This window comes from Plodia interpunctella, chromosome 2 (genome assembly GCF_027563975.2).
Source record: "Plodia interpunctella isolate USDA-ARS_2022_Savannah chromosome 2, ilPloInte3.2, whole genome shotgun sequence".
NCBI classification, from domain to species: Eukaryota; Metazoa; Arthropoda; class Insecta; order Lepidoptera; family Pyralidae; genus Plodia; species Plodia interpunctella.
The window spans coordinates 1,116,026-1,359,818 of record NC_071295.1 but is presented as its reverse complement, the minus strand read 5'-3'; the positions used below and the strand labels follow the sequence as shown (position 1 = coordinate 1,359,818).

Below are 243,793 nucleotides of genomic sequence, written 5' to 3'. Positions count from 1 at the left end.
TGATTCTAAGACTAATAACTGTATGTATTTTAATCCATTTTTAATCATAACTAAAATATTGTTACAATTCGACAGGCAGCCGTTGTGTATATCGTGTATTTAGTAAACTGGACTCAAGAATTGGAGCCTAGAGAAACGTTACTTCTTAACGATAAAACTCGCAAAGTTTAATAGATTTCTGGTTTTTCAGACATCTTTAAAATACGTATTACTTGTGCGATATTAATTTAGTGCCTCTAATTCTGTGTTCTAGTTTACACTCATCTTGCGTTAATTACAAAATACTAGTAGGTATATTAAACTTTTTAAAATTGCTTATAAATCTTATAATTATTGTATTTGACAAAGTACCTACATGTTATTGATTAACGGTGTTAGTTGTAAACGTTTGGCCTGGGCTAATACTTATTTCAAACAGTTTTCTAAGCATTTACTTGATTTTTATGCACGCGGTGAATAATGTTACATGTTGTATCAAGAGTCAATTTTATTATCTCCGTTGTGTCTATTTTAAATTCAAACTGTTTATTAGGATATAGGTAATCAAAATTTTGCTTTTGGCCATTTAAAATTGGTATAATAATAATATTAATTTGTTTCATAATGCATTCATAGTTTGTAAATTGTAATATTTGCTAAGCAAGCTTTTAACCGGCATTGGAGGTATTTTGTTGAATTAGACATGTGTTGCATTTATATATAATTATTAAAAGATTAAAATTGAAAGTTGCACCATGACAAATTGTAAAACTTATTATAACTGACTCGAATTTGGTAACTGTGACCTAGTGCAGATGTTTTGTTCACGAATTATAATAATTTACATTTAGTTTGCATTAAGTAACTGTAATTTATTGTGTAACTATGATAAATATTTTTTTATGTTGCATAGAAAATAAATTTTAAGAAATTCTCAGGTTTTGTTTATTTCTACCCCACCGCTACCCTGTTAGGAAAACATTTTTTTATACTACTTAAAAGGCAAACAGGCATGTGGTCCGCCTGATGGCAAGTGGTCACCGCATGAGGGTGGCACACATTATGATGACTGGGGTGGTCATATTTGTTGAAATATTATTCTTCATCAAAAAAGCACCATGAAAAATATGAAAGAAGTTTATTATCACTTTTATTGAAAGTTTATTATAAAAATGTCAGCCATCTATCACTGTTCTGCTCGTTAATTTTGCCACTGCCTCATATGACGATAGTACTTAATTAATATGAAAATGCATCTATCAAAGAAAGAAATATATTATCCATAGAAATCCTTTTCTATCGATAAACCATTCGTAACAAACATAAGGAAGAAATTAAGGAATAGAAAGAAGAAAATCTAACCCAAATAAAACAACTCAGGGGACCAAACACTTACCTTTACCTTGATTTTCAGATGAATATTGACAGTGAGTATAACATCAAAAACGTTTTTACATCGAGACAGAAATTGAACACAGCAACAACGCTCAAGTAATAATTGCAGGCGCTGGTCAGGCGTAACCTTTTCGTAGAGGGTATGTTTCAATTAGTTTCAATTGTGCATCCTCATTAACGGTTTATTGTTACTGGCACTGAAATACACTGTTGCGAGGGCTTTAAAAAGTTAATATGGTTTAATTAAATGACCAACAAATTATTTGCTTATTCCACTCACAGCCTTTAAATGGTCTGCAAGTCCACTAAAACTCTTGTAGATGCTTAGAAAGAAAGAAAAAGGCTTCTTCGTGCACTGAAGTTAATGTTCTTGTGAAAAAATTTTAGGAAACAGTATTTGTCGCTTATTGTCGGCCTATGGGTAAATTCCAATACACCACATCAACGACAAAGCGATAGGATGAATATATAGGTACCTACTGACTGTTGTTTATTGTTTTCATAGCCATTTTGATATGCAACAACAGCATTTCTAAAGAGGGTTGACGTCAAGTAGGCAGTGACAACTGAATCTTCAAAGTTTTATACCTTCGGCGATGTTATGACCGTGAATGTGTCCAGGAACACATTCGGGTACAGACAGACAGCGGGGCGACTTTGTTTTACAATGTGGTTTTAAACTATCAATAACATTTAGAATTCCATAGATGGAGAATAGTCCGTTCTGAAGAATCGGATCACTCACCCAATAACACAAACGAGAAGACTGGTTTCTTTAGAAAAATTTTGGCATGGACTGGTTTAGTAGATGTTTTGTGAAGAAAAGCACTAATCAGTAGGTAACCAAGGAAGGAAACCAAACCGACGTACGCTCTTTTCATGAAAAGAAAAAGTTGCAGCCCAAGTTACTTGGAGCTTTCTTTCGGAATGTTCTGAACATTACCTATTTGAGGACTAGAAAATTATTTTTAATATTAAGGATTTGTCATGGAAATTTGTGATTTCACGATGAATGATATTGTCCTCATATCTAGTCAGTCATTACAACCTGTAACCCGTCCTTCATTCATTATATAAGTACCAAGCTTAAAATGTTTTACTTCTCCATTCAAAAAGTTTATTTAAGAGAACTTTACTGACGCAAACTTGTGCAATGTATGACTTTGCTTTCAAAAACTTAATGCCGAATACGATAAGCATATCTAACTCTAATATGCAAAATACTAAAAATTCATATTTGAACGTCAATTTTCAGAAGTCAGTAGGCAGCATTCTGTTTGATCTTCAGGATCCAGTAGGATAGGACGATTGTTGGAAGGATCACGTCCACAACAGAACGACCTATGAACCAAGTATTCCGAATGAACTCTATTGCAAGTGAACAGAGTTGAAAGTGGCGTGTCTGTTTGATTGATAAACGCACGAGTCTGTGTCGGGTTTACAACGGATTCAGTTCTACTGCGGCCGCAGACAAATACGCACGACTGGCGGCCTCGCGTGAAAAAACTTCGAAATATACCGAAAACCGCGAAACTTTTGTGGACTTGTATATATGTGAAATTGTGACAACAAATTGAACGCAACGAAAGTGAAAAGTTTCAGCCTAAGCCAGGTAGAAAATTGTTTTATTTTTAATTCATCCTTGTCGCGAATTTCGATCAGGATAACAGCTATCTGTAAATAAAGATCATTGATCCCACTTGGCAGTTAATTGTTCGATCGATACGAAATTAACTGCATTTCGATGATAGGTATTTGTTCATTAAAGAAAATTAACTAATGATGTTGTGGATAGAGTAATTGATACGTGACAGGAGTACTTATGGTGTAAATAATACTTGTTGGTTTTGGCAAACAAAGAGCAAGCAATATTTTTTCGGCTTTGAGACAGCCAGTACGAAAATCAATGAAGTTCTTTAATTAGAAAAAATAGAGATTAAAAGCGTGAATGTAAACATTACTATCTGGCACATGTAAACATATCGGGTTATTATTAGGGGCTTAGGGGATCATATGTTAAGTTACGGTGCACTGCTCACGGCTGAGATCGGCTAATTTTATCCGATTATGCTAAATCAGGTTCAAGGCGGCATGTGCAATTATAAAACCGGCTTCATATATACTTTTTGTTTCTGGAAATTTTTAAGATTTGTAACGAGAAAAGAAATTTAATAATTGTTCTAAATATAAAAACTCCACACGTAAATAATTTTAAGTTCACACAATCAATTGAAATAAATGAGATAGTGATAAATAAGAAGCCGTATCAGAAATGATCTGATGACATAGGACACGGGTTGAGTGGCGAGGTGCAGGAGCGGCCGTGTGCGCCGGACATTATTTTTTTACTTTTTACTCTGTTACCTGTTCCGAACGGGTATCGTATGGGCAGCAGGTTAGCTCAACAAGTGCCCAGGGGTACCCAACTGTGCGTTGTTTATTTATTTTACTTGGATATAAACATTTGTATCAGTTAAAGTTTATTTTAAATAACTTCTAGGATCCGATTATGTGTATGATAAGTGGAGAATATAGTTTAAGATACAGGTTCAGTAGTAGTGGATCTCTCTTGTGGTGTCTGTGTGATTGTCAATCTTTCATTCTCACGATTAATGTTGCAGGTCCTCAAATGATTTTCCTGATTTTTCGTGAAAATTTTATTAAGTAGCTGTAAAATTTTTATTAAGTCTTTCTGTGTTCTTTCTTCAGTTTACATCTTAACCTTTTTAAATAACTTCCCAATTTTCTTTTCAAATTTTACAACCGATACCTCAAAACTTGTAAAATCATGCCACAGCGTTTATTTATTAGTAGGAAGGTCTGCCTCGCAGTCTGGAACATCCTGCAGCCGCGATAAAAGGTCCGAGTGCGAATGACCTAACCTAACTTTTGCAAACCCCACGCCTAATGTTACATTTAATTTTTGCATCCTTATATCTGTATAATCGTGTCTGTGCTCTACAGACCCAATTGTGGTGTGAGAAACAGGTCTTATTCTAAATTAAAATTGCTTGCCCTTTATTATGGACTATAAAAAGACAATGGAAACTATATACTCCTTTGCCAAGTCAGAAGTGGTGCATAATTGCAAGTACAGTAATGCTTTTGATGTTAATTAGTATAATTATCAGACGAAATAAAAACAATTCATAATGTTTTGTTTTTATTTCGTAATTATATAATATTTAACATACTTGTTTTATCATATCTTACGTTAATTTGAGGTTATCTGGTAATGATGTTCCGTATATAATAAATTGACTTACATACTCGTTATTTATTTGATAATTTAACCATTGACCCACCAGATATGTTATAATTACGTGTTTATTTCATAGATATATTAGCAGCAAAAAAAATAGTTATCCGATAAAAAATTGGCGCCCAGTAGTGTTTTGGTTTGTTGCTTATTTCTCTTTTTAACAGCTATTCGACCTGTGTCCTGTTGTTTATAAAAAAAATCAATTTATTTACTTGAAAATTAAATATAAAGAAAAAAATAGAAACGAAAGTTCTTTTTGTATGATTTAAAGTAGATACATGTAATTATCATGCAAAACGTCATCCAACTGCGTCAAATATACAAAAAGTGCTTCTTATAAAACTGTTGAGCATCCCTACAAATAGAAGCGAGTACTTTTTTTGTTAACACCTTTTGTACGTTTAATTTGACATCGGGAGCGAGAAAAAACTAGTAGACATTACTTTTGACAGGGGATATTTAATGAAGTTGTCCGTTTTTTCTAAGCTCCGGTCTTTTCTCACGGTGATACCTGTGGAAGCACGTCCAAACGGTCCAATCAATTATATTAACTGTGATAATTTTGTTTATTTATTTTTATTTTTTGGGCGATCGGCGACGGTCGAAACATATTTTGTACGCATTAAAACAAATTATATGCCACTTACACGGTTATTATTGTGTGTATTTTTCACGGCGTTTAACTTGACCACTTGTTGAGCTTACATTTTATGATGATCAGGCTCGGGCGCGTTCACATATGCTACGTTATCTGCACATTCAGAAGTTGCTCCTCAATCCTTGCGGACATGAAAAAATTATGATAAGTGGTCTCTCTCTCTCTCTCTTCTGAGCGTATTCCGGATTTCTTCCTCATAAGTCACAAGTAGTGATATACTTGCATAAATTAAGATTTAACACTTTCATACCTAACACCTAAGTCTAACAAATCTTGTAGGACTAAAGCGCGGATATTATTTGTAGAAACCTGGGAAATTGACAATGCAATCTTATAAATAGGTTTAAAATATCAGGTTTTTCTTTGACTGTCTTATAGGTAACCATCCGATTATACTTTGTTAACAGCGTATAAGTTTTCTCACGATATTATCTTCACTTGAAGGAAGTCTTTTTTTCCCTTTGCATACCTTTAGATAAGTAGCTTGAGACTTCTCCATCTCTACTCCTATCATCCTCTAGAACTTCAAAGGTCCAGTTGTTTATGAATGTGTTATTTGTTGAGCATGTGGCGGTCGGCGTCGACGGGCGCCCGTCTGGCGGCCGGCGTGGCGCTGGCCCTGTCCCTAGCCCTGGGGTCAGGCCGGAGAGTATACAAGGATCCAGAACCTGACGTCAGATATCATACAGATATATCGCTGTGGATTGACGAGAGACAAGTGCGAATGTTCAGCGGTAAGTTTCTCTAAAGGTTCTACTTCTGATCAAAGTCTTGGAGACGAGACGCAGACTAAAAGACTTGTTTTCCAATATAGCTTCTTTGTGGATCTGAGACTAAGTCCAATACTTTCTAATAAGATTCGATCCCACTTCTGAATTCTGACTCTGACATTCAATTATCACTTGAAACTGATACAAATGCAGATAAAATCTTTCTTGAACTTAGTAGTTTAAGTTATATTTCTTGAATTTGTCACTTTCTTCTTATGTGCCTTTTGTCCACACCTGCATATAGATGAATAGGACACCAAAACTTTTTACTTACTACAGGTCTAGCAATGAAAATATTCGCAATAATCGACGGCAATGTGCAATCCTACATCCTAGACCCGAACTTCTCGTTGAAACTGCCGGTGATTCCTTCAGAAGTGAACTACGTGAATTTCACGTGGAAGTCTAAAAAGCGATACGAGTACAACTTTGAGACACTCTCATCATCAGATCTGAAGATAATGAAGCCGCCAGTTCTTTCCATTAAAACTAGAGGACGAGTGCCGAAGACCCCCAAAGGTAATATTTAGTGCACTGTAATATTATTAATTGTGTTTTACAAAAAATTTGTATTTGCACAAAAGATTGCATTAAACAACCTAGGCCTATGATGGTCATAACATAAGATGGAACATTTTTACGCCAAAAATGTTTTTAATCTTCTAAACTTTTTCTAATGTTTTAATGTTTAATGTTTTTGTTCTAATGTTTTTATGTTACTTAATCCTATTTTTAAATATATACAATGTACATTATTACTAAGATGCAAACTTAGTAATGATGTACGTACATACATTGTACATATTTAAAAATAAGAAGAAGAGACAGATAAAACATTTATTTATTAGTGTAAGAGTCATAGTTCTGTCAGCACAAAATACCATAAAAATAATTTATCAAAAAGTCGCCAGGACATCGTTGTCTTCGAAGGACCAAATAGGTCCTTCGGAGCCAAATAACGTGAATGTCAAATTTGTCCCCAGAATTCAGTGTATCGTTGCCTTGTATGGGCAATGTCAGCGGGGTCGCAACCTTCGGCATCAGTTTAGAACTGAAGACCGTTCACAATAACGTGTCTTTAAAAGGTACCCCCTTGAGGTTAAACCTAAAAAAGGAATGCGCACAGAGAGGTGTGTATTTAGAAAGGACAGGTATAGTATCGCCAACGCATTTTTAACACTTACGCGTCTGTATTTTTGTTAGTTTCGCAAAACCACACATGGGTTTTTCAAACACCAACATTCATGGGTTTCTACATTGATGACATAATTTATTGATCAAGTCATGTTACATAATTATTTACTTACATAAAAATTGAAGCAAAACTGTCAAAAACACACGACGCAATGCTTACTTATATACTTTTTAATTTAATGTAACATGTGCAAAATCGTTTTAAGCTTATTAATGTGAGTCATGCTTTCTGTTTCATACAACGACCCATGCCGGCAAGCCTCGGAACTAAAGCATTGCATTTCATCCGTTATAGAGAGTTCGCTTTGCTACTAATAACGCATACATTTAGATTGTCTTGTGAACCGACATGTCAGTAACTGTTCAGTGCATACTATTTACACTCTTGAAAAATACTCGTGGAGTAAGCGGAGCGTTAAAAACTTGATATATAATATGTTTTACATCTATCCAAAAAAAATGTCCTATAATGATTTTATAGCCATTTTTTTTTGATCTGTGCTTATCTTTAATTATAAATTTTTCCATTAAAAATAAAACTATATTGATCTTAACAACGTCACATGCTACATGCATTACTTAGGTACCTATTATCAAATAACAAGCCAAGACAATGAACAAAAAAAAATGTAACAAAATGAGGTATTTTTATATAAATCGCCTATTTTTCATATACGTTACGTTTAAACAAATAAAAATAACAACATCAGATTTCAACGTACATATGTATATAGAAATATTCACTTGTACATTATTCCGTAAAACAATACATCATTGGGTCTTTATAGACGCATTGTATTAGGGTTTACGAGTTAGACATAACATTTGAGTCGTAAATAACGCGCCCAATGGACTAAAGAAAACGGCTCTAGGTACACAGACTTAGATGCGGCCCACTTATAACACAGGATATAAAGCTTGTACAGTGGCGTAGCTAGGTATCCAAAGGCCTGGGGCAAACAATAATTAGAACCCCAAAAATTTTAAATGGTTTGTTCTGTATTCAACGTACTCCAGATTCGTCGTATCACAGCCATCTTCACCATTAGATAAAAATAAATAAAATATTAGTCGAATTCAAACCTATACTAAAGTAATTTTGAACATTTTTCTAAATTCATAGAACCATGGAAAGATTGTTTACATACAGCACAGATTACATACGTCCAGTACCTAAATAATAAGGCTTATAAGAAAAACGAAAGTTGGACTTTACGTCTTCGTGCTCACATCTGCGTCCAAATCCAAATCTTTTTGATTTACCTTACTGACATGTGGTTCGCGGCAAATTATGTCTGTCTGTGCTGTAATGTGAACGGCGTAATAACAATGCATTGTTTTTTCTGGACTGACGGATCCTGCCGGTACGCGCGCGGTGCCTCTGCTCACAGCATTTGCGTTTTTAGGTGGGTACTGCTTGCTTTTTTATTTCTTACTTCCTTCCAATCATTTTGAAAATCTTAACATATAAAACTGAATGTAATTAAGGCCTCTCTCACCACTTTTTAACAAAATATCATATTCATATAATTAACTGCTACATAAATCTGTTTGAAGTTGATTTCCAGTTACATCTATCCAAAACAAATTTTCTATGCTTGTTTTAAAAAAATCCTTGAAACAAAATTTTATCTTATGTGTTCGATTTAGTACATATTTATAAGCTATCAAAACATATACATAGTATAAAAAAGGTCGCTTTTCGCTGTCTGTTAGATATATGCTTAGATTTTTAAAACTACGCAACGGATTTTGACGAGGGGTTTTTAATAGATAATGTGATTCCTGAGGAAGGTTTAGATATACAATTTACTATGGTTTTACCCGAGCGAAGTCGAGACCTCCGACATAAGTGATGAAAAAAAAGCCTATTTTATTTAGACGTGTCTTTTACAGGATGCAGAATGAATTATGCGCCGATGTGCGCCACGAAAGATGAGACCTAACGCTTTTATGGTTTGTTTGCGCAGTAGATCATTTATGGGCCATTTTGCTATTGCGCATGCGCAGGCAAACCATAGACGCGTCAGCCAGGTCTCATGTATCTAGGCGCATATTGTATCTTTAGATTTGTGGTCTGGTACTGCAATAGTATTGAGAAATTATTTACTATACTATATACCTACCTACCATGTGCTAATGTTATAGCAAAACATAAAGTAAATAATTGAGTCTTCATCACTCTCTATCCATCGATAAACCGCTTTCAAATTGTCATCTATCTATTAACCTAAAGCTAACTCTTCTTAGTCATAAACTACTAACTTTACAGTACAGAGTTATACCATCCTATATATTCAACCGCATATAAACTTACCCTGCATAGACCTTTTGCGGCAATAAAGGCTAATTTGGAATGAATGAATAAAACTGTTATTTCCCCCATAAAATGTTGATGTGCAGTCGACTGTACCTGTTCTTATTTACTGCAACTTTCACTGCAAGATTTTATTGTATAGGCCATTTATATAGTTGAGTATTTTAGTTTTAAACATCCAAATTTCTTTATAAATCGAATGCTGTAACTTACTACCTATATATTTTTTTAATTTAATTTTTTTAATACTGCAGGGCCGGACCCCGAGTGCGACAAGAAATGCGCCAACCAGGGCTGGTGCAACCACGAGAAGATTTGCCAATGTCCTGAGGGGTACATGGGACAGCATTGTAAAACAGCATTGTGCTACCCTCAGTGTGTGAATGGCGGGAATTGCACTGCGCCTGGTGTGTGCTCGTGTCCGCCCGGGTACCAGGGACGGAATTGTGAAGGAGGTAAATTTCATTTTCTTATTTTTAGATATGGTAATACTGTAACGTTAGAGATGATATGCGTGCCAATAGTCTAAATAGGGATGGCAACGACCGAACGAAGTGGAAACGAAAACGGGGACCCTGGACTCCGACGACTGAGGAAGAAACTGGGAAAACGCTTAGATGGTAAATAGAGAGAGATAGTAAATTCACAAGTATTTGGTTAAAATAATACTGACGCGGGCGAAATCACTAAACTCGCCGCTAGTGTAGAGCTGGTGTAGAGGAAGGTCCATGTCCAAGGCAAATTAGAACATTTTTATGTCAGCCATAGTAATCATCACCTACCTAGAAAATACCTAGGTATTTCCTAAAAGTGTATAGTATGTGTAACTAAGTGGTTATGGGTTTTTCTGTCCTCCCATATCTTTCGTGACAATAGTATTTCATCAGATATCTAACTACTTAATTAAACAACTTACAACAGAAACCCCTGCGTATTTTAGAAAGCAAAAGTCAAGAAAGATCTAAAAAAAACTACATGATAACTCTAAAAATATATATTATTTTTTTATTCTACCTACTAAATTTACAGACTCACTATACCCTCTTAGAAATTGCAATGGCCGCCTTACACCCCGCTTTGATGACTTCGGTAAGCGCTTTGTAAAACGGCGCCTGCTCTGCTCCGTGGTCTATGCCAGTGTCGTGGTGTTCTTGCTCCTCGTCTCTGAACTTGGTTATGGTCTTCAGTATCTCCTTGTCTATGTTCGGGTCTTCCATAAGGGTGCGCAGCTGGTCGTTGTAGTGGTCCACTATGACAGTTTCGACGGCGACTGTGCAAGCCATCGCCGCCTCTTTTCCTAGGAGTGCAGTGCCTGAAATTTTATGGATAAAAAAATGTTGAGCATTATTAAAAAATGGAATTGTCTGTAATTTTGAAATGAGAGAAAAGACCAAGAAGGATGGCGTTCATTAAGGCCTATTCCCAGTAGTAAGACTCACTCCATCTGACTTAGGATAAAAACTATAGCTCACCAGCGCCAAGCGCAAATCCAGCGACATTCCAGATCGGAGTCAACAGAGTCGGTCTCACTCTATATTCGTTGATGAGCTGTTCGAACCTCTCCCTATGTTTTATCTCTTGCTCCCACATGTGTTTAATTGTTGGGCCTTCTGCCGTGTTGCCCAGTACCGCCATCTGACCAGCGTAGATGCGGTCTGCGCCTAATTCGCCTGCGTGGTCCACGCGAATTATTTTGTCTAGCTATAAAAATATGCTTACATTACAAACGTGTGAGTAAGGATGATTGTGAAGTCTTTAATTTTATTGTTGCAATTTCAAATGCTCTTGTTTACTTTAAAATATTGAATGAAATGTTCCATTACAAACTTACTCTATTATTCATAAATATATTAGGACAAATCACACAGATTGAGCTAGCCCCAAAGAAAGTTCGAGACTTGTGTTATGTGATACTAACTCAACGATACTATATTTTATAACAAATACATATATAGATAAACATCCAAGAGCCGGGCCAATCAGAAAAAGATCATTTTCCATCATGACCCGACCGGGGATCGAACCCGGGACCTCTCGGTTCAGTGGCAAGAACTTTACCACTGCGCCACCGAGGTCGTAAAAAGTTAGCGTACTTTAAGCTAAACTAAGAGTATGTTTTATTACTATCGCACTTTACAATATTTGTCTTTCACAGAACGAGACAAAACATACTTTAGATTAAAACATGCTTTAACTTTTTTATGATTAATAGGGTTAGATGATTGGCTTGTTTGAAAATGATGTCGTTTCAGGATATTATCTTGTCTAGAGAAGCCAGGTTAAATAGATTATCTTTATTTTAAAAAACAATGTAACTTTATGCTAAACCAAACACAACTGCACCTATTCTAAATTTGTAGATACAAATGTGAAAGTAAGTTTATTTATTTGTTACTTCTACAAATGCAATTTTGCAAGGACGGAAGGAACTTCACGCGGGCGCAACCGCACGCCCAACTTTAGCCGCGGCTTAGCCAGCATAAATTCTAAATAACATACATGTGGATTCTTATTCCATGTGGGCATTTTGTGAGAATGCCTGACCTGCTCCAACAGAGGTCTTCGAATCATTGTGACTATCGTCTGAAACAGAAAATCAATTGTAAATTATACAGGTAAAGCAAATAGCATAGTTTGCATTGGCTAGCTATTACAAGGAGAGCTATGTAGACAAATAATGTTGCCTTTTCACGAATTAACCACTCGACCAAACTCGCATCAACAAATTTACATATACACGAGATGTATGAGAAATTTACTACTACTTAATTACCTATACTTTTACATTACATACGATAGGCACCATTTATCCCGGAAAAATGTGTGATTCCGTAAGAGATTCACGCATGTGATACCAACTGAGAGTACCAACATATAAGTTGACCGTTGGAATTTCTTGACAAATGTTAATATATTTATTTATTTAATTGAAAAGTCTTTAATTTGTTGCAGGTCTATGTTCTCAGAAGTGTCTGAATGGCGGGAAGTGCATTCAGAAAGATACGTGTCAGTGTACAAAGGGTTATTATGGGTTAAGGTGTGAATTCTGTAAGTATTTATTGGTTAATATTGCTTTAGAAACAAGGATCTATTGGATGATAATTCCAACATCCGTCAAAAAGGAAAGGAATTTTTAAGTAGAACCGAAATCGCGAGCCCTTCTAAATCTATGATCGAAATCGTGTATCAAAATGACTGTCATAACAGGGAGTGCAAGATTTGTCAATGATTGTTTTTTTTACATGTGGGATTTTGTATTTTTTTTTCCTTTAAACTATGTTTATTATCTATGATTCAAATATACACGACACGGGGAACCCCCGTCTGGAGTCAAGAGCTCAATATTGATCGATGTAAATTTTCAAAGGAGCAAATATTGTTTTCTTAATTTATTTCTTTTTTATTGTCTTCTAGCAAAATGCGTGATCCCCTGTTTAAACGGGGGCCGCTGTAAAGGCATAAACAAGTGCCGCTGTCAGCACCGTTTCGCGGGCAACCACTGCGAGGTGGCGCTGCGCGGCGGCGAGTGCACGCGCGGGCGCGGCTGCAGACACGGCGTGTGCGCGGGCGGCCGCCGGGGCCGCAACTGCAGGCGCTCCGACGGTGACCACCAGTCTCTCTCTCTCTCTCTCTCTCTCTCTCTCTCTCTCTCTCTCATATGCCACATTTACACTCAGCGCTATTGGGCAGGGAAGTGAGCATCCCAGTGGGCAGCACGAGTATGTAAATAGGTTACTCGCGCTGTCACTGCCGCTGCCCGGCGCACACAGGAGTGGAGTAATGAAAAAACAATTACATTTTTAGAACTTTATGAAATTCAGCAGGTAATATGGGATAATTTATGCTGAGCAGACATAATGTCGAACCAGCAACCTCGATGAGATCGACGTCAGTCATTTTTGCGAGTTAATAAATAAATAAATAAATAAATAAATAAATAAAGGTATGAAGGCCTAGTGTAAATGCTCACTCGCGTCGTTATTGGCGCAGAAGAATTTAGGAAAATATTTCCGGCAGCGGCAGTAGAAATGGCAGTGGCATAGCATTACCACTGTGAGTTAGCATTGCACCGCTACACGAAATTGCAGTCGTCATGTTGCCGGCATGTTTCGCGGGTAATCACTCCGTGGTGGCACGTCGATAATTTATCTAACTAATCAATACTGCCACTTCATCCACATACATGTCATGGTATTGGCATACACACATTTCAACGAGATTTACCATCAACTCCGTCTATTCATGCTTGACAAATTGGCACATGATATATTGCTTGCCATTTTGACTTGACCAGTATATAATTATTTCCATTTTATACACAAAGAAGCTTCATAGTAGTGTTGAGTATTTATGTAAATATTCAACAGAATTTTTTATAGCTGATTTCAATGTCCAACGCTTGGGCAGCTGCCCCATTTGTCATCCTTTTAATTGACTCTTGTAATAATGAATAAAAAAATTTTACAGGTTCATCTGAAGATTCCAGTGAACACAGAAGATTTTAAAAGAATTGACAATTTGTAAACATGCAAAATTAAAGACAAGCCTACTTAATAAGTAATAATGATGTGATTTCTTTAATATTATTATAATTTTTATACATAATTACATAATGTAAATGAATATTAATGATTAGTCATTTAGATTGTAAGTTCTATGCAATTAGGTTTTTTAAAAGATATGCAATATAATAAAAAATACAGAGTTTTATCTGTTGTCTATTTTTTTATCTCTATCTTGTCTGTGTCATAAAAAAATGTGGTTATGGTATGATGGATAAATGCCTCTTTTGCTGGAACACCAGACACAATAGTAAAACAATATATTCTTTCACCAGCACTTACAATGGTTTATTTATAATATTTTGAACTTATAAATCCATACCAATATTATAACTGGGAAAGTATCTGTCTCAATCATTGCTGAACCCCTGAGCCAATTTGGGTAAGACTTGTAATAGATAGAGCTAACAACAGAGGTCAAGAATAGGCTATCTTGGGCTAAGCTACAGACAACAGGTAGTAGTAGTATTTGGAAAACTGACAGAAATATTACTAAAACTTAATGAAATAATATTTGAAAACTACATCAAAGTTGATTTCATATAGATTGGGACTTACCAAGCATGAAGTCATGTTATATTATGAATGATCATTTTCTAATACTCTATTTTTCAACATAACCTACAAATTCTTTACCTATTTTAAAACCAAGTTGTTAGTCTGCAATGCAATGCATACATAATTTTTTGGCATATTAGCCATTTTCCTCAGCTCCGTTCATGGCAAAATGTATCAGTTATGTTTGGGATACAAACTATCATTCCCATTTCATCAAAGTCGGTTCAGCTGTTTAGCTGTAAGAGCGGGACAGATTTTCGCGTTTAATTTTAGCATGGATCTACATCTACAAGTATCAATATTATTAGGAATAATATAATTTATAAAAACGAGCCAAATGGTTATGTAGGTATTTCTTATACGGTAAAACCACAGAATTTATCTAGTAAATTGAACATCTGTGATGTTTGATATTGTAATTCTAAAGTCTTTTATTCATAAAAAGTAAAGTTCCGTAAAAAAACTTACTGAAGTTTTAGTATAACTACTGTAAACACAGTCCAATAAATTCCACAAACTTCTGATATTATTTATATTGTGCTATGTTGGAATTGAAAACAATAATACACATTCGATTAATTTTATTCCGGAATGAATCAATGAAATGTTTACAAGTGGGATGGCGAAAATGAAAATGACATTTGTGTAATGTCAAAAGTTTTATGAAAACTTCTGTAGGTAGCGCCACTGATTGACAAATTAATCAATATTTTCCAAAATAAACTTGGATTTTTCTTGATGCTGTGGGCGCAGAATTCATAAATAATTCGTGTATATTATTATTTTAGTCAAACAAAGGTAAGCAAATATACCAAATAGAGCCAATTACACTTACAAAATAAATATCCCGACCCCCCCTCAGCCAGAGGGGAGATTTCCCTTTCCTTGCGAAAAATCACACCGCGCAGACTCGGACAAAATGGCTACCCGAAGGTACGAAGTTTCTGCCATCCATGTACCGCGTTTGCCGATCGATAATAATGGAGGATTTGGATTTTTCGGGGCCCTTAGTACACTCCGTGAATTTTGTGATTTCAGTGTCTGGATAAGTGCGAAAGTCTTTAAAAGTGTTGTTTTGGAGCGGTTACATCACAGCAAATTCAGAAGACTTCAATTTGGATCTCAAAATGTGTCTCAAATCACGCAGGTGCGTACGCAGCCGTAGTCTTTCTATTCTGTCTGGGCCTGCTCGAACGCGCGACTCCCCTTCATGATGGCCATTCATTTGGACTTATCCTTTACGCCGCCGCAAAGAGTTTGCGTCATTCGTCTTCGAAAACATGTCGTTGCAATGAACCCCATGAAATGCATTCACAGTCATCAAATGAATATGCCATTTGTTGTGTATAGCGTGAATGCATTATTTTAAACAGAATAATTGCATATATGGTTTTTGGGGATGGGATATAAGAGTCTGATGGTGATAGCATATTTCGAGATTCGACGATGGTCAAGTGCGAACTCTGTTCATTTTCGGCTATATAGGTACTCTGGGGTGATTGTGTGGGAAGCTCAAGTATTGATTTTTCTGAGCTAGCTGCCTACACAATAGAATAGGTAGCACAGTTCTTATTGGCTACGTACATTTAGTTATGATATGAAATGATTAATCTATTTCATTTGAGTTTCTAACACAATGTTCCAATGGGAACTTTATTTTTACTGTAATACTATGAAAAACTGGGTTCTTCTAGTTATTTAACAGTCTATACAATGGAAATATTCAACATTTAAGTCAGCAATATTGCATTGTCCAATAAGATAAAATCAATTAGGAAATAAGTTGTTCTACCATGGTATTTGATTATTACACTTGCCAGTCATAGAATTGATACATTATTGATTTTACTATGAAGGACATCACAGAGTTGCCAACATAATTATCTATTTGGTTGATCAAGATTAACTGAGTTTATTGACCTTTTACTTTATGTAATACCTAAATGATAAAATCACTTTATTTTTATACTCTCACATATACAAACATATAAAATTAAGGTAAATGAATGGATTTTTATATGCCTATCAGCCATGTAATATTTCTATACAGATTAAGACTGTTTTGCAAAATAAATATGGGACAAATTTCTCACATAATAAATTAATCTGATATATCAATGAAGCATAAAATTTAAGATTATCTATATGATGGTGATATAAATGCTGCTGGCAGAAGCTAGTTTGAGTGTTTGTACTTTTGCTAGTTAAACATGAGTATATTTATATTCAAGAGTTTGTATAATTACTTGTCGGAGCAAATAAATTCATAAGCAAATGCAACATATCTTTTCATCATATTGACTTATGTTAGGTTTGGTGTTTTCAGAGCCAAAAGATGCCATTGTATATTTGATATTTTTTATATATACCTTGATATACCTCTAAATCCTGAGAAAAAAGGTCTAGATAGACTGACACATGGACAACTATGATATAACGGTTCCATTTTTTAAAACATTTCTTGCTTTAATAATTAAATCAGGGAATTTGCTGGTATAACATAGTGTTTATCACATCACTCATCAACAACCCTAAATAAACCGTGACATGAATTTTCATGGAGTTTCCAGCTCAGATTAGATAATAGGATTAGGTAACTAGGTATACCTAGTACCTACTGTACTAGGTGTACTTAGTTACCTGTAAAAATACTTTATAATTGGGAAGTTATCCTAAGTTTAATTACTTTCAAATTTATAATATTAGTAGGAAAGCCTCCTCTTTTTCCTTCCTTTCTCCACAACAAAATTAAATCTAATAAAATTATTTTTTTAACAGATTTTAACTTGTACCTGTTGAAAAATAGTTGAAAAACCTCAGAAGTACTCCAATGGTCCTAGAGACGCGAAGTCAGGACGAAGGTGACTCCGATTTTGACATCATGAACTCAGCGGTCAGCACAGAATCTATGGATATGACTGAGGAGGTAACAATGAGTATTAGTTGTTAGCTAATTTATCAATACAATTAAATGCAGTTTGTTTTAAATCAGTAAACCAATTTCTCTGTTTTATTGCATTTGTGGCTGCGACATCCTGTAGACCAGGATATGCATAAAAAAACATAAAATTTTAAAAATTTTACTGTTTCTATGCCTGGTCATATTCCTAACCACTTTGAGAATGCTGATGTTGTTAAGGCTTCTTATGCTTTAGACGCCCCATACGACATTTGCTGGAAGATATTATGCAGTGGTTTTAAAAAAAGTATATGACACTTTTATCAGATAAATGTTGAGCTGTGTATCCCCTATTATTTGGAGAAGAGAACAATGTGCTATTTAATAGTGAGTGTATGGTTTTGATTCTTGCTTATTACTCTATAAGCAGTATTCGATTTTTATAGTCTCTAAACTTTAGATGAATTGAATAAAAGGCCTTTAGGCCTTGAAGGCATCTGACACGACTTACCGCCATTTAGTGACAAGTAGTCACATACATGTTAGTGTGAAATTGGAGCGTGCAGGTTTCCTCACTATGCGTTCACTTCACTGTTAACAAGGTTATCTATGAAAACTAGTACATGAGCCAGATTGCTATACAAATTACTTGTGGTATCAGGAGGATTTGATCCTGGCTTCCCAGCCTTTTGATCACTGAACAACCACTACTTCAAATAGTAATGGTTTTGATATGCATACCTCATCATCATCATCTCTGATCCTCGCGTGTTCCTGTTTTAATTTGGGGCTTTAACGCCGCGTCCGCAGCAACTAAAATTAACCTATGCCAGTTGTTTGTAGCTTATGAGAAATAACTAAATAATAAAAAAATTGACGCGAAAAAGTGCCTGTGATGGTCTAATTTATGAATTTGAATTTGAACCTAAAAATTTTGAAGATTCTACTGTGATTTTACTTGCCTGCCGTCAACCCTCTTTGGGAATGCTATTATTTCTATCAGCCGCCTAGACTATATGACATCCATGGGAGGAATGCTACACAGCTACCTAGCTTGTCTATAAATTGAGCTTGGCCTAACTGAATTATTACCAGGCATTACTAGACCGATACGTTTTAAACTCATGTAAGTACATTTTTTGTTAATTTTTTCAAATTGTAATGATGGAAAAGATTGCCGGAGAGAGTCTAGTCAACAATTATTCAGACTAGCTCTGGATAGGACTAAATTTAAGGAGAAAACAACTTTCAGTAATGAATAAGCAGAACTATTTTTCTGAAGAAGAATTATTTTTGTCTTTTAGAATAAACCTAAAAGTGATATTCTAAAACCTTAACATGGAGTGTTAATATCTAAATATAATAAACATGTAAGAAAAAGGATTCTTTGTTTTTTTGAAACTGTCGTAAAAATATAGTTCAACAAATGGCGATCTGAATGCTAAAAGCATACCCTCCCAGCTAACAAATAGGAAGAATAGATCAATTTTATTAGCATTCAGCATTCTCTTATTCTTAAGATTCTTCAAAAGTTTCCCTGGAAGAAATTGCAAACAGCGAAAAGGCGGCCTCTTGCGCATATTAAAGTTTATAACTGTATGTTTTGTTTTATATGCAACTAGGAACCTGGCTCGGCTTCGCACGGTCTAATGGCTGTTTTGTATGTATAAATTTTTGTTAATATTGTCTAAATAACAATGAAAACTGCATCCGTTGTGTAATTTAAAAGAAGGAAGGTTTGAAACCGACGCGGCAGTCGACCTTGTTATAAAGGGTATTGTATTGTATTCTCTACATGATACGTCTGAAAATAACGTATAAGAAATATGTAAGTTCAGGTAATTGTTCCCAGGACATGTCCCAAGTGGACGGCTGCGGCCTGAGCGGCGGCTCCGACGACGACGACGACTGCGCCTCCTCGCCCGCCGGCTCCGCTTACGACGACGGCTCGGACATCATCAAGAGCGCCATGAGCGACGAGGTCACCAAACAGCTGGCAGCTGCTGGTGGGTACACTTTTTATTTATCTACGAGTTTGTGTGAACAAACAATAATGGTAAGCCCGTCTGGCATGATATTGACCAACACTGTTCAAATGAGTTTCTTTCGGCATTTCTTCTCAGCAGTGGTAGTTCCAAAATGCCATTTAATATAAAAATTGACGTGAAAAAGTGCCTCTGAAGGTCTAATTTCTGAATAAATGATTTTAACTTGGAGTTGAATTTGTACATAGTGTATCTTGTTCCTGATTAGCGGCCCGTCCAATGTATCCGTATTTGACGCTTGATCGTTTCATTGCAGGTCCAGTAGGCATGGCCGCCGCGGCCGCCATAGCTTCCTCCAAGAAACGCAAGAGACCCCACTCCTTCGAAACCAACCCGTCAGTCAGGAAACGCCATCAAAATAGACTTCTCCGGAAACTGAGGGTGAGGCCAATACTATATTTTATTAATACTATATTAAAATCTAAATTCCACACAATAATAAAAATACCTTTTATTTAAGCATAATAATTACCCGCAATTATTGCCCGCAGCTCCTAATGATAAGTGTAATATATTTTTGTTTGGTTTTACTAACACTAATGTAAGTTAATGTTGTTATAATATAACTAGTTATAATGTTACTAACATCATATGGACTGTCTGAAATAAATATTTTGTGAATTGAATTGAATACCTATTTCAAATTGCAACAAGTTTGGCCCAGCAACTGACAGACATTCGCATTTATAATTTTTAATTGCATCATTGCATCAACTCCCGTCTGTATATAATTTGTTGACATTGTTGTTATCCCTTTCGTGTACCCTTATCTACCCTCTTCGCGTCTCTGAACTAGCTGATAAATCAACAACACTGGTGTTCTGTTCTCAAGTCATCATTCATCGGAACATATCAGTCAAAAATGTAAACACGAACTTTCCCCTTAACAGCAAACCATAGAAGAATTCGCGACCCGCGTCGGCCAACAAGCCGTAGTGCTGGTGGCCACTCCGGGCAAACCCAACACTTCATACAGGGTGTTCGGAGCCAAACCTTTGGAGGATGTCGTTCGAAACCTCCGCTGCATGATCATGGAGGAGCTGGAGAATGCGCTGGCGCAACAGGTAAGCAGGCTTCGGAGTTTGGCGGTTGGCAACGTACGTGGGAATATAGAGACAGAAATGTATTTGCAAAAATCACACACGTCTTATAAATTACAATATATTATTATATTCAATACAAAAAGACAATGTGTGAAGGTGCAATAAACAAGTGACAAGTTTTTGGGTCATCACTGAAGTTTCATAGACATTTAAAACAAATTATTTCTCGATCCCTGATGCCGCTTGCAATCCGCTTTTAAAAAAGTCAAATAGTAAATAATAATAGAGGTTATGTACGCTAGAATAGGAAAGAACAAAATTTCAGATTGATTATATCTACATTGTGTGGTTTTCGTCCGATTGACCGTAGCTTACTGACATTATGAACACTTTAGATACCTCTTGCAAAATCTATGGAATGGATTAGTTTTATCAAAATTAATCTTTACCTATGTGAAATACCTTAAATTTAAAAAGATGATTATACAAATAAATGTGTAGAATTGTGATGTTTTTGTGACATTAAAATGAAACCACATGTGTTTTATTATTAATGTTTTATAGATCGGCTAGCGGTTGGTCGCTGGTTTGACCCTGTAACTATAATTATTCCAAATTTCATCAAAATGGGTCTAGCGGTTCAGCCGCGAAAGCGTGACAGACTTTCGCGTTTATAATATTAGTATGGATATTATAAGCCATATATTGTCTTGCACATGTGGTTTCACAGTTTATCCATATCCCTGAAAATGTTTCCTTTAATCCATTCCACTTCCATTGCACACACCAGAAAATTAAATTTCTCGTGGTATGGAAAGCAGACCCTGGGCCCCTAACCTTAACAGAACCCTGAAAAACATTCAGATGAGTGAAAGAGAGTTGTATTATTTTATCTCTGATATTTTCCACTCCTCGTATAATATTATTATTTTCCTCTTTCACTCGTGTCTTATGAGTTGCTTTCACGTTATTTCCAACCAATACTCGGTACTTGCGATAACTATCACAAGAGAGTGGATGATTAACTAATCACCCACTCTCTTGTCCTTCCACGCTATTTTTTTAAACCCCAACCTTCAAATTTTCGGTGTTTCCTCACTATCATCCCCCCAATACTCGTTGCTTGAAAATAAATCACCTCCTCCCTGATCCGTCCACTCTTTAACCCCCCTTTTTCGCGTTTTGGCGCAAAATGTCCTTTCTCATAATGCCCTTTTGTGTTTTTGATGATAATTTAGAAAAGCAACTGATTGAAACAGTTTTATTTATTAAAAGAACATTTTGAGAAAAGGAAATTTTGCGCCAAGATGCTCTCTCTTTTTCGGTGGTTCCTCGCTGTCATCCCCCCAATACACGTGGCTTGTGAGAGTAAATCACCCACTCCTAAACCCGTATCCTTTCTGTGCTTCCTCGCTATCATCCCCCAATACTCGTGGCGTGTGAGAGTAATAATGAGTCAGTTCGGGCTGGGCGGCGTGGCACAGGCGCCGCCGCCGCCGCAGGACGACCCGTCGCTGTTCGAGCTGCCGCCGCTCATCATCGACGGCATCCCCACGCCCGTCGAGAAGATGACGCAGGCGCAGCTCCGCGCCTTCATACCGCTCATGCTCAAGTATTCCATGGGTGAGTTTGTTGAGATAAATTGATGATTGCGGCATTTGTAGATTCGATGAAGGGGAGGGTCCGGCTCAATTGCTCCATTGCATTGACGTCTGTTTTTATCCGTCGACAGAGATCTAAATGAGATGAGTAAATGAGACAAAATAATAGTTAATATTATTCTTATTCATTCGTTTAGGTGAAAGAGTTGGAAGCGTTATGCAGATGAGTTTTAGGACCAGGTTTGTTAAGGATGAAAAAGCTATTGTTGAGTATAAATTAATTTATCTAATACTAGTGTCCCACCCCGGCGTAAAGACATAATAAATTATATACCTAAAACTTCCTAAGGAATCACTATCAATTGGTGAAAACCGTATGAAAATCCGTGCAGTAGTTTTGAGTTTATCGCGAACAGACAGCCAGACGCGGCAGAGGACTTTGTTTTATATTATTGTGAGGACATGGAAGGAAGACGAGTATTTTGCGTCAATTTTCGGTATAACATTTCTGTTACTAAGAAATTAATATGAAGACATTATTTGTAAGGTTTTAATTTGAACATGTAGTGCGCGGCAAGCCGGGCTGGGGCCGCGAGTCCACGCGGCCGCCGTGGTGGCCCAAGGACCTGCCCTGGGCCAACGTGCGCATGGACGCCCGATCCGAGGACGAGAAACAGAAGGTAACCTATAATGCTCCAGGCTCCTAGTGTAACAGTTGTTTCTAGGCAGCGGTGATCACTTACCATTAGGTGAAATTAAAAGTCATTAATGTCGACTGACTGACATATAATATGACGATAATAAGACTTTATTATGAATAATATACATCACTAATATTGTATAGCTGATCGATGATTACGCTCTATATAATCAAGCTATCTTGAGCTTAACAATCAACACGTGAATAAAAATGAAATGGTTCCTAGTAAAGCATCTGTTCAAACATTTAACATATGTGAACATTGATCAGATGTCTTGGACGCACGCGCTGAGGCAGATCGTGATCAACTGCTACAAGTACCACGGGCGGGAGGACCTGCTGCCCGCCTTCACTGAGGACGATGACAAACCGCCGCAGACCGTCAGTGTATGTTCCATTTATTGTTCACTTTGTCTATTGCCTGGTTACTTATCATTCCAAATGTGGAAAGTCTATCTAGAGTGGAATAGATATTCCAAAGAAGATTGGCAGATACCTATAGGTTGGTGGTACCGTCTAAAGACGAAGTATGCGACAATGAAAATATTACTAATTTGTTTGTCTTAAAATATGTATTAAAAATGTTAATCATACCATATCTCCACAATTTATCAGTAAAAAGTTAAATGCATTTGAAGTTAATATGGGCCATAGTGTAGAAAGATAACAAAACGCATAAAAATCGTTACAAATGGAGATATATATAACGTTAAAAACGTCAATAGTCTCTGAATAACATCTAACAGTAAATGTCACTGTCAATTTAAATGATAGACAACATCTTTTTTTTGTTTTCGTGAATAGAAATATTTATGAAAGGATCATAATCTGCTAGTAACAGATATGCGTTTTGTTTCAATAATTTAATAAAAAATAAAAGTTCATTTTTATTTATTTCCATAAGTTGTAAAAAACCTTGAATGTATGCAAAAAAGTACATTATATGGAGTATAAAATATAAAAAACAACACCCTACATCTTGTATCATTAAAATCTTCTTTCATTAAAATCGGCCCAGCAGGTTTACACAACCTAAGAAATAAAATAAATAAATAAATAAGCAGTTTAGCCGTGCAAGCGTGACAGAAGTTATTGACATAAATCTTCCTTAGGAATCGCATTATGTATTAAATAACCCGCATCAAAATCCATTGCGTAGTTTTAAAGATCTAAGCATATATATATATATATATATATATATATATATATATATATATATATATATATATATATATATATGCGGAAAGCGACTTTGTTTTATATTATGTAGTGAAGTATGGATTGGATACTTTACTTGCAGCTTCGAAAGTCTACTTGCATGTCTGGTTTGATATAACTTATAAAAGGAATAAACGTATTTGACCCGGTGAAGGCGTATTGTTGATAAATTTGACTAGAGTATTTTTATAAGATATTATATTGAAGCATGTTAAACCAATTCAAAATGGCGGGAAACTGGTATCTAAATCATTTTTCTAATTAATTTGGAAAGCTATATTTTGATCATCGGGTCAAATATTAAGTCAACTTGGACAGTACATATAAGCATTTAATTCATAATGAACTTATTTATTGAAGATATTATACATCTATATGAAACAGATATATTGATTAACACATGTTATTACTAACCCATCTCAATTATTCCCCCAATGCCACCTCGGAATGCTGCCTGGATACGGTAACTAACACACACACACACACACACACACACAACACGATACAATGATATAGTTAGCGGCGTGCATGCCGACGGTGAGCGGCACCAGCTCCAACTCGTCCTCGAGCTCCGGCCGCGGACAGCAAGCGGTGCTCACCTCACAGCAAGTGTGCATCGACCAGATGACGCTGCAGGACGTCGATGTACGATGTTGTTTTGTTTACAACTGTTGAATGATCGTTGCAAGGTGGTTGACCTTGGGAATCGTAGTCCTTTCGATAGTTATCAGCATATAGCTGATGGTTAGCGGCACCAGCTCCAACTCGTCCTCGAGCGCGGGCCGCGGGCAACAAGCTGTGCTCACCTCACCATCACCATATTATGTTATTCAGTTTACAAACTGCTGAAACTATGTTCAATAGAGTCGTTGTATTGTTGATTTGTGTTTTCACTATTGGTTGACCTTGAAAATCAGTGCTATCGATAAATTTAACATGATTTAATTTGATTTATCGATAGTATGGATTGTTTCGGGCACTATCGATAGTCTCTTTCTTTCATCTCCGAATGGTTTTCGGGTGCTGTGATCTCGCGAAGCTCGTGGTCATCATAAAAAAAAACTTTGAAATTTTGATTCGGCTGTGTCAAACCTGCATGTGAATGCTATTGTTACCTGATAGATACATAGGTGTCACTTAATCGCATCTTACGACATCCACGAGAGGATATGGAAATTAGATTTCAAATTAATAAAAATATTTTTATTACTGTGTAGATGTCGCAATACGCGCCAGCAGTACTCCAGACCATCACGAACCCAGACGGAACAGTGTCCCTCATACAAGTGGACCCCAACAACCCGATCATCACTCTCCCAGACGGCACTACAGCTCAAGTGGTGAGATATATGTATATTCTTCTATATAAATAAATATGAACAAAGTCATAGATTATTTATTTGCAAAAACATGACTTTACATTATTTACAATGGGGTGTTAAAAGAAAACTTAATCCTACATGTTTCACAATGCTATATGCAAATTACACATATTGAGCTATCCCCAGAGTCGAGATTTTTGTTATGGCCTACTAACTCAACGTTTGTTAACATAATATAGATAAAATCTAAGATCAATCTGAATAATATCATTTTCCACCTTTACCTGACTGGGGATGGAAAGTCCAGATGACAGTCGGGTTATAGAGGTCGTCGTATAATCACGATTCATTTTATAATTCCTGATAATTATAAGAAAGAGAATCACGTGTGTACCTGACACACGAGAAGAAGAAACAAAAATTCAAATATGTATGTGCTAGTGCACTGGGATTTTTTAGAGCATACTCATTTAATACTAGCTTTTGGCCGCGGCATCGCCCGCGTGAATTTGTCTGCCAAACGGAACATACTCGATTTTCATACAAACTTTCACCTGTCATTTGGGGGTCGATTTTCGGAAAAAAGTAGCCTATACTTGAACAACATGCATACCAAATTTCATCAAAATCGGCAAAGACAGACAGACTCGCATTTGTAATATTAGTGTGGATCATCATAATCATATCGAGTGTATTGCTAACACTAGTGTCAGATTTCATTCAAGTCGTCTAAAGGCATCTGACATGACTTTACGACTACTTACCTCCATCTAGTGGCAGGTAGTCGCATACACACTAGTGCACTAAACTGTCAACCTGTCAGTATATAATATTAGTATGGAATTTCTATCAGATTCACAGCGGCGAAGGTGGCACAAGCGTCGTGTCCGGCTTGGACGGCGAGGGCGCGGTGGCAGTCGACCTCAACGCCGTGGCAGAGGCCACGCTCAATCACGACGGACAGATCATACTCACTGGCGAAGACGGACACGGTGAGTTCCCGTGCGAAAATGGGAATACTTATTCCATTTCATGTCACGTCGATTGAAGTTCTCTTAGACCCCACGTTTTGCTCCGTTGTTTCGGAAATCGGTCGAATAGTTTCGATCATTCGAAAACACATTCTCAAAGTTGGAACATATCTTCAGGAAATACTATTGATAGAGACATTGTTTCACGTCGAATAACACCACTTTTTGTATTCAAAGTTTTAAAAAGACATTTTGTAATATCAATGTAGAATCTACACTGTAGATGGTGCAAATAATTTATTCAGAAATTAAACCATAACAGGTACTTTTCCACATCATATTATAAATCCTATCTACGTATTATTGTAAATGCGAAAGTACGTTTTATGTTTGTTGCCTCTTCTGATCTATTTATTCGACCAATCTTCTTGAAATTTTACATACTCATAGTTTGAAGTATGGAGAAGGACATAGGGCACTTTTGATCCGTGAAAAAAAAACTGCTGCCGTGGGCAGCAGTTTTTTTTTTAGCCGCGAGACCTAGTGAAATAATGTTTACCAAAGCGACACTAGTGAACTATGTGTTCATATTCATTTATTTCATAACAATAGGTACTCGTATTCGTATCGTATTTCTCATGACTGAGGATTTCTCATGAGTGACCACGAGGTCATTACATGGAATGAAACACACGTAACAACTTTCTTGGCATTATTAATGGAGTGATTTGCCATTGCCTTCTCAATTTCAGACAAAAGTTAATAATCAACAAGTTTGCAGGTTTCCTCACGATGTTTTCCTTCACGATGGTCGATGAAACTGTACATGAGTCAGATTGGCATACAAACTCATGTGGCACGAGTGGCACTCATGAGGCTTCAGACCTGGGACCTTTCGATCCACGACCTTTCGTCTTAACCATTACACCACCACCGCTTCAAATAAAAATAAATTAAATTTAAATAATAATAATAATATAATAAATATATTAAAACAAATCACACAGATTGAGCTAGCCCCAAAGTAAGTTCGAGACTTGTGTTATGGGATACTAACTCAACGATACTATATTTTATAACAAATACATATATAGATAAACATCCAAGACCCGGGCCAATCAGGAAAAGATCATTTTCCATCATGACCCGACCGGGGATCGAACCCGGGACCTCTCGGTTCAGTGGCAAGAACCTTACCACTGCGCCATCGACGTCGTCAAAATAAAAAATAATATCCAACCCGTGGCCGTGTCGCAGGTTACCCGGTGTCGGTGTCGGGGGTGATCACGGTGCCGGTGTCGGCGTCGGTGTACCAGTCCATGGTGGCCAGCATGCAGCAGCAGGACGGCGTCTGCGTGGCGCCGCTGGTGCAGGTGCGCTGTCGCCGCGCGAGGCACTCTCGTCTCTGATACCATATGTGGCGGATCTGTTTCTCTCTTTGTTCTTCGATGTTTGATTTTGATACGATACAATATGCGTGATTCTCGGAGCGTTTGGTTACAATCCGTCAATTTTCTTGAGGAAGGATACATTTCCAAAATAAATTAGTAAATAACTGTTACATGACATAATATTATGTGCTGACACCCACTGTAGGCTCCCCTGTGCTGTGGGTGGCAGGCTCCTCAGTAGACATTTACAAAGTTATTTACTGTGATATAAAGACACATTATATGATTCGCATTTAACTTGAATGATTTCACTTAAAATAAACTCTTTGAGTAACTAAGTTTCGTCAAGTGTACAGGGCAAAGTGTGGTTTTACAATTCATTTCTCACTGTCGAATCGAAGTGACACGCAGCACCAATCACATTGCGGTATGGTTGTCGTTACGTCACAATAGTATTGCTATTAGTTGGCTGCGTCTCGCTGCGAATTGACTCGATGGTGTAGCGAATAGCAAAGTCGCACTACGAACAGAAATATCCGACACAAGCTTTACTACAAAAGCAAAATTTACTACAAAAGTATCCGCAACACGCTTCGTAATTTTATACATAATTGTAATCGTCTTTCTTTGCTGATTCCGAATATGTATAAAACTTATATTCGAAGAATAGTCAGATACTTTTTTAACTTTATTTACTGGTATGATGCTTCAAAAGTACAATGGGAGGTGATTTAGGAAATATAAATAACTGACGTTCTAGTTCCCTAAGGATCTCCGTCTATTTGAGGCGAAGGTCAAGCAGGCTATTTAGGAAATTTAGATTTGTGGCGTTCTGGCTCTCTGACTATACGCGGTGGTTTCTTAAACACTTAACTTAGTTAGCCAAGTTTTCACAGTAGGTTGGGATCACAAAATAGAGCAGATCTCCAAAAAAAGCTATATCAGAAATAGTAAATTATTTTGTTCTCACAAATTGACCGTTCAGCTAGACCGGACGGAACTGGTATGGAATAGTCGAAAAATTGTCTATTTATATAACAGTTACATATATAATATTTCCTGAACGCGATGAGATTAGACTTTGACTTCGCTTTAAGTACTAATAAAGATCAAAGAAAAATAATCCTTAAGAACTACTGCTTGACATAAGACCCTAGTTACTACAAAGCCGTTTGAACATCGCCGACATTATTAAAAATACTTAATTTACACAAGTGTGATACTCTTGTAAACTATACGTTACTTATAATATTTTGATAAAAGCAGCTCCAAAGATTATTATTGTTTAGAGTTTGTGCCATCTAAAAGCGAGTCGGTAGTTCCAGTTTGGTTTTTGATTTTTTTTTACATTATCTATTTATACATGTATAAAACTTTTATTTGTATAGAATGTCTCCTCCATTAGAATTAGTGAGGGAAACTGTCGTACCAAATGGGATTTTAATATTTTTTTTTATTTTAAAAAGATAATTACTTAATTGGAATTGCCAAATTTTGGATTTTAGTGGTTTTTTGTAAAACATTGGGTTTTAAAACATTTCATTGCGGAGCAAGTAATGCGGATGACGCCAGTGCAACGGTTGTGATATTTTGTATTATAAATTATTACCACGATCTCCTAGTGCTCACAACGCAAGTATCTTCTTATTAAGAAAATATTCTTTAATTAGACCTATATATCTCTCTCCTTGTTTTATCTCATTCTTTTAATGTCAATACAGAAAGGTCTGTATTGACATTAAAAGAATGAGACAAAACAAACAATTATTCCAAGCCTAATCAGATTTTTTTTTAATAAGAGGATTAGAGTATATTTAGCTTATATATAGATATAGTTTATTTACAATTTTCGTGTTGCCAGGCTCGGCTGCCGATAAACGCTGTATTGATTTTATAATAGTAGAAACATTTTGGACCAGTTTTTCAACAAATTAGATACGTTACTGTGATTTATAATTAAACATCACACAAGATATGATAAATTGGTCCAAGTCGCTTGCTAGATCGCCAAAATGCATGCTGTTGCCATATTATTTGTGAAATTGTGTATATTTCACTGCACTTAGAAGTTTTATTATGCACATTGTTTTGTTGATATATTATATTTTAATTGTGATGTTACAGATGCTTGAAAATATTTTTTTACTATGATTAAGATGTATTGTATAAGAGTTCCTAGATACCAAAAGTATTTTTTTAAGATTATTGCATAATATTTTCAATTTGACCAAAGAAATACTTGTCATGCATGTTGTTAAAAAAATATACTTATTTTTTTTATTTAATTAAGTAAACAGATGATTGCCAGTACACTGAAAATATTATGAATGCTACCCTGTTCTCTCTAGTTTGCGACCAATTGGGTAATCTTAGAAATTTTCCAAGAAAACACGTGGTAGGTATTGAGATAAAAGTCTCAATAATGGGAATATTTTCACGAATTTTAAACGCGTGGTTTTGAAACTTACTGCATGCATAATTGTGTACAAATACAGCAATAAATTTAGTTTTTGTTATTAAAATATTAATTTTAAGTAGAGAAAACGTTGTGTTCATTGGATGTGAAAATATAATTGATGCATATTATTTTTACTGAAGTACATAATGTTGTTTTTATTTGGAAAATATGCATTTGTTATTATGTTTCAGAGTTTATCCTGTTTTGTTTGTCAGTTGCATTAAAGATGCGGATGTGTATACCTGTTTATTTGTGTTTTATTTTTGTAGTTTTTTTTTTTTTATGGAAGTTCATACAATGTTTTCATTCGTGAACATTCTATGTGCTTCCATCTTGTGTGTAGATATAGTTTATGCGTTTCAGTGTGCTACGTTTACCTGCATGAGGTGTGTATTATTTCGCTTGTATTTTCATTTCTTGTGCTTTCATTTCGTTTTAGGCTTTTCAGTCTTAAATCCGTTGACACACAAAAATCCTTAGTCAAAAATCCGTTGACACACAAAAATCCTTTGACACACAAAAATCACATTGATTGAAAAGTCGGTAAAACTTATTTACCTAATATTTCAATATTCACCTGTTATTCTTGTCAGTTATAGTCACCTGCTCGACATTCTGATTAAATTTATTTTATTTTGATATCTTTTCTTATGAGACAGGTTAGGTAATCGTATAATGATCAAAGTCATTCAAGTCAAAATTGTTTCGTCATAACGGGAGATTGTTCATGTGAAAACGTGAATATGGATAAAAGATTATACAATGGTCAGTTTATATAGTAGTTTTAGAGAAATCTGTGTACCAAAGTTGTCTATCAGTACCATGATAGGACAGATATATTACTTGTTGACAGTTCACTAATATGTATGTAACTACTTGCCACTAGACGTCTAGACTTTAGGCGATTATGCCAGATGCCTTTAGGCGACTTAAATAAAAAGTTCTTATGGAGTGTTATTGCTAATATAACTCCAATATTTAGTCGCGCTCCGTCATTATCATCGACAGACAACGCAGAAATTGAACGTCAATGGACGTCAGTGTCAAAACCTTTCGAAAACAACGGAGCGCGACTGAATAATGGGGCATTGCTCTGAGAAGACTTGTTACTGATAGTTTTAAAAGTCTTGTATGTGCAGGTTGAACAAAACGGTGAGACGTTGGAGGCGATTTCGATGGGCGGGGGGGTGGCGCAGGTGATGCTGCAGGGAGGGGGGGAGGCGCAGGTGCTGCAAGTGCTCAGCTTGAAGGACGCCAATGCGCTTACCAAGGCTATGGTTAGTATTGAAGTGTTTCTATTCGCTCGGGTAAAAACATAATTTATTATACACTTACCTTCCTCAGGAATCAAACAATCTATTAGTGAAAATCTCATGAAAATCTGCATCAACAAACAGGCTTAAAATATTACATATGTTCTTTAAACAATTACGTTCCCTCAGGCTAGAACGTAAACTTCATAAAACGACAACTTCCTAAAACGTCTATTACAAAATAGACCATTTCTGAAAATGAGGACTTACTAACCTTGCTAAACCACATTGTAGTGTGTAGTGTTTATTTCCAATAAGTGTATTATTAAAATCAAATCATTTATTCAGAAATTAGGCCTTCACGGGTGTACTTTTTCACGTCATATTCTAAATTAAATTATATTTACCAAAGCTACAAACTACTAGAATTTCGGAACAATAATTTTCGTAAGGTTGCCGACATCCCTAGTTGTAAGACCATTGCATTTTATGTATGGGCTTGGCTCCCCTCAATTTAGGGATAAAAATTGCTTCGAATATCCTATGCGTTATTCCAAATTTCATAATAATCCGTACAACAGATTTTGGCGTGAAAACATACATTAATCCTCACAATGTTTTGCATTATAATATTAGTATAAAGTATGATTTGTCGTTTGCAGCAACAAGTAAAGGCGGAGCGAGACGCAGTTGTAGCGGACTCCTAGCTGCTAACCCTCGTGGCGGGCGCGGAGCCCGACTGCGGAGAGCTGCTGGTCGAACGAGCATAGACAATGCGGACCGCAGACCATATACAAAACATAGAATAGGGAAAATGTCCACTGAAGCTAGACTGTTTGGTTCGAGTCAGTAATCTGTAATCAGTTATTGTTTATGCTATGTCTGCACCGAACCAACGAAGGCCTACAAATAAAAAAATAGTATTTTTTATAGAATTCTGTGAAATCATAGTGGGAAGTGTAAACGTTAAATGTCTTGGTGTAGACTTAGCATTATAATAGTTAAGGGTTTATTAACACTTTCGCGGTCGTTCGAAGAGACACAAAAGAAGTTTAATTGTTAAACTGCTATAGCAGTTGTGCGTCCGTGGAAATGTTAAAAAAATAGCATGTTGTCAAATATTCCACCATATTTTAGCTTTTTGGTCAGATAATGCCTTGCGGGGTCACAAATTTCTCGTAGATGTAAGTTGTTTGGTTGAATGAACGCGTGAATACTAGGTCAATTTAGATTTTGTATGTATGATACAAAAATGGCTCTACAGACTTTTTCATAAAAATATACGATATGTACATATGTAGAAGCGGGTACTTTAAGTTTTGTATTCATAACTGATGAAGTTACTGACTCGAATAAAAAAATAATTAGCATAATTTATTTATTTGACAAAGATTTGGTTTGCAAATTTATTTATGAAATTTAATTTATTTATTTACAAATCTATAAGGGAACAGATTTGTGCAATATTTTTACAATGACCATAATTTATTTTACGTTGTTCTAGTCTTGTACATATTATAACTTCACGATTGGACACGGCACTAATGAAGTATTTATTACGATTATAAATTATACATTCCTTAATTTTATTTATTTTTAGTTGTTGAGATTGTTGTGTTTGTTTACTTAATTTATTTCAAGCATTGTTGTTTTCGTTTGCGTCCACTCTAGTCAGATCCGCAAACTATTCTAGTCGTACACATAGAAAAGATTTGTCAAATCATATTAACGCATACTTAAGACTGGTCTAGAGCCACTATATAATGTGTATGCTTTTATTGTATTAAGTGTATGGAATTGTAATGCCGGCTATAGATTATCATGAAACAGTTCGCCAGAAATTTTGTAGAAATAAACGCAAACGCATTATGCAGTAGGTCTGCACCGGCCTTTAATATAAAACTTTTGTAATATATTTAGATGAATTATTAAATGTAATTAATAGTCCATTGTATTTGTACATTCTAATGAGATGAGAATATAATTACGTCGAGCGCAGGGTTATACAGTGTGAACTATGAAATTGTATCAATGTCTAAAAATATGCGTACTTACCTAGATGTAACTTCAAATAGTTGTGTAATTGTTTAATTGAAATCTACGATGTGTGCACGATATGGGATGACACCTTAGCCATAGACTAAATTTATAGTCTGTTACTGGAAGGCTCTAAAAGATAATTTTATCCAGTCAACAAGCGACCCTGCATGGATCTCTACGGCGCGGTTATAGAGGCGAGTTTGCAATGATTTTGGGTAGCTTGATGTGCTTTCATCATAAATGAATAGCAAAAACTAACGCTGAAGTCATTTATTCGAGTCGCCTAAAGGCATCAGACATGACTTACGACTCTGCCGCGCCATCTAGTGACAATTCGAAATCGCATACACACTCAACGTCAACTCAGAGTAGGTTTATTACATTTTAACTCCAAATCTGTCATTTATCGCATTTGCCGCTTTTTCGCGGGCCCCAGAATTGACTACAAATTTTTTCATGTCTGCGTGCAATGATCTCACGTTATCGTGTGCAAATAATACGTCTAGCTCGATTAATATCTGTCCCATTGGCATTTTTAAATTAAACATTCGCGTTAAACGTTAGGATTAAATTAATTCGTTAACTTAGTCGGGACTAGTCAATAAGGTAGAGGTCATAGAAGAGTACAAAGTGCGAAGAGAGGCAGTTTAAAAAAATAACTATTTCAGAAAAAGACAAAAGGTATTTATTTGATTGTTTAAATATTTGTTTTCCTATTTATTTTTTTCCTTTTATTACCAAAGATTTATTGTGTTTTTGTCATTTTCTAAGTATAAAAAGGTGTAAGCACAATTTTGTTGTAAGTACAATGATTTGTAATTGTAAATAATGTATGACTGTGTGAATATTGCAATCATTAAAGTATTTACGTAAATTTATAGAATTTTATTAGACCTAGAATAGACCAATAGGCAACAGAACTGTCCTTGATTCTATGGTCATATAGACCACAATCTAGTAATATTGCAGTTTCTACTTCATGACGATAATTCCAGTAAAATTCCTTGGTATTTGAGTTGTAACTTGAGATAAGAGTTTTTCAATTGCCTGTTCATTGCAAGCTTAGCATGATATTTCAGAAATACCCTTATCCTGAACACCAATATATCAGCTAAACACCATAATATCAGTTGCCATGTTATTAGTTCCAAGGATACGACGTGAATAATAAAGATCTAGTCTTACTGACAACCTAGTCTGGCGACGTAGTCATAAAACATAGAATCTTCTTTCTAATTCATTATATTTCCTGCTTGTTGTTGTCTCTCTAGATAAGTAAAAATAATAAGGATAATCTCTATGCTGCATTGTGAAATGTGCAAATGTGATAACAAAAAGATACTGTACTTATTATCAGTAAATAACTCTTAATTACGCAAATTATTTTAATTTGTCCTTTAAATAATTTCAAAAATATGCAATTCCCCCCACATAATATTGCACAGAGACACTCTTGTTTCTTTGGGTAACAGTTTTCATTTGTTTAGTTTTTTTAAACTAAGAATTTCACATTGAAATATGAATTGATTGAAAAACAAAGCTAGGGTTATAGTAAATCAAACATGATTTATTTTTCTTACTCTTTATACATTAGATTGACTGTTGATTCTCAATGTAGACTTACATAAATTAAGTTTGATGAAACTATAATATAATTTTTCTACCAACAATATTGCAGTATGCTTATACCTCATACACATTCTTTAAAGCTAATTCTGGTTTATCATATCCAAGTTCCTCAGGAGTTTCAATGCCAAGCTCCGTTAGTGTAGGCTTGATTTCTTGAATGATGTATGGGTAGATCTCAGTAACTTTGGGCCCACACTTGTCTTTGCATGCTTCTAAGAACCTGACTGCTAGGGCGTAGTCATTAACCCTTCGGCAGGCCTGGAGGGCCGCCTTGATGATCTTCGGGTCAGGCACAAGGTCCATACCACAGAGGTCGTTCATTCCCTTGCGGATTTCCCAGCCATCAATGTCTTTCCTGTTGAAGAATGCTTCATACCTGGAAATCATAATAACCTGTTCTAAGCATGATTTGTTTCAATTTTTTATTTATTTTAGTTTGCATGCAACATTTGGCTCTAAACAGGATCACATGAAGAAGGGTTATCATATTGTTCATTCATGAGGAAACTCTTCTTCATAGTCGTATTCCTCGTGGCTGAGGGTCGTGGTCATTACGTGGAATGAAACACACACAACAACTTTCTTGGCATTATTAATGGAGTGGTTTGCCATTGCCTTCTCCATTTCACACAAAAGTTAATAATCAACAAGTGTGCAGGTTTCCTCACGATATTTTCCTTCACCGGAAACAAGTAAAATACAAACAAGAAAACAAACTTGAGGAACATTAAATTACTTTTGGTTCCTGTCTTCCCCGATTACTGTTCCAGGAGGGTCAACTTTTATCTTTAATAATAATTGACTACTAACTGTATATTTGATAGACATGTTCAATAACATTTCTTTCCATCTCAACAGTATTGTTCTCATCAATGTGTAACTATATCAAATGCAGCACATGATACAATGTGCTACTGCATTATGACATAACAGAATTGATAATATGCCAAACGTGAAAACACCGTATCGGCATTCAGACGAACGATGTCATTAGCCTGAAATTACAATAGGATTCTAATTTATCAGCATTTCAAGTTACATAACGTAAAAGTCTAACCTGCTATCAAATTCTTCATCAGATTCCACTGGTCCTCCATGAGAAAGACGTGCGGGGATCACGGCACTGACCCTGGATGAGGGAATAAGTGATTGTTTGAAAACATTAATCAATTTGCCTGAAGCTGAGCGCAACATTTTGATTTTTGTCAGATATTCACTTGAATAAAATGATAACAAATGGCTACTACTGAAAAACCATAGATAGATAGACTTTTTTCGGTTTAGTTTAATATTCATATGAAAAGGCAAAGCGATCTAAGCCCATACAGCCAAAACAACCATAGACTAAAATCGTTATTGCTATTGTTTTTACTTGACAACTAGTGAGTAACATACTAGAAAATTGCGTTAAAATCGAGATTTTGTGATGAATGCGTGGCAAAAAAAGCAGAACAATTTAGCAGGCAAGTCAGATAAAAAAAGCTAGCAATACCTGGCTAAGTCACACTTTGTACTGCTACGCTTGTTATTAAAAAAAGACAGACAGGCGATAATAATATTTAATTCATAAAGAATTTAGTCAGTAACAAAAGAAATAATAATCATTGTCATTTGAATAACAACTGTAAAAATTAAATTAGTTCATACACCTAATAATACAAAGAGGCAGCTTTACGTAATCAAATACACACAACTACTTAAGATCAAACTAGAAATCATGATTTGACTACAAAATACATAGATTCTTTTTCATATTCTCCTTCTCTTCTTTTTCTTGTGAGCAGAGATGCTCTCTTGTCCGCTGTCTTCTTCACTGGAGCTGTCTGAGGAGCTGCTCTCACTGTCGCTGCTGGAGGAGCTGCTGTTGGACGAACTATCCGACGCCACGCCAGTACCTTGACTGAGATCCATGCTACTGGCCATTTTGTATAAATTGGGCTCTTTGGTTTCAAGAACTTTGATCCACTTCTTGGATAGCTTTGGCCGACCACGCACAGTTTTGTGCCAGACAACCGGGAAGTTGGTTCGGCTGCAGAAGTTCTGGGTGACTGCTACAGTATCGTCCAAGTTGAGGACCACATGCCACCAACCACCAGGGACAAATACTGTTTCACCGGGTTTTTGCAAAATTTCAACCTGAAAATAAACATTTCATGTGTAAAATAAAAAGACTATATGAAAGTGTAAAATAAATAAATAAATAATAAGAGCTATACCGGTTTATATTCCTTGGGCCAAGTATCTAGTTGAGTTTTAGGATAAATAAGTTTAAACCAAGTGATTGCTTCATCTCTCTGCTTCCCACCCATAGCACCGGTCACTTTGATAAGTTCCCTCGGAGTGTGCGTCGGGAACAGACACCACCTCTTATGACCAAACACAAGGGCATTCCAGGCACTTGTCCCAAGAGGGTCTATGTGAATCCCAGTGCCCGACCTCTGTGGTCCCATAACAAACCAGCGGTATGGAGGCCTCCTCTCCTCACCACAGTATTTGAAAAGGTCATCCCTAAAGTACTTAGGAATCTCATAATCCTCTAGAAGTTTCTTCCTCCTCAAATGCTCTCCAAAACTACTATCAAAAATATAAAGGGGACTATCATCAGTCGTTGTCCGCATGTATTCTACGTAATACTTCATTTTCATCTTAACACTATAACCCTCATTGTCTTCGCCGCATTTAAATTTTTGGTTACGATATTTTTTGGCTAGTCTATCTAAAGTCCACTTGTGATTAGCTTTCCAGTTGGTCTGCACGTGTGTTATCACTACTGGCTTGTATATCTTCTCGTATTTCTCTATAAACTCATCTGGAGACACCACATTTTCACTTATTCTGTCTACATTGTCATCACATTTTAAAAACTCTTCAAAATTCCCAGCATATCCTAAGGCTGTCCATTGATGCTTATCTACTAATTCTGAAATAAAATAAAGTCTTTTATACAATGTCATAGCACATTAGTCATAAATACTTGAACAAACTTATATACAAAAGCTACAGTTTTGGTTAACATTTTTATGAGAGTTGTTCGTTATAAATATATAAAACAAAAAACAAATGTATATAAATACATATATTATTATAGTATTTATTAGCTAATTCATGTCGAGGTCGAACGAATGTTTCAATGGACGCCACGCTCACTTGAGGATTTTTCTAGAATTCGCCACTTTTATCTATAATTGTCATCTACTAATATTAAACATGATAATTAATGACCAGAATACAATGGTATAAACAATAATGGCATAAACAAGATACACTTGATCACAGTACCCTATGCCGACTTACAATACAAATAACTCACCCGGTCGAGCTTTTCTCTTTACTTCCTTGATGCGTTTCTTTGCTTTGTGAGATAATTTAAAATCAGTTTGCATTTTAGTCTAATAAATTTGTAGTTTATAAAGCACAAATCACGTAAAATTGATATTTCTAAAAAATGACAAACAGGTTAGAGTCAATCAAATAGGTAGGTAGGTACCTAAAAAACTCTCGGTTAGGTCTGTAGGGTTGCGCTTGTCTTGCCAAAAAAATGACAATACATATCAAATTGATTTCAGAGCTAATCGATAAACTTCATGACAATACTCTTTTATATTCGAGATTGTAGACCATTGTAGAAATCTGAAACTTTATTCTTTCTATGCAGTGTCCTATACAAAGTGTCTTCTCCTAATGAAATACAAAATATTTTTTATTAATCTCTGCTCTTAACGTACTGTTGTTAACGTTCTTTACTTATTCGCGGTAAACTCAAAAAATACTGCGCGGATTTTCATACGGTTTTCGGAAGGCGAGGCGAGCGGCGAGAAGAGCCGGGACGGGCCGCTAGTTGCACGTTAGAGGGGAATCATTTTTGTTCAACTATCACACTAAATACGTAATGACAAATGCATAATAATTTATTCATTAATTAATCTATGTTGTGTTATTTTATTTTGCTTGGTTAAACCCTGTTAACCCGGGTTGATTTTTGAACTTATTGTATATTTTACACCACAGGATTTAGTTTGAATTTTAGAAGGTTATTATAAATTATGCAGATATACACTGTTTTATAAATAAAGATAAAGAACACTTTATGCTAAAGTGTGTTTTATCTTTTTCTGTTAATACTAAATTTTTTATACGCGATAGTGACAAAACATATTATAGCTTAAAGTGTGTTTTTTTATAAATAACTGGGACAGTCTGCGGCTTTATCATTTATGTAATATGACTGACTTAATGTGGAATTGACTTTTTTATGAATTATATTATTTTTCATTAAAATTAAATTTTTGAGTAAAAATTAGAATCGATTTTTATATACATATCACCCATTTTAGAAAACTAAACAGTTTTGTCTATGGGAATAGAGCAAAACATCTTTATCTTTAAATCGATCGATTGTAACCATCATATAACCTTGATGAAATAATGAAAATGTAGGTATTTTCAAGGTAAACTTTACTTAGGATTTTTTCGAGAAACTGTAATGTGTGCCATTTTCTTCTTTCAGAAGGAATAAAATAATTATTTTAAATATTTTTTATAAAGAATGAGATAAATTTAATGTATGAAAAAAAAAAAGGAATACGTACAACACACACACACTACCATTACCTACACGATGCTGGCAACACAATACAAAAATTTTCGACGCAGTGTTCATGATTATTTTACAATTTCGGGTTTGTAACCGAAAATATTTAAAACATTTGTGATTTTTTCAATTTTTGGTTTAATATATCCACACAATATTCAAATCAATTGCCTTTGTTAGGATTTAGAAAGTAAAGTGATTGATTTGACTGTTGTAATGAAACAAATTTCAAACGTTCCAGTCTGAAGTGTGTAGCTAGCTCGATATAACTGTCAATCTGGGAGTAGAAATTTATTTTGTAATTTTCACCGGTTCATATGTGTAATTTCTCAATGTGTTAGACACTATTTCATTTACCGTGGATAGCAAAATAATGTTCTATAGTGTATGTGGTGTATAAACTTGTGCAAAAATGGATGACGGCACCGTGAAGATCCAATCCGGAATTAACATCAACATAAAAAGAACAGATGGTGAGTACGATTGCTCTCAATATTTCTCCGTTTCGGCGGGGATTCATCTCAAAAACTGCATTTATTGCGATCAATTTGGTTGCTTGCATGTACAATGAGGTTCTTTACTTCAAATGATTCATTCATATCACACTAAGCAATGTAATTGTGATTCAACTCTACTTTTACTCTGAATAGTGACGGTTATTAGATATCCTAGATAAATAGGATCCGCTCAATAACCTTTGTTACTGCATAGAACATAATATGATTTGTTGTCGCTGCCTAAATTTACACAATCTTTGATGACAGTGAGCTAGTTCTTAAAAAACCAGGCCACATCAATTAAATTATTATACAGACAAAATAAATTATTGTATATACTACCTATTTTAATGACCACAGGAGTTTGGTTTCTAAGACCATTATAGTAAAATGTCCAACTTAATATATATATATTTTTGCATAGAATCACACCTCTTATCTAACATCCTTTTGATAAGGTAATACACAAAAGTTATAAGTGCTCCTATGAGTGGTTTGATATTTTAATGTTTAAAAGTTTTTATGCAATTAAATCTTAGCTAAAAATCATGGTGGACTCAAAGCGGGGACTGTTCCATGTTTTATTTCACCCATGTACTATATATATGTATATATAATGTATTCGAACTCATTTAAAATTAGTGTTATTAGTAGAATTACCCTTTATTCTGGTTTGTGTCAAAATTTTAGTGTGCATTACATCATGAGCTATTTTGAGAAACTTAGTAATTCTTTTTCTGATGTTATGAATCACATCAGTACAAAGAAAGCAATTTTGAGCTGCTTCATTATTAAATTATGAAAATGAATTTAAGAAATTATATGTCACAGCCTTTCACAACAATGTGGCACAATGAAGTCTAGTTTTTGAAAGTTTAAATTTTCAATGATTCTTGTGATATTATGTTCTAATTCACTAGCTCTTTCTCTCTTGTTCCTTTTACATTTGGTCCTGGAAGGCCATAGAACTTGAAATCAGCATAAAAACTGTACTTTATAATTCTTCTTGTGTGTGATTGTGTACTTTGAGCATCAATTTTATTTGTATCATACAAAATTCAGTGGTCCTACGTATACCTATTAGTTATTATGTATTTTAGTGTTTATGGTGTTGTGTCCCACTGCTGGGCAAGACCTCTGTCATGCCTTAGAATCTAGGTTTCACTAAGTATTGATCGATAGTTGGTTACCACTACCAATATATTTTTTTTTCTATTGTATGTAGACACTTTGATCATGCAGAATTGTTACACAATAGATAAACAATTATTTGTCCAGTGTATTTGCAATGATTTGTAACAGTGTCAGCTGCATGAGTACACAAAGGTTTTGTTATTACAAATTTACATTCAGGGCTCTGTCAAATGCTTAGCTTTCTAAAAAGTTTCCGTCTTGAAAAAAGTTTAATGATCACTATTCCATAGTTAAACTTTTGACTAAATATTAATATTCCATATTTGAATGTAATGAATGGTTTTATAATACTGCCATTATCTTTCTTGATTTGAAGAGACATATCTTTTCTACATTGATTTAAGGTGGTGTTTGTATGATGAAACTACCAAACCGATTTCAAAAGTGATTTCACCATAAAAAGGTACATTATAAACACTCATAAGGAAAGCTATAGGACCAGAAATCCGTTATTTTACGATTGGACGATATATATATATATATGTATATATGTTATACTAAAATGATCCATGCTAAATTCATATGAGAGTTTAGTTGCCGGCTACATCGTTAGAAGTATATGACAGGACGAACCACTTTTAATTGCACTAGCAAAGTTGAGAACCAGCTACAAGGAAGCCGACCTTCGTCGCTCGGCCCATATACGGAGCGTCGCACGCGCCGCCCGCGAACTCTCGATTGTTATTCAATTATTCACTCTTGATTCTCGAGAGCTTTGCGAAGAAACATGTTTCTTGGACTTTAATTTCGGCCTTTATATGATAACTAGCTGTTGCCAGCGGCACCGCCCGCGGTCAAAAACTATAAGGTCATTAACTACCTATATCCATTTCAAGTTTCATCAAAATTGAACCTGTAATAGAAAGTGTGACAGACTTTTGCATTTATTACATTGGTGTGGGTATAGACCAGTTGTAGCTTGCGGCTTCTCCTGCGGTAAAACAGTCCGTGAAATAAGAACAGATGAGACTGCTATTTAAGTATTTGATTTTATGTATGGATGTCTGATTCTGAAAACAAATGTTTTATTATTATTATTTATTATTTTATTGCATTACTTTTTAATACTTTGAAAAAGCTCAGATCCTATCATGAGCACTGAGTTCCTGAGGCCTGTTGCATTTTTGGCACAGTTGCACTTATCACTTACCCATTCCATCGAAGCGTAGTGTGTTGAAATGAGATAGGCGTGTTGTGTGGTCTACCGATAATACCAACAAAGCGCTTTGATTCCCTTGCCCGCTCATTCCATCACAACCTTGACTGTTATTACTGGGTACCGTCCATATTGACTGCTTCCTGAAATACGCTCCCTCCCGTTCACATCGCGATGGACGGCCTTTGCTTCGTAAAAACTAAACTAGAGAGTTACTTTGTCCAATAACATAGAAAATGTACACCTATTCCTATTATAGAACTTATTCCTTATTAAAAAACAATAAATAAAATAAACCTTAATCCATAGTTATATTCTAAAAAAAGAAAAGATTTGTATTTTTTATTTATTTTTTGTTTGTAATGAATAAAAATTGAGATAGCGATACCACCACTCGTAAGTGGTGACTCATCTGCATGTCAGAAAATATTTTAATACAGATGGTTAATGTTGGACTTAGACAAAAAAAAAAAGAAAATTTCTTGTCATATTTCTCGTCGTAACACCCAGCAGATAATAATATAAATGGTAAAACGTGATGGATTCGTGTTTTGCGTGTCGGATCACTTCCTGATGGCTATTGCGGCAGCACTTCGCCCACTGACAACCAAGGTTGCGTCATCGATCAGACTCCATGCGTTTGGACAACGCCGAGTGGAAAACGTGGCTTTTGACCATTTTTGTGGTGCCGTAGTGGTGCCCCATTCAAACGCTTGTTGATATGGTTTGATTGTAATTGTATTTCTAAAAATTGTGCTATTATTTAGGTGTTTATTTGATTAATCCTCATATTGAATTAAGGAGTTGGCGCGCAATATGTCTCATCTTCTTAAAAAGGCCTCGCTTCTCCTGCCTCATCCACAATTTCTCGTCTGCAAAAAAGTTATGTTATTTTATTAATGTAATATAAATTGGAATATTAATGTATCTGGCTGGGCACATTTGAATAATAATAGAAATCATGTTCTAATGATCTGAACTCTAATGTTCTAGCGCCAGACACACTTACACTCCCACCCATAATAAATACGTTGACCTACTCTCAAATTGAAAGTAAAACAGCTGCATTCAAAATTCAGATTACGCATTGAATTTATGACACCACAATGAATTACATCTAGATCGAAACACAACGTATTGGTTACGTGGTGCCAATTCACAATACAAACTAAAGCTATCTACTAAAGCATCAAAAACGAAACAGCTACACGAATACATTACCTCGCGTGCCATGATCGAGGTGAGCGGTGAACGGTGTTGATCGTTGGTACGCGTGGCGTGGTGACTAGAGTGAGTCATCGCTAACGCCGCGGGTTCCCTCGCTAGAAGTCGACATCGACATATATCAAGACTTGTGCACTGATGTGGTATATTTATTAGAGAATTCTCTTTCTCTAAAATGAGCTATTTCCCGGTTCATAACGGTTCACCCTCAGCTATCTGAGCCCAGGATCCGCTTTCCTACTTTTTCTTCTACACTTTGTACTGTTTTCGGTATTTTTAGTAGTCAAGACTATTGGCATACATATTCCTCCTTGACATTTTTTGACAATTTGACAATGTGTGTGGCAGCGCGGTGCTCCAAATTCAAATTTAATATTCTTTATTCAATTTAGGATGATATACATCACTTATTGACGTCAAAAATTACTTAAACTAAGTCCACTGCCGGTTTGAATATCTTGTCGTAACTTATAACTCCTTTGAAAGAGTTTATCTATCTATCTGACTAATGTGTAGACCACCAAATTGCTTCCGGTGAAGAGAAACCTGCAGTCTAGTTGCTAATTTATCATCTAGTAGATCGCGCAGAATTGAGACACAATATAAACCATTGATTGATTGGCGCATTTGCATCGGTACTTTAAGTAGACGATTGTATGTGAAATGGAGAAGGCAATGAAATGACAAGAACACAATTTGTTCACAATAGATTAATCCACTGTGAACGTAATAACATGTGCAGCGAATGTATGAATATTAATTGTAAATATCTAACCTACCACATGTAGTGATGATTGCAATGGAACTTGTTTAGCGAATGCCTCAACTTGCGTCACACTAGAGATGTGGGCGACATTCTAGTCCTAATACTAACCAACATTATAAAACAATTAAAAAAATATTGTAATATTCTTATTGTGCCGTCGATCACAAAATTAATAATTACATTCGTAAATCTAGTATTTACGATAGCGATAGCATTCCCGCTTCACACGCATTTGCTAATAACGAATGAACAAAAAAAGATCTGAAAAAACCTCTCAATGTGCCAAATAACAGCTGCATGAAAGCCAGATTCCTTAATCTGATTCAGCAGCACAGCTATCTAATTTTCTGTGCATTTTCTAAGTTTATTGAATAAAAAATATATAGATAGGTAATTAATAAATTTTTCAAACGTGGCCAGAATTCACTGGAATGCGGAAAAAATTAAGAAATGCAAGTACAGCGCGCCCCAGATTCGGCTGACTTTGACTTTCAACTTGCAATTAAATACATTACACACGAATCTAGACCATACCATCTTCTTCGAAACGAGACGTACAAACTGAGAGTTAGTAGGTTGAAATAAATTGTTTGTTTTATGCTTACTAGGTCGCGAAGGTCACGGACGTATTTTGTCATGAAATCGCGTGAATTATGAATTCGAACGTTACATCCATTCATAATCTAGAAAAATATCTTATAAATAAAACAATGTCGAAATAGTTGGAAATCGATTCGCCAAATTATGATCTTGACTATCAAATGTAGTAATCAAAATCCGCTTAACGTACACCCAGGCAGATCCAAATAAGTATTTGCGAACTGCATTCGATAAAAAATGACAAAAACCACTTTCGATTTTCTTTTTATGTTATCGACTGGTCAAGTGGAAGTTGATAAAAAAGGCTCATCTTCGCAAATCGATTCGTCCCGTACGTTTGAGTAAACGGAACCAAACTTGCTTATAATTGAAATACTTTTCGTGTAACAGTCTTTTTCAGACAAGTCTTGAGCTGTAGCTTGTCTATTAGAAAGTAAATTGTGTACCTAGACGGAGCTTATAGCCTAAATATTTAACTTTCTATTGCTAGCTAAGAAAGTACAATACCTCGCTAGATAATTTATACTGCACCGTTAATTGAACTAAGAAATAATTTAGCATATTAATCAGTAGGAGTCTTTTCCGTAGAATACTCACGTAGTCTCACCGTAGGCTCACCTTATTGCAGATTTTATTGGTAGGTCATACCTACTTGATAATAATTTATGATTATTTCTTAAGTATAACGCTGAAAGCTTTAATTTATAATAATAAAAACATTTATTTCGATCAACAATCATATATGTCAGTAACAAGTCTAGTGTTAAATCCTATCCATAACTTTTATCTATACAAATATAGTGAAAGTTAAAATATACCTATTACATATTTTGTCTGTATTATCTTGGTGTTCTTATCAATAGCCTCCATTGATAGCGACTAATCCAGGACATTGGTCGACACACTAAGCCGCCAAAAATCTAAACTGGACCGAAAAGCCTTTTTGTTGATGCCGGATATTGGCCTGGTTCGATGTATTTCGATTTAGTCATTAAAAGTATTTGGCCATTGAGGCTCTATGACTAGGGCGATTGTCGATTATAATGACTATTGATATAAAATCGTGGCCTAATTAGGTTTTGATATCCATGTAAGTGGGTTAGAAACGTTATTTTATTTGTGTCTGTTGCGTGCCTTGAAAGTCAACCAGGGACAGGGTTGATAAGAAATGATGTAACAGAAAACCACAGCTTTGATCTTTATTGCAACTTTCACCCATTGTAATCCTGAACGTAATCTACATTAAGCAGTTAGTTCATGGCGGCAATCACACAAGTCCTGTCCCATCGATTTACAATAGAATTATGATTGATGCTATTTGATTTTACTGATTTAGTGATTAGTTTTCTTCTGTTCTCATTTACAATAATTGGTGTCGGCTATCCTAATAGGTACTGCGTCTAAGCACTTAATTCGCGATATTAAACCACTATCAATGCTGTTTGGTCTTGATAATTCTCAAACACTCATATAATTTCCTTTTTAATTTGTGTTGACTTGTTGACAGGTTTGCTTGAAGCGCTTCCAAAGATAGGGTTGTGTTGGCAAGACAGCTTGGCAATCTTTGTTCTATGAACTACGGTTGTTAAATTAACACGCAAATTGTCCAATTGTCTCGTGGGAATTTACGTGTGTCTGTATTCGAAATACCTATACGTGTAACAATGGTCTCTGATTCATTGTTCATTGGTTTTGGTCTCGAAAATAATAATCACTAACGTAGTTTTGAGAAAGTTGATGCTGTGGTTGAAGCTACACCATTTTGTTTAAAAACTGTGTCATTATCAGCATCTGATGCTCCATCATGCCTTACAACGACTAGAAGAATTTTGCCGGTCTGCAATGCGTCCAATTTACCAATAAATCTATCTCAAATTACGACCAATCAGAACGTCCAGATATGCAATTAGCTCTTTAAAAAAGTTAATACGAGGGCTGCTATTTATGTATCCGGAATAACAAAATTAAACAAACATATATTATTACATATGGTTTTATTGTTTCTCGAAGTATTCTCCGCGATGATCTATGCACTTCTGCATACGATGAAACCAATTTTCAAAGCACTTTTTCCATTCTGATTGAGGTATGTCCAAAACGTGTGTTTTGAACGCATCAACGGCCTCTTCGCGGCTCGAAAAACGTTGACCACGTAATTTATTTTTAATGTTTGGAAATAAATAAAAATCATTGGGTGCCAGGTCGGGGCTGTATGGCGGATGACCCGTCAATTCAATCTTTTGACCCTCCAAAAAATTATTTGTTTCAGCCGACTTGTGGCAGCTAGCATTGTCGTGATGAAGTATGATTCTGCGTTGTGGGTTGTTCTTTCGTATTTTTTCAAAGACTTCTGGCAAACAAATGGTGGTGTACCATTCAGAATTAACCGTCCTACTATTCTCTAGTGGCACTGTAGCTACATGTCCGTTGATACCAAAAAAACAAGCGACCATTTGCTTTAAAGTGCTTCTCGCACGAACAACTTTTGTTGGATTCGGTTCATCTTGAAAGACCCACACCGTTGACTGTTGTTTAGTTTCAGGGTCATAAGCATAGATCCAGGTTTCGTCACCTGTGTAGATATTATAAACAGCTTTTGACGTGCCACGGTTGTATTTTTTTATCATTTTCTTACACCAGTCGACACGAGCCTGTTTTTGATCTACGCTCAAGTTGTGCGGAATCCAACGCGAACAAATTTTTTTAACAATTAAATGTTCGTGTAATATCGCGTGTATACTTGTCATACTAATGCCCAGAGACGCCTCTATCTCGCGGTATGTAACATGACGATCTTGCATTACTAATTGTCGCACAGCATCAATATTTTGTTGTACCACTACCGATTTAGGACGACCCTCCTTAATTTCATCCGTGAGCATAGACCGTCCACGTTGAAATTCCTTAAACCAATAATACACAGTGGTTTTCGATGGTGCTTCATCTCCAAAAGTTAAAATCAGTTGTTCGATGCACTGTTTTTGAGTTAATCCACGCCGAAAATCATAATAAATCATCGCGCGAAAATGTTCACGAGTTAAATCCATGGCAATGAAGACAAGCTATTTTCAAAATTGGCGCCAATTGAAAAAAACAAATGACAGGGACATGAAAAATATTTATTCTCTAGCCGAAGAGTTCTATTTTCAAATGTTGTAATTACTTTTTAAATATTCTAGAATTATTGGCCAGTTCCGGATACATAAATAGCAGCCCTCGTACGTTAATACGACGGATTTGGGCTAAAAACCAATGATGAGGAGCCTTCAACGCGCCTACAATGCTTCCAGCCAATTTACCTTGAGTTCATTGACGACAGTACCAAATTACCGGCCAATCAACATGGTACTTGATGTCGGTAAATTTTTGGGATTCCTCCTTTTTCCAGTATTATTCTTTACTAATGGATTTTTTAAGATATGGTCCAAATACTTTGGTAAGACTTTTAGTTTCCTCTACTCATAATAACATTGAATAATATAAGAATAACGAATGCTACCAGTCTATAATTAATATAGCTTATTAATTAATGCAACTATGCTGAGCGGTGCTTACATTTTTCTGCACGTTTTGTGAAGTACAAACTTAGCTGATAGTGTAGCTGCTAGTTCATTGATCATCATCACGGTCCTACAATACGGAAGTCAACCAGTGGGTGGAACACGTGGCTTGTTTTTGAAGCGCAAATCACCATTTGATGCTTGTTGTAATTTTGACAAATCTTATAAGCTCAGCACCTCTGTTTGTTTCCTTATTGTAGATATATCCTATAAATATTTTACGCAGTAACTAGCTTAATCTTGAATGCGTGTTTTTATTAAATTTACTTCTTCAAATTCACTTGTTCCTCGAATTCGCTACCGTTTCACTATTTGTCTTATCAACCTTGATTTGATCTGATACTTTTTGGATCTCAAATAAAGCTTATATACATATACTTAATATCGATGCTAGAGTTCAGTTCATCGACACGAGTTACTCGATTGGTTGAATCCGTTTGGTATATCAATTATCGTGTTGTAACAATGTCGTATGTTCTCTTTAGTGTTTGTGAATCACCGTTTGCAGTCTTGTTAGCGAATCGAATGTCGACTCGCCGTTTTAGATACTTCTTGAGAAATGACAAATTTCAATACATAATATCCTTGCATTGGAATTACTATTGAATCAGCTTCTGTATCTATTCTTGAAATTTATTCGTCATGAAGGTTGCTCCCAGAATTTTGCCAACAATCTGACTTAATGTCTTATTGTTGTGTGTTGTGTGTTATGTGTTGGATTCACTTTGCTTTATTTGCTAAAATAATTTTACCTAATAATAATGTTGTTTTTAATTCTATTACGGTTATACTTGTCACAAATGTTATGTATATTATAGTCTAATCCAATGACCAGATTTCCATCAAGCAAGCGTGAAAGTAATGCGAAATAAGCTACTATAATTAGAACTTGTTTCCGAAGTATTTACATTTTAATAATGAACCAATTACTGAACAGAAATTGGTCTTCGCGTCTGTAGATTGCCACCTACGCAAAGATGTAGAGATTTCGTTCTAAGATTAGTAAACTATTGCGACAGTTGTGGCTTGTACTTTAATTTTATATATATATATATTTTTTGTATGTAAAACCGGAACCGCCGCTTCGCACGGGTGCAATATTATTGCATGTCATATAAATATAAACCTTCCATAAATTAAAAAAGCTCGCATTAAAATCCTTTGCGTAGTTTTAACGATCTAAGAATACATAGAGACAGACAGCGGGAAGCGACTTTGTTTTATACTATGTAATTAAACTAATTAATGATTCATATACTGGGAAAGTTTTATAGAATTTTGTTTTGATTTTAATTAAATATTTAATATAGTAAGTGTAACAACTTTTATTGTAGAAACGTATAAGTTGTAATCGTAATACCTACTCAGATAACTTTATGAAAAACTATGTTTTGTTGTTATACCTCCTCAAAGATAAGATTGTGTTTCCATTGTCATTACTTATTAGATTTAATTTATGCACGGTAACCTGTGATCCAAACATTTCGAAGTTGTATTTTTTGCATTTTTTACATATTTCTTATGCATCATAATATTCAGTACATAGTAACATACAAGACGACTAAGAGATATATTGCCTTGACAACTAAGACGCAAAAGCAGCACCAATCATTGCATCAATCCGCAGTAATCTAAATTTGTCTTAAAGGTATTTTGTTTCGGCGGACCCCGAGTTTCTCGACAGAAAATGCTAACCTACAATCCGCTATCGTCAACTCCCGCCACGATGTCCTCTCCTCGCGAAGGTTTTGCAAGGCTCCGCGGCCCGTAGGCGGCGCGTGGGTGCCCAATGGTTCCGTCTACTGATGTCATTAGACTCGGGCCCCTGGTGGTCACAGCGCGATATATGCTCTAGGGTCCTTGATGTGTCGCCACAGCTGTTTATTTCGTTGAAATCGGAAAACAAATAAAGATAGAATGGTGGTTTTGGTTGGCATGGTATCGGAGTCATAAGCAGATGGGTTAGCATAAAACAATTAGCCCATTTGAAGTTAAATTTATTTATTGACGTCATGCCAAAGGATGAAAACACAATTTTCTTAAAAAATATTCTCATAAATAAAGTCTAAACCATCAGAGTTATCGAAAGTCGAGCCTGTCATTGTTAAATAATTAAACCATAAACCATCAAAAATGCTTCCATGAAACGCACAATATCGATAACGAATCGGTGCATTGCCCAAGCCGGTCCAGTCAAAGATTGATTTAGATTAGAGAGGCGTGCCAAGAAAGCGTAAGTAATACAATTAGCCATCGAAATACTTGAAATATTGTTTCATTCCATTCAAATATTATGACCCTGCGGTATTATTGAATCTTGCATCCTTGGCACCGGAAGACTTGGTCGTTCTAGTCTTGTTGTTAATGTATTTTAGAGCATTGATCGATGAAGTTTGACCACTGGTAGTAATAATGTATGTATGGTGGCCCTTCAGGCATGATATTAATGGTCAACACTGTTCAAATGAGTTTCTTTCGGCAATTCTTCTCAGCAATGGTCGTTCCGAAATGCCAGTAGTTTGTAGCTTGTAAGTAATAACTATAAATATAAAAATTGACGGGAAGAAGTGCCTGTGAAGGTCTAATTTCTGAATAAATTATTTGAATTTGAATTTTTGAATTTTGTACTTACTTATAGACTTGATTAGTAGATTAGATTGATTTACTCATTGGCGGACACTAAACGTGATAAAATATGTTTCATTGATTGCACGTCTTTACACAACAAATGTCGAATAAAGGGTGAAGGTTGAATGACAAAGATGACCAAGAAAAAGTAGTGCTTATGACAAGCTAAACTCAGCTATTGAATATGTGGACTGATCGATATTCTGCCGATGATTATGATCCGTTTGACGTAAGCAGACGTAGACATTGTCGCATGATATGCCACGGACATTAAATAATTTACACTAATTGTTTTTTTTACCGATTCTACTTTTTTATTATTCATTTTATTTCTGTTTATTGGTACGGCATCCAATTTTCGAAGCAGCTCTCCTTGGCATAATTTTTCCAGCCCATGGCAACACTATCGCTGGTATTGGCAACACTGGAATGCGCGGGCGCCGGTCGTCTAGCCGGTATGAACCGGTTGCTGCTGACTCACAGCGGCCTGCCTTGTTCGACTCTGTAAATTGCATATAAATAAACATGGATTGATGGATTTTAATATGGCTATAATAGCTGCTACTAAGAACCATTGGTTAGGGATCGTTTTCTTAATGCCCTATATGCATTTCGAACTGCAAAGTATTTTATGTTTAGCTGTTTATAGGTTGTCTTTGCTCGCCACTAATAAAAAAATATATGTAGGAATGTTAACGAAAAAATGCGAATGTTTCGATATTCGAGTGTGTGCTGTGTAATTGTCATTCCACACAATATGTGTGTTTGTGTAATTCCATCGGGAGCAGACAATTTTCCCGGGGAAGCCTCGGTCGCAGCGTGTGTGAAAATATTTTACCTTTTTGTGCCACCACTTGATAGTCATTATTCACTGAACCGATAACCGATACATATATACGCAGTTTGATATAGGTATACATTTTACATTAGTTAATTACTTAGATTTTAAGGTTACCTGCTTGAGAGGTTTAATTGCGCCTTTTTATGTCATTGCAACTTGAATCAAAATTTCTACAAATTGCTATACTATACCTACTTAACTATAACAACGATAAATAAGTTATTTACTGTTATAGATCTTTATCTGGTATAACCTTGTATAAGGGAACGAACCCGACCGACAAGTGTTATGCAATAATTATTACAATAAAATTATTATGCTTCATATCACACTTTAAAAAACTCGCTTGCCTTGAAGGCTGAACTTTACATTTTAACAAATTTCAACGTACCTAATTTGATTGAATTGAATTTTGATTGAATTTTAAGTGAGAAGTGTTTTCTTGGGTAATCTTTATTGATCGATAGATTGTCTGATTCGTAAGGGTTCGCTATTTAAAGATTATTATTTTGACCATTTGCAACGTGCATCGCTACTGTAAAACTGTGTGTAATGTGCTTTAAAATCGGATAAAAATTATGTTTATTTTTGTTTATATAAAAGAACGCTGCAAATACTATCAACTCTTGGGCTACTTGATTTATTTACCTTGCCCAATGCTTGGGCGAACATAATACCTATGTTTTTTGGAATTGTAGAGTTCGAGTTGGATACAATTTTTAAATGGGAACATATTTTAATTTGCCCTTTCTTTGGATCTAACTACTTGGTGTTTATTTGAACAACATGTGGCTTTGTTAACATTAACGGGTTTCGAATGTTTTTATTTCCAAAAGATGTTATGCTACTTCAAAAAGATCGTTCCCGTTTGTATACTTCGCCGCCGTTTACAATTATAAACCAAGTCAAGAAGAAACACATCACTTATCGTATTGTACAATCATCATCATCATCATCATCATCTGCAGCCCTCCGTGACCCACTGCTGGGCATAGGCCTCCTTCCGTCTCCGTCTACCATCTCTGTCCTGGGCCATCTCCATCCGTATTGTACAATAGAGTAGGTATACTACTAGGATGTCCTACCAATGCTTGTGTATAGAATTTACGAAGTTCAATTTATTGTTCGTGAAAGTATCTTTGCAGGATAATTATGGCATGTTAAGATCCCTTTCCATCATTACATTGAACTGTATCCGTCCAAACAAGAAAGTAGATAATTACCACTAGTAGGGTCTAGAAAACCCTGTTCCCTTATTATCTTTGTAACCGTCGTGATCCTTATCGCGAAAGTTGGTGCAGGCATTTGTACTAAATTGGCTTGTACTCGAACAATGAGAACCTATGGGACTACCATAATTGGCGGTAAACTACGGTTACGGAGAAAGCATGCATTGACCTCAGCCGGCATTCACGAATTTGACCTTCCATTGCCTCAGGTGACTATGTATTCACAATGTCAATGTTTGTTGAAGACACAGCATCATTAATATAAATTTTACTTGGGTTTTTCTATTCTACTTTACATTCATTATTTGTTGGATCGAATAGCCGTTATTTTTTAAATTTCATTTACTGTTTAACGACATATTTCCTCTGATCATTGAATTCCTTTTAGTTATATCATTTAACGCGTTATTCTCAAAGTTTATTTCCAGTCAATCTTATTCTAGGGGTAATAACCTGTTTTCCAGTCAGCTGATATAAAAAAGTAACGGTCCGGGACTAGTTTACAGTTGACAAGTCATCTAGCCAGGCTAGAACCTAGGCTATCGATTACGCTGCCGGCCGTAATCGAATCGTAATCGAAACACATGACTGCGCTAATAATCGGTCGTTAGCACCCGAGCTGAAGTGCGAATGACCATCAATGCCTTTAGTTATCTTGAGAGAATTAAAATTATCGCCGCCTGTAGTACTTATTTTATGAGATTAAATGAATGTTAAGTTATTAATGTTATCGCAAACTTCCCCAAGTATTACTGATACTTTCTGCTATGGTTAAATGACCCAAAATTGGTCTGGACCAATGCATGCTTTTACAGTCCTCTTTCTCTGCTAGTTTTTGCCTCTACTCATATACTAAAATACGAAGATTGAACTAGATTATTTAAAAAATATATTTTAGTATATGACATAGATCAAGAATAAAGAAAATTATACCCGGGTATAATATGAGGACGAAATAAGAAGATCTATTGACGATGATGCTAATATGGACATCAAATAACTATAACAATAACATAACTGGATAACACTAGAATTAGATCTGTGATCATCTCGAGAAACGTTAGGCGCGGGACACATGGCCAAGTGCCAAACGTTGTACCATGACACCAATGCGCTTTGATCTCTTTATATCGGGACTCGTTTTAGGCGAGGGATCGCCGTGAGCTGGTCGTAGTTTCGGAATATGCACTGTGTCATTGACCCGTTAACGCATTGCTTTAGTTGGGCTAATTTTAAATTGTTTCCTCATAAACTGTACTCGTATAGTCAGCCATCATCGACAACAAAACTGGGGCCCGATTCTCACGCAGTACAAGTTCACTGCATCAATTTTCTCATTTTTTACATAGTTTTAAACAAATTTACAAACGAAAAAGTTCGATGCGTTCGCTCGATCTTTTTGACTATGTTTTTTTGTAAATGCAGAAATAGTACTAGATCTTCAGAAAAAATTGGAGATAAGTGTTGAAGTGAACTTTAATTGCATGCGAATCGGGCCCCAAATAAATCAGTAACAAATGTTTTCTACAGCGGTTTACGCTGTAGCAAAACATCGATAATAATTTACATCTACTTATAAATATTCATGCTATTACACAAATGCTTGTAATTTCTTCATTAAACGCTGCTAATACATTTCTTTTCACATTAGCTAATATTAAAATCGATCAAGCGGCGGTTATAAAGGCGTGATACAATGTTTTACAATTAAAAGCCACTGCGAAAAGCAATTCGAACGCATACTGGAAATTGTAATTAGCTGCGGGTAAAAGTAAAAAGAAACCTGCTTCTTCTATCAGATTTCCCACGGTCAAGTTTGTATGAGAGAATGAAACACTGCAATTGCTTGTAATAGCTATAGATGTACCATTAATTCCCCAGCCTAACTTAATTTAACCCTCTTCTTAGCAATTATCAACAACATACATAACGTAACAAGTAGCATATTAATTCAAAATAATATTGTGAGTCATCTTAATATTTTTTAATTTTCTGACATTAGTTCAAAGATAGAAGATAAAACCGGGCTCTCAGAAAATATTTCCACTGGTGTGGTAATTTCCCCGTGGAAATTTCGAAAAATGCCACTTGTATCTTAGTGAAGTTCCTATCGATCTAATAGTGTAACGATGTAGGCATAAAAAAAACAGTTACTTTTGCATTAGTAATGTGTAAGTAGTAAAATAATAATACTTAGTAGAACAACAATATTACAACATATAGTCTATATTTCCTTAGAAGTATTATGAAGTAACTAATGTAGACCAGTTTTGCAAGGACACAAGCCAATTAATCATAATTGACTCTGATTGATCTACAATTATAACTTTATCTCTCTCTTTTTGCAATTTTCAAAACAACAAAATAACCTTTTGATTTATACATGCAACAATCTCACTAGTCCCAATTAATACATCATTATTATCACAGCTATTATTATTTTAAATGTATAATTGTTGGCTTACAATATCATAAACAATATTAGAGGCAAATCCATCGTTTAACTATTCAACATGAGCTAGTTTCTTGTACCGGTTTTTGAGGATTTGCCAAAACTTATTTTTAATTAACGCAACAATCTGTTTTGCTTTTTTTCATCGACTGTCACTACTCAGAATTTGAAAGTTGTTATTGAATCTGAAACCTCGTAGTCTGTTCCACATAACAGTTTTTCATTCGCTCTCTTCGTCGATAAACAGCCTATTGTGAAGCATTTGTGCCAGTGGACTATCTTTTTTCGTCACATTTTATGCGACTCAATTCAAATGCTATTTCTAGGCGGAAACATTTCCTATATTTTGTGCCACATTCCGTCACCTACTTTTAAATCTAAATTCAGCGTTGCAATGGTCGTCATCATTCATTTTACTTACTTGGTTATTCTAATGTAATTTAAATATCTCAACAAGGTATCAAGGCTATTGTTTGCAAAATATTCCAAATTTAATAATTTTGCAAATATTTTACATTCAAATATTGCAAATCTTGCTCTAACGGTGCTTCAGCTAACGTATCTTTTTTATCAAACTGCTTTGGGTTTCATTATTTAAATTAAGTTATGAATATAGATGGCTTTAAACTCCAATACTAATGATGATATTGATGAATGGATTCCTTGCTTTAACATCTTCGCGAAATCCAATACAACACAGTCCACCAATGCTTGCAAATGATGTTGGCATTTTGCCTATGGGCCTACTAATGTACTGTCATAAAAATATTTCCAATAACGGTGGTTTGCTTGTGTTTCGGCGTTTCGTTCCACTTTCGATGGCCCGGCGCACGGAGCGTAACCATGGCGACAGGCGTGTGTTCAATACCTCCTACTCCTATAGACTGTTCAACTCATCTTTGCCAGGGGATTAAGACTGTGCGATAGAGCTTTTAACTTACACAAACATCTATCGTCGAAAAATCACAGATTCTGGAAAAGAGTTTGAAACGCCAGATTCTGCAGTTGTATCATTTCAATTACAGTGTAAATTCTATGAATAACAAATTTTGCAAATTTTATCTAAATCCTGACAGTAGAATTTTCGGGATGGTTTACCTAACAAACATCTAATTTGTGGTATTAAAGTAAACATGCAATAATTAAGTAAACGTTTTGGACATTTATAGAGTCCGACATTTGTGCAAAAATTGCCTTTTATAAAATCAAGCGTTTTAATTCTCAGGATAATCCTGTCATTTCCAGAATCTGGAATAACGTAAAGATGAGGTGAGCTATTTGCGTGTGGCGAATCTCGATTTATGATGCTATGATAGACTCGAGTACCATTTTATTATCCGGTTATAACTTTAAAACGTGTCGTAAAATCTGCATCAGTTGCACAATCTTGGCTTGTGTAAGATAACATTAAAGTTATGAATAGGACTTTTATTAGTCCATCTGTTTCTCGTTCAAGCTGCTGAGGTTATGAATGGGTTCGTTTGTTTATTATAATTCATTTGAACATTTTACACCTTGTCGGTTTGACCACGTGTTCGTTCGTGACATCTATCACCTCTAGAATAGGGTTTAAAATCGCGAAGATATAATTTAAGGAGTGATCTCTCTGTTTAATGAGACAATAATAAAGGGGGACGCCCAGCCAGCATTTCGAGTGCGGAAGGTCGCCGACCTTGCCCTTACGCGGGATAGTTTAAATAGTTTGCCGTGTCTATGACAGTGAGTGTTGTGTGTGTAACAAATTGGTTATGCTGTGTTGTTGTCTAAATGAGTCAATAATTTTGATTAGAAAGAAAGGCCAAATATGTTAAAAAGTTTGTCTGATATAACTTTATCGTACTAAACGACGACCTCGGTGGCGCAGTGGTAAAGTTCTTGCCACTGAACCGAGAGGTCCTGGGTTCGATCCCCGGCGGGTCATGATGGAAAATGATCTTTTTCTGATTGATCCGGGTCTTGGATGTTTATCTATATATGTATTTGATATAAAATATAGTATCGTTGAGTTAGTATGCCATAACACAAGTCTCGAACTTACTTTGGGGCTAGCTCAATCTGTGCTAATTTGTCCTAATATATTTATTTATTTATTATTTATCGTACACATTATTGTTATGAAAACAAAACCTAAATAGCACAACACCTAATCGTGCCTAAGTATTCGTTTTAATGACTGCAGAAGTAAAATTCTAGCAAATTCCAAATAAAGATTAATAATCTTTCAGTATCTAAAAAGTATGCTTTACTAATGGATAAGTTTAAAACAGTGGATAAATGTCCTTCACGGTGAAAGTTTTATAAGTTAAAAGAGAGTGTTTTAAACTATTTCAATTTTGTTTTGGGACACTCTCATTAAAACTTTTCCATTTAAGTTAGGTTAGACATAACATTTTCAGTTAGTCCTAAAATGACGTGAAGAGGATAGTGTATATTACGACCAATTTTTGACAAATTGGTCGTAATATACACATATTGAAAAAAAAAAAACAAATAATTACATGTCACATGTGACTTTCAACAACGTACGGAGAAAAGGAAAACATTCGCTGTAAATACAAATATCCTTTGTTTATTTAAGGACACTGGGGAGCCAGGTATGAGACAGCAGAGGATCATTAATTCTGAACCTCATCACGTCCTTAGACTGTTGGGGCCACTTCTAGACAAAAAAAACATAGGGTGTCTGTTTAGAAAATAAATGGGTACCGGGACGTTTTTATCTTGAGGTCCCCTCCACACTGGGATAATGACCTAACTTTCTTAGCATTCAAAATATATGATATATAATCAGAAAATATCAGTTATGTTCAATGTAGATATTCAATGGGGGAGGTTTATCATACAGCCACCTGGGCACGTGATTAAAATGATAGGTGGAGTGGAGTAGACCACGGTCTGTCTCGAAGATAGACAAAATCTTTTAATAACTTGTCTGATTTATTTGATTCTTAATGATGGTCTACTTTATGCTTTGAATAATTGAAAAAGAAAACTGAAATACACTTTTCTTTTTAAAAACACGTTTTTCTTTTTGTATTGAAGATATTCAGCTGTTCATACAAACCTAAAGTCTTTATGTAACTATGTTCATATCACCAGCTGTTTTCTACTCGATGTTCTATATAATTGGCAAGAAATAAAAAAAAACTAAAGAGAAATGTTGTGCAATTCCAGGCCGGATCCATTCAGCCATCGTGTCCGGGGTGAACCAGGAGACGCGGTCCGTCACAGTGGAATGGTACGAGCGTGGCGAGACCAAGGGCAAGGAGGTGGAAATCGACGCCATCTTGGCCCTCAATCCAGAACTAGCCGTCGGCCCTAGGCACCACACGCCGCATCTCCAGCCCATGCCTAACAAACTCGCTAGGGTAAGAACTCTTTTGAGATTCTGATTGCCTGGTACTTCCCAGATGGTCTGATGAATTAAAGTAAGCTTCATAAAGCTTTTCCACTTACAACACGCCAACACAACGAAGATGCTAAATTTATCAGATTTGTTTTACCTTTTTGAAGAGTTTGAAAGAAAATCACCCAGGAAAGTTTTTAAGTTCAACATCTAATTTCTAAACTCATAAAATTACGTCCTGGTTCAAATCGAGCGAAACAATACAAGGAAACGTATGAATAGAGATCAACGGCCTCGCAATTGCTCGTAGTAAAACAATTTGCCAATTCAGACTTGATATTTTTACTGCAGGCCAAGGTAACACGGTATAGTGATGTCCATCCATTAGCTAACACACTAATTCCAACCTGTAAAGAGCCGACTAGTAAATTCATTAAAACCGCAGTTAATCCAGGTAGCCTTGCTTTAACTCTGATTTATGCTTAACGGACTATTAAAAACAGCGCAGTGCAGACGCCCTGTCGTTACTTCAAAGGTCAGTTCGACCTAATTTCTTAAGTGCAAACTTGCACTAGTTTCCTTTGATTCTTTGCTGAGTCGATTCATTACTTTTGCGTTATTATCGGAAGCTTGCGAGTCGAATCAATTCATCAGTTTTGCGTTATCATCGGCTTGTGTATATCGATTAGTGGTCGTACCAAGCCGCGATCACTCTCATTGTTTGGGTCGTGAAGCACGTTGCCAACTTTGCTAATCGACACCAAGCTACAGTTGAACTGTCATATCCGCGAAAGGCGAATGTGTGTTTGGCTCATGTTGCCACATTGTACCCATAAACAGTCAATAACAATGGTTAAGACAATACGATACTCCATAATTTAGCAAAGAGTTACTTGAAATGAAGAGCCGTGAAGACCAAGTGGAATTTGATCAATGAATGGGAGTTATCGAAGTGTCTCGGTAGCATGAGTACACAGAGGAAAATGTAGAAAATGTTCCCATACATCATCAGTTGGCAGGTGAACATTGCAACGCTTTACTGATTTATTTTTCGAACTGCACCGTTGCTATGGCAACGTTGTTACGCGCACCGGCTCATTACACATGCAAGTTTTAGAACACACTAATAGTTTTATGTAGGTACCTATATAATTTAAAGGCGACGTAATTAATGTTTACAAATACATAGTCGCGTGCTGTCTCTATCAAAGAATGATTGATGGCCGGACGACCTTCCAACTTGTATGGGTACGTCTGACGCATGCCGGACACCACTTCGCATCGATTTTCCACGCTCGCTCGTATTAGCATTCCAGTTTCACTTTCTACTTGAAGTAGAACAATAGGGAGACACGTTATCTGATTGCCAATATTCCTTTTTTAATATGACCGGTTCTGAAGAAGAGGCTGTGGACTCAGTAAGTGCTGCACTGTGTTACGCCGAAGTGATTTAAAAAATAATTCACACCGAACTTCAAATTACTGGTCAGTTAAATTGTAAAATCGAAAGTTAAGTAAATTATCATGAAAAATACTGGCCAAAAAAGAAGTGTAAATTATTTTCTTTTTCACCGGCCATTGTTTATGATTGGCACATGATTGTTTGTCATGGCGGCAAGGACCCCTCGGGCTCCTCTTCAGACGACGGCGGCTTCCTGCCGGGCGAGGGCGAAGGCACCGGCGACTCGGGGCACACGCTGCCCGTGCGCAACTCCAGATCGGTACAGTTAACAAGTTACAAGCACCCCCCACTTGGTCATTGGGTTATTAGTTTCAGTTTTAGCGAGTTGATTGTGGTATTACTTTCATTCATATTTTGGCTGACAGAGTCCAGTATCTTATTATGTCCAGTCAAGTTAAAGCAGATTTTTTAAGTGTCTGATGTAGAAAGTTAATTGAAAATCTCTTGTCCAGAAATATGACAGAAAAATTTAAGAATTCCAATGTCTTCCATTGTTAAAACATTGGTAGACAATAAATAAAGATAAATATTTACTTTATTAAGTACAAACTCTAATTTGATAATTCTATTACAATTTGTATGAATGGATCGATGCAATAATACCACGTTATACGATCTAATTCAGGTGATTGGTAACCCTCTGCCTGTAAACGGAGGCGATAGAGCCTCATCACTCTTGACTGAATGTTTCCGACACTTTTCGATTACGTTGCGCACGACACGACACGATGCGGTCAGCACAGGAGCTTCTTATGGTCTTTTGTTGTGGATTGAGATTTTGTTATGTGTTGTGATGATCATGCGTTTTGTTTTACTGGACTTGTCAAAGTAAATAGAATAAATATAAATAAGTCAAGTTGGACTGGCCATGTTTGCTGTATGTTTGGGCTGGACATGTCTGTCGCCACCAGAGCGTCATGGGCACAATTTACTGCTTTATATCAGAGGAGCGTAGGCGCAGAGAGAGACCGCGAATGAGAAGGCGATGGATCCCATATCAATTCGATAATGATTTGACACGAAGCATTGTACTAAGTGTTGCACACCAAGTCTCCGAGGTCTGTCGGCTTGTTTGACATTGTTTTGCACTATTCTGACAAGTCCAAATTGCTAATATTGTTTGAGAAAATTCTTTCTACAAAACAAAAACTCAATCCAATAGATTTATATGTAGTGTTACTATATATTTTATAGCACCTTTGTAAGATTATTGATTTGCATTTTTGAATGTAAGATTTTTTCCGATAGCTTTGTTTTTTTATTGACTTAGCATTAAGATAATAATAAAGTTTTATATTTTACTCTTATTTACTCCACAGTTATTTTTCTTTGTGACAACGTTAAGAAAATGAAATTCAGATAATATTTGTTGTAGTAGCACTGTTTTGGTGCTCCACATATCTTTAACTACAATCATATCAACAGTGTGTATAAACCAGGAATAAATAGGTAAAATCAATCATCATAAAAGTACACACAAAACAAGGAAATGTACTCAACCATCATAATTTACAATAAGCAGATAGGGAAAGACGATGTCCTGACAACAATATTACAATATAATGTTATTCAGATGCTATCGCTTTATGAACTTTTCCTGTATGCATCTTTTGATAACGATAATATTCAAACATTTCAAGTAAACATACAATACAAAAAACATACATAAATTGTACATTATTTAGACCATGCCGGAATTTTTGAAAATCCTTCAAATATTTTTTACTTCAAGATGGAAGTGTCGTATACTATAAATTTAGTTTCTTGTAACAGTTTTAAAATAAACATCTTGAAAATAGAAAATATGATATAGATTTGAACTAGAAAAAAAGAAGAATATTCTTTTTTACATAAATTCCGTCCCTTTTTGCCCCGCAGTCGTTAGCAGCTAAATTGTCCTGAATGAGCCCAGCCCAGTCTCCTGGAAGAGATTACTGCAATTCCGGGAAGCCATTTAGAGACTGCTGTAAATTACAGTTAGGCAGTCAATTCAGTTACACCGTTATATTTATCTAACTAGACTAGATCTACCGAATGAAAGGTGGTTCCATAATGTCCCATTTGAAATAGAAAGCTTAGTTTCACTATTTTCGAACATGGCAAGTTTTTCGAAAGACGCACTTTCTGAATTCACTGGAAGAAGGTCCTTTAGAAAATGTTGGGACGAGCTAACTTCCTTGATAGTATATAGCATACTAATATTTTAGCCTTGCATAAGTTTTCTCTCGATAAGCTTTTCAGATTGACGTAAACTGCCTAGACTCTGAAAACAATAGCTTGGTGAGGTGAGAATGAATAAACAAAGCTCCGTCAATAAAGCTAGTATCTACTAGCTTTATTGACGGAGCTTTGTTTAACATAGAAACTTCATTATAGCCAGCTATATACTATGCCCTGATTTTATTATGTTTACCTAAAATAGGGCTATTTATATTATAATCTCCCATCTGCCTACGATTTTATCAAGACTTAATTATTTCAACGTCAAATATTTAGTCAAATCGTCAAACACTTGAAACCCTATTCATTCATAAGAAATAAGGAATCTGTTACCATAAAAATTTAAAGTAGATTTCTCGGGACAGGTTAGAATATGTATCAGTATATATGATGTTTAATTTATTGGTATACCCCAAGGATCACTATTAGGTCCTTTCGGCAGATCTGTGAGGCAAGAGAATTAGCATACCATGTATGCTCTTTGGTTAGTATTTAATCCTCCTGAATATTTAAAAGGTCGGCAACGTAATGCAAGTAATTTGCAAGTGCACGATGTTCCTATGAATAAATTTGCACAATCAACCTAGTTCATTGCTTATCTAAAAGAAGCGATATAATCAGTTCTAGGCCCATTTGCATGGCTAACGAGTGCGATCCCAACTAGGGCAATAGGTTCCAGTAACTATGAATCTGGTATATGCTTTTAATTCAGAAGACAATAATTTAAATGTTCTAAATCTATCCAAATAGGGGCACGAAAGTACGTCGAAATGGTTCCCAAAATGGTACTAGTAAGTCAGTGTTTGCTTGTGTCTTGAATTATATAGAATTTCTTGAATAACTTCAGATCACAGGATATCTAATTTCAAGTTATTCTAAATACAGTTTTATGACTGAGATCAAGTTTTTAGTAATACCGGTTATAAATTACGGTCTATCCGTTTTTAAAGGAAGTAGTTTTTCTATGTTATTTATTGATGTAGTCTTGTGCTTGTTTTTGTTGAGTCTCATTTGCATCAGTGTTACGATTTATGATAACGAGTTTTATTCTAATTTAAATGGGAAAAATCTCCCTTATGAATTCGTGTAACTTGAGAAACCAGAAACGAAATTGTCTGTAAATATTAAATGGTATCTGTCTCTTCTCCAATACATTAACGTACGTACCTATGTATTATTTTTATATGTATTATGATTATAATGTCATTGTTCCAAGATAGCTTCATTTTAATTTTATAGACTTTACGAGATATAATATTCATATTAACAATTAGCATGCAAATGATATAAATTGCATCTATAAAGCCATCTAATATCTCTGATAACGGAATGTGCTGGACAGTAATTGCCGCTAAAATGGCATTTTAATTCAGTCATTTTGCGTGTATACAGGTCATAGTCACGGTCATGGGTATTAGGCGATGTAATAACATTAATTTATTATTGGACTGGCGATCGTTTAAAAAAGTTATTCGTAAATTAACATGCCAAAAATGGTTAGGTTACAACAAAACATGCCTCTTGCGATTTCATTCTTCCGTAGATCATCCATTCATCGTGGATTCAGTGATAGAAAATCTGCAACAAGCAATTACTCATAAGAAGTAAACATAATTGCAATTAAAGTCCATTTCGCTTCAAATGGAAGTGATAGTGCAATTATTTGCCGTCACGTGAGTTCCCGCCATTATCTTGGGTATCAAGTTCTAGTAGAAAATAACACATACCATGCCAGAGGGCTTTGAACCCTATGTTTGTTTTTTTTTTCAAGAATGTTTTTATAGCTTTGTGTTTTTGTATATTATATAATACAGTAGTAATATTTCGTTTACTCTGTTCTAGTTTTAATGTTATTGATGTCGTGTTTTCTTTTCGCGTGTGTGATTTTTGTCATTTTTTTCCAGTTTATTTTGACAAGTTTAATGCTACTACTATGTTACTGTGTTTAAAAAAATAGTACTTTAGCAATAATTACTTTGTGGTTGTACAAGGAAGAATATAATATGAAAACGGAACAATTTCCTATATTATAACCACCTAATACCACAATATTAATACAAACTACACTACAAAGTTTACGTAACAAAACAGATATAACAATACATAACCCGCATTCGTTTATTGAATGATTTTCTAAACCCCAAATCGGGACATTTTCTAATGCGGGCATTAGGTTAGGACGCGTGACAATTTTCTATACAGCCGTAATAATTTCCGGTGTCCCGGTGAACACAGTTGTGCCAACACTTCTGGATTAGTCACCTCTGTTGAAAACAATCTATCTCTTTCGCACCCTCGGGCTTCTAAGACTTCTGTAAATAGTTGTGTACTTACATCTCCCGCTTGATGTATTATTTTGCATCTCGTGATTGTGATTTTTTGATTTTTAACATTGAGTTTTCCGTTTTAGGACATGACGCGGCAATCGATTCCTGTGGCGACGAAAGGTGAGTCAATTTTTAGTCAATCTTTGTAAGATAAATGGTGCGTGGATCATCAACATTTTGATTTGATCCGAATGGGTTGAACACTCTGCTCCATTGTATGGTATACCTATACAAAAGAAGTGGGATCACCACCTGTTCACCTGGGATCGCCAATTGGGTGAAGCACGGGGTTAAAAGAGGTGTTCATGCTCAAAGTTCTTTAGTCTTAGAGAGTTTAAATTACATATAAAATCTAAATAAACAATGTAGTATTTAATAGAATCTTGAGCTGTATTGCATTATAAGAAGCATACAATTTCCCTTTGTTTACCTTTCTGTTCGTGATTCATTAGATGTTTGATATGTTTTGTGTTATTTAAAAATAAACAACAAAGGCTAAAATATCCGTTGTCGTGTAGATTTCTACCGACGTTATATGCAAAGTAGTAATATAACGTCTAAAAAGATTATTAACTATTTTATTATTGATTTTTTTGTGTCTTAGTCTTATTGATAGTTGTCTTAATTACTATTGCGAAGAATCATGAAGAGATTCGTGATATTTGGGTTGGTTAGATTCTTCCCTTCGGCCACATTGGAAACTGTCCTTTGGAAACTGGTTTCCTAACCAGATATATTTTTCTTTTTTAGAAACCGGGTTTCCAATAAAGATACATAATTCTCTTTCGGAAACTAGTTTCGAATGAAGACAGATAAATCTTCTTTGGAAACATCAATCAAAACTATGTACTTACTAGAAATGGAGCATGCAAATAAACTTTTTTCATGAGAAGGTAGGTAAAACTCCTTGGTAGCAAATAAATTCATGGCCACTATCAAAATTTTATTAACCTAAGTTAAAAACGAAAATTCCCTTGTAGTAACAGGAAGAACTATCAAGGATTACATATTATTAACTTCTATATTTCATTAATTTCCACGATGCGAACGAGATAGTAATTTCATTCCACATGTGACTTGGATCCATCGAAATGCTAGCCCCGAATATTGATAAATGCAAACGGGGGCACTCTAACATTATTTCCAACACGCGATGATTCACCAACCCTAAGTCTGTCTCGTTTCTTCAGCTTAGTGATGGAGAAAGATGGACATAGTTCAGAAAACGGTAGCATCGGGTCAACGGTCTCGGGTCATTACGTTGAACAGGTGAATGGGTGCAAAATTAGTTTATTGTTTGAAGAACTTATCATTTAAAGATCCTTGTGGATAACTCAGGGATCCATTTCCTTTGTCAATACTAAAAACTAACTGTATTTAATTAATGACTGATCAATAAATATTGTTACAAGTAAAGTTAAGTTCTCGGTATTCGAAACGGTTAAACTTAACGAGTTTGTTACTATTTTTATTACTTAATAATCAATAATGAAATATCGATGTTTGTTTTCACTCTAAAACCACCAACACTATAAAACTTAATAGTTTATTTATTATGAAGATACTCTCTAACTTAACCTGCATCGGTCATTGCACTGATCGCTGTCTCGGCATTAGATCAGTGTTATAAATCTGTTGAAATGCTTGATTGATCAGTGTCAACATTTGATTATAAAGAATCATGACAAAAATGAGAAGCGGCAACGGCACCTTTTTTATTCATTGATAATGTGGGCTGGTGTCAAGCATCCTCCGTGATACTCTCAAATAACTAAAGTGCAGAAACAACACAGATTTAATTGCGGTAGGTCATGAGTGATAACATTTCCGAGACCAGAAATTCTTATGACTGATCTAATATTAGCAAGTAATAATTTTAGATTAATAGAACGTAGATTTTGCGAATTCACTCCTAGTTAATTAGCGGTCAAAGGATAGAGGTATTCATTTTCGAAGATCAAAATATCTATCTTCCTTCGGTCCCGAGGTGGACGACCCGACAATCGTGTCACCTGAATTCCTGCAATTAAACGTTCGTGTGAACCATAGTGTTTGTTTAGCGGTTAGCGGTTGTCCTTGTCAGTCTTGTCGTGTTTTTTCATTGTGACGATATGGATTCTAATTTTGGCTTCTAATTATCTTTTCCTTTTTTTTCGATTACATTGGGATAGGCTTGTTGATAAATTTTGGCTTTGATGACTACTCGAACACCTTTATATTGATAGAAACACCAGTGAAAAAAATACTGTGATAATGATAATGCTTTCAAAGATATGACAAAAATAAAATCTTGGACTCGTCCAAACGCTTCATACTATATGACCAGGTAAAAGTGACGTCACAACTTGATAAACTACTTGTTTGTGATGATGATTTTAGTTTTTTATGATGATTAAGTTTGTTTTTAATCTCATACTTTTTAAAAATTGATTATCCAACCAACTTCAAATCTTCGTATAATTATCCAGCTGCATTGTTACAGTCTATGAATTAACATATATAATGAGCCTAAATATATATATTTGAATTATACATATTTTTAACAATTCTCTTACCTTATCAACTTGGAATATTTTTGACTAGGCCTTTTGATGATTTTTACCCATCAACGTTACGTCCTTATGCTATGTTATTATGGTTATTGAAGATAATGCCTACTTCCTCGCTTAAGCCAACAACAGTTTCTCACGAACATTGCAGCTGCCTCATAATAGTCATTATTTTCTACTTCTTGAAATAAGCATTGAGACACGTTACTTTTATGTATCAACCAGAAAAACATTATTTCCAAGTTTATCCGGTTCAGAAATCTCTACATCCAAATTCCATTAATAACTTTTAAACCACCAATGAACATAAAATCTGATCGTTTCTATTAAATTATTTCTATTAGTATATTTATTTAAATATTGATATTCGACTTCCTTTTTTCTCTGTATGTCCACTTATTGTCTTAATTTTAGTTTCACTTGAACTACTTTGTGTTCCTATTCCCGATTTATTACATGTTAAGTTGTTTTGTTACTGATTCATTAGATTTTTATTAATTTATTTAAATCCTTACTCTATCTCTAGTGACAGCAATGCTGGCTACAGTCACCTAGTATCTCGGTTCATTTCCGCTACGTTTGCGTGTTGCCCGCATTTCTCGGTTGCGTCAATCAGTTGTGTAACTCTAATTTGGCAGCGGTTGCGTTTCATCACCTCCGTCAACATTGTAGATTGCAAGTCTGATCTTTTATTGAACTATTTCAATTAAATAATAATTCATACATCAGACGTGTAATTTGTTATCTGGATCTGTGTTTTCTGGATGGAAATTTTGTCCTCATCTGCAGATATAATCAAACGATTCCGGATTTTAATGTCAAAATTTTACTGTATCCTTCGATGCTTAATTTCCCGTTTGGCGAGAATCTCCACTACTAGGATGGAATGGAAGAAATTAATTTGGGTCGATCGCTTATCACAAACTTACTTTTAAGCTGATGGAATTTCATTAGCCACATTATCTATCGATCAAATTTTAGCGAAACTGCTGAATAAGCCATGCGTGTTAATAGAAGTTAAGCCTCACCCGAGGAGCTTCGATATCAAGCAATCAATCAAGTTTAAGCTTGTTTAAAGTTTATTCCATTTGGACAAAATGTCTGCAGGTCGTCTTTCTTTCCTAAACAGTGTTGTCATTTCATTCAAGTCTAAATCGGCATCGGACGTGATTGCTACTAATCCATTGACGGAGTCTGATAAAAATCATTCTCAATAACTTACTATTACCTGACGGACATTAAGATACAATGAGAGTCTAAGACACCTGAGACCTCTAAAGACACATTTACCGGACCGCAAAGTATATATATATATATATATATATATATATATATATATATATATATATATATATATATATATATATATATATATATATATATAGCTCTGCTTAGTTCAGACATCAGTCTCTCACAATCTTAAAATAAGTTAAACAATGTAACTTATACTAAAAGTTTGTATTATGTTTAAATTGTGGAGAAAAAAAAAAAAGAAATTTTGAATTTTTGAATTTTTTTTAAATATAGGAACGTGGTTTACCAACGAAGATAACCCAGTATGCAAACACGTGCTTTATTTAAAAACGTAGTCTTTCACTTCCTTCATTTATTCATAACTTTATTTTCTCCCATACAAATCAGCCAGTATTAATATTTAATACTAGCTTCGCCCCTGGTAGTAGTAGGATTATCGCGATGGTGGCTGAGATTTCGTGAGGAATGGCTGTTCTGTATTCAAATGTAGTGGACACTCGGGGTCACGGTCGAATGCTAATTCGGTCTTGACATTGCGTTCTTGTGAAGGCCGCTCCTGAACCAAATTGTGTATCCGGATCCGGTAAATACACGTGTAATAATAGTTTTTTGATTTATTACCTAGGAGATAGTTTCGATTATATTATACATTTTGAGCGTTAAAAGTTGTGGGTTGTGGAGTTTAGAAGCTTTTCATAGTTTTATGCATGGGTTAGATTAGAATTGGTGGGTGAAATATTGTAGGTATTTTTACGACTTTATAAAGGCGGGAATTAAAAAAGTTTTTAGTAAATATTTTCCCGAAGTCGAATTTTTTATGCTAGTTTCTGCAAATTATGTTATGTGAACAATCAATGAAATAGGAGTCCAATACGAAACAATTAAATCGATCAAAGTAATTTCGAGCATATACCACATGGTAAGAAACCTGTTATTTCCCACAAACATTATTTAGTTATACCGCGACATAGCACTAAAGTACCCACTATGGTGAGAGCAATGTTCTGTTGAAACATGCAACCGGCAAATGTAATGTCGCATCTGTCTGTATGAGTGCGATAAATTTAAAAAGTACTATATGGATTTTTGTACGGTTTTCACCATTAGATAGAGTGATTACTAAGGAAGGAAAAACATTGTGATCCCTTAAGCTAAACTATTAGTGAATCACAGCCAAAGCAGACTGAATATCGTTTTGCATATATATTTAGTGTTATATATCGTGACATTCTGTCATTAAAAAGCTAATGTTGGTTACGCTCCGCTGTCACTGACACTTCGATGGTGTATGACCATTCTCATGATATCGATCGCTTTGTATGAAAACAATAATTTTAATCTTTGAAGACAGTATATACTTAGGTACATCTACAATATGATTTCTCTTTACACTTTACGATGAGACAGAGCCAAGGAACGCGACACTTCGGCTTATTGGTGGATTTAAGATTTAAAATTCATAATCTTGAAATAATAGTCTTTTGTTCCTTAAGAGTAAAACAATTATTAATGTCAAAGAAACAGATATACAACAAAGAATGTCTGAGATCTCATCCTTTCAAGTATGGAAAAATCTTGAGTGCTCTTCAAAAGGATATCAAGTGAATCAAGTTGCTTTAAAAGCAGAATGGTCGGTTTGACACATTTGTTAATAACGGAACTTTCGTGTTTACTTAACCATAATGAATTAGCTCAAAATTATATTGTTAAACATGACAAATAAATCGTAAACCGATTCCCTTTTATAGATTGGAGCGATTGTGAAAATTTCTCAAGTGAATCGACAAAAAAATGTCTCGTTTCAGTCAGTATTCCTTCTATCCATATACGGACGTATAGCGTTGTATGCATTTTCGTTTAATAATTTAATAATGTAAATAGGGTTCACTTGTACGGCAATATTTCTATCATAACAAGACATATGATGGCGTGTGGTGTTTTGGGGTTGTGTGAATTTTACATGGGGCGGTCAGCCTGCTCCGTTAGTTACATCGCCCGCTATAAGTGTAGGCTGGCATTCGCGCGCGGACAGTGTGCGCGCGGCAGTGTACCACAACACTGGCTGGTACCCGGGTGTTCTAAATTCAAATCTACCAATGGATTACACACAATAGTGCTGTGAACCCGACCTTTACGTTAATCTATAGATAAAAACAAAGGATTTCTATAATGCCAGTGTTGTACGAGAGATGCGCCCAGACGCATTTGCAGCCGCCAAGGCGGAATAACCGACCGGTAGGCCGTAAGTTCAACCCCCTTGTCTGTCTGGTGCGATGTTCAAGCCGATTTGGATCTTATTGCAAGGTGTCATGTCCAATTTTCTGTGTGCGATGATTTCTCCAGCCCCGGGGAATTGAATTTTTCTGCCATTGTCGCATACTGATAGTTCTGACGGGAAAGTTTCTATTGCGGAAAGTCAGAATCATTTAGTAAATATGATGTAGCCTTTTCTTTGCTCGTTCACTAGCTTCTAATAACGACCTTGAAAGAAATAAATGGATTTCTAGGCTTTATTGTGGATTTGAAAAGCTTTTTTATAGAGTTGCTTGATCAGTCTGGAAATTTGATTACTATTTTTCAGCAGTCGTAGGTGTTCAATTTACTAAATAATATCGCATTAAACATGTTGTAGCAAATGTTATCACGACGATCGGTTGACCTACAGGAAATATTTAATAAATTGTTTTGAGTGTTTAACATATTACTGAGTTTATAAATGTCCATCAGGTTATACTGTTTTGAAGACTTTCCCTGTATGTTTCAGGTACCACCTTAGAGTTTCCCTCTATTTCTATAGATCATCCATCCGCCTCGTGATCTGCCAGTTCATTGGTCAGTCACCTACGTGGAATAACATTCAAATAAATGTTTTGTAATGTAAGGATAACGCTCCCGCTGATTCAGTCAAGTCGAGGTGTAGGCGTTGGCTAATGACCGATCGCTTCAGCGAACTCGATTTTATTATCTCTTTCCACTATTTCAACTTTTTCTTGATCGTCGTTCCTTGTCTTTATAACTGATGATCTGAGTCTATATAAAAACTTCCATGTCATTCAGATTTCCTTGAAAGATGAAACGAGACTGAGACTATATCTTCATTCAAGTGATTTGAATGATCATCATGTACAAAACCAGAATATTGTTCTGAACTTACTTCTTACTCTTATTATTATTATTTGTATCTCCTTTTGGGATTCACGGCACTAAGTCCGGTCCTTTGAGAGGCTTGCGTGGGGATATGGATCCAACACGTAGAGGCCCTTTGGAGAATGTTGATGTTGTGTAGGTCTCCCGCCAAGACCCGCTCCCGGATATACCAATGAAATGATATGCCCATGAGCAGGTCTCGGCGGGAGTGTGAACTATTGCAGAATAATGGAAAGAAATACTGGTCTATATAATGAAATTTGGATGGACTGAGAATGGGCTATTGCAAAGAGTTCGGTCACCTGCCATAATCATGATAACTGACTATTCAGTGGCAGGTGGTGACTCGCCGCTCACTGGATGGGCCCCTCAAATCAGTCGCCGTGATTGGCGACAAAGGGGCAACATTGGCGTGGGCGGCTAAGGGTGTAGAGAGGTGAGTCTGCGGGGCGCGAAATCATGGTGATCCAGTCAGACGCCCCCGGCGTTATGACATTTTACACTTCCACCCTTCGAGCATATAGCTCTCGCGACTCCACTCTGGCCGGCCGATGAAGGCAAGCCAGAGGTAGGGGTCCTGTTACCTCTCGGTTTCTACTCCGACCTTGGGGAAGGAAGGCGGAGGTGAGGAACAGGGGCCTCCCCTGGGAGCACTCAGGTCCGTGGGGTCGCTACTCCTCAACAGCTCGCCACAAGCTGCCCTGCGGGCTTATTATTATTATTATTATTGGAAGTAATTCCTGTTGACATTCGTAGTTTTGCCTATATATTCAAAGTTTTCTTCATTCAAGTGATTTAAATGATCATCATGTACAAAACCAGAATATTGTTCTGAACTTACTTCTTACTCTTGTTATTATTATTATTGGAAGTAATTCCTGTTGACATTCTTAGTTTTGCCTATATATTCAAAGTTTTCTCTTGACTTAGTGTAACTTTTGCTTTATCATTAAATTCAATTACCCACTTGCTAGATTTATTACATAATGTATAATGTAGTCACTCGTGATGATGATCTCTATTGCTTTGGATGGTGGGCGTAGGCGGCTCAATCAGATTTGCGTGCTCATTACTTTGTGTTGCGATTCGCGTCGCTCCATCTTCATTATTTCCCATCTTTAGGGTCATAAGGGTAGGAAAATTAGATCCTACGGTAGCTGGCATGTCGGATTTAATTTTTTTATGAAACAGTCCTTAACTATTAGGGAGATGTGGTAAAAGAAATGTAAAGAATTTAGATTTTTTTTTTGTTAATTGTCTAACAGACCCTTGATATTAAAGGACGGCATATAGGGATTTGGAGACATTTGTAGAAAAAAGTACATGTTGTCATTTCATTACCATGACTACACTGCATCCCTATCTGACAACTAGCAGTCAGCACACATTTTAGTCTGGCTACCGTTCATACCATTCATAACAAATTTTGTTACACATCTTAGAATCTTTTATAACAGAAAGATAAACTAATTCTAGCCAATATCCACCTCAAAGGCTGAAAATATCACCATAATTCCGGGAATTGACTGCGCAATAGGATTTCCCGCCAAACCCTCCCTTACCGGGGGCAGAGATTGCGAGTTCAATTGGTTTTATTTTCCCTCCTGAATATTACCAAAATTCTGTCCTAGGATGCGTAAATGAGCGAGTATTTCCTTTATATGTATTGAATATTGCAAATTATTACTCTAGTTGAAGATTTTAATTTAGGTTGAGGTTGTTTAGTTGTACGAATCCGTTTTCCATTTAAAAATAGTTTCAGATATTTTTAACCTGATATTTTTTTTTGTTGGTGACTTGGCATTTCAAGCCGTAGGTCATGGTCGACTATTAAGGTGATTTCTGAGGACATTATGTCATATAAAATGTAACGGGCAATGCCAATTTGATTTTAATGGTCATGAGAATTGGATTACTTATGAATTATTCCTAAAAACTCGTTTTCTTTATGAAACTTATTCTTTCTCGTTAAAATTGCATAGGGTACTCAAGGCACAGAAAACTCCTGTCTCTTAGGGTTCTAAGTCTTATAGTAGTAGTATAAGTGTACTTATAGTTATGTCCATTTGCCTAATGAGCAAAACTTCAAATACTATGTCGTAAAATGGAAACCGGAACTCAATTAGCGTGTAATACAGTGGATTAGAGATCGCGCGACCTGGCGTTAGAATCTGCAATAGATCAGTAGCAGGAACGAGGAAATGCCCACTTACGGCGAGGAAGTCGGTTGTGTAGCCAGAGTTGGCATGGTAATGAGGTAAAAAAATTGACGTGTAGATCTTCGCCATAAGTTTCATTAAAAATTAGACAGATGACAGACATTTTTATCGTCAATTTACAAAAAAAAAAAAACAATTGAGTTTTATTGTTAGACATAGCTCTGCCACTATCGTTATCGGTAGTGTGATTTTTGACACTGAATCTACGCTTTGGGCTTTATCAAAATTTGTTGTTTTTGATTTTTGCCAAAATTCATACTTTTTGTCGATATCAATAGCATAGGTAGAGTTATAAAGATGATTTTTTTGATTACGTACGGAATAAATGTCTGGCTATGTACGATAATACAAACCCAAGAAGGGCTTGCTTTCGTCAAGAATGTTATGCGTGCTAACAGTCTGACGGTGGGGATGCCGACGACCGTACGAAGTGGAGGCGAAAAAGCAGCAGGAAGCAACCGGGAAAACGCAAGATAACAGAGAGCTACAAAGATGATTTGCATAGTTGAAGACACAAAGAGAGTGTTATATAAAAATGATCGTTTGTGATTAAAGATAGGTCACGAGCGGACACAAATGAGTCATAACATAACAAAGCTTGGGAATAGGATGCACAAGCCTACGCAGTGTTGGTCCGGACTTGGCTTGGATGTTATGTCAACAAACAGCATTGTGCTGCTAATCTATTTTGACTAAGAAATTTCAAAGATGTTTCTTTGTGTTTTTTCTTTCGTTTGTTGAGACTGTTGTCTTCGACTTTGTCATCATAATTAGCACTTACTTTCTGATTTCTTCTGATCTTTTGATTGTTTAATTTCGTGTAAAAAATTAAATTCGTCAAGATTGATTGAGGGCGTGAATAAAAAACTGCCAGACGTGCAGAATCGATGTCGCATTTAATTTGTACTATGCGTGCCTTTCCTCTGCATGAAATGTTAATTATGCTAAAAACTGCAAATAAATTGGTATGTTATGACATTTTCATAATTGCATTGAATGAAATGTTGACTGAACATAGAGGGGGCGGTAAACTAATGCACTTTTGTTGTTATAAGTTGCTCTGACTGTATTAGCATTAAGTTCAAGGAAATCTTAATAATACAGTATTAAAGGTTTTCACACGAAAGAACAGAATAAATTACAAAATATTGTCAAATATCACTTAATAGTTCTTGGTAATTGTTGCGCTTATCATAATTATATGGCTTCTACCACCACTCTTCCCGTAACAAATTTATTTCGTATCATATATTTAAAGAATTCCTTGGGTTTTGATACATGGACGTCATGTGTGTATTCGCCGGATTCAGTTCTCACCAATAATTTGTTTTCTCTATGCTCCCAATGTTTTTTCTTATTGTATCTCATGATCACGGCTTGTTGTTACTGTATAATTTTGCCATGTCTAAGTCTATGAGGTCACCACACCGCAGTATTGAAAACACATTGGCATTGTCATAGCAACGGTGGTTTTCGCACAGTCGCCATGTCACATTACATTCGCGATCGCGAATTTTTGTAAAATAGACATATGTATCCGATCGTTCGACACTTGGTCTTCGGCAAATATTTATGAAGATGTTACATATTTATGAATGTTGATAAAATGTACTGATAGAATGAGAAAATTGTTACAAGAAAAAATGGCCATAACATTCGTGAATCAGAATTGATCTCTCAACAAGCATTTGAAGGCAGAGTCCGCACCAAGAAATAAGTACAGCAAGACGTGGCGTTACAGTCGCTAACAACAACGTGGCCGAATTGTTATTTGCTGATCTGTTCCACATATTGCCGTGGGTTTTATTTCGAGGTGCGGACAAGCAGTTTCTTGATTTATGTTAGCAGCCTCCGGTCTTTTTCGGATAGGATGATGACGATAGAGAAAATATAAAGTTATTTTTTATTGCTAGTACACGAAATGACAAATCTTGACTAAAAATAGGCTAGCAGTTAGTAGTTGCTCATGGTTGCCAAATAAGGTCTCCGAATTATTCTGAATATAGCAACCTTGATGATCAGTTGAGATAAACTCATGCGGCATCATCCTTAAGTTCAATTTTAAAATTATTTTCTTTTATTTCAGTATTTTCGCAAGAGTAGCTTAATCGTAGTCTTCTTCATAGTCGTATTCCTCATGGCTGAGGGTCGTGGTCATTACGTGGAACGAAACACACACAACAACTTTCTTGGCATTATTAATGGAGTGGTTTGCCATTGCCTTCTTCATTTCACACACAAGTTAATAATAATCAACCGGTGCAGGTTTTCTCACGATGTTTTCCTTCACCGGAAGCAAGTGGTGGTCAATGAAAACTTATTATACATGAGTCAGATTGGTATACAAACTCATGTGGAACGAGTAGGATTCGAACCTGAGACATTTCGATCCACAGGCGGGCGTCTGAACCATTACACCACCACCGCTTCAGTGATTTCTAAAATTGTCGGTTTAATTTTATATAGACTGCTTCGTCAAATATTAATTCGTAATTTAAGAGTTATTAGCATCGATTTTTACCGTTACCATTGCCAAGTTCCTCGGAAAAGCATCGATTTTTCCACGTCTTGACGTCACACGCTAAATTTTTCAACACGTCGCCGGCGACGGGTACAAAGCACCGTGTCACCCATTATTACCAATTTACTTGTTTCTCCGATCAATTCTGTAATGGATCCTCGAACGTTTCTGATACATTGTAAGCACAGCGGTTGGCTGACGAGGTTTTGTCGTTGTCTCTCCATCTAACTAGTTATTGTGATATCATATTAATGTAGTAAATGTTTTTACTTATTGCCATTGTTGTTTGTGGTTGCTCGTGAAAGTCTCTGCGGTGGAGTACGCTGGTGTTTCAGTGCGTTTAGTCTATGGCTACGCCCAGTCATAATGTTATGATTTTGGTGGCGTCCCACGTGATATAACAATATTTGTGTCTACCATTCATACAGGATAAACTTTATTATTAAGGCGCGGTTGGGTAACGGACACAGCATCCAGTATTGAATGCATTTCACGTTTCTGACCATACTGCCAAAACATATTTTGGTCAAATTTTCAATCGTGTGTTATGCTCCATTTCTCATCTAATTGCGTGGCTAGCAACGTCAAATCTGCACGGCCACCGTAGTGATGGAGTTTACAAGCCATAAATAGACGTATTGTAGTGTTATGTCAAGTTCATTCTAGATGACTCGTGTAATTGTACATACAGTTTGTTTTTGAGTAACGAACGAGCCAGTGCAATTTCACCTTCGTGCACTGCCGTAATCGGTGCGCGTGCGTCACGGTTCATTGCCTTGAGTGCGGAAAGAGATCCTAATATGGCGGCCGGCGCAGGCGCAGGATTGCCTTGCGCCAACGCAGATTGCAGCCACTTCGAACAATCTTTCTGTCCCGAGAGCACATTACTCGTTAGACAATTTATGTAAAAAAACATACTAAAATAAAAAGAAGCAATTTTGATTCAAAAATAGAACTTGAATTTGAATAGAGGAGCAATATTAAAAAAAAAAATGAGAGACTGAAAGTTGCCAAATATGTGTTGCTCGTGGCTCCGATGTAGGAGACGCGTGGCAGATTCCTCTGAAGGCGACACTCCTGTGGATGCCTTCGGAAACCCAGAGACACCCAAAGATACGGAAGAGGAAATAGAACTAGACGAAAATGATCAGAAGTCACGTAAGAACAAGATTGTTGTTTTTACTTGCACTATCTAATTTGGCTTTTCGTTTGATTTGCTTTTGTTTAGGTCCGGTAAAATGCACCGTGTAACCGTGAGTAGGCGTGACCAAAACGCAAAACGGGGAAATCTTTTTGTACATTTGTAACCTAGAACTTGATGTTCTAGGTTACAACTATACACATATACTATTCATGATTATGGCTTTGTATTTGATATCATTTATTTTGCTTATTCGTTGTGTGCTTCTTTCTTGAAATTAGCTACAGTTGTTACATCGTATGAATCACGACTTGAAACATTAGCAGCGGATTGTATGCTTTTTAGTTGTTTTTCAGTTCTTGCTGTCTCTATTATTAACAAGTCCAGATAGCAAGAGACATCAACACTTAAGGAAAAGTTTATTTTAAATTTTACTATTGCATAATGATAAACAGTACAGTTGGGGAAAGATATACCTGACCGCTCCACCTTACTAATTTGTTACCATAAAGGAGTCAGGTTTATCTGCCTTCGACTGTACACTTTGGTCGTAATTGTGTCTGAATTTGAAGTTTTGAAAATAATGTTGCAGCGCCATCTCGCGTCACCCGCAACAACCAAATGCGGTTGTCGAATGCGGGCGGGGGCTACACAAACGGGCATGGCGGGGACACAACGGGGCGTCGGGGCGCGGAGAACGTGCCGCCCCCGCAGCCGCAGCAGCCACAGCCTAACTCCAGGGTCACACAGCAGGTGAGATAATGAACCACCTAGGTCTGTGGAATGTGGAAAGGAAGTCCTCTGATCAGTTTTTCGGTAGATATACTACTTTTGGTATATATCAGTAAATACATTTATAAATTCTGTTGCATGGAAATTCGTTCGAATTGCGTGATTTAGCGATAAGACCAAGACTTTGGCTATATTTTGTATATTTATTATAGTGTAATTTAAAATAAAGAGTTCATTTATTCAATATACTGTTAAAACTTAACCGTTTGCAAATTTAGCTTTCCAATGAGTGAGAAACCTAAGACAACATATCATTTGCACATGAGAAACTAGGACCAACGGGGTTCGTTTGCAGTCCAAATAGTCATGGCTGCACAGAGCTAATGTCACTTTGAGAATAAGTGACACTACTGATGAGAAACCTAAGACTAATTCATTATGAGCATGAGGAGGTATTTTTAAGTCCAAATATTCACTATCACCACGGTCTACATTAAAATGTTCAAGTTAATTAACTACTGTTGGTATTGAACGATTGCTCGAGATCAAAAGATCGCGCCCAAATAGCGTGAATCATTTAGTTGAATAGCGTTTTATTAGTCTCTCAAAGGCTTTCAATAAAACGTGGGATGCCGCGAATCAGATAAACCTTTTGATAAACCGTTAACTGACTGACATCACCAATTTCGGAAATGTCTGTTTTGGCAACGGACTCAATTTGTTAAGAATCATAAATTATTTGTTTTGTGGTGAAGATACGTGTAAGGATTATGAACTTTTCACCAGTATGTTTCGAAGTCAAATTTTTCAAATAAAAAAAAACCGGGTTGCACTCCGGGAGTGCCGGCAGAAATGAAAACTTGAATATTAACGTTGTGCATTTTTTATATCTTACGAATTTTCGATCAGGGTCACGTGTCCTGACGCGAGTTTAACATTTTGTACCCATCACAAAAAGTACATAACGTCGCTAAAGAAGTGTTCACTTCAAAAAAGTCACCGACAGTTTCAAATTACTTTGTGGGCATTATCGTCAACTTTTAGTGACCCACTACTGGTACATTATACAGCCATTTTACCATCTGCGAATTTTTTTGCGAGTTTTTGTCCAAAGCACAGCAGGCTGTTCAATCATCTAGAGTGCAAAGAAATGTTTTTATGTTACAACAAAGCAAGAAGAAATAGATTGTTTTTATTTATTTATTTATGTTGTAAATAACAAAAAATATAAAACTTATAGATGGGAAACTAAGTACAAAGTTTCTTAATGTATTGTTCAATTATTTAGTTAGAAATCTTCAAATCAAATAAAGCTTTCTGATTATCCTAGGGAAGACCCTGCCCTATCCTATTTTCCTTTTCCCTCGTTACCATCTCATCCTGTCCCGCTCTATCCACAACAGGCGCCGACATCTGGCGGCCGCTCTCGGTCGGGCAGCACGCCGAGCGCGGCTTCTGTCAACCAAGGTCAAGGTCAATCGCCTTACGTGCCGCACATGCAGAGGCGACTGCACAATGTAAAAGAGGTCCTATATTTCCTATCCTGGTTGATATTCCCTTCATCGTATTAAAAAAAAAACGAAAATTTCTTAAAACTAAAGGTATTTTTATTTTAGAAGTTAACATGTCTATTGCTAGTATAGTGAATAGTATATACATTGTTATCCAAATCATATAGGTGAGCCACTCCTCTCCATATTTCCACAAAGAGCGAGACCCTTTGCATTTGGCCTCTACCGGTATCAATCTATATATTACATTATCGACTGAGATCAACTAATAAAATTAGGTATCAAAATTAGCTAATGAAAATCGTTATGTCAACACATTTAAGTCTAATTTTCATTACCAATGTGCCATGAAAATAATTTTGTTCGTCAAGTTTCAATAGCCTGAATAAGAGTCAGTCAATTAGAGTAAATCCTTATTTCACGACGAAATCTAACGTATACACGCGGTAGTCGCCAGAGTGGCATTGATTATAAAGAGAAAATGGCTTCCTTGTTGGGTTTTTTGCAAATAAAATTATAATTTATATTATTTTAGTTTGTAAAGTAATATAATGTTACCCCTATTGCAGTTCAACCCCCCGGTGGGGGCGGGAGGCGCGCGGCCGGCGGGCGTGTCCAGCACGATCTCGGTGCCGCACGCGGTGGCCTCGGGCGCGGTGCGGAGGTCTAATGTCGTCAAGGAGGTGGAGCGGCTGAAGGAGAACAGAGAGAAGAGGCGGCAGCGACAAGCGGAGCTCAAGGAGGAAAAGGTCACTATTTTTTGGGAGCGAGAGCGAGGTGATATCTTCGACCGCCACAGAGTGAAAATATTCCCGCCAAGTCTGCTGTCACGCCTTGGAAACCGCGGCTACGATGATTCCGCATCAATCTGGAGAATATCAACACCGCGATCCAGTGTTGTTCAATCTATCTATCTATCTATCTATCGGCGCCATCTGTCCGTGGTGTTGCGAACTATTTCCGCTGTTATGAATTATCTCGGCGTTGTGCTTGTGGCGTCATAGATTGTCGGACATATTGTGTCCAATAACGAAAACGTATTTGTCAAATAACTATATGAAAAAGAATTTTAAATTATTTTTGTCTAAATCTGCCACGATTTGCGATTTCATTCAATGTTATCTCTGCATACTTTTCTTGCTCCTAGGAATTAATATATATTTTTGATATTATTCGCCTTATTACACTTACACATATTTTCATAAAGATTCAAACGAAAAAATAAAACCGTCCAGTTACCACCCATACAATGTTACATAGAATTTGTTCTTTAACATATTAATAACAAGTGTGTAAATCCAGGAAGCCCTAATGAACATGGACCCGGGCAACCCGAACTGGGAGTTCCTGGCCATGATCCGGGAGTACCAGAACAGCATCGAGTTCCGGCCGCTGACGGGCAACGAGCCCGTGGAGGACCACCAGATCACCGTCTGCGTGCGCAAGAGGCCGCTCAATAAGAAGGAGCTTGTCAAGAAAGAGGTATTTGACTTAATTTTCAGTACATTTTTGACGTAAAAATTTTTTGAATGTTTGTTGAATTTGAATGTGAGGAAAACGGATTTTTAAGAAACTACGTTGATTTCTAGAGAACTGAATTTTTGCCATTGCAATATCGAATAGAATGGTATTGACCATCGGTTGATAAACATGCGCCAGCCAACAGGATTTAGCGCCCAAAATCAAAGTAAAATAATTTATTCAGAAATTAGGCCTTCACAGGCAATTTTTCACGTCATATTCTAAATTAAATCATATTTACCAAAGCTACAAACTACTAGCATTTCGGAAGGACCACTGCTGAGAAGAAATGCCGAAAGAAACTGATACAAACAGTGTTGATCCCTATCATGCCAGAAGGGCTTAACAGAAGGACCTTTGACTTATGTTACGTCTTGAGTAAATTTATCTTTGTAAAAAAGGCCTTTTTTATTAGAGAAGTAACAAAAAATAATTATATTTCCCAGGTGGACGTAATCAGCGTGCCGGCGAAGGACTTGATGATAGTCCACGAGCCCAAAAACAAAGTGGACCTCACGAAGTACCTCGAAAACCAGAAGTTCCGCTTTGACTACGCCTTCGACGACTCGTGCACCAATGAAGTTGTTTACAAGTGAGTGTTTCTCAAATTTCTCAAATTTTTCTCTATCAAAGACTTGATTATAGCCCCAGAAAGACTTTTCCCGAATGAAGTTGTCCACAAGCCAGTGTTTCTCAACTTTTATTTGATGTTTCTCTGTTAATAGACCTGATATTAGACCAAGAATGACTCCTGCTCCAATACGTTGCCTACAAGTCAGTGTTTCTCAACTGTTATTTGACGTTTCTCGATAATAGACCTGGTGAAAATCTAAGAATAAAATGGACCGTACAAAATTCCTTGATGAGTTTTAGCTTCGACGATTTCTGCATCGATATTATAATATAAAAAATACTATAAACATAAAAATATAATATTTTATTTAGTGAGAAATCGTGAGAAACTTATCAATTTTGCTTTACTCTTTGTAGAATAATGGTATATTTATGAGTTGCATGTGGTTCTTGTCCTAAAATCGGACCACTGCATATTCTTTCGTGAATGTCGTACAACGCGGCGAAGGGATGAAAGGCCTTGACAGCTGATAGGCAATAAAGTTGACGAAGAGGATTGACGTCAAACTTTTTACTATCATGGTTGAAATCTATGATAATTTATTATCAACTAGCGGCGTGTCCGGGCTTCGCTCGGGAATAGACATGTTTTTATTTTAGTGCGTATTTTATTTCATGATTCTGTGATTGAAAATACGTTGTGATTTTCTACTTGTAACAGATACACGGCCAAGCCATTAGTAGCGACGATCTTCGAGGGCGGGATGGCGACTTGTTTCGCGTACGGTCAAACCGGCTCCGGCAAGACCCACACCATGGGCGGGGACTTCCAGGTACCTAACATAAAATTTACTTCACGAGATTGTATACACACAATTGGAATCGATAGTTGTGAGGATATTTAGTGATTTGATCAACGCAAAATATGAATTAAAATTTTCTTGTTTGTGGTCAATAAATGTTTACTTTTGAATATGTACACAATCGCAGCATATACCATACATTAGTATACTTTATGACGACCTTCGTGGCCTATAGTCATCACGTCGAACTGCTACACTGGAGGTCGCGGGTTCGAATCCCGATCAGATCAACGTGGAAAATGATCTTTTTCAGATTGACATGTGTCTTGGTCGATTGTTGTTTATTTACATATATATGTCATAATGTAGTGTCGTTGAGTTAGTATCCCATAACACAAGTGTCGAACTTGGATTGAATCTATACGATTTGTCCATATCAATTGTTCAGTACTAACTCAACGATACTATATTTTATATCAAATACATATATAGATAAACATCCAAGACACGGGACAATCAGAAAAAGTTTTTCCATAATGACCCGACCGGTAATCGAACCCGGGAGTTCTAATCTTTAATTTGTAATTTTTCTTGTTTAGTGTCTTTTATTTAGTGACTTCTTTACCTCTGCAAAGTTTGTAGTACTTACTATAGCTTGATGTAGATTTACAGGTTGGTATTCTAATGGTATATCAAAATTTTGTCCACTTGGTGTACCTATTGAGGTAATACATAAAGTATTAGATTTTCCATCTGCCGACGATTTTACAGCAAACTGAAACCTCAACTTTTCCATTTCCTTTAAATATTTGCAGATAATGTTGTTTTATAATGATAATATTTCCTCTGTCTAGGATTTATTGGAATAAAACCGCGTGTTTCTGTGAAAAATCAAGATATTTATTTTTTATAGCGAATTACAACATTTATAAACTGAATTAAGTTTATCATGAACAAAAAATGTACTCACCTGTGAAAAATCAAGAAACAACATTAAAAGATCCTATTCCAAAGATTGTTTAACTAAATTGTAACAATAAAAATAAATTTTACAATAAAAAATTTTGTTAAATCTTAATTTAACAAAAATAAATTCAGATTCTCCTTCATGACATGTATACGAGTATCTGACAGTGTCAGTACAATTTTTAAATTAAAGAAAATCTTATAACCATAAAGGTTTTCTTTACATATACAAAATAGAATGCGAACGTATTCCGTAGGGCAAGACGCAGGACTGCAAGAAGGGCATCTACGCGATGGCGGCGCGGGACGTGTTCATGTACCTGCGCTCGCCCAAGTACAAGCCGCTCAACCTCATCGTGTCCGCCTCCTTCTTCGAGATATACTCCGGGAAGGTATTGTCTTCTTTGTATTCCCTTCTAAAAAATCAGACATATGGTAATTTGTCTGATTTTGAACTGAATGCCGCCCGAATGCGTTCGTATGGGAAAATAAAACTAGGAAAGTGGAACCTGGACTCTCTGATGCTTGACAGCTGAAAGGAAACCTTTTTACGAGCACAATTTTTAGATATGTTCATGTTAACATACAAATTCGATGGTACATCTGCTACATGTTCACATTTAGTGTAAACCGCTGGAGAGATTTTGATGGAATTTTAATAACGATCCGAATTCGAATGTTTAACTTATTTTTATTATTTCCACCCCCCCCCCCCCCCCCCAAAAGTCAAAATAGTGGGCAATTCACTTCAACTGTAAACCGCCCGAGAAATTTTGATGAAATTTGAAAGAAGACCCGTATTCAAAAGTTCCACTTTTTTCGAATATCCACCCCCAAAAGTCGAAAAGAGAGAAAGTTTATATAACAAACCAGTCACATTTTGCTACGAACGGAGCTGCGGCAAACAGCTAATTTATCAACCTACAAATTAGCAACGAGCATCTAACTTAATGAATTGTTTTTGAAAACAATAATGAGATTCCAGAAATTTTTTTCATCTCATGATTATTTTCGTAAATAAGTTAATAAACACGTGTGACACGTATAACAAATACATAGAATGTATTGTTTCCGTTTTCCCTGGCAGGTGTTCGACTTGCTAGCGGACAAGGCGAAGCTGCGCGTGCTGGAGGACGGCAAGCAGCAGGTGCAGATAGTGGGGCTGACGGAGAAGGTGGTGGACAACGTGGACGAGGTGCTCAAGCTCATACAGCACGGCAACGCGGCGAGGACCTCGGGACAGGTGACCACTGCTTCTGTTCTTTATTATTCATTTTTTACAGAGACAATGGAAATGTCAAGGCGCCGAAAGCATATATCAAACGGTAATGCCGGCTCCACACTGTCGGTAAACAGTTCTTGGGGCTATGCTTATCATAATAATGCATTGTTATCCAAACGAAACGTGCGTACGGAATTTCAATTCAAACGGTCGACCACATCTGTTTCAAAATTTAGTTAGAATATTCCGCCCGATACTAACACATTATAGGGGCTTCTAGACGGTCCATATTTTACTACAATATGTGGCTGCATTACTGGCAACTAATTACCCGGCCATCAGAATAGTAGCCAAGGGCTGTAAGGCATCCAATTGCAGCCCGAGATATTTAGTTCGAGGGTGCAATTGGTGCTTACACCCGAGCTGACTACTCGGCTTTTACATCTCGATTGTGAGGTAAGTAGAAAAAAAAAACCGGCATTACAAGAATTGTTTTTTCATCTTTTTTCATTAAAAAGAATCAAGTAGGGAACTTTTTAATTTTTTTTTTCAAGAACGAAATTGAGCTTCACCGTTCGATATTTAAAATTGATGATTATTATTCTCTTACGAAGACAAGACGACGCGACCATCAAGCGATGCATGTCTATTGCCAGTACGATGGTTAGATGTTCGCGAACTTATTGAAAGAGTGATTTTTTTTTAAATTACCGCCCTACGGCTACTTTTCTGGCTACTAATTATTACTCTAGCGCTAATTGTTCACCTACAAGCCCCATTTGGGGGTAATAAGGACCTACTTACCGAATATGTGAGATGTAAAAATATTTTATTGCAACTGATGGCCGAGCAATGTATGGCTGGGCCATGTGTTGCAATTGACTGCAATAGTTATGGCTCATGATGTAGACTCCTAAACAGGCTACACACAACGGCAACAATGGCTGACAGAAATTTAAAAAGAAGAAGGAGAGATTGTGGATTCGACCTTACTTAAATAGGCGTGAAACTTTAGATAATTTAAGTCAAGAAGTAAGCTTTGATAAAAAATTATTTAAAAACTTTACTAAACTGTCAAAGGGTGACTTCGAGTTTATGTTAAACAAAAATTGGATCAAACATAAAAAAAAAAAATTGTACAAACATGAGAAAAGCAATACCTGCTACCACAAGTTTGGCAATAACTTCAAAGCAAATTTATAGCAAACTTCATGACGCGTAGAAAACGACAACGACACCGCTATGCCGGGCGACTAAAACAATAGCTAGCTGAGCAATGTTGCAGTGAATCGATAGCTTAACGATCGTTCGGCAACCCATCAAAACAATATCGGCCATACGTGACCATCCCAAACATGTTTGGCTGTATAGCCGGGACATTACTGCAATATTGTATAGTCTGGCTTATATTGCTTGCAATGTTGCCAGCCACTGTGATGCAGCCACATATTGCAGTAAAATATTGCCCGTCTAGAAGCCCCTTAAGTTAAATAATTGCTTGTAATAGAGAATTTAGGTTGTGAATACGTGTTTGAGAGTGTTTAAGCGAGATAGATATATAACTGGTATACCTGTCGCAGACGTCGGCGAACTCGAACTCGTCGCGGTCGCACGCGGTGTTCCAGATCGTGGTGCGGTCGCCGGGCATGCACCGCGTGCACGGCAAGTTCTCGCTCATCGACCTCGCCGGCAACGAGCGCGGCGCCGATACCTCCTCCGCCAACCGACAGACCAGTGAGTATACCCTCTATCCCTCTTTGCCTTCCTCCCCTACTCTCTCTTTCTCTACCTTCCTCCATTTCTCACGCTCTCCCTTTCCCTCCCTCTCTTTCTCTACTTCCCTCCCTCTCTCTTTCTCACCTGAGCATTTACCTGATTTCTTTTTCAGCCGGAGTCCAGTCCGCTTTTGTACTTTTTCGCCTCCATATAACAGGGTCGTCGGCATCTCTCGTTGTCAGACCGTTGGCGCGCAACTAAGCGTTTTCCTGATTGCTTCCTCGGCCCAATGTCTTTCGTACTTTTTTCAACTCCACTTCGCGCGATCGTCGACATATAGTACCTAATTAGACCTGGATTTGCACGCAAATTAATTTGATGATATCAAGCTAGCATCTAGGTTTGCCCCTTCCGCCAGGCCTAGACCGGAGCGGCATGGCCAAACATTCGTTCTCTACGTATGTAATTTGCCGGTCTACACACTACAATTGTCGTTGAGCGTCAGAACCCAGAGTGCACAAAAATCCTCATTAATGTAAACTGTAATGATGAGAACAAATGATCAACAGCTTCGTTATATTTGTAGGAATGGAGAGCGCGGAGATAAACAAATCGCTCCTAGCGCTGAAGGAGTGCATCCGAGCTTTGGGCATGAAGGGCAACAACCACCTGCCGTTCCGCGTGTCCAAGCTGACGCAGGTGCTGCGGGACTCCTTCATCGGGGACAAGTCCCGCACCTGCATGATCGCCATGATCTCGCCCGCCATGTGCTCCTGCGAACACTCGCTCAACACGCTGCGCTACGCTGACCGGTGAGTGCTGTATGCTGGGGGCTAAACGTGTACACAGGCCATCTTTAATAAAATCAATCCTAACTTATATTGTAAATGCGAAAATAAGTTTGTTTGTCATCTATTCGCGCTCTATCTACTCAACCGATCTTCTTGAAATTTTATGAACATGTAGTTGAATTATTAGAGATGGACATACCTTATGTCCATCTCCTCTTTTCATCCTGGAAAAATAACTGTTTCCGTGCGAAATTCACGCGGGCGAAAGTTAATTAATAATATACATATTGACTTAACCATATGGACCATAGGGACCAACACTGTTTGAATGAGTTTCTCTCGGCATTTCTTCTCAGCAGTGGTCGTTCCGAAATGCTAGTAGTTTGTAGCTTTGGTAAACATCATTTAATTTAGATTATGACGTGAAAAAGTGCCTGTGAAGGCCTAATTTCTGAATAAATGATTTGATTTTGATTAAATTGAGATTGTATCATGTTTGTCGTACTTTGTGACTTAACTCTGAACGCTGCCGGCTATCGTTCAATAATTGTATGAATCTAATTAATTTCATTGTTCATTTTTATGTTGACAGTTATCAATTTATGTCCATATCATTAGTGTAATATAGTTTTTTTTCGTGATGTTGTTCAATGTATTTTGGTCAAAATTGTGCATTTTTGTAAACTGGGGTAGTTTGCAAAAATGCACAATTCATTCATGACAAGTTTAAAAGTTAAAGGTATTGTAAAGTGCGATATATTTTTTCGTTAGTTAACATGTCTATAAATATTAAATAGGTACTCTAATATTATTATTTTACCTAATACGCATTTACCTACTATCAGGATCGATCGTAATTTTACTAGCTTATTTCATGTTTATATAAGATAAGAGGGTAAACAAACAAAGCAGAAAGTGTAACGTGTTTGGTGTGTCAGCGTGAAGGAGCTGGGCACAGAAGGCCGCGGACGCGCGGAGTCGCCGCTGGCGGACGTGGAGATGGCGCCTGCGCACGACGACCTCGCGCAGCTGCGCTCGCTCAACGTCAGTCATACTTTATTTATTTATATGTAACAACACTAGCCCGGCTTCGCTCGGCTAAAACCAGAATAAGAAGTAGCCTCTGTCACTCCTGTAGGTTTCGTCTATTTCTGTGGCAAATTTCATCAAAATCGACCTTTTTGAGTTTATTGACATTTTTTATACTAAGTATTTGTGAAGGTATATTTCAATTGCGATGCAGGAAATAATTAAATGACCTTTCGTTAAAGAGTGGCCTTGCCGAAATAGCAAACAACCCGATAAGAAGGGGAGACAAAATTTGAATTGCTAATACGCCGCCATTTATATTAATCGAAATACTAGTGAAGAAATTACTGTACTTTGTAATTATTGTGACAACGCTTTCAAACATATGACAATAATAAAATCACATATTTTTGGACTCGTCCAAACGCTCCGTACAAAATGACATTTATTTGAAATAACTCTAATAATTTTATGAATCAATTATAAAGTGTAAACATAACATTTAATCCGTATCCTAAAAATAAAACCCTATAATCCGCGACATGCTTCGTCGTCAAATAAATTATGAAAACTATATTCCAGGAGGGTGATATGTCAGCAGAGATGTACACGTTCCATGAAGCGATAGACGAGCTGCAGCGGGCGGAGGAGGAGGTGCTGGACAACCACAAGGCTATCTCCGACTACCTCCAGCACGCGCTGCAGCGCTGCAACCAGCTGTTCTCCATGACCAGGGACGTGGACTACGACCAGGACGGTGAGTCATGGCTATTCTTGAATATCCTTGATTGCTTTCAAAATATATTTTTAACTCCCCACGTAAGAAGAGTTTAACGTATATGTCCGTGGCATCGTATCAGCCATTTGAAAAGGAATTTAATCAAACAGTCGTCAACGTTTTTTTGGCTACATTATGACACAGAATGGAAATGTTGGAAATATTACATTTTCATGAGATTTTCCTTCGACACAGAGCAGAGCGCGGCAATAAAGCCGAGTATGTAATGTAATGATTTAATACATGCTTTAATCAATATACATATATAGGTTTTCATCAAAAATCGCAGTGGTGCCAGTGCCAGAGAAGTTTTAATTTCTGGTTGGCAAAGTCTATTGATACGCGCACCCTGGTATCAGGATATAGTTACTAGCGTGTTGTGCATGATCAGGTGTGCCCGCGCGCAGCAAGAGGCCGCGTCCGCTCTGCAACGGAAGTACTCACGCCTCCAGACGATGGCGCTTGCGCAGGATGTTAGGTACACAAGTTGGGGCTCATCGAACGGGTTTATAAATAATAATCATTGGTTTAAAAATTCCTAACAATACGGTTTTTGGTTTCAAAACTCTTCAAGCTCCATTTAAAATTTCAATTTTCATCCTCTGAAGCCTAAAATAAAATTGATTTATTATTCCGATCTTATATGTTTTATAAATAGAATTAAGTGACATAGTGAAATAATGCAATGAAAAAAAGAAATTAATAAATATGTATAAATTCTAAATATATACTAGGATATTTTAATATCTGTATATCTACGCCCGCTAATTTGATCTAATTCTCGATTTCGATTCAGATCAAAGGATTTCTTGCAATATTTTCTATTGGTTTCTTCTTCAACCGCAAAATGTTGGAGCTTAGAGCGTGCAATCTTCTATTCCAAATTAATTTATAAAAACATCACAATTGGCTTTTCAAAGTTAACACAGAGTTTAACATCAAAATTAAAGTTATGCCGTAACATACACAACACGCTGGTATCTACCTTCAGCCACCTCCGACGCCATGGTTCGAAATCAATAACTGTTAACATACATATGCTTTATCATTTATAATCTCGCCTCTTATAGATTGTGAGACAAGATAAAATTAAAAGTTCAGCTGTTATGTTCGTTGTCTCAGTTTTGCTTAAAAATTTGGAATTTTCTAGAACTCGCAAATATGTTGTTTCTTCTGTGGGACGTTCAAGTTAGTTTTGCCTAATGTTAAACGGGAATATTTCACCATCATTACAGACACTCCAATGCAATAGCATACTATATTGACTTTTACTGCCTATCTAATTATATATTATATTATTTTTATTTCTCATCAACCCAGTAAAAATACATTTTTTTTCGATTAATCAATATAAATTTTACAAGTTACGTCTCACGATCGATAACACTGGTATATATCCTATATAGACTACGCTACAGGGTGAATTTTCGAGCGTTTCGACTGCCGTTATTACCCTCCTTTTAAATTTCAACAAAGACAAGAAGCTTTTTACTACATACCCTAATTTATAAATAATAATTTGTGTTGGGTATAGTGTAAATTTTGATATAACGAGCGATGTAATACGGTCGCAGCGTACGCGACGCAGTGGGAGGAGCTGCTGAACGAGCAGCTGGCGGTGCTGGCGCAGTCGCGCGACCTCGTGGCGGAGTTCCGCTGCAAGATGCAGCAGGAGGAGCACCTCTCGCGCGGCATCCGCCCGCAGCCGCGCCACCACTAGCGGCGTCTATCTCGTTACCGGGCCTGAATTTGATGCTGTTTTTTGTGTTGTGTTATTATTGTTTTCTATTTATTTATATTATTTTTCCTTGTGTTTATGAAAATTATTTATAGCGTGTTGTTGTGTTATAGGTGATTATTCTGGTCTGATACAAGCAAAACACAAACATTACATTGGTTTTTGAATATGAGAATTAGGTATATCAATTACAATAACTGCATTTTATCCCATACTTGGGCTATACAATTTATAAGTTAGTCTGTAAATTGTACTTTTTATCTATGTTGTATTTAAATGTGAATCATCAAACAGCATAAATTCAGACTTGGTTCCAGCAATGTTGCGTCATGATAAGGGGCGGTCACGATTCGCTATAGGATTGTAAATATAGCTATAGCTTCTCAGTGATTTATTTGTGAATCCGAAATGTATCAACTGCCTAATAAGACATCAGTATCAATGCGTTGCGTTAATGATTAAATACTCGAAGTTTATGTGCTAGTTTGCATAAGTTGTATGCATGACAGTAACGCAATATAAAAATTGTTAATCAATGTTGAAAATGAGTGCGTGTGAAAGAGACAGATTGATCATTGATGTCTCATTCGGCAGTTGGTATTACTTGTCAATCTCTTTGTGATCAAAAGGATTTTTGTAGAATTGACAAAGGATTTAAATTCGTGGCCCCTAAATAATCTCTTGTGAAATGAAGAACGTTTGCTAGTTGTAAGCACCCGAGGTCATTGCCCGTCAAGAAGCCACAATATGGCGGCGATCGTCGCAACTTGGATTTTGGTCCGTAATCAGTATTTCAGTGCGCGAGCGGTAGCTGGCCTACTTTTCTGAATTTGATTTCAAGTGTCTAGGTTTCTCATTAGTATACAGTTGACATTGTCGATGTAAAGTGCCGTCTTGTTGTTATGAAATGATAGACTGTTTAATGTAGTGTTGTAGCACAAACTGCTGCGGCAGCGGACGGCGGGAGCTAGCTCCCGGGCACTGCGGTGAGGGTCGGGGTAATATCGGACATTGACCCATGAATTCATAGCTCATTTGCTCGGCAAGATTTGATGCAAAATGTACTCTGAATTCCACTAGAGGTCAATGTAGGTATTGACCACTCAATCGACCCTTATAGTGCAGTTTTGTCATGTGTAAATTCCAGACCGCGAAAGGTGTGTTTATTTTTAATTTATATTCTCTTTCCTCATTAATATTGACTATAATTTCGATGCATTTAACTTTCGCTAAAGGCCTACTTATAAAATTGTAGATATGTTGTATTGAATGGGAGATGGCAAGTACAAAGTGTTAGTGAGGTCGATCCCAGTGAAGTTGATCAATTTCATGATATTTATTATTTGGGTTTCGACGAATACTCGTGTAGTTGTGAAGACAGCGCGGTCGGCGGCGCTTCGGGAGCACGAGCCGCGCGGTAAGTTTTAGCATTTGTTGTGCGTCGGTGGCACGACTCTTGCGTTACGAATCACTTGTTGTTGTTGATTTCTGAACGTGCTTTGGGATCTTACGGAGGTCGCTAACATAAAGAAAAGTTTGACAACGTTGTATAGTAATTTCGGTTTATGCAATTTTAAACCTAAAAGGTAAAGGGAATAGGTTGTTTTTCTCCTGTCCGTTCAATAACTTTTGTTTCTGTTGGCGACACGCTTTTGATATAATAAAGGATTTGTCAAGTCGTGATGGTGACGCGTATACAACTTGATCTTTTTTATTCGTGGATTATTAAAGTTTAATCACCATTAATAACAGTTGTAACTCTAACAATGGTTGTACTCGTGTCGCTCCTGCGCTAGATTCCGGATTTCTGCTGTGGATACCAAGAGATTATCGTTCATTCCGTTAGCTGAGATTAGCTACATACGTACAGTCATAATAGTATAACAAAATGGCGCTCGACGCCTTTGGATTGCCGAGTTTTTCGATCTGATTTAGTTTCTTTTCTTTCGGATTATTTATTTGTAATTTATAATTGTAATGAACTATGACAATTTGCTAAGTAATCGGTACTTTTCAAATTTGCTTTGTGTGACAAATGTTAATGTGACAAATGGAACTTTGATTTTGAATGTTCAAAGGTATGTTTATATTTGCCCAGTATATTGTTACAATACGTCCAGCTACATGAAGAACTGATCAGAATATGTATTTCCGTAATGGTTTATGAAAAAATAACTTATTTTTACTCATCATGTCATTAAAATATCATTTCATAAAAATCGTAAAATTAGTTTTTTTATTGTTAAAAAAATTGTAAAACTACTTAAAAGACTTTCTATGTTTGTATGTATAGCGTATGTTTTGCTTTAGCCATTTATTTGCCTTGTGATAATTTATTTTACGGTGTTTCTAATCAATTACAAATGTTTTCATTGAAATCCAATAGGAGAAATATTAGGATGAGCTAGCTAGCTAAATTGTTAAAAGTCCTATTGCATTCCAAAAAAACTACAGTTCTTTTAGTACACGAAAAAATAAAATAGAAAATTGCAATGGTGAAAATATACGATTTCTGTAATTGATCAGAAAAACCGTTTTATTTGTCAGCGCTGTGACGGGCGAGCTGTCTCTCTAAATTAGTTCAGTCCGTGTGTGCTCATATACCGACACAACGTCCTAATGGTTTTACAGTAATGTCATTCTTTGGCGTTAATAAGGTGCTACACAAACTCATAGTAATAACTAGAAGTCTTGGATTTCCTATTTTTTGTTATAGAAACTTGTAGATATTTTTACATAACACACTTTATTTTGAACATTTCGAAAATGTGTTACAGTTTTAGTGGAGAATAAATAAAAGGCGTGTGAGGAAACTTTCTACTTATAAAATTGTTGCTTTTGAATAATTGTATAAACTATTTGTTCAAATCGGCGTAAAACGAAGCATTTGTAAAACGTCAATTTTAGTAGCGAATTATTTCTAAACTGGATGTTTCTGCAAGCCTCTTATTCGCTAGGACACAAGGAATTATGTTAATAAAACTACAGATGACCATTGAGTGACAATGTGCGAGTAAAATATCAACCAATGAGACTAATTCATTTCAAAAATGAATTAATCCTATTGGCGGTCATATATCCATTCGTACAGTTGTTGGAAAATCAACCTTAAATTGACGTCATAAAGTTCTTTTGCTTCCTAGTGTATAACGAGGCATTGCATTAGTCATCAGTTCCTACGCTATATTGAGACTTATTTTGTGGTAACTATGTATACTATGATAGCTTAAACTTTAGATAGTGCTTATAAATAAATAAATGAACAGGATCGGTACTCTGCATCAGAGTGACTGCGACGCCGATGATTGATTGTACTGAACGAAATCCGCTATTTTGTACATTATGATATAACCTTTTAACCGTCATTTTAGGATCCCGACCATTGGACAGAAAGGGAAGTTATATGCTTGCATATGTCCGAAACTGGAAACATTATGTAAACCGGAGAAATTACGCCGGAATCAAAGAAAATTTATTCGAATTGAGATCTGTAGTGGAATTGGGCTCATGATTCCATTATGCTGGTTGTATATGATAAACTATGGCATCAGGCATTCAACAAAATAGAAATTAAAAAAATATATTTTTTTTGTTCTTAAAATCTGAATAAAACAATCCAAAATGAAGGTTAATTTATCACTTTATTGATTTGTTTGTGCGAGGGATTGGCGGTTGAATGGTTAAATAACTATCGAGATTGTAACTCGTCATATTTTTCGCCTGGAATGAATTAGTTTTGTATAGAGGTTGCGTAAATGGACAAGTGACGGATGCGAGGTGCGACGGGCGCGCTCGTCTTGTCTAGTTGAAATGCTTTATTATAATAAACATATTTTAACATCGCACATAATAAATTAATCGAAATTGAAATATTTGTTTTATTTCAACAGGTTTTCAACATGGAAATATCCTATAATTAAATATTCATTTTTTTGTAAAATCAAATTATTAGAAATTGCTATATATATATAACATTATGACGGCTCCACACTATCGTCGAACGCCGACGCGAATGCCTAGTTTGTATTAGTATTTTTTATCGCAATGAAAAATCAAATTTGTCAAGTTCGGCGAACTTTTCCGCGATAGTGTGAAGCCGGCATTATGTTACTTAACAATATACCCCATATTGTTAAAATCGTGGGATTTTCACTTTTCTTGTTATTCGAGCATATGATAGATTGTTAGTCTATCAAATACATTGCCAAAAGTACAATAATGATATAGAAAAAAAAATTAATAACATTTTAAGTTTTATTACAGAGTTACAGAATTTGTACTGGTCTCAACATGCACTATAGACGAAAACAAAGGAAGACTACTTCACATCTTTATAAACAAAAAATATAAATTGACAAGATGTGTTCCAGTCCTTAAATTAAGTAGGAATATATTTACAATGTTTTTAAAATACTGATTGAGCTGTAGTTCCAATGAAATCAAATCTCTTGGAGTAAACACAGGTTTACGCAATTCGTTCCACTTGCACTTGTATGCATAAAATTTAAAATTGCAATAAAAGGAAGACTTTAAAACAACTTATCGCGTTGCAATTAATATTTACAATAAAATAAAAATAAAAGTCATTAAGTTAATAATGTCATACCATAATATGATAAAGCTACAAGAACCGAAAATAAATAATAAATAACTTGATTACAAATATCACAGAACATTCTAGGTAATTTTGACAATAAGTAGGCACACGGAGAGAAACCTCTTTGGTTTTAGTACATTCTTACATACGGCTAAGTACATATTATAATGGAAACTATACATATTTAAAAGTTTGAGACGATAAATTGGCGCAGAATGTTAATCACACTCACATAATGAAATAACCAATAAGCACGGTAAAAAATTGCCCTTTCTAATATGTCGTAGACTAGACTTGTGCCCGCCAATAATTCTGAATGTCTTGCACCAGGGGGCTTACTATAATATCTTAATACGATCTCGTGCAGGGCCTAAACTGATCTGCATCGCAAATTCGTACCATCAAGTTAGTTTTTAATTCTAATAGATTCATTTCTGGTTTCATAAATTGAGAATTTAAATCGTTCATAAAAGTTGATGGTAGTTGTTTGTAATTTGTAGTTGATGTAGTTCTTTGTAATTAACATTGTCCTACTGTTTAAAAATACTTCAAATGTCAATTAAATATGAATAGTCAATGAACAACCACACTTTGTGCGCTTCTAGTTAATTTTGAATAAATATAGGTAGGTACTATTCAAAACAATATCCATTTTCAAGCCCGATTGCACTTAAGAATTTCCTAATAAAAATATTTTTTTGAAACAGATTCTAAAATAAATGCACAATATTGCCTAAAAGCATAACTTTTTATTTACACTTATAATAAGTATTTATTTACAAATTTTACTAACTCCATGAATCTTAGTTCTTTCAGCACTCACGAAAAATAATAAACTGTAAATGCAAAGGCCATTTTCATCAATTTTAAACTGAAACAAAGACAATATAATTTTTTGTATGAAAAATGTAGACACATCATGTTCTAACATGATAATGATGATATGCCTAGACCAAGCAGAAACAGGCGACGCAGAGACAACGATAAGCAGAGAGAAAGAGCAGAGTGTTCTTAGCTGTCACCCCTCTCTACCAATAGATCAAACTTTGTTATCTCTACGTGATCTCCAGGTCCCTATTTATATATACATAGTTGGTAACTTACTATGCCTCACCAAACTGAATAATCCTTTTAGAAACGTTATCAAAGTCGAGACTGGTCTGGAAGTTGTTAAGTTTTGCAATTTTAGCCATATTGCCATGAGTGTTAGGGTCAAAGTAAGTCTTCATCAAAGCCCTCTCCCGTGAGGATGTGGGGCTTCCCGATGGCTGGCACCATGTGGGAGTACTCACTGGTGGCCCAAAGGTACAGGTTCAGGGTTCTCTCGGTGCTTTGCGCAATAAATCTGTAAGAAATATTTTGTAATCAGTATTTTTGATGTACAGAGCCTTTTGCCCAGCAGGACACAAAATAGGCTAATTACAAAAAATCTGTGTTTTTATTTAGCTTATTTAGACCTCTTCTACCCACCTAGTATAACTAGATTTCAACTTTGACGTTCACCAAGTTCGCCATTTTATCTAATCGGCGGCGGCGCGCAGGTTAAAGTTAACGTTTAAGTTACCAGGTGCAATTTTAGCACCTTGGTCAGTTTAAAACTAATTAACGATTAATTCGTTTAAATAATGAACTTCATTTAAATTACTAACATAATTTTATTTAACATCTTGGTTAAATAAATAAAAATATTTTTATTCATTTACACAATTTGTTCCACTAATATTAGCTTATCAATAATAAGGCTTTAATGGAGTAGTTAAATAAATAAAAATATTTTTATTCAGACAAAAGTTAGTAATTTAAATTGAGAAGTAAGACTATAGTTTGCTAATAAACTATTAGGCAATGTTTCAGCTGAGTGCTCACCTTACAAAAGGTCTGACGTCTCCCTCGTTGGCAGTTTGTAAATGTTGGTAATACAGGTGTCTGTGTTGTTTGGCAATGATCACAGGCGGGTAGCCGGCCTGCATCAGCAGCAGGTTCATGAGCAAACGAGACGTCCGTCCGTTGCCATCAAGGAATGGATGTATGTGGACGAGTTTGTAGTGTGCCAAAGCTGCATATCTGGAACATTTTATTGAATAATAAAATAGAAGATCTCCTACCTGTGTTTTAATGTTCATGTCCAAGTATGTCATTTTTTTATAATCATCATCCCCCTGTCCTATTTTATCAGAGATTAAAAATAAATAAAAAAATTGTGCCTGGGGTAGGCACAATTTTACTACTTTAATAACTTTAAATAGGTACTACATACCTAACAGGGTGCAAATCCAATGCATCTTCAGAGTTAAGCCATTCCAGGAATTGATTCATAAGTCTTTGAATCTCGGACGGTTCCGGTGGTATGTGACCTCCAACATACACCTGTGTCCGCCTGAAGTGACCCCCTTCCACAGGATCAACATGTCCCAGCACTCTTTTATGTATTTCAAGAATATCTCCCATAGTTATGTCTCGAAGTCTGTACAATAGTGTAGAATTTATATACTTCATAGCCGCATCTAAACCTAGAATCTCGTTATGCTCATCAATACTCTTGCCAGAGACAGCAACTCTGGTCTCTAAAATACTTCTTGTTTGCGACAGGGTCATGGTATTTCCTTCAATAGCAACTGTGTGATAAATATGCTGGAAATACGCCTCTTTTTTGGCTCTACAGAGAGCAGCATTGTTTTCAGGTATTGACAACAGTGCATCTCTTTTTTCATCAATCTTCCTCAGCATTTCTCTGTCCAAATTTTCTACTATACTAGCTGTTCTTTGTCTGTTCATCAAAGCTCCTGTGTGTTCCGGGAAATTTGTTAATGCTAATGTATACAGCTGGTCAGCTTTTACTATGTCCTTTTTAGTGTCTTCTAAAAATTCCCCATAGTGGTTTAATATATCTGCGTGTTTGGGTGACAGAGCAAATGCATGCTGAAACAGTTTTAAAGCTTTATCAGCCTTACCATTTTTCTTCATGTCTAGAGCTGCATTGAGAGAGACTACGGCTTCTGCATCTCTAGCTTTATCCTGCTTTTCAGGAGACGGCGTGGAAGGTATAACTTCCTCGCCAACTGTTTTCAGATAATTACCGTACAACCCTGCAGGTATTGGCGAGAAAGGCTTGACAAATCTGCCGTCATAGTAGAGCAATTTATGAAGCGCTATTACCACAGCGAGGGTACACACAACACTAGACAATATTAACACAGTTTTACACTTATCCAAAATCATTTTCGTGCGTAGGGGTTTGTGGTTACAACATTGCATGGTTTCCATTTCAGTTGATCTACCTATGAACAGCATGTCTTCTCTGTTTAGTTAAACATCTGTTTTGTGATAAAATCTCGGATAATATTGCTGCTGATGATTCAGATTGCATTATTTTGTTATAAAGTTTTTAAAACACAAATAAAATAAAACCACGTAAGGCCATCGCTTTGACATTCAAATTTTGACATTTTTGACAGACATGTTAAAGACCTTAGACGTTGGAAGAAAACTACTAGGTACCTACTACTAGACCGCTGATATCGACTGAAAAAGCATAACACGACACGAGTGCACGAATTTTGAATTGGTGGTGAACGTTTTGCCAAGCGTCTTAGCTAGTGACGTAATATTTCAATTTAAAAATATGATTGTTTTGATCCGTCAAATCCAGTTTTAGCAGGTAAGTATTGATTCATCAACTTTTCAAATCTATTGCCCAAAAATGTTTGATAGGACCCAACCCCACAGATGTAATGTTTTTACATCTGTGCTCGACCCAAATTGCAACCAGCCGGTTCTGACAATCTGTCATCGGGTTTTATATGTTTAGTAGCTGCTACTCATGGAATTACTCAACCTTGACAAAATCATCGTTTTGGCGAACGATGGAGCCATGAAATAAAAATAAAAAAAATTACACATTAATACCTACTGATTCCACGCTGCTACTAGCCTGTAATGTGCTATTATTTAGATAAAAACATTTAATACCTACTGTACCTGCATTTTGGGCTATAGATTATGAATGAATGAATGAATGAATGAATGAAATATTTATTTGCACACAAACACGGTATATATACATGTATAGGACAAATATGTCTTTAAATCGGACAAGCGTGTTGCGCCAACAATTGGCATGCAAATGTTTAAAGTTATTTATTTAAAAATACATAAAAAGTTCTAGATTAGAAGCCGAATCAATATTAAGTCGAGGCTTGACGAATCGAACTTTTCGTAGACTTGTCCAATCAGAAAATGAAAGAGCTCTGGCGAAACATTTTCAATATTTGACGAAATTGAAAATATTACCTTAACATTTTACATTTTTTAGAGAATAAATCATTACAAATTCTTTACCAGCGACAGAAAATCAGTAAAAATGAAATCACATTGACAAAATGAAACACTACAAAATTTTAAAATGAATTTTATTAAACATGTCAGAAACTAAACTAACTTTCGACCGCAACCATAAAATTCTGCGGCGTATTATGATATTTTTCTGTGTGCTTCTTCAAATCGCACGTCCTGACGAAATTAGCTGGACAATGCAAACATTGATGTCTGATTCCCTTCCCATGTCTGCGCTTGGCGTGCTCAGACCTCCGCGACGCAGATAAAAACTTTTCGCCACAATCTTTACATTCGTAGGGCTTTTCCCCCGTGTGCCTTCGTCTATGGTAAACGGCAGCCATTTTGGAAACTAATTTCGCACCACAAATATCACATTCGAAATTTCTTTCGCGCGTATGCACTACGGTATGTTCTGCCATCCTACCCGCAGTATAAAATCTTTTCTCGCAATAAGTGCATTGATAAGGGCGCACGTTCATGTGAATCCATATTATATGATTCTTCAGCTGAGGTCGCGACGTGTAAACCTTTCCACAATAGTCGCATATGAAGTAAGCCGGGTCTCTGACGTTGCAGCGTTTGTTTCGTGGTAAAGATTTGACATCGGGCTTCGCGTCAGGCTCACACTTAGCCCTGTGTTCCCGGTAACACGCCCGGTTGGTGAACTGAGCGCCGCACGCGCGGCAAGTCCGCACCGCGTGCATCTGCGAGTGAGCTTCGAACGACGCCTTTCTCGGGAATGTTCGTCCGCAATCGCTACATGTTAACGCACTAAGCCTATGCGCATTTTTCACATGTTTTTTCAATTGTAATTCATTTTTGAAAAATTGAGGGCAATATTTGCATAAACTAACATTTTGTCCATGGGCTTCGGCCATATGTTTCACCGTGTCTCTCCCTCTAAAAACAATTAATCCACAAACGGCACATACTTCTTTTTGGCCACTATTACTCAGATGCATGCTGAGATAATGTGGACTCAGAAAATGTTTCCCACAATCTGGACACTCGCAAGGCGGGCCGGTTCTCACGACACGTTTTTTCTTGGTGAGACGACTTTTTATTTTATTCAACACAGTTTTGGAATCACCTCCTGTATAATTTTTATACGTATGTAAAGCTAAAGTGTCGGGTTTGATAAAAGCGCATAGAGTTTTTACTGGTGGAGACGCTCCTTCGGGGAGGCCATGGAGGGAAGACAAGGCTTTCGACCATAGTTTTTGCGAGTTTTTCACAAAGATCCTGAATTCTTGGGCGGCGAGCACGTGGGCCACGCATGTGATGCAGATACCGATCGGACAAAGCGGCTCATCGAGCACCTGGAAAGATAGAGAACTATTTTAGTTAACAGGCCACGTCCATATCATCGCACATTCAAATCTTCATACAAAAGAGGACGCTGCCTGAGGGACGTCATGGCGCAAAATGTCCGTTTCTCGAAATGTCCTTTTCTCAAAATATTCTTTTAATAAAAAATGTGTTTTAATTAGTTGCTTATCTAAATTATCATCAAAAACGCACAAGGACATTTTGAGAAAAGGACCTTATGTGAAAAGGACATTTCGAGAATAGGACATTATGAGAAAGGACATTGTGAGAAAAGGAGATTTTGCGCCAAGACGCTGAGGGATATATGATCATGCAGAGTCAAAACAGCTGAACGCGGAAACTTGTGATATTGTACATTCTCTAGGAATGGAGTTTTGGAAATCCCTCTCAGTGTTTCCAAAATTACTTTCATAAACATAAAACAAATATAATGTGTGACAAGACGCGAGGTTATATGAAAAGTAAAAAATGTTGCCGGTGCTTAGAATGAGCAAGGTTTCGGTGTATAATTAATTATGGAATAATCATAATAAATTATATACATCTTCCTCGGGTAGTTTTTGAGTTCATTCGATCATTCAGAGAGACCGGAAGTCTTCTTTTATAAAAGGTTTGGTAACAGAGCAATTAGTTCTAATGCATAATAATTTTACATAATTTATTAGGTATTATAAATGCAAAAGTGTGGTTGTTTGTTTCTTCTTTCATGTCAAAACAGAGTAATAGATTCAATTCGATAAGGGCTGATGAGTGAAATAGCAAACCATCTAAAAAAAACTGGAATGCATGTCAATATAATTTCAAAATGTCTTTAACTTGACAAATGTTATTATTTTTGTTCGAAATTTTCCCGGTAGATTTTGTGACATTACACATTCGAAAATATGTTCGTTGAGTGGATTATGACAATAAAAGCATTGACAAAAATGGTAAAAAAATATTACCGTTTCACATAGCAGTCCTGATTACTAAGTTTTTACTTCTCCTAATCGCTCTAGGTGCAGGCGCCACTTTTATGTCCGAGCAGTGCACGATCAAATAATGTTTCTTCAGTTCGAAAGGCCTAACAAATCTCGCGTGACATTTGTCACACGCGTGCGGCATTTCCTTAATACTTCTATGTCTACGTTTTATATGGTCCAACCTTCTGGAAGCGGACAGAAACTTGTCACCACACTCGTCGCATTCGTAAGGTTTCTCACCAGTATGGATACGCTGGTGCATCTGGAAACCAAGCTCTGTTCGCATCCTCGCACCGCAATGACATTCATATATCTTTCTCTTTTGCGTGTGAACAGCTTCATGTGATCGCAGATGTGCTTTGGTCGATGCTCGTTTACCACAAAGTTCACAAACATAAGGTAAAACATTCAAGTGTTTTTGTATTATGTGGATACGCAGCGATGGTTTTAAGTCGTAAGAAGAGCCACAATAATCGCAAGTATATTTTATATTATGATCAGTTTTGTCTTTACTGGGATTGCATTGGCCTTGATGGTACCGGTAGCATTTGAGGCTGTCGAAACTTTTCGAGCATTTGTTACAATGGAACAGAGAATGACAGTACATGTGCCCGTTCAGTGACCTAACAGAATCAAAGCCGTTTTTACATATATCACACTGGGTATCTCTATTACTATGACTTTTAAAAGAGTGTAGCTTCATTTTTTTGGTGTCATTGAAAATCTTATGACATATTGAGCAGCTAAAGACTTCGATTTCGTGATGTTTCAACATGTGCGAGGCCAGTTTAGCTTTCAACATAACTTCTCCGCATTCGTTACAAACTCTTTTCAAAGTATTCCTAAGATGTTTATTCAAAAGTAGCGGTCCGTTGAACTTTTTCCCGCAATCAGGACAGGAGCAGTCAAACAATGATATATTTTTCGGTTTGCGCTGAGGTCGTCGAAAGTCTACAAGTCGTAGCAAAGCTTCGTCTGTGTTCTTAGCGCTTTGTGCTTGATCTTTTACTACCATTACTGATTTGTTGTCCGGCGCGTAGAAGATGAAATAAGACTTGTCGTGTTCTGTCGGGTCGTGGACATGTGTGAGGAATGATGTAGAATTTTCCCAGTAATCAGCTGAGGTTCTCACGAGTTGCCTGAAGCGAAAGGAAGCCATGGCGTCCTGCAGGCATGCCTTGCAAATCCCTCCTGGCACACCGCTGTCCTCGTCCACCTGAAACGAGTTTGGAATCAGTCCGTTCTTCTTGGAGCAGAGTTTATTGAGGATCGTTTTTAAAAATCTCATAAGTTACTTGTGGTGTACAGAGTCAGAATCATATTTTTATATGGACTTAAGTATTTAGGTAGAGCGCCTCATTGCTCATCGCAACTCATTGTTACAAATGTGACAATTAGCAAATTTAAAGAGAAGCATTGCACTGGTGCATTTTTTTATGCAATGAAGATGTATGATCATTATCAATTTTTCCCTGTGATATATATCCTATTTTGCTATAATCGATAAAATGGCAATACGAGTAAATGAAAGGTTGTTCATTCAAAATGTTATTACCGGTCCGGCGACTGCAGTAGAAAAATGACGCTTATGACCATTATCATTAATGTTATCATCTAGGCATTAAATATCACGTTTAGTAGGGAGTATTATTTATTCTATTACAACAATTTCATGATTCGTCTTCATATGATCGCGCAGGCTCTTCTTATATGCGAACTTTTGGTAACACACCGCACACTGCAACTTGTATTTGTATCTTGCTGGTATCTCTGACAATACACTCGCTTGTATCTTCCCATCAGTGGATATATGCGGTACATGATGGCCTTTATTATTTAAATGCTTTTGATATCCTCGTCTAGTACTGAATTTCGAATCGCAAACCTCACACACGAATCTATCTATAATCTTATTGTGAGTGTTTTTATGCTCCTCTAAATTGTGACGGCTGCCGCATTTCTTCCCGCAGATTTCGCATTGGTATTGGAAACCATACATATGCGTATGAAATATATGAAGTTTTAGAACTGATTTATCAATGTACGTTTTTGAGCAATGGTCACATGTGTACTTTTGTACAATTTTTGTATTCGGTTTGCTATTGCACTGTTTTTTATGATGTTGGAAGCAAGCTTTGTTCGAAAATATTCTTAGACATCCCGAACACGTTTTTGATTTATGTATTGGGAGATGATAAATCAGCTGATCAGAAGACGAAAAGGAATAATTACAATCGATACACGAATGTGAAAGAGGTTTACAGCGTTTTTTATGATTTAAAAATTTGTCGGCGCTCTCATATGTTTTGTAGCATATACTGCAAGTTGGCGCGCTTATTCCGTGGGTTTTTATATGATCGTTGAATTTTTTTATGTGACAGATCTCTTTGCAGTAACTACACATTTTCTTGTTCACGACTCTCATATGAAGATTAAGTTTGTATATTTGCGTGAATAGTTTATCGCACTCGGGGCATCTTACTTGTGCGTTAATGCATTTCTTTCCCTCTAAGTTCTGAGTTTTCATTCTATTTAAGTTCTTCTTCAAATTTTCCAGCCTTTGCCACCTAGGTGCTTCTTTGTACCTGGTGCATATTTGCGTTCGTAGATCGTCATCTATAATAACATACACATTCTTTCTTTTCTTCAGCTTTCTTTTGGTATTTGCGCCTTCTAACTTATAAAGGTAGTCTGTAATTTGGTTCCAACGTTTGGAGGAATCTTTAGCAAGTCGTATGAAGGGTATGACGCAAGTGACACTTTTGGCACATCCTGAACAGAGCTGATTTGGGAGTGTATCAGTCAGCGCCATCTGCAATAAGTAGGCTCTGGTCAGTGATCACTTGCTCATATTCGGTATAATATAAATTCAATTTATGCCCATCCATAATAATAATATTCTTATCAAATTGTCTTTGTCTTTCTTTCGCGTTTCAAAGAAGCATTGAAGCATAGGTAGGTGATTTTTAGTGTGGAAATAGATAAGAGCTGGAAGAAAAGTGACATAGGCTACAATTTGCATAGACCTATTAAGTATATATTTTGTATCCCATCAATGATAGGTACAAATCCTAACCATCCTCCCACTTTAAAATCTATCTCGTGAGATTGTTAACAACTTTACGATCCGCAGCAAACCTTCACAATCGTGACATGTATATGGAGCTAGCCTAGGAAACAAATATAAAATAATAGAAGAGTATAAAATCAAACAGACTGATAGATGTTAAATTGATTACTTTTATGCATTTATTTTGTATGTATGTTTTTATAATAACGATATTTAGAATAACAAACTCTTAAAAAATACTGAAATGTTCTGGACGCACGCTCCCATTTAAGATAACAAATCTCAACTCAAAGGGAAATAAAGTTGTATGATATTTATTTAGACCTGCAGTTAGACCATCAACTTTTACGTACATCAAGACATGTTTTTGTAATTTGAATGGAAACTAAATACGAAAATTTAATGGTAAGTCATCACTCGCCCTTAAAATAAAATTCATTAAAATGTGAGTGATTCATAGCTATCTTCATTGCCTCACTCACATTTCCAATTAATCATTTAAATCAAATAATAATCAAATTATTTATTCAGAAATTAGGCCTTTACAGACACTTTCTCACGTCATATTCTAAATAAATGATATTTACCAAAGCTACAAACTACTAGCAATTCGGAAACAATCGTTTCGATACTGATTACTTCGACAGAACATTTGTGTGTGACACTCATACTAACCACAAAATATTGAAATGCCTGCATTGATCAATTATATGCAGATCATTAAATCATGGACTTATAAAAAAAGATAATAATCATGGACGTATAATCTTTTTTTATACGTCCATGATTAAAACTATTAGATCGTATTCATCGGCAATATTAGCCAAGAGAAAGTTGGCATTAGCAATATGAGAATTAGGTCGAATGTAAATTAATATTCTGAATAGAATCGAATTAAATTAATATTCTTTTAAATTATTATGGAATGTAAATTAATATTCTGAATATTTAATATTAGAGTTGGCAAATTTCCCAAGTTAGTATATGTTACTGTAAAAGCACGAATTACGGTAAATCCTAATATATTCCAGTAAAACCTAAGATTTGCCAATTCTTAATGGTAAAAGTCCGAACATTTTGCGCTTCGAACTTTTACCACCATTCACTTGGTAAATCCTAAGATTTACATTAAAGGCATGGTAAATAATTCTATTTTTTTTATTTTTTACTATTTAAGAAGTATTTTAAAGGTTATACATTACCTTTAAAAGTTAAAAATATTTATAAATAACAAATACTTACCAAATGAAAATAATTTAAAATAGGTAAGGATTTGACTAATTACTTAGTTAATTAATTACTCTCATAATTATGATACCTACATAAAAATATGTAAGGTTTTGACTGAAAAATAAATGATTAATAAGAATTACTCATTGTTTTATTCCCAAAACCAACATTTATCAGCCGTCAGTAGCAAAACCTATAAATTCTAATGGCAAAAGCCTGAAAAAATCGTCAATTATTTATTAATCTTTATATATATATATATGATGAAGTTAATACCAATGTAAACATTAAAATAAATCAATAATTACAATTTAACAATGATTTAATCTTGTTCATTAGTCTATTTCAATATTCTCATGGCTAAATTCTGAAACATTGTTAACATTTGCAGCTTTTTGATGTTTCCTGCTATGATGCAACAAGCCCCGACAACTACCAAACTTTTCATGACAAATAGTGCACTCAAACAATATTAATGATTCCTCTTTGTTGTGTACAGTAGCCATATGTCTCCGTAGTTTGTAAGGCAAGTGGAATTTTGCTGGGCAAAGTCGACATTCATGTTTAAGAATAATTTCCACAGAATGGACTTTGCGCATATGCTCAGATCTTCTTGAAGATGCTGAAAATGACTCTCCGCATTGCTTGCATTTATATGGTTTTTCTCCCGTATGTAATCTAACATGTTGCACATAACCTAATTTGCTTTTAAGAACAAATGAACAGTATTCACATTTGTAGGAACGGTCTGGTTTGTGAATTTTCACATGTTCTGTCATATGGGCTGCTGCTAGTAGCTTTCCACAATATATACAAGGTTTGTGTGTGTTTTTTAAGTGGACAATTTGAATATGAGCGCAGACAAATTTCTTCCCAGAAAACTTATTGCCACAGTAATCACAAATACATTGTGTATCAGCACTACCTCTCATTCCAACTCGCACCTTCCGTTTACTTCTTAAATTGTTCACTTCTACAGTAACTTTGTTCTTTGTATGGTATGCATCATATCTATTTTTATCTAGATTGCAACATCTTTTCACATGATGTAAATAGCAAGAATGATTACGGAAAGGACTGTCACATCCGGGACAAGTTTTCAGAGCATGGACTGTGAGATGGGCATGATATGCAGGGTTGGAAGGGAAGCTACGTCCACATTCTCCACAAGTACACACACCCTTGGAATGAGCTTGTCCTAAATGTCTTACATATTGTCCATGAGTGCGTAACAAAGCTGGACATTTCTTACAATCGTATGCCCTTCTATCATGTTCGTTTTTCAGATGCTTGACTAAATCATCTCTAGACATGATTTCTGCACAAATATGACAAGCCCGTTGCATATCTGTAGATTCTTTTAAATGTTGAAATAAACTTTGTGCATATAAGAATTTTTTCCCACAATTTGGACATTGGCAAGTGTGGCTTTTGGCATATTCATCCCTTTTTTTAATGATTTTCTTAGTGTCATCATCCTTTGCAAATTGTTCTGTCAATCTTTTCGCTGCAATTTTTAGTGTCTTGGGTTTATCTTCTATGAATTTTGTTATGCCTTTATTTAATATAAGAAATAAAGACTTTCGCTTTGGAATGTTTTTCATGGGCAATATGGCCTCAAATGTTGTTGCAATATTTTCCCAATTTCTGGCAGAGTTTTGACAGAACATAATGAAACTAGCAGCTTCGATTGTAGAGTGTGAGCATTTTGTGCACAGTGTGGAAGGCAGGTCACCCAACTGCAGCTCCTGCAACCACCGTACTAGTCAAACCGCCACATATGTTGCCAATGTCATCAAACAGCTTTATTCTTTTAGATGTGAAATAATTATGTGGAATTAATATCCAAAGTAGGTAATAAACATAATTAAAAACCAAATAAACAGAACTACTCATTCTGGCTTTAGACATACCTATGTACCTAGTTTGTAGAATAAGTACACATATTTTGTACAAGATTATGAGGTGAAACAAAAAGTAAAAATGTTTCAGATTCATACCTACTGAAGTAGATACATCTCTTTTTACATCACACTCAATATCATTCTAATAAGATAAAGAGTATATAGGTATACAATATGAAGGTTCATTAGAACCTATTATGAATTATTATCACAGTTTATTAGAATTTATTAAGTTATTGAAATTATAAATATAAAGGATATAATTTTATGCATTGTATCTTGTATAAGTAATAAATTTCAGATTTCTACTTAAATATTACAAATAGGTAGGTATTTAAAATATAAGATAAAAGATCTTCCTTAGGATATGTTACGAAAGTTACAAGTAGGTAGGTACCCAGTATCTACATACATTACAAGTTAATATTTTTATAAACTCAATGTCGGCCATTTTGAGGCGGGAATGACGCGTTCCATTCTTCACAAAACGACCATTATATGTCAAGCGTTATAAAATAAAATGTGTTTTAAGCTCACCTCTACACCTGTAATAATTTCCAACAGCTCTGCAAGGGTCACTGGTTTATCGTCGTCAGTCATAACCGTATCTCCAAGGTGCACCTGGCCATTTGTTGTATCGCCCATGCATATTCTACATTTGTCCATTCCATTGCCCAGAACAATATGCGATACCAATGCTTTCACATCCACTTCCCTCGGCATTTTTAGTTGCTGATAATAATATTTGCAATGAAATGGAAATATTTTTTTGTGGTTAAAATAAAACGCGACTAATTCACCCGGCCTCCGTAAGCCAGCTCGTTTGCTTGTCAATTTGACAGACAGGCTTTGGCGTTTAACTATCCATAGACAACTTCATGTCAAAGTGAACTCATCATGGAATCTCATTGAATCAAACTCTATGGTACACCTACTCATTTATCTGTAATCACCATGGTATTCACGAAGTATAAAATATAGTATATAGTATTTCCATGATTTTAACTTATAATGTAAAATAAACCAAATAAAAAAATTTAATCAAACGATTAAAATAACATCGACTAATTTAAGTTCTTAACTTAATGTTCTTTCTATTAAATACCAGATTTTGCGATTCGTAAATTCGCATATTTGCCGAGCACTATTATTATGCCTGCTCCACACTGTCGCCGAACGAATGTGAACGAACGCGAAAGTGTGAAAATTGCGTAGTTAGTATGCAATGAAAAACCAGATAAGTATACCGAATCAGCTAAAGTTTGGCAAACAGAGTTCGACGACAATATGGAGCTGGCATAATGTACATACATAATGCCGGCTCCACATTGTCGTCGATCATCACCGTCACCATCGTCGAACTTAGACACATGCCGTCAGCATTGCGTAATTTGTATGAGGCCTCCACAGGCATCATACAAATAAGGTTGGTACATGCTTCATAGGTCTGAATTGATTTCTGAATAAATTATTTCATATAGTCACCCTCACGGGCTGCGGAACTCTATGGCCACCTACCCGCCAACGAACAGCGCGCGATGCGTTAGGTTTTCAAAAAATCACAGCAAAAAATAAATGAATTATGTCCCTGTAGGTAGGTATTTAAAACTGGTCAGAAAAATAAGCTAGTGGGTGTAATATAGGTACGTAATATTAAAGTATTAATAAATCTATACTATTATTATAAAGAGGTAAGCTTTTGTGACTTTGTATGTTTGAAGCGCTTAATCTCCGAAACTACCGAACCGAATTCAAAAATTCTTTCACCATTTGAAAGGTACATTATCCAAGATTGCTATAGGCTATATTTTATTCCAAAATTCCCACGAGAGCGAAGCCCCGGGCAACATCTAGTTATTAATAAGTCGACGTTATGGATAAAAATCATTGAATAGGTACTTACTTATTTAATATAAACTTTGATTATTTGGTGGTATAAATAATTTGAAATAAGTGAAACGTCATCAATGACAAGAAACATAGATTAATAGGAGTAAAATAAATGACACAGTTTGTGATTAAACATTTATATTTTCCTAATTCATAAATAATTTCAATGCTTGATTGATTACTTCACAACGACATTCCTCTCAAATAAATAGCGAAGTCTTACCAAATCATAAAACGTCATTCAGATCATGAACATATACAATAATTATCAAACATAAAATACTTAGGTACACAACAAGTTTAAATACACTTATAAGTTTATGTTAACTATACTAAACTTTAATAAAAAATAGGAATTTGCTAATTTCGAATATAAACCCATCGCCAATTTCCCTTCAATAGGAGCTGCTTGACTTTGCCCAGAATCACAGAACCATATTAAAATTTTTATACAAAAATACTAAAACGGCTCTGTCTTAAGCCGCATTTCCATTACAGCGTAAAAATAATAACGGTGTCGCTGACTAGATTTAGTCGCAACATCACTATTGGACGCCGTCTACGCAATCGCTAGCGTCGCTTCAAAAACAGCGGTATTTACTTGTAAGTTATTGCGATTTCTTTCAACTGTAACACCAGGTTACAGTCGAGAAATGAATACGGCGCCAACAGTGCGGAAAGACGTTGCGTGTCTCATAACTTCCTGCGTTCAGGAGTCCACGGTTACGGATCAACAAAATAGCGACGTCGACATTCTATATTCTACTTAAACACTACACATAACACTATTTTATGGCAGTATTTGCAGGAAATTAGAGAGCCAACAACATGAGTTTCAATATGATCAAGCAGCTTCACGATGGGCTAGCTGCGGCCGCTACACTTTCATTCAAGTTCGGCTTTTGCTCACAGGCAAGCAAAAACCAGTGGCATGTGATAAATGCCATACTTAGTATTACAATTATCTTAACCTAGGTACCTAGATTACAAGATAATATATCCACTTTTCAAACGCAACTTTATTTTGAGACTATAAATTATATTATTTATTATATCTGTTTGCATAAATTTATAATTGTTATAATAGCGTCAATACAGTGTTACAAAATAGTATACTTACTTCAATTGTATATTATTCTTCTCCATTTTTATTTTCAACTTAAATAATTTTGAATATTACCACCTACCTATTCATCATAATAACAAACATATAATGTATGTTCACAATGTATTGACGATATCACATGTTCTATACTCTATTCTTATGTCATAAATTGCCTACTTATATATTCAAGATTATGTTTAACAATTTGGAATTTATTAATTTGAATAACTACATAACAAATGATCGCGTCCAGCGCGGTTTCTGATTAATTTTAAATACCTTAGAATATACTCATAAAATATAGTAATAATATGATTTAATACTATACAATATTTTCCAAAACTGCTATAGTTTTTGATCACAGCCTGAATTGGAAGTAGTTTTATTGCGATTTTATCGTTTTAATGAAAACGATCCTTTACCACTTTATCAACCAAACTCACAATTGGTACCAAGAACGTTAAATTCTAATATCCTAGACATCGGAAAGGATTTACTATTACGATACACAATACGTGAAAACAATACAATAGCCAGTTAAAGTTGTAATCGAAAATTCTTTCAAATAGAAAAACGATTTGGTCTTTCCAACTATATTTATTGATTATGTGTAAAAAATACAATAATGCATAGGAACTATGAGTATGTTAAACAACTTGCTGTTATGAATGCATTGATAGATAACATTTATTGTATGACGGTACATGTTTCAAACAAAACTCTAAGGTAACGAAGGAGTATTAGTGCGATATATCATCGAGGGACAGCATTGGAAGGTGTCAAAAACGCATTTTGACATTGACATTCTGTCTTTTGAATACTGGAGCCAGCATAGATTTAGAATGGGTACCGCGCACGGGTCGGGAGCGGGAGCGGTACAATTATATTGTGACTAATAGTGTCAGTGAGTTTGGCTTACACTACTGGTTCGGTTTATTGCTTCTGATGATTTTTATCAAATACATACAGTTATTTTAGAGGCGTAAGGTGACAAATTCCTCAATATGGGCCCTGTCAGCTGCTACTACAAAAATATGTCCAAGATAATCACATCGCCGCCATACCTACTATCAAGCTGCCTAATGATCAATGTCGGCGTATCTTTTTCCACTTAAGGGGCCTCTTAAAGCCACTGTTAGCCCCTGTAGCTCGGGCATGGGTCACAATAAATTAATGACGTAGATACGGATTATGAACATTACATTTCACGCGCACGTACCTTTTTTATATGTATTACATATTTTTAGAGATACGGTGTAATTACAAGATGGCGAATCATCACATCAACTTTTGCCAACGTTTATCTTGTCTATAAAACTTGGCTGACGTGGAAGTGATCTGAAATGATCCTGAATTTCTATTAGACACTACCTACTAACAAAAACTATAGAGTTTATAGACACACGGAGTCGACAACTATCATTATGGAGTACAAGGAACAGCCCAGGGTGATCATGGTCCCCATGGCGATGGTGGAGTGGTATCTCCTGAAGGTCTTCAGCACGCGAACGTAACGCGGACAGTGAGCTAATTCACCCAGGATTAAGGTGCCAACCTGAAATGAAGAAAATCACATAAGTATACTGAATAAAATGTGGGTTTTTTTGGTAACGATTTTTATTTGGTAAAGTGGGTTAGTTTAACTCGTTTGGAACAGTAAATCTCAATGTAATCTTCAATTGTATCTATTAGCTAATAAAGTAGACATTTAAACTCTGTTTCAAATACATAATATATAGCTTTTTAAAACTTTCCTAATATGAGACACCGAATAGTTTAAATTCGAGTGCCTTAATATATTAGATAGATTGTTATGCTGTTGATTCTAGATAATTAACGTTCGACAGTGAAGGTCGAATTATGGATTTATTGCATCATGACGTATGTCAAATGGATATGTTTCGAAACATTCTCGTTTTAATGTAAAAAATATGTGCACGTTGCCATTTACACGTGTCCTATCATCTTTTGATTTATCGACTGTCGATAAAATTTTGCTAATTCGTGCATTCGCTGTAGAATATAATATAAAAATACAAAATCATTATTGCACATTACTGTAAGTTATAACTGAAAACTTAAACAGGCAAGCTTTCGCTTATTACTGTAAATTATAACTGAAAACTTAAATAGGTAAGCGATTTCTTCCAGGCAACAATCTGAATCAATAGGTACAACAACAGATAAGTACCTACTTAAGTGTTTTTTGAAATTTAATAACAAGTCTATTTATTTTTGTTTGCAGCATTAGTAACTCTGTTTGGTTCATTTCTTGTAACAAATATTTTATAGTTAGACTTCATTATCAGCACGATGTGGAAATATATTTTTCACCAATAGTACAATGTTAGATACATTTATCTACATGTGACAATACAAAAAATAAATAGCATTTTCCGAATGAACAGCGCGTCAATGTAGAACAAACAAATATTCCGCTTGTGGTAAATATTGTTGAAAAACAAATGCCGGCATATTATCAGCGGATTGTGAACCAGCAAATATTCTATTGTTACACACATTTGTATTCTTCATTCTGCCTGGGAATATCTCAATGGCAACTTATTAAAAGCAATTACTTATTTTATGAATATACCTAATTCTCCTACCTACCGGCCAGGCCTACCGTACTTTACAGAACGATTCCAATGCTCAGTTCAGTTTTTGACACACGGAAAAAAGTATCCGATTTGACTTGATGGCAACTACCCCATATCGAAATATATCAGGAATTTTAGAATATAAGAAAATAAATGTAATGTTCTACTCTATTTAAAATTCTACTCAAATAAAATTTCTAGGAATTTCGGGATAAAAAGTATATGACCCTAATGTTATTCCAGGTTATTTTCTACCCTTGTACCAAATTTCATAACAATCGGTCCATAGATAATGCGTGAAGAGGTAAAACTAACAAAGTTACTTTGTCATTTATAATATTAGTTGGGATTGACGACCTCCGTGGCTTAATGGTCATCATGACGGACTGCTACAGTGGAGGTCCCGGGTTCGAATCCCGGTCAGGTCAACATGAAAAATGATCTTTTTCAGATTGACCTGGGTCTTGGATGTTTATCTATATATGTATATGTTATAGAATATAGTATCGTTGAGTTAGTATCCCATAACACAAGTTTCGAACTTCCTTTGGGGCTAACTCAATCTGTGTCATTTGTCCCTATTTATTTATTATTTATTTATTTATTTATTTATTCGTTAATTTATGTTAAGGCGACATTCATTTTGCCTATACCACTTTATCCTATTAGTCAATGTATTTCAATTCTATAAAGCCCTGACTCGCTTTTCACAAGGCCTTTCGTCTTCCTATCTGGGTCAAAATGTCTACGGCTCACCCTTGGCTGATAAGATTGAACTTATTTGCACTTTATCAGAATATTGTAAATTGTTGTCTATGATAAGTACATTGTATTGTACATCTGGAATTTTACTAAGGGCAATTTGCAATTGGTTATGAGATAACTGCTCCTTTTAGATTGTTCTGGTAATACCATAGACATATTTATGAAAATCGATGTTCTACGTAGAGATTTTTCAGGCACATACTTTCCGTTTATATTGGAACCTTCAAGTTTAAAATTTATTAGGTTAGAAAGAGCGCGGATTTGGGAAAAGTGCGCTAATAAAATTTGACACGACATAGCAATTTGTTAGTTCATTCGTTAAGTTCCTAAGTTCGTTTAAACAAATATTCATATATACAGTATCGCGTCTTTATACAAGACGTAGATTACATTTAGCTTTATAACGAGCATGTTGGTGAAACTGAGATTCAAGATTTACTTAATAGTGATAGGTTATTAGCGTATCGCTTGTGAGAAAAAATTCATCCAAACGAGTCTTCTTTCCCGAAATTCCCAGGACATCATAATAATGCCTCACCTCCTGTCCACCGCCCGCGGCTTCCTCCATCTGAGTCTTGATGTGCTTGGCGCGCAGCATCGGCCGCACGAGGCGCAGGCGCACGTACGCCTCTATGCAGAATACTGCGAATATCAGCGATATCTGAAACAAACACCATTTTCATTTTAGTACCAGATACCGATTAGAAATAAATCTCTTCTTCTTCTACTTGACCCTTTTCCCACTTACGTGGTGGGATTCGGCTGGAGGAGGAGTCGGCACATTATGTAACTCCTTCTTTATTTAGCTCTGTCCCTTGCACTCCCTTCCTATTCATACTTTCTTTGACGGAATCTATTCAGACACAGACAGTCTTTCATCCCTTCTAGGAAGACTAGAGAGAGGCGCAGAGCCAAGAGGTAGACACTTTAAGGCTCTGTGGCATCATAGCTCGTTGATGGGATTGAGATGAGATAGTGAAAAGTTGCTAACCTAATCAGAAGAATCTCCAGTTTATAACCAAGCCCATGACTTACTTTACTCCCAGAGCAGCGTGGAAGTTTTAAACATCATTACTTTTAATAAATGCACTTCGTGTGAAACAGACTACGTGTGTGAAATATAAATTCCCACAAATTGATAAATCACTGCCAATTAATGTTTGCAAGAAAGTCGATGTGTTTCATTCTATGTAACGACACCGACAAGAGTAAAGGAACTCATATCGCAAAAGTAGAGCACAGCTATATATATATATATATACAGAGTCTAATTGATTCAAACCATGAGAAGAATGTTATCGGCTATTAATATACCAATCATATAAGTTTCATTGGAGAGCCAAGGAGCTAAAAGGAATGGCATTCCTTGTGATGTTGGACGTGTGATTGGTTCGACCTATATTTGAACTGGTTTGAGACAGTATAAATGGTAATGATCAATTTTCTCGTTACATCACTTCCGTGAGATTTTCCGAAGTTGTTAGATTTTATTTTTATCTTTATGTGTGGTCTCCATTTGACCACACAAAAAGACAAAAATAAAAGCCTTAAAGGCTTTAATATCATGAGTGTTAGTGATTTTTATAAAAAAAAAAGTTGAAATGGGCAGTCGTGCTAATTTACTCGTGGGCCGGAGCGATTATTAAGAGATTTTATCTCTGCTTGTAAACCGGTTTTGTCTTGTTAAACGTACACTTCCAAAATCAATTTGGTCAACGATTAAAATGTAATTAAGTACTACTTAACATTAATTTACCAACAAAAACTGGCGCCATTTTAGGCAATTTTTATTGGTAAATTGTTCACATTTATTATATATTTTACTTACCATCTACTTACAAAAACCTAAGTAGCCATATTTTAATATGAAATATAAATTGGTAAGAGCTATATTATTATGCTGCTTATTTGAGGAATTTATTATTTAAATTATTGCGAATCTGTTGTGAAAAAAATAGAGGAAATGGAAAAATCTCGCTCCGAAATTCCGTTTCATTGAAATAAATGTATATATCTGTGTCATGTTACTCTGGAAATAAATAATCACAAGGAAAAACGACTAGTTAGTCTACTGTCTACATGATCTACGTAACAATAACTAAATGTTGAAATGATAAGTATCGACACTGTATTGACATTTGAAACGTTTTCAGCCAGTTTCCGTTTGCCGCCTTTTTATTTTTAATATGAGATTTAAATTTAATCCATTTGTGAAAGGTACCTTGATATTTGAAAGTGACAGTTAATTTATGTCTGTAATAAATATTGTAAAGGTGTTTTACATTGTCTTTTTGTAAATACAAAGGAAAAGAGATTTAATTTTTTTTATCCTTAAGAAGTTAAAGATCAGGCTAAAAAAGTCGGAGGAAGGCTTGATTGAAAAGTGGTATAACATTGTCTTATTGTAAATAATAAGGTTTTTATTTTTTTTTTTCTGAAAATAGTTAAGTTGCAGGCTAAGAGGTGTAGTAGAGGAAGACTTATATATGCTTGTCTATTTATTCTTAGGTCTATAATTTTGAAAAACAGTTCGATGCGCCTAATAAGCAGACACAATGGAATATCCAATAAATATTAAAGGTGGATGGACCTTGTATCTATTCAAGAAAAAATCCCCGACTAAAAACATATTATTTAATGTAATTAGTATTTTAGCTAATATTATCTTATTGTGATGCGAAAGTCAAGGTTTGGCCTCAAATATATGTACCTTTTTTTTTATTTGCTCATTTGAAAGTCATTATACAACGATAGTTCAAAGATTTGCACAACTTAATTTTTAAGGTTGTATAATGTCCAAAGTTATAAAGAATCCTTGAATTTATAAAAAAAATATATTAGGTATTACAAATTCTTGGAAAAATTTTATGTGCAACGGGAAGATGCTCGATATTTTAAAATAACTAAGTATCTAATTAAAAAAACAATGACGCCAAACCAGACAGACATTGGCGCAAATGAATGAACCTTGGCACAAGTTTTTTTTTTTATTACAAGGCATTGAAACCAATTTGCACGCGTTCTTATTATAAAAGATTAATGGATCGATTGATTTTTGTTTTATTGAATTTGGATGTTTGACATGAAGAGGTACATTTGTTTTTTCACTTAATTCAGTACCGAACAATGCTTAATGGCCAGGTGTTGCAAGATTTTGATGAAACAAAAAAAATGTCATATCATCAATGTATGTTTCGAAAATTTTCCACCCATGTAACGTGAAATACCTTATCAACTGTTTATCAGTACGTGTCGCATATCGACTGAAAACTGCGACTTTGTTTGTCATAGTTTGCAGTTGATATGCGACACGTTTTCCACACGAAAGTGGAAAGATTTAATTCTGCAAATGGCTAAATCTGCGATGAAATGAAATATGCACGGTACAGATTCAACTTTGAGTTAGGTAAGTATTAGAGTCACCTATAGGTATATAACACTACATTTGGAGATTTCAGATAGGTATATGTATCTACATTAATCGGAAAAATTCATTCGAATAAATAAATTAAAAAAACTGGATAAAATTATTTTCACTCACATGGCAATCTAAAAAAAGTGGAAACAGCTTTTGTCTTATTTATGTTTATGCAATGACTAGGAAAATACACTTATTAATTAAAAATTTTAGTTCACTGTAATATAGACATTATTAGATATGTATTAATTTGTGTATATTGTAACAATCGAGTAATTATAACAGAAACTTTGGCTCATCACAAGGCAGAAATGTTGTCTTTTGTCCAAGTTTTTTGTTAGTAAAACTGATTTTTTACCATTTTATTTACATTCAGTCGATGTTAGTCGATAATCTTGCAAATAAAAAAAATTAAGCTAATAAATTATTGCGGTGTACGGCACCGTGATCTATCAGAATTTCACAAATGTAAAAATCAAGGTGAAGCTTTGGCGCCGCCGCTCGCGATTAATGTTTACTTTTAAATTATTTCACTTGACAGCTCGGCCGTGGTATTTACATGAGTTAAGTACACACCAGCTGCTTCAGTGGTATGAGTCAATATTGTTTCTATAGAATTTACGATAAGACGATAGAAGTGGTACAAACAAATCGTTTGATGCCATCTCCAATAAGGCGTTGTGAAAACTTCAGACCTCCACTACTTAAACAAAAATTGATTTATATCCGTATACCGTTTGCGTTCGAATTTCAGTGTATGTTATTGAATGTTTATTTGTTTTAGTAGGCAGTAAAATTTTCTATTTATGTAAATCCCTTAGAGTGTATTAATAGAGGATTTGGCTAAATTTCGACTGGAACGGGAAATATCGGGAGTTTATGTACAAGGCCTCGAGAAAACGGTAGTTTTTTAAACATGACACTTCTGTTGTTTGCCTTATTATTCAAATTTCTGTGACCAACAATAACTATTAGAAGTCGCAGACGTGGTTTTAGGTTTTAGGTTAGAAAGTCGCTTTCAGGAAATTGTAAACAGTATTATACATTTGTTTCTCATGTTTCTAAATTAAGTAGTTTGATATGAGGAAGCGATTGAAATATACGCTCTAAATTAATACGTGACTTTAAATAAATAACTAACTTATTATCAGAGGTGTACTGTACTTTACTTCAACTGTAGCAATGTTTTTAAAAGATTGTAGAGACAAAAATAAGATGTTTTTAAATAATGTTCAGCCTATACTTAAAAAATTCTGTCCACGAAAAATTTTCTCTATGATAACTAAAATCGCGAGATAGCCAAACTTAAGAATAGTTATCAAAACAACAATATAAGTATATCAATAAAAGATACCAGACGGAAATAATCTATGTCAATAAATCAGGTAACCATATTAATACCATGAGAAACGAAATCAATGGAAAATATTTTGACATTGTACGATAAAAGATTACCATATCAGTATTTGTATTTTAAGTAGGTGAATAAAATTCAGGTGAATAGGCAATTTGCCTCTTTGGCTATCTATAACGATGTTATAAATTGATATTTCAAAGATACAGAATATAAATTTGATTGTGACTTCTCCCCACAATCGATGGCTCATCTTCTCGCCTGTCCCGAGTACATCTGCACTCGGGCTGACTTGATGGCAACTTCCGATGAAGCCGTCGAAGTGGCTCGGTTCCCAATATAGCGTTGTAGATTTGCCAACGATACGCAAAGAAGAAAAATACATTTTAAGTAAAGGTATTGAGTCTCCTAGTCTGCTATTGAGCCACAGAGGTTCTTACGAAGAAGCTTGTAGAAACTAACCTGCATCGAAGTGTACTCGAACTTGGTCAATTTTTTTCGAAGATAATAAGCAAATCACGCAATCGAAAAGGTTGTATTCATCCATGCGTTCGATTGTACTATTTTATTGTGTTTTTCTATGAAAACAGAAACAGCAAAGTCTTAAAAAATTGAGAAATTTTAAGAAATGAACTTCGATTGCGTGAGAATCTTTGTTATATATATATATACTAGTTCTTTCTGTACTTAACTGCTTGATAACTTTAAGCTAAAGTATGTTTGTCTGTCAATGTAAAGTCTTTATGACAAAGATGGTAAGAAGCTTGATAATAATGAGGTAACTGACCTGTATCCACGAGGTATTCTGGAATTTGGTCAAACACTGGACTCTGATGTACGCCAGCAAACCCAGCAGGCTGAGCATGGAGTTGAAGGCGTAGTACACTGGAAACAGCACCGTCTGGACACTGCCGAACACGTGGCGTGGCAAGGAGAAATATAACACGATGCCTGGAACAATGATATCGACACTAAGTTAGGCATTTGTTAATTAATAGTTAATAATGCATGTTTGCTTGCTCAGTATTATGAAAAATATTGTGCTTCGCTCAATATTTTTCATAATACTGAGAATTTCATAATACCCTGGTGCTTCGCTCCCGTCGGAAATTCAGAATAATATGTAACCTATGTATTATTCCAGGATATAGTTTACCCATATGCAAAATTTATGATTGATGATGTAGATTTTGCGTGATTGTGTAACAAACGTTGTTACACATTCTCCGACGACCTATTATCTTTACAAATGAGAGACAACATCGCCATTTCCAAAGAGGCAGGCCAGTCGGATCACAGGCGAATCTCCAAAATTTTAAGGCCTTGTACCCTTTTGATGGTCGGCTTCACAGCCGAGAAATTTAACCGGGAAAAACACTAAGATGAGAGACTTCCCCGTTGTCAATCATATATTATTGTATCTTCCGAGTATACCGCACGATTCGCAAAGGACGTCACAAGAGGTCAAACTGATAGACGGAACAGAATCATTTTACTATCAGTAAAGTAGATACGTAGCGTTGTTATTACTAGTGATGTGATTACCAGGAGGGGACTCAGATGTTGTGATTAAATAAATAGTTCCTAGAATGGACATAGTGATCATGGCGGAAGCTCTATTCCAAATTATTTATTTTTCTGCCGCCAAAGAGCAGAGCTTGCAATGTTGTGTTCTGGTGTGAAGGGTGAGAGAGGCAGTGTAATTACTGGGTACTGTGGCAAAAGACCACAAAGTAGAACATCCTGCAGGGGTTCATAGGCTGTGGTGATCACTTACAATCAAGTGGGTCGAATGCCTGTTTGCCACATGACATGTGATTACTCTTTTTTATATTACCAAGCATGGTAGTATCTCTTACAGTCAAGTTAGTGATAAATGTCACAATGATGTCGAGTGAGAAAAGAAGAATCTTAGCGTTTTAGGCTTCAATCTAATTAGTCTCAGGGTTAATCAGGCCCTAATGATAGAATCAGGTATCAGAACATCGAGGACGAGATAGAGAGAAGCTAACTATAGTTTTGTAAGGCTTATAACAGGTGGACATCCGTGAGAAAGTGCGTGTTACTATAAAGACACGGTATACTTGTATCACACCTTATATTATCCAATAAGCATGATATAATTAGACATTGTATTAATCATAATTACAATAACACGTGGTCTCGATATTCTGTAAGTACAAGGGTCAATTGATCAATGATTGTTAATTATCGCGTGAAGCGAAAAAATCCAATTCACGAAATGAGTTTTGAATATTTTCTTCCTCGGAACAATATGGCCGATTTGTTTTGGTGAACGCGGCAAATTGACTGTCATTCGATATGGTTTAACCACAGACATCCAATATCTAGATAAATTAAATAATATGGTCTTATCTTTTTCAGTTTTGGTAAGTATCCTTTTTTGACACATCTCGTGAGTGAATACAAATGTTTACTTACATATGTTGTATTTTCTTTATCAAATTAAGATTTTTTGTTTTTATTTTTTTAAGGTATAAGTCGAAGATATAGTCTTTTTAGTGCTTTTATTTACACATAATAAACACATGCTATTACATATTTATTATCAGTACAGTCTCTGAACGGATATTTTTGTAATGAAAATTTTGGTGTCCACTTTATACAGTCAAAGCCGTGAGAAAAAGCTAGGCAACAGAAAAAAAGACAGCAATAATTTTAGCGTAAAAAGTATTATTTGTCGTTAAAAATAACGAAAAAGTAATGTAACTGTCGCGATGTGACGATAATAATATAATTGTAGTCGATGTAACTACTGATATGGTTTATCACGAGGATCACGTTGCAGCCTGCACAACACATGCACTTTACTGCAGTTGAGGTACGTGCATTCTTGATTATAACTTAGACAGAATTAACCTTGCGTAGATACTAAAGAGGGACCCATCATGATTCACCGGCACACAAAATTTAATTGAAGATTCCATTGATTATCGAGATATAAGGTAAACCAAACATATTAATGTATTATGTCATTTTATTTGATCAATTTTATTAATTACGTAATTTGCTAAATGCTTCAATATTCATTAAAATATATTCCGTGACATCATAGGACCTCACTGTCATACAAGTTCCATGTAAAAAAATACATTTATTTTTTTATTTAAGTATTAAAGATTTGTGTACCCATATTAGTAATCACGATTCAGAGTAATATTTGGCTGTAAAATACATAAACGAAAGAAATCTAAGTACAGTTAAGAAGATTTAACCACTCGCTAATTAGGTACCATATTTGATTAAACCTTAGTAGTTAAAGTAACTAGATATATTAACTTAAACACAGGCTTGTTTAGAGTGCAATCGCCTAACGTAATCCGCCACTAAACACGCGTTTAATCAAGAAGCTCTGGGTTTTATTGGCATTTTAAGTCTACCATTTAAATTTTACTGCCAACCTCATACTTTATTCTGTTGGGTAAAGACTTGTAGCATTTCCTATTTTTATAGTCACTAGCGCCGTCATTATAGTTTTATCAATTTTTCCATTTTCTGGCAAGAAAATCAATATTGCAATGATGCCGGCCTTCTGGGCATATTACCTCGAGGCAACGAATTGCCGGGACTGGCGTTTTTGTAAATATTTAATTTGTAAGTTTTAATTGTATTTGTTTAGTTTTATTTTTTACCGATAAAATATAAATTCAAATAAAAAAGTCATAAATTTTCTGCTAATAAATATATTTTGTTTTTGTACAAAAACAAAAGCAGAAAATAAAAAAGTGATCTATACAAATTGTGGAATGCAACTCGGATAAGGCGAGGATAAGAGAGAGACTTGTTCCAGGCTGAATTATCTAGTTGTATGCATTGATTGTTTGTAATGAGAAAAAAAAAGCATAGCCAATATGTTTGCCAATATTTTTGCCTTGATAATTATTGTCAAGATCACATTTGCATATAAATATTTGTAGATGTTTCCGGTTCAATATTTACTTATTTAATGGCGAGTGCAAGGTAAGGTTAAAACGGAAACGATAAGTATGTAAACCACCTCTCTTCTCCTCAAGCCCACCCAAACAAAATTAACTTTAAGATAATTTACCCTTAATTTAAGTCTTGTTAGGTAATTTGAAAAAGGTAGGTCCAAAACACAGGTAAGTTTCCAATTATTTTCGCAAATGATTTATCTTGCCATGGTCGAGTCTTCGTCGTAAAATTAAGTTTATCGATTTGGGATGCATTTCGATTTTTTATCGAATACATTTAATGCAATAAGTGTATGTTATTGTTGCATTAATGTATCTTATTACTTCCTTATGATTACAACAAAAATCGACTGCTTATTTTTAACCTTTTATGAATATATTTTGCCAGATTTGTTGACGCTACGCTTTGCATGTTTTTATTACTAGTAATCACTTTATACAATACTAGCGACCTGTTCCGGCTTCGCTCAGATAAAAACATAATAAATTATATACACAAACCTTCCTGCGAAAGCGCACAATTTATTGGTGAAAACCGCTTAAGAATCCGTGCAATAGTTTTTGAGATTTTCGCGAACAGACAGACAGACGCGGCAGAAGACTTTGTTTTACAATATGTATGGATAAGGATGGCTGCAATAATACACTTCTAGAAAAGTATTATTATATGAGTGACAATTTGAGTGAATATAATTTTAGCTTAAACTGAGTTGAAACAAATTAATGTCACACTGGTGTGACTTGCGTAATTTTCGACTAACAAAAACATCTTATTCATGCAGTCACTTATTAACAAGGGCTAAGTATATGATAAATTGATGACGCTTGAAAATAATTAAGGTTACGAACATCTTTAACAAGATCTCAATTTGCTATCTGGTAGTTTTTGGTTGCATCTTATTCCGAGAAATGATCGCCTGAGATGCATTGTAATATGATATCCAAGGTGTGTCATGTCATGTCATGTCAGTGATGGAAAACAATGCACTAGTACAGTTTAATGCTAATTTTATAATGTTGTACTGCCTGGAAAATTGTTTTCTTTTATGGTGGGTTAAGAATACCGTTTGTTAATTTAAAACTTAGATAACATATTCATCAATGATTTTAAAACGTCCTATTCAACAGATGTTTTTGTGTTGTATTCCTTTCTGTGTTTGTGTCAATCTACTATACGATTCGAGCTTAGTACCGTTTAGTGTTGCCGAATTATCATCAAAGCCAGAAACACGTGGGAACATTTGTGAATGTTACTGACCAGAAACAAATGTCATCCATATTTGTGCTCCGAGATGCGTGGCCAGGGCGCCGATATATAATGCCTTCCATCCCCTGACTTGCGTCTCCGAGCCTGGTCTGCTCAGCCACGTGATGAGGACTATGACGCCGAGTGCCACGTGGAACGGCTGCGATGTGCGGGTTAATACTCTGTGGAAGGAAATGCTGGTTAGCTCTTTTGAAAGAAAATAAAATTTAAAGTGTTTCTTTTTTTTAATTATTGCACAATGATTACTAGATTTGTATTTGTGGAAGAAAATATTACTGTTTACAGAGAATAGTTATAAAAAGTTAACTCTTTTAATTAGTGTTATTCCGGTCAGCTTCTCTGCCAATTATTATTAAATGAGTGTTTATTTTTTAAATAATATTATACCATGCTTTTCTATCCCTTTTTATGCCAGCGTGCGTATATGCTCTCTCATTTGGTTTTACAAAATCGAAATGAATTGAAAAAGTCACGTGATTGAAATTTATTAGGAAGATTTATTACATTCGACAGGAACTAATTACGTGTGACGCGCGCATGTAATTATGGAAATCATTCCGCTTTTGAAGATCCTATAAACATGAGAGAAGCAAAGCCGGAAAGAGAAGAAAAGTTAGAATGTTGAAGAAAAGATAAAACTAGAATATTAATGTAACAATTAATGTAATTTTGCAAGAGGTAAAATGTATAAGGGACATATTATTATGATTTAAACCTTTTGTGCCTACATTTTATGCAAATAAATGAATTGATTGATAGATTTTTTGCAAAAAAAAAAAACATTAAAAGTAACTATAGGTTTTCTTTGTCGACGATGTTTTTATCAATTGCTTAAATTATCACAACACATGATAAAAGCTGGTGCTCATTCGTGATGATGAAGGATATTTTTCTCCACGAAAATGTTTGGTCAAATTGTTGTGATTGGATAAATGAAAAAAATGGAAATTATGGAATAGGAAACGTCTGCTGCTGGATATCATTTTGTAAAACAAAAATATTCTCGGTGGATGGTTTAAATCAAAAAGGGACGAAAAATGTGGAAGAACAGTCCATTTATAGATAGCTTGTTGTTAAAATTATGAATGGGTATAGTTACCAAAAGATAATCTGCAACGGGATTCTTTAAATGTTCAATTGATTTCTTTAGAAAACAAATTATAAGGCTTATAATTCAAACACATTTTTTTATTATGTAATTAATCTTGCATTAATAAGTAATTAAGAAAATAATACTCGACGATGTCTTGTTATGGGAGACATAGCCGAAAGTAGTGTGTGTGATAGCTCCACATGGAATATATGATCGTGTTCTTTCAATTAACATGTGTGACGTGATAATTATCAGGTCGGCGTTTATCGGACACACACGAAGCCGCAATAATAATATGATTTGCAAAGTTTTGAGTTAATATTGACGAAAACTATAAAGTAAATGTATCTTGTATGTTCTTACATTCTTGAAATAAATAATATTTGAGAGCTGCGTTATATACAAATAAGTCTTTGAGTCTGCATACGAACACGTCCGTTCACGAGTTGACGCAGTTGAAAAAACTGTTCACGATCAACTCGTGAACAGTTGCAGAAAAATCGTTTTAGGTCTAAGCTCAAATATATCAACGGGATTATAATTTATTCTATGAGTATTTATATCATATTATTACAATTAATTTATGTTAGTTTCATTTTGATTACTATAAGTTTTATTGATTTTATTATAACATTCACGTTTCGCTAAAGGATATGGTAGAAACAAATAAATAAATATAAAAACAAAATTAGTAGAAACATTTAAAAAATAACTATATGTTTGTATTGACATTTTACTGTTGCCAACCACGTGTATTATGTAAGGCAATGTATATAACAATTCAATCATGAATCATTCATTGTAACTATAGTAAATGGTTATTTATATTAATTTATTGATTCACCAGAGATTTGAGATAAGATAGCTGGATACTATGAGTAATATTAAATTATATCACTTACACATACTTGTGTGAAAATAATCAAAATATTATCAAGATTGCGAAAGTTGACTCAAAGTCTAAAATAAATAAATGATAAGTATAGATTATGTAATTATTTTGAATAATTATTACTCTAATTACATAATCTAGATAATTAGATTTTGTGTTCCCACTCTCTCTTATCTCTGCATGTTCCCGCTAGCGTTCGGCGTTGTGAAGCCGCGAAGCCCGGGGTCAGCGAAAAAAACCTTTCAATTTTGAAGATTCGGCTGTGATTTCAGAAGCGGCCGCCTGCCTGACTTCGACTCTCCTTGGGAATGTTATTGTTGCCTATCAGCTGCCTAAGCTGTGTAACCCTTAGACGCCTCGTACGACGTACGTGTCGGGAGATATGGAGTGGTCCTATTCTAGGGAGGAACCACACCACTGATTAAAAAAAAATGCATTCACCTGTGTAGTAAATATATAATACTTATAGTAAATATTTTGAATATCACGTCATTTTTTAACAACTTTGTACCGTAAATTTGAATGTTCAAATATTAAAAAAAAAAAAACGCTTTCGAAGTAGACATACGACTTTTACAACCAAAGTTAACATGAATAATTCAAGTGAATCCCTAGGGAGTAACAGGTTTTTAACAGTTTCGTAAAATCCAGTTTCGACGAATCTTTCTTTTATATAGCTGCATTTCTAAGAGATTTACGATTATGCTAATCTACATTGTGATAACTACTAAGTGAATAATGATGAAATTTGGCAGTAAAGTAGATTACGACTAGGAGGCGTCCGCTAAAGGTAAAATTGGGTTCGTAAGATTTACTTTGAGATTTTACTTCGATATTCTTTTCTCAAATTAATTTAGCGGACAAAAGCTATAATAAATGAATATAGTGTTAATTTATATTTTCTACAATAAAGCTCAAGTATATAAATACTCTCCACTATTTATATATTTAACCTTTATTGTAGAAAATATAAAGCGGTAAGAATTTTTTGTGAAAACAATAATATTAACGTCAAAATTTGGATGATATTGTAACGCCACGCATTATGACCTCTTTAGTCATATCGCGCGCGCGCTGGCATGATTTTTATTTCTTTCATTCTAAATTCAAAATTTTAAATTATTGTTCCACTTGATATTTAGAAATCACATTTTGACTCATTTATTACCATAACGATATCGGCACGTACCACACGTACGCTGTAATAATAATAAAATATTTTAAATTATTTATAGACCCTTGAAGGGTGTTAATATGTTTCGGAAAAGTGTTCTAAATTTTACAGTGATTTAGTGCTATAGTTTATGTATTTTTTTTATTGTTCACAGGATCTGTATTTTACTTATTAATTATACTATTATACAACTGTCTGCCTTTGCCTATTTCAACTCCAACCCTACCTGAGATTACCCTATCACCTAACAATATGATTTGTATCAGTCAGAAAATTAAACGATGTCTAGGAATACATCGTATGTTGAAGCTAGCTGATAATTATGTAATAACCAATTATTGGTTTCTCAACTGGCCGATAATTTTATCTATTAGTGTTGCTGCTACAATTAGATATAGAGGCCAATTGACCTATTAGACTCATAAATAATTTGTTCATAATGTGTCTCGTGTGTGATTAACTTTATTTTTTTTTACGAAATTCAATAATTTTGCAGTCTGTTTCTATTTTGTCTGTTTGTATTTGGAATTGTAAAAAAATAATAAGTTCAAATGGGGCTTTCGTTTCATTTTAGCCCCCGGGCCATTTTACACGTAGTTACGCCAAAGTACGTTGCTTAGTGAGTTTCGAAAACGCAGTATCGAACAAAGTAAAGAAAAACTGATAATTAATTAAGTTTAGTTTATTAGTGATAATAGAAACAGCAACATTAATAAACAAGGCGTGCCGCAGGGTAGTATACTAGGGCCACTACTCTTTCTAATCTATATTAACGATCTGCCTAACGTGACAGAACATGAATGCTCGCTGTTCGCAGATGATGTGGCTTTAGTAGTATCGTGCTCTAATAAAGAATCTTATAATAAGGACATAAACGAAGCTATATCAGACATTGCGAAATGGCTGAAAGCTAATAATCTTAAGGTTAATACATCTAAAACGAAGTATCTGCAATTCCATAATAGAGGTGGTAAAGGACAAACTTTAACTTTGACTATTAATAATGAAGCAATTGACGAAGTAGATCATGCAGTATTTCTCGGGATAACTATGGACAAGTGTTGTACATGGAAACAGCACATAGATAAAATTTGCTTAAAATTAAATCGTTTTGTGTATGTCTTAAGACGTCTTACTATGATAACTGACCAAAAAACAGCACTGCATGCCTACCACGGATATGTTGCTTCCAATCTACGATATGGAATTCTGTTGTGGGGTAATTCGGTAGATATACAGAGGCTCTTTCTTATCCAGAAGAAGTGTGTTAGAGCAATTTGTAACGTTCCTCCTCTCACCAGTTGCAAAACACTCTTTAAAGAACATAAACTTCTGACTCTTTCTGGCCTATATATCTATGAAACTTGCGTCTTTGTTAAAAACAATATGCACCTGTTCAGGAAACGAGGCGATCATTGTAATAATAACTGCAGATATCCGAACCGCTTATTGTTGCCCGCTAGTAGATCTATGATATGTTCTAGAGGTTGTTATGCTATGTGTGCTAAAATATACAATAACGTTCCTGATGAACTTAAAGAACTACCTCTAAGATTGTTTAAAAGAAAATTCCAGGATTGGCTAATAGAAAAAAGTTTTTATAACATTAATGAATTCCTAGAACCAAATTACAATTAGTCATTCAATTTATTCAAATAATATAATTTAATTTTGCTGTTTGTATTGATTATTGACATTTATATATTTTTTTTTGTTTGACATATGTTACGCTTAGACATCAGTTCTACATCCTGAAAAATTAAAATCATATTTAAATTGACTTTGTAATTGTAAGTAATAACTTTGACTCATGTAATGCATATAAATAATTTTACTTTTTGCATGCCAGAAACGGCTAAGTGTGCGAACTAAAATTTATGTATTTCACCTCATGTACCACATTTAAGCAAATAAATTTCATTCATTCATTCATTCACGTTACAGACAGAGCAGCGCGGGAAGAGAGACGCAGAAGGCGGGAAAAAAAACACGACTTGACGTTTATCTATTGTCAGAATAGGGTGCGTTCTATATTTCAACACAAAGGATTAATTCACCCTTTGAGAACTTGGTCCAAATACTTAGTTCCAATAATCGGAACGAAAACTTTTCTCTCTTTCTCATCTCTGTATGTTCGCGGTTGCGTTCGGGGCTATGACGCCCGTGGTCAATGTAAAGAATAACCTTTTTTTAAAGAACGGCTGTAATTTTACGACCGGTCTCCTTGGAAAGTAGCAATAGTTTTTTATTTACAATCTAGAAACGTAAGTATTCAACTTTTCCATCAACTATTAGAAGCAATGCATAAAATTACTATTTAGGTTAGTAATTGACGATAAAATTTGCGTGTTAACTAACGAATGTATTAGTGTTTAGTTACTAAACACTTGTTTGTAGTAAAGTTAGCAATTTAGTTGTTAATGCCGTATGTGGATTTCGAGATATGCATATTAAGCTGGATTATATTTACATTCAACTTAGTAGTATACTTAATTAAGCTTAGGGTGAGTTGCACCACTCAACTTTGACGTTGACTTTGCACGCCGCTGACGTTTAGACAAAATGGCACACTGCGTTTTTCTGGTGAAAGTTAACTAAAATGACTGCTGCAACCCAATATTAATATATTGAAATGTATTTTAAGGTTTTGGATGGATTTGACGACTTATGTGGTGTATGGGGGATACTATATTGGTGGTTATTTATTTATTTATTTATTTATTTTTAATATTAATAGTCTGTTGTGTCCCAATGCTGGGCAAAGGCCTTTTCTCCACATATCCCTATCAGTTGGATAACTCCTCCAGTTTTTATCTGTCGCATCTAAATACGTAGTTCGACCATCTGTTAATACGTACAGTAAGTTGAAGTGCTGTTGCACTTGTGTTTCACATCTATCTATATATTATAATCAGCACTCGGATCACAATCATAACCTGTTCTGACTATGTACACTCCCTTTTGACTATGTACATTATGTACTTTTATATATTATTAGAAAAAAAAAACATTGTAAGAAACAATAATGGTAAGCCGATCTGGCATGATAGGGACCAACACTGTTCAAATGAGTTTCTTTCGGCAATTCTTCTCAGCAGTGGTCGTTCCGAAATGCCAGTAGTTTGTAGCTTGTGAGAAATAACTATAAATATAAAAATTGACGAGAAAAAGTGCCTGTGAAGGTCTAATTTCTGAATAAATGATTTGAATTTGAATTTGAATATCAACTTAGCCAAATTCATAGCAAACTCGCTGCTATTATAGCGCAATAGAGATTCATGCTAGGGTGTTCCTTGATGTGCTGTTGACTGTACTCTGTCAATCTCTCATCTTTGTGTTAACTTAATTAACATTCCTACGTCTAATAGGCAGATTATGCTGTACCTTACTCTTTTGACAACTCTGTAACACCATGTTCTATGGAATAAATGATTTAATTATCTTAATCTGGGGCGGCCTATTTTTCGTCGCCAGCCAGCGGGGACACATTCTGTGGCTATTTATTTATTACTAGAAACAATCAATATTTATAAAACTCTCCGTTACTGAGTGACTGACTGACAGACAACGCACAGCCGAAACTACTGGGCGTGGAAAGCTGAAATTTGGTGTGTAGGTTCCTAGGACACTGTAGGTGAGCACTAAGAAGGGATTTCCTGAAATTCCCACGGGAAACGCATTTTTACTCACATACGAAGTTGTGGGCAAAAGCTAGTTATATATGTCAAGTTATATTTTTATGAGATGAATGGCTTTGTGTGTCGTTCGGTGACTTTCCATGTCGAAAACCATTATCGGCGCGATAAAAAAAAACGTTTTATGTCTTGTAAAACTAATATTGTGTGTTTATTTTATCGCGGACTACGGACTTTGTAATTTAATATTGCCTAACCGACTTTAAAAAGGGACAAAGGGTTCAATTGATGTTTATATTTGCTTAAACCCAAACGACCAAACCAAAAAACAAAGAAGTGTTTTAATTACATGATAGCAAACATTTAAAATAAACTTCACAACGATTAGCTACAGTCTAAAAATATAATAGACCTTGCCGTAATGTTTAATACTAGCAAGCATTTAAAAATACTACGGTAATATTTCTTGGCACACAACAATAAATAGTTAGTTAAGAAAACAATTGGGTAATAATAGTTTTTAATCAATTTTATGGTATCGTTGAGTTAGTATCCCATAAGACGAAGTCTCCAAGTTACTTTGAGGCTAACTCAATCTGTGTTTTCAACTAGCTGCACCCCGGAGCTTTGCTCCCATGGGAATTTCGGGATAAAAAGTACCCTATGTGTTATTCCAGGTTATATTCTACCCGTGTACAAAATTTTATAACAATCCGTTTAGTAGATTTTGCGTGAAAGAGTAACAAACATATAATTTTAGTAGGATGCACGCTTTCGTAATAAGATTATGTTTTACCCATTTACCAAATTACATAACAATCGCTCCAGTAGATTTTGCGTGAAAGAGTAACAAACATACCCACATCCTCCACAAACTTTCGCATTTATAATATTAGTACGATTACAATATTTAAAATGGCGATGAATTTCCAATGAATTGTTTGTTATTTCATAATTGAAAACTCATTATCCTAATCGTTTTATCTGTCACATCCTTCATAATTTTAAAGCGCATTTGTGAAAATAATGACGCTATGCGGCGTCTCGCTCAAGATAAAACTGTGTCGTTCAGTAGGTATTGGTGCGGTGATTGAACTAACTTGGTGTGGGCACGAAGCCAAGATCAACGCAAATACTATAGGTACCGTACAACTTTTATGGTGATGATGATGGCATGTTAAATAGCTGTAATTTATTATAAGTATTTTGTAAGCTACAAACTACCGAGAGAAATAATTATAAATATAAAATTTGACGAGAACAAGTGCATGTGAAGGTCTAATTTCTGAATAAACGATTTGGATTTGAGTCATGTATCATTTAGATAAAAAATTTGGCAGATTTTGTTTTATATTACCAAGCAGGTAAATTGATATGCGGCCGAACTGACGTCTTTCTTGCAAATGCACAGGGTTCTACCTATTTATGTCTTTAACAAGATAAAGACGTGAAAAAACTGTACTTTGGATTTGAAATTGACAATTAACACATTGCATTGTTGCACTGCCTATTAAATATTATCCGTAAATTTTGTAAGCTGTGACATACAAAACAAGAGAAAGGTTATTTGCTCACGCGCAGTCTCATGTCTTGACGTCATAAAGCGACGTAATATATATTTGTATTAACGTTTGTGTGCATTCAAGTGTTATAACATTAAATTAGGTATGTTTTTGTTTTACAAAAAAAATTTTTTTTTAACTTGCGGCCCGTCACAGATTCGCTCGGGTAAAGCCATAATAGAATATATACAACAAAACAAAACCATCAGGAATCACATTATTTATTTAAAAAAAAACCGCATGAAAATCCGTTGCGTAGTTTGAAATAACTAAGCATGCATAATAGTGACAATGGGGAGCGACTTATAGTGATAGATTAATAAATATAATAAATAAAATCTATACTATTATTATGAGGTAAGCGTTTGTGAGTTAGTATGTTTGTGGCGGGTAATCTCCGAAACTACCGAACCGATTTAAAAAATTCATACACCATTAGAAAGTTACATTATCCAATGTTGCTATAGACTATATTTTATCTCAAAATTCCCACGCGAGCGAAGCGCCGGCCAACATCTAGTAAATACATAAATACATTCAGGGCCGCAGCAACACGCGAGTCGCCTCTGGTATTTAAACATCCATTGGCCATGCCTTTTTCTCAGTAGTATAACGAATATAATATCATGCTAGTAAGATTGGAATTATGTGGATTCAGTCATGGAGAATTCCGTTTTTTTATTAAACAAAGATTCAAAGAAGATAAACCTTGCAAATATAGATTTATTGGATCGTATATTGGTATCCATTCTGTTAGCCGTCAATAAAACGAAGAATTTGGAACGCGTAAAATTTAGCATTTGTTTCGTCTAATTCCAGAAATATTTTATTTCGCTCGTAACATTTCCAATAAAATATAATGACACACGATCGATTAAGTTTTCCCCAATTTCATAGTTCGTAGAACTAGTCGTAGCGAGTATTCGTAGCCTATTGAATGGTTCGTAGCAGTGATTTCAATTTGCCACAAACAGCCACGAATTATTTCCCTTGAAAAAGTGTCAATCAGTTTCAACATTGAAAACTGATTTTAATTTCGGTTCAAATGGCATTAAAAAGTCGATTAATAATAACTCTATGCGTTATTATCATTTAAACAGGAAAACTTGTACCTATACATATTCTTGTCTATCAATACGTTTTATCCCTTTCTCAAAAACACGGGTCGCGAAACTCGACTTAACTATATTATCTTGCAATAATACGAATGCACTTCGATAAGTATACTAGCTGTGCCAACGACTACATTCGTGTGTCGGTTAAACAAGAAACAAAACAAAAATGTCACCGCTTTAGCTTGTTTAATTTAAACAGTTTAAACATGTGACGGTTAGTCAACTCCAGTCCGTATTATAACAAAATGCGAATAATATTTTTTATGATTATAATTATATAATAACCTTTCTTTCTTGAAGGATAAAGATGTTTGATAGTTATAGACTTATAATGCGAAACCGCGCGAAATATAGCGTTTTACGCTTTATCTATTGAACCAATTTCCTTGAAATTTCTCAAATATATAGTTTGGAGTGCGGTAAAAGACAGACCACTGGTATTCCGAAAAGAGTTCCCTAGTACCCTATAACTATATTCTTCACTATATAGTATAAAACAAAGTCGCTTCCCGCTGTCTGTCCATAAGTATGCTTAGATCTTTAAAATTACAGAATGGATTTTGACGCGGATTTTTTAATAACTAGTGTGATTTCAGGGGAAGGTTTAGGTTCCTAGTGGCTCTATAAACCCCGTAAGGGAATAATGATGTGATGCTGTATCAGTAGGCAGATTCAATGATTTCAACAAGTACACGATTTCGTAAACTGTACAGCATTGTATGAAAGTAGATTAGTATAAAGGAGCGAGTGAGATTTGTCAGGATTGTTACAAGTGGAAATTAAGTAGCATATGTTTGGGGTCTTTAACAACCAAACTTTATCAAAATCGGTCCAGCTGTTGTTTTGTTTTTAGCCGTGAAAGCGGAACTCATAGAAAGACAGACAGACTTTCGCATTTATAATGTGTCACTTGTGAAATTGGAGGAAAACTACTAGCATTGGCTAAGCGACGGTGCAGTTGTCACACAGATACGCCCAACTAAACAACTACTGTTTTATCTACTCAAAGATAAAACAGTACTTTCAAATATTGACAAGCCCCCGGCAACAACTTGATACGATCGGAATCCTCAAAGATTTTTTAATTTTTAATCTTAGTTCAAATTTATTTTATCTCTTAATACTTAATAAAAGTTATGTACGTAGAAATGAAAAAAAAAAAAAACTTCAATTAAGATTGCAGGAAGTAGGTCGAATCGATTTACGATTATACCTATCGATATGAATCGAATGCGAGAAATGCTAGCGGCGATGTTGGATATTTCCGAATATTATTTATGTATTGCTTCGAAAAAAGCGAAAATTTTATTGTGAATAATCTTGATAAAGTAATGAAGTTCTGGGAATTATCGAAATCAAGAGAACTTATTCAAAAATTAGATCATTGCATGCATTTACGAATCGTGTTACGGAAATTGCAAAAATAATTCTCGAAAATATTTTTATGAGCAGATATTTTTTACAATTTCCATACACACAAAACATACATACAAAAGACATTAAATGCTCAAAAGATTCTAAAGTAATAAAGGTAACTAATTAGGTACAAATAATAACTTGAGAAAATGAGTCATACAAAAACTAAACGGGTGGCAACTGGGTTCTTGATAAAAATGTATGGCGCCATAAAAACTGCAACAGGCACACAGACATGATATATTAACCGCAACAGGTTACACCGTTGCCTTAAGATTGGTGCACGCACAGTGACGTAATGTTAGGTATATTATTGGCCAAAACTAGTGTGGTTGTCTACCAGCAGTTTAGCTGGTATTTTGTTTTTTAATTTTTAATATATATTTTTTTAATAAACTGGCATTTTCTTTGTACTTTAGTTTTATAAAACAGAGACAGAGAATAATGTGAATTTAAATCAAATAAGGTTTAGCAATCCTGCAGAATATGAAAATAAAGGCGGACATTCTATGTTGGTTGACAAATTTTTTTTTGGGAGTTAAATTCAGTTAAACCACGGCAAAAAGCTAGTACAGTCAACAGCACATCAACCTACCCATATTCATTGCAAACTCGCCGCAATTACCGCACCATAGAGGTACATGCAGGGTAATTTGATGTGCTGTTGACTGTACAAGATGAAATTGAACGATTTACGTTCATTATTATTATTTTGCATTGTGTATACACATTGTTGTGTAAATAAATAAAAAGCCGAGGTTGGGTTACTATATAAGTTCTATTAGCACCGCGGTTAGACCGATCATGTAATCAGTTTAACGCATTGGTTTTGCTGATTCTCGTTGTTTAGCAAAATACCAGTGTTTGTTTGCTTCCAATTACATCTTTTTATTATGTGTATTTCATTTACAAAATCAATATCTTGATTGATATTGATCATTTTGACGACCTCGGTGGCGCAGTGGTAAGGTTCTTGCCACTGAACCGAGAGGTCCTGGGTTCGATCCCCGGTCGGGTCATGATGGAAAATGATCTTTTTCTGATTGGCCCGAGTCTTGGATGTTTATCTATATATGTATTTGTTATAAAATATAGTATCGTTGAGTTAGTATCCCATAACACAAGTCTAGAACTTACTTTGGGGCTAGCTCAATCTGTATGATTTGTCCTGATATATTGTCCTGATTTTTTTTTGTCCAACTTTCTCCTTTGGTAAGATGTACCACATATAACAATGGTCAAATTGTATTAAAAAACTAATTTTGATAATATACTGTCGAATTGAGTACAAGCATATTTGGGGATATTTTACCGTCTGGCGCGAATTTTACTGTAATGTCCCAGCTTTTCATGGCACTGACGTTTAGTGTTGCCACATATAGGTACAATGATTTAAACATTAGACAAATAATAAAATAAAATGAAATAATACGACGACCTCGGTGGCGCAGTGGGAAAGTGCTTGCCTCTGAACCGAGAGGTCCCGGGTTCGATTCCCGGTCGGGTCATGATGGAAAATGATCTTTTTCTGATTGGCCCGAGTCTTGGATGTTTATCTATATATGTATTTGTTATAAAATATAGTATCGTTGAGTCAGTATCCCATAACACAAGTCTCGAACTTACTTTGGGGCTAGCTCAATCTGTATGATTTGTCCTGATAAATTGTCCTGATTTTTTTTTGTCCAACTTTCTCCTTTGGTAAGATGTACCACATATAACAATGGTCAAATTGTATTAAAAAACTAATCTTGATAATACAATGTCGAATTGAGTACAAGCATATTTGGGGATATTTTACCGTCTGGCGCGAATTTTACTGTAATGTCCCAGCTTTTCATGGCACTGACGTTTAGTGTTGCCACATACATAGGTACAATGATTTAAACATTAGACAAATAATAAAATAAAATGAAATAATACGACGACCTCGGTGGCGCAGTGGGAAAGTGCTTGCCTCTGAACCGAGAGGTCCCGGGTTCGATTCCCGGTCGGGTCATGATGGAAAATGATCTTTTTCTGATTGGCCCGAGTCTTGGATGTTTATCTATATATGTATTTGTTATAAAATATAGTATCGTTGAGTCAGTATCCCATAACACAAGTCTCGAACTTACTTTGGGGCCAGCTCAATCTGTGTGATTTGTCCTGATATATTTTTATTTATATTTAATATAAAAATCAGAATAACAAAGTGGTTTAGAGCTAAAAATGCAGCGAAAACAATATAGTGAATAGATGACCTGTCCTTTTGGCTCTACGGAATACATAAATTTAACAACAATTGTGTTTTGTTTCGGTATAACGACCACTTAAGTAGGTAAGCCATAAATTCCAAAAATAAAATGTAATAGTTGCCAACTGTGTCCGCAAGATCTGATATAATTTTATGTCGCTGGTGGCGCCATTTACTTGAAATGATGTCACTATTCCAAAAATACTTGCATGTAAAATGACATCATTAAACCGCTTAGGGTAGGTTGCACCAGCCAACTTTGACGTTAACGTCATACTGCGTAAAAAAACGCAACGTAAGTACGCCATTTTGTCTAAAAGTCGGCGCCGCGCAGGTTAAAGTCAACGTCAAAGTGGAATGTTGGAACTCACCCTTAATTTCATGAAGTTGGACAAATTCGTAAACTAAACTTTAGACAATATATGAACAGTTACGGTAATAAGTTTTAATTTAAAAATCGAGTTTAAAAGTGCTTCTGCCTATTAACTGTTTTAACATTAAGAATGATTTCTTTATGAAGTACATGTGGCTTTTAAAACTAATTTCATAATCGGATTTAATTGTCTTAAATAAAAATTTTATTTTATTACATATGGCAACCAAATGGAAAACCAATTGTATTGTCTATATCTACCTATTTCTTAATACATTGAAAACTTTGAGTAGAAAACAATACATTGCGAATTGGTCTCTGCTATGACGCAAATAAATACGAAAATAGTCGCGAGATAAAAATGTTTTTTCTGCATCTTTGTCACAATGTTCATGATAAAATTGTTAGAGTGTGTCAGAACTGTTCATGGAATATTTTATCTAGTTCCGTGTACTTCGGACACCACTGTGCAGTTTCGATCGATCAGTCATCTCGTAAAATGCGATAACTTTATTGTCACTCATATCTCTATCGAGTCGTCCCAACGTTGGAAATGCGAATGTTTGAAGCAAGCAAAACATATTTAATAAGTACATTTGTTTGTAAACTCTTTATTGCACAAAGAAAGCAATAAAAAGAATTACGCATACAATGGCGGACTTATCCCAGAAAGGGATTTCTTCCAGTCAACCAAGTATTTGAAAGGAAACAAAGCAAAAAGGTAGTGGAAGGTAAACGTGTAATGTGAAGAAAAATAAAAGAGTACAAGACTTCGAGTAATATAAAAAAAAAAACAATGATTTACATAAATAAACATACTGTATTGAATTAAATACATCAAAGTACGTATTTATATAAAATACATATCTATATATTAATACCTATACTAAGAATAGTATGTGTCAATTACGCAAATTCTACGGGGCAGATTTCGATAAAATTTGATATATGGGCGTAAATAACATGTACAGCGCATGTTATCAAAGACTAGATAAGATCTAGCAATGATAAATCAGTAAGATAGACTAGTAGATAAACATTAACTATACAACATTAAATTAATCCTAAAAAATAATTTCAGACTGGTTGTACAAGTTGCGCAAGACGCGGTCTACCAGATTGATCAATTAACACGGATAATAGGATTCAAATATAAACTATATCCAACAGACAGACAAATAAAATATCTCTGCAACCGAGCCACGTATTCAATGAAAGATCATATGACTTTTGATAAAACAATAGAATGAGTAAAACAGTTCCCACAGAGCACGCGCGCGCTCACAACACCTTTCAATTGGCCTACTAATTAATGACGTGTCAATAAAATCGATTTTTTTCACCGGCACAATGGGAGTGATTGTTAAATACAATAACAAGAGTCGCGTCGTACAAACACAATCTTCCGATGAAGTTACGTGCCCGAACGCACGTCGACTGAAACCAATTTATGGGCAGTTAAAAAGAAATGTGTTGTGTTTCAGGACCGTGAAATTTTAAGAACATATCCTTAATGAGTAAGGAATTACTTTTGTCAATGTATAATGGACGCGTTGCTTCCGCCCAGCTCAGGCTGGTGAAAACTTAAGCAGTATTGGGTTGATGTCGTCAAGAATGATATGTGCGACCATGCGAAGTAGAGAATTCAGTGCTTCGACGCTTTATGGCTGAAGATGGAACCGGTAGAACGCTCAGATGTGAGAGGACGTCCTCAAAACACTTTAATCAATCATTCAATAGTATCAAAACAAGCTGATAATGACTTACGAAAATGTTTATCTGATTTTATCGAAGACTAAAAAAACTGTTGACGTCTCCACTGTCCACGGATTTTACCTTCCACTTCAAGCCACGGCTTAAAAAATATATTTTTTTCTTTTTAACCGACTTCAAAAGAAAGGAGGTTCTAAATTCTTCGCTAAATTTTTTTTCTTGACAATAAGAAACAAATACCGATTCTGACGTCATGTTGTACAAACATTTCATTGAATGTAATTTGCTATAACAATGTAAGCTTCACAAATCCTATTACTTTTGGCACACTCTTGCGCAGACAAAATTAAACAAGTAGAGAAAGTGTATTTATTTATAGACTTAGAGAGAAATGACCGTAGAATAAATATAGAGCATTGTCCGTTTGTTTGTTATTTTATTACGTGCAACTAAGTAAGATTTGAATTTTGTATAATTTTTAATATATGATTTAAGAGACACAACATACTAGATTGTATTGTAATATACAAAAGTAATCACAACCCCAATAAACATTAGATATTCTTTGTTGTAATAATAATTTACATTTCATTAAAAACGGTTTATAATTAATTAATTTGTGGGACTGAGGAAATTGAGCATTATCAAATGTTTAAAAATTTAAATCCTTCATTATTAGGTCACTTAATGACGTCAAAAAAATATTCAAAATGGCCGACTTCCAAGATGATATACCTACATCACTTAATGACGTCAAAAATGTACATAAAACTGTTGAGTTCCAAAGCGCAGGTGAAGAACAAAATTCACCGCAACGTTTTCTCCAAAGACGTCAATTGACAAATGTGGGTCTTATAACCTATATCTTGGTTACATTTTTAGCTAAGAAACGACACATAAACGTCGACGACGGCAGCTTTGAGGCAAACATTTAGCATCCCAGGGAAGGATGACGTCAGACAGACAGCCGGCGTCCGATTCTCAAGCCATAGAAAGTTTTCACTTCATCAATTTTCCCCAATTTTTTTCGGTTGTTTTATGCAAATTTACCAACGAAGAACTTCTATCGATCGGTGCGTTCGCTCGATCGTTTTGACGTTTTATTCTTTGTAATTGCAGAAACAGTAGCAGAACTTTCAGAAAAAAAATAAATAAATAAATAAATAATAAATATATTAGGACAAACCACACAGATTGAGCTAGCCCCAAAGTAAGTTCGAAACTTGTGTTATGGGATGCTAACTCAACGGTACTATATTTTATAACAAATACATATATAGATAAACATCCAAGACCCGGGCCAATCAGAAAAAGATCGTTTTCCATCATGACCCGACCGGGTATCGAACCCGGGACCTCTCGGTTCAGTGGCAAGAACTTTACCACTGCGCCACCGAGGTCGTCAAATGAAGAATGAAGAATACTAACGAGAATGAAGATGGAGTGAACTTCGATTGCGTGAGAATCGTGCACCTGAAATCGTATGCAAATGCGGGCTTCATTGTGTCACAGTACCGAATGCAGCTAAACACGCGAAGATAAGAGAGAGAGAGAGGAAGTTGTGTTGTGTGAATAAGATGAAAAATTAGACTTTGACCTCGCTCTCGTAAATCTAGCTGTCTATTAGTATACATGACTCACTCTTGGCCAAATGGTCATGTGGTCAATTCGTCACGTAGCAGCATTGCTAGTTTTATTTTTATGAGGACTCATTTAGATTAGTGTCGAAGTTTAAAATGTTTTAGCTGATAATCATGTAGTGTAAGTTTTGCTCATTACCGATGACTGTTCGATGTACAAAAGGATTTTTTTCATTAAGATTTATGAGAGGATTACCAGTGCCCCAGCAGTGGGGACATTAAAGACGATTATGATAATGATATGATAGTAAATTATAAGAATAATAGATTATTATAATAATTAAGTAAGTAGTACTTAATACTACATGTCGATTGTTGAAAGTCCAAAAACGATTTTACAAAAAAACTGAGAATTCACGCTAGAATAGTGCGGGAGCAATGTGAGTTTTAGTTATATGTTCTGTCCTTTACAATATTTTACATTGATAGAACAAGACAAAAGATTTTCAACTGAAATACATGTACTCTGTTATTAGCCATTCAGTTAAAACGATTTATTGATATTATATTTGTTACTGTACATTTTTATTTGAAGAAAAGGACCCTGGGCTCCGACTCTTGACAGCCGTGGAGATCACCGGGGGAATGCTCAGGTTAGAATGAGAGAGGTTGTATTCAATTTATGTGGCCATTTTCAATATAGAGCGTTGATGTTTATGGTTTCAGAATGTTGCGGTTCAAATCCACACTTCATTTTAATATTATAAATATGAAAATTGCTCTGTCTGTCACGCTTTCAAAGCTAAACAGCTAACCGATTTGCTGAAATTTGCTTTGCATATAATTGTTCAAATATTTGAGCAACTATTTTTGTTTAATTCCTAGTCCCAGAAACCAGAAAAGCCGTGAAAGTTTGTAAAAAAACACCCGTTGGATTTTGCAAAATGCGCCGCGGGCAGAGCTGCAGCCAAACATCTACTTTTTTATTAGAAACTAGCTTCTGCCCGCGGCTTCACCCGAGTGAGCTCCCAATAAGCGGTTATTTTTCCGGAATGAAAGGCTTTCAAACATCATGTGTGCAAAATTTCATGAAGATTGGTTGAGTAGATAGAGCGTGAAGAGGTAACAAACTTACTTTCGCATTTATAATATTAGTAAAGGAAGTGAATGCGTTTGACCTTAATCTAGCCTGATGGGAAGCAGAGATGAGGTTTAAGATTGTATGATCTTGTCTGAGTATATATTTATAAATAATTATACTCGGTATTTGACAAAGATTATTTATTTAGGGCTGGTAAATCACGAGCAATATATTTAAAATACCAACAGTTAAGAATCGTCCATGACAGCATTGGTTTTTTAAAGAAAAGAAACATCGCGCAGGCGCGAGCTCGTCGTCACAGCGCATGCGCGTAGACAAAGATGTTACACATAAGCTCAAATAATGCCTATACACCTCCCTAAATTGCAGGTTTCAGTTAATATCGATGCCGGGAGAAAATTCCATTTTAAATCTATATTTTATTGTGAAGTTGCTCATTCTTCCTTCAATCCATATATTATGTTACTTTGCTATACTTATTGAGTGCAATATGCAGTATTATTGCAGGTGCATATGGGTATTTGTGTGTGTGTGGTACATGGTTGCATGGCTGATTGTTGAGACATGTAACTGTTGTATGATGTAATCCATTGATTTGTGTGTGAAGACTGACCTTTTTAGGGTCTGTGTCTCTCACCATTTTGGGAATCCGTTGTGTCAAATCAAATTAAATCATTTATTCAGAAATTAGACCTTCACAGGCACCTTTTCGCGTCAATTTTTATATTAAATAGTAATTTCTCAAAAGCTACAAACTACTGGAATTTCGAAACGACCACTGCTGAGAAGAAATGTAGTCTGTATGAAATATTTGCTTAAATCCGTGAGAAAAATGAGTATTTTCTGTTCATAGTGTCATTTTGTTTATAAACAAAACCACACTAAAAAAAATGACGGCACATTACTTAACCCGCTCGCCTGATGTTAATGTAACTTAGGATAGGTATAGTTATCGACCCGGGATCAAACATAGGCTACCGCGGGTGAAGCTGCAGGCAATAGCTAGTGAAGAATATTTATTAAGAGTGTTACCTTTTTGCATTTGATAATTTTGTAATTATAATTTGATTCGATACGGTCATCCTTCATGGTTGGATAGAAATTTCCTCTCGGAAGAATTATGTAAACGTTGATGATTCGAATGATTTTTGTCTTCGTGTTTTTTTATGGCAATAAATAATCAATAAAGGTCCAACAGGAACGTAACTGTTAACCCAAAAACGTGTTAAAAACACTTTGACATGCTTATGATCTAAGAACATCGTGAGAAGAAAAATATATATGGACAAAAGCGTTTCAACTTAGCAAAAAATAAGTTTACGCAACACAACGCCTGATTAATGAGTTACATTATTGAGTTAATTTAGAAAATGTAATGACATTTTGTGATCATGTTAATAAGTGTAGAGATGGAAAATAAAGCTAAAGCTAAAACAATGGTGTTATCACGGCTGTAACTCAAGTAAACGTCACGTGTGCGCAAAATCGTTTCATTCTAACTGGTAACTTCGTAACTTCCTGTGTCCAAGAATATTTTATGCCTACGGTATCTAAGGGATGAATGAAAACCGAAAAGAAATCTGAAATAGCTTGATAATCATGCAATGCCAGTAGTTCCGTAATGCCAGTAATAGCTTGTGAGAAATTACTATCTAATATAAAAATTGACATGAAAAAGTACCTGTGAAGGTCTAATTTCTGAATAAATGATTTGATTTTATGGGTAATCTTTGAACTTTTACTAAAAAAACCCTATGTGTATACCCTATATGTTCTACAGATATGAATCTTCGAAGAAATTTCCGTGTGTAAATTCCGTCTGTTAGGGTGCCCCGCGCTTCCAACCGGAGAGCAGGGTAGGGAGAATCCTAAAATTTTAATAATAAATAAGTACTCACACGAAGGACTTCGTCTCATGCAACCTAGCGAGCCCCTGCTTCACCACATCGTAAACTATTTTAGTGTACTGTGTCGAAACTGCCAGTAAATCAGGCTGGTACTCCACTTCCTTCTGTTTCTCAGCGTTCGTCGGATCTGTCACTATATTATGTTTTGTCTTCATGCGTTCCAACCGTTTATTCGCTTTTCGCGGAGGCGGTGGCGGCGGTTTGGCTTCGACGACCGCCGCGTCGGAAACATCGCGAGAACATACATTACACATATTGACACTCGTTCGCTACAGCGCCGGGCACGGAATGACCGAAACGTGGAGCGATCACGAGTATAAGCTGGCGGAATCGCCTCCCCTCCACTTCGAAGGTGATAACGTGAAAAATGTCAGAGATCAGAATGTATAGGTGGATTATAGGTAGTGAATATATTAGAGTAGATCAAGCAACAAGCAGTGATGGGTGCAAACTGTATTTATTAAACAGTATTTGCGTTATTAACGCTCCGAAAACCGCCATTACATTAGCGCCACTATAATCAAAATCCGTGAATTTCGTTTCGGCTCTGTTGGTGACATAATTATTCACAAATATATCATGCGTTGATTTTGTATTTGCTAGAGTTTACCCTGGGAAAATAATGAAAATGTTCTTCTATTATTTTAATAGTTATTGCAATCGTCTATACTGATATTATTTAATAAATACCATACAAAGATTTGATATTGATGAGAAAAATAGCTGGCCATAGTCTCCATGGATTCCAGAATTTGTTCATCTCATTATTATTTCCAAAAATAAATTAAAAAGCATAATAAAAAACCTTTGACGTGTCTGATTATTGGTCAGATATATATATATATATTTATCCAACAATGTCAAAATCAAGGTTCTTTTTCAATATATCTTAAAGTTACAAACTACTAGAAATGTATCATCCTACTGATTTGCATAAAAAAATTTTTGAAAACTATTATCCAAATCTGACACAAGACATCAAGTAAGTAACATACATTCATTTAAACTTGAATGACATATTTAGTTTTCTGTATAAATTAACAAAATGATTTTTTGTATTATGAAACAGCTGTATATTTAAATCAAAATCAAATTATTTATTCAGAAATTAGGCCTTCACAGGCACTTTTTCACGTCATATTCTAAATTAAATGATGTTTACCAAAGCTACAAACTACTAGCATTTCGGAACGACCACTGTTGAGAAGAAACGCCGAAAGAAACTCATTCAAACAGTGTTGGTCCCTATTATGCCAGAAGGGCTTACCAATTTTTAAATATAAATTTATTTATAATTTTTTAGCTGTAACAACAAACTTTAGTAATCAACAAATTTATGTATTTATTATTTAAGTATTATTTATTGTACCGCAAGTAGCGTAATAAATAATTGACGGGATAACAATCGCCTCTATCAATCTTAGGATTATAATAGAATTTTAGATAATTGACGGGTTTAATTCATTGATATCTTTATAATTGTTTGGACACGGGCGCTCCAAAACCTTCTTAAGCTTTATATCTCTGAGTACGCCGAAGTCGGTCTTTCATCATACGATAAGTGTCTGAAACGGTTTAGGACAGAAAAACTACTGCTACGACTTGTGGCGTGTGTTATATATAAATAGTTTTTTTTTTTATGTAGCTCTCAGGTCCCACTGCTGGGCAAAAGCCTCCTCTCTTTGTTTCCAACCACTCTGTTCCTCGCCAGTTGTTGTCAATCCTTATCGAAGGCCGACCGTTCGTCAGACCATCGCTTGCCTTGCGATCTGTTCCCATCAGTCGGGACCCAGGTAGTCACTGTTCTGGCCCATCTTTCTGGCAGACTTTCTACCGACGTCAATTATTTGCGTGATGGAGCGTAAGGTGGTATTTCTGACGCGATCCGTCGTCTTTATACCTACATGCTATGCTCCATGGCTCTTTGGCAGAGCTGCGGCTTTTGTTTTTGTTTTTTGGTCAGGGACCAAGTTTGAGCGCCGTAGGTTTGTCGATAAGTCGTTTTTAAGACATGTTGGGAGGTCGTCCTTCAACAGTTTCTTATATATATAAATATATGGGGACAAATCACACAGATTGAGTTAGCCCCAAAGTAAGTTCGAAACTTGTGTTATGGGATGCTAACTCAACGATACTATTTTCTATAACATATTATAGATAAACATCCAAGACCCAGATCAATCTGAAAAATCTGAAAAATATCGTTTTCCATGTTGATCTATCGGGGGATCGAACCCGGGATCTCCAGTGCAGCAGTCCGGCATGATGACGATTAGGCCACGGAGGTGGTTCAGCCTTAAAATAGGACCACTACATATCCTCCCGTGGATGTCGTACGAGGCGACTAAGAGACACACAGCCTAAGCAACTTAGCTTTGCCTTAGCGGTCAGACAAGCCGGTTGTAAAATCACAGCCGAATCTTCAAGATTTTAAGTTTTTTTTTGATGATCCCGGGTTTCGCGGCTTCACAACCACGAATGCAAGCAGAGCATGAGGAGACGAGAGATTTTACGACCACCTCCTCTTCCCAGCATCATTATCGTCAAGATTTAAGAAGCGGTGGTGGTGTAATGGATAAAGTGCATCTTGAAGCCTGTGGATCTCAAAGGTCTCAGGTTCGTATCGTACCCGTACCATATGAGTTTGTATACCAATCTGACACATAATATATAGTAGTTTTCATAGATCACCACTTGCTTCCGGCGAAGGAAAACATCGCGAGGAAACCTGCACACTGGCGGATAGTTTAGTTCACTAGTGTGTATGCGACTACCTGCCACTAGATGGCGTTAGGTAGTCGTAAAAGTCATGCTTTTAGGCGAATCGAATAAAATCTGACACCAGTGTTAGCAATACCACACTTAGGTCAATGAACACACTCGATATGATGAATGTCAAGATTAAAGAGCTAGGTTTTAGGAATTCCTTGTATTTATTTATATCTGTTAAAAACTATTTCATGTCTTGATACGACACGACAAGCTCACATAGCAATGTTTATTAAAAAGTCGTGTCTTATTAAGCGATCATTTTACCTCTTCAACAATTTTAAGTACCTTTGCGTTTTACTCATACTATATTTAAGAATTTGTTGTCATTCTTTCCTTACAGCTAATCTTCTATAGCTTCCGCCAACACCACACTTAAAATGCTCTTGTTTCCAATGCAACATGCACATTAAATATCTCAACTTTCAATACTTGAAGTGATTAACACAGTCACCGTTGAATTGCAACAACTGAAAAATAAAATCAAAAAAATTCTTATGGATATTGTAACTATAGGTATGTCATATGCACAGACATTTAATTTATCTAGAGAAGGTTATATGTAAGTATATAATTTTTACTTAACTTCTTATAAATAATACATTCTTCCTATGATCAATGATTTCTTTTGCAATTCAAGTTTCAAAGCAAGACGATCACATCGAATCGATCCGCATGAAATTCAATAAGTTTTAGCGGTATGTGAGATAAACTAACAAAAATTATAAATATATATATTTTGGCTTATATTAGTGTCCCATAACGACTCCTCATAATAATAATAATTTAAAAATTGATATAGATTATAATTAAATTTCGAGATTTTTGATTTGAGATGATTGCGGTTTGCGTTTTACTTTGTGGCTTTCCGCTCGCTTCTGATTCATTGCTTTCAGAAATTTAGAGCGGTTAATTCGATAAATCGCTGGATTTAACCAAGGGGACGCCCGGTTAATCACTAAAAGGATACGGATTTTAAATCTTTTAGAGACGCTCGAATGTAGATTAAAAGATTTTAATCCTAACTAATATTATAAATGCGGAAATAAGTTTGTTTGTTCCCATTCACGCTTTAATTGCTTAACCAATCTTCAAAATACAGAAGGACATAGGAGGATATCATCCCGGAAAAATAAATGTCTCCGTGAGAAATTTACGCGGGTGAAGCCGCGGGCAAAGCTATACTTATGATAAGTTAATCTTTGAGTAGAGAATGAATTAATCTTTTAATGATATCAAAGGGGATTCCTTGAAGGTTCAGCATGAATGGAAATTAATTACATATTTAGATTGGTTGGTTTTGGACGGCGAGCGGCATGATGGGTTATGGTATGACTAGCAAAATGCGACTGAGAAATATACTATCCTCGGTGTTCGTTACGGAACTAATAGGTAGTTAAAATAAAATACTTGGAGCTAATAATTAGATAATTATATTTTTCTTTGTTCTTACAAATTGATATAATGAAAAACAGAAATCGAATCGAATGACAGGAAAAAAAAACAATAGAAAAAACTAGATTTGTAGTGCGCGCGCAGGAATAAAATTTAAATTGTCGTGTTCGATAGCCATTGGCTGCCGCGCGAGGGGTCGCGGGCGTGACGTGCCTAGGGTTGTGGTGTACTGGCGTAGACACTCGGAAACTTCCTCTTTTGAAAATCACGAAGATCTCCATGAAAAATTCTCATCGTTCGGGTACGATTAGAAGAGAATTTTTGGGATTTTCAGAAGTTCCTCAAGTTCAGGGAGTCCCTTATAAAAATTTTCGAGAATTGCACATCACTAGTTATGGTTCACAATCAGTGGCGGGATCGGTGAAGCCTCCGGAATTCTTTGAATGAACCCTTTTTTTAAGAAAGATGCGGTGTGCGTAGGTTTACTAGGTCCAGGTTAACATTTACTGGACATTTCTGGGTCTACAATTGGAATCTGAGCTTTTGTTTCCGACCTGGGATTAAATTATCTGCTGTAGGCAGTTGTGGCAATGATATTTATTTTGGAAAAATCTAATAAGATCCTATATACATGTCAAATTGGTTTTATATTAACGCTTGTACGTTTGGCTTAACTTTGGCAGCATTAATCATAGTAGCTTTATGAACAATAACTAGGGTATGTGAATTCTTGTAAAAATTGTTTCTATTCGAATATGATTTGCTTTAGGTAGGTATGTAACTCGCCACGTGCATATCATCGTGATTGTTTCCTTTGTATGATCTGTTATATAGAGAAAGTTGTTTTAATGTTTTGTTTCCATACGAGGGCGTTGCTGACACGTGTCAGACTGTCAGGACACCTAATGACGAGCGCCCGAGTGGATTTACTACAAGGCGACGGGGACACATAGACTTGGCTGCTGAGAGACAACAAGAATATTCCCAAAGAGAGTGGAATACAGGCGGCTAGTTCTGAAATCTCAGCCGAATCTTAAAAATTGTAATATTTATTTAAGCTGGCTGCTTCATGGCCGCACAGCACCGATGTACACGCGAGGATAAAAAAAAGAGATTGCCAAGACACGACACGTAACTGCATCTCTCTCTCCCATTTGACAATTTTCCCGGGTTTTTTTGCTGTCGATTTACTTTCGTTGTGATACCGCGGGCAAAAGCTAGTAATTAATAAACGGTATTATATTAACGCATGTACGTTTGGCAGCATTAATCGTACTATCGTAGCTTTCTGAACATTAACTAGGGTATGTGAATTCTTCAACAGCAAAGAGAAATTACAGGACACGGGACAACATGCTAAATTCCGGGACAATCGCGGATTTCCCGGTCATCTGGCAACCTTGTGTGCGAGTCACACCGGTTAAAAGTTTATTAACCTTTGTCTCTCTCTCACCTGAGCGTTTTCTCGGTGTCTTCCTCAGCCTTTGAGCGTCGAAGCCCAGGGTCCGCTTTCCTACTTCTGCGTCTCCACTTCGCACCGTCGTTGGCATCCCTAGTTGTCAGACCATATTATCCCTAACGAAATCAAGCCAGCATTTCTTGGGTTTGCCCCTTCTGCCAGGGCCAGGCGGGAGTGGCATGGCCAGACATTTGTTCCCTACGTAATTTTTCGGTCTACGCAACACGTGGCAGATTAATCTTTTTTTATTTAACATTAATCTTTTTAATACACATCAACGGGTTTGTAATTAGTAACTTTACGTATTGTGGAAAATTAAAGAATTTACTAAGTTATGATTATAAAGATATAAGTCAGACAAATCCGGATTTGAGAACAAAACAAGATAAAGATAAGACACAATAACATGGTGGACATTAAGATAACCGTTTTCATTAATATGATTACTTTTATATATTTTCCACTTCACTATCACTACATAGTATAAAACAAAGTCGATTCCCGCTGTCGGTCCCTATGTTAGGCTTAGATTTTGTAAACTATGAATATTGTTGCAGTTTTTTTTTTAAATAGATGGTGAATCAAAAATAAAAATCAAATCATTTATTCAAAAATTAGGCACTTTTTCACGTCATATTCTAAATTAAATGATGTTTACCAACACTACACACTACTAGCATTTCGGAACGACCACTGCTGAGAAGAAATGCCGAAAGAAACTCATTCAAACAGTGTTGGTCCCTATTATGCCAGAAGGGCTTACCATTTTTTAAATATAAATTTATGTAAAACATGTTTTCGAAACCTGGGCAGGTCGCTAGTGTTAACATAATTCAAATGCAGTTTTTTTTCAATATTGCGAAAGATTGAATTTTTAACGCCATTAATCTCCAACGCTGGTGATAAGCATGCTGGCTGCTTTTGAGCATATTGAAAATAAATCCCCTTTAAGTGTCCTTCACATAATATAAGAAGCATATTTCTTTATGAACGCGTGAAAATTAAAAACTACCGGACGGATTTTTGTACGGTTTTCTCTCATAGATAGTGTGATTTCTGAGGTAGGTTTCTGAGGAAGGTTGACGAAGCCGTGACAGACCGCTAATCCATACTAATATTATAAATGCGAAAGTCTGTCCGTCTGTTCCACTTCCACGGCTAATCCCACTGATAATGGAGCGATTTTGATAATATTTGGTATGCATGTAGCTCAATCCCCAAATGGCTATATGGGGAATGACTATGAGGGGTGAAAGTTTGTATGAAAATCATATTTATCTTTAATTAACGTGGGCGAAGCCGCTGCTCATAGCTGGTATGTTATATATGTTGTAGACATAGATCAATAAAAATGATCTATTTTGTTTAAAATTGTTTCTGTTCGAATATGATTTGCTTTAGGAAGGTACGTAACTCGCCACGTGCAAATCATCGTGATTGTTTCCTTTGTATGTTCTGTTATATAGAGAAAGTTGTTTTAATGTTTTGTTTCCATACGAGGGCGTTGCTGACACGTGTCAGACTGTCAGGACACCTTTGGACGAGCGCCCGAGTGGATTTACTACAAGGCGACAGGGACACATAGACTTGGCTGCTGAGAGACAACAAGAATATTCCCAAAGAGAGTGGAATACAGGCGGCTAGTTGTGAAATCCCAGCCGAACCTTAAAAATAAAAAGTAATATTTATTTTTACGCTTAATGTACACGCGACGATAAGAAAGAGAGGTTGCCAAGACACGACACGTAACTGCGTCTTTCTCTCCCATTTGACAAATTTCCCGGGTTTTTTCGCAGTCGATTTACTTTCGTTGCGATATCGCGGGCAAAAGCTAGTAATTAATAAACGTTTTCTTTGGCATTTAGGTTAGTTTCTCTAATTGCGTATGGTCCTTAAAAGATGAGGCTACGTGCGCACGCGCATAGAGGCGCACAGCCGTGACATGGATTTCGTGAATATGTCGTTGGAACTTCCATTTTTAAGTCAACTAATTAAAAATACCTGAGGTCTGATTAAGGAAATAACAGTTTCGATCTTCAATTTTCTTGAGCAAGGAATAATTTTTAAAATATCGACAAAATATAAATCAATCATTTATAAAATTAACATTACCACAGTACAGATTAATTATTTTAAAGTCAGATAGTATAACTAATTCTTGTCTTTGTTAAAATTTGAAAAATTGTAATGTCAGCGCGGCCGCAGCTGTCGAAACGCTCTGCGAACCACCAATAAACGCCTTTAATTGTTGTCTGATGGCAAGAAAACACACACCAGCTACTATAGGAGTCATTGATACGTCATCTATTATTGATACCGATTTAAAAAAAAAGCTGTAATTAATAAAATAAGCTACTTTTACAATACTTTTCGAAAAGCAATGGGCTCATTTATTGAAGGTTGGAGCCACCCGAATCTATTGGAGGGAAGTTTTTGATTATTTTTCGTTTCACATTGCCATATGATATGTCATAGTATATTATTATGAATTTGAATGACTTCAGAAAATGACAATGATAACACGCCAGAAATTTACTGTACATGTTTTAACTGTAAGCAATTTTTATTTATAAAAATTGCTTTGTCTCCGTTAGTCACCTCTTACGACGTCCGCGGGACGGTATGGAGTGGTGAAAACCTGATTCAAAATTGGGTCAGCTTCATACATCATCCTTGAAAATTCGCATTTATAAACATTAAGAATTAGGTCGTGTCCTACTCACGTTTACTACTTCAATGTGTTTATCGCGAGTAGTAAACTAAATTGATTTGACCTATTTTAGTGCGGAATTATGACGTGTGCAAGACGTCAAGAATTCGCGAAAGCTAACAACTCAAAGATCACCTCTAATGAGTCACGTAGACAACTGTTTGACTGTTTGTTTCGAGGTTCCGTCTAGTCTAAACTCTATTTGTTTTATATACTAATGAGTAGTTAAGTAATGGGTTTTTGGACATTAGATAGAACTAGAAGCTTTCTTAGAATGTGTGTAACAAAACAAGGAAGATTTAGAAAGAATTATCTCCACGACCGATCTCCGTCACTACACAATCGATTAGCTTCGCTATCCAAAGCAGAAATGCAGCTAGCCTTCTTGGCAGGAAGCCACGGGAATTTTAAATTTTAGTTTATTTCGTTTTAGTTTTATTTGGCTCATTTTTAGTTTAATTTAGAAAGATATTTGCAATAAGATGTTGAAATTGAGAGAAAAAAATATATAATTATAGTTTGGGAAAACAACAAAATGTTTATACTATGGACCGTTCTTTCCGGGAAGGGAGAAGACAATACAATAAAAATTTCCAACTTCCCAATAATTTGGGAATCAAAAAAACAGGAAAACAATAACAAACTGTGTTTAATATTTGCGAGCGCGTGACCCACGTCACGAGATTCCCAACCTGATCCATCACATGCTCCAAGCCCGCGGTTCCAACAACAAAAGCATAATGTTTTAAAATAAATTGATGATACATGAGGACGACCTCGGTGGCGCAGTGGTAAAGTTCTTGCCACTGAACCGAGAGGTCCCGGGTTCGATCCCCGGTCGGGTCATGATGGAAAATGATCTTTTTCTGATTGGCCCGGGTCTTGGATGTTTATCTATATATGTATATGTTATAAAATATAGTATCGTTGAGTTAGTATCCCATAACACAAGTCTCGAACTTACTTTGGGGCTAGCTCAATCTGTGTGATTTGTCCTAATATATTTATTTATTTATGAGGAAATGCTGGCAAAATGTCTTTATATTGGTCGCCAAAAAGTATTATATCTTGGTGGGAATCAACACATTTATGGATATTGGTGACCAAGGATGCACAAGACCGTACGAAATGGAGGAGAAAAAGTAGGAAAGTGGAAAGTGGGCTCCGACGCTCTGTGGCGGAGGATGGAACCTGAGAAAACGCTCAAAAGATTGCTGCTACATTTCGTCAATATTCAAATTTTTTTTTCTGATTAAAATAAATGTACAAGGGAGCCTTATCTCTCGATCTGTTTGTGATATAAAATACTTCTACAGCAGTTTTCAGTAATAGATAAATAAAGTTTACAGAATAAAGATTAGATATATAATATAGATATTGGTAAATATATGTATTCAATTCTTAGTTTTTTTTTCTTCTAAGTAAGTACTTATTAATATACCGCCCTCGACGAAAGTGGTTTGGTGATATAAAGGATTGGACTTAGATACAACCAACTGAAAATAGCGGCCCAAAGCCGTGAGGATTTCCGTATGCTGACCTCCAAACTTCAATTCGAAGATGGCACCCCATGATGATGAAGTACTTTTTTTTTTAGTTAGTTCAAGTTTAATGTAAAGATTTCATCTTTAAGTCGTATAAATAATTTTCCATCGTGAAAAAATAAATATTTAATAACTCAAAAATATCACAACATCAACATAAAGCACAATAACAAAACTTTCAATTTGCATGTTTTAAACCCGCGACAACGACTTTCAGTTACAAGGATTTACTGTCGCTCTTTTAAAGCTTATTTACAGCTAGAATTATTTACAACGTTATAAATTATTCATTTAACGTTAAACTATTTGACATTCAACTACTTATTACTATTAAAATGTATGAGATCTCTGAACTGTGACCTGAATGATCGTTAAGTCATATTTAGCTTTATGACTGGTTTATGGCTTATTGAAATATCAAATTCAAATTCAAATTCAAATCATTTATTCAGTAATTAGACCTTCACAGGCACTTTTTCTCGTCAATCTTTATATTTATAGTTATTTCTCACAAGCTACAAACTACTGGCATTTCGGGACGACCACTGCTGAGAAGAAATGCAGAAAGAAACTCATTTGAACAGTGTTGGTCCCTATCATGCCAGATCGGCTTACCATTATTGTTTCTTACAATGTTTTTTTTTTCTTTCTAATAATATATAAAAGTACATAATGTACATAGTCAAAAGGCACAAATATCAATTGAAAACTCAAACTCAAATATCTTTATTGCAGTAACTCTGTAGTACAAGGTATAGATAGCACATACAATACAATAGTATCAACAGATACCCTTACAGGCGTGCAATGTCAGTTACATACATCATCCTTCAAAATTTGCATTTATAAATATGAAGAAAGTTATAGATGGCACGTAATATAGTAGTTTCAATTATATTATATTGACAAATGTTATATTGGCAAATTGAAACGATTTTTATAGAATACACGTTGTAGTTTGCGGCTCTGCCTAGGGGCAAAAAGCCTGTGTAACATTAACTGCATCTGCAACAAAAATCACCAAAATTTTTAATGAATTCGGAATATAGTCAATAACCCGAGGTCAAATATAGCTTACTGAAGGCGGAGCTGTGTTTTGAGTAATATAAAATGGCTTTTCATCAATAAAATATTAAAAAATAAACATTAACTGAGGGAAAAATTATGCTCATAATGAAAAATTATTCTCTGTCAGGTTCCTGATCAATAAACATAACATAACAACTTTTATGACAACAAATTTAAGCGTATAGGTGCAGTACATTAAAATTGTAGTGATAATTAGAAAAGGGAATGACTTGGAACAATAAAAGGAATAAAAAGCAGACTGATAGCAGAAAAAATAAATCATTGTATAAACTTTCTATAGTTTCCATTTTTTTTTATTCATCTAATTTTGGGCTTTTCGTCACTTTTGTTGTTAAACACATACTATTTATATTAAACTATACACCAAATTTAATTTATCTTAATTACCTACATGTAATTTGATACGCCTTTTATACATATTGATTGTTTTAAAATGTGATAAACACACATTGTAAAAATATGTAATATTGTAACAGTAAATATTTATGGTCTGAGTATCGGTCTTATTTGCCGACAGTCTGAAGAGCCCGGTCCGATTGCTGAGTTTCGACGTACAACGTACGTTGACGTACGACGACGCACGTCAATGTCAAAAGTTATAGAAAACATTAGAGGGCAATGTGATTCGTCGACGCAATGGAGCAAATGAAAATGATTTGATTTATATTTGAGCAATGGTGCCGGGGGCTAACTATCAGCTTTATTAGGGGCTCTGAAAGGCCATTGAATTAGGACTTCATTTTATCCGATTGCCAAGGAAGGGAATTGTATTTCGTCAAATTTTAACAATTAACGTTATATCCTGTTCACCAGTGGCGCCTTTCAATGAAATAGTCTTACACAATTCCTGGCGTATATTTTTTTTTATCGTTATCTAAAAATAAGTTAGTGATTCATTTATAACGCGACACACCTATCGCACAGGTCGATGCACTTGTTGCAATATAATATAAATAACTACTTCAATTGCAAATATGCGCAACCCTACTGAAGACTCGTCATTCGAAATTGCATCTTTAGCTTTCTGCAATAATGTTTTGAATGCAGTTCATGTGGTGAGCGAATTGAAGACATTTTAAAATTGGATATTCTAAATGGAATCTTTCCGTAGGTCCCTGCTTGTCGTATACATGTCACTCAATATGAAAACGAAACTGGTTGATTTTACGTAAGGATTTTAGATTTGGGCCAAAAGGACTTTACAGGCTATTTCCGTAGCTAGCCATGTAGTATAGATATTTTCAAATATAAAATTACGATAATATTAAGCATGTATATTAGAAAAGTACATAGAAGACATAAAAGTACATATAATTAAGTATATATTGACTGCCGGCAAATCAATTGGCGAGAATTTTCCAGTTGTGTTCCAATTTAGTGTGAACAACAAACTCAATTTGCATAATAAACTAGTGTTAGAAAAATGATTTCCAGTTGTGGAGCGTCACAAAGCACAGTTTATCATACCGTCATTTCAATCAACATAATACAAACCAATGCAAACACCATATTACTCACACAGCTAATCAATGATCGCATGACGTCTGATGACAAGATAACGGAATTGACGACAAACACTCGTACGTTTGTTTGTCTGGCGCGTCACACCGCAAAAACGTGCATTAAGGAAGTTCCCCACGTTTTCCACGTGGGGAACATCCTAGTTAAACATGCCTATGCGCATTCACAGAGCATCAAATTTCACAGTTAGGTATAAATCTACTTCCTTCATAATCAAGTTTAAATTATTTATTGATCTAGCTGCGCCCCGGGGCTTCGATACCGTGGGAATTTCGGTTTAGTACACTATGTGTATTTCAGGTTATATTCTTACCGTGTACCAAACATAACAATCAATCCAGTAGATTGATCGTGAAAGTGTAACATACATACATCGGATCGGATGGTAAGTATCTCAGTGGTATATAGATGAATTCTTATACTAAATTAAATATGTTTCTTACCTGAGGCCCGATTCTCACGAAATAGAAGTTCACTTAATGAGTTTTCTCCAATTCCTTTCGATGGTTGTAAGCGAATTTATAAGCGAAAAAGTACGATCGATTGATGAGTTCGCTCGAACTTTTCGACGGTATTTTTTTATAAATATAGAAATTGTGCTATAAAGTCAGGAAAAAAAATTGAGAAAACTGATGAAGCAAACTTCAATTGCGTGAGAAACGGGCTGCCCTGCTTTTTGACTTATCAAACGGAGAATTCTAGTAAAAAACGAATTCTACGGTCTCACTAGTAACTTTTAACAAGTTTTTCATAAAAAAAATAAAATTTTGTCATAAGCTTTCTTCACGTCAGAGAGATCTTGTACCGTTGCGGAGTTCCTGTTTGGGAACCGATGCTGAGTGATGCATTACCATGGAAACTGAAGCGACGTAGAAAATCTCAAGTGGAGAGTAGATTGTCACCCCCAACAGCCCCAATGTTACTCAATATTTATTGCTAGCAGGGTAGATAGATGCCATACTAAAATATTGGACACAGATAATATATCCTTTATAGGTCGTATAAAGGATCACGGATCACGTGGCCAGAGCGAATTAAATAAGTTACGAACAAAGTTTATTGCACTAACATATAATGTAATATGGATTCTGTCTGAAAAGATAATTAATTAAGATTATTTATAAGACGGACTCAAGTCCATCAAATTTGGGTTTAAATAATTTTCTACTAAGTATAGGTTTTATTTAGTGGCCTTATCATGCAAAAACAGTGGCGCCAAATACTAGCGCGATTACAAACAAAGAAACTTAATCATATAGTAAATATTTTCACATTCGACTGTCGCTTTGTGTAATGTTGTGTAAACTTGTTATCAATATACATGAGTGAACAGTCGTATGTACCAACTTAGTTCGTATTATCTGTGTGGAATTTACACCTTACGAATATGCTCTGGCGATACACTATCGCCGAACTCGGACAGACGCCGCGCCGACGCGAATGCACGAACATTGCCCAATTCGTATGTGTGCTTTAATTTAGCGCAATGGAAAACTAGCAATGTGTGGCGAATCCGCCATGTTCGGCGAACTGGTCCGCGATAGTGTGGAGCCGGCATTAGAATCTTTATCGTTTTGGCTTATAATCATACAGTTGATACAGTCTCAATCAGAAATAACGTGTCCGTATCTGCTTGTTGTCAAATGGTCCAAGGTTCGAATTCGAACTTATGATATATTTAGCAGAAACAAAGTTTCAAGAAAAACATTTGTCTGCATGTATCGATGATGGCAATAATAGTGTGTGAAATAAAAAAGAATGAAAGTAGTTGTTACTGCCGCTATAGAATTGGACTGACTACTCCATATCCTGTTGTGGATGTCATTAGATTGGTTAGTTGATAGGCAATAGCAGCATTCTTAAAATGGGATGGATGTCAGACGGGCGAATGGTCGTAAAATCATAGTCGAGTCCAAAAACTGAAGGATTTTGTAGCGAACGGTTCGGGACCTTGTAGACGAGAATGAAATCGGGGAAACCACAGATACTAGTATTGTATAATGAAACGAATGAAATGTCTTTCAATACTGCAATCACCACACCACACTAACCATAAATGAATATGAGCAAATCTTCTGATTAAAAAAATATTTTTATTGTCTTTGGTTGCCAATATCTCGGGTGCCAGGCATCGTATCGCGATGAAACCTATAAGTATGAGATTTTAACAAACCATGCATGAAGCGTGAATAGATATACCTACAGATAGAAAAAAATTGTAAAAAAAAAAATGTTTTGGCTTATATTAGTCCCATAAAGACCCTCCATATTTATTTAATAATTCTTTTATTAATTCACTTAATCAATTCATAATTTTTGCATAATACAGCATAAGGATTACAAAATATTGTGGGTACATTTTTAAACATGTACCCAGGGACGGTTAAAATTAAAATTTTACGGATTTTATCCTTAATATCTCTCATTATTTATTTATTTATTTACAGTTTTATTAAATGTATTGAAATAATTTATTAGTGGATTATACAAACTATAAATAAGGCAGGTTTGTTGTGGCGTAGAAAAGCTTAGTCACTTTCGAAAACTGGACAAGCGCAAATTGGCTTTGCTAAAGCGTTAATGTACAAAGGTAGGGACCACAGCACAATTTTTTTAAAGTTAGCTTTAAAAAAATAAATTGTATCTACATAAATTGCTATTATAATTAAAGGTGTACGCCCGCCTGTAGATCGAAAAGTCCCAGGTTCGAATCCTACTAGTGCCACATGAGTTTGTATACCAATCTGACTCATGTACCTATAGTAGTTTTCATCGTCCACCGCTTGCTTCCGGTGAAGGAAAACATCGTGAGGAAACCTGCACACTGGTTGATTATTATTAACTTGTGTGTGAAATGGAGAAGGCAATGGCAACCACTCATTGATAATGCCAAGAAAGTTGTTGTGTGTGTTTCATTCCACGTAATGACCACGATCCTCAGATTCACGATTCAATTGAATCGGTGGTGGCTTAAGTCCTGTAATTAATAGATCCGAGGTTCGAATCGTACTCGTGCAATATTAGATTATATTAGGTGCCAATCTCACTCATGTTAGTAATTTACATGTCATATGGAAGAAAAACATCGTGAGGAAACCTGTACTCTGGTTGATTATCAACTTGTGTATGAAATGGAGAAGACAATGGAAAACCACTCCATAAAATTGTCAGGAAAGCCGTTGTGTGTGTTACATTCCACATAATGCCTACGAATACGGTAATAAGAGAGAGGGCCGACGGACTAGATGGCGGCACTATATTGGAGACGCGTACCCCACCCATATGTCTTCCGCCCCGCGTACCATCACATAACTTTAGAGGAAACTTAATAAGGCGTCATCTCTTTGTTTTCCAGATACCATATATATATATAGCAACAAGCGGATCTGTGTGAATGTTAGGGATTTATTTCAAAAAACGATTGCTTTGCCTGTATTGTCTCAGTCATGGACATTATATAAAAAAAGTACCGTAAAGGTGTTCTTAGTTTTACTTGTAATAATATTTATTTTCTTTGTAATCCTTCTCATTAACTGTGATAAGCGTTGCGTAGACTTTACGTAACATTCATAGATGTTTACATATTTATAAAAAAACGATTGTATAGTCACAAGATTACGTTGCGCAATTTACAAAAACAATACAAAATTGCTATGATCTATAAAATCGATCGCCTTCTTCCTTTTCGAGTGTGTTGTACACAATTTGTAAATTGTCTTGATCCAGTGGCGTAGCTATCGGAACCTTAGCGATGTCATGAATCGACGTGAGTAATTAATAAACGTCTCTTGTTATTTTAACCCCCGACGCATAAAGAAGGGTGTTATAAGTTTGACTGGTAAGTGTTTTGTCTGTCTGTCTGTGTTTGTAGCTAATCTGCGGGTGAACTGATTTAGATGCGGTTTTTTTATTTGATCGCTATTTTTTATGCGGTGGTTCTTAAATATGTTTGATCACAATCGGTTTACCCGTTCAAAAGTTGTAGCAAAATGAATATTGATAAAGGTTTTTTAATTTGTCTATTAAATAAACTTGTTGTCAATATATGTTTACCATAAAAAGTAAATGATGCCTTCATAACTAGGCTCTGGAATAATATGTGATCTTTGTGGAATTAAATATAAACAATAAGGTTTAGTCCACGAAGACCACTTGCAAATATAATTTATAGGTTATGTGCTATTCGCCAAGGTGCTCTTCAGCAGGGATACTCTGATTGGAACACATCAATATATCTTAAGCGTGCCAGTTTCAGTCATTTTGGCGATAACCTTTACCATAGAATATTCCACATCATCATTATTAATTCATTGGAATATTTATGGAAAATTCCTTGTAGATCTGAACGATACGGACACAAGCTCAATGTAAAAATTATACTCTTTTATAGTCTGATTCTGATTTGATTGTTGTGTGTTGAATTTGTATCAATAAATAATATAATATTTGCTTTGCTTACGTTTTTCTCCTCACTACCTAGTATATTATGCCAAATTTCATAAAGAAAAGGCAACAAATAAATTCGTTATTTCTTTCTTATTGTATTATTGCTAATGCTGGTGTCGATTTAGTAGCTTGAAGGCATATAACATCTACGAATACCGCTTTCTAGTGACAGTAGATGAAGAACAGTGTGTGAGTTGAATAATGTAAGAATATTACGATGTTACATATCGAGATAGAGGCGACCTTGGGCATTAGTATGACGAGAATACATAAGATATTACACGAGCACTTGGCAAAAAAAAGTTTGTTCGCGTTTGATACCGCACAACTTGTCAATAGATCAAAAACAGGCTCGCGTAGATTGGTGCAAAAATATGATTAAAAAAAAAATACAATCGTGATTCATCAAAAGCTGTTTGTATTAAATCCACACACAGGTAATGAATGGATTTATGCTTATTTATTTATTTATAATATTTATTTAATTTCGACGAAAGTTGTTTGATGACATAAAGGATTGGACCGGACTTAGATACAAATAACTGAAAATAGCGGCCCAAAGCCGTGAGGATTTCCGTATGCTGACCTCCAAACATCAAATTCAAATCATTTATTCAGAAATTAGACCTTCACAGGCACTTTTTCTCGACAATCTTTATATTTATAGTTATTTCTCACAAGCTACAAACTACTGACATTTCGGAACGACCACTGCTGAGAAGAAATGCCGAAAGAAACTCATTTGAACAGTGTTGGTCCCTGTCATGCCAGATCGGCTTACCATTATTGCTTCTTACAATGTTTTTTTTTTTTCAATTGGAAGATGGCACCCCATGATGATGGGGTGATGATGATGATGACTATGACCCAGAAACTAGGCAATAATTAACAGTTTGGATGTTCCAACACGAGCCGAACTCAATAAAAATTGCACGTGCAAATAGCACTTTGAAGCAAATAGGCGCATGTTTTTTGGTTTAAATGGCTATCTGGCTATTGTACCATTAGAAAATAGTAAATCTGTTAATACGGAGTGGTACACGACCATTTGTTTGCCAGAAGTCTTTGCACAATATGAAAACGCAGAATCACTCTCAATCACGAAAATGCAAGGCTTTTACACTTCGGGTGAAACGACGACGCGATATTTGGAGGGTGTAACGGTGGAATTAACAATTATTAATAACTAGCTGCGCTCCGGGCCTTCGCTCCCGTGGGAATTTCGGGATAAAAACCCTATGTGTTATTATAGGTTATTTTCTAACCGTGTACCAAATTTCAGTAATTATTGCGTGAAGAGGTAATAAACAAACTTACTTTCGCTTTTATAATATTAGTTGAGCACCGAGCGACACCGATTTGGTACCGAGCGACTTGTTTTAATTTCCGTGAAGATTACATGGACATCGATTTTCAACCCGAGAAGAAGCCGTTGAAAAATGAAACATATTCATTGAGTCACTTACAAAAAGGTACCAACATTGTGGCGGGAGCGTCCTTTTAAGTACATAATGTACGTACTTGTGTTTGGAGTATCCGCTCTTCCTGGGTACGAGTAGATTTACATTATGTAAGGTGATTAAACCTAAGGTATCATCGTTATTATTATAATGAATATAATACTAGGAATATTCTATACGACCGGGTCATAAAATAAATTTCAGATTTGTTCAATCCTATTCCACTTTTTCGATTTAATTTAATATCTACGATAACTGTTATATTGAGTTTGTATGTTCCTCTTCAAGCTTCTATCCAATCGACATTCGTCAAATAATGCAAGAAATGATAGATCTCTGAACTGTCCCCGTGGGATATTGACGCGGGTGAAGCAACGGGCAAAAGCTAGTACTGAATATTATATTAACAAAGGTAGATAATAACAGCACTTCAAAATTGAATAATCATGTTTTGGAGAAACTGCCTTCCGATTGGAAAAAGTGCTATGAAAACTGGTTTCACCGAATGCGCATCGTTGATCATGGCGAATATTTGGAAAATCAATAAAATCTTATTTAATGATAGTTTTTATTCTGCATATACAGGGTTACTGGTATCTAACGCATAACCTTCCAAAGGCGCATGAGGTACATAGAGACTAACATCTTTTGTTCTACGACTTTTGTCTAAACATAATAAATACAAAAAAAATAAAATCTTTTTTTAGTTTTAATTAACAGTTTTAATTAATGTCGTTTCTATAAAACGTTAACTCTATGTTCGATTCCGCTACATAACGCTACTGTACTGTCTCGTGTTGCTCGGCTATTACATAGAATTAAGATGTGTAGAATCGCAAATTAGATTTTTTTTAATATGAAAAAAACCTACGAATCCTGAAAAGTCGTAGAATAAAAGTTGCTTGTTTTGATGTACCCAAGTAGTCTTTAGGAGGTTTTGCGTTTGATACCAGTAACCCTGTATAAATAGGAGCGCCTGTGTATTGAAATAATCTGCTCTTATAATCTGCCCCATACGGTTGTGATTGTTATTGTATTTGTGTCACTACATAATAAAACAAAGTCGCTTCCCGCTGTCTGTACGTATGCGACCATACGTATGTATCTATAACACTACGAAACGAATTTTGATGCGGTTTTTTTTGTGATTCCTGAGGCAGGTTTAGGTATAATTTATTATGGTTTTACCCGAGCGAAGCCGAGACGACTCGTTAGTTCTACACTAAAAGGAAAACTGACCCAAATTGGAGAATCCAAGAAGAAACTTTTACTTAGTGGCTTTTAGTTTAAAGTATACACGAGTACGCTCTTTTTCCATTTTTTCCTTTTTCCTCTCTCGGCTCTCTCGGTAGTCGGTAGAGAGAGACTAGATAGAAGAGACTTCTTTAGAAATAAGAAGCATCTTCGTGGTCATTACTTGGAATGAAACACACACAACAACTTTCTTGGCATTATTAATGGAGTGGTTTGCCATTGCCTTCTCCATTTCACACACAAGTTAATAATAATCAATGATGAACATGACCCGGTAGTGCACCCTGTATTGGCTTTCGACATGGGAACTCCTCAACGGTTTGCTTCACATATATGTTTTTGCAATAAGATAGATCTGACAACAATAAAAGTTTGTGATAAAAATTTAATTTTTGCAAAAAACATAATTACTTTTTATGTCCTATACAGAAATAAGCGCGTTGAAGTCTTTCGTAGCGCCGCAGTGTGGTGTAGTGTGACACATCATACGTAAAGACATGCTTACAATTACAATTGTACATTACAGTGTACGTACAGTCGTACATTACACTGTCGTACAGTCAGGCATTACGGCCATTAACCTCGCGAAATGACACACAGCGATCGTAACGTTGCAAATGATCGCAATCGGCGCGTCCGCAACGCGGGTTGGTCTCGAGTTTAAACAAGATCAACGCGCGAGCCCGTTGTGTGGGACGAGACGATTTAAAAAAAATATATAAATATAAATAAATATATTAGAACAAATCACACAGATTAAGCTAGCCGCATAGTAAGTTCGAGACTTGTGTTATGTGATACTATCTCAATGGTAGATAAACCAAGATCAGGGCCAATCAGAAAAAGATCATTTTCTATCATGATCCGACCGGGGATCGAACCTGGGACATCTCGGTTCAGAGGCAAGCACTTTACCACTGCGCCACCGAGGTCGTCGAAATTTTAATCATTTGCGATTTTTATAACTTTTTTGTTGAAAGCATTTTCTGTGTGATACAAGGCTATTGTTTATTTTTAGGTTTGAGTTTTAGGTTTGTTGTATGTGAGATACATAAAAAAATATACATATAAAACATGGTCACCCCTTATTTGACAGATAGACACAAAAGTCTAATTTCTGATTAAATGCTTTGGCCTTTGACATTCACACTAATATTATATATGCGTGTCCTGCCTACACGGCGAAATTTATGCTTGTATGGAACGACACGAGTTTTATATTACTTTTTAATAATACAAATATATGTTTCGAATAAGTGAAAAATTTTAACAAATTTGAACTCTGGCTGATTGTTGTCTCACTACTGGTCAAAGCCTCCCCTACCATATAAGCACATATAAGTATAAGAATTATTATTTTAAAAGAATATTGACGACCTTGATGGTACAGTGGCAAAGTTCTTGCTACTGAACCGAGAGGTCCTGGGTTCGATCCCCGGTCGGGTCATGATGGAAAATGATCTTTTTCTGATTGGCCCGGGTCTTGGATGTTTATCTATATATGTATTTGTTATAAAATATAGTATCGTTGAGTTAGTATCCCATAACACAAGTGTCGAACTTACTTTGGGGTTAGCTCGATCTGTGTGATTCGTCATAATATATATATTTATTTATTAATATCGTGACAAATTGGAAATTCCTTGTTTAATTTTAATGCAAAAAGAGTTTGTTACAATACTTGGACACACTTACTTATGATGAAATTGAAAACTTATTACCTAAACCTACATAAAGTTATAACTTCAAGTCCCGAGTATATATATTGATTATCATTCTGCTACGATTCACACATACCACTATTATCGCAAACCAAACTGCTCCTCACACTATATATTATATTTACCTCAACTGACACATGCACACTTATGGTCTCACATTAATTTCCTACCGTAACCTTGTTCCTTTTTGTTTATTTCTTTTAATTAACATTCACAATTGTAGTCTTTATGTAATACTTTTAAGGAAGTAGCAGGTCATTCCCATCACGAATATCATTAGATTACTCACTGGGAAGACCTAATAGCCTTATATTGTAACCAAGATTACTGGAATAAATGACTATTTTGTTTATTTATTATTTTATTTATTTGAAGACGGGTAACGAACATTCACATTATAACAACATAATGATTCCACATTATGTAACGTCTGTACCGTGGACTTCATTATTATTTAGGCTCTACACGATGCGTATGCGTGAACATTGCGTAGCTTGTATGAGTGCTTTTATTTACCGCAATGAAAAACCAGCAATGTAGCAGCAGGTGGGCGAAATGATCTGCGATAGTCTGGAGCCGGCTTTGTTCGAGTCGCGAAGTTTCAAATCGAGGTTGAAACTGGGCGTTTAGAAAAAGATCATTTTCCCCGTTACGACCAGGCACGTTTATATTTCCGTCGTACGCAAGAGTAACATTAATCTTTTCAAAATTGTATTTCTTGAATATATATTTCTATCTTCGGTGTTTTCCCTCTGTTTTAAATCATTCTCCAGCGAGATTTCACCCTCTCGAGCGTGGTTCTCTTATTCCTGTAGCATCTGTTTGGAAATCAGGCGGTTAATATCTGTTCAGTTATGAACCATCAGATCTGTCTCTTACATACAAACAAATACTATACAGCATTAGTCCATTCTTCAATGGTAACGACACTTATCTAGGTGACTCATACCATAGATCAATGATATATGACGGTACGGGGAAATGTCGTGCCGTCAAACAACGAGCACGCGCACCGCGGCCTGGCGTACGTGCGCGGGCGCACGTCGAGCTACCATCGAAGCGCCGGCTTCTATTCCAGTCTGGGAAGTTGTTAAGGCGACGATTTAGCTGAAAATCAGCTCAGCTGTGGCTTTGCTGTGCTTAAAATGATATTGTTGTGTGTAAAAGTTGCCAATGTTTTTTTTCTATCAAATTGTGTGAATTTGTTTGCATGTAAATTTTTTTATTGAGTGTTTAAGTTAAGTATTGTTACAACTACACTATCAGCCACTTTTTTCTTTGTATCACTTAAATGTTATTGACAATTCAGATAAGATATGTAGTATTTGGGTTTTGATTCTGTCAACGAATGGAGTATCAATAGTAGGTATTTCAATTAAGTGCTGAATATGTAAATAAGAACTGCTATTGAAAAACCATTGACACACGATTTTGACTAGTGTTATAAGAATAGTCACAGTGAACAATAGAATAAATGAGATAACACTGATCTATGATTTGTTGCATCAAAGATCGATTTTGTAGATAATTTCAACAGATAACAATGTTTTTTTAAACATTCACACAAATACGAGTGAAAACATTATGATTAGATTATTTACCTATCTAGATAGGTAGTGGGCATAAGGCACTATTTATCTATTCTGTGGTCTAATTACTGTGCGTTGCAACAGTCAACTTTGACGTTAACTTTAACCTGCGCAAAAAAACGCAAAGTATGCCTTTTTATTTAAAAGTCAGTGGCGCGCACACGATGTTTTCCTTCACCGGAAGCAAGTGGTAGCCTATGAAAAGTACTTATACATGAGTCAGATTGGTATACAAATTCATGTGGCTAATGACACGAGTAGGATTCGAACCTGGGACCTTTCAATCCTCCGGTATCTTAACTATTACACCAACACCGCTTCGTCTCCGCTGAACTGCCGGACTTACCCTGAGCAAGGAAAGTAAACGCTATTGGATTTTCTACTTAATCTTCAATGTCATATACATTTAAAAAATATATATTGCTAATACCAGCTGATTAGGAACGGAGTCAAGTTTGTATATTCATAGTGATATTGAATAATTTATCGCTCGTAAATTGTATGAATAAATCAGTCTAAGATAGCGGTAGTTAAGTTAGTTTGTGTATATCATGTCAAGCCTGGTTCAATTAAATCCAAATGGCCTATTTAGTTGTAAATTACCAATTAGTTTGTAAAAAAATTCTAGTGCAAATGAAAATCTATGGAGCAAATGTAATAAAATTCTCCACATAAAGTTTTCTGGATGACCCGTCTGTTATTCTTTTATAGTGGTGGCCAATTGATTTATTGAGATATTAAAAGAAATTAAAATGTTTGTATGACAGAGTTTATTTTTGAAGTGTCTCAGTATTCTTTTTCATTAGTCAAAAGCTATACAAAACTAAAAAGTTTTATAACATATTTCCCCTTACAATTCCACAGATTTTCATGTTTTAAATACATATTCATTCGGAATTTCCAAATCGCATATCCATCTTGCCCTTTTAGTGGAGTGATCCCCGCGAGAGAACGTAGACTTGATCCATTTGACTGATCACCAGATGACATCTTCGAGTCCTTTTTGTTTAGTCTCAGACTCCGAGTTTATTCGAAAGAAAACCACAAAATCTTTAACAAAATACACAGCGATAGTGACAACAAAAATATATCTGCTTAAATTCCTTTAAATTCTAGAGCTCTTCGTGCTGATAACGAATATTAACATATTAAAATAAATTAAAATGTTTGTATGACAGAGTTTATTTTTGAAGTGTCTCAGTATTCTTTTACATTAGTCAAAAGCTATACAAAACTAAAAAGTTTTATAACATAATTAAAACCGTCCGCCTGTAAAAAGTCCTAGGTTCGAATCCTACACGTGCCACTGTGTCTGTATACCGATCTGACTCATGTACAGCACTTTTTATAGATCACTAAATGCTTCCAGTGAAGGAAAACATCGTGAGGAAACCTACACTGGTTGACAGTTCAAGTTCACTATGTGTGTATGCGATCACTTGCGTCTGCGGACACGGTGGGTAATCGCAAAATTCTAGTCATATACCGATTTGAATAAAATTCTGACACCAGTATTGGCAATGAAATAAAGGAAAATCGCTTGGAATGTTGAATTTACGTACAATAAAGGTTAAATTACTATATCAGGGAGAAGGAATGTGTAAGAGATATCTCTTGTTTGGAAACCTATTGGTATTCTCAGATCACCTAATTACAGGTTTCCGAACCGGATTTAGACGCGGATTAAGTCGGTAACACGTATCAAGGATTGCCAACACTTTTTAAAATCGGAAATAAAGTATATTCACGAGTAAGTCTGTGAAGCAAAATGAATAAACAGTATTTTAGAAAAAAAAATAGAAGTATTTTATTTTAATGTTTTTAACGAACACGGCAACGCGTAATTTTGCCGCTGCTCTGCACTGAGATTGAGCGAACAAAATTTTTAAATAATATTTGTACGAGCGTCTGAAAACAGTATTTTGTATACTATTGTTCAACAGTAAAAAGTTAGAGAAAAACAGTATAATACTGTTTTAGCAGTATAGCTGGGAACACTACGCGTATCGTCTTCACAATCAGTGGTTTCAACAGATGTAGTTTTGATAACATTGATACACAATCAATAGAAATATTGGCAAAACATATGCTAACCAACTAAATCTTATATTACTTGATCCCATATTGCATCAGTTTTGGGATAAGTAGGTTCTTGAGATTATCACTTAACTTTAATCGCGTTGTCCATTTAAGTGTTTCGTCAGATTTTATATTTTGTTTTTCATGTATAAACAATAAACATGAAACTCAGGCAGACGCAATCACAAATAATTATTACGTTAATTAATCCTATATTGCATCAGTATTAGAGAAACTTGAGAATATCGCAAATGTTATCGCGTTTATATCCAATTAAGTATTTCGTTAGCTTTTAATTTTTTAACCCCCGACGCAAAAAGAGGGGTGGTATAAGTTTGACCGCTAAGTGTGTGTTTGTCTGTGTACTGTACAGGATACCGTAGCTTATCAACGGGTGAACCGATTTATGAAATATTGAAAGTTAGGTTTTTTTTTTATTTGTCTAACAAATAAACTTGTTAAATATTTATCATGGAACCGCAACAGTAGAAAGGCGACTATGGGAAACATGTAGTTGTCCACATTTATTTTTCTGACCACAATTGAGCAACAAGTTTTTTTTTTTCCAAAAATGACATTTTTAATCATTAAGTAAGAGAGATCTTGCGGCATTTAACGATGGTGCAACCAGAGTCGGCTCCCAACGAGGGGACCCTTCAACGGTTTACAGCAGACACATAGTTTGTCACGCGTTGTATGCAACAAGATCTCACTAATGACAATACAAAATCTTGTGGCAAAAGTGACATTTTTGTAACTAGTTTTTCATTCAGTTTTACATCACTGTCGTCTTACCGTTTGATTGATCGTGTATTAACATTGAAGTGTATTAGTATAAGTTTTATTAAAAACTAGAGGACCGTCGCTCGCGTAAAACTATAAGAAAAAATGTAGCCTATGTCACTCCAATAGGTTTCGTCTATCTCTGTGTCAAATTCCATCAGATTCCGCCCAGTAGTTTTTGAGCTTATTCATTCACACAAACAAAAATACAAATGTTTTCAAATTCAAAATTCTTTATTCAATTTAGGATGATATACATCACTTATTGACGTCAACAAAATTACTTAAACTAAGTCTACTGCCGGCTTCCAAAGCGTAGGTGAAGAAGAAGCGGCGCAACAAACTTCACCGCAGCCTTTTCTCCAAGGATGTCAATTAACAAATATAGATCTTATACATATATTAAAAATTAGGAGGACGAATTTACATCATTATTAAAAATGTCAAAATTTGAATGAATAAATAAAATAAAATTATTGAAAATTGTCACACAAAATATATATTCAAAATAAAAATACAAAATTTTTATTATTTTTCTCTTTGTAATATAATATTTGTATGGATGGATTTGCAAGAGAAGAAATGACTATGAGAGTCGTCGTCGCCTTAATACGATTTGCACTAAAAGTAAAAAAAAAACCGCAAGAATGCAACAAGCAAGCATAGGATCTAAATGATGAACTTGATCTTGAATGGCACAGTTTTTTCAATGGATTTTGATTCTAAAGTCAATAATTTTAAGGTTGGAAATTATTTGACCGATAGTGGAATGGTAAGTGAGCGAGGTTTCGGTGTGATTGTAAGCATAATCTTAGTGTTAATAGATAATAGAACTTTTAGTGAACTCTTAGTGTTAATGAATAATAGAACGCACCTACATACCCACTACATATTTTTGTAATTTTATTTTTATTTCCTATACAAGTTAAAAAAAAAACACGATATTCATTTCGCTACAACTTTTGAACAGCTGAACAGATTTTCATGGCTAAGAACACTCGGGATAAAATTATCTATGACACAAAAAAAGAACTAAACGAAAATCGATCATCCGTTTGGGAGCTACAACGCCACAGACAGATACAGAGATAGACACGTAAAACTTAAAAATTAATTACGGAAGATGCATGGAAAGAGTGTCTGGAGGCTTTTGCTCAGTGTGCATTATTTTATTTATGTTATTTATGTATTTGTTATTTATGTGTTAATCATGGATTTAATAAGTACTTCGTACAACGGAGTACCTACTAATTCCATGGTGTTAATAAGCTTGTGTACGTTGAGTTGTTCAAATAAATCATTCATTCATTCATTATTTAAAAAAAAGATAAAATAAAAGTGGTTGCAATTTTTATGCACCCAAACCCGGGGTGTTACACTCGGATTACGAAAATTCGGGGCTGTAACTACATAACATTACAAGCCAATTAGTAACGGTCAGGATATTTCAATCTATGTTATCTGTCTATTATAAATAAATGCTAAAGATGTGTTGTTACTCTGTCACGCAAAATCTACTGGACGGATTGTTATGAAATTGTGTACACGGCTAAACCTGTACCTGTAATAACACATTGGGTACTTTTTATTCGCAAGGGAGTGAAGCCCTGGGGCGTAGCTAGGCAAAAATATTTCTTCTAACACCACGCGAATACTTCCAAAAATCCACACTTGTAAGATAAATTACTCAGATAGGACCTTCTTGGAGACATAGGTGGAGCTGTGACGCGCATGACGTGTCAATCATCCATCCATACTAATCATGAATTTAGTAAGAACCTCATACAACCTATAGGAGTACCTATTAATTCTATGGTACTAATATTATAAATGCAAAAGTCTGTTTGTCACGTTTCTCATCTAAATCGCAAAAAGTTTGTTATGTATGTAGGCCCGAGTTCAACCATAGGCTCGGTACTTTTTTTTTTACTGATACGTTCAACCTTTTACTGGTATTATCAAATAGATAAAATAAAATATCGAAAATTTAAAAATTTCACGAAAAAATATGTATATTTTGGCCCTCCAGCGACTCCAGTGCGTCAATGAAAGTGAAATAATTTATAGGCTCTAAAATTTACTGAATACTTCAACATCAACATCAACTTATTTGACAGATACTTAAATGTTAAAGTAATGCGAGGTGTCTAGGTATATTGTGCTTGTGACAAAATTTATTAAAAACAATGATATTTATTCATAATCTCTTCCAATGTCCCTTGTTCCCTATTTCTGTTTTGTTTTTTATTTCGCCTCATCTCAATTGGTTAAAGGTATATTCACCATAGTTATAATAATGGTACTAATACTAGCTAGGTTAATACTAACTTTATATGCTGTGTTGTTTTAGGTTTCCCCTGCTCTTGGACACCGATCAATTGCCGCTGTAGAATTTTTAACCGATTATAATTCTTAGTAATAATTACAGTGTCTTTCTCAACCTTGACATTGGCAAAATCATCGTTTGGCCAAACGATGGAGCCATAAAATTAAAAAGTCAAGAAGTGAGGCTTGTCTTGTCTACAAGAACTAGGTGTCTATGTATATTGTGCTTGTGACACAAGGCTGTGTCTAGTTGTGTGGTGACCTTGTACAAGTGAGCTCATGGGCGGGGCCGTGACGCGCATTACGTAGCGATATAACAAGTCATAGATTATGCAAATACTAGACCATATTTGTGACCGTCACTTAGTAACTGTCGGGGCCAATTATTTCTAATATCAAGGGCGTGGTCAAAGATGAAGGCTAATGAGGGTCCGGTCAGTATACAATGTCGTTAATGATATTCGAAAATATCGGTGTCCTCCGGGAACTAAGTTCGGGGCGGGTGCCTCGGGAAGTGGGGCCATGGGCCCACGCGATGTGCGACAAACACGGACGACTGGCCTATCTCGATTGCATAATGGTACTTAAGAAATATATCTCGCCAAGATTATATCTCAATATACAACACTTTTTATTGCACCAAAGAAAATTACAGAAAAGAAATAACGAATATAAAAAATAAAAGCCACAAAGTCGAACTGATCCAGTCAATCTTGGGGTGGGAGAAATAAACAACAGGAATGTCATTGGAATAAATAAATCATTCGTAATGGAATTTATCAATTTAAATAAGTACTATAATATGATATTATAAAATTTATCAATGAATTTTAATACGTAAACCGTTTTTGTATAAACCTTTGCAATATTATCATTGCCATATGGTATATGTCAAACACTATTTTGTCATTATTAAAATGTCAACTTTTGATTTCCAATCCATCGTCCCAACCAATACAGTCAATCTCTAAATAAATATACAAAAGTTCCTGTCCCATATAAATAGCACAGGTTATGAAACTGGGTGATAATCAATATAGGGGCGGCAGGTATCCAAAGAAGCATGTCAAAGCTGATATTATTATTCTAGGATGTAGTCTGCCGGGCATCGTGGCTGCACATAAACTTAAGACCGAATTTGGAGACACCATGGCAATAGTTGTTCTCGACTTGGCCGCGCCAGTCCGCGAAGCCTCTAAGTGCAATGTTGTGTTTCTGGGGGAACGGGAGGAGAGAATAGAAGATGACAGTTCCGAGGAAGGTAACGTAATAAAGGCACCACACACGCACGTCGCTAATAACGTCACTCGGCACTACATCGATATGTACTCCAAAATGTTCAGTATTCCTATCCCAGACTACATTATAGAGCCACATTACCCCGATAAACCACTCAACAAACTCTTCCAACACGTCGACGGACAAACAGCCAACTGCATCACCAGCTACCACAATTTCGATTACTTAAATGTCTGGGAACGTTTTGAGCTAAATCAATATCAAAACTCTCTCGATAGTATTGTAAGAGAAGTCTTTCAAATTAACATAGTCAGCACGGACCATGGAACCAAACGGTTGTTGTATTACGATCAAACTTCCATGGAGAAACATATATGTGACAGTCTTTTGTTCCCCAATTCGAAGGACACTATGAGGACGATCGTTAGACTCGTTTGTGGAGCTTCAGCGGATACAATATCTGTGCTGTTCTATCTACACCAGTGCTACAGAACCAGTAGTTCTAGAAACCATGTAGACGGCGACAACACTAAGTTCCGCGAAAAGCTCCTGGGATATTGCAGAAAACGTTTAGCCAACATCTTGCAACAAAGCATCGCTGATATCACACTCCGAACTAAATCTATTAAGCAAATCCGAACCTATTCTGATGAGGAAGTTATCCTTGAAACGATGAAAGGTGACAGTGATTACATATGCAACCTTCTTGCTATGGCTTTAAGGCCAGATGAACTTTATAATATTAGAGTTGAAGAACGACTGTTATCAGACACTCAAGCTGAGATAATAAAAGCTATGAAACATGGCTCAGCTAAAAAGTTTTTGATACAGTATGAAGAGAATATATGGCAAGCTCAAGGATTTAGTGGAGACATTTTAAGCTTGCAAGGTCCTATACTTTGGGCTATGGAGCGTCCTCAGATGTCTACCACAGGTCGCATGGACCGATATGCGTCGCTGATTGGATATCTGAAGGTCGGAGAAGATGATACAGGTGATTCCAAAGAGCAGGTTCTTGCGCAACTAGTCAAATTATTTGGAGAGGAGGCAAGTACTCCAACATTTTACAAGGAAACTATGATAAATGATATATTCATACCACGATGTGGGGATTATGTCACTCTTACTAAACTGAGATATGACGAGACTGATGCTAAGTTTAGACACGTAGAATGGGGGGCCATGGATATTTTTGCTGATGGAGATGTGGCGGCTGCATTGGAAGCTGGTCACTTAGCGTATCTCAATCTTATCACTTCTTTGAGACCTCAGGCACAGAATTTCGAGGACTTAAGTGCGATGCAGATGCCAACAGTTTTAGCTCACAGATCGTTCTCAAAGTTGTTTAGCAAAATTAATTACTACTCTGGTATGCGGTTTACAGCTTTTGCAACGGCTATTTGTATTGGTTGGTATCTTGTGCGTTATTATATGCGCAATAGGACCTAGGATTTCTACGTGAAGTTTTACTGTCTCGTTTATATTTTTATATTTTTACATTTATTTTACGTAGTTTAATTAAATTTTGACAGTTGTAGATGTGTTTCCTTTTGTAAATATGGTAGTTAGCGTGACCATACGAATAATTCTTTACATTTTCTTTCTTATTGTTAATTATTCATTAGTTATTGATATGTACAATACGAACAGACACAGACCTTTCATTAAGTATATCCTCAACTAAAAACATAAGGATAATTAAGGAATATTCTGCAAGCGTATTGGATCATTGTCTGCTATCGATTAGGTTATGTACCATCATAACAGGGTTACAATGCGCAGCATAAGGTCGACCTTAAACAAGGTAGAAACCTATGAGGTCAAATTAGTTTCAAAGATAGTACAGTACAAAGTCAATAGATTATTGTCTCACTTTATCTATCCCATCCTCTTTAAAAAGTACATGGTTACCTACCTATTTACTATTTATACGTAGAATGCTTCACTTGAATAATATGATATCAATAGCCATAAATAATTGTTTATGACAACTATTACGTAGATTAAAATCAATGTAATAGATATTTATTAGTTACGTTCTTTGCGCCTATGTTATTAATAGCAGCAAAATTTTCCATTTTCACTTTCCTCGTTTGTTGCCGCATGAAAAATCGTAGTAAGTTAATTTCGAAAAATTTGTCGTGTCTTGAAATCTTGAATGTTTTGGAAATACTTAGTTGAATTTTCATAGCGCAAAATATATTTATCCCGGACAAAATATTTAGATATACATAAATGTCTGTCTGATTTTTTCACTACACAATAATTTTGACTACTTATTCTCAAAAGGAAAAGATTTATCGTCGTTGTAAATAAATATTTTAATATTAGTGAAAATTATTCGATAATAGCAGAAGAAGGCAAAGCCAATAAATTTATAAGTTTATTTAATAAATTAAGTATATATTATTATTATTATTTATAAGTATTATCAAGGAACTCGCTGTGTGTTTTATTCCATATAGACTAAGTATAAGATGAACCAACAAAGGAGCAGTGTTTTTGGTATTTTACCTACTACCTACTTACCAATCTAAAATAGATTTTATATTTCCAATATTATACTCGTGTATGTATAGTATACTCGTGGTAGGTATGAGTACCTACCCATTGTTTCAAATAGTAGGTAAACGCAATATTTGCATGTATTAATCTATACATTAATAAAACAGTAAGTGGGCTATGTACAGACATAGCCCACTTGCTGTTTTATTAATGGAGATATTAAAAAAATATAGGTATATTATGTGTCTAATGGAAGCCAAAACAATTTTTTAATATTTTTTTGTGGGTCTGTATGTTTGTTCTCTCATCACGTAAAAACTACTGAATGGAATTTGATGCGATTTTCACAGCTTTATAGGATATAGTCTAACTTGAAATCTGGTATAGGTTTCATCGCGATACATTGCTTATAGAACCCAAGATATTGACCATAATAAGATAGGTAGCGGACGCACAAAATTAACGGTGGCGAAGCCGCGGGCATAAGCTAAACATTCAATAAGCGAAATCTAATTATATTAAAAATTATGTATGTTTTGTTTTTAAGACGTACAAAAAAAATTGATTGATTGATGCTACTACCTACTTACTACTCAATTTCAATAAAATATTTATTTCTCTGAACTGGTTACCTGATCAGTATTAATACCTACCGAAACATATCATGTTTGCCACATGATATGTCGGCTGTACGTGTACATTATCGCCAAACAGTTCGCCGCAATTTGGCAGATTCGGTATATATACTCGTACCTACGATTGCTGGTTTTTGCGCGTTGTGATCTGCTGTAAAATAAAAGCTCTCATAAAAAAAATAAGCAATGTTATTCTTGCATTCGATAAAATCTACGCAATGTTCATGCATTCGCGTTGGTATCTGAGACCAAAGATAGTGTGTAGCCAATAGTTTTAAAAATAATGATTACACACTTTTACATAAATGTTAACTTTTGTTAGAAGGAGGATCTAGGTAAAAAATACCCTTTCTATAAGTCCACCAACACGCACGAACCACAATTTTCTCTACTGACTAGATGGATGTTTCAATACCAGAGGTGACTCGCGTGTTGCTGCGGCCCTGAATGTATTTATGTATTTACTAGATGTTGCCCGGAGCTTCGCTCCCGTGGTAATTTTGAGATAAAATATAGCCTATATCAATCTTGGACAATGCACCTTTATAATAGTGAAAGAATTTTCGAAATCGGTTCGGTAGTTTCGGAGTGTACCCGCCTCAAACATACAAACTCACAAACGCTTACCTCTTTATAATAATTGTATATATAATTTTTTTTTTGACGTCAATAAGTGATGTATATCATCCTAAATTGAATAAAGACTTTTGAATTTGGTGGATGTGTATGAAGACTAAAAAAAACACAGTAGGTATATGATATGTGCTACACTAGATACCTAATTGATTTTCTTATAAAAGTATATATACAGTTTTAAAATGGACATAGTTGTCAAAATTTACATAAAAGGAAAACGATGGCCACCAAAATCTTTGTCATAGACGTACAGTCTGTCCAGAGAGTGAAGAAATAAAATGAGACCGCTGTCTCCTGTTGGCTGGCAACACTGTGTATCAACCAATCTTGACCATTATATTTGGTATTGCCATTGCAAAAAAATTTAGTTCGTCAAAAATTCGTTTTCTACACTTTCTGGACATACTATATATTTTAGTTTTTCTGTGCAACCAAACAGATGATCATACAACACTTTATTTTTATCAAAACAGAAATTGCATTTACTAATCAGTTTGGATTTATTTAATTGAGAAGATTTTCTGATTTGTTTCGTATGACCATGAAAATAATTAATTAGGAAATCTATTAACAGATTCGAATAAATGACTGGAACGAACGAAGACAACGCGCTTCCGGTTCCTAATGCCGCCATTATAATTTTTTACAGGGACTTCCGGTAAGTGTGGCAAAAACTTCTCTTCAATTAGTTTTTCTCGTGCATTGTATTTTCTCGATGAAGATGAAATGAATATTAATTATATTCGTTTGCGTCGCATAGTATACCTACTTCCGGCAAAAGAAAAGTTGGTAAAGAAACCTGCGCACATGCGTTGACTGTTGTCTGAAAGTTTAACTGGCAAGATTTACGATATTGATAACCTTATGGTATATGAAATTAATACGTTTTATTCAATTTTATATAAGTTACGAACTATCTTGAGGATAATATGAAAATAAACAAAAATGGTGCGAAAAACACTTGAAAACTTGATGCTACTGACGTGAATTGACGACCTCGGTGCCGCAGTGGTAAAGTGAGTGCCCCTGAACCGAGAGGTCCCGGGTTCAATCCCCGGTCGGGTCATGATGGAAAATGATCTTTTTCTGATTGGCCCGGGTCTTGATTGTTTATCTAAAAGTATATGTATTTGTTATAAAATATAGTATCGTTGAGTTAGTATCCCATAACACAAGTCTCGAACTTATTTAGGGGCTAGCTCAATGTGTGTGATTGTCCTAATGTTTATTTATTTATTTTTATACGTAGCGTGAGACATTAGTGTCCAGAGACACTAATGCCTCACGCCCATAATACGGCCCACCAATAATATAAGGGGCTAGATCACAGACCATTTAGCATGGTTTGTAAACATACAAACTCGCAGCACGTTGCTAACGTTCATATGCTGTCACTTTTCCCATGTCGTGTAGGTACGCATTGTGTTAAAATAAAAGAGTCTAGGTGTGGACGCAATGACCTGTATTGTGTTTGATAGTAGCCCCCCAGTTTCAAGCTATATTTGTGGGTCACTATAGTATGAACACGCGACACTACGCATTACCAATTACATTGCGAAATATAGGAATTTACATACTTTCCAACACCTATCGGTTGTATGTTGTTTAACTTATGTAATTAAATGTAATAGCACCGATCGAAGTTCATGTATATCAAACTAGCGGCCCGTACCGGCTTCGCTCGGGTAAAATTGTACACATAAATCTTCCTCAGGAATCAGACTATATATTAAAAAAACTATCATCAAAATCCGTTGTGTTGTTTTAAAGATCTAAGCATACATAGGCACACACAGCGAGAAGCGACTTTGTTTTATACTATTTAGTAATAGTGTTTAGATATTGTTTAGTAACAATAATGAAATTAAATACCCGAGTTCTGTCCCGGCTTCGCTCGGGTAAAACCATAATAAAAAAGGTGCCTATGTCATTCCAGAAGGTTCCGTCTATCTCTATGCCAAATTTCATCGAAATCGGCCCAGTAGTTTTTGACTTTATCCATTACAAACAAAAATACAAATCTTTTCTCTTTATAATAGTAGTATTGATTACATTTTCTCGAAATTGCAATACCAAATAGTGAAGATTTTTTCGTATCGGCGCATGTGCGTCGGCATCTGAGTTCGGCGACCAGTGTGGAGCTCACACAAGAGGTTACCACAGCCTATCAACACCAGTCTGTGGTCCCAGGATCTTTTGCCACAGTATCCTGTAATTACACTGCCTTAATTACAGTATGGGCACATGAATGAGCATTAAATCAAATACCTACAAAAATACATTATGTTTGTGCTACGATTGTTTAGCACGTGGGTAGTTGTAATAAGTGGTTGGGAACGTGTGCAATTGAGCATTCAGTGACGATTAAAGTGTCTATTGTTGAGTATGTTTGTGTTTGTATGATTTGATTTGTATTTTATGAGGAATATCTTTTTCTAGTCTATTTATTTATATATTATAACATTGCTGTAACTAAACCTTTCTAAAAGAATCATACACATCACCAAGCAAAGGTCGGGCTGCTGCGCTAGTGTAAAAATAATTAAGTAAACAAAATATAATGCATTAATCTTTATTTTGTTTCCACATCAAGTACCTATGCGTAGATAAATATCTTTTACAAAGCACCGTAGGCGAAGGAAGAAGAGAAGATTGTGAGGAATCCTGCACGCAAAAGTCACACATTTGTTCCTTACGGGTGAGTATTTGCTATACACAGATTATAAATATAAATAGGACAAATCACACAGATTGAGCTAGCCCCAAAGTAAGTTTGAGACTTGTGTTATGGGATACCAACTCAACGATACTATATCTTATAACAAATACATATATAGATAAACATCCAAGATCCGGATCAATCAGAAAAAGATCATTTTCCATCATGACCCGACCGGGGATCGAACCCAGGTCCTCTCGGTTCAGTGGCAAGACCTTTAGCACTGCGCCACCGAGCTCGTCGATTGTTTCTTACAATGTTTTTTTCTATTATATATTATTAGAAAAAAACATTGTAAGAAACAATAATGGTAAGCCCTTCTGGCATGATAGGGACCAACACTGTTGAAATGAGTTTCTTTCGGCATTTCTTCTCAGCAGTAGTCGTTCCGAAATGCCAGTAGTTTGTAGCTTGTGAGAAATTACTATTTAATATAAAAATTTACGTGAAAAAGTGCCTGTGAAGGTCTAATTTCTGAATAAATTATTTAAATTTGAATATAACAAATTCGAGAAGGAAGTGAAAATGACATTATTCGACATGATCGGTGGGACGAACCATAATGATTCTTCTAAAATTGCATGAGTCAATTTAAAAACAAGAGCACTAGAATTTAGGTATCACGAAAGCATTAGCTATGTGCTAAGTAATTAATAATAATCTCTTTGCATAGATTGCATAATTAATACATTGTTATTAAAAGCTTTTATTTAGTTTCCCCTGTCCCGATGTTTGCTCGTCTGTCTGTAATAAAATCTTACAAGTTAGATTTCTCCTACTTCCAGTTGTCCAACAGAGTTGAAATTTCCCACGTCGCGTCAGTTTCCATGACAATGCATTATTATGATAAGCATGACCTGACGGAGTACCTCGTTAGGAGCCGATCCTGAATGCACCACTCAGGATCTGCTCCTAACAAGGGAACTCCTCCATGCTCATGGGATTTTTGTCAAGCGTTAAATGCGACAAGATCTTCTGATGACAATAAATGTCATCAGTATCCGTTTTTCCGATGTCACTTACAAACTTTTCAAACTTGTTATCTAAAATATACAGAAAGGCGGGAAAATGTATTTCTCCACACAATGGTATTAAGGCTCAGTGTATTCTAGAATTTTAGGCCAAATTATAGTAGTGATATGAGCCATTTTCCATAAATGCTTTTCCCGAATAATTTCTTCACATTGACCAGTGAAAATTAACTATACACTATTCATCTTGGACTGAGACAAAAGGTAAACAAACCTTGAACAAAAAATCATTATTTATCGTTATTCCTTTGTTAATTTTGTTCTTACTTTCTGTTAATGTTAAATTTTTTGTTGTTGTTGTTTTATGGAGTCATGTCGCTTACTTAAATGTTTGGCTTTTGTTAATTTCTCGTTTCTTTTTTGTTTACCTTTTGTCTCAGTCCAACATTAATAGAGTATAGTTACCAAATTTTTATTTTAAGAGAAGATATTTCCGAGCTTAGATAACAACAGTGGTAGACATGTCCACAAATATCAATCCAAAATATTCGGTATCTATTATACACTTAGGCTTGGCTAGACATTTAAATAAATGTTAGCTACGATTACAGTCTCAGTTTAAGACATTGTTTAAACAGATAAATATGATTTGGCGACAACGGGATCATTAATATAATGACTTTATAGACAAAAAGAGGAGCAAAACAGTTTCCTTGATGAAACGACCGTGGTGTTCAGAGTTTTTGCTATGTTGTCTTTAGTTAACGGTCCGTGAGATGGATTGTGGATGGAATAGTGGGTAGCTTTAGTTGGACACATTACAAAATAGGTAATTGTGGCCTACTGAAGCTAAGGACTGCCTACATATGATGTCAGCACCACACTGTCACCGAACTCAAGACACATGTCGACGCGAATGCGTAACATTGCGTAGTTAGTACGAGTGCTTTTATTTACCGCAACGAAAAACCATTATTGTACCTACATCTACCGAATCCGACAAAGTTTGGCAAACTGTTCGACGACATTGTGGCCGCGGTTCGTCGGCATAAGGGTATATTCCTAGGTTAGGCCAAATTACTTCTTACGTCACTCAGTTAGGGCTCTTAACTAATACCTCGACGTGAGGGGTCTGGCCTGTCGCCGCTTAGTGGGCCATCGTAACTACTTCAGGAAGCGATGCATCGTCGATGATGTATGCCAGGTTTTGTTCATGGTCTATGGGTTTCACAGTAGCTATTCTATTGCAAATGCAAGGCTATGATTTAAAAATTTTCGATCAACTTAAGATAATGATTGTGAATTCTATGTAAGTGTCTATGCTTACTCAAATGAGATGATCAGACGATTTATCATAATAATACGCATAAAATAATAACTATATGAACTCTGCAATAAAAATCCACAACGCCACACTTTCGGTTTGATATGTTCCTACAGTGTCTCCAACAATTTCGTATCTCTTTATACAAAGGTCATATAAATCATACTTATAAACAAACGTAAACGTAAGATAATTATACAAACGGAGTCACGGGCACAGTGTGTATCAAAATCCGTCTGGCGGATAGCTTTATGGTAGATAGGTAAGTAAGTAACTAAGTACCTCTTAGATCATTTAGTAAATGACGAATTACTAAATGATCTAAGAACTACCTATATCACAAGCCTGCCACGTGAGTTTCGACGTTAGTATTTAGTAGGTGTGTACCTGTCTATCATTTAATTTTCATAAAATACTTCTTTATTATTTTGTTCAATAAATTATATAATGGCGCAAACAATCTTGATCATTGGTAATTGTCTACGCTAATTTACTCTATTTACATTATATTTATATTTCTCGCTTAAAAACTACGCACGCATACTCTCTCCCTTGCACACTCATTCCTTCCCTCTCTCACCTATGCATATCCCCGAGTTGAAAAAAAATTGCCGATCGCGTAAGATCATGCGCCGTGCGCTCGTAAAGAAAAAATTAAAAAAAAAAAACGGTGATGGACTCTGAAAACGCTAAAGTTCTAATCAGTGGTGTCAGTGTTAAAACCTACGTGCCTGAACCCTGAAGAATCTCCAACTGCCCGGGCGAGGAACACCAGCGCTGGGAAGTTCGGTCGCCCACGTGTGGCCTCAGGTATTTCCTAGTCCTGGCTCCCGCAGTAATAAAATAAATACTACATAAAAAGTATTCATAGAGTTGTTGTGTTGTTACTTACTAGACTAACACTGCCCTGTCACTAACTCACTAATTTCAAACGGAAGTAAGTAAATGTAATGTCGGGACTCGGAAACGGCCACTCCGGCGCAGCTCTTGGGGCCCTACGATTAGGTTACGATCATTTAAAGTTGTACGATAAAATTACTGTATGAACTTCACAGTTCATACAGTCATTTATCGAAAAATATACTTACCTATAAGGTCGGTCGGCAAGGACTGTAGTCAAGTCTACGTCATTATGAATATGGAAATTTCTCTATCAATTTGTTGTGGTTAGGCATTGTCGATGTTTACATTTCCCACACTGCCACCTGGCTTTGGTTTATGCGGTTTAATTGATAATAAACTTGATACAATAACAATAATATTAGCACTTCATTTCTCCTTGAGACATCGGTTGAACCCGTAATCTGTCAAGCAAACTTACCTATCAAATCTAAAGAATTGATTACCTACTTATATTGTTAGTCAAGCAATCGATTTGTTTCTTTTCTTAGATTTACTATTAGATCATTTGACAGACTTATGTGACTTGTTGCGTTTGGCTAATCTGTTTTTGCTGCTGTCATAAAAATAATTGTATTCAATTTATTAGTATAGCCATAAGTTCTCCTATTTGCAAGCAAATTATAAATGTCTTGACCAACTGTGCATAACTAATTGTGGCAGAATTTCTCGCTCCGTTTCGTAATTGTAACATTGATGTCTGAGTGATAGACTTATTAATTAGTATTCGAAGATTTCTTTTGCATTTTAGAATCATTTAAAAAATACATATTTATTTTAAAAGTTGCCACTTTTGGTAGTTTAGGGATGGGATATAAGGAAAGTGCGTGGCCCTTAAGCATTATAGCCAAGTATTGGAAGGATACAGGCGAAATAAACAGCTCGTCTATTGAAAGGTAAGTAGGTATCAGCAAATTAAAATTAACTACTAACAGCTTTACCAAAGTAAAATTAATAACTTTTCCACCACATAGTTATATTGGAGTTGAGGTATGTCGCGCGACAGACAGACGCGGCGGAGGTGTTTTGTAATATACCTAAGCATACTTACGGCTAAATAATCCCAATAACTATTTCTAGGACTCACCAAAATATAAGCAAGGAATAAGTTTCTATCAAAGTATTTCGATGACAGTCACGTCCGCTTGAGGTCAAGTAGCAGCCTCGATGGTCGCAGGCGCAGCATTTCAATTCTCACGGGCCATGCTTTAACATGATATATTGCGTTACTTGTTATGCTTGTTGCTCTTGCAACCAGGTAAATGTTATCATTAACATTATATAATTTTTGGAATTTCTACCCCATGAAACCTACATTCTGATTCAAATTCAAATCATTTATTCAGAAATTAGATCTTCACAGGTACTTTTTCTCGACAATTTTAATATTTATAGTTATTTCTCACAAGCTACAAACTACTGGCATCTGACTATTCTGAGGGGTACACACACCAACAAAATCTAAGCTTTATTATTTCCTACTTTGAAAATAATGGAACTTAGTGAATGTAGGTAACATTGTCAAAGGAAATTATATCTTGAGACAAAATCAGACAAATTTGAAATTTTGGAGATTTTAAAATTCCACTTGTAAAGCATTTGTAAACAATATGTCGTGCTCTTTTTTGCAAGCTGATGGACACTTTGGCGCTAAAATAAAATTTTGTTTTAACAACTCTTGTAAAAAATGCTTTAAATATATTGTTTCTTTCAAACAATAACATTTTTTAAATAGATTTTGCTCAAATCAAAACGACAATAGGTACTTTACAAACGACTTTTTCAACGATCAAAATCGTTACGCTGTGATGGCCGTATAACTCGGCTAATTGCAATAATATGCAGGCACATTGAAAATACAATAGAGTCAACGTTGAATCGAATTCGGTCGAATTGTATTGTTTTGTTCACGTCAATCAAAACGATTGGGATCTTGGAACGGAACGTCAGTTTGTCTCGCGCGCAGCTCTGATTGACAGCTGTGACGTGCGCTCGCGCGGTATTGTTTTGTGCGAGATGTCATCTAATTTAATCAGCGAAAAATATGATAGTAAATTGAATGGTTTGAGTGCGTTTGCTGATAAAAGTTTTGCACCTATCAATGGAAGGTATAGGTCTAAAAGTTTGTCTAGTGATAAATTTATGGATAAATTGAACAAAAGCAATGCAGACCGAGCGGCAATTTTGGACGATGTCGAATCTCACCATATAACTGATAAATTGGAGACTCCAGGTTGTTTAGTGTCCAATAGCATAATGGATCAAGGAGCGCAGCCTACAGTGAACTGGTAAGATAAATTAATTGCATTTGTATCACCTTTTGACATCAACTAATTTCAAATATTTTGGTCATGTTTACTTTTGGTGTTTGGAACGTAAATGCGGTTACAACTGGTTTCATATTTATGTGATAAAATTCAACCATCGATAAAAAATATACCCTTGACAGCCATAAATTTTGTTGATAAAACTTATTACATCTACCTCTAGAGGTATTAAAATATTTCTTAGATATGTACACATACTTATTGAATGTTACAATCCTCCACTTTAAGATCCATTGTTGATACACTGAATAAATATATACAAGGTATTTGGTCAATGGTATATAAAGCCGAAAATGGTAGGGTATCGTATCCACATTCTCAGAAAAATATTTCCATGTGGAAAAAACGCCACAATAGGGAGTTAATTAAGATTTTAGATTACGGTAAAATTAGTGCAGTGCCAACCCTGGAACAGCTGATTTCATTCATCTGTACAACTTATTGTTCATTGACCTCAGTACCAGGATTGGTGCAAATTATGATGATGAAAATTCAAAACATGGCTTTTACAAATAAGATCTTTGAGTCTCTGAGAGGACAATATTAACGTTTTAATTATGAAATACATGCAAGATCGCTTTTACGGAACTGTCTCTATTGGAAACGTAAGTAAAAGCAATAATAAGAAATTTTATCTTATTGACAATTGAAGCAATTCAACTTTTAAAATTATTACAAAGTAAACAATTAGGTACAATTTAGGGAATATCTCTTCTGCGAATCTGATCTTTAAAATATTGTGCGGCCTGTGTGAATGTGAAAGAAATAGGAAAGAGATGGATGGAATGAAATATATTATTTTTAGTGTCAATTCCATGGTTCTGTATGTTTTATTATTACCTACTCATAAAAAAGTTTGATGTGAAATCTTTGTAGTTTGTTGTTTACGTTTTTCAATTAATGAAATAAATCATTATTGATGTTAATAATTTAAAAGAAAATCTTAAGTATGGTATGAGTACTTTATTTATTTAATTTTTTTACTATTACTTGTTCACACGGTGCTGCATTTCCAAATTTCCTACTACTGGGGCACTGGCCTTCCTTGAGGATGGATAAGGAGTAATAGCAGATTACCAGGTTTTAGCAACTGTAAAAACATGTCTTTACATGTCTTCCAAAGCACAGGGGAGCTAAATATAATTTTGGTCACCCATCCAATGACCGACCATTGTGAGAGTGTCTTAACCGCCACTACCACATGACAAGCGTGTAAACCACTGTTGCCATGAGCCAGTGCCAGCTCCTCTAAATTCTATGCCTATTGTATTTTATTTTAATTATACTAGGTGCATAAAAAAAATTAAATTTACACAAACTGAAGGTAACATTTTGCATTTATTTTATATTCCACTTGTAAAAGGATCCTTATGGGTAGTTTAATTGTGTGTGTTTTTTTTTCATCTGAATCGTTTTTTAATAGAGAAGCAATATGTGTAACTGAAAATTAGGAGGTACCTTTACTCGCGGAATGTTACATATATGAATATCATAATTAGAACCAGTATGTATTCAAAAGTTGTATGTAAATACTTGAACAACTAGAATAATTAAGTACTAATGTTATCTTCTGTTGGCGGGACCAATTACAGCCAATAGCGGTCAATAGGTTGGCGTGGCCGTGGATGGGCTATCTTATCTTAATTGGTCAGGTATGTAGATGGCACATGTGATTCATGTATGTTAATGTTAGTGCTGTGATTCCGATGTGATCCAGTTTTGAAAGTATGATAAGATTTGTATGAATACATACAGGCTATAAAGTTTTGACATAATAGCATCTTCTGGCATAATAGGGACCAACACTGTTGAATGAGTTTCTTTCGGCATTTCTTCTCAGCAGTGGTCGTTCCGAAATGCTAGTAGTTTGTAGCTTTGGTAAACATCATTTAATTTAGAATATGACGTGAAAAAGTGTCTGTGGCGGCCTAATTTGTGAATAAATGATTTAATTTTGACAAATAAATGGGGGCGCTGTGTCCTCTTGGCTGGCTACACTGAGGCTATCAGGCAAACTAATGTAGTTTATAAAAAATCCATTTTTTACTTAGAAAGAGTGTATTGTAACTTCTGCATCTTTCAAAGATTAATCTAAGAAGACATGTGGACAAGGAAGATATACAATGTTGCCTTGATCTACAAGAATATAAGTTATTAAGTCCACCAATACATAAACTTATATTAATTTATGATCTTTTTCTGATTGGCCCGGGTCTTGGATGTTTTTCTATATATGTATTTGTTATATAATATCGTTGAGTTAGCATCCCATAACACAAGTCTCAAACTTACTTTGGGGCTAGCTCAATCATTTGTCGTAATATATTTATTTATAAAATTTTAAATCCTATCAATCAATTGTCCTTCTTACCAATAATGATTAATTAAATTTGAGAAAGCCCAAAATCTTAATTTGTTAGTAGTCAAAACGTAAATTGCTAAAGTAATAAGAGCGAAGCCGGGACGGGCAGCTAGTTTTTTTTATAAATACACATGGGGATATGCAAAATCGGGGAGCTGCAAAACACTACAAAATGTTCTGTGCAATGTCTTGTTATTTTGATGAGGGATAGTGATCTCCTTTGTATGACAATCGAAGCCAAGAATGCCGTGTCACTCTTGGTATGGAATATTTTTTTTTTTACTTGCCAAGTTCATGGTTTTTATTAAATATTATATTATGTTCGTATGGCAACTTATTGAGTGTGGTAAGGATGACTCTTTACGCAAAATCTACTTATTTATTTAGCCTTTACATTACACAAAACAAAGCATTATTAACTAAGAACTGTGTTTCGATTCTGTTAGAGACGTCAAAAAACTCACGTCGGATTCCGCGCGGATATGGCTAATTTCCATTCTGAAAAACTCACTCGAACACTAGCGCTACACTTGCGGGTGCGTCGGCGAGTTGAACTAAACTCACTCCGGAATTTTGACAAATATGTATGAGATGACGTGCAAATTTGCATTCTGTAAGAAAAACGTCAAAAAACGCGGAATCCGTTTTTCTTGAGTTTTTTGAAAGAAAGAAGAAAGTTTTTTGAAAGATCCACCTGGATTGTAGCCCAAAATATACACACTCACAAAGTTCATAATTTAGAAACGTAAACAAAGAATATATAGTATTAAGAAGCTACAGATATTTAAAACAATTAGTTATTGTAACACACAAATGCTAAAGCTGCTATGCTATCTTCTTCATAGTCGTGTTCCTCATGGCTGAGGGTCGTGGTCATTACGTGGAATGAAACACAACAACATTCTTGGCATTATTAAAGGAGTACCATGATATACTAGAACCATAATGTCAAGTCTTTACTACTACACGGATTGTATGAAAATTAGTACACGCGTAGAATTTAACCTGGAGTAACACATAGGGTACTTTTTATGCCGAAATTTCCACGGAAGCTAAGCTCCGGGGCGCAGCTAGTATTTAATAATTCACTGTCAGTTTTTCCCATGGATTTAGTAAGTACTTCGTTGTACCTACTAATTCCATGGTTTATCCCGAAGGTTGACTGGTAAAGGTAGCTTTCAGCATTAAGTCCGCCCTTTGTGTACCATATTGGTAAAATTAAAGGGGTTTTGTTCCCATTGGAATTCAACGCTGCCAGGGATAAATCTAGTATTTTATATAATTACTTAGGATTGTTATAGTCATATCAGGCAAAATATTGTAATTTATAAAAAATCCATTTTTTACTTAGAAAGAGAATCTAAGAAGACATGTGGACAAGATGTACAATGTTGCCTTGATCTACAAGATATATAAATGATTAAGTTCACCAATACATAAACTTGTTTTAATTTATGATCTTTTTCTGATTGATCCGGGTCTTGGATGTTTATCTATATATGGGACATTTTACTTTTCTACCGACAATCAGACACGTGTTTTTCTGAATTTGAAAAAAAAAATAAAGAGTATATTTTTTCACAAAATATATTTTTATTGATTGTTAAGAGATCGAAGATTACAGAAACGTGTAATGCAGTAACTTTTTATGTTATATCTTTCATTTATTTCAAGTTTTATCAGTACAGGAACAAAAAAAATTACCACCTCTGTCACAAAAAGAAAAAATATGACATTATTATTTAAAAGACTTGTTTCTTTTTAAATTTGTTTAACTAGAATACAAACATTTATCATAATCATACTCGATTTATAGGAATTTTTAATTATAAATACAAAAAAAATAATAATTTAATACCACTCGTGTCACATTTTTGCTTTTTACAACAATAAATTTTCATATTTTATACATAATTGAAATACTACAGTTGAAATTGTGTTAATATACATTGCGCGGACAATATGTAGTAATAAAATAAACATATTTAATTATAGCTTCTAATAAACTTAATCTCTATGTTACTTTGATGTTCAGTTACAAGAGAGACAAAATCGTGACAGAGTGTGACAAAGTGATCAATATGAATAAGCCAACATTAAATTTAATCTTTTAACACTAATAAAGCTTTTAAAATGATAACAAAACATAATGCTTATCTTAAACATAAATAATACTTATTCCTTGGTATTCTTAACCATTATTTGGTATACGTAAAATCAGACTTATCTTCTCTTTTCTCTTAATCTACATTTGAAATACTTCCATTGGTTTCTCAAATTCGTAAAAAACACGCTTTCCTCTTTTCACTTCTTTAGGACTTGAAATTATTTTAATAAAGTTTTCAAAAATCACATCAGATACATCTCACTTGGCTAATTTAAATATTTTCCAGTGTCATCAACAGTTTTATAAAACATCATCCACACAACTTTTTGCAACGCCTAATTAGGTGTAATCGATTTTGCTTTTACTGAGTACTTTTACTAACAGATGTGTACCATTTTTTATTAATAATGGGTGGATGTTGTCTACAGATATATCGTATGAAGTGCCATGTTTATGGTGCTTAGCTTCTTTTAAAGTGACAAGAGGCTGATCATTTTCATCTTCCGAAGTAGAAGTATAATAAATCATAAAATCTTGTTGTAGGAGCTCTAATTATGTTCGTTAAATCAGCCAATTATTCATTCACATCTGAGGTTGGGCCATCGTTAACTTCGGTAAGTCTTTAAATTGTAGCAATCACAAAATATGTGACAAAAACATCTCAATGTTCGGTAGCTCAGTACTCCATGTTCCTGAGACATTAGTTGGTGGACGTCCATAGTACCTTTCAATGGTATAATTTCAGTTGGAATTTCCATTAAAAATTTGGGCAACATCGTCTTTTTCAACAAGGAACAGCTTTATCTTATGTGCTTCATAAAATTCGAAAGCGTCAGTAATATCGTGTCCACTGGTGTAAAAATTGTCAGCTAAACGTTTAATAGACCCTCCTATATCAGCAGAGCTCCCTTGCCGTGACCGGATTAAAAAAAAATTCCAGGTTAAGCTTTCAAATCGGTACTGTTAAAAAAAATCTTGTTGCAAAAAGTGAGTATGTGACCTAAGGCTCGAAGGAACAAGTGTGGAAGTCGGAGTATACAAATCAGAACGTTCTTCAAAGATTTTTGTATTTCTCTTTTCTTGTTGCCATTTTCTTTTCATTTGTCTGTGTTCTCTTGGTGTCATATATTTGACCAGCTTTTTGTGAGCATGATATCTTGCTAAGTCTTTTCGTTTCACTTCTGCAAGGTTTTCGGCATCATGTTTCCTTTTTTCGTGACATCTTCGCTGCCTCTTAGCCGCAAATAAAGCCATTTCTAAATAAATCTTATGATGATGATACCTGAACCCAACGATATTTATTTATTTTTGTTTAAATTTTAAGTTTAAACCCAACGATATTTATTTATTTTTGTTTATAATTATAATGGTGAAAGAAATTTTGAAACAAACTCATAAATGTTCACCTGTTGATGATAATAGTACAGATGACCGATTGTATTACATACCTGTTGCCCGTAACTCCACTCTCATGGGAATTATGGCACAAGAAATATCACTATAGTATTAGACAAAGCCGCCGCTTCTGTCTGTTTCTGAGCGTTCTTCTTTTGAACGGATTTTGATACAGATTCCACTGATGTTTAGACGCACCACAAAACGGATTTTAATACAGTTTCCACTTGTTATTTAGACAATTTATTAATGAGGGTTTATTCATATAAAACTGCGTATAAGACGTGCGAAGCCGGGCAGGTCACTAGTTACCTATATTTTCATGAGAAAAAGTAGCGATAAATGTAATGTTACGACCGATACAACAGATGATAACGATTTATCAATGTTTGACCAAGATAGTCGTTTCCTGTTGGTGGTGTGTTTATTTATTTTGATTTATTTCCATTAACTATCTCCCATTTTGGTTGTGTGAAGAAAAACGCACGCATGGACTGGCTTCAGGTACTATTGCTGCCTCGTGCTAGTCGTAAAAGTCGAACACGGGTGTTTCTTCAAGATGGTGATTCAAGGAGTCTTTAAGACGTCTCGTGTTTTATTGGCTTATCGTTTCGGATCGAGGATACCACTGCAGGAAGTTTACGACATATGTTTAGTACGCAATACACACTAATTGTTAATTACTTGTCACACTTGTTAGAATATTTATATCATTGACATCAGTTTATTACCTTTGTTCAATAATTCAATAGATTATATAATCACGCATAATCACATTTTAATCACCGGCAAATCAGACAGTACGTATTATAATAGTATCCCAAATGGGCCAATCAGTTGCTGTGAACGTGAAAATAAATATCGCTATTGATTAACCAACATGTCGGAAGAAATGACTCCAACAAGTTGGCAGTTGTTGAACAAGATATGAAGTGGATCTAGAACTAGTTGCAGTGCTGTTCTTTCCTAATCAACTAGGTGATTATTATAAAATATATTTACTTAAAGAAATCCAGGATATTATCTACTAATGAGCAAAATCCCCTCAAACTATCGTCGTTGGTTGATTGTAAGAGATCTCATCATGGGAAAAGTGCACCATTGTATATAAATTTACCGTTTGTTGTGTATTGCACTATGCACATTTAACTTGTGTTCTTTAAAGATATTACATAAAAAAAAATTATTTTTGTTCGATGAGGGTCGACGGAAATTTGTAGGGACACCTGCGTTTTATCAGCGCTTCTCCTGTCAACATCCACATTGCCGAGCAAATCCTACCATGAACAGATCGCTGACATTTCCACAGTAGTACTTAGGTACTCAAATATAGCCGGTAGTGTTGTATATATTTCTTATCATAATGTTCAGTTAAGGAGTGCCGATACGATATTCGTAGATAACGTCTAAGGTGACGGCGCAGACGTATCAAATTAGTGCTAAGTGAATGGTGATGTGTGGTTTTAGAAATATTTAATTAATTTTATACACGTGGTCCAAGAATGGATGACGAGAAGAGTATACTTCTGTGAGTTTTGTGTTTAAGATTAATATTTTTATTGTGGTCCTAAATATGCTTTTTAATTTGGGGATTTGATGGGCTAGCGAACTATTCATATTGAATTGGTGTGGTTGCTACCATACCAATTTGTTTTCAGCTCCACTGGTGTGGTTTTGTTTTGTGTGCCCGTTAGTTGGTGGCCCGAGGTTGATCCCTAATTAATTAATTAAGCGCTCGTATGTATTTTTCACACTATTTCAAGTTTCCGTGATTGCGTTTGCATGAGAAGTGGCTACATTAAATAAAGATTTTATATTCAAATATTAATAATATTCGTTTTGTTATGCAGGAAAATCTTTGTGTAGTAATAATAGTGAAATAATTTATTGTTATCTCCAGTGCTAAGGACGAACAACATTCATACACAATAATCTACCAACGTGCCCGTATATATTCTATTCTAGCGGAACCTTGATCTAATCATTTCAATGATTCTCTCGTGTAAAAACATAATAACTTATACACTTAAAGCTTCCTCAGAAACCACACTATCTATTGGTGAGAACCGCATGAAAATCCGTGCTGTTTTTCGTTTTATTGCAAATATACTGACAGAGGATTTCGATTTATAATAAGTAAGGAAAGGATAAGGTATATTAAGCTCTGTATCGCGGCTTCGCTCTGGTGTAATTTTGCTTACCGTATAGTTTCCAAATAATGTGTCATATGATACTCAAAAATATTTTTCGTAATCGAGCCTAGTTGCTGAGATTTGCGATTGAACTATTTATACGAAAAGTAATCACATACTGGCAACCGCATTTCAAGTTACTCTATTATACAAGTCTATCCCACGGCGAGTTTCCTCTGAATTTTCTGATGACTGTAGTTAACATTTTTTATTGTAAATTTAACACTTGCTTCGCCCCAAGGTATTTGTAATAGCTGAAACTATAACATTGCTGATTGTTGGTATGAAAACGTGATTAACTTTCTGGATTTTAAAGTCTAAACTCAATTATAATTATTGTTGTTTCACACGATTTTCCCATGAAAGTGCATCAAGTGCATTATATGGAAAGATTTCCGCTTCACGCTGCCGTATGCATATCGCATGTCCGTAAACATTGTATTACACATGAGTTGTATTGTATTGTAATGACCTAAAAGTGGCCATTCGACTGATATTGTTGTCAGTTTAGTTAATGGCCTTTTCTGACTTAAAAGGTTATTAGCTAGAAGAGATTATTGTATGGTCACGTGCTAGGTTATCCTATCTCGTGTGTACGCGGCGTTATAAATTAGCTTGAGCTCCCTATGGTTCATACCTGATAAAGTAAGAACGGTATTCTTATAGGATCATTTTGTTGTCCGTCTGTCAAGAGTCTAACCGTTTTCTCAGGAACGTGTAGATGTTTCAGGTTGAACGTATCAAATACTCGGCTTTACGGTTTCTTATCATGATATCGAGTGTGTTATTGCTAACACTATGGTGTCAGATTTTATTCAAGTCGCCTAAAGGCATTTGACATTATTTTACGACAACTTACCGCCATCAAGTGGCGCAGTTATCTACGGTTTTTTTATATGACAATGCATATGATAAGCATGACCAGGACAGGCTCGAAGGGTGATCGTAAAATGTTTACTGCACGGACATTTTTTGTCACGCATTCGACTGTAAGTAATCTTTTTTTTAATTTCTAAGTTATGTATCTAAATTATGTAGGCAAATAAGATCTAGGAAAGTGTATCGAGTGTGTCGAATCTATAAAGTATACATTAGTCAAAGTTATTGTAAGTTTTCTTAAGAGTGTATGATCAGTCAGTGAGATGTGGACTGACAATTTCTTTCGCGTTTCAATTCCTACTTGTTTATGTATTCCTAATCATTTTTGTATTTTCTGAAAAAAATGCTTTATTAAATATATTACACCTATAAACACAATATATTTCAATTTTGATATAGACTGGTATCAGTAGTAGTAGAATCTGAAATTTCCTAACCCGGAATTCCATACCTTAGCCGTATTATGTATTGTGTAGGTAATGGAAAACATTCTTGAAATCATAATAAATAAATCTTTGAAGTATAATCAATATAAATTAAATTGATGTAATTTATAAAAGTGCCATTATCAAAAAAAATACCTCATCCACGCAAAGGTATTTGCCAAAAATGCCACAAAAGGCCCCTTTTGTTTTAGACAAAATATTTTAAAGCATTTAGTTGCACGCTAATGGCATGATATCTTACTTATTTGATAATGGAATCGAGTGTGTCATGCTCACTCAAATGGTCAATCTGGTGGTGGCGTCGTGGGCCGGGTCGTGAGGTTCCCTCTATTATGGTTGAGCTACGCGATGGCTGTCCCATGCGTCAACTCGTGAACGGGTGCTGCCAGAGGGAACTGGTCATCTCGTTTCTCATATATTTTCATGTAAGTTAATTGTGTTTCACATCGATATATGTATATTATAATCAGCACTCGGATCACAATCATAACCTGTTTTGATATACCTTTTGACTATGTACATTATGTACTTTTATATATTATTAGAAAGAAAAGAAAGAAAAGAAAGAAAAAAAAAAATTTTTGTAAGAAACAATAATGGTAAGCCGATCTGGCATGATAGGGACCAACACTGTTCAAATGAGTTTCTTTCGGCATTTCTTCTCAGCAGTGGTCGTTCCGAAATGCCAGTAGTTTCTAGCTTGTGAGAAATGACTATAAATTTAAAGATTGACGAGAAAAAGTGCCTGTGAAGGTCTAATTTCTGAATAAATGATTTGAATTTGAATTTGAATTTGGATTATGTTTTGAGGGTACATGTTGAGATATTCTGTGATATGGATATGTTAAACCCTGAAGAGCGGCTAAGTTACATCTACGTATAACCTATTTATCTTGGGGGTAAACCTAGGTTTAGCCAAAGTATTTCACACTTTAATTGACGAAATTTCTTTAATAATTTTCTTTAAACTACAAAAAAATAACATATAGTTATTCAGATATTGCTTTAAAAATTTTTTTTTTTGTTCAGACGTGTACAAGTCGCTTTAATAAACTGTTTTTCTAATTTAATAAGCCAATTATATTATATTATACATTCCATTCTTTAATTAATTTGAACAAAGTCTTGTGTGTGTTAAAGTAGGAATGATTCCAAAGTCGAAAGCAGAATCTGTTTGCGTGTTTAATAGTGTTGCGTGTGCTAATGTTATAGAAAAGGATGAAAGATGGTAATATTTTTGCCATAGTTGAGAATTATTAATTTAAAAAAAAATGTTCCTTGATCATATTCGTCTCCTGTAGCATAGCGGTTACCACACACGTTTGCTTGCAGATCCTAGGTTCGATTACTCAGAGCGATTAAACTTCTAAGTAATGATATTTGTCTTCGGTTTTGAATGTGTTACGTTCTTTTCTATGTTTGTGTGGGGGATACACTTCTATATGTCCTCACAAGGTTAGGTCTTTTTCCTCAAATCAGAGAAGATACTAAATATAAAATGTTTTTTATTTATTTTTTTAAAGGAAGACCAATACCTACTTAATGTGACCTTATTGACAAAAGCCAAATTAATAACCAAGTATGTAAAGATTAATTCAAAATTTAAGTAATTTCAAAATTTACACACAATTTTATGAATTAATCAATTATAGATTTCCACATACTGTAACAGTCAAACGCTTCGTACGAATTCGATTAAAGTAACGATGTATCGAATGCCTATGGCGACTAAATATTATCGTCGACCTGTTGTGGCGTTGAAAATACCATGAATATGTAACAGTTCACAAGAAGCTATAAAGGCGCGCAACATCGACATTTGCCATCCAACACCGAATGAACCATCCATGCATAGCTTAACAACAACAACAGGGAGTTTATAAATACATTTTAATTGAATAATATCTAAGAAAAGTGTTTGCAACAACGCCCACAAGAAGTAAGAAAGAATAACGCACGTTTTTCATATGGAAATTTCGTGCATCTAAGCGGAAAATGCCGTGAAACAGTTCGCATTTTCATGCAAATCGCTATTCCGAATGTCGGTTCAGTTCACGTCGGATATTTAATCATGAGATAATATTTTATTTAAATAAGGTGTACACGTCGGTTTTGGCGATCTTTTTATATTTATGTGCGTTATTTTTAGTTGATCTGTCCTAAAATATTTGTAATATTGTTGTAGGGGGTATACTGCAATCTCAATAGGTTTTTCTTGCAATCTTCAAGTTCAATCAGTCTCATTCTTTAACATTTATTTTTGCGTGTCCTTACTATTCTAGAGGCAATATTTTGCCTATCTGGGCAGTTTATATCCTGCCCGTATGGGTAGGATATGATATAAACTGCCATAGTAATCCTACTAATGTTATAAATGTGAAAGTTGTTGTGATGTGTGTGTGAGTTTACAAACACAAACATACAAATATTTTTCTCTTTATAATATTAGTATGGAAATATCGATAACTAATATTTTCGAAAGTTTACATTAAAATTAAAAAATTAACTATTTACGCGGCTGAAGCCGCGAGTAAACGGTAGTTGTTATATATAAATTATGCCAATCATCATAACAATTATAATAATTTTGTCACGGTATATATTATTAATCTAATAAAATTAAAACCTTTTATTCGTACGGCTCACGGCTTATTGTCTTGACCTTTGCACGAATCACAAAAGCAAATCAAATCTATTCTTCAGAAATTTGACCATCACTCATAGGCACTGTTTCACGTCATATTCTAAATTAAATAATATTTACCAAACTACAAGCATTTCGGAACACAAATAACAGTATACGATTGTCTCTTTCCAGTTTCAAAGATGGCAAAGCATCATACGGCACAGAAAGCCCTGCGAGGGGACGGCGCGTCATATTCTGCGTACATGGCAACCCTTCCACGGGCTGCTGCGCGGTCATCGAGACTACAGCGGACGGCGACGACAGGCGAAATGGCAGTATTAGCGAAGTTGAACGTAAGTTATTTATATGGGTTACATGGCGACCCTTCCATCTCTATCATGGAGACCGCGCGCGGACTGCAACGACAGCCGGAACGGCAGTATTTGCGAAGTTGAAAGAGTTCATATTTCATAGCTTACATGACGACCATTCCATTACTGTTATCAACACCACGACGGACTGCAATGACAGAATTCGTGAAGTTGAACGTAAGCTCTTATAACATGTACATGGCGACTCTTCCATCGTATCATAGAAACTTGCAATATATTTGTGGACTTGGCCGTGATTTCTTGTCAGCGTGTGTCAACATGTGGTAGGCGCATTACCATCAGTAGAGTTTTGTCCCATAAGGACATAATTATTCTTATAACTTACGGGAAGTAATAAACATAATAATTATTTAAATAAATACTTAAACTTTTGCAGATAATCAAAGACATTTCTTTAATTTAGCAAAATCAAAATCAAATCATTTATTCAGAAATTAGGCCTTCACGTCATATTTTAAATTCGCTGTGATCAATGGTCTCAAGCAAGTTCTTATCAGCCAATTAAGTTATAGAAAAACTTGATTTTCACGGTTTAAAAACCACAATGAATAGTAACCTTGTGGCGGTATTCGATTTCTGTTTTGCTACACGTCGACCTAAGTTGCGTGCCTCTCTCTGCCTCGTGGCGGATAAAAACGTGATATGTATCTGATTTGATATAGTTCATGTATTTTTGTATGTCTATTCGAAAACATAGGTAACGTTATCACGTTATCTAATCACGAACAATATCAAATTAATTTTATCATTATTGTTTTCGATTAGTGCTACATAATATGTTCCTAACTTACAGTTTGATACTGCCAAGGTACCAGGAGCATTAAGGGATAACATCCTTGATGAGCACATCCTTGCTTTGATAGGCAACAACAGGATTATCAAAGAGGGTCGACGTCAGGCAGTCGGTCGTTCGTAAAATCACAGCCGGTTCTTAAATTTTTAGAGATGTATTTTACATGCGGGTCGCAGTCAGGATTCGAACCAAGAACACGAGGGATGAGAGAGATCTCTCTTTCTGTCACCATGTCTATTTATTGACTTTCAACAATTTTAGTGTTTGAACTTGGGATCTTTCAAGGCGGACGTTTTAACGACTGGACCACCACCACTTCTATTATTAGTTTTTTGACAGTTTATAATAATAATTGTGATTGTATTAATATTTGTAAATTACAGGGCATTGTCACAAATCTCGAAACGAAGAAATAGACAAAAGGGCGCGAAGGAAACTCATTATAGCCAGTGTGTTGTGTGTTATATTTATGATAGGAGAAATTGTTGGTGAGTTGAACACAATATCTATATATTACTTAAGTATATAGTCCGGGAGGGACCTCTGAAATGGTGGCTATTCAATAGAATATATAACAATCTGGAATGCATTTTTTAAAATTTGTACAAGAAAATTATACCAAAGTTGACTGACGGCACAAAAACAGGCTACAACTATTTTTTATATCTTGATTGTACAATAAAACCATTTTACCGGGTGGATCTCACGGCCGCGCTGTCATTACGATCCGTCAATTTTCTTGACGAAGGAATCATTTCCAAAATCAATCATTCATAAAACTTACATTACCACAGTACAGATTAACTATTTTAAAGTCAGATAGTAAAATGTAATTCTTGTATTAGTTAAAATTTGAAAAATTGTAATGACAGCGCGCCGCATCGGTCAAAACGCTCTGAGAAACACCTACAAGTATATACTTGTAGGTGTTTCCCAGTGTTTCAAAAAGGTATTATTTATTTTTTTGGGGACAACGGATGTCATTGTTAGATTTAGTTTTATTTGAACCATGTAACTTACTTTTTATAAGGCTAATAATGTAATGGCCCACTAGTTAAGTGTAATATTGTAACATTTGTTTAGATAAAATAAATATGGAGAGACTACGTTCACTTGACATTGCTCTAGTCGAATTAAATTTGACGACGTAAGAGTGGAATTCTAACTCGAACGTAGTGAACTGATTCTGCGAATGTGCATTTAATAACTCGTCTATATTCAGTACACGTGCACACGTTAGCTCTTCTATAACAAGTACGTGTGTACTGAACAACATTACCATTGCAGGCGGGTACATCTCAAACAGTCTGGCCATTGCGACCGACGCGGCCCATCTCCTCACTGATTTCGCCAGTTTTATGATATCTCTCTTCTCGCTGTGGGTCGCGGGCCGGCCGGCTACAAGGCGGTGAGTTGGCAACATTTTCATAGGATTAAGACTCATATGTAATGAAGTAATGGTTAAGACACCCCCCCCCCCGTGGATCGAAAGGTCCCAGGTTCGAATCCTACTTGTCCCACATGAGATTGTATACCAATCTGACTCATGTATAGTAGTTTTCATCGACCACCACTTGCTTCCGATGAAGGAAAAACATCGTGGGGAAACCTGCACACTTGTGGATTATTCACTTGTGTGTGAAATGGAGAAGGCAATGGCAAACCACTCCATTAATAATGCCAAGAAAGTTGTTACGTGTATTTCATTCCATGTAATGACCAGTCATGAAGAATACGACTATGAAGAAGAAAACTCATATTAAACTAAAACTTTAAACTCGAGAGCATTATGTGGATATTAATAGTTAATCAATGTTAACTAGTGAATGTAACGAGTGTGGTGTATGACATAAAGACTTACTGTTATTAGGCGTTTTTATACAAATCATCGAACACATCGTATCAATACGGACCACATATTTCATGAAGGCTTGTGTCCGATGCGAGAGAAGCCGTCGCCCATCTGGCATAACGATCCGTCCTATTAGGGACCAACACGGTTGAAATGAGTTTCTTTCGGCATTTCTTCCCAGCAGCGGTCGTTCCGAAACGCTTGTAGTTTGTAGCTGTGGTAAACTATAGGAAATATAGTTTTTCAGTCTGATCAGCATCTTTTGTTTAGGTATCGTTACGCTTTGTCTGTACAGTTAAATTTCTGTAATAATTTTGACTCCTTACCAAAAATTGTTCGGCCACGCGAACGAAGTCGCGGGCATAAGCTATTTTAGAATATGACGTGAAAAAGTGCCCGAGGAGGCCTAATTTCTGAATAAATGATTTGTTTTTTGACAAAAGGTCGTACTTCCGTAAATAAATCAGAGCATCATATTACCTAAACTCTGCCCTTGAGTCTCGCAATTCTTACGGCAATGAAGACGTGACAAGTGACACGTGACAAGAGCAAGACTATGTTGTATTCTTTCAGAATGCCCTTCGGCTGGTATCGTGCCGAAGTGATAGGTGCCTTAACCTCAGTACTTCTGATATGGGTGGTGACCGGAGTGTTGGTTTACATGGCGGTGCAGCGAGTGATCAATCCGGACTTCGAGATAGACGCAACAGTAATGTTGATCACGTCCGGAGTGGGGGTCTTGGTCAATCTCATGTGAGTTACATTAATTAGTCTAGCTTATGACGATCTCAATCGTAATGATTAATCTGTTCTTAACAGATTGAAAATAGAACAAAGCTGTCAAATTAGTTAAAAATTTGTTCTTAACAAAACACTGCTCACTTGAGAAAAATACGCGATTTCCGCATACTTTGACAGCTGTCAAACTGTCGATTATTCAATATTGATATTATGACATACCATATTCCGTGTCAATCTCAACCTTGACGTTGGAAAAAATCATCGTTTTGGCGAACGACGGAGCCATGACACTTTAAAAAAATCTTAAGTAATGTAGCTAGAATTTCTGCTTAATTGCAATTCAGAAATGAGATTTAATAATGTTTACATAATATTTGTAACAGTTATTATATAGTCAAGGAAATTATATAATATTTTGCGTGTAACTAATTATTACAATAATTTAGAAAAAAAAGAGAAAACACACTTTCCTCTGTTTGTCTATAGTTAAAATATTTCTGTGTTGCCATAAAGTAAAAGTTTGAGCGGTTCTTTGCTGAGCAGCCGATATAATAACTTAAGTAACGTTTGAATATTCCAATCACTTGAGATGGGATTCTCAACAAAGAAAGATAATTTCAGCTGAGCACAAATCTGACAAGCTTTCAAGTCTGAGAGCCTTTACGGCTACAGCTCTGATAGGCAACAAAAGCATTCCCAAAGAGAGTTAACGTTGTACAGGCGGCCGGTTACCGGCGTGTGCAATTTTTCGTATATGTGAACACAAATGTCTGGATGTGTTGTGTCGCACGTGCGATACAAGCTCAGTGTGGGGCTTGAGGACGCCTGTATATTTCAGAATGGGTCTAACGTTACACCAGCACGGACACTCGCACGGCGGCGCCGGACACGGCCACTCGCACGGGACCAGCAATCCTGTACTCAACAATAAGGTTATTGTATTTTCTTTACACCATATCTGGGGGAAGTGCTGTGGGAATGTACACTTTGGTATGCTAAATTTTAATTATACGTGGTCGTCCAAATCAAAAGGGACCTTATGGCGGCTGGCACTTAGGTCTTTAGTGCAGTTGTTCAAATACAAAACAACGGCAATATTGGCGTAAGTGCCGGGCGCCATAAGGTCCCTTTTGATTTGGACGGCCAGATATTGTGAACTTCCTAATCTTAACTAATATTATAAATGTGAAAGTAAGTTTATTTATTTGTATGTTACATCTTCACGCTCTATCTACTCAACCAATCTTCTTGAAATTTTGCATAGATGTAATTTATAGTAAGAAGGTGGACATAGGATGCTTTTTATCTATACTATATGTATTACTATAAAGAGGTAAGCGTTTGTGAGTTTGTGTGTTTGAGGCGGGTAAACTTCGAAACTACCGAACCGATTTCCAAAATTCTTTCACCATTAGAAAGGTACATTATCCAAGATTGCTATAGACTATATTTTATCCCAAAAATCCCCCTTAGCGAAGCCCCAGGCAACATCTAGCCCCGGAAAAATATAAAAAACTGTTTTCGTGAAATTTTTTACGCGGACGAATCCGCGGGCAACAGATAGTAGTTTATAAGAACTACTAACAAAATAAGTATTTAAAAAAATCATTCATTCCATTATTCATAAATTCATATATTCATATCCACTATTGGATATATGCTATTATTTCTCGTACATTTAATGTATTACAAGACTGGTTACCCGATTTGTGTTATAATCTCTCTCTTCTGAGCGTTTTCTTGGTTGCCTCCGCGGTCGTTCGCGCGTCGGAGCACAGGGTTCGCTTTCTTACTATTTCTTCTCCACATTGCGTGGTCTTTTCGTTTTCTTATTTGTCAGACCATATACATATAATATATGCCAAAATATTAATTATTTTTATTTGTGTCAATTTAATTTATTTATTACATATTGCGATGTTGACAGCAACTGATTTTTTATACAGACTATATATATTAAAAAACCTCGGAATCGCCAAAAAAATAGACAAGACAAAATCAAATTTGTATGGAAGCAACAGATTTTTTTTTCGCGATTTGGCAGATAGCCAATGTAGGTATAATGCCAGCTCCACACTGTCGCCGAACTCTAGACTCATGGCGACGCGAATGCGTGAACATTGCGTACCTATTTAGCTTGAGTGCTTTTATCTACCGCAATGAGAAACCAGCAATGTATACCGATTGCCCCCCCCGCAGAAGGACCGCTCGGAGGGCTCCGACGCGGAGAGCGCGTCGTCGGCGCCGCACGCGCTCGCGCACGCGCACGCTGAGAACATCAACGTCCGCGCCGCCTTCATACACGTGTTGGGGGATTTCCTACAAAGCTTCGGAGTGTTTATAGCCGCTATAGTCATTTATTTCAAGGTACTTTGTATTGCATATTTCTGAAAACTGTCTGAAAATGTGTTCGGGGTTCTTTAAATTTCAAGTAAAATTATACTCAGCTAGTGACGCGACCCGGCTTCGCACGAGGTCTATAAAACTTCGTCTAAATAGTGAAAACTATATCAATAGTGGTAAAAGAAGGAAACTTGAAACAGACGCGGCGGGCGATGTTTTATACTACTGTAGTGATTGTATTTCGCATTGGTCACCACTATCTGAAGGTCCTGGGTTCGATTCCCACTGTACCATGTGTACTTGTGATCGCAGATATTTGCCGGTGGTTGTGTGCTAGTCTGTTGTCCTTATTAAAGTCTTATCTCATATACATTATATATTACGTGTGTACATTATCAATCGAACCTAGGACCTCCAAAAAACGGACGGGCATGATTACCGCTCCGTCACGAAGGTCACCGAAATATTTTCAGATTTTTAATCGCAGTTAATTACAAATATTAAATTAAATTTCAAATTATTATTGATTTTGATTGGATGATATTAAAAATGGTCGTTTCGTGTTCCAGCCGGCGTGGGTTCTAGTGGATCCAATCTGCACATTCCTGTTCTCTGTGTTAGTTCTCATCACCACCTTCAACATCATCAAGGACGCCTTGTTGGTGCTCATGGAGGGGTCTCCGAGAGGGGTTGACTTCCAGGTATGTCATTATTCAAAATACAAAATTATTGACCGAGCGAGCGAAGCGAGCGAGTTCTCACATTCTACTTGGGGCGAAAATACATTTTTTGTATGTATTTATGTTTGTTTGTTTGTAACGCGATATCTTTCGAACCGTTGGTCCGATTTTGATGAAATTTAAAAGGTATGTCAATGGAATTTTTAAGTTCGTGGGGCAACAAAATCGGCTAAGCCGTATTTGAAATATTCACAATTTTGTAAAAAAAAAATATTGTGTTCGCGAGGTGAGTTTGTACGTTTGAGGCGGGTAATCTCCGAAGTTGTCAAACCGAATTCAAAACTTCTTTCACCATTAGAAAGCTACATTATCCGAGATTGTTATAGGCATATATTTGTTTTGAAATAAATTAGTTTTCAGCAATATCAAGGAACAATTGTGAAGTAGTCCAAAAAAAAAAAGCGCTACCGAAAATCTTAATGCGCGTGCGCCGGCGCTACTGTTGATTATACATGCACATAATGTACTACAAAGATATAAGTTTTTAGTGGATCCATAAAAAAGTCCGCGACAATATACATCTATCTTTTATAATTAAGTAACTATAAGGCATTTTATATGTAAAAGGATAATGTGAATTAAAAGGTGCATTTTGACAATTATTACTACACAAGCATATTAATGCTTATGATTAAAAGTTATTTCATCATTAAGAGAATTTCACGAAGATAAATTTTGTCCTTTACAGCACATAAATTGGATAAATAGATTCTGAAATATCGTGGAATTAAAAAATACGCACGCCAAATTATTTTATGTAGGTACCTATATATTGTTAAACACGGTACGCGCTGCCGCGTGAAGCCAAAAGACTGTAACTTTGAAAAAGGTGTTTTGCAATATTTGTCATTATATCTTATATATGTAAAAAAATGTATTTGCGAGGTCTACGTTCGCGGTAACATTATACTATAGTGATGGCGTGATATATCGATTAGTGCCTTATCTTAAATAAATAAAATTTATACATAAATATATAGGGACAAATCACACAAATTGATTTAGCCCTAAAGTTCGAAACTTGTGTTATGGTATGTTAACTCAACGATACTAATTATATACCATTATAATACATATATAGGTCCATCCAAGACTGATAACTTGCGGAAACTGTGCATAATGAAAATAACAACCGACGAATCGTCAGGTAGTCACCGTACCCAGAACACTGGCAGCGTTTACTCATTGTTTTCTGAGACAATAGAAACATTCTCAAAGTCCCTGCTACAAGCTTAACATTTAATTTGCAGGTATAATAAGATTATACATTTTTTTTTTACAGGAAGTGGCCAATACTTTCCTGTCACTCCCCGGAGTGGTCCGGATACACAATCTCCGGATGTGGGCGCTCTCACTGGACAAAACTGCGCTATCTGCCCACTTAGCTATCAGTAAGTCATTTTGTACAGGGGGTAGGTACACGTAATAAATTAATTACACTTAAATTAATTATATTTAAATTAGTTATACATATACGATTAGGTAATACTGTACCTTATCTAGATCCTTTTTGCGAAGTTTCAAGGCAATAGTGATTGACACTTTTTGAAAGGTTCCCTTCTAAATTCTAAATATACCTCTTCCACAAGATACAATCATACGTGCCATTTGATGAGATTGATAATTGAATTGGGTCGTGTGGACGGAAATATGAAATTCAAGGTCATTGGGTGGTCGGTATCGTCCGATTTGTGATTGCCCAATCAAATTAGGGTTTAAGTATGTAAAATTCGAATTGTGGGGTGCCTATTTTCTGTTACACTATTTTGTGACATTATTGCAACTACATTTGTTTTATTGATATAAATAATAATAAAAAATAAAATATGTTTATTGGGTATCTATGAATTACAATGGTTGTGCGTGTTGCTGGAGCCTCCTTTTAAGCAAAAATATGCTTGTGCCAGGAGACTCCGCTCCTTCCTTCCTATGTTATTTAATTTAATTCTAGATACAAATCACAATAATTTCATTAAACTGAGAAATTGTTTTTTTTTTCTTCACAATCGCACTAGTAACATATAAAAATATTCTTCTTAACAGTGACGCTATTATGTTTTAAAAGTAGGGTATTTTATTTATATCAAATTTATTTACTTTACACTTGTTATTATAAATTAAAGTTCTATGCTGCGTCTGTCTGTCTGTTAGCAATAAACTCAAAAACTACTGCACGGATTCTCATGCGGTTTTCACCAATAGATAGGGTGATTGAGACGGAGGAAGGTTTAGATTTATAATTTATTTTGTTTTTATCCGAAGCCGGGATGGGCCCTTAGTGTGAATGCATAAAATAATAGACAAAATAAAAGACGTTCCTTTTCTATCAAATACATCCGTCTCTTTCATTCGTTTTGATGAACAGGAACCGGAGTGAGTCCACAGAAAGTGCTGGAGCAGGCCACGAGGCTGGTGCACGAGAAATACAACTTCTTCGAGATGACGCTCCAGATCGAGGAGTTCAGCGACGGCATGGAGCAGTGCAGCCAGTGCAAGATGCCGCAAGCCTGAACTGCAGGTACACATGGATAATACAGCCTGTCAATAAATGTGAAGAAAAATGTTTTTTTTTGCCATTGCAATACAAAATACAATAGCTTAAGCCGGGTCCGCGGCGTCGTGTTTTCGTGTTAGCTAATACAAAAACATTGTTTAAAAACATTAGGGGCGTGGCCTAACAGTTATGTTAGGAAAATAACAAAAACATGTTTTCCGAACCGAATTCAATTCAAATTCAAATCATTTATTCAGACATAAGACCTTCACAGGCGTCCTTTTTCACGTCAATTTTTATATTAAATGGCATTTCGGAACTACATCACTGCTGAGAAGAAATGCCGAAAGAAACTCATTTGAACAGTGTTGGTCCCTATTATGCCAGATCGGCTTACCATTATTGTTTCTTTTTTTTTCTAATAATATATCAAAGTACATAGTCAAAAAGTATATCAAACAGGTTATGATATACACACGGTATATATATATATATATATATCGTTTCTGTGTTTCACATCGATATATACACAAAAATATATGAGGAACGAGATGAGCAGTTCCCCCTGGCAGCACCCGTTCGACCACTACAGTGAGCGTGAGGGGGAGGGACTCATTGAGTATTATCGCGCACTGCAATAGGCGCTGCTGCACCCGGCTTCCGGCTTGAGATTGGTTGATACACACCTAGTATTGCCGGCCAACAGGGGACAGTCGACCTCATTTTATTCCTTCACTTTCTGGACAGACTGACGTTCGTCTTCGTCTTCGTAAAGTCGACCATTTTCAACCTCCTTTGCTTGAAGTCTGTTAAATATATTTTTTTGAGCTATAGGTACGTGTGTGTATACAGAGTTGACATTGATTATTGCGAAATATTATTATATGAGGTGATTGGTTTCAAATGTATGGAGTAAAGGTTGCTGTTATTTGTCATTATAGTACAAATATTGTAATTGTTATTTTACATTTTATTTAAAATATTACGATTGTCGTACCTTCAGAGAAACAATTCTTCCAAAAACGTATTTGAATTTTTAATTTAATCTTTCGCCCAACATCTTCGATGTGTTTTGTTTCAATATTGTAATCTAAGACTAATATAATTTAAATAAATAAATATTTTACAAGATTCTACGGTCCCCGAGAGAGAAAGTGCTACAAATCAATCCACTAATATTATATAAATATTTATAATTAATGTGTGTTTGTTTTTCACGTCAAAACGTAGTATTGGAGTTAGGTGATTTTTAGTGTGGAGATCCTTAAAGAGCTGTAGTGGCATATACTATGTTTTGCTGCGAGCAGAATCGCGGGCATTGACATAGTTTAGATATATATATATTTATGCTAGTTATTTCGGCAAAAATAGATTTATATTTGCCTTCGCAGCGTAATTTTAATAATGTTAAAGGAAATTCTTTACTCAACTATTTTGAAATTATGAATACAATACTAATAATCTTACTTTTTCTTCTTTTGTAATATTTATTTTATTTATCTTTTTCTACTTTCTATTATGTATTAATAATATATATTTCATGGAAGTAAAAAAAATCGATGAAACACATTTCACATATCAAATTATTTGTCCAATATTATGCTACCTCTATGTACTGTTATCCCTATATAATGATAAGTAGATGAAAGAGATAGAAACAACACCGGAGTATTGAATGTCGCTCTTAAATAATTATATAAATATTGAAATTGAAACTATTTTAAATCATAAATTTAAATATGAGGGTAGACACAGAAATGTGTACTAAGTTCCTATTTTACTAATCTTCCTTTTAAATTGTTTATATATTAATTGTTCGCACACATTCTTAACACTCTTTTATTCTCCGTTTACTGTTTACAAAGTTACTGTTATTCTTAAAAATATTGAAGCATACAGCCGAAGTATGTTTGTCTCGTTCTATCAATGCTAAATTTTATAAAGTGTGATAGTGACAAATATATTTCAGTTTAAAGTCGCTGTTATTGTTATGAATAACAGGGTAATCCTAGAATTAATTATTTTATTATAGAAAATGTTTAAGGCGAGGTTATAAGCTAGATAAGCTCGATTTAAACCGCATATAGTAAGTTGTTCTTAAAATAATACATTGTTATCATAATATATATTTTTTGATAATTATACATAAGTGAATGTTTTTGATGAGTTTAGCCTACATTGTCGCCTTTATATATACATAAATCTGTATGTGTATCAGTGATTATTATATGTTCACTATCAATAATTATAATGTTACCTATTGTAGCAAAAATTTTCGCCCTTATCCGAAAATAGTTGTATTTTTGTATCATACTGTTACGGATAGATTTTGGATATCAGATAATAATAAATCACGGTTATTGTTAATGATTATCATTAGTCAACTAAGATATATTTAATTACATACATATTTTAATGTGTATGCTTGTATCAAGGAACCAAAACATTTTTAGTAAAATATTTAAGTATAATTGTGTTCTAATTAAATGTATAGGTCCTTTTAAAGTACCTAAGTATGTACCGTATTTATTTAAAATTTTAGCAAATACACATAAAATGCTTTATATATAAAGTATTAATTTATTTCACCAAATTTAACCTACTATTACAGAAAACATATTCTAGTACGACAGGATAACTTTTACATTATTTGTGTATAACATATATGTATTTAAAATTGTGAATTCAGTCAGAGAACAGGAGAAAATGTCAATTTTCTCGGCCACCAAATTAAGCACGCGCAGCGTTCGCGTCAGAGGTAGGTAACAATATGTAGACAATATACATAACAGATTATCTAGAATGCTAAACTATTTGTGCTGTAGTATGCCCCATGAAAGAAGTCTTGCAATCATATGTGAAACTAGCGAAAACACGTAGATAAAACTGCAGACTTCGTTGCCTACATACAAGAAAGAGAAAAGCATATTAGAAACATACGAGAAGAAACGAGACAAAGCGCTAATATCATTTGTGTGTTCGTGTGCCCGATTTTACAAAACCTCCATGTTATACAAAAGTAGTTTAATAAATATTATGGACACCACAGAGATCGAGTACCACCAAAGTGTGTTATATGATACTAGACTCAACAATAAATAATATTCAAGACCCAGGTCAATCTGAAAAAGATCATTTTCCATCTTGACCTGACCGGGAATCGAACCCGCGGCCTCCACGAGCCCGGCGTGATGACCATTAGGTTAAGGAGGTCTCTATCTCATACGGTTTCGCTAGTTCTCTTTATTTTTCTTTGTCTTGGCAAAAAATAATAAAATTAATTAAATTGTCAGCGACTGTAGCGCCATCTGCGGGACTTTTGTGGCGCATATTCTAGTTTTTATACATATTTTCAATATATTTGCTCAATGATATTAAAGCATGTATTTCTACTTTAAATTATGTATTTAAACTTGTCCCTTATTTTTGGGATGTATTAGACGTATTTTTATGGAAGTATATAGCCTGTGTGTCGATATAAGTGTACATATGTATTAAATGGTATGATATTGAAGTTGGCTATCAACATCGTGTCTTCCGAATGGTAGATATAAGTGTCTGGTATATGTTGATTGAAAATATATTTTGGAAAATGTATAGTTTTTTTATTATTTCAACACCCGAAATATTCTTTCGCTTTATTTTTATGGGGGGTAAATCCACGCCTTTGTCAAATTTTTATTAATTTGTTTTATTTATTACGCCACACATGATCAAGAGTTTTATTAAACTGTATTTCCTACAATTGTTTTGGTGGACACCGTTTCTTGTTTTTTCTTTTTCACATAGCAATCAATACCTTATGCCCGCTATTTACTATCACCGAACATTTCCACAATACATTGCTAGTTTTTCTTTGCGGTAAATAAAAAACTTCTAACTACGCAATATTCGCGTGTGTATCCGAGTCGGAGTTCGGCCATAGTGTGTAGTCGGCATTACATCGAAAAGTTCTTGGAATGTATATAACGTAATACATATAAACACGGTCTTTGAGTAAAACTTTCATGTCTAGTTGGTCACAGTATATTCGACGTAATTCTCGGGTAAACACAACGTATTCGCTACTTGGCCGAAGTAAGATGCGGAGAGGCGAGCCGTGCGCGTGCGCTTCGGAGACGTGTAGTCCACTTGGTAAAGACCGAAACGTTCGCTGAAATAAAGGAGATATTGTTATTGTTTTTTGGGGCTATGCACCCCTAATGGGAAGTGATTTTAGTTATTTGGACTACGAAATGACAACGAAAACCAACTTTTATCCCCTTAAAATTACATGTGACATTTTTTACAATATGGCGTCGTTACACGCGCAGAGATAACCCAAGTAACCTTATGATGAAATAATTTCATGATTTGGCGTTTAAGAAGTAGAAGCTACTTACGAAAACCCTCTCATCCACTCAAAATTATCAATTAAACTCCAGTACGTGTATCCGATCACATGACACTTGTCTTTCAAGATGGCGTCGTGTAGCGCGCGCAAATAGCTGTCAATGTAGTTGATTCTTTTTGGATCGTGGGTGCCTGGTGCGAGGGAGATGCCGTTCTCTGTGACTAATGTCGGCGGGTTGTTGTAGCTCGTCTTGATCCAGTTTAGTGCCCGTCTGAAGCCCCAAGGTACTATCTGAAAAGCAAAAGTCGGTTCATCATCTTCAGCCTTTTTTAATGTTCCTTACCGATGGCCTTCCCTGGACGGGCCATGGTTATAAAATCCTGCTTAGAGGTGGGCAAACCAGCAGAATAGCAAGCGGCCTGATATTATTCCTAACGAAGGTTGACGTCAGGCAAGAGTCGGTTGTAAAATGCCAGCCGAATCTTCATAATTTAAGGGTTATTTTTTCCACTGACCCTGGGCGTCGTAACTTACAGCCGCGAGAAGAGGCGAGAATGAGAGAGAGAGAGAGAACGTGTGCTGATATTTTAACTTCAAAATGAAGCCTACTCCCGTACAACTTACCCTCAACCAAGTTGAATTGGATTTAGGCCAATTTTCTTTCTGAGTTATCCTCACACCCATGTCGTCTTCAAATGTTGGTTCTTTACCAGGACTGTGTGACTCCGCTGGGCTAGCCAGGTAGGTGGTGTAGTGGTTCAGGCCAAGGAAGTCGAAAGAACCCTAGATACAAAAACTTAATTAAAATTTCTAGGCAATAACGGACTTGTAGTAAGAGATTTCATGTCAACATTTTCCAAGTATTACCAGAATACAATTCGATTTATTACACGTCACAGCAGACGTTTTTTCATCACACCTACAAGCATCTGCTTAGTATGGTCTTACAGGCAGTCGTGGTCAGACAAGTTCTTTGGAGACTAGCACTGTAGCAGGAGTACGTCAAATTGGAATGAATGACCGAATGAATATTTGCTTTTGAAGAGGGTAATAATGTGACTTCAAGTTTGAATGTAAAGAAAAATTGTATTGATCTTATCACGATATCGATGTCACGATATGTCTCGATGTAATTTAAAGGAATTCATCTCATACTAGGTTATTTATTTTAATATAGTTACCAGCGTTTAAAGTTCTATATGCGTTTGCTCATTTTAAATTGTTTTCACAATAACGAAATATAAATCGCCTGTTCGGCCATTGTCACAGCATGCAAATAGTTTTACAACAAATATATAATTATCTCTTGTTATATAATTTGTCTTGTGTAGAAGCTTGACGGGCGTTTTCATTCATAGATGCGTTTGTAAGGACATTTATGACTTCACCCATTCTGGATCACCATATCAGAGTGGTTCGCAGAGCGATTCGACCGTTGCGGTCGCGCTGTCATTACAATTTATCAAAATTTAACAAAAACAAGAATGAGTTTTACCTTATGACTGTACATTTATTATTCTGTACTGTAGTAATGTCAATTTTATAAATGATTGATTTTGGAAATGATTAGTTCCTCAAGAAAATTGACGGATTGTAATGACCGCGCAGCCGCAGCGGTAAAAATACTCTGCGAACCACCCATTATCATCATTTACGTAAAATATGATAGTTACCTTGATACTCCGGACCTCGTTGGCAGTGAAATGCGGGAGACGGGAACGGGCAAAGTTCTGGACTCTGGACTTTTCATCTATGCGTTTCCTCATGATTTCTGGATAGTCGCCCTCTTTTGAGAATATTGGGTGAGCGAACCAGCCGAACTGGATAAGTAGAAATAACAGCTACAATATTTCAATATAAAACAAAATTCTTGGTTTGGTTTTTTTTCTAAAGTAAGGTGTAGATATTTCAAAATTCTACTCAAACAGACGTAGATAAATCTGGTGTCCTCAACTAATGAGACGATGAGTTAGGTAACCAGCACTGATTAACAGATCTGGGTTGTTACAGTTTTATTATATGAGTGTGCGACGAAAAACGGTCGATTTAGTGGCGCCTCTCTTCCGGACACGGTAATCACGCGACTGCACGATACATACTATAAATTGCCTCGCAATTTCAGCTGCCTCTTGATCTTCGCGGGCTGTGGTCGCCGGCTCCATCCACGGCATGTCTAGGGTGATGCCAATCCATCCTTAAAATAATTCAATATGTTGGGAAATTCTCATATAGACACCTGGCCCCCAATAGCGCTAAATCTTCAGCTGGATCGCAGCTGTACTACGATCGTCCCGTAATTTCTTTTCACCATTTTCGTATAGCTAAAATAGCTATTCAAAAGAAAGTATAGTTTGATAGATAAATTGGATTAAATAAATCTGATCCGTAAATCTACATTGCCGTTGTTAACACAAGTTTCAAAGATAAAACAGAGAAGCGCGAAATAAAAATATCTAATTGACATCAGCGTATCTAATAATGCAACTTAATAGGACATAGGAGAAAAAAAGACTTAGAAGTTACCTACCTAGTTACTACTAAATGCGAATATACTGGTAACCAATTAATATTAATATCAACACGTATTACCTGGAGCTTTGTTCTGCTTCTTTCTATCTTGATACAACTTGTACACCTTCCCATGAGCTCTCAACACATTATGTCCACACATGTAAGTTTCGATCCCGCTGGATCTCCCGCCAGGCGCGTCGTCCCCTCCATACCCGTCGTGGCAGAAGGAGAGGGGCTCATTGAAGGTAATCCACATCTTTACGGAGCTGCTGAATCTGTCGAATAGAACCTGCAACAGAGACATGGCGACATATTATTGGTCATCGCGCGATTCGTCTCCATATAAATTCTATTAGTAGGTAGATCATATTATTTACATAAATTGAGGCAGAAGACACTCGTAATACTCCAAATTCAGAGGGGGTGCACAGACCAACAACAAGTTGAGTGCGAGTTTTCATTTCACTTCTGACTATCGAGTCGATTCGAAGTGAAACAAAGCGAACCAACCACACTGCGGTGTGGTTGTCGTTGCGTCACAATGGCGCACTGTGATTGATTCGCTGCGTCTTATTGCGAATCGACGCGGCGGTAAGATGTAAATAGCAATTTCGCACTGCGCACATGGAATAATTGAGATGAACTCGAGTCAGTCCCCTTATCAGCTTCAAACGTTTTGACAGATGCATAGCACATAGACGATAGTTGCTCAAGGAAATACTTCTATAATATACAATTCAATATTAACCACCTCATGACCTGCGCGGAAATAATTTTGAAGGAGACTCTCCATCTCACTACACATACTTAGACAACTATATCTTTCTCTTTCGTTTTATATCAAACTTAGCTTTACGTCGTCAATCATTTCTTTTTCTTCTGGAGTCATTAAAAGTATGTGGAAAACTAAGAAAAGGTTCTAAAATACAGACTGTAGCGTAATCAACGAAGTAATCAGCCATTATGGGGTTGGTCCACCCGCCGAGGTCTTGCAGCGGCTGAGGCAGGTCCCAGTGGTACATGGTCACCACTGGTGCTATATTATTGCTCTCTAACGCTGATATCAGCTCCGCGTAGTATTTTATTCCGTCTTCGTTGACTTCACTGAAATTAAAATATATTTGCATCCACATCTTAGGATATTTTTTTCTTCATATTCGACACACTTATAGGAGCATCTAAAAATACATTTATTAGGAAATATGTTGTTAAGGCTGAATTCTGCACGTCGCTCATGAGTTTGTACACCAATCTCACTCATGTAAGCGAAATAAATAATTTCCCTAAATTGCCACTTGCTTCCGATAATGGTAAACAGCGTGTGGAAACCCGCACACTGCACGATAATTGGCAAACTATCGATATTAATGATCGATACTATCGATCGTTTTTGAGTTTTTGGTTGATAAATTATGACAATACTACTACTACTACTGGAAGTATATTAAAATCTGTGATAATACTAAATACTTACTATCGATAGACTGATCTTCGCTACCAACACTACTGATATACACTGACAGTCATTACATATTACAGTGATAGTTTTGTCGATAGCACTATCGATATTACATATGGCTTTTTGATATGAAAACTAACATTTTGTAAAACTATTGTTTGTTTGGCAACCAACAATCAACTAATACTTCATAGCTGTTTTAATAAAAAAAAACAAATCTAACTTCCTTACTTGCTAAACCCGCTAGGCAGTATCCTGGACCACGATATAGAGAACCTGTAGAAGCTAACACCCAGGTGTTTGAGGAGAGCCACGTCCTCTCGCCACTGGTGGTAGGAGTCGGCGGCCACGTCACCATTATTGTGGTCGAACACTCGCTCAGGATGCGCGTGAGTGTAGCGGTCCCAAATGCTTTCACCTTTGCCTGGGAAAAATAAAAAGTTGCTTAAATATAGATTTTATGTTGCTATTGTTATGGTTGAAATTAGGTTAAACTAGCTGCCAGCTAGGAATTTGCTCCCGTGAGAATTACGGAATAAAAAGTATCCTACCTATGAAGTATTCCGGGTTATATTGTACCCGTGTAGCGTAAAAATTTGTGTGAGCCCTCTCACACAAATTTTACCAAAATATACCTATGTCTTTTATCTATGGTAACAAACATAGGTACATTTCGGATTTATAATATTAGTAGAAACAGTAGAAACAGAAGTGCAGAGGTAAAATATTATATTATGGTATTTCTAAGGAATAAGTTTCAAATGTGTGACTGAACTTTTGGAGCCGACTGTACCTGATATATTCCAAGCGCCTTCTATCTGATAAGAGGCAGTGGCGACGCCGAATGCGAATCCCCGTGGGAAGCACACTCCGGAGTTCTCAGGAACGTGGCTGCCAGTCACACTGAAAAATCATGGTAAACAGGAAAAAAAAACCTCCCGGGTTGCACTCCGGGAGTGCCGGCAGAAGTGAAAACTTGAATTTTAACGTTGTGCATAACATCTTACGAATTTTCGTCAGGGTCACGTGTCCTGACGCGAGTTTAATATTTTCACCCTTCACAAAAAATGCACAAGGACGCTAAAGAAGTGTTCACTTCAAAAATCTTAAGCTAAGATTTTATTTCTTACTACCTTGTGCCTGCGGTTTCGCCCGCGTGAAAATTTCTGCGAAAGCGCAACAAACATGAATTTCATGTAAACTTTTACCCTCCCCCCATAAGAGCGGGTTTTTTTGAAAAAAAAGCCAATGTTTGAACGATTTTACGGCTACGAAATTTCATCAAAATTGGTCCAGCGATTTAGCCATGAAAGCGGCACAAATGGACGGTACTTTCGCATTTATAAAATTGTTATGGAAGTATGGGTATAATGTAGTTCTCTGCATGTGTGGCGTGTGGTCCCGCCCTAGAATAGGACCACTCAAAATCCTCCCCTTGATGTCGTACGAAGGCCTTAATAGCTTATAGTCATATTAGCATCCACAAAGAGGGTTGACGCCAGGCAGGCAACCGGTAATAAAAGCATAGCCACTTCAAAATTCAATTGTTGATTTGAACCCTGGGCTTCGGGGCGTCTCAGCTTTGAATGTTGCCGAGAACACGCGAGAATGAGGGAGTAGTTTTCTGTATCATTCAATTATAAAAATACTTACCGGTTCAATACAACAGAAAACGCTACAAAAGTCCACAAAAACACCTCCATTTTAGCTCGAGCTTATCACAATAGGTCCATCCGTTTATAACAACGATGTAACTGTGAGCATGTCGATAAACTATTGACTTCACATTTAATTATAAACAAACATACGGGATGTAGTTTAATAGTTAAACTAGCGAGTTATTTATATAAATATAGGTACATACTAAATCCCACTTTCCCGGACCCTGGGCCGCGACGGTCAATGGCTGAGAAAATAACAGGGAGATTAGAAAATCCCACTTTCTACTAATATAATTAAGGCGCAATTTTGTATGTTTGTTACGCTCGAACGGCTAGGCAAATTTTTTATGAAATTTGGTATTGAGGTACCTCCTGCTTGGATTAATATACACTTTTTATCCCGAAAGTATGCGATTCAGGTAGGATTTGTTCAAAAAGTCCGCGATTTATTAATAGTTTTAATTATTTAATCGTAAAAAACAATACTTACGTTCTTAATTGTTTGCACACTAGCGTCATCTACTTTATATACTAGCGCCATGACTCAGACATTGATCAAAACCTAAGGGAATCGCTACCTAAAGAGGTATAAAAAATTCTCTATATGTTAATCCAAAGTATCAGCTACCTCAATATCAAGTTTTATAAAAATGACCCATCCGTTTGAACGTGTATAGAAGTAACAAACATTGATTTTCGTATGTTTTGCCTTTCGCCTTTATACCTAACTAGCTGCGCCCCGGGCCTTCGCTCCCGTAGGAATTTAGGGATAAAAAGTACCCTATGTGCTATTCCAGGTTGTTTTCTACCCGTGTACCAGAGTTCATAACAATCGGTCTAGTAAATAACGCGTGAAGAGGTAAAAAACAAACTTACTTTCGCATTTATAATATTATTTGGGATATTAGCGGGAATAAACTGAACATTCTTTATATACTATTGATATGGTACATAACTGCTCATTTACGATAGTAAAGTCAATAGCTTCATTAATTAATTACTTAATATTTTCTATTGATTGCAGTGCAAGTAGTGCTACAAAATAAGGCTTAAAATAAGATCAAGGGAATATTTAAAACTAATCAATTTAATACAATGTAGTTACATAGGTACCTAAATCTATCAAATATAATAAGAATGAATACCAAATGGACATCTTATGCCAACTTACCTCTGCATAAACTTATACCTATTGTTCTCCCTAGGCCAGGTAAACTACCTAAACACACTTTTAGTCTACTTTTACACACCCAGGTGCATTAAAATTAAGTACCTACTTCGTTCAAAAAATATTTTTTTCGAAAGTAATTTTAATTTTCACATAGCAATGAAGAATGAAGATACATTACCTATTCACTTTATAAAGATTCGTTTGAAGTGATTCTCAACTGATGTTCATTTTTTTCTGCAATTAAGTGATAATTATAGGTAATTAAAATATTAAATAAGACATATTTCGGCATATAAAAAACGGCAAATACAAAATAACCAATCTAATCTATCAAAGATTTATGTCATGTATGAACCCTCGAAATTGCATAATCGCCTAGGTACTTACTTCTACATACAATATTTGTATGATTTGTATGTACCTATGTACAACAAAGGCCAATCAAGGCCAGTCTTCGAAAAATCTAGATACATCCAGAAATAGCTTTAATTTCGTTCTGGCTATTCACCGTGAGATGGCGCCAGTTTCCATAGAAAGTATTTCGAAAGACGGAGAGAAATAGGCGCAAAGAGCGCGCAAATTCTAGAATCCATTCTACATTGTTCGCGAAGTTCCTAGTAGGTGGCGCTATTACAACTCGGCCTTATATAAGCAAACAGAGTGCGCATCCCGTCAGTCATAATAACGATATAACAAGTGAGAAAACTAGGAGAAGTGAACGAAAACCAAAGTGATCACGCAAAAATGTCGCTGTTGCCATATTTTTACGATTTGGAAAGACCTTTCCGTTTCATGGAGAGGGAATTCTTCAGACCAGATGAGTTTTTCGGATATTCACCATTTTCTTTGGCGCGAAACTTCAGCGAGCCACAATATTTGAGAGGCTGGGACAATGCCTTCAGACCACTGGGGAGACTCATGCGACCTATAGAACAGATATCTGCGGCTATGAACCATCTCGCACTCAACGATGTCAGCACAAACATCACTGCTGATGACGAGAAGTTCCAAGTGAATGTGGATGTGCAGCATTTTTCACCAGAAGAAATAAACGTCAAAGTTCTCAACGGCCAAGTTGTCATTGAAGGGAAACACGAAGAGAAGAGAGATGACCACGGATATATTTCAAGGCAATTCGTGAGAAAGTACGTATTACCACAAGGATGCTTGCCGGATACAGTGGAGTCTAAATTATCTTCTGATGGTATTTTGACAGTCACTGCGCCGAAAGTTTTAGCTTTACCGTCCACTGGGGAACGTATAGTGCCAATAACACATACAGGACCTATACAAAAACAGATTGGATCTCCAGAAATAGTTGAAAATGCAGAGCAGAAGTGAAATGTGCATTGTAAATAGTATTTTTTTAAAGACTGATTATTTTTGCTGATTATTATCTGTGCTATAATGTGCTATAATTTACCGTCTATGTAATAAATCCTGTTTTAAAATGTTATGCTTGTTTTATTCTTTATTACCTTTTATGTATCTTTAGTAAACAAACTAATAATAATTTGCAATTACAAGATATGAACTAAAATTCCATAAAACATTTTCTATTTGAAGGTAGCTATAGATTTTACTCGCCTTATCATCGCCTTGTTACAATTTCATATTTCTATTTTGCATTTTCTACCCTACTATGGTACCTATGCTGGTAGGTAGTCAGAGATTTATGAGATCACATAGGGCAAAAACGTTTTCTTTCAGTTCCAGCCCGGGCATAAACCTATCTGCCGGTTTGGGAGCTATAAATAATACAAATGATGACAATATCACACGATATACATATAATATAAATCTATCACTGAAAATTTATTTTAATGGGCCATGGGTTCGCTTAAATTAATAAATAAATAAAATAAAATATAATTTGCATTTACTTGCTCAAATTTTATTACAATGTACCTGCTCAAAATTCATATTACCTGAACCGCGTGTGTATTATTCAACTATTTGGTGTATTAGTCATACTTGAAGACAATAAATGATTGCATCCTTCAGTTTAATTTAGAGATAGTAATGACAGTGGATCAATGCCGGGTTACTGACCATTTTCAATAGGATCCTTTTCTACCGGTTCGCCATCGCCAATATTCGCTTTCTGACCCCCAAGTTGGGTTCTTAATGGCCCAGTTTGTATGATGGGAACGATTCTTTCGTCTGCCTTAGCGCACTCTAGTGGAGCAGTCACAGACAAAACTCCATCCGATGACAAACGAGATTCAACAGCTTCCAAGTTACAGCCTTCAGGCAATTCATATCGCCTTCTAAACTTACGGGAAACCCAACCATGCTCATCTCTCTTCTCCCCGTGTTGACCCTCAATTACAAGAAAACCATTGGCAGTCTTCACAGATATTTCTTCAGGCGAGAAATGCTGAACGTCTAGATTGATTTGGAACTTCCTCTTGTCGTTTCTAATTGTAGATCCTACGTCTTTTAAAGCGTTGGACAGTTGGTGCCAAGGACGATAGTACTCACGATTCGATTGAGGAACAACTATAGTCAACATGTCTTCAGGAGTCAATGCTAAGGCGAAGTGCTGGTCCTGTATACGCGAAGGTCGGTTCAACTCCATTAAAAGAGGTATAAGCGACATTTTTTAAGGTTCGAAAATAACACACGGAAAAGACAGTCTATCGGTTTCTCCTGTTTTCAGTGCTTGATATATGCCCATGACATACCGCGCAGGTAAATAGAGAAAAAAATGTGTTCTTTCTACTTTCTTTACAGCCAGATATCGCAATTGAAACTCTTTGAGTTACTATGTAAAATATTTTAAAATACTTATATTTTTTAATATATTTCTTTTCCTTTTCGAACATGCAGAGTTGAAATCAGACGTGGAGGGAGATCTCATCAACTATGGAAAATATTATTTTATCGTAGTCCGGTTAACCTGGATAACTAAACTGTACCACGGGCAAAGAGTGCATTTATCACCATAGATCAACAACAAAAAATAACACACATTAAATTTACATTTTTGTAATTAGCTAGGTACCTATTTATAATTCGTATATCCATACTTAATATTATAAATGCGAAAATCTGTCTTCACTGTCTGGTTATCGCGCTTTCACGGCTAAATCGCAGGGACGATTATGATGAAATTTAGAAGATATTCGGGATCAAACATTAGCTACCGTGAACGTGCAGCAACTAGTGGATGTAACGCCGAAGTGTATAATGGTAATTTCAAAGTAGTTTAGCTAGATATAATTATAGCGATATGACCAAATAGTTGCCGACCTTTGGGGAATTCAATATACATTTCTGATCTTTCATAGCAGTAAATAAAAGCACTCATACATGCAATGTTCACGAATTTGCGTCGGCATCTGTCTTAGTTCGGAGACAGCTTATTAAATTCCCGCCGTAAGTGTTTAAATGATGTTTTTACTATAGGTACTTTCAAAACTTGAAGATCTCAAAATCTCAAGTTACTGTAGACAGAGCTTCAAGGATATTCAAACATAAAGAAGGAAAATAACACAATTCACGAAATAAATCTAAAGATATTATATGTAATTGTCAAAACACGATATAAACTTCAATATAAACAAACAAAAGTGTAAAAATAACTTTATTAACTCGCCCCGCCATCTAGTGAAGGATATTTTAAAACTGGTTTTAACACTGAAATAATTTATTTTGGTTCATGTAATAATATCAGCGTTAACAATGCAGTTATTAGTATATAAACAAATTTATTTTTTAATTGATGGTCTATTATTACTAAAGTAATGACTAGAACAAATTTATTCCAGAAACTTCTGTATTACCACTAGCGCATCCTGGTGTCGAGTAGCGATACTACTTGCAAAGCAGGTGTGTTGAACATTAAGGTTATGTTTTATAGTGCAATATATTTTGGTGATTAGATATTTTAATGTTAGTATATAGATTTACAAAGTCACGTCCATATCCCTTACGGAGTAGACAGAACCTTGAGTTTCTAAACTTAAAGGTCAAGATTGGCTGTATGGTATAATGAAAATAATCTTCAGTATATAAACCTTTCCCTTGATTGATTCTTACAATGTGCACGGGAGGAGGAAGATGGCACGTTCCAGTTTTTCTTTCGCTTCTAGTCCTAAATAGCTTCTACAAATTCACCATCAAACTTCCATTTTCCATGTTGAATTAGTTGAAATCATATTACATCGTGTTGGAAATTAGGTACAACGCCTGTTTTAATATACAAGATGAGAAGACATTTTGGTAAAAATAGGAAAATCGATAAACTTTTAGGACTAATTAAATTGTATCATTTTGGTAAGGTTGAGTTCGCAAATAGAACCAAACTGTAGTGCATATTACAGACCTTCATCCTTCAGAGAAGCTTTTCAAATTGCTTTTTATAAGCTTGTTTTTACAACCGTTTCTTAGTTTTTTTTAGTAGCAATTTTGACTAATAAAATCTTTATAAACTTTTAAAAAATAAACTTTTAAAAAATTAACTATTATTTTCCATTTTTTTCCACAAAAAGTTACTTTATTTACTAAGTCTTTAAATTCATTTAATGCCAATGTAATTTTATAATCACTAAAAGATTTTTTTACATCATCTATTATGTCTACTGGAACAATATCATCATCGCAGCCCCGTTATGACCACTGCTGAATATATTAAAAAAAAAGACTTAGAAAATATTATCAACACCTGGCGCGCCACACTAATCAATAAAATCCCTCGAAGAGTCGAGCATGCGCAATGTTAGTCATCGCGCTCTTTCTAGAAAAGACTCGATGTTTCCCGTCGCTGACAGATGTCGCTATTGGCAAATAAAACTCGCGCTCGCCTATACCTCGAAATCATTCATTCATACGAAAGCAAAGTGACTTGGTAAGCGCACTACAAGTATCTACTTACTTACGTTGCGAACCGGCATTTCTTGTCAACAAAGAAAGAATTTGTGAAATCATTGGTGTTATCGTCAATTAAGAAGAGAAAAGCCTTGGAAATGTTCAGATATCCATTTTACTTAGAAGCGGAACGTGCAAGACCGCGAAGCCAGCTGTTAGACCAACATTTCGGTCTAGGACTAACACCAAATGACTACCTAACCATAGTGGCTATTCCCCAATCAGGACCAGACTACTTCAGAAACTGGAGGGACCTTAAAGCAGCCGCTAATGACGCTGGATCAACCATCAAATTAGAGAAAGACAAATTCCAAGTGAATTTAGACGTTCAGCATTTTGCGCCCGAAGAAATTTCAGTGAAAACTATTGATGGTTATTTAGTGATCGACGCAAAACACGAAGAGAGGCAAGATGAACATGGTTATATATCAAGGAGTTTCTCCAGAAAGTATCCCTTGCCGGACGGGATTGACCCGGATACCGTTGTGTCGAAGTTATCTTCCGACGGAGTTCTTACCATCACAGCTCCTTTGAAGGCTCCCCCGAAGGCGGAGAATGAAAGGATCGTGCCTATTGTGCAGACTGGGCCAGTGAGGAAGCAAGTTGAACATGTTGGTCAAGAGGAGCAAGGTTGAAGTGATAGTATTCAGTGGAAGTGATGTTATTTTTAAGGTTTCGTGTATTTACAATTTACATTCCTATTGAATGCCTATTGATAATTGTATTATGCTTGATTGTTTTGGTATGATTACTTATAATCAAATGTACTTACCAGTAATTACTTAGGTATATAATACCTACCTAAATAAATGACATTCTAGTCACAATTGTTTCAAATTTTATTTATAGGTACCTTTTGCTTCGTTCTGATTCTAAAAACCTTCACTGAAAAGTACGCTTCTTGAATTTAATTGCTTCTTATTCTTTAATTGGCTACTTACTTTCCAATTAGACAAATCAGGATGTTTTTTCTAATGTCAAAAACAAAATTACCTATAATAGTGACGTCATGGATTTTGCAGTCAAAAAGCATTTGTAATATAAATTCTCGTAATCGACTGTTTGCCTACTTAGTAGTACAAAAAAAAAGATCAATTCATGTGACATTTAATTAATACCTATACATTTTATGTTATGCCCAGTCAAGTAGCTAATTACCTACATTCATAATTAGTAAGGATGACTAGGATAGCCCAAAAAAATAATAATATATATATTAATATAAAATAATAATAATAAAATAATAATATAAAAAATATTTTTTTGTTCATGTAAAAGTGGAAATTAATAGCTAGTCAATTTTTGTTACCGACTACACTACACTTGCAGAACTTGGCGACGCGAGTGAATGAACATGTGCAGTTTGTATGAGAGCGAGAGCTTTTATTTACCGCAATGAAGGACCAGCAATGTATGCCGAATCCGCCAAGTCCGGCGAAAACCTACATTTTGGTGGTATTTCGGATATGGAGGGAGGTACTACTGTTGTCTAGGTAAAGAAATTTACAATAGAATGCGGCTCCAGTCGTCGAACAGTTTGCCAAACTTTGGCGGATTCGGTATACATGGCTGGTTTTTCATTGCGGTCGATAAAAGCATTCATACTAATTGCGCAAGGTTCACGCATTCGCGTCGGCATATGTCTTAGTTCGGCGACAGTACGGAGCTGGCAGAAATAGGACACGTTCGTGCTAAAAGCATCAAGATTTTCATGTTATTTGCACGTTCTGGATTACACCGCTAGATGTCTCTTCAACAAGTTTTCTAGAGCCTGGCCCCGTCGTCGGTCGCGTCGCTCCGTTGCGTCGTACCTAGCACGTTACCACTCCGTTTTGCTCCGTTGTTTTTGACAATGACGTGCATTAACGTAGACTTTATTCTGCGTCGATCCGTCGACGGATGAGGGTGCCGTGTGGGAGCGTTTATGAAATCAACTAATCACGATACGACCTTTTGATTTGGATATAGGTAACAATGACAATAAACTTAGTTTAGTTAGCATAATTTGTAGAAAAATAATATTTCACTAATTACCATTAAATTCTTCTGCAGTTTCAGTTTTCTTTCTTTCATCTTTGCGTGTTCCCGGTTGTACTTTGGGCTGTGACGCCGCGAAACCCGGGGTCAGAGGATAAAAATAAACCTCACAGTCTGTCAAGAAAGTAAAGAAAACGGACTTTTAATGAACTACATTTTCTTTGCTTTTGCAAGTAGAATGGTCTAGACTTGTTGATAAACATCCAGTTTTGCAACGGGAATCAATGTCCTCATTCGAAGATTCAATTCAGTTTTAAACGGAGTACCTACTAATTCTAAAATTTCAAATGGTCAATCTGGTAGTGGCGTCGTGTGCCGGCTCGTGAGGTTCCCTCTATTATGGTTGAGCTACGCGATGGCTGTCCCATGCGTCAACTCGTGAACGGGTGCTGCCAGAGGGAACTGGTCATCTCGTTTCTCATATATTTTCATGTAAGTTAATTGTGTTTCACATCGATATATATATATATATATATATATATATATATATATATATATATATATATATATATATATATATATATATATATATATATATATATTATAATCAGCACTCGGATCACAATCATAACCTGTTTTGATATACCTTTTGACTATGTACATTATGTACTTTTATATATTATTAGAAAAAAAGCATTGTAAGAAACAATAATGGTAAGTCGATCTGGCATGATAGGGACCAACACTGTTCAAATGAGTTTCTTTCGGCATTTCTTCTCAGCAGTGGTTGTTCCGAAATGCCAGTAGTTTGTTGCTTGTGAGAAATAACTATAAATATAAAAATTGACGAGAAAAAGTGCCTGTGAAGGTCTAATTTCTGAATAAATGATTTGAGTTTGAATTCCATGGTTTTTATAACCAGCCGTCTGTTCATTCATTCATTCCTGTTTGACGTCAATCCTCAATGGGAATAAATACTTTTTTCTGAAGTCTCCTTCATAAACAACTGTATAAGTGCCTACGCACCTATATGTGTCACTGTGTTTTGAGTAGATCTGTGTTTACTCAACTGTGTTATATTTTTCTTAGAAGTTTCAGATAAATTATTATGGATAAAATAAATATCACTATAAACAAATTCATGAAATTGTTTCGAGAAATATCTAATACTTATTTATTTAACTGACTTGTCAGTTGATCAAGGTTCTAAAGATAAACTCGTTAAAACAAACAAACATGTACTTACCATACATATAATTAGATATTACTTCCATAGGATAAATATGTATATTAGAATTGAAATGGTTTTATTACTAGTTGTTCGCCACGAATTTAGACCTCGGGAACACTATATTTTTTTACAAAATTGTGAATATTTCAAAAACGGCTTAGCCGATTTTGTTACCCCCACGAACTTAAAAATTCTATTGGCAGACCCTACATACCATTTAAATTTCATCAAAATCGAACCAGCGCGTTGGTTCGTTTTTAATGGAACGTTCGAAAATTTATCGCGTGACAAACATACATACTGTATGTATGTATGTTTGTCACGCAAAAATCTATTTTTGCCTCAAGTAGAATTGTAGACCTCGCTCATTTCGGTCGCAATAAACGAACAAACATACACACATACATCATCTTCACAAACTTTCGCATTTATAAAAGATATTTTATCAGAATATGGTGAAACAGGACCTATTTATAAGTAAAAATAAACATTTTACACATAGCTCCTAGACTAGACAATGCAATTCAAACACTGCATTAATGCAATCTCGTCGCAATATGCAATCTATCACCGACGTTTTCCAATAATCCTCATTGTTTGCTCCAACGGTACTCCATCAAACTGTGTTAATGATCGCTGGGGTTTTATATAGTCGTGTGAATTTTCTGAAAGGATCATCAATACATGTCTGAAAGTATCATCAATACATTTCTGAAAGTATCATCAATACATTTCTGAAAGTATCATCAATACATTTCTGAAAGGATCATCAATACATTTCTGAAAGTATCATCAATACATTTCTGAAAGTATCATCAATACATTTCTGAAAGTATCATCAATACATTTCTGAAAGGATCATCAATACATTTCTGAAAGTATCATCAATACATTTCTGAAAGGATCATCAATACATTTCTGAAAGTATCATCAATACATTTCTGAAAGGATCATCAATACATTTCTGAAAGAATCATCAATACATTTCTGAAAGGATCATCAATACATTTCTGAAAGTATCATCAATACATTTCTGAAAGGATCATCAATACATTTCTGAAAGTATCATCAATACATTTCTGAAAGGATCATCAATACATTTCTGAAAGTATCATCAATACATTTCTGAAAGTATCATCAATACATTTCTGAAAGGATCATCAATACATTTCTGAAAGGATCATCAATACATTTCTGAAAGGATCATCAATACATTTCTGAAAGGATCATCAATACATTTTTGAAAGTATCATCAATACATTTCTGAAAGGATCATCAATACATTTCTGAAAGGATCATCAATACATTTCTGAAAGGATCATCAATACATTTCTGAAAGGATCATCAATACATATCTGAAAGGATCATCAATACATTTCTGAAAGGATCATCAATACATTTCTGAAAGGATCATCAATACATTTCTGAAAGGATCATCAATACATTTCGAAACTATATCCCTCATCTGAGCTTGTTCCTGGACGCACCCTTGGCTGTGACGCCTCAAAGCCCCGGGTCTTACCGAGATAGTGGACAACAGTAACAATAAATGGACGCCACTCAACGGCCCACACTAACTTTATACTGCGTCTCCGATGCACACAATCAACTTGAGTCAGATATATTATTTGTATGGATGTGTGTGTATGTATGTATGTATTGATGCATTTATGTTTGTAAGGCGATAACTTTCGAACCATTCTTGGTCTGATTTTGATGAAATTTAAAAGATATGTAGGATCTTTTCAATATATGTCAATAGAATTTCAAGTTTGTGAAGCAACAAAATCGGTTTTCATTTACGGTCAAAAATTTATTTTCGATGAGTTTTTACAAAATTGTCCTCACGAAATTCTTAATTCGCTATGTCTAAGTTAACGGCGAACAACTAGTTATTCAGATTATAAGAAAGTGTATAGGTACTTTGAGGTTCTTTTATTATAAAATGTTATGATGTCATAATACTAATTACTTATCCATTGGTCATTAGTTAACTCTACTAAGAAGTAATGAATCATCATACAGACGTAAATAATGACGTCATCAACAAACACAATACGATAATTCTATTATTTTTTTAATTTTAACTTATATTATGTGGTCTAATGGATTAGGTGCTCGCCTTTTAGCTCAGGAACAGTAAATTAAAACACTTTCCGTCCATTTTGTTTTTTTTTTTCCAAGTTTCGACGTATGTTAACGAGTGTCAAAACCTATAGGGAATTATGGAGAACGTTGGACCTGCAATTTGCTGCGTCGTGGAGCTCAATACGTAGCTCAAGCTTGTGTGGTTTGATACTAGAAGTATTACACCCGTAAACTAATTCCAGAAGAAACGAAATAACTTTCTATATATGGAATAATAATTACCCTTTTCTGATACCACGTTCAAAACTAGACTTCGCCAAACAAAAACAAAAAATTCTGATAACGAAAATAGTTAGGAACTTAAGTAGAAATTCAACAAATAGTTTTAAAAATAAACTTCATTTCCTTAAAGATACGAGGGAGATGAATACGACTCTCGTGTCGGGGCATGGCCTAACGTTAAACACTTGATATGCAAAATTATTGTCAATCACCCAAGAAATAAGACTCAAGTTATTATAAACATCCAATCGCAAATTCTTAGAAGCAACATGACCTCTGAGTAAGCTCTGACTCCAGAACGTTTCGAATTGATAACCCTAGTCTGAACCTATAAATTGACCGACATTTCGATACAAGCGTCAGTCTTTATTTGACATCGTCAAAATGTACAGCCTATTCTTTATATGTGTGATCGCTGCCGCCAGCGCAGCTCCTCATTATGGACACCATCACCACGGGGAATTCGATTCGGGATCTTCAGAAGAATTCCAATACAGACCTGGTTTCAGACGTCCGCCTCCACCTAATTACCCAGGATTTGGCAAAACCGAGTTCGATACGCGGGCCTTCTGGGCTCAACTGGCAACAGAAATGAAACAGATGGATGACATGTTAAGAGATTTCTACCAGCATTTTCCAAGCAGCGTTTCCAGGGAAGGTATCGATGGAGACCAATACAAGATCATAATACCTCTCTCTGGATATAAAGAGGAAGAAATATCGGTCAAAGCCCGTACAGGAGTACTTATGGTTCAAGCTGTACAAAAGACAGCTGAAGGGAATCAAAGAAGCTATCTAGACGTAAGGACATTGCCGGATGGTATCGATCTATCTGGAACTTGGAGCTATGATAAAGACGTTTTAACTATCCAGTTCTCTCTCAATAAAGACGCCACAGCGAAACCAGTTACTGAGCTAACAGAAACGGAGTTGCCCACGACGGAAGCACCGAACCACAGTCGCGAGGAGATGGGACAGGACGACACTGATGATGACAACATTGAAGTAGGAAACAGAGGTGACAATGACCAAAACAGAGATATAGAAACGAACGAGATACAATCCAAACCACCAGTCGAAGCAACAACGTACGCTGTTGATTTGAAGAATGAGGTTGAGTTCGTGCCAGTTAGCTACTAAGTTATTTATACTGAAATAAACGTGTTTAAGTTTTGTTAAACTGTCCTTTATTATCTTGCTTGATGAGTAAACATTAGATAATGTCGACCTTTGACTTAGAGCATTCATATTCTACGTTTCTTTTGTGTCTTAGTACACCAGTACTGTTACTTAGATTTATATGTGTTTAGATATTATGTTACTGACATTAGTGCGAGAAGCGGTGGTGGCCCAGTGGTTAAGACCGGCCGTGTGAGAATGAAAAGGTCGCAGGTTCGAATCCTACTCGTGCTATATGAGTTTTTATACCAATCTGACTATGAGTCAGATATGTAGTAGATTTCTTTGACCACCACTTGCTTCCGGTGACCGAAAACATCGACAGGAAACCTTGTTAAGGTTTCCTCACGATGTTTTCGGTTACAACAACTTAAGTTCACGAGTTTGTAAAACAAGTTGACAACATAAGTTCACTAGTTTGTAATGCGTCTAACAGCCACTAGATGTCGTAAAGATCATGTCAGATGCCTTTAGGCGACTCGAATAATTCTGACACAAGTGTTAGCATTATCACACTCGAAATGAAGACTGCAATTAGTGTCAGGTCATTAAAGTTTGTAATAAAGTTAAAGATTGTTGTGATATAAAAAAGTTATATGATAGTGTGATATTATATCTTTTTCCTGTTCTATCCTCAGCCCTTGAGCGTCAGAGCCCAGCATCCACTTTTTACTGACTAATTTATGTTAATATGTAATATCTCCTATTCTATTGCATCTAGGTATTTCCTATTTATACAAGTCATTGTTTATTCAGAATGTTAGATAAAGCGATGGATCATTTGTTTATGTACATAGCCTGACCAGATTGATAACTGCCATTGTTTCAACAGATACAGAATATATTATTCCCTTACCATAGGTCTGTATCTCGTATAAAACCCTTATTCTTAAGACTTATATTTGTTAATCGACGTCCTTGGAGAAAAGGCTGCGGGGAAGTTTGTTGCGCTTCTTCACCAGCGCTTTGGCAGGAGTTTCGCAATGCAAAATTAAAAATAAGCCCATAAAATCTTTATTTATATATTATGCTTATTATCAATAATCCTTGATAAAAAGTTTGTGTGTATGTATGTGTGTTTGTTACTCTTTCACGCAAAATCTACTGGACCGATTTTCTATAATTAGGTACAAGGGTAGAATATAATCTGGAATAACATAGAGTACTTTTTATCCCGAAATTATCTCGGAAGGGAAGTCTCGGGGCGCAGCTAGTTATTTATAAATGTAACAAAATATTGCAAGATTAAAACCTGTAGTAGTGGCCACCATTGGTCATTGGTATCGACAGATAGTGCTTAAGCTGTCTCAGTTTCAGTGATCGCTTGTAATATATTATATAGAAGGTTCAGAAACATACATAACAAAATTTTGTTGTAAAAATAGTAACAATTCAAATATTTAAGTATACCAATTATCCCACTAGTTGCTCGTGGGAATTTCCGTGAAGTATATGTGCTGTTCAAATATTAATGTATGTTAATTGTCAAAAATTTTGGCAGCAAACATCAAACACATGCAAATACGTAATAGCGAGATACGTAATGAGATAATCTTTGGTATTTAAATAATATGGTCAATCTAGTGCATCTAAAAATATGTTGCATCAAATACTCTATGCATTCACAGCTTTACGTTTATAACAATACTAGCTGCGCCCCGGGGCTTCGCTCCCGTGACATTTTCGGGATAAAAAGTACCCTGTGTGTTATTCCAGGTTAAATTATACCCGTGTACCAAATTTCATCAAAATCCGTCCAGTAAATTTAACGTGAAAGAGTAACAAACATACACATGTGTGTATGTGTGTAGGATGCGTGTGTGTGTGTATGTACACACACACACACACACATCCTCACAAACTTTCGCATTTATAATATTAGTAGGATATAAAATAAAATTAAACATTTTAATTAGACATATTTTAATTTTATATTTGCTGTGTTTTGCTAAATCACATTATATACTCAACAAATAGTACACAACCAGCAATGCATTTGCATCAATTAGTTAATTTTTGACATTGTTCACTTTATCATCTTCATTTTGATCATTTACCGATTTTTTCCCAGGTCGCATTCTAACATCTAAATTAGGGGAATATTTTTGCACAATGTTCACAGTTTCATCTATAACTAAAGTACAGGTTTCACTTGAATATTCCTCTCTTTCTTTATACGGGAACGTTATTTCTAGTTTATCATCAGAATAATCCCATGTAGCATTATATATATTAGCTACTTCAGGCACAATTCTTACTTCAAAATATACATCGTCGTCTTTCTCTGCATTAATATACAAAGCGCGATATTTCGTTTTCACTGTAATATTTTCTTCTTCATAATCAACAAGATTTACTGTAATTTTATAATCATTTTCACTGTAGTCTTCAACTGTTTTGTCATTGGAGTTTTCAACGCACAATTCTTTGGATTTCTTGTCAAGGTTTATCACTTGCTTAGCCAGATGATCAAAGGTCCTGTCCCTATGGCGTAGTCTGGAATCATGATGGTGACTTCTATGGCAAGAGTGTCTTCTGCAATCCCCATTAGGTATCACCATGTGAATCAAACTTAGCAAGATTATAATGCGAAACATTTTCGGACGTGTGTTCTTAGCAAATATCTTGATGTTACTGACAAACAGCAGGTTATCAAAGTTCAACTATAAACGTGTTTTGAATACAAATATAGATAAATGGAGTGTGTCAGTATCCGTTTTATGATGTTTAGGTATTTTTAATTAATGGCGGTCAAAATGAAGATTAAGCCAGACTTAATTAAAAGTCAATATTATGAGCTTGGTAAGGAATGGATAGCATAATCCGTTTTCTCTAATATAAATATAAGTAATCAGTAAGTTTTGGCCAATCGAGTAATTACCACCCATAGATACCCATAGACGACCTCGGTGGCGCAGTGGTAAGGTTAATGCCACTTAACCGAGAGGTCCTGGGTTCGATCCCCGGTCGGGTCATGATGGAAAATGATCTTTTTCTGATTGGCCCGAGTCTTGGATGTTTATCTATATATGTATTTGTTATAAAATATAGTATCGTTGAGTTAGTATCCCATAACACAAGTCCCGTACTTACTTTGGGGCTAGCTCAATCTGTGTGATTTGTCCTGATATATTTATTATTATTATTTATTATTTATTTATTATTTATTTACTTTAGTATGTATAGCATGATGTTTTTTTGTATTCATAAACGAGAGAATTACAAAAAATATATGACCGTTTGAATATCCGCCAAATTAATCGATATGCAAATTTGCTAATGTGCCCATCAGCTGATCAGCGTTAGTATGGAAAGTAGTTTTTTTTTGTTACTTGTGATTAGCGTTCTATAAATTTTGTCTGTTATTTGAAACCACCCTGTATTCAGTAAACATTACGTCATGCAAAACCAATTATACTTGAGATTACTAGTATAAATATTTGCCAGCTAACCCGGGGCCCCTGAGTACCGGACTAGTGAGCACCTCACATCAAAAACTTGTATCTGTTAGTTCTTCATTCAACTCCTCATCTAACTTTTGCCAGCGGCTTCACCCGCGTAATAGTCGCTTTCGAGGGGAAACTGCTGAAATCTCAGTTCAAAATGCAAGTTTGCAACTGGTAGATTCATGATAATATAAACATGATTCTTAAGATGATAATAAAAACTCACAAAAGTTGCTTTTATAATATTAGTGGGATTTGTTCTGGGTACACAAGTATGACCCTGAAATGTTTATTTTTGAACAAACTATTTGATATCGATAAACTGAATTATCACAGCTTCAAATCAGATAATAAGTTTTAGTTACTCATTTTTAATTTGGTAAATATTGTAAAAAAATAAGAAAATTGGTCCTCTTTTAATCAACTCGGCTATCAAAAACTTAATCATAATAATAACCACAAAAACTCTCATTTCTTTGACAAAAGAAAATTTGGAACGGCTTCACAAAAGTGGGAAGCAATTTTGCTACAGTTTCGAGAGAGGATAAACATTATCTCCAAAAGATTGTCCATTGTGTACTAGCGAGAGCCACACAATAGAAGAATTGCTTTGTAGCTTGTATAGCCTGTAAAGGAGTAGCTAGCTAGTTCATTTGGATTTACTTTCTATAACAATAATTGAAGATTTATATAACATTTTGTTTCTAAAGTACCTACTCAGATCGTCGAACATTGAATTTGTTTGCATTCGAAAAGGTTAAACATGAGCAATGATATGTTCGTTACTGCTCTGTATAAAACATGTTTACTCAAGTATTTTCCTAACTAAATAATACTTATTATGGGCGGTCAACTGGCGACTAGGCCGTCAACGATGGTGATATGCGTGACAATGATCTGACAACTAAGGATGCAGAAGACTGAGGAGTGACACGATAAAAGATATAGAGAGACTTCTTATGATGGAAGAAAACAAAAAACTTTTGATAACATGTTTAATAATATATACAAAACAGAAAAAGTAATGTAAGATGTTTCTCGTAAAATTCGAAAAATTGTAATTCCGTTATAAGGTGAAATAACGCTGTATATCCAAACATTGCCTCTTTATCATTATAATCGTAACATGTGAATAATGGATATAATACAATTTCATGATTTTTAGATCGTCAGTTCATTGTTCCACTATAGCATATCCATGAATCCACTATAATTTCTCATCATTCTTCTTCAATTCATCATATTATCATCCATCAGTTGCATTTTCACGTATAAACATAACAGCAAAAGGATTTGCACTTTCAAGATTGCAATTAAGATTCAAAGACACATTTGACTTCAATGGGACATGAACTTCTAATTGTGATCCTGTTCTCGAAACTGATGCAAGACTTACATTGAGTAAAGATGGTAGTAGTCTGACAATGTTCAGTTTTCCTTCAACATTGACCCTTAATAGTACATCCTGAACATGAACAGAAACTTCATCATTCAGAAGTATCGCAGGAAGTACTAATTTGTATAGATTTTCTGTCAAAACTTCCTTAGTGCCAAGAGGAACGCCGTAGCATTGAGATGATAGTTCTTTCCGTAATTTTTTTAAGCGTTTGAGTGCCCTCTCTAGACCTAGTGGATTAGAAAGACTATATTGGAAGGAATACGTAACGCAGAAAAGTATCAGGAATACGTAACGATTCATATTTCTTTCTGAAACAAACAAAATAATTTGAATTAATGAAACGATGGCACGGATTCAGTTAATTAAGTTGATTTTGTGATAATTGGCTTGTCGCCCGTTACTCTTTCAAGATTACACTGCTGGATCGATTTTGGTGACATTTTGTATCGTTTATGGGTAAATATTCGAAGTCAACAACATTGTAAAAAAATTTAAACTCATATTTTTGCAAATAAATAATCTTTGTCTTTGTCCTCATACATGGGCTAGGTTCCTTTAGTTAATCTGCAAGGTGAATCTGGAGGTGATATAAAAACATTATAATATATTTTTTACCATAGCCAGAGCCGTGGTGAATAGCTAGGAGTAACTATTTACTAAAATTAAATTAATTAAATTATTAATTAAAATTTGTGTTAAGTAAATGCATGGTAAAACACAAAAAGAAGTTATGAAGCGAGTCTACGACTTCTTGAATACAGGCAGTGATTATGTAATGCCTCTGATATTGTAGTTGTTCCTAGGCAGCGGTGATCACTTACCATCAGGTGTAAGTAATCACTGCTTACCGTTTTATCCCATTGAAAAAAGTGTTTTACAAAAAGTAATTTTTGACACAAGCTTTTAAGTAGAAGACTTGAACTCTGTAAGATAAGCTGAAATGTCTAGATGAATTCAAATTCAAAAATTCAAATTCAAATCATTTATTCAGAAATTAGACCTTCACAGGCACTTTTTCTCGTCAATCTTTAAATTTATAGTTATTTCTCACAAGCTAGAAACTACTGGCATTTCGGAACGACCACTGCTGAGAAGAAATGCCGAAAGAAACTCATTTGAACAGTGTTGGTCCCTATCATGCCAGATCGGCTTACCATTATTGTTTCTTACAAAAAATTTTTTTTTTCTTTTCTTTCTAATAATATATAAAAGTACATAATGAAGTTTAACTTGCAAGATTTGATTATAGGGAGATTGACAAATGTACAGACGGGACGCGTGAAGCTAAATAAAAGCTTTTTAGAGACAAGAATTAGTTATGACTTCAAAGTAGTTGAAAGCGCGGACGCTGCGCTCGAAACGCTCTGAAGACCAGCCAATTGATGAATTCTTACCAAAATGGCCGGACCTTTGGTTGAGTCTTGGAGAAGAAACAGATTTTACTGTCTAAAAAATCTGTCTATATATATAAAATTAAAGTGGGTTAAGACGAATCAATTTTATTCACTAAATAATTAATGACTATAATAATTTTAATACAATACGTATGGACAATAACAATTACAAATTAGTAACGCAGTATAAATTGAGATTTCTATTATCTCGCGTATGACCTAAATGATTAATTTTCAATGGGGGCGTACGTACCTATAGTTGAAATAATTCGTCTGATATTTTGATTTTAAAAGAAGAATATGAAAATATCCACTGTTACTCTGTCCATATCTCGTTTTTTCCTTGGTCCTCCCGGTTTCTCTGTGACTATGTGAATATCTGTGTATGAACAAAAATATGAATATATTTTTTGACGACCTCTGGGCGGGCCTAATGGTCATCCAAGCCGGCCTGCTAAATCTAGAGTTCCCGGGTTCGATCCGCGATGTTTTACAGATTGACATGGATCTTGGATGTTTGTCTATGTATGTATATATGTTATAAAATAAAATATACTTAGTTGAGTTAGTATCCCATAACACAAGTCTCGAACTTACTTTGGGGCTAGCTCAATCTGTACGTAACCCGTACGAAGCCGAGGCCATCGGTCGCTAGTATATTTTATCTCTTCATAGTCGTTTTCATCGTGGTTATTACGTGGAATGAAACACACACAACAACTTTCTTGGCATTAATAATCAACTAGTGTGCAGGTTTCCTCACGGTGTTTTCCTTCACCGGGAGCAAGTGGTGGTCGATAAAAACTACTATAAATGAGTCAGATTGGTACACAAACTCATGTGGCACGAGTAGGATTCGAACCTGGGACCTTTCGATCCACAGGCGGGCGTCTATAACCATTACACCACGACCGCTTCATCTTATCCATTACACCACGGCCAGTATATTTTATAAGAACAACTATTGAGACGAAGTAATAAATTATCTCATTATCTCAACTTGGTAGCTGTGTCTAGACATAATATTATGTCTTATCTTTATTATTGATTTTTGTTTGGGATTCCCAAATGATGAAAAATGTTATTTTTCTCTCTAATCTCAGGGAAGACGAACAAAATTAGTTTATGGAAACAAAAACATACGAATTTAACTCGATTAAGAAATCGTTCTGGCGATATACGTGTTCAATCGAGTTGACAGGCTCTGTTGTAACTACATTATCGTGATGAGGATCATTTAGTGATCAGATAAGTATGATGCAGAATCAGTGGAGAGTGAAAAGTGTAAGCTTTTTGGGACTCTAGTATTGCACCCCTTCGAAAAATTACAGATTTTTTTATATTAAATTATACAGTGTTCAATATACTCTTATCCCATCAAGTATTAACAGTAAATGAGCAACAACAGCATTCTCAAAGAGGGTTGACGTTAGGCTGGGGGCCGGTCGTAAACAACTGTAATTACGGACCCCTGAGTGCGGGTCGGAACATCGGCGATGGAACCGGAAACACGATAGAATGAGAGAGAGAGAGATTCAGAATAGGACCCGCGTTTGGCATGTGTAAGGACAAAATACTTCTGATATTTTTAGTCCAAAACCATGGACTATCATCATATCGAGTGTGTTATTGCTAACACTGGTTTCAGATTTTATTCAAGTCGCCTAATGGCATCAGGCATGACTTTTACGACTACTTACCGCCATCTAGTGGCAGACAGTCGCATACACACTAGGGAACTAAACTGTCAACCAGTGTGCAGGTTTCCTCACGATGTTTTCTCTCACCGGAAGCAAGTGGTGGTCTGGTGGTCTATGAAAACTACTATATATGAGTCAGATTGGTACTCAAACTCATATGGCACGAGTAGGATACGAACCTGAGACCTTTAATCATTACACCACCGCCGCTTCGACCATAACCCTCGCAAAACCATGGATAAGCAAAGATATCATTTTTTCTGGGATTAATTAGACAAGGCTAATCAAAACGACCCAACTTTTTCGATACAACGTGTTACGCTGCAGTGCCATTCCCATTCAGACACGTCGCTCATATGATACCGGCACATTTGGCATGTCAGGCAAGGACAAAATACAACTTACTACTTGAAATTTTTTGTCCAAAACAAAGAAATCATATTTTTTTAGGATACATTAAACAGAAAGACTAGAATTATCAGTTCCCAGGACCTGGGCGGAGCAAACCTTTCTCTAAGATTCCCGTCACGTGTAGGATTCATAGAGATTGTCGCGAGCACATCATTTGATATACATACGAACACACGATGTGTCGAATTTGAAATGACAGATGCTTTTTTTTTCCGTCGAAAAAGACGGAAAGTTACGCAAATTCAGGAATAAAATTGGGTTTTTTTGCGTCGAACTTGCAGCGATTTTTCTATGAGAAAACGTGTAGCCATGATAGCGTTATATAGATACAGAAAAGTTATTAATTTAAAACAACTTCCTTTTAATTATATTATTTCATTATAACGTTAAAGGGATCAAACCATTTAGTTTAAAAAATTTAAGTCCGGATCGTCAAATATAGAGGGCAGAAGCTAAACAAATCAAAGCAAAAATGTCAATTTAATTTACTCTCAAAGTTCATATCATAATTATATTATACCTACTAGGTGTTGCCCGGGGATTGGATTTCTGGCAATTTTTTTCATCATTATTTCCAGTCTACTTAAACCCACTGCTGGGTATAGGCGTTCTTTTTTTACTCCACTTTTTTCTTTGCCAGTCACTAGTAAATAATATTATGATGATGATCTCAACAAGGGATCCGGGTTCGATCTCCAGTCAGATTAAGATGGAAAATTAACTTTTTTAGATTAACCTGGGTCTTGGATGTTTAATTCTATATGTTATAGAATATAGTATCATTGAGTTATTATCCCATAACTCGAGTCTCGAACTTTGGGGCTAGCTCAATCTGTGTGATTTGTCGCCTATATATTTATTTATATGTTTATATTTTCATATAAAAATAAAGTAGAAAATCTTCTGTACTATAAATAACCACACATTTATCGTCAGAATTTGTAAATAACAGCAAATTTCAGAAAGCAAAAAATGATGCGACCACGCGTATTCGTCCGATTGGCCCTGTGTCCACTGCGTACGCCCTGCCGGATCCGTTATCTAAGAAAATAACCGGATCGAATAACTATATCTTTATTTGCTCAATAAATTTACTTAGTTCTAAAATCATTAGTAAGTTCTGGACACTAGGATTCCTTGTGTCGTGGATGTTTTCGAGAACTAATGCATATACATGAGTCAGATTGGCATGCAAACTCATGTGGCACGAGTAGCGGGAGCTAGGTGATTATGCTCGACCGCCACAAAGGGAAGATCTTCCCGCCAGGCAAGGTGTTACGCCTGGGGAACCGCACGCGGCAGACGGTGTCATGTCGGAGGTTGTATTTATGTCTGCGCGTTCTAGGATTGTTAGCTTCTAGTAGAGAGTCGACCGTAAGGCCTGTAGATGGTCTGTAGATGTCGTGGATCACTTGTGTGGCTTGTTATTCGTTGTGTTTGGTCGGCTTTTCGTTGTGCATGTGGCGTGGTAGATGTCGCCACATTACTCGTAAAGACCGGAGGTCTGATGAAGTCTTAATGTGCAGTCTGTGCTTCTCGTGTGTGCCATGTTACTCGATGTCCCAGTGAGTCGGGATGCGTAGGTTGAGCTCGTAGTCTGCGGTGAGTCGAGACTGTCGTGAGCGGAATGTGACTTGTTGGCACCGGTCCCTACATGGCTGCCGCGCCGGTGAGTGCGCGCGTTCAGTCGTAGGTTGCTGGGTGCGTCGGCGTCGGTGAAGTCGAACAGAGTTGCGGGTGCCAGAACTAGGAAGCACGTTGCGTCGGCTGCGATGGTCCTGTAGATGCCCTTGAAGATGAGTGATGGCTTGCTGCTGAGAGTGATTGCTTGCTCCTGACTTGAGACCAATGAGTCGAACCTGGGACCTTTCGGTTAATAGGCAGGATGTCTTAACCATTACACCACCACAGCTTCAATGGTATGCAATAAACATATTGCCTCTTGGTTCCTATTTAATTTGTTCCGGTTTGATTTCGGTTTTTTGTCGGATAACGGATTCGGTTATTCGGTAGTCATGGACTAACGTAACGACCACAACGAATAGCCGATGGAATGGAAATTCAGTGGATCAGAAAATTTTACTAGACAGCTTTCAAAGCTAACGCAACCAATCGAAATATTTACATAGTCCTTGTGAGTTTTTCATTTTGTTGCAGATATGTCTATTTATGCACATGAAATATTGACACTGTACCTTGTAGGTATTGTTTATTTTAAACTAGGTTTAGTGAGTGAATTTTCCATAGGATATGTACTTTTTCCTGTAATAATATTATAATTAGGACCATTGTGATAACACTCTATATGTTATAGAATACTAGCTTTCACCCGCGGATTCCTGCTCAATCTTATTCATCTTCAGAATCTAGATTTCTTTTGGTTTGTAGCTTTGAAGTTTCTTTTTGTAGCTTTTGACGACCTCCGTGGTCATCATGCCGGACTGCTACACTGGAGGTCCCGGGTTCGATTCCCGTTCAGGTCAAGATGGACAATGATCTTTTTCATATTGACCTGAGTCTTGGATGTATATCTATATATGTATATTTTATAGAATATTCGTTGAGTTAGTATCCGATAACACAAGTTTCGAACTTTGGGGGTAACTTAATCTGTTTTATTTGTCCCTATATATATTTCTACCGTTACGAGTTAAGATCCGTTTTTTTTCATAATAACTTACGAGCGGGCATTTTTTTCTATAAATAAGTGCTTCGTTCCCTATTGGAGTAAGGAACGAGATTAATATACTTGCCTCACACCTGCACCAGTTCGATTGGTCTAAGCATTGCTATCCACTGGACCTTCTTTACATTTGGGTTACGAAGATTAGACTTAGTTTATGTTGTATTTATATATAATTATATTAATATTATATATAAGTTTCTATGTTATTATTTATTACATAAGAACAGAACTTGATCTAATGGTATAGACTAAAAGAATAAAAGTATTTACAACAGTACTATAAGTGAAATAAAATATAGTATTAAATTGTACACTACCCGCAACTCTGTAGGTTGACTGGTAGAAATAGCGCGCTAGTCATTTACAGTTTTTTTTTTGTAATAAAATTGAATAAATTTATATAAAACGGTATGGTATGGTTTCGATAGGGCACTGTCCCGGATAGACAGGGGCGCGGGTTCAATTCCCGCTCGATTCCAGAACTTTTTCATTTATTATTATAATATTTTACTAGCTTTTGCCCACAACTTCGTATGTGAGTAAAAATCCGTTTCCCGTGGGAATTTCAGGAAATCAATTCTTAGTGCTCCCCTACACTGTCCTAGGAAGCTACACACCAAATTTTAGCTTTCTATGCCCAGTAGTTTCGGCTGTGCGTTGTCTGTCAGTCAGTCACTCAGTAACGCTAGAGTTTTGTGTATATAGATTATTTTCAAAAATATAAAATAGACTTGATGATATTTTAAATGGCCTAGATTCAGTTCGTTGAGCCCGGATAAACTACCAAACGTATTTTTGTACGGTTTTCACTAATAGATCGTGTGATCGAAACCTCGCCGCGCTGCTAGTTCAGTAATATAAATAGTGTCTAGTGGACACAAATCTTTATCAATACGAGCTTACATGAGAGCATTGAAGGAAAGATTCGTGTGCCAGGATTTAATCCGTTTTGACTCGTGGGCGGTTTAATAAAATTGAGAGCTTCACTTTATACATTCAATTATTCAATCTTTTAAGTGTGCGTTTTTAGAAAAGCTTCTATAAATGTCATTCATTCAGGTTCTCGTGTTTTTAATAAACTTATTAATCCTACTTACTAATATTATAGTTAGTTACTAATATTGTACATCGTTATGTACATGACTATCTTTGTTACACTCTCACACAAAATCTACCGGACGGATTAATATCAAATTTTGTACACAGGTAGAATATAATCTAGAATAGCCTTTTTATCCCGAAACTCCTACGGGAGCGAAATCCCGGAGCGCAGATAGATTTATCATAAGAATATTCCATTATTCATGAATAAGTTAAGCTGAAGTATGTTTTGTCATTATCGCACTTTATAATTATGTGACATAGATTGACAGAAACAGACAAAACAGTGGGCCCTCAGTCCGGAATGAGAGCTCGAATTAAAACATCATAACCTATATTTGGCATTCACAAAATCACATTTTTTAAGAACGTTTAATAAATCTCAAGTATATCCAGAAGTTGGGCTTTCAGACCACAGACAAAACACTTCTTATGAACGATCACTCTTTTGATCCTCGGTGGCGCAGTGGTAAAGTGCTTGCCTTTGAACCGAGAGGTCCCGGGTTCGGTCCCCCGTCGGGTCATGGTGGAAAATGATATTTTTCTGATTGGCTCGGGTCTTGGATGTTTATCTATATATGTATATGTTATAAAATATAGTATCGTTGAGTTAGTATCCCATAACACAAGTCTAGAACTTATTTTGGGGCTTGCTCAATCTGTGTGAGTTGTCCTAACATATTTATTTATTTATTACGAAAATTCCTGTAGATATTCTTTGCTTATAAGAGGCCACGTTCCGTTTATCATTGTCATAAGAAATTACGACTAATTCATCATGCACTGACGACAGTCGATTTGTCTTTCCGTTTCACCAATTACAGTTAATCCATATTTCCATACTAATATTAATGCGAAAGTATGTCTAATTGTCCGTTTGTTTTTAAAAATTTCATTTAAACGTTCAGATCAATCATCCACCTGTGATCGAAAGGTTCGGATCCTTCTCGTGCCACATGCGTTTGTATACCAATTTTGCTCGTG

General features: G+C 35.6%; 17 protein-coding genes and 1 long non-coding RNA gene across 36 annotated transcripts; 8 read left to right on the top strand and 10 right to left on the bottom strand.

Moving 5' to 3' along the window:
- The first annotated feature begins 2,822 nt into the window (after window positions 1-2,822).
- On the top strand, window positions 2,823-14,285 carry shf (shifted). 2 transcript variants are annotated; one of them, XM_053765552.1, is made up of 8 exons: window positions 2,823-2,986; window positions 5,859-6,028; window positions 6,344-6,583; window positions 7,048-7,194; window positions 9,830-10,030; window positions 12,528-12,623; window positions 12,990-13,178; window positions 14,043-14,285. In XM_053765552.1, the coding sequence occupies exons 2-8, from the start codon at window positions 5,860-5,862 to the stop codon at window positions 14,078-14,080; spliced, it is 1,080 nt and encodes a 359-aa protein (XP_053621527.1). In that variant the 5' UTR covers window positions 2,823-2,986; window position 5,859; the 3' UTR covers window positions 14,081-14,285. The 2 variants fall into 2 exon arrangements, with proteins under 2 accessions (XP_053621527.1, XP_053621517.1); XM_053765542.1 differs by having other exon boundaries at window positions 7,048-7,215.
- Window positions 10,555-15,549, bottom strand: Coq7 (Coenzyme Q7). 2 transcript variants are annotated; one of them, XM_053765571.1, is made up of 4 exons: window positions 15,531-15,549; window positions 12,075-12,158; window positions 11,048-11,276; window positions 10,555-10,887 (listed from the first exon to the last, which is right to left on the bottom strand). In XM_053765571.1, exons 2-4 carry the CDS (start codon window positions 12,144-12,146, stop codon window positions 10,610-10,612), a joined length of 579 nt encoding a protein of 192 aa, XP_053621546.1. In that variant the 5' UTR covers window positions 12,147-12,158; window positions 15,531-15,549; the 3' UTR covers window positions 10,555-10,609. The 2 variants fall into 2 exon arrangements, with proteins under 2 accessions (XP_053621546.1, XP_053621537.1); XM_053765562.1 differs by lacking the exon at window positions 15,531-15,549 and adding an exon at window positions 15,164-15,318.
- ewg (erect wing) lies at window positions 15,360-34,510 on the top strand. Of its 5 annotated transcripts, none has more exons than XM_053765494.1 (14): window positions 15,360-15,493; window positions 17,474-17,621; window positions 19,447-19,600; window positions 19,896-20,020; window positions 20,530-20,703; window positions 22,143-22,305; window positions 22,851-22,963; window positions 23,254-23,370; window positions 24,718-24,846; window positions 25,419-25,541; window positions 26,377-26,515; window positions 27,752-27,867; window positions 31,483-31,620; window positions 32,259-34,510. In XM_053765494.1, exons 2-14 carry the CDS (start codon window positions 17,526-17,528, stop codon window positions 32,301-32,303), a joined length of 1,632 nt encoding a protein of 543 aa, XP_053621469.1. In that variant the 5' UTR covers window positions 15,360-15,493; window positions 17,474-17,525; the 3' UTR covers window positions 32,304-34,510. The 5 variants fall into 5 exon arrangements, with proteins under 5 accessions (XP_053621469.1, XP_053621486.1, XP_053621478.1 ...); XM_053765511.1 differs by lacking the exon at window positions 15,360-15,493 and adding an exon at window positions 15,701-15,842 and having other exon boundaries at window positions 19,433-19,600; XM_053765503.1 differs by lacking the exon at window positions 15,360-15,493 and adding an exon at window positions 15,734-15,842 and having other exon boundaries at window positions 22,167-22,305.
- A 667-nt stretch (window positions 34,511-35,177) lies between these two features.
- LOC128681573 (cytochrome c oxidase subunit 5A, mitochondrial) lies at window positions 35,178-36,533 on the bottom strand. Its single transcript, XM_053765585.2, has 2 exons — window positions 36,323-36,533; window positions 35,178-35,641 (listed from the first exon to the last, which is right to left on the bottom strand). Exons 1-2 carry the CDS (start codon window positions 36,457-36,459, stop codon window positions 35,320-35,322), a joined length of 459 nt encoding a protein of 152 aa, XP_053621560.1. The 5' UTR covers window positions 36,460-36,533; the 3' UTR covers window positions 35,178-35,319.
- Window positions 36,534-36,806: 273 nt separating this feature from the next.
- On the bottom strand, window positions 36,807-38,790 carry JMJD6 (Jumonji domain containing 6). Its single transcript, XM_053765531.2, has 3 exons — window positions 38,576-38,790; window positions 37,482-38,185; window positions 36,807-37,401 (listed from the first exon to the last, which is right to left on the bottom strand). The coding sequence occupies exons 1-3, from the start codon at window positions 38,646-38,648 to the stop codon at window positions 37,015-37,017; spliced, it is 1,164 nt and encodes a 387-aa protein (XP_053621506.1). The 5' UTR covers window positions 38,649-38,790; the 3' UTR covers window positions 36,807-37,014.
- A 1,089-nt stretch (window positions 38,791-39,879) lies between these two features.
- Window positions 39,880-95,439, top strand: Klp10A (Kinesin-like protein at 10A). 7 transcript variants are annotated; one of them, XM_053762669.1, is made up of 18 exons: window positions 39,880-39,944; window positions 40,098-40,329; window positions 59,178-59,371; window positions 60,969-61,070; window positions 65,442-65,478; window positions 78,782-78,942; window positions 80,325-80,447; window positions 81,002-81,181; window positions 81,735-81,914; window positions 82,400-82,545; window positions 83,248-83,359; window positions 84,553-84,687; window positions 85,383-85,538; window positions 87,098-87,251; window positions 87,820-88,045; window positions 88,963-89,068; window positions 89,636-89,810; window positions 91,406-95,439. In XM_053762669.1, the coding sequence occupies exons 2-18, from the start codon at window positions 40,269-40,271 to the stop codon at window positions 91,549-91,551; spliced, it is 2,394 nt and encodes a 797-aa protein (XP_053618644.1). In that variant the 5' UTR covers window positions 39,880-39,944; window positions 40,098-40,268; the 3' UTR covers window positions 91,552-95,439. The 7 variants fall into 7 exon arrangements, with proteins under 7 accessions (XP_053618644.1, XP_053618650.1, XP_053618651.1 ...); XM_053762675.2 differs by lacking the exon at window positions 91,406-95,439 and adding an exon at window positions 90,223-90,481 and having other exon boundaries at window positions 39,898-40,329; XM_053762676.2 differs by lacking the exon at window positions 60,969-61,070 and having other exon boundaries at window positions 39,900-40,329.
- Window positions 43,065-51,698, bottom strand: LOC128680061 (uncharacterized). The gene is made up of 3 exons (XR_008405811.1): window positions 51,486-51,698; window positions 50,549-50,730; window positions 43,065-43,575 (listed from the first exon to the last, which is right to left on the bottom strand). It is a non-coding gene; the product is annotated as an uncharacterized LOC128680061 (long non-coding RNA).
- On the bottom strand, window positions 95,434-99,685 carry Fic (Fic domain-containing protein). Its single transcript, XM_053762755.1, has 3 exons — window positions 98,424-99,685; window positions 98,033-98,230; window positions 95,434-97,511 (listed from the first exon to the last, which is right to left on the bottom strand). Exons 1-3 carry the CDS (start codon window positions 99,455-99,457, stop codon window positions 97,379-97,381), a joined length of 1,365 nt encoding a protein of 454 aa, XP_053618730.1. The 5' UTR covers window positions 99,458-99,685; the 3' UTR covers window positions 95,434-97,378.
- An 873-nt stretch (window positions 99,686-100,558) lies between these two features.
- LOC128680052 (zinc finger protein 234-like) lies at window positions 100,559-109,843 on the bottom strand. Of its 3 annotated transcripts, XM_053762739.1 has the most exons (5): window positions 109,534-109,843; window positions 107,476-108,840; window positions 105,425-105,442; window positions 102,899-104,035; window positions 100,559-101,820 (listed from the first exon to the last, which is right to left on the bottom strand). In XM_053762739.1, the coding sequence occupies exons 1-5, from the start codon at window positions 109,717-109,719 to the stop codon at window positions 100,600-100,602; spliced, it is 3,927 nt and encodes a 1,308-aa protein (XP_053618714.1). In that variant the 5' UTR covers window positions 109,720-109,843; the 3' UTR covers window positions 100,559-100,599. The 3 variants fall into 3 exon arrangements, with proteins under 3 accessions (XP_053618714.1, XP_053618697.1, XP_053618705.1); XM_053762722.2 differs by lacking the exons at window positions 105,425-105,442; window positions 107,476-108,840 and having other exon boundaries at window positions 102,775-104,008; XM_053762730.1 differs by lacking the exons at window positions 102,899-104,035; window positions 105,425-105,442; window positions 107,476-108,840.
- Window positions 109,844-111,007: 1,164 nt separating this feature from the next.
- On the bottom strand, window positions 111,008-145,455 carry LOC128676651 (uncharacterized protein). Its single transcript, XM_053756907.2, has 5 exons — window positions 145,138-145,455; window positions 125,340-125,509; window positions 120,916-121,079; window positions 115,895-116,017; window positions 111,008-113,546 (listed from the first exon to the last, which is right to left on the bottom strand). The coding sequence occupies exons 1-5, from the start codon at window positions 145,398-145,400 to the stop codon at window positions 113,385-113,387; spliced, it is 882 nt and encodes a 293-aa protein (XP_053612882.1). The 5' UTR covers window positions 145,401-145,455; the 3' UTR covers window positions 111,008-113,384.
- Window positions 145,456-174,192: 28,737 nt separating this feature from the next.
- Window positions 174,193-176,064, top strand: LOC128680546 (uncharacterized). The gene has a single exon (XM_053763771.2). The coding sequence runs from the start codon at window positions 174,305-174,307 to the stop codon at window positions 175,976-175,978; it is 1,674 nt and encodes a 557-aa protein (XP_053619746.1). The 5' UTR covers window positions 174,193-174,304; the 3' UTR covers window positions 175,979-176,064.
- Window positions 176,065-184,792: 8,728 nt separating this feature from the next.
- Window positions 184,793-211,505, top strand: LOC128675053 (proton-coupled zinc antiporter SLC30A2-like). 5 transcript variants are annotated; one of them, XM_053754169.2, is made up of 10 exons: window positions 184,793-185,115; window positions 198,746-198,906; window positions 200,122-200,226; window positions 201,026-201,146; window positions 202,164-202,343; window positions 203,170-203,263; window positions 204,531-204,698; window positions 205,244-205,375; window positions 206,697-206,805; window positions 207,780-211,505. In XM_053754169.2, exons 1-10 carry the CDS (start codon window positions 185,027-185,029, stop codon window positions 207,923-207,925), a joined length of 1,305 nt encoding a protein of 434 aa, XP_053610144.1. In that variant the 5' UTR covers window positions 184,793-185,026; the 3' UTR covers window positions 207,926-211,505. The 5 variants fall into 5 exon arrangements, with proteins under 5 accessions (XP_053610144.1, XP_053610133.1, XP_053610125.1 ...); XM_053754158.2 differs by lacking the exon at window positions 184,793-185,115 and adding an exon at window positions 186,161-186,507 and having other exon boundaries at window positions 204,534-204,698; XM_053754150.2 differs by lacking the exon at window positions 184,793-185,115 and adding an exon at window positions 186,161-186,507.
- Window positions 211,506-211,675: 170 nt separating this feature from the next.
- LOC128675045 (myrosinase 1-like) lies at window positions 211,676-218,005 on the bottom strand. The gene is made up of 10 exons (XM_053754138.2): window positions 217,865-218,005; window positions 217,005-217,114; window positions 216,443-216,635; window positions 215,685-215,856; window positions 214,831-215,041; window positions 214,341-214,435; window positions 213,915-214,061; window positions 212,866-213,024; window positions 212,291-212,532; window positions 211,676-212,061 (listed from the first exon to the last, which is right to left on the bottom strand). The coding sequence occupies exons 1-10, from the start codon at window positions 217,912-217,914 to the stop codon at window positions 211,920-211,922; spliced, it is 1,521 nt and encodes a 506-aa protein (XP_053610113.1). The 5' UTR covers window positions 217,915-218,005; the 3' UTR covers window positions 211,676-211,919.
- Window positions 218,006-219,698: 1,693 nt separating this feature from the next.
- On the top strand, window positions 219,699-220,497 carry LOC128679522 (protein lethal(2)essential for life-like). The gene has a single exon (XM_053761827.2). It carries the CDS (start codon window positions 219,788-219,790, stop codon window positions 220,382-220,384), a length of 597 nt encoding a protein of 198 aa, XP_053617802.1. The 5' UTR covers window positions 219,699-219,787; the 3' UTR covers window positions 220,385-220,497.
- Window positions 220,498-220,905: 408 nt separating this feature from the next.
- On the bottom strand, window positions 220,906-221,751 carry LOC128679529 (protein lethal(2)essential for life-like). Its single transcript, XM_053761835.1, has one exon. The coding sequence runs from the start codon at window positions 221,643-221,645 to the stop codon at window positions 221,088-221,090; it is 558 nt and encodes a 185-aa protein (XP_053617810.1). The 5' UTR covers window positions 221,646-221,751; the 3' UTR covers window positions 220,906-221,087.
- A 2,034-nt stretch (window positions 221,752-223,785) lies between these two features.
- On the top strand, window positions 223,786-224,742 carry LOC128679939 (protein lethal(2)essential for life-like). The gene has a single exon (XM_053762481.2). The coding sequence runs from the start codon at window positions 224,014-224,016 to the stop codon at window positions 224,548-224,550; it is 537 nt and encodes a 178-aa protein (XP_053618456.1). The 5' UTR covers window positions 223,786-224,013; the 3' UTR covers window positions 224,551-224,742.
- Window positions 224,743-229,847: 5,105 nt separating this feature from the next.
- Window positions 229,848-230,673, top strand: LOC128678214 (uncharacterized). The gene has a single exon (XM_053759609.2). It carries the CDS (start codon window positions 229,878-229,880, stop codon window positions 230,631-230,633), a length of 756 nt encoding a protein of 251 aa, XP_053615584.1. The 5' UTR covers window positions 229,848-229,877; the 3' UTR covers window positions 230,634-230,673.
- A 2,008-nt stretch (window positions 230,674-232,681) lies between these two features.
- On the bottom strand, window positions 232,682-233,233 carry LOC128678222 (uncharacterized). Its single transcript, XM_053759621.2, has one exon. The coding sequence runs from the start codon at window positions 233,231-233,233 to the stop codon at window positions 232,682-232,684; it is 552 nt and encodes a 183-aa protein (XP_053615596.2).
- Window positions 233,234-243,793: the final 10,560 nt, after the last annotated feature.

Coding starts and splice junctions, on each gene's coding strand:
- shf (XM_053765542.1), top strand. CDS start 5,860: ATGTGGCGGTCGGCGTCGACGGGCGCCCGTCTGGCGGCCGGCGTGGCG. Junction 7,216..9,829: donor TGTGTATTTAGAAAGGACAG/GTATAGTATCGC, acceptor TTAATACTGCAG/GGCCGGACCCCGAGTGCGAC. Junction 13,179..14,042: donor CAACTGCAGGCGCTCCGACG/GTGACCACCAGT, acceptor AAAATTTTACAG/GTTCATCTGAAGATTCCAGT.
- Coq7 (XM_053765571.1), bottom strand. CDS start 12,146: ATGATTCGAAGACCTCTGTTGGAGCAGGTCAGGCATTCTCACAAAATG. Junction 11,277..12,074: donor CATGGAATAAGAATCCACAT/GTATGTTATTTA, acceptor ATATTTTTATAG/CTAGACAAAATAATTCGCGT. Junction 10,888..11,047: donor TGGATTTGCGCTTGGCGCTG/GTGAGCTATAGT, acceptor ATAAAATTTCAG/GCACTGCACTCCTAGGAAAA.
- ewg (XM_053765494.1), top strand. CDS start 17,526: ATGGTCCTAGAGACGCGAAGTCAGGACGAAGGTGACTCCGATTTTGAC. Junction 22,964..23,253: donor CCGAGGACGAGAAACAGAAG/GTAACCTATAAT, acceptor AACATTGATCAG/ATGTCTTGGACGCACGCGCT. Junction 31,621..32,258: donor ATGCGCTTACCAAGGCTATG/GTTAGTATTGAA, acceptor TGTCGTTTGCAG/CAACAAGTAAAGGCGGAGCG.
- LOC128681573 (XM_053765585.2), bottom strand. CDS start 36,459: ATGTTGCGCTCAGCTTCAGGCAAATTGATTAATGTTTTCAAACAATCA. Junction 35,642..36,322: donor GATGAAGAATTTGATAGCAG/GTTAGACTTTTA, acceptor TATGATTTCCAG/GTATGAAGCATTCTTCAACA.
- JMJD6 (XM_053765531.2), bottom strand. CDS start 38,648: ATGCAAACTGATTTTAAATTATCTCACAAAGCAAAGAAACGCATCAAG. Junction 38,186..38,575: donor AAAGAGAAAAGCTCGACCGG/GTGAGTTATTTG, acceptor ATTTTATTTCAG/AATTAGTAGATAAGCATCAA. Junction 37,402..37,481: donor GGCCCAAGGAATATAAACCG/GTATAGCTCTTA, acceptor GTTTATTTTCAG/GTTGAAATTTTGCAAAAACC.
- Klp10A (XM_053762669.1), top strand. CDS start 40,269: ATGGATGACGGCACCGTGAAGATCCAATCCGGAATTAACATCAACATA. Junction 40,330..59,177: donor CAACATAAAAAGAACAGATG/GTGAGTACGATT, acceptor GTGCAATTCCAG/GCCGGATCCATTCAGCCATC. Junction 89,811..91,405: donor CGTGGACTACGACCAGGACG/GTGAGTCATGGC, acceptor ATACGGTCGCAG/CGTACGCGACGCAGTGGGAG.
- Fic (XM_053762755.1), bottom strand. CDS start 99,457: ATGCTGTTCATAGGTAGATCAACTGAAATGGAAACCATGCAATGTTGT. Junction 98,231..98,423: donor TTGGATTTGCACCCTGTTAG/GTATGTAGTACC, acceptor AAAATGTTCCAG/ATATGCAGCTTTGGCACACT. Junction 97,512..98,032: donor GACGTCAGACCTTTTGTAAG/GTGAGCACTCAG, acceptor TATTTCTTACAG/ATTTATTGCGCAAAGCACCG.
- LOC128680052 (XM_053762739.1), bottom strand. CDS start 109,719: ATGCCGAGGGAAGTGGATGTGAAAGCATTGGTATCGCATATTGTTCTG. Junction 108,841..109,533: donor AAATTATTACAGGTGTAGAG/GTGAGCTTAAAA, acceptor CGGTGGTTGCAG/GAGCTGCAGTTGGGTGACCT. Junction 101,821..102,898: donor ACAAATGTCACGCGAGATTT/GTTAGGCCTTTC, acceptor CTATCTTTCCAG/GTGCTCGATGAGCCGCTTTG.
- LOC128676651 (XM_053756907.2), bottom strand. CDS start 145,400: ATGTGTAATGTATGTTCTCGCGATGTTTCCGACGCGGCGGTCGTCGAA. Junction 125,510..145,137: donor CATGAGACGAAGTCCTTCGT/GTGAGTACTTAT, acceptor TTCCTTCCACAG/AGTATTAACCCGCACATCGC. Junction 113,547..115,894: donor CCGCGGGCGGTGGACAGGAG/GTGAGGCATTAT, acceptor TCTTCATTTCAG/GTTGGCACCTTAATCCTGGG.
- LOC128680546 (XM_053763771.2), top strand. CDS start 174,305: ATGAAACTGGGTGATAATCAATATAGGGGCGGCAGGTATCCAAAGAAG.
- LOC128675053 (XM_053754150.2), top strand. CDS start 186,236: ATGTCATCTAATTTAATCAGCGAAAAATATGATAGTAAATTGAATGGT. Junction 202,344..203,169: donor GGGGTCTTGGTCAATCTCAT/GTGAGTTACATT, acceptor TGTATATTTCAG/AATGGGTCTAACGTTACACC. Junction 205,376..206,696: donor CGAGAGGGGTTGACTTCCAG/GTATGTCATTAT, acceptor TTTTTTTTACAG/GAAGTGGCCAATACTTTCCT.
- LOC128675045 (XM_053754138.2), bottom strand. CDS start 217,914: ATGGAGGTGTTTTTGTGGACTTTTGTAGCGTTTTCTGTTGTATTGAAC. Junction 214,062..214,340: donor AAATTGCGAGGCAATTTATA/GTATGTATCGTG, acceptor CTACTTATCCAG/TTCGGCTGGTTCGCTCACCC. Junction 212,533..212,865: donor CCAATTCAACTTGGTTGAGG/GTAAGTTGTACG, acceptor TTTGCTTTTCAG/ATAGTACCTTGGGGCTTCAG.
- LOC128679522 (XM_053761827.2), top strand. CDS start 219,788: ATGTCGCTGTTGCCATATTTTTACGATTTGGAAAGACCTTTCCGTTTC.
- LOC128679529 (XM_053761835.1), bottom strand. CDS start 221,645: ATGTCGCTTATACCTCTTTTAATGGAGTTGAACCGACCTTCGCGTATA.
- LOC128679939 (XM_053762481.2), top strand. CDS start 224,014: ATGTTCAGATATCCATTTTACTTAGAAGCGGAACGTGCAAGACCGCGA.
- LOC128678214 (XM_053759609.2), top strand. CDS start 229,878: ATGTACAGCCTATTCTTTATATGTGTGATCGCTGCCGCCAGCGCAGCT.
- LOC128678222 (XM_053759621.2), bottom strand. CDS start 233,233: ATGGTGATACCTAATGGGGATTGCAGAAGACACTCTTGCCATAGAAGT.